Source organism: Cavia porcellus, unplaced genomic scaffold (genome assembly GCF_034190915.1).
Source record: "Cavia porcellus strain 051 isolate PalLab524CR breed Dunkin Hartley unplaced genomic scaffold, mCavPor4.1 scaffold_7, whole genome shotgun sequence".
Taxonomy (NCBI): domain Eukaryota; kingdom Metazoa; phylum Chordata; class Mammalia; order Rodentia; family Caviidae; genus Cavia; species Cavia porcellus.
The window spans coordinates 58348818-58637175 of NW_026947490.1; the positions used below are offsets into that span (position 1 = coordinate 58348818).

Below are 288358 nucleotides of genomic sequence, written 5' to 3' on the forward strand. Positions count from 1 at the left end.
TACGAAGTTATACTCAAAGATTTCAAGGAAAGAGACACTATGGTAACTACTTTTATGTCAGGATATCTTGTGGTGAAACACTATTTTGACCTGCGCTGTTTTGTTGTTATGCCCTCTTTTATCTCAGTCTCCTTTTTTTTAAAATTATTTACTTTTTTATTTTTATCTTTTTAATTAAGGGAACAATTTTAAAAATAGCAGAATATATTATAGTAACCCACTTCAATTTCCTATTAACTTGATTTGAAACCCTGTATAACCCTCACCATCTTGCTTTGATTGATTTTCCTCTATTCTGCTTTGCTTGATAGTACCAAGTTCGAAAGTATAGGCAAAACTGTAAAGACAATAAGATTCATTATGATGCCCATTCCGGTTGACTATTATCTTGTTTTAAAGTCCTGTAATGTCTCCAATGTTTTGGTTTTATTCTTTACTGTTTTGTTCAATTTTATTGTAACTGATGATATAGGCAATTCCTTTTAAGATAGTAAGAGGCAGTATGGTAACCATTGTTGATCACCTAGTATTTTGTTTTTACATTATCTATTATGTCCATCCTTTTGATTTGACTGACTCTGTTCTGTTATGTCACATTTGGTTTTACTCTCTTCAAAAAAAAGTAATAAGAACTGTGGGAGTAATAAAACCCAAAATATGTAATTGTCATTGTACAAAAGAAAGTGCTCTAAAGAATATAACTGCATATATATTTAAGTGTATAAGATAGATAAACATACTACTGAGTTTTGTTGGACCATTGAACAAAACTGTTTCCAGTCTCACTGTTTGAAAGTCCACTTTATATGCTTTAATTTTGTAACTTGAACAACTATTTCTAAGGTAACAATATATAATCTATTAACTAGTGATTTCCTACTGTTTATTTTTTCTGAAATTCTGTATAGCTTGTACCCTTTTTCTGTTTTTTTCTTCTTTTTCTCCTTAAATAAAAATAAATTCCATTAGCAATGTTTCCTGTAGTGAAAAGGTAAGGAAAGAGGCTGGAGTGTGGCGCAGTGGTGGAGCACATGCTTAGCACGCAATAGCCCTGGGTTCCATTCCCAGCACCCAAAACACAGAGAAAGTGAGTTATGCTGGCTCACTTGACAGAAAGTCATGCTAATTCTTAAATTATATGGCACTGGTCAAGAAATGCATATAGACATAGACATAGACATACATCACAAGTTTCTGGTAAGTTTTCTACATAGGTCTGTATAAAACTAAGGTCACATATTGAAATAAGAATTCAAGAAGAAGAGCAAAAACTAAAGTCTCATTTATATAATATAGATATTTGATTAATTTATAAAGAAGATATATTCAGAATTTTTATAGTTGTCCCATAGTATCTGCAGAGGATGGGCTCCAGGACCTCCTCTCAGACAAGATCCACGGATGCTCAAGTCTTTCATCTGCAGTGGCATAGGATTTGCATATTACATATGCAATAGCCTCATATACTTAAAATCATCTCTTGATTATTTGTAATACTCAACACATTGCAAATGCTGTGCATGCAGTTATTATGCCATGGTCTTTAGAGAGTAATAAGAAATCTGCCCATATTGGCTGCAGACACAGTGCCCACGGATGCACAGCCTGACTGCACAGGGAAGTGAGGCAGAGAGATGCCCCCCAGGGAGATGATCGGCTTCCAATGACAGAACTCTGTGCAGGCAGGAAATTGAAACAGGGATTCTGGGGACAGAACAGGAAACCAGAGACGGGAAAACAGACGGAGAGGAGAGAAGGGTCCAGAGTGGTGGTCCCCAGAGGGGGCCAAAGGAGCACCTTTACAGGTAAATGTGCTGCCAGTGGATGCCACTGAAGAGCCTTGTTCTTTCACTTCCTATGCACTGGGAAAGAAACAGCCTTCACAGTGTTAAGTATACCTTTGGAAATGCAACGGAGACTTTGCAAAAAGTATGTACAGTTAAGAACACATAGGAATTATCTCCAGATCTTTTTATCATTTTTAAAATTTTATTTAAAGAAAGAAAGAAAATTTTTAAAACATAGAAGAAATGAGAAAAAAGTAGAATACAGAATTCAAAACAATTAACATCATAAAATCACTAGTTGATTCATTTCATATTGTCATCTTAACAATAGTTATTAAAGTTACAAAATCAAAGCATAAAAAATGGCTAGGTACTCAAACATTGACAGTGCAATCTTTTCTGTTCAATGATCTAATAGAAATTTAGTTTAAGGAAGCCAACAAAGGAGGGGTTTTTTTTGTGAGCAGCACAGGAAATGCTATGGTGTTAAACCCTGCAGGTTGAACCAGGGACTGCTGTAGTACATGATCATTTAGGTGGAATGTTTTTTCCAGTTTAAGATAATCTGGGAGTTTTCACAGGTAGATAAACATATGTCTCTCTCACACATCACACAGGTACATATGTAAAATCTTAAAAGTAGGCAGTAGTACACAGATATGATAGTGATATACAATGCATAGGCATAATAATTCTGTATTCATGAGAACATAGTTTAAGTCAGAATTAAACTGGAAATCTACACATCAAAGAAATACGTGGCAAGTCACAATGGCTAAAATGACAGAAAAATATGAATATGAAGTACCAAATTTATGTAAAAAGCAAATTAGAAATCTCCTAATGTCATTTACAAGTTGGAAAAAAAGCCACACATTTCTTAAATGTCGTGATTAAGATTCAGTACCCACAGGACAGAGCATGTATGCTAAGGCAAAGCCTCCTCCCATGACCCCACCAGAGTCTTCTCAATCCAGTCTGTGTCACACAGCTCAGCACTGGTCCCCAGCCCATCCTCCCTAGGCTCCTGGAGCATCTAACCAAGCCCAGGCCCTCCTGGGCCTTCATTTGCCTTTGTCTGACTCCCACTTTTCCATCCCAAGCGCTGTGGCTCAGAAGGCCCATATAATGAGTGCCCACTCACCGTCCCCACACGGACGCACAGGGCTAAAGCAGCCCTCTCGATGGCCCCTCTCAAGGGACCCTCACACCTTGCTGTGAGATCACATGGACAATGAAGCAGGACTGATGGCAGAGTGGCACAGATTTTGTCCTGCCGACCAGCCAGCTCATCACAGTGCATGATGTGACACAGGACTGGAACTCTGCGAACAGAGCCCATAACTTTGATGCATATGTGCACACACAGACACACTCACACACAGACCCACGGACACACACGCGTGTGCACCCACACACACCAAACCTCCTTCCTCACCCTGCGCCAAGTCCCCCAGCAGCAACTTCCACTCAGGGGAGAAGGCTTCTGGGAGCTCAGCATCCTGGGAAAAGAAGAGCAAGGCCTCACAAAGCCTCACAGCAAACACCTGTGAGCCCTGCTTCCTGGGTAAGTTCAGCAGGAAAAGTTGCAGATTTGCTATGAATTAATATTGGCACATAATCATAAAAAGAAACACAAAAAGTTGAGTAATCAATTTAAAAACCAGGCAACAGGTTGCAGCCAGATCTGAAAACTCAGCAGGCCTCTTCCTGCTTCTGAACCTTGATAATGGCTCCTGTTATATGATTTCCTTGGTTTCTTCTTGATTTTCCATGTCTTTTTTATCATGTCTACCTATTCTGACTTTTTCCACTCTGGTATCTGTTTCTTTTCATTTTCTTTTAAAAATTCTTCCAGGAATTCTATCTTCACTCACTTATTTCAGGAAGATAAATTTTTATACTTTTGATATGATATATCATATATATGTATATATGTAATTTTAGCCTCTTTTCTATAATGTAGCAATTTTATTATTAGTGGAAGCAAACATGAAAACATTGTGACACAAATAAAAATATGGTTTTTCATCTTCTTGTTAAGGTGTGTGTCATTTGCTGTACCTAGTGCTTATCTTTAGTTCTGTGCTATCTGAAAAGATGGTGACTGTGAGAATAAAGAACATTCTACTAAAACATAGCACCAGGTAATACGGCACCACATGAATTAATATTCTAAGAAAGTGTTACCAAAACTACAGAAATGCCAAAGCCATAAGCATTCATCGCTTCCAGAAAAGATGATCAATTACCTCAGGCCCTGAACAAGCAAGATTCCACCTCACCTGGCCTGCCCAACCCTCTCAGGTCAATGAAATTGTGGCTCTGAAATGTGTTTTTCAAATTAAAATATCTTGGGAGAAAATTAGCCAGTGGACAGTCATGAAAATGAGTCATCTACACAGACATGTCATGAAGATCTGAGTCAATAATGACTTCAATGGACGCTGGTCCCTGAAACAACCTGTGCAGCTTCAGTCAGAGCAAAGCAGACAAGTGCCAGCTGTCCCCAGGCCACTACTCCGGCTCCTTCCTGACATCACACCTCCAGGCAGGACAACCAAAGGTGACTCACTTATGATGCAGGCCACTGCCACATCACCTATTTTTATTAGTAGATATTTTCGATCTAGATGAAGCATCACAGTGGCAATCACAGACTTGCAACATGGACGCCTATTCATCTACAGATGCTCTTCAACATCTAATGACAACATTTGAGACAGACACACTGACTACCACCCAAAGTCATGGAGTATGGATGGCTCTGTGCCACGAGGGATTCTTACTTTATGAAATGAATGTCCAACTTAGCAAACTATACAAACTCGATTACTCTTATTCTCTGCTATGCTCAGTCTACACTGAAATGGAAATCTCATCTAGCAACACCCTCATGGGACACCCAGAAGAGGATCTGACTGTTGTCTGTGCATCCTTGACCCAGCTGAACCAGAAAATTATCACAGCAGAAGGAAACATCAACTGTGCAGGGCACATGGCACAATGCCACTGGCATTTTTCAGTACTGTGAGTTGGCCAGTTGCCCTCAATGGATGTCAGACTCTCACTTTCTAGCTACATGTCTGTGGCTATGCTGTTTAAATTCTCTGCACCACCACCATAAAATGCAGACAAAGGAGGAAATTACATCACCGGGTTAACTGATAGGTTAAATATGTCAAATAATATACGTGACATGAGATATTCATGGAACAATATCAGACACAGTGAGTGCTGATAAATCACAGCTATTGCTATCAGTGATTGCTATCTGTAAAGTGTGGGCTAGGTGGTTACATGGTATGCTAGTAATCTACTTACTGCTTTTCAGCTCCGTGCTAATTCTTCAATCTTTGCTCTTCCATATCAGAGGACTTCTGAAATGTTTCTCTTTTATGATGCTGAGATTTCTTGGTAGTGAGCACTGGAGGGACACTTTTGGAGGAAGTGGACCCTTACTGGTTCCAGCTACTGCACCATTGGTGAGTTGTATCCTCGTGAGTCCTGGCCTAGATATTATGAGTCAGAGATGGGCTTCACAGGTCCTGGGAAAGTCTTTGGGCTCCAGGTAAACTGATCTTAGGTGCTGGTGCCCTAGCAGTGCATGAACTACCTCCAGTGAAGGGCACAGGGCTTTAGAATCAAAGCCAAGCAATCCCAGGGGCCATCTGTGCCTAACTTCCTGTGTCCGCTGAGCCAAACATCAACAGTTTCCTTACCTTAGAAATTCCAGGATACTAAATAAAGCCCAGCACAAGTCAGCTTCCCTGTCTTAGGGCTTGACACAGAAATGAAAATGTAGGTTTTGGAAACTGGTTCCCTAGGCTTAAACATCTACTTTTCTAAAATACTCCACTTAATTTAAGGGTGCAGCTAAGAAAAATCACTGGATCAGTCACTTAACCTTGAATCAGAGTTCAGGTTTGGCTTTCTTCATCTCTGTGGAAGGACCACAGGAGGAGAAGGGTGAATTCAGTGCATCATGGAACCAAAGCCCAAAGCCCTCATCAGAGAGTCTGGCTCATAGTAGTTCCTCAACATGTTTTTTATTGCTATCAAGGAACCATTTCCTATTCTCTATATTTCCTATCGTCTCCAGTCTTTGGGAGGGGGTGCCAGAAATCAAACTCAGCACCTCATGCTTGCCAGGCAGGCACTGTGTCACTGACCTATATTCTTAGCTCTCTCCAGTCTTCTAAGGGAACCCACAGCCCCCATCTTTGCAGAACACAGCAGGGCAAGTGCTACAATTGGGACCCTTCCCTAACAAAGGGTAGGCATGTGTCCCAGGTCAGGCCAGTTATAAGCTCCCACCCCAGGATAGCCCTCTGTTCACCTGAGTGGCAGCACCTAACCCACACTGGCCTAGTGCTAGGTGAATATCCTCAAGGTTCTTTCCTTTTTGGTGTTCTGGAGCTTCCCTGGTCTTATCCCGTTTTCCAGGTCTCTCACCTCCTATGGATCCTTAGAAGAGGCATTATCTCTCCACTTTCTCTTTTGCCTAAGGAAGCCAAAGCCAGCTCTTTGATTTATGATGAAAGACTCTACGGTTGACAAACAGACAAAAGAGGGCCCTGTACCCCTTGCTGCAAGGAGGGCACCCTTGAGATGCCTGTCTGTTCTTCTGAAGGAGGGACGATTGGGAGGGGCAGAAGCACTGCAGACCCTGAAAGTGGCCTCAAGGTCCTTAGCTCATTATACTCCATGACTTTTATTCCATCTAATATTATAACAAGATAGGAAATTCTGTTGCAGCAAAACCTTTTTGTCTATTGCTGTGGTTCATTATGGGTATTACCAGAGGATGCAAACAGCATGCATTTCTATCCACCCCTGACACATCCAGTTCCACTGTACCTGTGAATCATTTGGCCCAAATGACAGAGCAGCAGCCTGCACAGTAGCCTGTACCTGTTGCAAAGCTTTATCTTGTCCCGAGAAACACTCAAAAGTAGCATCTTTCTAAGTCACTTGGTACATGAGCCGAACGTATACACCCAAGTGAGTAATTAGCTGCTTCTAAAATCCAAAGAGCCTCACTAGATGTTGTTTCTCTTTCTTGGCTTCAGGAGGGACCAAAGGCAACAGCTCATTTTTTTTTTAACCTCAGAAAGATATCTCTGCATGACCTGCTCTACTATACTCTTAGAAATTTCACTGAAGTAGAGGCTCTTGGAATTTAATCTGATTTCTTTCCCATACCCTTGTATATAAATGCTTCATTAATAGGTCTAGAAGGTTGTTACCTCTTTCTTATATGACCCAAGCTACATAATGCCATCAATGTAATGCACTAATGTGATACCTTGTAAAAGAGAAAAAATAGGGCCGGGGGTTTAGCTCAGTGATGTAACTGCCTGCCTGGCAAGCATGAGGTCATGAGTTTGATCCCCAGTACCAGAAAAGAAAAGAAATCAACATCTTTGGGAACTAAGCTGTTACTGAGGGCTGGAAAGTTGAAATACCCTTGAGGTAGGATACTGAAAGTATATTGCTGATTATGCCAGTTAAAAGTAATTTGTATCGGGGCTGGGGATTTAGCTCAGCGGCATAAGCGCCTGCCTTGCAAGCAGGCAGTCGTGAGTTCGATCCCTGGTACCGATAAAAAATGAAAAAGACAAAAAAAAAAAAAAGTAATTTGTATCTGGTGGGCTTCATGGAAATTATGGAGAAAATGTCATTTGCCAAATGAATGGTGCATACCAAGTACAAGGAGAAGTGTTACTCTGTTCAAGCAGGAAATAATCTCTGGCACATCAGGTGCAATGGGAGTGACCACTTCAGTAGGCTTATGATAATTCACTTTCACCCCTCAAAGACCATATATTTTGCACACAGGTCATTTAAGAAAGTTCAAATTTGGGATGAGAACCACCAGCCCTGCGTCCTTCAAATCTGTGGTGCTTGCACTAATATTTTGAACCCCTCGGAGAATGCAGAATTATTGTTGGTTTACTATTTTCCTAGGTAGAAGAAACTGATGTCTCCTTTTTAACCTTACCCACAATAATAGCCTTCACCTTATAGGTTAAGGAAGCAATATGAGAATTTTACCAAGTACATCTATCGCAATTATATATTCTGAATTTTAGAAAATCTGCACAGAATGGATTCAGGGTTTTATTGGGACCACTGCTAGATCTGGGCTAAAACTCCATTGATAACTTGACCTTCCTGGATCTCCCTATACTCCTTCCTAGATCTGACTCTTACTGGGAGGCTACAATGATGTTTTGAACTTCCTTGAAAGAGCATTTTTTGAGAATTAGTGTCCAGTAGTCCTCAAAATGTTTGATCATTTCTTTTTTCCCAATACACAGCTAACCTGGTAAATGACTGTAGATCCTTTTGAAGAAGGGTGGGAGAAAGACTGATACTACAAAATTTTGGTAATGCAGCAGAGTCCCAAAAGAGGACACATCTTCCCCTTTTTTCAAAGTATTCTTGGGTTTACAAACTGGCTCAAATGTTGGAATTTACTGAGAGGCTAGTTAAGGTTGATTCTTCCTAGTTAAGGTTTGTGGTAGATTTTTGTTCATTTGCCCGAAAATTTTTCTGTATATAGATGAGGTGAAAAGTTAGTGGGCTTCCCCCAAGCAAGCACCTCCCCTCCCTGGTAAGTGGTGGTGGTCTGGCAAACTGCGGCCCTTCCAGGGGGAGAACCAGCAGCAGCCCCTGAGATCCACACCATGTTGGAACTTAGGATGCTCTGAAACCGAACAACCAGCCTGCCTCCTTGCTAAGCAATAGTGAACCTACTGATGCTGATGCAAGGCCTAGAACCAAATATCCCATTCCCCTATCCCCTTTCTCTCCCCACCCCCCACCCCCGCCACCCACTAGCAAATGGGAACCAGAAATCTCAGTGTCTCCTGGGAGGTTGACATAGCAAATAAGGGGGACTTCCTTCTACCATCTCTTTGAAAGCAAATATTTTTATTACTATTTTACTCTTTTCTGATTAATGGTACTGCTCTATTCAATACTCTGTTTTGATAAGCTCTATAGTGTTCTATATTTCCATCTCATTTTGATATACGTGACTGAAAGAACAACTATTATAAAGATAACAAAATGTACTATGATACCTATTACTGTTATCCCGTTAACCTGCTGTGAAGTTCTGTAACAATTTCACTGTACGATCTTAGTTAGCTTTATTCTGTCTTGTTCTGTTGTATACTTTCAAAATAAAAATTTTTTAAAAACCTTAAAAAAATAAAAGTTAGTGGGCTTCCCATCTATTTCACTTCTGGGAACACAAGCATTACCAAATCAACAGCATCAGACCATTGCCGCTGCCATTCTAGAATCCATTATCCTCATCCCAAGTTTTCTGACTGAGTGACTGTGGTCCCCACCATAAATTCTGGCATACAGAGGAGAAGAGCAGTGGTGGAGCTCTTCAAGGATGCTGGATGATATGAAGAGTATATTCTGTGGAGTCTCTCACTGTGGAGGAGTAGGTTTCACCTGGCAAATGCACTCAAGAGTTCTTACCTACTTGAAATTTGAACACCATCATCAACAGTAAACCTAGGAATACCAGACATCTCCAGCTCATTCAGCCATCTTTTGATTCATATTTCAGTCAACAAATCAAGTAACCCTTTAGTATCTTCTGCCACCTTGAAGTGTTGCCCCCGTACCATGCCACCCTGCCTTGAAGCCAGTAGATTATAGACTGAAACCTCCATTGTCTGTAAACTAAATTTCCTTCCTTAATCTTGGGCATCAGGTACTTTGTCTCAGCAACAAGAGAAAAGTAACCAAGACAGAGCATATCAGAAAATGTACTCTAAGGCTTGCAAAGCCAAAGAAAATAAGTCCCTTATGTACAACAAACCTATACAATCTATTACACATATTCTGTCAAAATAGTAATTAATTTCTAAGTAAGGAGAATCATTTATATCTAGTAATTCCAAATCTCACCTCACAATTTAGAATCCTAGCTATTCTTGATAGTTCTCTTTATTGAAAAAAAAAACTAAACTTATATGTGTACAGTAGAAGAAACTTTAATATTTTGGAAGTAACTATCTGCCAAAAACAGGCTCCCACCATCCTAAAGGAAACAATATGTGATAACAGTTTATATGAAATTTACACGAGGGTGGACTCCAGCTACTAGACAGACATTTTGAAGTAAAAAAGCATGACAAGGCTCATTTTGCTTTTTGGATGGTTAAAATTTACTTCAGAGGTCAGAAAATATGATAAAGTTTTCTCAAGTAAGTGCTCTGAGAATCACAAAGGCATCTACCATCTCTTTGAAAGCAAATTTTCGCTTATTTTGAAATGGAATAATTACCTCTCTAATCAGTTGTATTAGCACTCAGGTACACTTGAATTCCAGTGAGAGCTAAACTCTGTGCCAGAACTGTGATCTTGGATACATTATGTATAGAAGGAAGTTTCAAATGGGAAGAAAATGGCAGGCTGTGGGAATGTAATGTAAAGCCCTTGAGTCGAGAATGATACAGCTTTGGTGGAAGGTGTGGCTTATTCTTCAGATGCTGGAGGCAAGAATATGGTCTGGATTATCCTTCCTCTAAATATAGCTAACTTCACAGAAAAAAGAAATCTACAAAGAGGAAGATACCTGATGGCTACAGCAGATTTTGGATCCCAGGGTGGAGATATAATAAGGACCTTCTAGGTAGTTTTGAAGAACTGTGATGGGTAGACAGGAACAATGACACTCTAGGCTGTTTCTGAAGATGGAGTTCGGGAGAGGCATACTGCTTACACATGCGTGTGAGTTGTCAGGAACAGGGTGCTGGCAGAATGGTGAAATAAAGTGACCTGTTGTTATGATTTGCGTTTAGGTGTCCCCACAAAGTGTCATGTGGTCACAGAAGGATGAGGTTTTTGAAGCAGCTTGCTAAAACTGGACCTCTAGTTTTCATGCTTTCATCTAAGGAAACAGAGTTTCAGCTTTCCAGCTTGATTCACCAGCTTGAATAAGCCACTCCTTCCACCAAAGCTGTATTGTTCTCCACTCATGGGCTTTACATTACATTCCGATAGCCTTGATTCCCCTATAATGTAGGGGAAGAAAAGAGGCTTGCACCTCTCCTCTTTTGTTCTTGTTGCTTTTTCTCTCTTCCACCACCATGAACAGTTGTCCCTCACCTATACCACCCTGCCTTGCAGCAAGGTGATTACAGACTTGTCTGTTATTACAAACTTCCACAAACTGTAAGTAAATAAACCTGTCCCTCTTTAACCTTTGGTGTTGGGTATTTTGTCTTACAAATGAAAGAAAAGTAACGAAGACAGAATTTGTTACCAGGAGTAGAGTCATTGCTGTGACTATACCTGACCATGTGGTTCAAGAGCCTTTGAGAAGGGCTTGTGGGAAGAGTTCTGAAAGGTTCAGACATGTTGCCTAAAGGAGTAAAGCTGAAACACCTTAGACTGTTCTGTGTGGGAGATTCTGTTCAGAAAACCAGAAAATATGTAAACAGGCTTGAGATGTTTCTGCTGGGAAGAAGGTCTCGTTGGCTGCTGGAGTCCAGATGATGTGTTATGCCTTAGCAGGAAGTTTGTCTGCATTTTAATCATGTCCAGTACTTTGAGACAAAATTAAGAGCAGTGGACTAATCATCTGGCAGAAGAAATTTCAAAGCATTTGAATGCTGAGGCTGTGGTATGGCTGCTTTTGGGAGCTTTTAGCCAGATTTATGTTGAGAATCAAGTGTAGAGAGTCCAGCAGAATGAATTAAAGTGTTGTGTTGGCCAGAAGGGAAGTTCCAGTAAAGCTGTGAGCTCCAAAGATAGAACTGAGGAGACCTCAACTGCTAAGGAACAGAGAAAGAAAAGATAGGCTGAGGGCAGCAAAAGAAGAAGCAAGTCTCCACTTTTTTTCAGCCTCAAAATTGCAAGAATGAAATACTTTGCTTGGAGGAGAAAGCCACAGAGTACCATATTCCAGAATGGCAGTAGCCACATGATGTTGACAGAATGGTGACAGCATAGAAAATCTGTTTCTCAGGAATGAATTCAGAATGCCCAGTGATTCAGGCACTCGACCCTTATAGCCGAGAGAAAGGAAAACCTGGTGATTGCTCCAGCTGGAAGCAGACCTTGGCATCATCCATATGGTGCTAGTTTTAGGCACCTGCAGAATGCAAGAGTTGTGGGGGTAAGAAGGCTTCTACCTCAAATTTTCAGAAAAAGGCCTAGTAAACCAGTCAGTGTGCCCAAGTGGGCAATATGTGAAGCTGTGAAGGTGAAGCCAACAGCACAATGGAGACCCTAGAAGTTTGTAAAAGACAGGAACATGCCTCATCTGAGGAAAACCACAAGGAGTCCCAAGAGAGACATCATGGGAGCTATTACCACCAGAAATGTCATGAGGTATGTCTCAGTTATTTTTATCTCATTGCTGAGACAAAATACCCAACACCCGAAATTACAGAAGGAAAGGTTTATTTAGCTCACAGTTTGTGGAGGTTTCAGTTTATAATCAGCCAGCTCCAAGGCAGGTGGCATGGCACAGGGGCAACACTTCGAGGTGACAGAAGCAACAAGAGAAAAAGTGTGGGGAGAGCAAAGCACTTTTCATCCCCTATATTCTTCCCAGGACACTCTTTGCCCCTCCAGGGTGGGTAAAGCACTGACAAAATCTCCTTGCCCTCCTCTTGCACAAGATGAGGATATTTACAAATTAAGAACCCTGGCTCCCTGATGAGTCTCTTAGGTAAACTTCTAAACTTTTTGAGTTGACACAATGTATCACACCATAACAGGGTAGATCATCTCAGACCCTTTGATTTGCATCTTACCACAGAGTAGCTCAGATTTCCTCAGATGCACATGGAACTACAGGATTCAATGTTTGCCCTCCTGGCTTTTGGACTTGCTTTGGTATCATTTCTTTGTATTCCTCTTTTTGTAACTTTTGGAATGAAAATATTTGTCTTGTGTCACCAAACATCGAAAGTGTTTAAATTTAATTTGTACATAGCCTCTAAGATAAGAGTTTCCCTTAAATCTCAGAGGAGTCTTGAGACTTGGACTTTTCAGTAATGCTTACGTTGTTAGGACTTTGGCAACTCTTGCAAATAGACCAAATGCCTTTTGCATTAAAAGGAAGTGCACAAGTCTTCAGGTGTCCAGGGCAGAATGTTGGGGTTTGTGTCTGGATGTCCCCAAAGCCTCATGTGGTCACGGGATGAGTAGGGGGCTTTTCAAGGACAGCTTATTAAACCTGGACCTGTTATTTTCAGACCTTCATCTCAGGAAACAGTCACAGCTTTCCAGCTCGATTCAGCATGGGGCCAGGGTCCTCACTTTATAAACGTTCTCAGCCTGTGCAAGAGGAGGGTAGAGAAATGGTATGAATGCTACACTTGCCCTAGGGTGGTGGTCTGCATATAATGTAAAAGAGGAAAAGAGGCTTGCTCCTCCCCTTTTGCTCTTGTTGCTTTTGCTGTCTTCCACTACCATGAATGGTTGCCCTTCAGCCAAATCACCTTGCCTTGGAGCCAGCTGATTATAGACTGAAATCTCCACAAACTGTGAGCTAAATAAACCTTTCCCTCTTTAATCTTGGGTGTTGGGTATTTTGTCCCATCAACAAGAGGAAAGTAACTAAGATATTAGACTTCTGAATTTATCCATTTGCGAGTGCTGTATCTGATGATTTTATGAGGTACTGAATGGCAGAACTGCCACTGTAGGATTGGTTATGTAGAGGAGAACAAAGCCTGTATTCTACAGGAGACCTGGAGGACTGTTCACTAATGGCACATAATTAACAAGTGCTAGGTGTGATTCACATGCACCTGAATGTATTCACATCTACTAAAGTAACTACTTACTAGAGACACTTGGCCTAAATGTCTGCAGTCCCCAGAAATAACTGCTTTTCTATTGCATATTTCTCAAGAAGTATCATTAGGCATCATTACATTATTACATTGTGAGCACAAAGATGATTTTATCTCACGATGATTTGGAAAACCAAAAGAAACCTACAGGATTGAGGAGGCTGAAAAATATGTGATGGAAATGAAAGTATTTAACAATCCCACAAATGCATACCAATGACACACAGAAAGCCCGTAACTTATATTAATAAAGAATATTATAATTACATTAAGGGATCAAATTCTGACGTTGTTTCTATAAACTGTGGTACCAGATGCACTATTTTCATCCTAACTTACATCTTTTAACATTTTTAAGTGAAAAAATTTTAATATTAAAAGCAATCTTTCATTATAATGAATTTTTTAAAATGATTTGCCACTTTTATATTCACCATGCAAATGTATTTTAATGTTATATTTAATCACATAAAACACATATTATATGCCAATGTACTGCCAAATCATTTAAAGGGGAAAAACTGAAAGCTTTCCCTCCAAAATCAGCAACAAGGGCTCAATCGTAGAGTTCTTGCCTGCATGCACAAGCGCTGGGTTTGATCCCCAGAACCACACACACACACACACACACACACATACAAAATCAGGAATAAGAGAACAATGTCCACTATCGCCATTCCTGCTCAACAAAATCCGGGAACATTATCCAAAACAATCAGGCAAAGTAAAGAAACAAATGGGATACATGTAGGAAAAGTTAAGGTGAATGTATCATTCATTTTCTGCAGATGGCATGACCTGTACTTAAAAAAAGCCCCCCAAAACTCCTAGAATTAATAACCAAATTCAACAACATAGAAAGATACAAAATAAACAAAAATAAAATAATATTCCTATACACTAATATTAACTCAATGAGAAATAAATTAGGAAAACAATACTATTCACAATAGCATCAAGATAAATAAATACTTAAGAATTAACCTACTTAAAGTAAATGTATGACCTCTACAATGAAAATTACATCACTCTGGAAAAGGAAGTTAAGGAGGATATTTAAAAATGGAAAGATATACTATATTCCTGGATAGGCAGAACTATATACTCCAAATGACTATACAATAAGTCCTTAACTCAGAAATATTCAAATAAAAACTTCACAGATATGATCAGATCTTGCATTGTCAACATTTATAGATACAAAAAAATCACAGAAGAAGCTCGCATGTCTGCACAGCACTGTCCCACTTGTGCTGCTGTTTGCTTCCTGCACAGTGTAAGAACCCAGGATGACCATAAGCAAGACAAAAAGCAGTGGTGGTATGGAGGAGACTGCTAGGAAGCACAAAGCACTGTGGAAACAAAAGAAAAATAATTGAGATTTGGACCATGGTAGACGTTGCTCTCTTTTATAACATGAATTGTCCACCATTGAAACAATTCTAAAGAACAAGGACAAGATCATAGAACATGTGAAGTCTACTCTGTCAATGAAGTCACTCTATCAGCCTTACAAGTGAATCCAACTTACAAAAGTTCATCCAGAATGGGACTTGTTCCTATATCAGAGACTTACCATACTGCCAAAACTGATATATATGAGCATAATCCTAAGAAAAATAATAAAAACAGTTTTCACAGGTCTAGAAAAAATAATTCTAAAACTCACATGGAATTAAAGGAGACCCAGAAGAGCAATAACAATCCTGAGTAACAAAAGAAAGGTAGGAGACATCATATTCTCAGATTTGAAGTTATACTACAAAGCTACCATAATTAAAACAGGTTGGTATTGGAATAATAGGCACGTGGCTCAATGAAACACAATGGTGGAAGCAGAAACAACAACTGGGTATATTCTCCTATTTGATATTTGACAAAAGAACTGAAAACATACACTGGAAGAAAGACACACTCTTTAATAAATGGTATAGGGAACACTGGATGTTTGCATAGAGAAGACTGAGTGTAGACCCATATGTTCCACCATGCACCAAACTAAAATCAAAATAGAACAACAATCTAAGTGTTAAACCAGAAAAACTTAAAATTCTGGAAGATAAAATATGTAAAACCCTTGATGGCACAGGCAATAGGCAAGAACTTTCAGAGCAGAACTCCAATGGCACAAGAAATAGTTTCAAGAAGCAATGAATGGGATCACATAGAATTTAAAAGTCTTTGTACAGTCAATGAAACAACCAACTGAATGAAGAGACAAATTAAAAAACAGGAAAAAATTGCCAGGTATTCCCTCAATAGAGGATTAATATTTAGAATATATAAAGAACTCAAAGATTATACTCACTGAAATGAAAGACAGTCAAAAAATGGCGAATGGAAACAAACAGGCACTTCTCAGAACTAAAAATAGTCAACAAATAAATGAAAAAATGTTCAATATCTCTGGCCATTAGAGAAATGCAAACTAAAACTGCATTAAGAAAAAAGAGAAAAAAAATACGTTAAGATGCCATGTTGTTACCATCCCAGATCTTGAGAGGCTGAGGCAGGAGAATAATTGCAAGTCTGAGACCAGCCTGGGCTACAGAGTGAGCTAGCTGGAACTGTATAGCAAGACAATGTCTCAAAAAGACCAAAAAAAAAAAAAAAACACTGTTTCTTCGGAGCTTCTGATTTGGATAAGTAAGTTTTAAATTTCTGCTTTCAAGAAAATAAATAGAGACTTTTTGGGTACAAATTAAAACATTTTCAAGTGATTTTTTTCTTCTTTTTTATGTTCTTATTTCTGGAAGAATTACACATTTTTCAATGATGACTTAGAATAACTTGAGAAATTTCAGTAGCATAAAATTTTGCTGCCTATCATTTAAAAATGATTTCTCCTTTTTAGATTTAATTTTGTACAGTTGAAATCTGACCTCAGAGTCACAAATTAAGAGTTATTTTCTGTATAGCCTGATGACTGACTAGAAATAGTTGGGGAAAGTTTTTCTAGTATTCTCTGTCATGTCTTTGATTTTGTCTTGATTACAGTACAGGGAAAGAAATGTCAATGTTTTCTGGAAGAATCTAAAGCAGCCGTCATGTTCTATTTTTCAATTAAGAGATCCAAGTTCCTGCAAAGCATACATCGTCACTTTTCTGAAAGAAAGCAAAAACCTGAAATTACAAATAGTCAAGAGAGAGCGGCTACACATCTATATAAGAATTACTTAACAGAGAACACAAGTGAACGCTCACATGCTTTAAAAAAGGTTTATTTTTCTGCACTCAACAAATATATAATCTGTGTGCCAAAATACATAATTATGATAAATATGATATGCTGTCTATCCTTTTATTAATGCTTAAATAAAATTCAGACACATATATAGAAAACACATGACATATGTAAGGATCATGTGAAAAATTTTATTGAGGAATATATTCTGCATAATTACCTGGATATTTTCATCGGAATAAAAACTTATCAACACTATAAATATTCATTTAAAAAATCTTTCCATGGCACAGATCCCAGTAAAAATCATTGTATTCATTTTCCAGAAAATATTTACTAAATTGATAAATGTGAAAAAGTCTTTATTCAGTGCCCATAATTTAACACCAGAAAATAGACTTTAGAATGACACTCTACAAATTTAAAGATTGTGGGACAGTCTTTACTTCATCCCTCACTCAACACCAGATAATTCACACTCTAGATTAATCTGATAAATGGGAAGAGTTTTCATGGCAGAGCTTTTCATCAAAATTCAGTCCTTACTCAACACTAATTCATACTGGAGGGAAATCTTCCCAAAGCAAAATGTGTAGCAAACCTTTCGCTAATAAACAAACCTTAGTGAACAGCAGAAAATTCATACTGGAAAAAATCATACATATATTTTGATACATCAGTCTTTCCATAGTTCATCATACTTTAGTCAACACCAAAGAATACATACTGAACAAAAACCCTACCAATGCAATGAATATGGCAAATCTGTCAGTAGTTATTCATAATTTACTCAACACTAGAGGATTCATACTGAGGAGAAACCATGGAAAAGTAAAGCTATGGCAAAATGCTTCTTCAAATATCACATTTTACTAAACGTAGGCAAATTCATATTGATGAAAAACCCTACATAGTTTTCCAATCAATCTCAATTCTTATTAAGTATCAGATAATTCATACTTATAAATGTAATGTTTATAGCAGTCTAATCAAAACACAGTCTACAATCAACTCTGGAGAAGTCATACTGGAAAGAGAATCAACCAATCCAAAGAAGGCAGCAAAACCTTTTATCAAAGATGAGATTTTTCTTAGCACCAGAAAAATCATAACAAGGAGAAATCCTATGAAGATTGTGAAACCAAATGAAACCAAAAACTGTAAACAATAGCAGAGAGCTTATCCGAGAGAATACTACAAATGTAAAGAATGCAGCAAAGCCATTCACCAATATTCGTATTTTACTGGACACCAGTGAACTTACATGTAACAGAAATGCTATGACTGTAAAGATTGCAACAGAGGATTCAACCCAAGTTCAATTCTTACTCATCAATATGGCATGCGTATTAAACAGAAACCTTACAATTGTAAAGAATTGGCACGGCCTTTTAACAAACCTAAAACCTTTCTAAAAACCAAAGAATTCATAGAGGAGTACAGCTCTACATGTATAAAATTCCATGGGATCACTTGATCAAAACTTAAAGTTTTTAATAACTCCCTGTCTTAGTTACTTTTAACTCATCGCTGAGACAAAATACCTGATTCCCAAAGTTGGGAAAGGAAAGTTTATTTCTTACAGTTTTTGGAGGTTTCAGTCCACACTCAGTTGACTCCAAGGCAGGGTGGCATGGCTGGGCCGCAGTTCATGGGGGCTGCAAACAGCAAGGAGGAAACTGGCAAGAGAGAAAGAGAGACACACCTTCTTCCTGCCATTACACTACATCCTGGCTCCACCCCCCTAGGACGATGTAGCGCTCACACCCCCAATCCAAGCTCTGGACAATGAACCAATCACAAATGCACAATGCAGAGGCATGAGGCCTGGGGGCCACCAACATAAACCATGACACTCCCTTTTCATTAAATGGCTTCTTTTCTGTAAACAAGTAAAAAACTTCTCTTTTTATTAGTACATGCTCATAGTACATATTGATTACATGTGTCATAGGGAGTTGCAAAGAATACATCTTTATTTTTCAACATCTACCCCTCTTACACACAGGCCTTGTAATAACCACTTTTATTAACTTTTCCATGTTATCTTTGAATGAAATCATGAGTTTGAGGCCAGGGTCCAGAACTCACTTATCTTTATAATGTCTAGAAATATGACATACATCAATAAATCTTTATTAAATCAATTGATCAATATGTTAAAAGTTCAATACATACAAGAAAAATTCAACTTTACTATTTTTCTAAATCCTCAATATTAAATGAATAATATTTATTTCAATATAATACCCAGTATTGGTGAGGCTACAGAAAAATAATCTCTTCAGAACACAATTTTCCATCCTATATTTAATTCACTTCAATTTCATTTCTGCTATCTTTTTATTTCTTGTTCTCATAAATCTCTTTTTCAGGTGCTCATTTTTCTTCTAATCTACTTGTACAGTTGAAACTTTAAGACTGGTTAACATATGATATTTTAAATTATTTTACATGCACTAAAATATTTCTCGATCCAGAGTTACAACTACAGATTTGCAAATAACAATTCAGGTGGTGTAGAGGTCGCAATTAAAATTACTGTTGCGCAGAACAGTAAACTGCTAACTATTAGATACTGTAATCTCACTGGACAGTTTTCTTCATTAAGTCATCTCATTCAGCCATGAACAAGGCTCTCTCTCCTGCTTTCTTGCTCTCTCCCTCTCTCTCTTGGCTTCCTCTCCCTCTCCTGGCTCTCTCCTTATCTCCAAACTTTCTCACCTTCCTTCCCCAGGCAAAATTTCACCTATTTCATTGAGCAAAATAACTTAGCACTCTCTTTACTTTGAACTCTCACTCACCTTGACCATATCATCAGAACGTCTCAAGGCAACTAAAACGCCCTGTGAACTATTTATATGCCACTTGATCTGATCATGTTAACATGACTTAAAACTTCTGTCTGTGAATGTTCTTTTTAGATGTGGTGAAGCATTCACAAGCACAGATGCCTCACTACTTCTTTGAAGAGGTTTTAAATAATGTAATAAGTATGTTTTAACACTATTTGGTTACAATTCATATTAATATTTCTTATCCCCTACGGGCTAGCACTTAAATGGCACATACAAGGAGAAGATGAATAAAGACAAAAACCAAATCTACTGGGCACTAATAATTTTATACTTATAATTGCATTTAAGCCTCTCAATAAACTTAAGAAGTAGGTTACTGTGCCTATTTGAGAGAAAATAACAAAGGTCAGTTATTTGTTCGATGTTACATGGAAGGTGTGAGAGCCAGGTTGTTAACATAGACTTTCTGCCCATAAGGTGGTGCTTAGTCTACAGGATCATAATAGATAAATAGGGAACTGTATCACTGAAAAGTTCATAAGCATAAAACCCAGTTCAACTTATTAAATTATTTTCTATGCAACACCTATTTCTTCCTGATTTTAACAGACTCCACCTACATAAAGCACGTGCCTAGTTTAATCTGAAAAGGCTCCATCTCCTTAATAACATACATTTACATGTTTGTTTATATTTGGAAACTCACCCTAACTCTGAAGTTGATGCTTATAATCTATGAGAACCACAAAAAGTCAGAAAAATCAGAGGTTACAATGAGGCCTAATTTATCATAAGAAAATATACAGGAAAAAAAGAAGGAAAACTTAAAGCAGAAAAGGAAAAATTTGTTCCATATGGTTTCATCTGTGTATTACTTATTTGTGATTCAAAATCTGTTGAAAATCATTATGATATATTATAAGGAAAACTTTAAAATATGTTACAGAGACATGTCAGTTAATGGAGCAGCTATATTACTTAAAAAGTTTGGGGCTGGGGATTTAGCTCAGCGGCATAAGCACCTGCCTTGCAAGCAGGTGGTCGTGAGTTTGATCCCCGGTACTGATAAAAAATAAAAATAAATGAATAAATAAAAGGTTTGATACTCAATTACTAAATTAAAAATATTCCAAGCTCTTAATTAAAACAACAAAAAATTGAAATAAAGATTACACATCAATGTGAAAATCATTTTCTCAATACAGCAGCAGCACTAAATGGTACTGAATTTTTAAATGCCCCAAAGTGGTGATGACACCCAGAAATATCAAGAGTTCTCTCAATCACTTGGTGAGACAGTGCTCATAGGTACAACTTCTCAAGAATGCCACTTTAAGAGAACCATTGTTTTGAAACTAATTTCTTTTTAAGAATCTAGTTTAAGAACATAATGAAAGAAAAAGATAAAAACTAGTACATAACAATATAGGGAACATGGATATACAGAAATGAATTTAAATGGGTTAAGCACAGTGAGGAATATATCATCTAATATTTTACTGTCTTGATGAGTCAAAGAAGGTTCAAATGAGACAGATGTTGAAAATAACTATATAGTAAAGGTCAGAGTAAACAATGTTATCTGAATAACACCTATGACTGCAATTAATTTGTTTTTAATTATATAAATAAGTGTACACACAATGCAAAAGCAATTTTTATAAGGATATTTTCATGAAAGAACATCATTTAAAAATATACAAATAGTGATAAAGTCTCATTATTTGTATATTTAAAAATATACAAATAGTGATAAAGTAAGATATATCAGCAGATGTTAAAAAATATTTAATAAAAAGACAAAAAAATTAATAATTTACCAAGCTAGAAAAAAATGGAGCTCAGAAGAGGATGACTTGATGAAAAAGCTAAAGTTGAATAATTTTTAAAGGTAAGGATAACTAACTTAATGTGAAACTCCATAACAAAGCATTTATAGGCAAACATAAATTCCACATGCAAACTACAGATATAATAAACATTTGGCATGCTTGTTTTTTTTGCTTAATCAGACAAATATTTTATTGGAGTGGTGACAACAAGAGGTATTTTAACTTCACAAATCTATAATTCAGAAAAACTTAGGTATGTTTCTCCTGATTTTTTTTAAAAAAGTATTTATACTAGGGGCTCCTATTATAGAAAATTCTACTCAGCTCCTGAAATGTTAAAAGCTCTTGTGCTAATGATAAGTAATACCATATATTTAAAGTATGGCTAAAATATCAAATTGGAATTTTTGCTGAGACACTGGCATGTATATAATTATGTCTGTGAACATATAATGTGTGTTTTCACATACATAGATTCACTTTTGAATTATATACTTACATTCTTTGCATCTTGCATCAGTCCCACTTTCAGATGAGAGTCTGATTTAGGTAAGTGATCTCAGTCCTCTCACCCCAACGACACCCCGTGGAATGAAGAATATTACAGATGAAGGCCTCATGTTCCCTGTCCCTCTTTTTACTGTGAGACAGCAGAAGTCTGCCAAAATGGTGAATGGATTAATTAGATTAAAAAGAAATTGGGAACATAAACTACCCAAGGAAAAAAAATAACAATCACTGGATTCAGCAATGGAGTACCTAATCCAATGTCACATAACTCCCTGGCTATGCAGCCAAAGAAGCACCCAATGATTTCCAGTATCTGATTTCAAACTTTAGCAGTAAAGTAGCAGCTTTAAAAATAGATGAATGCTAAAGGATTTATGAACAAACAATGTGCTTTATAGTCAATACATTTTAACTAATTCAAACAGTAACTGTTAGGGTAGCAAAGAATAAAAATATGGAGCTGGGATTTAGCTCAGCGGCATAAGCGCCTGTCTTGCAAGCAGGTAGTCGTGAGTTCGATTCCTGGTACCAATAAAACCGGAAAAAAAAGACAGAAAAAAAAAGAATAAAAATATGAAGATCACAAAGTTCAATGAAGTGTTAAGAAAATATACATACACAAAACTTAGAAAGTTTCTGTAAAGTTCTTGCTGTGTTTATGTTTAACATTTCCCATCCTTAGGTAAAGTACACATTCTAGAAAAAAACAATATACTTCTTGAATATAGATTTACTCATGTACTTATCTGTGTATTATTGAAATAATAGTATAGTAAAAAATCATTGTTTTTTCAAATGTCCCTGTGAATCGAGTAGCTAAAATACAATGAAAGTTCAGAAGAAGAAAAATCCATATAATTAAAGAACATGGATTAGTTATTCAAGACTCATCTTAGGAGTGGAAAAACAGTTCAATAGTTCTATCAATCTAGTCAGATATGGTGGCACATTCCTGTAATCCCAGAATTTGTGAGGCTGAGGTAGGAGGATCATTGCAAGTCTGAAACCAGCCTGGCTACAAATGAGCCCAAGTCCAGCCTGAACTGCATAGTGGGATCCTATCTCAGAAAGAAAGAAAGAAAGAAAGAAAGAAAGAAAGAAAGAAAGAAAGAAAGAAAGAAAGAAAGAAAGAAAGAAAGAAAGAAAGGAAGGAAGGAAGGAAGGAAGGAAGGAAGGAAGAAAGAAAGAAAGAAAGAAAGAAAGAAAGAAAGAAAGAAAGAAAGAAAGAAAGAAAGAAAGAAAAAGAAAAAGAAATTATATGGATTAGTTAAGGAGAAAAATCATAATCATTTCCATGGATGCTAAAGAATTTGATTACTTTCAACATTTATTTCCAATTTTAAAAACTGTGGGAGAAGAGTCAATAATTTGATTTGTGAAATATGATTTAAAATGTGCGTACCTCTAAGCAATAATTATGCCAAAAACTAGTAGAGTTTAATGAAGACAACAGATGAAAATGACGAGGCTCACAGTCTGATTTTTCTTTTGGTCCTTACCTTTTCACTTTCGTCTTCTAATTTTGTAAATCCCATTCAGTGTTATAAGCAACAGTGGTTGATTTGGATTGCACTGGTTTGCCCAGCTTTCCTCTTAGCAAGAAGAAAACAAAATGGCATGTGAAAAACAGGTCTTCTGTTCTTGAGGACAACTTACCCTTAGATTCCTACGTATCTGTTTTCCAATGTGATGTCAATTTCTCCTTACTATAGTGAAATACCTGAGACAGTACACTTAGGAAGAAAACAGGTTTCTTTTGGCTCTTGGTTCTGGAGGTTCCAGTCTAACATTAAATGGCCTCATATCTGCAGGCCCTTGTGAAGGTGGTATGTCATGTTGAGTGTACATGGTGTTGCAAACCACCCACCTCATGAACCAGGAAACAAAGAAAAAGGATAGGATTGGGGTCCCACCTCAGTAAGTTAAGGCTCTTAAATGTTCCACCGCCTCACAATAGCACTACCCTGCGTACCTTTAATCACAAGGGCTTTGGGGGGACTTTGAACATCCAAACCATTGCACTTGTCTTTTTTGCTCGCTCTATTCCGATTATTTTAAAGGACTTTCGCCACTTACAGGGCTTCCTCTTCTAGGGCTTCTGGGGTGGGAACTGAGATGTGTGTGTGTAGATCACAGCTCTACCAATACAGACATCGGAAATCTTCCCTTTTTCTTTCTTTCTGTATTTTTTTATTTCTTTCCCTGCACCTCCATCAAATCTAAGGCCTCGGGACTGGTTCCAGGTGGATAGCCGAGCCTGGGACCGGGGGAGAAGTCTGAGCCAGGGTAGGGACTGTAAAGGCACCAGCCAGCGCCAGGTTGTCGAGGGGCGGGGCCTCGGGGCGGGGCCTCGGGGCGGGGCCTCGGGGCCAAAATGCAAAAAGCAAAAGAGCTTGGCGCCTTGCTGAAACTCCTGGGGCACTGTAACGGGTGGCTGGAAGGAGGAGAGATGCAAGGTCGGGCAAGAGTGCAGCAACCCCCTCAGAAGGAAGGGGGCCCCCTTCTGTCTCTGGTCTTGCTGCAGCGCTAGGAGCCCCAGGTGCCTCAAAGCCCAGGCCCACTGCGTCGTGGCCTGCACGGAGACTGACCAGGAGTTCCTCACTGTTACCGTTTCCAGGTGCAATAGAGAAGAGAAAAGTAAAAATTGAAAAGAACGCGTTTATTGAGGACGTGGAAAGGAGCACACCATCTGTGGCGTTGGGCCATCTCCTTCTCCAGAGACAAACATGGCAGGAGGTTTTCTGACCTCTGACCCGAAGCAGTGCTTGGGATGGGCACTGATGATGTGTGAGGAACTGATTGGAACAGAAAGGGAGTTTTAATTAGGGAGTGGGGGAGAAAGAAAGGAAGGAAAGAAAGAGTAAGCATTCCTGCTTTGGCTTTCCGCCATGCTAGACCACTGCCATAATTGTACAATAATTTATACTAGGGCAAAACTGTTTCACTCACACTGCAAAAATTGCTCTTCCTCCTCCTCTTCATCCTCTGGTGAGCGAGGCTGTGCTCGAAGGCTGCCTGCATGGGAGCTCTCAGGGGTTCCTTTCGTGGAAGGGATCTCTCCATGCTCTGCTAACCTCTATCTAGAAGAACTACTTAAGGTTGGTTCTAAATATAGTTTCTACAACTCTGTGAACTCTTTTAGTTGGCAGCTGAGGTTGAGGATCAGAACTGTTACCTCCAGGCTACGGGACACTGCTGCATAAACCCAGCACCAGTAACAGATGAAAGGAACCAAGTTCAGAAAGGAAGACACTTTATTGGAAAGGGAGAAAAAGGAGAAAATAGATAGCCACTCTTGTAAGAACAGGGCCAGAGGGTTCCAGAAAGATGGAGAACCCATGGACCTTTGTTCCTGTTTTATTGAGTATCAGGGACCTTCCTCCTTACCTGGAACTTGCCATAACTCTATCAGTTCCCTGAGCTGCCTTTAATTAGACCAGGGCCCCCTTGTGTATGTCATTCCTTTTGGGGGACTTTTTGTAACTTCTGTTTATCCCTAACAGGACCTTATCTCTGGGATGAGCAGCTGGTCGGTTAGGAATCTTTTATCCATGGTTAGCTTTTGCACTTAGTGAGAGGGTGTGTGTGTGTGTGTGGTAGTGCATAAATGTGAGTATATATTTGTATACATGGAATAGTAACTTTCCTCAAATTCAGGCAGCCCCCTTTCCCTTGAATCTGTCCTGCATTCTGTTGGAGGTGAGGAGGGTTAGCTATCTCAGCTTTTTGGTTCCATGCATTTGGCTCTCTGTCCTCCCCATCAGCTTTCCTTCTGGTCTTTTGGTGCAAGTCTCAAGGTGATTTGGTGCCCTTTTTTTTAAATATGTTTTTTCTACTTCTCTACCTCTGCCCTTGAAACTGATCTCAGGAGACTTTCTCTAGTCAGGATTAGCTGGAAAACCTAATGAGGTGCCTGTTTTGTTCTTTTCATGCCTACCAGCCCCTTTTCCCTACAGAATGATGTGACCGAGGAGCCAAACAAGTCCAGAAAAGGAAATTAGGCTTTGAGACCTGGACCTGAAGGCCACCTGTGACATCCTGGGGAAATTGGCACCAAAAGGAAAGGAGAAGCTGCCACCACTAAAGTAAAGCTGAGCCCAGGAGAGTGTCCCAGCTGTCTTGAAGGACCAGCCAGGAGTGTCACCATAGTGCTTCTCAGAACTAGAAAGAGCCATCCCCAAAGGTCAGAGTGGAAGAAGAAAAGTCTGTGCTAGACAGGATCAGTTTCTATGACAGGAGAGTGAATATAGACTTTCGGGAAAAACCAAATGAAGGGCCACCTGGGGGCTAAGGGATAGTCATTGACAAGCCCTCTGCTCCCCTAGAATTTGTGGATGGTGCTGACTCCTGTCTAGAAATCTGAAAGCAGAAGGATAGGAGGTAATGTTGGAACACCTTCAGGAAGTGACTAGTCTGGTGTGGATGAGATGGCCACAGATCAGATTCTCTCAGGAGGAGCCTGTCTCACTGAGATGCTGAGGGGTTCCAGAGCCTTCTAAGAACATCTCCAGAGGCCTGAAGCCTGCAGAAAAAGGCAGATCACAGAATTCTCATTCATTTCATTTCTCCAGAAGCTCTGGAGAAGAAGCAGTGAAGGAGAAAAGAACATTGCCAGAGGAGATACCAGTTTTTTGGGGTGGAAAACACACATCTAGTTTCTACCGAGCTAGAGAAAGGTTTCACTGATACTCATTGTCACTTGGACATGTTATACTCCAAGTTGTGCCTCAAAGGGACTTTTACGGACTGGGTGGGGTGGTATGCCTGTAATCCCACACAGGAGGCTGAGGCAGAAGGATCACTATGATTTCAAGGCCAGTTTGGGCTAAATAGTGAATTCAAAGTTGGTGTGGAATACATAGTTAGACCTTGTCTCAAAAAAAAAAAAAAAAAAAAACCCAAAGGAACCTTTACAGAGTTCAAGAAAATTTATAGCAGTTCCTTCCCTAAGGAATTTCAGGGCTGATTTGCAGACTTGTAGGATCCTTGGATGCTGACAAATTGCCTGTGAGAAGAGCTGATGAAAGAAGTTTGGGTTAGGGGGCCTTTGGCCGACGCCTTCACCTTACTTCACATTATTATGGTGAGAGTCAAGAAGTTTTGTGCAAGCTCTAAGACATCCAAAGGAGGTGGCCTTTGGGGAAATGGTATCCCCCAAGTACACTACGCCTGTCCTTGAACAGCATGAGGTATTTGAGAGACAGCTGCAACTGGCTGTCTCTAAAGACACCCCTTGGTGATCCATTACCAAGAATCTGATGAAGACCTGCTGGACATTATTTAAAAATTGTGCCATCCATCTACAAGATACACATGTACTGCTTCACCAGCAGATATGTGATCATCGAGCCCCTGTTGAAGTACCTGCCCACCCAACGTGTGTGTGGGCATTCCTGATGAACTGTTCTACCTGGGAAGCTGGGACTCTGAATCGGATCCCACTGGAGAAAACTGTGGAGACTGATGTGCCCTACTTCCTCCCTCGCCATGCAGTGCAAAGCCCTACCCCGGAGAGGGCATTCCACAGAAACTTGGGACCCTCTTACCCAGTGGCCCCTCGATACAACTCTCCCTGCACCTGCAGGTTCCCAAAAGCTTCTGTCAGTGTTCGCATCCTGGCCTGGCCTTGCACACAGCTCAAGAGATGGCCAGGGTCAAAGAGGAAGGTGCTGTCCTGCATCTTGGCCACCTTGTGTGAGAACACCTGTCGCCTCTACAGTTGATAAGCCAAGAGGAAGCCAGCGAGAGTCTCTTAGAAAAGGACAACCAGCAGCCTCACAGAACATCGACTGTGTCTGAACTTTGGCTCTAGCCCAGGCCGAGGCTGTGACTGCACAGCCCATTGGAATGGCGAAAACCTGCACTGGGTGAGGTCCTCAGATCTGATGGGCAGATGCAATGTCCCACACTGCACAGTGGACAGGTTAGCGGGTTGCCCAGAACAGCATCTAGGTTTTGCCTTGGATAGAATGTTCCAGGGCAGACCCTGAATAAATGTGAAGAAAGGCTATGAGTTTGCCAACCCAAGTCTTGGTTTTTGCATCCTGTGTTTTTGAGTAGTCCATGAATGGAGTCACCTTCTTCCTTATCTAAAAACATTAGGACTTCACATATGATGAGCAATAGGCAGGTGCTCTGCCACTGACAAATATGCGAGGTCCCTTCATGAGAATTTCCAGACTGATCCTGAGATGCCCCTCCCTCTACACACAAAGGTACCTTTGGGGTGGCTGCTGCATTATCTTGCTGTTTTTTTTTTTTTTTTTCCAGCCATGCTTCACATTTGCTGATTTCGGAGAGAGAGGGTCTCTTCTTTATCCTTCTTCTATTTTACTCCCAAAGTCTAGAATAGACATATAATTGAAAACGATAAATAAGCAGTTTCCATGGAAAGGTAAGGTGTCATTGACAACCATGTGTGTACTGAGTAAGATCCATTCTGGGCTGAGGATGTAGCTCACCGGTAAAGCACTTGACTGACATACATGAGGCCCCACGTTTGTTTCCTAGTGCTGTGCAAACTCACTGTCTCTCTCCTGCTTCTCCCGTGAAATGACCTCTAAAGCTGGCAGTTCTACTGTCCTACTGTGAGCTTGGTTATCAAGCAAGCACTGAAACTCTTATTTGTGGTTAGACAATACAGTGGTACTAGATACCGGGTGTGTTTCTGTGGAATCCATAATAGAAAATGAAGAAAAATCGTATCAATCTTAGGAACTTGCCATAAGGGGTTGAGAGTTTAGCTCAGTGGTAGAGCCCTCTTTATCTCAAGCAACACACACACACACACACACACACACACACACACACGCACACAGACATGCGCGCGCGCGCACACACAACACAAAACAAACTGCAGTTATAGAAACCTGAGAGGCAGAGAAACAAGATTTAAGAAAGAATGTATAAGGGCTGGGGATTTAGTTCAGCGGCATAAGCACCTGCCTTACAAGCAGGCAGTCGTGAGTTCGATCCCTGGTACCGATAAAAATGAAAAAGACCAAAAAAACAAAGAAAAAAGAAAAAATGTATAGAGTCACATCTTCAGAACACGGCTTGTTCTCTAAAGAGCTGTCAATTCCTGAGTCTTGGAGTAGAATGCCTGAACCATTCAGATGGGGAACTCAGTAGGAAACAGTGTTGTCAAGCATCACCTCCAAACATACATTAACAGGAAGAGGAAGAGAGCCCTGCAAAAACAGGGGGACTGGTGCCATTAGCTCAGGCTATGAAACCAGGAACTCCAGGGAAGCTGTATTTTTAGAAGGCTCTTCGGGTAGCCCTGTAACCAGGATTGAGAACTACTTCCAGAGTCTCTTTTTCCTCTTGTCTGCTGTGACCAGGGCTCAGACTTCCACTGTACGGTGGTGGTAAAAGCTTTTTGCTGCTCCAATAACATAATCACTCCCCTTTGTGAAGCACACAATATCACTGGATGACACCTAATCTGTTAAATGTTTCTTGTAAGCCAATAACTCATCTCACTCTTTGGAAAGTTCAGACATGATTTTAAAGATCTATTTTACAGCAATTTTAAATTCACTGTTTGTCTTAGATGCTATAAAATGTGTTGGGGCTAAAGAAACAATCTGTGTTTAGAAGAGAAATCATTAATGCCTGAAAAGGAAAAATATAATGAAATTAGAAAAACAAAAAAATCCCAGTAGGTTTGCTAGTTCCCCCCACCTGATCCCATCTTCTAGGCATTGCACTCACTAAGGGCCATCTGAATTTAAGTGATTATCACAGTTATTTATCATTTCACAAGTGATATGCACAGATGTAATTCCCAAGGAAAAAATACAGTGTGATATAGTCACAATAGGTATGTGGATTTCTTTTCATAGTTTTTGTACCTAGGTTAATGCTTATGTAGAAGAGAAACAATGGGCCTTTGATTTGGAACAACTATATTAAAATAGTACCCTTGCTTTACATTAATTCATAAACATCCTATCAACTCATTTTTGAAATGTGTTTCTGAAGACTATGTGCCAGTTACTGAAATAAAAGCCCTACACTGCACCATGGAAAAATAGAACATTGCCTAGATTAATCATAACACCTGTGTGTGAATTCATCTACCATGAGCATTATGAAAATGTCCTAATAAGAATGAAAGAGAGGGGAAATGAATAATTTCATTTTCAAAATGGGCAGAGAACAGTATTTGATCCCCAGGCTCAAATTTGTCAACCCCTGCTCTAAAGCTACGAATGACTTTCATGATTTCAAATGATTTTGAAAAAATTCTTGAAAATTATATAACAATACATGGAAATTCTGTGAAATTTGAATGTCAGCTTCAATTCATTTCTGCTTTGTCTATGGCTACTTCATTTTTATGAGGACAGACTTGAGTAATTGTCACAGAGACAGTCTGACCCAGAAAGGCTCAATATTTATGATCTGGCTCTTCCAGAGAATACTTGTCATTTCTTACTCTGTGGCAGACTCAATTTTGGAACTGTCTGCAAAGCTTTCACATTTGTTTAATGGATCTGTAGTGAGCCTGAACATTGTGGTGGAAGATACTTTTACCTCCATCCCATGATGCTAAGAAGCAGCCAAGGTTAAGAAACATTGTCCTGAAACTGGTTTTCAAACTGAGGTACACTGAGGGCTATTGTTCTTATCTCTCTTCACGCCCTAGAATCACATGGAGAATTCATAAAAATACGAGGCCTGGGCTCTAACGGGGTCCTGTTAAAGCAGATGAGTCCTAGAGAGGGTGGAAGGGTTAAGAGCAAGTGCCTGGTATAACAAACAGGCAGACGCTACAGGCCTAATACTGAGAGCTAAAGCCCAGCTTTGTTCGTAGTTGTCCTTGGACAAGTGACTGAGTTTAAGCCCTAATTCTTTACTCGTACAAACAGGGCCTAGGAAAGGAGGAATCAGAAACAGGTCAGGATCTTCCCTTTCTGTGTACAAAGGTGAGAGTCAGATTTCAATTAATCAAATGAAAATAAAGGTATCTCAGCATTCCTGAGGCTTAAAATCAGATCTCTGATTTGATTTAGTAACCTAGAGCCTGGCTGCCTTAGATAGAAAAAACAAGGAAAGGGTATACTAATATGGTAACAGTAGAGTTTAGAGTCAGAAATTTTGATCCTCAGAATCCTCATTTGTTCAGTGAGAGGAAAAAAATCACTATGCAAATATATGAAACTGCTAGATAATGTATAAGGCGATGTAATTATACTAAAACTAGTTTACTAATTTAAAATTTAAATTTAACTAAATTTAAATAGTTCCATATTTTTATTTGCTAAATCTGGAAGGCCTATATACAAATCTTAGTAATAAAAAGTAAACATAACTTTTGCCAAAAATATTTTATTAATTTCAATTATCCCCCCCAAAGGTTTTCTGTAAAAAATGACTACTTTGTGTTTTAAAATGGAGACAATAACACATAGTTCAAACCCACTAAAATTTGCAAATTAACCTCTAGAGAAAGTCAAAGTGATACAGAAATTGAAATGACATCCTGTATCTGGGTTCCCTAGTCTTAATATAAGACCCAATTAAGAGTTTAGCACTTCTGGACTACAGGGCGAGAGGACCAGGCCATACAAGGAGGTGATTCCTGCCTGGAAACCAGCACCATGCCTGGGCCGCTGCCGGAGTGGGGACAGCCAGACCCAAGCCTCTCTCCATGAGTCAGTGCCATTTGCAGATTGTGAGGGGCATGAGGAGAACCAGGTCTCATCGAGAGGTGATCCCCACCCGGAAACCGTATCATTTTCTTGTTTTCTTGGGTTGGGCTTTATTGTCTTTTGTTTTGATTATGTTAAATCTGGTGGCAAGAGCAGCTATTTAAAAGATAGCAAGACATATGATGATAGCCATTTTGATTTACTATTAGTTTATTTTGAAGTCTTCTATTGCATTCACTGTTTCATTTTTATTGGTTCTATTCTATCTGTTCTGTTCATTTTTTACTATGTCCAAAAGTATCTGCAGCTTATTTGACTCCAACAAAAGGCATTATGGTGACTATTGCCGATTTTATAAGGTTTTGAAGTCCTGTATCACTTATACTGGTTTATTTTAATTGACTTTATTCTATTTATTTTCCTTGGTTTTATCTTCTTTAAAATAAAAAAATAAGAGTGTATCGCTTCTCTGAAAAATATGTTTTCATTTCCTTGAGATAACATTTAGTGATACAAAATGTAACAAACAATATATGACTTGAAAAACAATCCTTTGCATTAATCTTTTCAATTTGTCCATGGACAGAGGTGGAGTTGGGGTGGGAGTAGGTTGTAAACTCAGGAAATACATAAATAATGAATTCAAAGATTTGTGATGCATTGAACTTAAAGTTAGAAACAAGAATATAATTTTAAGGGCTTTCTAGTATATCTATGAAAAAACAGTAAAAGTATTCTCCAAAATCTTTTCTTGACTTTTCAAATGTTACCCTGTTCACTCTCTTCTTTCCACCCATGAAATGTCATCTCACTGATAGTTCTTTGATTAGAAGGGAAATATAGAACACTTCCTTCCCTCCCAGGCCTGGGAGCAAAGGACTTTTCCTATACTCCACCAAGGGCCTCGCTTACATTATGGTTTGATGTAAAATTTCTCGGAGAATGAGTCAAAATGGCAGCCTCTCTGGAATCTAGACTTACAACTCCCGGGAAACAACTTTGCAAAAGGAATAGGAAGGACAGTTGTGAGAACCAAGAAAGAGCTGACAGGAAAACTAGAAATACAGAGAAAATGGAGAATCTGAAGATGACACAGGGCAAAAAAAGAAAGCAAGCTTAAAGGCTAACCCCAGCTCTTGATGAAGGGTTATGCAAACACAGAATAAGTCTAGAGATGGTCAGCAGCTACAGGAAGAAAGAGCACATTAGGCCAGTCCCAAGAAAAGCCCACGGCTGCTGTACATTACAAACACACCATAAGGTTTTATACCAAAAGTAATTCAACAAGGTAGGTTAGAGTTGGAAAGAAACCCATGGCAGCACTTGCCATATTTGAGAGTGATTAATCAAGAACCATTTTATACAAGGGTTAGTTATTTAAGCCTGAGGTACAGAGCAACACTTCAGGGTTTCTAGAGTTGTCCTACCAGAGTCATTGGTTGGGAGATAACCACAAGAGTCATGAGAAGGATGGGGTAGACATATTCCTCCTGAGAAGTTTAAGCAGCTGGGATCTCAGGCCAGGAAAGATGTGTGGGCCCCACACTCTGTGGCGAGAAGTCAAACCAGTCCAAATATATTCTGGGAGGGCTGGGTCTGAAAGTGCTGCCTCTGACTGTAGCAGGATGCTTGAAACTTTACTCCACTTTCTACATCCACTACAGAGCTCTGTGATCTGTTGGCTTTCTCCATGCACCACCATGATCGGGAATATGCCTTGCTTTGGGCAGTTGACATGGCCTGGGGTGTATGGGCAGAGGGGCCTCTGGAGCAGGGTTGGAGGTGGCATAACTTACAAGTCCACCATACTGTTAGGTGGAGAAAACAATGAGTTGAAATGCACAGGAAGACAGAGAAACAGGAAGCAGTTAGAGGCAGTAAAACTCTAGAGCATGCATTGAGCCCACCCAGCAAGAAGGTAAGGCAGGACCCAGCATTCACACACAGAACAAGTGAGTGTGGAAAGAAAATAGGACCCAGAGTGACACTATTCCATGTCTGGTGATTTCCAAACTGCAGACTCTGGAAAGAAATGACTTATTCATGCTCACAGAAGAATTTTTCTGGACTCATTCTCTTTTGTTGGTTTGGGGTTTTAGGAGTTTTTTTTTTTTTTTTTTTTTTTCATTTTCTTCCCTTTTTTGTTCTTTGTTTTATTCTCATTTGTTCTTTTTTGTTACTTGTATTAAATTTCATTATTCTTCCATCAGATCCCTCATCTCATTTCTTTTGTAGTCCTTTTCCTTATTTTTCAGATTTTACTTCTTTCACTTTTCCCTTTCCCCAACCACTATTTTTATTAGTACTACAATTAAGTTTTCATAATTTTAGATATCTATTTGTGTATATGCTATTATTGTTAAATTTATTTCTATTGTTAATGGTGGTATGATTGCATTTAGTAGAGATTTAGTATAGTCAATATTTGGTTTGGCTTTGTGCCTATGTTATTATTGAAGATCTCTCTTTATTGTTAATAAATGTAGCATAGTAGCCTTTATTGATTGAGCTATAGCTCAGTTGAGAAAGCCTGAATCAATGCCCAATATCATAAATGAATAAAAATAAAAGAAGTATAATCTTTCCTCAGGTAAAAGGATGCTGTCAAGTAGAATAAGGGAAACTCATATACTTGGAAATAAAGGCAGAAAATCACATTATGTAGTTTTAAAATATTATTCTAAACAATGCTGAATACTTATTCAAAATCATAGTCCATTCATTTTTATCAAGTATTTTCTGATTCCTGACAGGTAGGCAGTAGTTACACAGATCCATCCAAACTGAAATCATTCCTAACCTCTAAGCATATAGTCCTGATTAGAATGTACACATGCCCCATTGTTTGAGTTTCAGGTGGGGGCCATGCCAGTCCTCCACAAACATTAGAACAAAAAGGATAATATTCCTCAAAGTCTGAAATAACTGTAGTTGAAGAACATTTAATGAACAGCAAAATAATAGCAAAATTAATTGTTTTAAAAGAATTTCTCAACTGATCATCTATTGTTAAAAATTATGTCTTTGTAATAATGGCGGTACTCTTGGTATCTAGTGATTATGGGTCTGCTGAGGAACTGGGTCATGACATGGCAACCCTGTATGAGAGCCAGGAGTGAGTAGTAATCTGGACAGAAACAGTAATCTGTTAGTGACTCATCTTAGTAATAAACTAGTTTTGTAACAGCTCTTGGTATATTTATGCATTTTAGTAGTTATTATCTATTTTTTGAGTAAAAATTTGCAATTATACAGTGTACATAAGAATTAAAAAATGAAGATCATCACAAAAAAGCCAAGGTTGTTTATATTGAGTTTCTACAACAAAGGAGTCAGCTACTCTTGGTTTTGGCAGTCTCAGAAACAGGCAGAAAACTTTGTAGTGGAAAAAGGGGAAGCTTTAGGTATACTCTGATGGCATGAGGAAGAGGACAACAGGTTATTTGGGGTAGGGTATCCCAGGAAATTGATCAGAAACATGTTTGACTTTTTCCTGATTGGTCCTAAAAAACAAGGGCAGAAATTAGGGTAGCATTCAGTTATTATTTAAGTTCTAACTCTTAGAGAAGTTATATTTAAACTTCCTTATTGTCACTAGAGATAGAAATCTGGTATTCTGCATGCATAATTTACAGGAGGCTGACTTCCCAGGAGATATGGATATGTATGAATATATATCATATATATATATATATATATATGCACTAGATAAAATGTTGATTTCCTAAGGAGTTGGTTGCAAGTTGCAGATCCAAGTTCTGTTTTGTTTTCTGTTTGGTAGTGAGGATTGATGGAACCCAGGGGCATTGCACCCAGCTACATTCGTAGTGCTTTTATTATTTATTTATTTAGAGAAAGGTTCTCAGTTACACAGGCTGGGTTCAAACTTGTGATCTTCCCCTCAGACTCTAGAATTTGAGGATTACAGGGGTATTCCACCATGTTCTGCTTCAAAATTCTATTTTTATATATGGCCTGGCCATTGATTTAAAATGTCAGCCGCTACCCATGGAATAGAGGTCATGAAATCTTTCAGAGAGAAGTTCATGGAGCACTCCACTTTTATGAATGGATTAGTCTTTCCCCAGAGATCAGGTTAGGGACTTCCAGATTAGAATAGGTCTTGTAGGAACTGGATCGGTTACCTTGGGTTAGTATAGCAAGTTTACCCCCTGATGTTTCTCTTCTGTGCACGCTCCCACTACATAGTGCTGTCTGCAAAGATGCCTTCACCAGAAGCCAAGACAGTGCCAGCACCAAGCACTAGGACCCCTAGGACAATGATACAAACAATCTTTTCTTTATAGGTCACCCTAAGTTTAAATAAATATTTTGCTGCAGCTACAAAATAGAGTAAGACAGGTTGCATGCCATCTGGGTAAAACATTTATGGAAACTAGTGTTCTAAAATGAGGTACTTTATTAGGTAAACTGTAAAAATATGTTTCCTAATATTCCCTACATACTGTACTAGAATATAAACTTCATAAAGACCAAAACTTTGCTTCGTTCAGCACCTTGTCTCTGCTACCAAGAATGGGATTTGATACATATAAGCCCAGTGGAAACATTTTTGAATGAATTAATACATGCTTCTACCTTTTGTTTCAAAGTTTATTTTTAATGTAATAAAATTGATGTGACATAAATTTACCATGGGAACCATTTTTGACTGTGTCATTCGGTAGCATAAAGTACATTCATTTCCTTGTGGAACAAATCTTGAGAATTCTTTCAGTTTATCAGACTGAAACTGTTCCCATAATACAACTTCCCATTTTTAATTCGCTGCATTTCCTGGAAACCACTTATCTACTTTCTGTCTCTATGAATATCAGATAAGTAGGATCACATAGTATGCATCCTTCCATGACTGGCTTATTTTACTAGTGTGTCTTCAAGGTTCATCTGTATTACAGTATTATGAGTTTCCTTCCTTCTAAGGCTGAATATTTCATTATGTATATACACCATTGTTTCTACATTCATCTGTTGATGCATACAGTGTTGTATACAATTTTTTGTTGTGAATAATTTTCCTATGAAAACGAATGTACAAAAATCTCCTCAAAAGCTGGGTGTGGTGGCATAAGCCTGCAATCCCAGCACTTGGGAGGCTGAGGCAGGAGGATTGCCATGAGTTTGAAGCCAGCCTGAGCTACATAGTGATTTCAAGCCTAGCCTGGACTATATAGTGAGACATAAAATGATAGTATGAAGCATCATTTGGCAATCTTATTCTGAGAGACAAAGAAGACTGAAAAACAAAGTTCATATGGAATTATACAAGTATTCAAAAATCAATGTTCTTATTGATTTCTTAGAAGATATGATAAAAATTAAAAATGTTTTGTTTTGTTTCAGTTTTGGTTTTGGTTTTGGTTTTTTGAGACAGACTTGAACTCATTATGTAGCTGACCTCAGACGTGCAGCAATTCTCCTGCCTCAGCCTTCTGAGCACTGGGATTACAGTCAGGTGCCACCACATCCAGCTAATTGTTTGATTTTTCTTCATCTAAGTAGGCAAGCATTCACAGATATATAAATACTTCCCAACTTAATTTTAGTTTCAAATCTAAGATCTCTATCAAAAGTGATAAAAAATTATAAAAGGAGTGGTCTTTTAAAAGACTGCTTTCATTTATTAACAAAATGTAATCAGTATAGGATGAATCTCTTTCCTATAACATCACATGATTGTGTTATATAACTTGTAATAAAAGTCATTCAAGAAGAGAGGTAGAAATCAACAAGAAGAAAGCCCTTCTCCCCCCAACAAACCAGCACCCTGTGGAGGCCACCACTGCTGGGGGACAGCCAGACTGCAGCCCCTTCTGGCACCTGAGCTGGGAAACAAAAAGATCCAATCCCAAACAACCAGCTGAGTCAGAGAAACACAGGTTGTGAATACAGCTATTGAGGTGAAACACAATTTGATGCTTGTGGTGTTTAGTGTTTCACTGACTTCGCAGATCTGGGGCTGATGGTCTGATCATCTATTCAGAGGAGAGTGGTATACAGTGTGGGGTCTATGGGGATCTCCTTCTGAGGATAGTAGCCATTGTTAACTGCTTATTATCTTGTTTTGAACTCCTGTATCATTTGCACTGTTTTGTTGGGTTTGGTTTTATTCTGTTTTGTTTGGTTTGATTTTGTAATATCTGATGGCATGGGCAGCTATTTCAAAGATAGCAAGACGTATGACGGTAGCCATTTTGGATTTGCTATTGTTTTGTTTTGAAGTACTTTATTGCATTCATTATTTTATTGGCTCTACTCTGTTCTGTTTTGATTTCTACTATATCTGAAGGTATCTGCAGCTGTTTTGAAGACAAGAAGAGGCATTATGGTAACCACTGTTGATTTTTGTATTGTGCTGAAGTCTTATGTCCCTTACACTGCTTTGTTTTGTTTTGTTTTTTATTCTCTTAAAAAAAAAGTCTTACAAATGCCATTTCAAACATAGATTGTACTGTTGTAAGGGCAAACACTAAACTAAAGTAATATTTTCTTTTTAAGGGTGTTTGTGAACATTCACTGGTGCTTTGAATTGTTTATCAATTAAACAAGGGATCTGTTAGGCTGGGGAAAATCTGTGGAGTGACCTAATGTGTAGCTATCCACACAACAAAATGCTTGAAGACAAAAATGAGAAGTAGGGGGAACTAATGATTTCTGAAGTGGCATTTCTTCCCTTTGAACTTCATTTTTGTCTAACCCAAATTTACAGATCACACCATTAAAGAATGATAGGCTCAACAGTTCCTTACTCTGGGGTACACGATAAACTGCATGATGCACACAGCACTAGCAATCTGACAGAGACAAAGAGGCAGCATGGCCCCTGCAAAGGTGGTGACATAGCTATGACACATAAGGGGCATTGTTACATTTTGTGCAGGACCACCATGGGAGGATGGCTGGGAGTTAGAGAAAGGTATATTTTCCATCCAATGCAAGAGCCACAGTGAATATCCACAGACAGCTGGCTGCCTGGCAGGCTTGTCCCAAGGCAGCACAGGCGGAAACGAGGCGGTAAGCTGTGTACAGAGAGGACATGGCAGGAGCCAGGCGGGATCCCTAAGAGAGGAGAGTGGCTTGGGAGTCAGGAGGAATGTTTGTTCAAAAGTTTGGTTTAGGAGGCTCACCAAGCAGAGGCTGAAGACATGCAAGGTCAGGGAAGCAATCTGTAGAGAAGATACTAGAATGAGAATAAACAAGCAGTTAGTAAGCAAAGCGGCAGAGCCATTGAAGGGTGTGTGTTGGAGGACGCGTGGGGAATATCACAGAGAGGTTACTTTATGTCTTGTCCTAAGAAAATGCTGCTGTCATCTCATTTGCTACATTCACTGCCCTTTTGCAGAGTAAGGAGTCCTGTTATTATCTCAGGTTTACAGTGAGGAGAACCAGCAGAGAGCTCCCGTCTCCAGTCATACCAGCTTTAGGAGCTGCACTAGGATTAGAATTCAAAGACCTGCAGCTGTTGGCTGCCAGATCAGCCTTCATCCTGTAATTGTCAAGAGCTAGAAAGCTTTTCCTTCCTAGAAAAAGCTTTTGTTTCTAATGTGTGATTTTCTAGCAGGCAGCAGGGGACTGGTAAGGAAAGGTGACATACAAACATATTCATTAATGATCACAGGCTAACACTGTGTCTTCAGCAAGATTAGCTATGGAAGTGGCCTGCATTTTAGGTGTCTTACTCATTTAACATCTTATTCGGAGATTCTGGTTTGTGGTACCCTGCACTGAGACTCATTCAACAGTAGACATTCTCTGTAACCCTTAAACATGTGCTGACCTGCTGATTTTTATCTAATATGATGGTATCTGTTTTGCAGGAAATGAAGCCAGTGCTTCCTCATGTATGTTTGAGCCATCAGTGATTTCACTAAAATGTAAGACACACATTGTTTATGTTCTTTAAGACTTTAAAGAATAATTTGATGAATAGAATCACGGTCATATATATTTTTCAACTGAGAGTTAGCTTCCTTAGCATTTGCATCTTTTAACCTGAAAGCAGTAAGCTTATTTTTAGTTATGAATAAAATGGTCTCCAATATGTCGCTGTACTGTAAAATGTCCTGCAAAAAGTGAAGTTGAGTATTTATAATAATAAAGTGCAAGGTGGTAGAACGGGCTGACTTCTTCCAATGTCACTTACAGAGGGCATCCTTGCAGAAAAAAATACGCAGTGGAACAAGGTAGATCCTCTAGAATCTAAAGTGAAAGACATTATGAAGCAAAAAAAAAAAAAATCAGGAACAGGTTAGCTATGTTTCAAAAACAAAACAAAACAAAACAAAAGACAAATAACTGGCCATGTGGCTTCCGAATTAGAACTTAATGTGATGTTTGTTAAAAATGAAGACTCCTAGGCCTCACTCTAAAATACTGAGAGAGTTTGGGGGAGTTGTGTGACACAAGCTTTCCAGGAAATTCAGTGCACTTTAAGTCGGACAACTACCTCATCTGAAGAGATAAAGACCATACATTTGCTACAGTCAATTCTGCCTATTATTTTTTCTCTATATTTTACATCATGTCTATGAGAACATGACAAGAATTATTACACTTAACATCTTAACACTTCTTAAAAGTGGCAGATTATTATTTACAAATTTCCTTTTTCATGAGTAAAGATGCCTCTGGAAGATTAAGGAGCTCTTGTTCATGTTCACCTCTTAATACCTCACCGAGAGAACTGCTCTGAAAGTGGGAAAGTTTGACTTTAGGCCGTGTCTTCTCAAACTCGAATATTCAACTGGATCCTTAAAAATAAAATAAAATGATCGACCTCAGAGTCAGGACTAACACTGATATTTTTATAATATATATATATATATATGCAAGTATTAAACTCCTTATAGATAAATAAATATTAAACTTCTTATAAATAAATCTTATTCATGTCTGAATCCAAAACATGTTATATAACACAAAACATATGCAAACAAAACTATAAAGCTAATAAAAATTCAAATAGGCAATACTCATGGGAGACAGGGTAGCATTTGCTCCAATTAAATCACGCTTCTAGTTTATAAAAAAATGTAGCTTCAGATGCACTCCTATGACTGGTTTATAGGAGTGAGACTGCAGACAAGGCTCTGCTTGCTGAATCAGAATAGACTTCACGTTTAGCCAAACTTCCTAGCACACAGTCCCTCAGTGCCACTTATAGTGAGGTTTCTTTGCAACGTTCAGTCCTCTAAGTGGGGAACTTTTCTTTTGTCATACAGGTAAGATAATAAATATTTCAGACTTTGTAAGCTGAGGCAAACTGTGATTTTTCATAGTACAAAGAAGAAAATGGTTTTTTTCTCATAAATAAGATAACTGAATATTGATAGCAATCATAAGCAGGTGGTTTTAATTAAAAATATTTATCATTTGACTGTATTGATAGAGTTCTCCTATGCTCTTGCCTAGATATTTGCCCTTTGTCATATGATTATATTGTAGGTTAACCACAAACTAGATATTTGCCCTTTGTCTTATGATTATATTGTAGGTTAACCATTTAATCAAACATTAAATGGAAGTTCCTCAACTGCACCAAAAAATGGATTTTAAAACACGAGAATGTCTTTTGGACTTGAACTGAGGTCCAAAAAATACTGCCAGAAGTATATATTGAACACAGAAAATACATTCTTTGCAAATTTGTTTGGAGTGGAAGTTTTGTTTCTTTAATTTTTGATGGCACAGAACATGAATGAGGAAGTTTTATGCTCCTTGTGATTGCAATAACATTGGTTGCCAAAAAAATAAGTATATTGCAATATAAGTTTTGCATGTAAACGCTGTTTTGCCTTGTAGTTTTAGGTTCAGTTTATTAAGAAACATTGTCAAGTCTGTGGCAAATTTCCAAAGCCATTTGAAGCTCAGTAACAGTGGTTTAGGAAATACACCATTCAAAAGAAAAATTTCAATCTTATGTGAATGTTTTTAGATATGTCAAAACTAGTCACTGCTAAGCCCTTAACAGGGAAAATAAAGATATTTTCTTCTACTTAGAACAAAAATGTATGAGACTAAATATTACTAATTTCATGAGTACAAATGAAATTTATTGTTAATACCCATGGTTTAATAACAAATAGTAGAATCAAGTACTTTAACCATCACTTTCTACTGATGGATATTATGACTAATACAATGAGATCTTTAAACAACATACATTTCCAAAGGCTTTGTAAATTATCCACATAACACATCTTAGCAGATAGCACTTGAGTTTGAAATGAGTTACTGTTCTTTGAAAGTATTCTGAATTATATTTGTACTACTGAAGAGGATTCATAGAGGCTGCTGCGTGGTGATTTTAAATTTGGCATTGATTCTTCCTGTAAGCCACCAACCTGGCCTGACTCTCCTGGTCTCCAGCCTGCTTGCCCCTAGAAATACTAGTCTCTGCAGGGAATTCAACTCAGCAATTGGCAAACACAAGAAAATAAGATAGGACCAAAAAGTTTGCAAGTCCTGGATACATCTGGAGACAGCCAAAAAAGTACAACGGACTCTTCAAAGGACTCAGCCCACTAAGATGCAAGATTTCCAGAAACATTTAATCACAGATACTCACCAAGATCTTCCCACCTAATATCCCCTGTCTTCTCTCCATCTCTATGAAAAGGACACACTTGTCTTTGTACGGAGCAGAAGGTCGTATTGCATGCTCTGCTGAACCCAGGCACAATAAATTCCATGCCATGTTGCCTTTACACAAGCCTCATGGTTTTTGCTGCTTTTTTAAAATGTGACACTTTGAATAAACTGAAAAGTATTGGAAATGTCTGTGGATTCATCAAAAGCCAAAGAAAATTACTCTAAATTATTTGCTTTATTTTTAAATTGGCTATTGAAGTTCCCAGTGTTCTCAACTCTTCACTAGGTCAGACTAAACTTCCATACTCTAAAACTGGAAATCCAAATGTTCCAAAACCTGAAACTTTTTGAGTGTTGACAGATGTTACATGTGGAAAATTCCATACCATAAACTTTTATTCTATGCCCAAAATTATTTTAAAATATTATATAACATTATCTTCAGGGTATTTTTATAAGATATATATGTAACATAAATGAATTTTATATTTAGACTTAGGTCCTACTTCCAATACTAATTTTCCAAAATCCAAAGTCAGAAATCTTAAACACTTTTGGTTCCAAGTATTTCATACAAGGTTTATCTAATCTACAGTCTTCAACTACTTTATTTTCTTTGGCTTTCACAATTCAATGTGATTTTATTAATACACCATGGGCCAGTGACTTCCTTTGCTTGCCCAACAAATGAGAAACTTACTTTATAGCTTCATTTCTTTCTACTAAAGAGAAAAAAATCTGCTGCGATAAGATATTCCATTGGAAACTTTCTAGTTTTTGTCTTACTTTTTTAAAGCATAACTGTTGTAGTCAGGGGTTGTGAGGAGAGCAATTAGATCTGGACACAAAATTTATATTGTTTTATGATGGTCACCCAGCCTTTAACATGAGAAAATGCAGGAAATCTCTCCACAGCATTTAAGACACAGAATATACAGCCAAGAGCCTGGACCCCACAGCAATGTCCTGCATGAGTCCAGATGAAAACTTAGAGTTCATGACAATGCCTCCCATGAGTCCAACTGGAGGTCTAGAGCCCACGAGAAGGACTCACACCAGTCTGTTTTATGGATCTGCACTGGGAAGGCCCAAAGGTCAGCAGTGGAAGCCAGAAAGTCTGTGCCAGTAGAGCAAAGCAGCTGTGCTGGTAGGTTGAAAGTTTTACACTGGAGCCAAGAAATCACACTCATAATAAAGACTAGGGCTGCCCTGCAAAGTACCACAGCCATCCTTAGTGACACAGAGGTCCCGAGCTCCTCTGATGATAAGCATAATCGAGTACATGCCAGAAAGCCAGCATGACAAGTTTGTCCTGGAGCTCAAACAGCACACGTCTTCCCCTCTGGAGCCAGGAAGCGATGCTTGATGTAAGGACCAGAGCTCCCCAAAGTGAACCACAGCCACTCTCATCAACAGGGTCCTGAGCTGCTCTGATGACAATGGTCGAACTCACACTGGGGAAGCTAGTCATGAGGAGCTCCTCCAGGAGAACCAACGGCCCAAACAGCAACACTTAGAGAAACCCACAACGCCTCACTCCTCCTCTTCACGTCTCTATTAATGCTGGCAACTTTCCTCAGGTGGAACATCTACACTCAGCACCATGCTGATTTAATTCAGCTGGTTTTACATTGACCACCTGTTTTTAATCCATAACGACGGCATAAGGTCATTTCATGATAAAGACAATTCCTTGTCATCTAGCTGATGATAGAAAATCCACACTCCATTAGGTATATTTTTTTTATTGTGTACTGGGAATCACAGACCTCGTGCTTGCCAGGCAGGTGCTGTGCCACCAAGCTATAACCTCTGCCCAAAGTGCAATATTTGAAATCCACTTGTTATTGGTTTCAACATCGTAGGTCTTCACTGGACATAAAAACTACAAACTTTGGAGATCATCTGGGACTCAAAAGGCCATCAAGGGAAAGTAGTGTCACTGTGATTTGTAGCATCCTCACAGCATTGCAAAGTAATAAAGTACCCTTTCCTAGTGACAGCTGTTCAACTCTCACTGCTGCATATACTATGGAAATAAATGAGGAATAATGTCTGTATTTCAGTAAGTAAAGTAAGCTTTACTTAGAGACAATGGACAATGATACGAATACAATAAATTTCGTATCACTGAAAATATGATTTATATTTATAATTACTTAAAAATATAAAGACTTGTTAGGTTGAGGACTAGTATCACTTATATTTTAAATGTGTCTCAAAGGGACATGTGCTAGGGGAAGGGAATGTAGCTCATTGGTGAGGTCTTGAGTTCGATTCCTGGTTATCCCCACACTCTCTCCAAAAGGCACATGTACTAAAAACATGGTCGCTAGCCCTAGGGACTGTTAGGCTAGCTTTAGAAGGTAGAATGTTGGGAGAGAAAAAGAAATCAGTAGGGGTGTACCATTTCCAAAATGTTTTTCATCCTGAAACTTGATTATTTCGTTTAGTGCGGTGTTTTTAAGGTTCATTCATGTTGTGATACTTGTCAGGTTTTCTTTCTACTTTTAAGGTGGAATAATATTCCATTCCATGTGTACACCATATTTTGAGGGACACCTGGGTTGCTTTCTTGTTTTAGCTGTTGTGAATAATGTTGCTATAAACATGGATGCATATGTTTCTCTCTGAGATCCTGTTTTCAATTCTTTTGAGAATATGTCCGAAGTGAAATAACTGGATCACATATAACTCTACCTTTAGTAATCTGAGAAACTGCCATACTGTTGTCTATAGCTGGTGCACCACTGTACATTCTACAAAATGGTACACGAGTGTTTTCATTTCTCTGCTTCTGATCAATATTTGTTATTTTTGTACTTGCTTGAAAAATAAAACTGTATATATTTATCAGGTAATCAACATGATGTTTCAACACAATTAATATATACATTATCTCACAAATTTTTGTGCTTTTTATGGTAGCCATCTAATCGTCTTAAGATAGTATCTCACTGAAGATTTTATTTGCATTGCCCTAATGATTAGTGTCACTGAGTGTCTTTTAATTCGCTTGCTGGCCACTTGTGTATCTTCTCCTGGAAAAGATGTTTTCAATTCCTTTGTCCATTTTTGAATTGTGCAGTTTATTGTTGAGTTCAAGGAGTTCCCTATTCTGAATCTTAACTCCTTTTCTTTTATATGATTTCCAGGTATTTTATTCTACTTTAAATATTACTTTTTTCCTCAGTTGATAGTACTTTTGGATGCAAATTTCAAAATTTTTCACTAAGTCAAAATTAGCTATTTGTCATCTATGTCTTTCATACTATTGCTAAATCCAATGTCATAAATTTTAAACTATTTACTTCTAAAGAGATTTTTAGTTTTAGGTCTTTGATTAAGGTTTTCATACATTTTGGGTTAATTCTTTATATAGTGTTTAGAAAGGCTTCACTTCATTGTTTTGCATGTGTATATGCATACATACTTTTCTCAACAACTTTAGTTGAAAAGACTATTCTTTCCCCCATTAAATGGTCTCAGGACCACTGTCAATTACTTCTACTCTCTGTTCTATTCTGTTGCTTTATCTATCCACACCTTCCTCACACTATTTTGATTCCTGTAGCTTTATTTTTATTTTACCACACTTCTTTAGCTTTATTTTTCAATGTAAGGAGAGAGGAATTAGAAAACACACCCCAGCACAAGTTAAGAACCACCTCCAACCTGGCAGCCCATTGATCTGCCCTTCCTTTTGTCTCCAAAATGAATACAAATCCTCATGAACACATGATTCGCTGACTGTGCTTCTGTGCTACCTGGATCCACTTTGGAATCCATACTTATTTCTACACTAAAAATGCATTTTTTTTTTTTGTTAGCTTGGCTGTGTAGTTTGGTTGATTTCAAGAAGATCCTACCTTGGAAGACTGAGAACTGTGAGCCAAAGTAATTATTATAGCTTTGTAGTAAATTTTAAAAGCAGGAGGTGAGGGGCTGGGGATTTAGCTCAGTGGCATAAGCGCCTGCCTTACAAGCAGGCAGTCGTGAGTTCGATCCCTGGTACCGATAAAAACGAAAAAGACAAAAAAAAAAAAAAAAAAAAAAAAAAAAGCAGGAGGTGAGAATACTCCAGCTTTACTCATCATTTGCAAGATGGTTTGGGCTAGTCAAGATTTTTTTTATTAGTAATACATACTGTTTACATTCCCTGTAGGGGGTACAGGTACATAATGCATCTGAGTTCCTTTTTATCATCCTTTTCCCTTCTTTCCCTCTCCATGTCATCCCCACCCATTCTTGATCCCCTTCCTTTTTTTCTCTTTGTACATGTTTGCAGTACATAATGCTTACATTCCCTGTGAGGAACTGGTACCTGTACATAGCACATCTTAATTCCTTTATTCATCCCTTTCCTTCCCCTCCCTTTTCACTCCCTCAATTGAGATTTCTTTTGATCTCATCTATGTTTTAGGATAGATTTTTTTCTATCTCTGCAAAAAAAAAATCATTAGGAATTTGATAAAAAATGAATCAAATTCATATACTGCATGTAAAAATATTGACACAACAACACTGAGTCTTTCACAAACAGGGGTTGCATCTCTATTTATTTGAATGTTTTTAATTTTTTCAACTATGCTTTGTAGCTTCCATTGTTGTCTTTCACCTCCTTAAATTAACTCTTCAGCATTTTATTTTTATGCTATTATAAATGAATTGTTTTAATAATTTTATTTTCAGACTATCCCCTGTTAATATAGAAACAATTAAGTTTTGCTGTTGACTGTAAATCTTTTTACATTGCTGAATTTGTTCTAGTTCAAACAGTTATTCTGCAGAATTTTCAGGATTTCCTACATGCAAGATGTTATCTCTGCACAGAGGTAATCCTATTGTTTTTTTTTTTTTTTTATTTAAAGAAAAGGAAACGAAAAAAAAATACATGGAGATAAAAAGAAGGGTAGAAATAATACAAAATTACAGACAAACAAAAGGTAAGAAATTGCCGGTTGATAAGTTACACATTGTCATCTTCGAAATAGCTGTTCAGGTTATAGAATTAAAGTATTTAGAATGACATTCAAAAAGTGACCCTACAAACCATTCTGCTCTATGATCAAACAAAAGCTCAGTAATATGATTATCAGTCCTACACATTTGTTTTACATCTCAAAGAGGATAAGATTAACCATATCAAAACAGAACAGAACATTTTTAAAAAAATAAAAAACAATTTAAAGACATACAGATTTCAAAGCAAGTCCACTGGAGATCTTCATTATCTAACTGTCTCTAGCTTCTTACAAATAGTTGTCCCTATCTTCACCCACTTTATATACTTATTGCATATTATAGAACTAATCAAATCATTACAGGATGATGAAGTCTTTTTAGGTCCTCAAGTTCCAAATTAGGGAGGACAATAGCAACTACCATCACATCTCTCATTCTTTTTGTGATAGCCGTCCCCATCTCTGCATATGCTGAAGTTGAACTGAAGAAACCAGTCCAATGTCATTCTAATCAGCAAACAATAGATTGCTAGAATTTATATTATAATGCTACAAAATAAGCCTGGGGTTTCTCAGCGGTAATCCTATTTTTTTGGTTGATACATTATGTCAATTTGGGAAGTTTGGCCCTTTTACTGGGAGAGTTAGCAGGGAGCCAGAGCTCTTTGTAAATATCCTCCTCCTGTGCAAGGGGAGCACAAGGAGATTTTGTGAGTGCTACACCCACCCTGGAGGGTGGGGTAGGGGACCGTGTACAATATAAAGGAGGAAAAGAGGCTTGGTCTGCCCCCTCTTTTGTTCTGGCCACTGTTGCTGGCTACTGCCTTGAAATGTTGCCCCTGTGCTTGCCATGCTGCCTTGAAGCCAGCTGATTATGGACTGAAACCTCCACAAACAGTGAGCTAAAGAAACTTTTCCTTCCTTCACTTGGAATGTCAGATATTTTTGTCCCAGCAAGGAGAGAAAAGTAACCAAGACAACTATGCTTTCCTTTCCAATTTGGATGCATTTTATTTATTCTTTCTGTGTAATTGCTCTGGCTAAAATCTCAAGTACTAAGTGGAGTGGAAGTGGCAAGTGAACACCTTTACCTTGTTTCATATCTTAGAGGAAAAGTTTTCAGTCTTTCACCATTGAGTGTGATATTCTCTGTGGGTTTTTTATACTGGTTTTCATTGTTGAGAAGTAGTTCTTCTGTTTTATTATGAAAGCATATTAAGTATTGTTCAAGAGCATTTCTTCAATGAGATGATGATATAGGGTTTTTTTTTTGTTTTTTTTTTTTTTTTAACCTCATGTTAGCTTGATGCAATGTACTGACAGTTTTCCCATGGTGAACTATGCTTGTATTTCAGGAATGAATCCCACTTGGTCATGGTGTATCGTTCTTTTAATGTGCTTCTGATTTGTTTACTAGTTTACTATTGAGGAATTTTGCATCATGCTCATAAAGGATGTTGGTCTGCAGTTTTATTTTCTTATAACATCTTCAGTTTTATAGTAGGGTAATTCTGGCCACATCAAATAAGTTAGAAAGTGCTCCTTTCCCTTCAATATTCTGAAAAAGTTTGAGGATTGGTATTAATACTTCTTTGAATAGTTGATGGAATTCAGCAGTCCAGCCATCAGGTCTGTGGCTTTTGTTTGTCATTACTGACTTAATCACTTTACTAAAAATAGATCTAAATACTAAAAATAGATCCATTGTAATTTAAACCTAAAGTGGAACCAGAAGCCTCATGTGTTAGGAACATAATTAGATCGTGGGGGTGGTGCACTTGGCCTGCTGTTAAGAGGTAGGGTCTGGCCCAAACCAGGGAGTTATTGGGGCTGACCTGGGAGGTCATATCTGCCTCCCCAGTTCCTCTCTTCTCATTTTGCTTCTTGGCCACCTTGATATCAGTGGCTTTCCTCTGCCAGGCTCCCGTCATTTTTCCGTTGGAGCCTATAATCATGCATGCAATGAGACCTTTGAAACCTCGCTTCTTTAAACTGCAGGTGTTGGGTATTATGTGTTCAGTGTTGGGAATGTGACTAAACAAGAACTATTTTTGTGAATTTTTATTTTTATATTTATTAGTACATATTTGTAGGATACAATGATTACATTCATTTTGACAAGCTGCCACATGTACATACATATTTTTCTCATTTCTTCCCTCCCATCTCCCTCTGTCTCTTGGACCCCCTTCCCTTCTGCAAAGGATCTATTTCCCTGTTTCCCATTATCTGATGTTTATTTTGCTCTTTGATTTATTTATATTTCAGGCTTCTCATACAAGAGAAAATATGTAATATTTAAGCTTGTGTGTTTAAGACAAGGTCCATTCAGACAGGCTTCCTATTTATTCTTAGGTTTTGTGTGTTTCTAAGAATTGATCTGATACTTTAACATACAAATGTTAATAATACTCTTATTCTTATAGCTATAGAATTGGAAATACTGTTTTTCTTCTCTGTCTCTGTCTCTCTTTCTGCCTCTGTCTTTCTCTCCCTCTCTCTCTCCTTCTCTTTCTAGAGACAGTGTCTTACCATGTAGTTTAGGCAGGCCTTGAACTCAGGGAAATTCTCCTGCCTCAGCCTCCCAAGTGCTGGCATTACAGGCATGGAATACCGTGCCACCTTCCTTCTCATAGCTGATTTTAGTATTTTGAGTCTTTTTTATTTTTATATCTATATGTTTAAATATTTTATTGCTCTTTCTGAAAAATCAACTTTTGATTTTACTGATTTACTCTGTTGTTTTTCTATTCTGCATTTGATTGGTATGGGCTGTAATCTTTTTATTTTCTTTGTTCTGCTAGCTTTGGATTTAGTTTGGACTTTTTAAAGTTATGCTGGTAAACATAGGTTGTTGGTTGAAGTGTGTTTATAGCTATAAATGTCATTGACTAGCATTGTTTTCTTTGCATCCTATAAACATAAGTATATTGTGCTTCCACTTTTATTTATCTGAAACATGTATAAAATTCCCTTTTGATTTCCTCTCTGATCTATTGATTAAGAGGGTGTTGGTTGTTAAATTTCCATGTAGTTTTGAATTTTCCAGTCTTCTATTAATTGATCTAATTTCATCCTGTTGTGATCAGGAAAAGTATTTTAAGCCTGGGAAAGTGGGTTAGTGGTAGAGTACTTGTATTACATATGCAAAGCTCTGGATTCCATCCCCTGCGGCACAATGAAAAAAAAAGACATGTTATATGATATTTATATTTTTAAATACATTGAGACTTAATTTGTGGTCTAATAAATTAAAGTCTGGAAAATGTCCATTATGTACCTGGAAAGAATGTGTGTCCTGTTTTGGGGTAGAGTATTCTGTATTTATCAGTAGATCTAGCTGGTTTATGGTGTTAAATCCTCTATTTCTTTGTCATCTGTCTTACCCATTATTGAGAAACGGATACTGAAATCTGTAACTATTATTCTATAACTGTTTCTGCTTGAGTTTTTCCAGTTTTCTCCTTCATGTATTTTCACAACCTCTCATTAGATCCATAAATGTATTATGTACTAACTTGTTTGTTTCTTTATTAGAGGTAAAACTAGATGAATCAAGGAGGAAATTAAAGTTTTTAAATTGAAAATAATAACCATATATTTAATTATGAATAAAGTAATATCATCAAGGGAGAGATAAGGATTTCTACAGCAATTTGGGTTGGACTCCTGGGTCACTTCTGTTGCCACTTGTTAAACTGTGAGCTTTGCATTTTCATGCACAAACAATGACTTCCTTGGAGGCAGTTTGCCTGTAGTAACTCCCACATGTGCTGGATCTTGACTTCATGCAGCCAGACTGGTGAATAACTGAACTAAAGCACGAAAAGAGCAATGCCAAAGGACTCCAGGCGCTGGTGCCAGCTCAGGCTAAGGAGGATTAAGGCTGTCTACACGCACTGGGTCACTAACCTGGACATAATGAAAGCACATTTGTTGCTTTAGTTTAGCTAATTTTCCGTAGGGGTAGGGGGAAAAAATGGGACTTTTCAGGATATGCTGCCCCAAAACATATAGCTTCTGAGAGTCAAGAGGACAAGATAGCTCTAGTGTGTTAACCAAAAGTAGGCAAATCCGAAAGTCAACAGTGTCACTGGCAGGCTCACCTCACCGCACACTGTCAGAGACACACTTGCGGGCCACTGAGAGCAGGTCTGATTCACACTGCTGAAGCCAGCCTCTCTCTTCACAGTCTACAAGTATAATTTTTTTCAAGAATCACATAAGCCATCCTCGTGTTGCTTTGGAGAAAAAAAGATGACCAAACAGAATGCACATGTGTTTCTAGTTTAAACTAGAAGGTTAGCAAGATTATCCTGCTTACTTTGTGGAGGAATTTTATATATTAGGTTGATTTAAAACTAACTCTCTTTCTCTCTCACACACACACAAGTACAACATTCTTTGCTTTTTTACTTCCCTACATAGATGACACTCCTGTACAGAACACAAACCCAGATAGATAGTCCCGACAAGTGACAAGTGGATAGTGCATTACTGAAATCAAGACAGGTCTTACTAGGAATTTTATTTTGTATACTTGTATAGCTCAGAAAGCATAACATGAAACTTTCAACAAACTAAGATACATTATAGTATAAATGAACAAATCATCATGTCTATTGAAATGTTTTTAAACAATGGACTGTGTAATTTGGGAAAGTATTTGAACTTCTCCCTACTTCCTATTTCTCTCTCGCAATCGAATCAGGCTATGTTTCTTGGGGGGAAAAGGAAGTATTCATTAGTTCAGTTTGTTTTTGTTTTTATTTTTGGTACTGGGAATGAAGCCGAGCTTCATGCTTGACAGGCAGGTGCTGCACTCTGAGCTACATCCCCAGCTCCCTTGTTAGTTTGATTTGAATGAAATTTAGTTGTTAACGCATTGTTTGAAAGAGGACACACTGGGCATAGTGACCCATAGGACAGCCCTCTGGATGTTAGAGTTGCTCTCACTGTAGCCTAGAACTTTTGTTTCAGTTGTTGGAAAGTCCTTCCATTTTCCACTCTTCCTTCTCCAATTCTCCCTCGCTCCCAATCCTCCTGTCTGGGTACATACACAGACACACACCCCTGGATTGGTTAGTATGCAGCTTTCGTGGTGAGGCTACCAGAGAACACTCCATTCTGCAGGATAATGGCCCCACATCTCTGTGATAGTGGAAGACTGAAAGGAGGTCTGGCCTGGGTTTGGCAGGGGGCAATGAAAAGTTTCTTTTGAAGATGCAGGCTTGCGTGTGATAGAGAATGATGCCAATATTTAGTCTCTAGTAGGAAGACTAGAGAAACCAGTGAAAACTTCAGGCATAGGTGCTCTCAATTAAGTTACCGAGCAATGTCAGGTGAGCAGCTTAGCAGCATAAAAAGTAACTCCTTTACAAAGTTGAAGAATGTGATGCATTAACACAGCTAGAAAAGCAAGAGGACTTTAAAATTTGATCAACAGTGGTTGACACGTTCCCATCTGGATTTATTCATGAGATCTATAATCTTTAATGGACTTCTTTTTACATCTGAGTCACTTGATCTAGAAGGTTGCAAGGAAAAAATGGACTATTTAATCAAACATACAGAAAAGAAATATATATATTACCCCACAGGGTCAGCACAGTAAATGTCATTTTCTGGTTACTCGTGACTTCTAAAAATGAGGGATTTCATACTTTTGCAAGACCGCATTGATTCTTCCTATGATTACGCCTTCTAAAATCTAGTGGCTGGGCTGGAGATGTAGTTCAGTGGTACAACACTGACCGGGCATGTGAGAGGTCATGTGTTCCATACCTAGGACCACAAAAAGTCCAGTGATTGTATTCAGTAAAACAAAAACAAATGTGACATGCCATAGTTTTCTCTATAAAAAGCAAAAGTAAAAACCATCTTACAAGATATGTATGCCATTATGATTAAGCTTCTATTACTAAAAAGATAAGCATTTTGTTTACCTTTTTAGTTCCTTTTTAGTTCCTATTTCCTCCCTTAGTTCCTAGGGAGACCAGTGTCTAGGGTCTCCCTGAAACCTGATTTCCACCCTAATTGGGAGTCCTCTAATCACCCGCCACCCCACTTGGTGTTTAGGCCCCACAGTTCCTGATTCCCATCATCCTCATCCACCACTGCCGTCCAGATCATAGCTGTGCATGACCCTTGGATATGCTTAGGTCACATATTTTGCTTTAGTGAAAAATATTAATTTTTAAATGATAAAATATTAATATATAAAAATTACAAATTGCCTTAGCCTGTGCTGCTATAACAATATGCCACAGCCTGGGAAATTTATAAGCAACAGGAATTCATTTCTCATGGTTTTGGAAGCCTGAATCCCAGGTGAAGGTGCTGTTGGGTCTGGAGTCTGGCGAAGGCTGCTCTCTGACCCTAACGTGACACCTTGCTGCTGCAGCTTCCAGAGGGGTTGAACACTGTGTCCTCACATGGCAGAAAGAACAGGAAGACCTTTAAAAAGCGTGTGTTTCCTTAGTCACCCCTTTTCATAACGTACCTAAGCATCCTATCGTGTGAGCAAAGTTCCGACTGAATCACCTCCTAAAGCCTATGTCTCTAGATACTGCTGTGTTGAGCATTAAGCTTTAACATGAATTTTGGAGGGGACAAAGGCCTTTAAACCGTAGCACAAACAGAAAAGTAGGAAAGGGGGGAAATCATTAGTGTGTCTTCTCTGATCCATATCAGCTTATATTAGACATATAACTTTCTTCTGTCAGTGTTGTTATATGAACCGTAGCAAAGTTTTCAAATTTTGTCTGCAGAAAATTACATTTTAAGAAAAGAAGTCAGACTAAATCCATTTCTGTTGCCCATTTTACCTAAATGTATGTGACTTCCACACATGTGCATGCTCCTTTTGATCACACTGTGCGGTAACACCTCCCAATCAGAGCTCCCTTTTGTTTCACTAGCCTCAGTTGCTGGTTGAATCTCCACCCTTTTTCACAGTTCTTAGAAACACTTTTTTCCCAGGATTTTTTTTATTAAGTTGAAATTTATTGTAGTTTCCAGTCTGCCATTAAGAAGTTTATACAGAAGTTTATAAGAAGTCTTATACAGTCCTCACAATCAAAAAGTTCACCAAAGTGGAAGGACTTCTGGTCTTCTTAGATCCATCAGAGAATAGAGAATTAAAATTACTGAGAATTACAGACAGGTGGGTACAGAGACTCACCTCTTAACAGAGCAGAAACCACAGGTAGAAACCTAGTGGGAAAAAGCACTACGGTAGGAAATCCTGGACTGTGATTGATAAGCTGCTGGAGGCTTAGTTGGGTAAGTCAAAAATTAAAAACTTCAGGGGAGTGGGTGTGACGCTGCTCAAAAAAGGGTGCCCCTCTCTTTTAGTTTTATCTCTGAATTCCGTGAATTCTTCACAGTGAATATTGAGGAAAAATCCCCTGTGCTTCAGGCTCAGGGAGAGTAATGCAACCATTTGACATACTTCAGAAAATTCTTCTCAACAAGGTAGGCCTTGAGAAAAAGCTGTTTTACCTCAGCCTAACCTGCTGGGACTCGATCACGCTACACTGCACGGGAGGAGGGAAATTGCCATCTCCAGTCCATCAAGCCATCTTGCCCTAGTGAGGTGGCTCTACAGGCAGAACCAAGCAGTGTTGGAACAGTCACGGTCCAGGGGGCCTAGGTTTACTCAAAGACTGAGAAGTAACTACAGGCCTACAGAACTCTCCCTCGCTGCATTTTACCACTGTGTCACTGAAAGCTCACCTACTGTAGTTTCTTTTAGCCAGTATATCATGTCTGCCTTTCAACAAAAAATAAGAAGTCATACTAAAAGACAAAAGAAAATAAAGCATTGAACAAACATCAAAACCAGAGTCAGATATGGGAATTATCAAACCAAAAAAAAATTTTAACTATAGCAATGCGCTAAGGGCATTCATGGAAACAGCAGGAAACACCAAAGAACAAGAAGATAACAGCAGAAAGGCAGGAACTCAGAGAACTGTAAAGAAGATCAGAGATTTTTAAAAAAAACATTATAGCAGAAATGAAGAATTTGATAACAGCTTTGTAGATTGGATGTAGCTGAAAAAATAATTCATGAGCTTTCAGGCTGTGAAAACAGAAGCTTCAAATTTGAAAAGCAAACAGGAAAAAGAATTTTTAAAAAACTAGAGCAAATTATCCAAGAACTGAAAAATTTACAGAAGATTTAATATATATGTAATGTGAATAGCAGCAGAAGACAGAAACAGGAGTAATATTTGAACCAATAATTATTGATAATTTTCCCCAAATCGATTTCAGATGCCACAACACACATGCAGGAAGTTCAGGGAACACCAAGTAGAATAAACGTTGAAGCAATTACACTATTGGCATATCATAACATGAAAAAAACTAAAGAAAAAAGTCCTAAGCTAACGTGGGAAGAGACCCACATTGCATATGGGGAAGTAAAGATAAAAATTGCATCCAATTTCTCCTTGTAAATCAGGCAAGCAAAAAGAGAGTTGAATGAAATATACAGCAAGGAAAATTATATTGGGAACTCAGGTCTATGTAAAGAAAGAGGAAACATCAAAGAATGAATAAATAAAGGTAAAATAACTTATTCTTAATTGATCTAATACATACTAGTTTAATATAATAATAGTAAAATTGTATTCACCTATGTATGGTGATCTGTGTGTATAGGCTCAGAGGTATAAATGAAATGAGTGACAGTAACAATATGAGGCAGGGAAGGAAGAAATTAAAATATTTTGTTTTGATAAGGTACTTGGCACCATCTGTGAAAGAGCATACTGTTACTTGACAGTAGATTTGAATTTGTTTTAAGCATGTATAACTATCTCTAGGGCAATGACTTTAATTTTAAAAAAGTAAAATGGAGTTATATAAAATGCTTAGTTTAAACTACAAAAAACTGTATGAGGTAAAAATATGAACAAAAAATAAAGGCAACAATTAGAAATAGCAAATATGGTAGCATTACCTGAGCTACAGCAAGAATACTTTAAATATCAATGGTGTAAATACACAAATTATAACATGAGATTGTCCCCACCCCACCCCCCATCCCATCCCAAAAGCAATGGGCTGATTTGGAGGAAGTCAGGCTGAGATGATAGCAACTGAAGTAAAAATAATAATAATAACTTGATGCTCTATTGTTTGATTGACTTTGCAGACTTAAAGCTGGTAGTCCAAGCATCTATTTGGATTATAGCAACTTTGGGAGGATTTCCTTTTGTCTTGCTTTTGAAATTCAATATTTTGCTATGTTTCATTGTTTTGTTTTATTCCTGTATTTGGCAACTTGAGCAACTATTTTGAAGATAACAAGATGCAATGTAACAACCATTGTTGAATTACTATCATCTTGTTTTGAAAACATTTTGCTATTGGTGTTCTCTGTGGTTGGTGGTGGTGTTTTGATTTGTTTGTTTCTTGATTCTTCTGTTCTTTTTTCTCTTTAAAATAAAAAAAATTAAGAGGTAGAGAAGATGATTCCTTGCTAACTCTAATTGAAAGACAGCTGTAGTAATTATATTGATTTCAGGTGGAATACATTTCAGAGCAAAGAAAGTTATTAAGATAGTGACTTTACACAATGAGAAAAGAATCAGTACATCAAGAACACAGTGATCCTTAGTATGTGCATTCCTAACAATAACATATCAAATATGTGAGGTAAAAACTGATAGAAACTGCAAAGAGCAATAGATGTGTTCGTTATTAGAGGTGGAGACTTGAAAAATTACTCTATCAGAAATGGATGGATCTAGTGGGCAGAAAATAAAGATATAATTGAATTTAACAGCACCATCAATCAACTAAATATAATTGATATCTACTGTATTCAACAACTGCGTATTACACATTTTACTCAAGTTTACATAGAATATTTACCAAGGAAAACAACATTCTGGTCCATAAAACATTCCTTAACAAATTTAAAATAAGAATGTCACAATATTTGCTTTTAAACCACAGTGGAATTAAACCAGAAATCAGTAACAGAAAAATTATTGGAAAATTCCTAAATGCTTGGCAATTAAATAGCTGTTGCCAGGGTTATCAAGGAGGGCGGGAACAGAGCATAGACATAGGGCAGTGAATTATTCTCTATGCTGTTACAATAGTGGGTACATGTCATTATGAATTTATTTAATTTCATAGTATGTATAGCACCAAGAATAAAGCTTAATGTAAACTGTAGACTTTGGGAAATAATAATGCTTTGGGTGATAACAAATATACCACTATGGTGTGATGGAGATGAAGGTTGTGCATGGAGGGGCATGGGAAATGTTGAACTATTTCCTACTCAACACTTTTGTGAATCAGAAAATTGCAAAGCCTTCCCTGCAAACCTGTGCCATGCACAAACCACCAGCAGACTGGGGACAGCCAGACCCAAGGGGGAGAGACAGCCAGACTGTGGAGGCAGACAACAGGCCTCACCAAGGAGCAAGCCCTCCCTCCGAACCTGCATCATGCAAGGGCCACCCGCAGGGTAACAGCCAGACCCCAGCCCTTTCTGGCATGCAGGCTGGCAAACAAGAAGAGCCAGTCCTCCACCCCTAACACCCCGTAAACCTGGAGGAGCACAGGTTGTAATGGTAGCTATTGAGGTGAAATGCAATTTGATTCTTGTGGCATTTTGGTGTTTCAATGATCTTGCAGGTGTAGGATCATCTATTCAGAGGACAGCGGTACACAGTATAGCATCTGGGGCGGGGGAGGGATTTCCTTCTGAGGGTGATAGCCATTATTAATTCCTTATTGTCTTGCTTTGAAGTCCTGTATCACTTTCATTGTTTTGTTGGGTTGGGTTTTGTTCTGTTTTGTTTTGTTTGATTTTGTTATATCTGATGGCAAGAGCAGCTATTTCAAAGATAGCAAGATATATTATGGTAGCCAGTTTTGATTTATTATTGTCTTGTTTTAAAGTCCTTAATTGTATTCATTGTTTTGTTTTGGTTGGTTTTATTATGTTCTGTTCTGTTTGATTTTCACTATGTGTGAGGGTGTCTGCAGCTATTTTGATGACAGCAAGAGGCATTATGGTGACTATTGTTGATTTTGTATTGTTTTGAAATCCTGTGTCACTTGTACTGATTTGTTTGGTTTTATTTTCTTGTTTTTATTCTCCTTAAAATAAATATTTAAAAGTTGCACTGATCCTAAGTGCATAGTGCTTTTGTTGTTGTAATATTTGCTTAATTTTGTGGAGCTAGTATGAAACCTAGGACCTTATGCATGCTAAGCAAGCACTCTATTACTGAGCTACATCCTGAGTCCATTGAGTTTTGATTCATGGATACATTCATGTAATATTCATCCCAATTCACAATAAAGAATATTTTCATCACTCCAGAAGGTTCCCCCATGTGCCATTGCCCTGCACAATTACTGTTCTGATTTCTATCACCACACATTAATTGTACTTACTCTTGACTCTCATGTGGAAGGTATTACATAGTATGTATTATTTTTTGTGCTGGTTTTTATGTCATGTGCTTCTGAGATTCACTTATGTTACTGCAAGTATTTAGTGCTGTGTAGTATTACATTTTATGAATACAGTATATTATGATGTGTTTAAAATTCTCTTAATAAGCACTTAAATTGGCTCCAATTTTTGCTTTATTAGTAAAGCATTTATTATAGTTTATTGCAAGACTTCTTTAGACACATTATTTCATTTCTCTCAGGCCAGTATATAGGAGTAGATGCCTTAGTTACTTTTGTCATTGCTGAGACAAAACACTTGATACCCAAAGTTAAAAGAGAAAAGGTTTATTATAGCTCACAATTTATAGTTTTCAGTTCATAGTTGGCTGGCTCCAAGGCAGGGCAGCATGGCAGAGGAGAAATAGTTCATGGGAGGCAGAAGGCAGAAAGGCAGCAAGCAATGCAGAGAAGCAGCAAGCCACTATAACAGCCTCTTCCTATCCTTATATTCTATCCAGGCTATACACACTTAGTGTTGGTAACACTCACACCCAGTGTTGACCTTCCCTATATCCACACCCAGAACTATGCTAAGCCAATCAAAGTAATAATTTTGTGGATCTGGGATGATCATACATCCTTAATCCCAGCATCACACACACTAGGTCCAGCCATCTCTGAAAAGCCCCACTTATGACTCCATGTGTCTTTAGAGGGACATCTGGATACAAGCTGTAACAGTAGAATTACTGACTGGGAACTAATTCTCTGTAGATAGTAAGGAACAACTGTAATTGCCCTGGGTGTAAAATGTAATTCAGTGTGGTTTTATCTTGCATTTCCCTGATGACTAATTATATCAAATATCTTTATTGGCTAGTTATATATCTTCCCTTGTAAAATGTCTGTATTCATTTCACTATATATTTTAACTAGGCTCATCAATTATTGGCTTATAAATACTATATATTCTTGATATGAATAATTTGTCATTCTATGGCTTGCAATTTAATTTTCTTGATGCAGTCATTGATATGCAGTTTTTTTATCAACTTGTATTGATCATTTAGAATTTCTCTGTCCTCGAAAACTCTTGCTTATTTCAGGATCACAACATTCTGTGTTTTCTTTTAGAATCTGTACTAGTTTAGCTTTTGCCTTTAGGTCTAAGATTCATCTCGTTACTTTTTATGTAGAGAGTGGAGTTGGGTTCAAGGTTTATGTTTTCTTCCACTGTCCAATTGTTTCAACACCATTCATTGAAAAAGGTCTCCCTTTCTCATTGAATTGCCCTGTGTTGATAGACACCGTAGTGGAGGGGGAAGAGGAGAAACTCAGAACCTACACAAATTTTAAGAAATTGGCTCATCTGATTGAAAGCTGGCAATTCCAAAACCTGTAAGCAAGCCAGTGAGCTGGAAATTTATGAAGAATTTCTATCTTACAATCTCAAGGTAGAGTTCCCTCATCTCCAGGAATCATGTTTTCCTCCAAAGGTTTCCAGTGATTAGATGAGACCCATCTCCTTTAGATTTTTGAGGGTATTCTGCTTTAACTTGTTATAAATGTTAATCATACATACAAAATCCTTCCACAGCAACGTCTAGTGTTTGAACAAATGACTGAGGACTTGAACAAATGACTGAGGACTTGAGGATTTTCTCCATGCAGATCATTTCATATACTAACAGATAATTTTACTTTTTCCAATATTTCTTCTTCCAGTTGTCTTGGCTAGAACCTCCAGTATAATACTGAGTACAAGTGATAAAAGCAGGGATCTCTGTCTTATTTCTGATCTTAGAGTTAAGTGCCCATGGATTTTTCAAAGATATCACTTACCCAGTTAAGGAAATTCCTTTACCATTTTGTTGAATGCTTCCATCATGAAAGATTGTTACATTTTACTACCTGCATTTGTTGAGATGATCATGTGTTTTCTGTTCTATTGATGGAATGTATTACACTAATTGATTTCCAGGTATTAAAATACCTTTGCATTTCTAAGTCCCACTTGGTAATGGTACATTATTCTTTTCATGTGCTTTTGGTTTCAATTTGCAAGCATTTTTGAGACGTTTTGGTCTATATATTCATAAAAGACATTGGTCTGCAGTTTTCTAATGATCTCTTTGTCTTGTGTGAGTGTCAAGAGAATATCAGTATGGCTGGATGATTTGGGAAGTGTTGCATTCTCTTATGTTTTGTGGAAAAGTTAGTGAAGAATTGGTATTGTACCTTATTTAAATATTTGGTAGAATTCACCAAGGAATCTATTTGGGTCTAGAATTTTCATCATGGTGAGTTTCTCATTATTAACATAATTTCTTAGTTTTATAAGTTTACTTAAATTTTCCATTTGATTTTGAGTTAGATTCAATAGTTTGTGTCTGTTTAGTCAGTTATCTATTTTATCTTTACTAATTTGTTGGCATATACTTGTATAAATAAGCTATTCTTCACAATGTTACGATTCATAGTATAACTAAATTATTCCTTCAAATACGTTTTTGGTACAGCTGTGATGGTGGTGCAACCTGTAATTCGAGTACTCTGGAAGACTGAGGAAGGAGGATTACAAGTCAGCCCCAACCTGGGCAATCTAGTGATCTAGTGGAACTTAATCTCAAAAATAAAAAATAATGTGGAAATGTGGCTCAGTATGAAAGGTCTGGGTTCAACCGCTAGTATTATAATAGAAAAAAGTTTTATATAAAGTTAGTAGTAATGGTTTCTCATTTTTAAGTGTAATATTTTGAATGTTGGCTTTTTCCTTTTTAATTTGGCCAGTCTAGCAATTTTGTTGATCAGTTCAAAAACAAGCCTAATCTCATTAATTTTCACTGTTTTTCTACTGTATTTTATTAATATCTGATCTAATCTTTATTATTTCTTTCCTTTTGCTTCCTTGAAGTTTAGTTTAATTCATTGTCTTCAAGTACAAGATTAGATTTTGATTTGAGAATTCTTTTTTAACTTGGCATTCACATTCATATTTTTCTTTCTAAGCACTGTTTCTAATGTATCTCACAAATTTTGGTATTTTATGTCATTTTCATGAATCTCAGTCATTTTAAATATTCCCTATATTTTTGACCCATTTTTTGTAATGTGTTAATTTTCAGCTTTTTATGAGTTTCCTTTCTTTCTGTTATTGATTCCTAATTTCACTCCATGTGATTGTTTAGTATACTTTCTATAATTTCCATTATTTTAAATAGACTTATACTTGTGTTATGATCTAAGAGTATTTAATCCTGGTGAATGTCTTTGTGCATTTGATAAGCATAAATAGTCTCTTGATGTTGAGCACAGGTTTGTGGCTTTGTTACCTAGGTTGTGTTTATAGTGGCATTGAAGCTGATTTCCTTGTTCCTATCCTGTCTAGATATCGTGACTAAAAATTCATTTATGAGGTCTCTATCATTGTTGAATCATCTGTTTCTCCCTTCTACTCTGCCAGGTTTTTTTTTTTTTTTTTTTTTTTTTTTTGTCTTTTTCATTTTTTTCGGTACCGGGGATCGAACTCACAACTGCCTGCTTCAAAGGCAGACACTTAGGCTGCTGAGCTAAATCCCCAGCCCCCTCTGCCAGTTTTTGATTCATGTATTTTGGGGATTCAGTTGTTAGGTACATATATATTTTCCTGATAGATCAACAGACAAAACCTTCCTTTTTCTAGCAACATTTTAAAAAAATTAAATGTTTTCAGTTTATTATATCTGATATTACTGTAACTCTTCTAGTTTTTTATGGTTTCTTTTACCTACAATTTATTTCTATTTTTGAATGTAAAGTGTGTCTCTGGTAGACAGCATCTACAGTAGGATCTTGTGGTTATTTAAGTCCAATTTGGCATGCTACCTTTTTATTTGATTATTTAACACACTCATTTAATTTATTATAAGGTATATGGATCACATATCAAAGCCCTGAAAGAAAAACAAATTTAACCAAGAATTTCTTGTGTAGAAAAACAATTTTTAAATGAATGTGAAATATAGTTGGACTTAAAGCATTTCACATTTTGACTTAGATATCATTTTTGTTCCTCTGTTTCTTCTTTTTTGCATTACATAAATGTTTTCTAAAGTAAAATTTTACTAACTTTAATGAATTTTCACTATATTTTAGAAATTATTTTCTTAGTGATTATACTAGGGCCTTCTAAATATATCTATCTCAGATTAATAGAATGTACTATAGACTTAACTGAAATCCAGTGGAATGTAAAAATATTATTCCTACATTGCTCCACTCATCTTTCTACTTTTGTGCTTGTATTGCTGTACATTATATGTCTGCACGTATTACAAGACCAAAAGTACGGTATAGCTACTACTGTACATAATTACATAAGCTTATTAAGCAAACTGAAAAATAAAAACAACTACTGCATTTCAATGGAGTTTATTATATGAACCTTCTTACTATACTTTTTGCCCTTTTTTTGGCTAAAATGGAGATTAGACCTTGGGCCTACTCACTGAGCTACATCCTCAGCCTTTTTAATTTTGAGGCAGAATCTCACTAAGTTTCCTAGGCTAGGTTCTAACCTATGATCTTTCTGTCTCAGCCTACCAGAGTTCTTGGATTTAAGGCATGTGCCACCACTCTTAATTTCCAATATATCTTTGCTCCCATAGAAATCTTTTGTGGTTTTTTTTGACAAATATGTTACACTTCTAAGTGTTAGATTCCAATTATGTCTTGTATATATATTGCTTTTTATAATTGTGTTTCAAACAGTGAGAACAAGAAAACGAAGAAATGCTAATTTATACAATATTCTAAAATTACAGAAATACATAGGCTGGGATTGTAGCTCAGAGGTTGAGCCCTTACCTAGCACATATGAGGCCTTGGATTCAATCCTCAGGGCTGAAGAAAAAAAAAAGCAAAGAAATTTTACAAAATAATTATATAAATATCTTTTCTGATTCCTTTTGTTCCATATAGGCTTGAATTATTGTTCATCGCTTGTGTGTTCACACTGAAGAAGTTTCCTTATTGTCTATGGCAAGGTAGACCTGTCCTACAAGCAGATTTTATGGCTGGTTTTGTTTTAAAATCTTCAGTGCCTTTATCCAGCCTTCATTTTAAAAGACAGTCTTCTTCTGGACTGGTTATGGTTGACATTGATTTTTATTGAAAATTTCAGGTCGCCCTGTTGCTTTCTGGCTCATAGTATTTCTAATGAGATCAATGACTTATTTTATTGGGGGTTTCCTTCTGAACTGTCATTTTTTCTGTTGTCTCCAAATGTTTCTTCTTGTTTTGGTGGTCAGCTTTTTTTTTTTTTTATAAACTTTTAATCGGTACCAGGGATCGAACTCACTACTGTCTGCTTGCAAGGCAGGTGCTTATGCGGCTGAGCTAAATCCCCAGCCCGGTGGTCAGCTTTTTTACTAAGCAGTTTCTGAATGTGAATCTGTTTACATTTATCTTACTTTTATTGCGATTCTTCGGTACATAAAATAATACTTTTAAGAACATCAAATTTGGGATGTTTTCAAGTCACTATATTTTCCAATGTTTTTCCTTTCTTTTATCATTCTTTCTCCATGGCATTTCCATTACATATATGTTGTTGTACTTAGTAAGATATATCCCATATCCCTGTGAGATTCTATTTTCTGTGTCTTGGATTTTATAATTTAGCTTCAAAGTTCATTGGTTCTTACTAAAGCCAGTTCATATGTACTATTGTGCCCCTCTAGTGTGTTTTTCATTTTGGTTATTATACTTTTCAACTCTAAATTTCCATTTGTTTCTTCAAGAAAATTCTATCTTTTGCTTGATAGTTTCTCTTAGATAAGATAGTGTTATCACGGGTCTTTTTTCTTCTTTTCTTCTGGTAAGCCTGATGTCTCTTATTGAGGTAAAATATAAATAATATAAAAATTACTAGTCATTTTTAAATGCATGATTTAGTGGCATCAAGAGCATTCTCAATGTTATACAACCATCACTCACACCTATTTTCTCAAATTACTCTTTCTCACAAACAAAAACTCTTTTAATCAATAGCTCTGCATTTTACTCTACTCCTCCCAGCCTGTAGAAAGCTTTATATTCTGTATGTCTCTATGAATTTACCCAAGTTAGTTACTTTGCATGCATAGAATTATACAATACTTATCCTTTTATGTCTATAATCTTTCACTTAGCTTAATCTTTTCAAGTTCTATCCATGTTTTAGTGTGCATCAGAATTTTTTATCTTTTAAAAAGCTGAATAATAATCCATTATATGAATTTATCCATTTTGTTCATCCAATAGTAGGTATATGGATGTTTTTACCATATGGCCATTGTGAATAATTCTACCATGGATATTGTCTTTTACTTCTTTAATTGTGGTTGGTTTCCTTTAGTTTTTTAAATATTTATAATTGCTGTTTTGAATTTTTGTTCTGTTGAATTTTATATTTAAGATCACTCAGCAGCTTTTTATATTGTCTGCTGCTCCAACCCCTGTGCTTTGGTCACATTTTCTTAAGTATTTGTATACTTCATAATTTTTGGTTGAAAACTGTACATTTTTGGTCAAATATTGTAGCAACTCTAGGCAGTGATTCTTCTTCAGAACTCACTTTTGTTGTCATTATGATGGTAAATTTGGCTGCAGCCTTGACTGAAGTCTTTTTTTTAACCAAGTTCACCCCTCCCAGAGCCTTCCAGCTCCCTCCTAGGAGGTGCACACATGTGGGAGTCAGCCTAACTCAGGAGTGCATTCTGCCTGCCTCTGCCCTGACATGTTGGGTAAGCTTCCTGCCTCATTTGGTGTTAAGCATGCTTCTTAGCTTCCCTGACTTCCAGCTGATTTTTCCATTTCATGTGATGCTCTGGGATACATACTGTTTCATAGATTTAATGAAACGTGGGCAGAGGCAGTTTTGAGACCAGTGTTTAGGCTTACTGTGATTTTGTTGTGGCTCCTCTTATTCTTTCTCCTCCTTTCTGTCTAGTAACTGACTGATCCACAGTTCTGCTCATTGCTCTCACCCATCCAGGTCTGTGGTGTCTTCAAGTTTGTCCACAGGGTCAAACTTCTGCCCTGTGGAACTGTGAGTAAAGCTGATTCTGTGGGGACAGTTTCTGAGTTCTTTGTTCTCAGGGATTCCCTTGGCCTGAGCAATTTGTTATAGTCACCACCCCTGGCATTACGCATATAAAGTAGACTCTGGTCGTCTTGGTTTGTCTCGCTCTATATAAAGCCTTTACCTTAAAGGAAACAGATATATTCTTGGTTGTGTATTAGTGGAGTAGAGCTTTAGCCTTTTAGTAGGGGAGCAGCCCGGCACTCACTGCGTATTTAGCCTCCTGGGGATCAGAAAGGCTAGTGGCTGACTGCTTCTGTTGAGATGTCACATCCCTCGATTGTAGATGGAGGGATGAGGAAGCCCAAGTTCCTGGCCACAGATGCGATACCACTTCCATTACCTGGAACTGACTGGGATTGCGAGAACAAGGGTGACACTATTTTTAGAGAGATTTAGTAGATTTTATTGGATCAGTCCTTCTTCATTTATTGTATTCCCATAGACATTGTCCAGAGACTTTAACTGGTTGTTTATTAAATAATTTTTATGACCTGTGGTTGTGTCACTGGAAATAGCTTCGCAGACATTCTCATGCGACCACTTCAGCATTGATTTTTTTTAATTCTACAAAGCAAATCCTTTATACAACATAAAATACAAGAATCTAATATAAACATACAAAGTATTAACAATGATGATCATTGGCATAGAATTATGAGTGATGTGTTCTTTTTTGCTTTTTGTGTAATGGAGAAATCAAATCCAGGGCCCCAGACATGCTAGGCAAGATTTCTGTTACTGAGCTATACTGTGAACTTTTGAGTGCTTTGTTTTTACTTATTTTTATTTTATCATTAACTTATACAAATAAGTTTTTACTTATTTTTATTTTGTTTTGAGCAAGGTTTTCCAGGCTTGAAAGTTTCCGTGGGCTCAATGGATCCTCCCACTTCAACCTTGCAAGAGCTGGGACTACAGGCACATACCACTGTGGCCACGAGTGGTTTATTTTAATAACATTATTTAGGTGTTTTAGCATAGGTAAGCACACCCATTTCAGATACACCTGTCAATGATTTTTGCAAATATAATCATTCCATATGCAAGATACAGAACTCTTCTGCAATTCCACGAACTTAATCTCATGTCACTTTACAAAAATCTCAGCCCCAAATCTTAGCACCTGAGAGCAAATACTTTATTTTGTGTCACTATCAATTAGTTGTACATTTTCTAGACTTTTCTATAGATGGAATCATGCCAGTATTAATGTCTGCTTTTTTACTTTCCACGTTTGGAAATTTATCAGTGTTGTTGTATGTATGAGTAGTTTTTTTTTTACTTTTTTTAATTGCTGAAAACTACTTATTTTTTTGTTACATTGAAATTTGCTTATCTAGTTGTCTATTGATGAATACTTGTGACGGTTTTTTCAGATTTTGAGGAATGCAGAAAGTTGATAAGAACATTTATATGTAAGTTTTGTAGGAATTTATGTTTTTTATTTTTCTTAGGTAAGTACTAAAGAAGTGGAACACACGTAACACTAGCTACTCAGAAACCTGAGGCAGGACGATTGCAAGTTTGAGGCTAGCCTGGGAAACTTAGCATGACTTTGCCTCAAAGTGAGAAAAGAGAATGGTTGGGAGATAGATCTCAGTGGCAGAACATCACTGGGTTCAGTGTCAGTACCCCTACATACACACACAAAGTAGAATTAGCTACATATTTACTTTGCATAAAAAATTTGAAGACTGTTTTCAAAATGATTGTAACATTTTACATTTTTACCAATAGTGCTTTGGTTATTGATTTCTTACTAAGTAGTGTTAGGCCTAAGGGACAAAAGGAGGTCCAACATAACGTGCTTTGACAGTTATTTTTAAGTAAAGAAACAAAGACCTCAAGGTACAATATATTGATAATCACATAATAGGTATCAGACCCAAAGACACAAGGCCTCTATGTCAAGAAAAAAGCATACAGTGTTCCTGGATAAATAGCTTAGCCCAGTGACAGCAGGAAAAGAAATGTTCTTTAAAGACTTTCCCTGCCTTAGACTGGGATCTGGTTAAAATAATTTATCTTACATAAATTTCTTACATGATTAATGTCCCCGAGGAAAAACTAATCATCTGAAAAGGACAAAAAAACATTTTGCAATCCCAAAGTCACTTCTAAGTATAACACCAATAAGTTCCATAATTACCCCTGTTCTCAAGATCCCAACAGTAATTCTTGTGTGCATAAAATGATTTCCAGACTTCCATCGTAGGCAGGTGCTTTCATGACACTGCCACCTCCTCATGTGAAGGTGTAACTCTGTCCAGTTTAAACAAATTTGATCTATGCTTCTGCATGGCTGCCTTTGTGTCTTTCATGAAGGACACAAAACACAGGAGATTTGAGAGGTTCAAGAAGGCTGGTTCCTCACTGCATGAGGACCTAGCTTCCTGATGGCAGTAGCATTTTGTTAGAAAAGCCTCAATTCTGCTGACTGTATTGATCCTAGTTTCATGACTCAGCATATAATGAAAGTTCTAGTTGTGCTGAAAACCCTGAATGATCTGCCATTGCCAAGTGGAGCATTCTTTAAAAGTTAGTTCTATCCAACTAACTGATAGTGGTGTTCATATCTTCTTGTTCATTTTCTGTCTTAATGTTTCTGTCTATTATGGAGAGAGAGAGATGTGGTAAGATATCCAACTCTAATGTGGATTTTTCTTTTTCTCCTATTTCGTCAGGGATTTTTTTGTTTGGTGGGTTAGTTTTTGTTTTGGGCATTGGGAATGGAAGTAAAGCCTGTGCCTTCTGGGGTGCTCTACCACTGAGCTACATTCCAGCTCTGTTCAGTCATTTTTAAAGCTCTGCAACAGGGTATGTTCCCATCTAGGGTCATTATGTCTTCTTAGCTGCTTGACATTTTGTTATGGTAAAACATCCCTCTTTACCTCTGGTAATGGTTCCGTCCTAAATCTACTTTGTTCCAACTAAACAGTCAAACCAACTTTCTTATGTTTCATGTTTACGCATCTTTTTCTTTACTTTTCTTTTTTTTTTTTTTTTTTTTTTTTTTGAGACAGGGTCTCTATGCAGTTCAGGCAGGCCTTGAGCTCACTTTGTAGCCCAGGCTGGTCTCGAACTCACAACGATCCTCCTGGCTCAGCCTCCCAAGTGCTGAGATTACAGGCATGAGCCACCACACCTGGCTTACACATCTTTTTCATCTCTTTACTTTTATACTTTTTTTCTGGGCAAGAAGGAACCTAAAGATCTCTAACTCTTGCTCTGTTTAGCTCACTCATGTCTGGCACCCTGAGCTGCAGAGCCCAGCTACCTCAGCTTCCATCACTGAGATCTCTGCCCCTTCAACTCAGCAAGCCTGCCACATTGAGGCTCCCCTTCCCTACATCAATTGTGCAACACAGTTGCAGAGAAAGCTGTACACTTTCTCGTTTGTTGCCCTTCTCTGAGTTTACAGGTTCTGCGTTGTCTGTTCAGTATTAGGGAACAGTTGTTTCATGTGTTCTCTAGCGTCCTGTTTATTGCAGCAGAGAAAGTACGGTACCAGTTTCTGCTTCATGGCCAGCGGTAATGTCTTCTTTAGTTTTATTTGCATTTCTTATACTTTTATGTTTGCATTTGCTCTACCATTTTTTTTTGGTTTATCATTAAGATATGGTTCATTGGTTATTTTCTATTTAATGAAAACTCCTCAGTGGGTCAAATGTACTCAGAGATGTGCTGTTTGTAGCATTTTAAAAGTATGTTTTCTCAAGCTTGAATAGAAAAGTTTATTCATTTAAGCTAGCATTTATCACCTTTTATTATCAGTTAGCATTTAGTGTATATAAGTTGTCCCTTAAATAGGTAACAATGTGATTTAGAAGAATAGAAAAAGCATACTCTCAGAGTGAGTTATTGAAGAATTTTCAAGCTTTGGTTTCTTTCCTGGAAAAGAGCTAAGCTCATATTTTCTTTATCAGTGAGCTAAGCCTTTCTTAAGAAATTACAATTTAAAAAGCACATTTTGTGTATATTCTCTTCATAATGAAGAAAAGTCCAGGGTATATCTAGCCCCTAAACTTGCACCGCTACAAGTAACTTACCTTCTCTTTTTCTGTCATTCCTGGAAATGATTAGACAAACTTGTATCTGCCCAGGATTCAAATCATTGGTAAGGCAAGAAGTGATATTTATCATTCAGCACTGGGAAACACCAAGTATCTATTGGAGAGCTTAATATTTTAAAACCCTTTTTTTGTTACTGTTGGCATGAATAAAATCCTATTTTTGTTAACAAGGGCCATTTTGTCCGACTGTCTCTGGGTAGTTGCCTCTTTGTGGCTCTTTTATTGGGTTTTCTTATATTTATGGCCTCTGTGAATCACTTTACTCAGAAAATTAGAAAGAACTACCATTTTGCTAAGCAATGATAAGCAACTGCTATAATTAAATGTCAAAATATATTCTAAGGCACCACAATTAAAACAGTGTGATACTGAGGCAGGGGCACATACCCAGATGGAAAGATTGGCAGACAGATTAACAAGAGAATAGGGATGGACTGCAGACATTTAATATACAGCAACTTAGTATATGATAAAATTTCCATTGTGAAACAATGAAGGAAGGAATTACTTAATAACTGGTGTTAAGACAAATGGAGTGTCATGGAAGGACAGAATTATCTTCTTTTTAAAATTTTTCTTTTTCTTTTTTCTTTTTATCGTTATCGGGGATCAAACTCACAACTGCCTGCTTGCAAGGCAGGTGCTTATGCTGCTGAGCTAAATCTCTAGTCCCCTTAAAATTTTTCTTAAAGGATTGAGGGTGTTTTATTGCTCCCAGGTTTGCCCCAAACATACCCTCTCTCTTTGGTGGGGCAGGGTTTTACTATGCAGTTCAGGCTGGCTTTGAACTCACTCTGTATCCCAGGATGGCTTCCAACTCACTGCAATCCTTCCGCCTTGGCCTCCTGAGTCCTGGGGTTACAGGTGTGTACCACCAGGTCTAGCCTGCCTCAATTTCTTGTAGTAGCTGAGACTATAGGTATGTGCCACTATGCTCAGTTAAAATTTACATTCTTATTCCATAGTACATACAAAAATAAAGTCATGTTGATAAAAGAGATGTCAGAAACTAAGATGAATATGTTCATAATTTTGATGAAGAAAGTCTAGAAACCTTAAAAGATTAGCTCATGTATGTATGTGTACAAGTGTTTGCAAAGATTAGCATGTGTGTAGAAAGGTCTGGAAAGGATCTACACTGGGCTCTGAACAGTGGCGTAGAGGGAAATTTTACTCTCTTTATGTCTGTTATTGTTTTTGTTACAATTGTTATGTATAACAAATATGTAGGAAAAAGCTTCATTTTGGAAAAAATAGATAAAAAATGGATATTAGCCATGTATGTGTTTACTGTGACTATGTGTCAGCCCAGTCTAAGTGTTTGACATGTATTTTGTGCTTAGAGCCTATCACAATTTCATGATAGGCTTTATCATTATCTCTACTTAGATGAAACGGTTTAGAGAAGCCATAGAGTCAGGAAATGGCAGGACCAAGACTCTTAGTTTGGCATCAGAGCTGGGATGTAACTGTGGCTATACAATAGCTTTCAGGACAACTGTGATTGGCTGTAAACATGGCTATTATGCTGAGATGCAATGAAAGGCCTGATTGTGAACATAGATTGAAATATGTGTCTGTCTTCAGCAACCCGACTAGAAGGGAACATCCAAGACAGAACGTAAAGGCTTCTCTGGGCTTAAGCTACCGTGAAATTCTTTAAATCTTCCCTGGGAGGGTGAGGGTCAAATGAACTATCTTCTCTCTCACACAGCCCACAGCAAATTGTCATAATCATTCTTCAGATATTCTTCGTTACACAGAGCTTTTATCCACAGAACTTCTCTTATTTCTGGAACACATAGGATATTTGGGCCTGACTTATAAAGTCATCTCTTCTACTGATCAGAAGCAAGTTTTCACTGCAACCTTTATATCAAAATAGCAGATTACTATTGGGGGCCTGGCCTACATCTCCAATCACCCAAATGAGTGTATGGTGAAGGCTTAAATGAATGAGACAAGTGGTATGATTTTAGGGGTCCAGGAGGTTTCAAAACTCTCTGCAGATTTTGAGGCTCTGGGGGCTAAGACAAGAAATGTCTCTGGGTGGCCAGTTTTATTTAGTACTCAAACAAAGAAGGGGTTAGAGTGAAAAATGCAGGAAACCCGAGCAGGATCTTGGGAGGGGCTCAAGGACCACTCCAAGTAACAGACCGTGTTAATTTAGAACTATCCTAGGAGAGAGTCTCCAGGTGACTTTCACTACAGGAGGGAGACGCCTGCAGCTACAATCTCTATCTTATTAATTGGGGTTGGAGCCAGGCGTCCTCAGCTGTGGCCTATCTTGTGCTTTGAAGCATCTCTTAATTCTCAGTTCAGCTCCAGCCATGCCACAGCTCTGCACGTGTATTCAGCTTCAGCAGCTCCAATAGGTTACTATTTTGACGTTAATATTTCAAAATGAAAAACAAAACAGCTAACCTAAAAGGAACAATTTACAGGCATCTTGGGATAAAATTTATGCTTGACAAATTCAATCTAAGTCACAGCTATTAATAATATTAATTTGCAATTATCAGTAACAGCAGAGATCATTATGGAAAGAGAATCAAGACTGAGTGGAAATTGATAAACACTACTAATTGTGTATTTATTCACCATAACAAAGGCAATATTTATTAGGGGTTATAAAGACAAAGTGAACCAGGTATGATGATACACACACCTGTAGTCCCAGCACTCCAGAGGCTGAAGCAGGAGGATCACTGTGAATTTGAAGCCAGCCTATACTGTATAGTAAGTTCAAGGCCAGCCTGCACTACATAGCAAGACCTTGTCTCAAAAAACCCAAAACCAGCCAACCAAATAAAGACAAACAGAAAGAGTAGAAAGCTGTGTAGTTTATATAGTCCTATGATCCTCTCCCGTGTAATAAATGCACAATGAGTTTACATATATGCTGTTGCCTTTCTTCCTGGGCATTTTGAATCTGATGACTTACTGTTTAGTGATACAGGTTTAAATATATCCATATGAATTCCCAAAGTATTGGTTGGTTTGCACTGTTTCTAGCAGTCCACACAACTTTGCCCTTGCTGGCTGCCCTATTTTAGGAGTGCTGACAGAGAGGACTGTAGCTCAGTCCAGTCATCTCTCATATGAAAAATTCAACTGTTCTCTGACTGATACTTTTCTTTACAGAGTACAGGTGGAAACATGATTTCCAAGGGAACACGTGGGAGACAACTTTCCCTCACTCTCCTCACTGTACTCCTCACAGTCATCCTGAAATAGAGCTAACTAGGAAGATGAGAGAAATCACACTTGGTATTTATTAGGTGCCAGCCACTGTCAATTTCCTCTGTCCCCCGCAGCAGGGGGAAGAGCTTCAGGATGGTACTCGTGGTATCTTTACAGCTCCAATACATGAGTGGTAGTCACAGATTTTATTAGTTAAATTAGAAAATAGCTTAGAAGTAGATTGGGAAAGTTTTTAATGTGCAGAGGATGGCTGTTTATGACTTGATATAAGTGTCATTGAGAATATTTTAAAAGGCGCTTTTTTTTTTTTTCCTTGGTACCAGAGACTCTCACTTATGCTGCAGAGCTAAATCCTTGGCTTGTTGTTCTTTTAACTAGAAGTGTTTGGTTAAGTTATGGAAGGATTTTGCAATGTTAGAGTCATTGACATTTGGGATTAGGTAGTTTTGCACTGTATATGCAGGAGTATGTTGTGCACTATAGAATGCTTAGCAAACTCTCTGACTTCTAACCCATTAGACATCAGGAGCATTCTTTAATCAAAAATGTCTCCAGACATTGTCAAATGTCTCCCAGGGGCAGAGTTTCCCTGTGGAGAGCTGTTAGGGGGAGTAGTGAGGCTAGAGGCTGCCACTGCATGCTGAGATCAGAGGAAAAGGAAACAAACAAATAAATAAAAGGAGATGAATGAGACATTATTTCAAGAACAACTTGATCTCAGGATAATGACTTCTGTAATGTTACGTTATTAAAATTCCATATTGCACTTAGGGAGCTGAGGCATGAGAATGGAGAATTTTGAGGCCAACCTGGGCTACACAGCAAATATGAGGCCATATGGCAAGTCCCATCTACAGCAAATAATAAGATAAAATCTAATGTAGTATTTTGAAGCACAATATAGAGGTGTTGTGTAGTGCTGAACTACAAAGCTAAAGGGACAACTCAAAAGGCATTCTTGTCTCTAGCAAAATATGACACCTGCCAATTTTTAGAGAAAAAAAGACTTATGAGGAAAAGGTTATGGCCAGTTGCCTGAATATATTTATTCCTTATGTAACTGGCAATTTTAAAGCAAACATGCATTTTTCTTCAGTTGAGACAGAGACTTGCTATGTAAGTAGGCTGACCTTGAACTCATGGCGATCCTCCTCCTGCCTCAGCCTCTCAAGTGCTAGAATTACAGGTGTGCAAGGCAAACATACATCTTCTAATGAATGTTGGGATTTTCTTTTTACAAAACTTTTGGTTGTACAGGTGAATATTTCCCTACAGTTCATGCTGTAATTCCCCCCTGCTGAAGAAACATAAAACTATTCCATTACCCTTAGAAATGTGAAGCAATGTGATGTTATTTCACATCAGTGTTCAGACAGACTTGAGGGAACAGGAACATGAAATATATAGCAGATGCAATCTGGCTTTGGAAAATCTGCACATCTGTTGTTTGCTCCCGTGAATCCGCTGACAGTGAGTTCCCTAGAACCCAGGGACGGTGCTGCAGCATCTGTGATATGGTGTACGATTGCGTCAGGGCTGCTGTTTTCCCAGTAAAATAAGACAAAGATTAGGCAAAGTATGGAAGCCTATGCTTTGATGCTGTGACTTTGTTTTCCTAATCCTCATTTTTTGGCCTCAAAAGAAATAAAAGAATACTCATAATACCCACTTACCCAAGGATTAATGGTTAGGATGTGTGAATACCTCTAATAACTTCCGTCAGGAGAAAATGTTGGCACGGTACATCCTTGCTTTATACTGAGGACAGTGAGGAAAATATTCTGACTCTGATCTGTCTCTTTATACACAGTCCTTAGGAAAGGAAATAGTATCATTGGGACCATTATGCGAGTTTGACCTGCAACAAGTCCCAGATATGCTTGATAGCATTTGACTAAGGTTCATTTCTATTGTGAAAAGTTGATTCAAGTGCTGGAAATCTTCTTATTTTTCCAAGCTTAATTTTTAATGTTGCAAAACATTCTGTGTGATTTTGTACTTTAAATTCCTATTTTAGAGCTGGGGATGTAGGCTTAGTGATAGAGTACTTGCCTAGTATGCATGAGGGTTTGGGTTTGATCCCTAGCACTGGGTGTTCCTTTGTCCTGCAAGAAATCACATTTTATATGCTACCTTGAATCTGTCATCTGGCATAGAATAAAACCCAGCAGCGCTTCAGTCTCACAGGATGGTCCCAGTGGGAGACAGAGAAGCAGTCCCAGTGCTGAAGTGTTGGTTCTGCTGGCCTCTCACTGGGTTTCCAGTGCTCCTTTTGGACTTTCCAGTCCATTGCAGCTTCTTAAAGCAGAACTCCACCCTGCTTAGGGGACCAAAAGAGCACATGCTGGTAACTCCCTGTTCCCCCTGCTAAGGGTACCACACAGGCTGCTGCCAATGCGACTTCTCTATGAGGTAAAAGCCTTTTCCTGCCCTTCTGCTCTTTTCCTTGCTACAAAATGAACATCCATTAAAGAATATTTTCTTTTATCTCTGAGTAAGCCAACTTATGCCGGTTTTTCTGTACTCCTCTCCCCATCAATCATGGAGAGCACAATTTTAGAGAGCTCTATATTGAAGAAATGGAAAAAAGGAGAAATAAAGGCTTTATCAATATGGAATTCCAATGTGGAACTTACTATAGTTCTTAGGCTTTTCCCTGTGATTTCTTAGCACTTTTCTTTCTAGGCTTTGTAGAAGACTACAGTTGCCTTCAAATGCATCAGGAGCTTTGGTCTTACTTCTCTCTTTGTTGCCAACTCATATGAGTAGACCCCCTAATCTATGGTGGATGTGTTCCAGACTCCAGTGAATGCCCAAAACCCCAGATAAGTTTTATGTTGTAGCCTATGCATATATGATAAATTTTCATCTGTAAATTAGAAATGATATTAGTAACTTCTAATAAAATGGAAGTCACAACCATGTCCCATAATAAAAGCTATGGGAATGAAGTCACTAACTCAAAATATTTTATTATACTGTACTCACCTTCCTTCTTCTTGTGATGATGTGAGATAATACTTAAAGGAAGCACTTAATAGTTTAAACCCAACAATTAAGCACTTATATTACTTAACAATGACTTCTCTTTGGCAGATCCACATTGCCAGCATCATTAATCTTGTATTTGGGACTTTACTGAGGAAAACAAGGGTTACTTGAACATAATCGCTTTGATATCACAAGTTGATCTGTCGATTAAGCTGGCTACAGAGTGACTAAGGGATGGGTAGCTTATATAGTATGGATACAATGGAAACTGGCGATTCATGTTGTGGGGAATGGGAAAGGACAGTAGGAGATTTCATCAGGTTACTCTGGGTGGCAATGGTTTAAAACTTAAGGATTATTTCTGGAATTTTCCATTTAATATTTTTGGCTGCTGTTGTCCACATGTGACTAAAACTGAACAGCAAAGCTGAGATGATGAGGTGGTGCTGTGCCTGAGGGCTCACTCCTTTACTCTCTCCATGTCACAATCTGGGGATAATGACACCTCCCATGCCTTCTTAAAATGGTGCCAGAGGGTTTACATGGCCTACTATATATGAACGTGTTATAAAAGCTAGGAAATGCCAAAGACATGTTTCATAACTGCCTTTCCAATCTCATCTCTAAAAACATAGTTCCCTCAGGAGAATATCATTTTCTTGTTTTTTTTTTTTTAGGAGCATATCATTTTCACAAATTTCTTTACATCATAGCAAAACCTTTGTTAATGATTATTTTCATGCTTTTGGGTCACAGGTATAGCAAATAGAGCTATGTCTTGTTAGCTAGCAGTTCTTACCAGTTCGTTTTGGTTTCTGTTCACACATTATCATTTCCCAGAAGTCCTCCTGTTTCTAGTCTTCTGGACTATGTACTGTTGTTACTGTCAAGCAAGTGGCACGCCTGTACTTCCTGCTGGTTTGAGGGTGGATGCTCTAGAAATGACACCTTGCCTTGGATTCTGTCAAGCCTGCTCCAGTCTAATCCATACAAAAACTCATGCACTTCTGGGAGAATGACACCACAAACCTGGTTCTTAAAGAGATTAAACCTTTAGGGCTGAGAATATAGCTCAGTGGCATAAGCACCTGCTGGGCAAGCACGAGGTCATGAGTTTGAAGCCCAATACAAAGGGGGCGGGGGAGAGAGAGAGGGAGAGAGAGAGAGAGAGATTAAACCTTCAGACTTTTTGTGGGAATACAGTAATTTGTAACCACTTACCAAGTCAATTATTTAAATACAGGTTGACAAAAATTGCATATTTTATAAGATAAGAAATATAAACACAAAAATTTATCAAAAATTTATTCAGTATGACAATCAACTGGTTGAAATGACACCTTGCTGCGCAATGCTTGGGATCCTATGTAAAAAAACACACTATCAGAGTGACGTTTTGGACAAACTGTCAAGTAACTAAATAACTGTTTTTCTGATTAAAATATATTCATAGAAAATTGGAAAGATAAACAGAAAAAGAAAAAATGGTGTGTAATACCAATCTTTTTAACATTATAGTATGAATAGTCCCTACTTCCCTTTATGTTAATAGGAATAAGATCATACTGTTTGGTAACATTTATTTATAATAGCTTGTTATATTTTTATTGCGATAAAATACACATAATGAAATTTACCATCTTAAGCAAACTGTGGGAAACACTTCCTTAGTGACCCTGGGTGAGTAGGGCTCCCTGGCGCTACCTTCTCTAAGCAAAGTCTTTCAAAGTGTCTACCCCCTTACACCCTTCAGCTTGGGGAGGCTGGCCAATTCCTGAGACACTTTTAAGCCATTTTTTCTACTATTTTAATGTAAAGTACTTGGTTTCTTTTTAATGTCCATTTTTTTTTTTTTAGCACCAATACTTTCTTTCTTTGGCCCCAACTTTAGATGCAGATTCTTTCTGGCCAAGTTGCAAAAATTGCCTCTGATTCTCACTGTAGATCTGGTTAAAAGCAGCCAGCAGTACTCATGTCATAGCCTGAACATTAGTCTGCTTTGGAATTTCTCTGTCAGATTATAAATTCAGCCTCACATAATATTTTAAGATATGGGCAAAACAGGGATGAGTTCTTTGCCATCATGAAACATGAATGGCCTCTAGTCCAGTTTCCAACACCTAGTCCAGTTTCCAACAGAGTCCTCATTCTTATCTGAAATCTCGAGGCTGACCTTTACTGTGCGCATTCCTATCAGTATTCTGGTTTTTCTGAACACAGATCAGAATCTTTTAACAAGCTCTGCCTATTGCATTCTAGGACTTCGCTAGCCAGCATCTTCCAACCTTTCCAAACTGCGAATACCAGTTTCAAAAGTTCTAAACCACATGATCAGGCACAGTAACAGCAACAATTCCATTCCCGGTGCCAAGACCTGTATCAGTCAGCTTTCCCATCACTGAGACATAATACTAACACTGGAAACTTAACAGAAGCAAATTTTATTTTGACTCCCAATTTTCAAGGATTCAGTCCATCACTGATCGGCTCCAAGAGACAAATGGCATGATGGAAGGGTATGATAGCGGAGAACTGTTCACCCCATGCAATTAGGAAGCAGAGGTAGAGGGGAGAAGCCAGGGACAAGAACATTCCTTTCCAGGTCACAACCCCAGTGATCCTCCCCTTCCAGGTAGGTCCCATCTCCAACCCAAAACAGTTAAGGGAACATTTTAAATCTACAACCATAATATCAAACCGTGGCAAAATTTTTTAAAAATATATTTTTGAGCCAGAATTATTTTAAACTATTTATGCTCACTGAATTAAGTTGGGCTGTGAATATCATTCCAAAAATGCTTTGTTTCTGAGGCTTTCTTGGATGGTTGTGAACTATCTTTTGTTTGTTTTTAATACAACTGCTACAATAATGAGGGATAAAAGCACAAAGTACTAAGATTATAATCACGATTGAATATGAAAATGTATTAATAAAGCATTCTAATAGGTGTGAATTCAATGACTGAAGTATTGGTAAAAGATGTTTTAGATTACAAATTATGTGGCTCAACATTTAAAAAAACATGAAAAAAGAAAATATATTGTTTTGATTACAGACACATTTCTGAAGATGGCTGATTATATAATTCTTTTCTAAGAGCTTATAAGGCAGCTCCTAGGTTTTAAGGAAATAGCATCTTGATGTTTCAATGGGACTTCATCTCTGTGTCAGCTCTCCATCCATGACACTTCGCTGCTAATTTGATAAAATCACAAGTCTAGCTTGCCAGGGTAATAGTGACTTAACACTAGCAAAGGCATCTCTTACATATTAGCTACATTCATACATGATACAGGCTGAAGTATGCTCTCCTTCCAAGTCCTGGGTTTAACTCCTCATTCTCAGTACATCTGAATATGACCATATTAGGAGACAGGACTTTTAAGGCATAATAATAGAAAAATAAGGTAATATGGAAAGGTCCTATCACTGACGCCCTCATAAGAGATTAGGACACAGAGAAACATAGAGGAAAGATCTTGTGAAGATAGCAGAGGATGAACAACATCTTCAAGCAAAAGAGAAGTCCTCAGAAGAAAGCAATGCTGCTGACACCTTGACTTTGGATTTGTACCTTCTAGGATTGTGAGGAAATAAATTTATGTTGGTTTAAGTCATCAGTTCTGCACGACATGCTGTTAATCATCTGATTTTATACAGCAAAGCTTTTCATTAATATTGCTCCCACCATTCTGTTATGAAAGTATTTTCTACAGAAGTAAATTTTCCTCTCACATTGGTTTAACGTGTCATAGTTTCTTGTTTCATGAGTACTTCAAATTACTAGCTGGTAATAACTGCTTCTTTCTAACATGATTTGAGAGACTTGTACATAGAGGTTATGAAAAACTAAGTTTCTAAAGTCCCTAATGATGTTTTTTTATTGTTACTTATGTAATGCACAAGAAAAATATAAAATGAAATGCAGCGTAAATGAAAGAAAGACCAGTGGGCAATAAGAATTGAGGCACCCTGAGAGAGCATTCTATTCAGTCGGCAAACACTTTCTGATCACATTATGCCTCAGGTCCTGTTCCAGAGACTGGGAACACAGCAGTGAGCAAAACCAAGTGGGCCTGCTCTGGATGTCATGCCTTTCAGGATGAAGATGGAAACGCCTATTTCTTCTCTGACCTAATCTGCTGCATTATGGAGTACCACCCATGTTTAATCTGGTTTCCTGTGGAATCTGTTGGGTTTAAACCTTGCATCAGGCCAGTTTCACACCAAGATGAGGAAAATACAAATTGGGTTTTGAATTCCTCACAATTCTTTGAAGCTGAGAGTCTGAACCCCAACCAGGTGAAGGTTGTACTTGCTCTGTGACAGCAGGTGTCTGTCAGCACGGCTGAGAGGAGCATGTTTCAGGGAGAGCTCTGCTCCACAGATCTTGGCTGCCTGGGTTCCTCATTGGAGAAGGAAATACTAAGGTCCTTGATGTGGGCTCCCAGGGTAACGATATGGAGAATCGTGATGATGAGTGAGACCTAGTCAAGCGATGGCAGAGCACTGTGCAGAGGGAGCTGCTGCTTCCCTGGAACAAGCCTCATAAAGACTGTGATGGCTCATGGATGTGGCTTTGGTCAGGTAGCTGGATCATAGGTGTGCGACACTGTCTTAAGGTTGTGATAACTGGATTAGTCCACTGATCACACTTAACATAGTTCTGCCCGTGGCTAAATAGATTTAAGGAAAACGGAAGATGTACCTTGGTTTGCGTGGCATCAACAAATAGGTTTGTAGTCTGGGTGGAATAAAAGGAGAGTGCAGTTTGCTGCTTCACTGCCTTCTTCTTGCCATGCTGTGGACTGTTTCTCCTCTGCCATGTTTCCTTGGCTGGGAGCCAGTGGACTATGGGCCAAATCCTCTACAAACTGTGAGCTAAAATAAATCTTTCCTCCTTTAACCTGTGGGTGTCAGGTGTTCTGCCCCAGCAATGAGAAACTAAGCAGACACTTTCCCTTTGGGTGGATGACTGGACAAACATGTGGGGGTGAGGGAAATGTTCTACATCCTGACAGAGGTGGTAATGAGTACACACATGTAACCATTTCTCCAAAAAAAATCACCAAAACATATACAGCAATAACTCAGCTCATTAACTCAAGTTGTTCCACGATTCTGGGGAAAATGGTTGTGCTGATGGTCATGGTGATGTCTATCACCTGAGGAGGAGATTGCAAATTGAAGCAAAATTTTGCCAAACACTTCATGAACCAACTTGTTCATAAACAGGAACATTCATGAAGCAAGGTATTATTGGAATTAAACGGGTGCATTTTGTTTTATGTAAACAGTGCCTCACTACAGTTGGGTTTTTAAAAGTGAAAAAGAAATAAAAAGCATTGCCAACATGATCAGTTATACATTTTTAGTTGAAATCAAATTTTAATCTTGCTTCTTTGTGATGGGCATTCTGATTGAACTGGGATGTTCAAAAATGTTCTTAACTCACTCCAAACAGAATTTTTGCAGATAATTTAAATTATTTACATTTTTACAGTATGTTGATACTTAAAATTTCAATCTCTTGGACGAGAAGTGTAGTGCAGTGGTACAGCAGGCGCTTGGCATGAGTAGGACCTTAGATTCAAATCCCACCACAAAAACAAAATAAAATCAGTCTCTTCCACTAACTAGTTATGTGAATGGGACTGGGGTGATAACGATAATCTCGTGGACTTCAGAATACCAAATACAAATAATATGCACACATAAGTATTATTCAGAGAATCAGAATACTCATAAAATATTTCATTATATATTCATTCACTGATATATAAACCAACATTTCTGTTATTCTTCAGATTTGCTTAATAACTTTATAGAAAAAAACTTTAGACATGAAAAAAGTATTATTTAAAAAAATTTTTAAACAATTTAAAAAAAGTATTTAGTATTTCTATAGAAATGTTTCAGGTATTTGCATTAGTGTTAATTAATCATATCATTTAATTTCCAGAGTGCAACATCAGCACTTTGTTAGGAGTGGATGATGGAAAGGAGAAAACATTAGCCAAAAAGCAGGAGACTAGGATTCCAAAGTGAGCAGTTAACAGAGCTGAGTTGGTTTTACAAGGTAAGTACTGTAAACCTCTAATCATTTGCTTTAGAACACGTACCACGGTCATAGACACGTTTCTTAGAGGAAGTAGGCCTAGTTTGCCGGACTTGAGGTTGTTCTTTTTTCATTCTGAGCCTATCAGATACTTAATGTTTGTTATCTTTCAACTTTAGATCTTTGGAGAATATTTTCCAATGGAGAATGGCATAGTTTGCACTCCGGAAATGTTACTTTGAAAACAGTTTAATAATTAAAAGGCACAGGTAAATTGCACATAGAGTTTGCTCACTTTCAGTTATTCAGAGTATAGCAAAGGGAATGAGACAAGGGGAGTGAAGTGGCAGGATCTTCAAAAGGACAGAATCTAAGTAATGGGACAGAAGGAACCTTAGCCCAAATGGCAGCACAGCTGATATACTTTCAAAGCAAGTTAAGACAGAAACTAGATTCGGTGCTTGAAGGCAAGGAATTTTACCAATTTATTTAGGATTTTGTACAGAATGCCAAAATTCCAGTTTCTATTTTTTTTTTTTTTTTTTTTTTTGCATCAAAACCATTGTTTTACTTGTCTTCTAGTCTTAGAGACATGGCTGAGGTGATTTTACTCTATAATCCATCTTTGCCTTAGCAAACTACAGTGCTTTAGATTACTAGAGGGAAAGCTAATGAAATGATTTAGCTAGGCTATTCTTTATTTATTTTTTGTCTTTTTTTGAGACAGGGTCTCACAATGCAGTTCAGGCTGGCCTTGAGCTCACTTTGTAGCCCAGGCTGGTCTCCAACTCCCAACGATCCTCCCACTTCAGCCTCCCGAGTGCTGAGATTACAGGCATGAGCCACCACGCTAGGCTGTTCTTTTTTGGAGGGAAATGCATTGTTGCTTTTGGAAAACTTGGGGATTTAAGTTAGGAAAAAGGACAAAGGAAAATAAAATCCAGTAAGTTATGTATTTTGTAGATAACCACTGCTAACAGCTTATTTATAAAATATTTCTAAAAGCGTTTCTTTGCATATATATTCTTATAGACATAGATATATATAAACATTATACATTCAGCTTTGGAATCTGACTTGACTCTCAACAATATTTCAAGCTTTCTCTAAACAATAAATGTAAATGCACATCCTTATTTTTATGAAAAATTCCATTTCATGGAGCAGACTTGATTAGTCATCATTTGTGGGTAGTTGCATTTCGTTTTCACTGTTAAGAATTGTGCCAATATCTAGCAAATTTTGCCCAACTAACATCTACAATTAATACTCAATTTTTTAAAACCAGTAACACCATTTCCGAGTGGAGATAACTGTTAGCAAGTTGGAAATATATTCATCTTCTGAAGACTTTCTTTTTCTATTCCATTTGCATTACTATGATGAATACTTCTGGGGTTTAAAAGATCTGTAACAGAGTGCTGGTCTCACTATATACAGAAACTTCCCAGGCAAAGCTATGAAGTATACATTTTGGCAAAAGTTTAAGGCAGTGGGGATGTGGATTTTATTGTTTTCATCTGGTTCTCTAGGAACTTGGTGCCCTGTTTTCCTCTCAGTACTCTGGACTCTCCATAATGGATCTTTCCCTGAACCTCCCTTTCAGTAGAGGACTGTATTCTCATTCCTGTTTCTCTCTAGGTCCGGAGCTTATTGAGTAAGGGAGACAGGTGTATAGATGCTGTCCTGTGTGTAGATGTTTTGGTGTCTTGGGAGCTGACCAGCTGGCTAACCAGGTACACTAGCTGCTACTATGTTTTTGGAGATCAGTGACATGTTTATTTCCAGTATCAAAGATGAGATTTTAAGGCTTCAAGTCTCCCCAAAAGGGAACCCATTTGGGATCCCTTCTGTCTCTCATACAGAAGCTTTCTTTCTCTCAATAAATATATTCTACTGTTAACCTCTGTTGTTCCTAAAATTCATTCTTCAATTTTAGAGAACATGAACTCATACTAGATACAGTAGGTTGGGAGTTTCGTTCCTCTATATCATTTGGAGGTCTTCCACTGAGATAACTGGACGGAGATTTGGGCAATGCAATGCCAAAGCCCTTATTCCTTTGGTATGCACCCTTAAGCACTGGGAGATGTTCGATTCTTCCATGTTGAAAAAGAGCCAATTGGTATTTCTCTGCATGAGTGCATGGCCTACCTACATCCTAGAGTCAAAATGGAAAACAGAGGGAAGTATTATGATGTTCTTTCACAACTAAAATCATACTGTAAAAGAGGAAAAATGGTTAGGACTACATTATGTTAAAACTTTCTTTGCATTAAGAGATAATTCTTATCTATGCTCCAGGTATAATTATGAGACTATCTTATGACACTGCTCCTATTCATAAGTTTCTTTCGCTCAGTGACTTATAGCAAATTAAGCTAGAAGTAGGAAAATTTTCAGATGACCCTGATAAGTACACTGATGTCTTCAGAGTATTTACTCAGACCTATGAGCTAGGCTGGAAAGATGTAATGTTACTCTTAAATCAAACTTTGACTTCTAGTGAGAGAGAGAGAGGCAGCATTATAAGCGGCTATTGCCTTTGGAGATGAATATCATATTGTTACTTTTAGAAGGCCAGAAGATAGACAGCCGGGGGACCACCAGTTCCTTCTGGAGCACAAGCAGTCCCTGTGCAAGACTCTTTCTTACTGGGCTAAAAACCAGACTTAAAGCTGTGTGCCTACCTAAGATGAAAATGCCTGGTGTCTATGGAGGTCCTCTAGACAGGATCTCTGCAGAAGTATCTCTGACCGCCATTCAATCACTGCGACCCTCTTCAGCCTGAAGAAGCCAGATAGGTCATGGCCCACTACCTCCTCACTGCAGTTCGGGTTACTTCTTCACAGGGGGACTGTTACAGGCAACTAAATTAGTTATAAATACTATGGGCAGTGAGACAGAGCTAGGTCCTCTAAGGAGCCAGTGCAGAAGCCGATATCTTGCAACTATGGAGGACCCTCCTGCTGCTTTAAGACAAAAGATCAAACAAACACATCTAGCCTAAAGACTGATATTCTAAATAGTTCCCTATCACCCCAGAGGAAGTCAGGAGTCACCATTCCAACCCCCTACAGAAGTCACTGCTCTCTAAGAATGCCTGCTTTCTATGTGACTTGCATCCCCATTTGTCCTCAATGTAATCAATTACCTGAAATATTAATCTTACTGGCTAAACCATAGCTCTGTCCCACCTTATGCCCATCTGCCTTGTGAGTTCCTAGTTTTCCTTAACTTGAACCATCTTTTTTTTTTTTTTTTGTCTTTTTCCTTTTTATCGGTACCAGGGATCGAACTCATGACTGCCTGCTTGTAAGGCAGGTACTTATGCCACTGAGCTAAATCCCCAGCCCCCAACTTGAACCATCTTACCCCACGATTTTACTCTATAAAAGTCCTTGGAAAAGACAGAGTCCCTGGCAACCCGCTCAGGACCCCTTCTGTCTCTCTCTGACAGAAACTTTCTATTTCTCAATAAATATATTCTACTGTTGAAGTCTCCCCAAAATATGGTCAACTTGGAATTAGGCCTGGAGTTGTGATCACCAGGCAAAGGAGGGCTGTGCATCCTCCAGTCACACCAGTAAGGGACAGAGCGTGCCTTACCCAGCCTCCTTCCTGGCCAGTGCTACAGGAAGCACAGCTATTAGACATCATGGCACCAGTCTGATTTTCGAAAGGAGCCCAAATCCCTAGGGCTGATGTTAAAAATGTGACAGTGGAACTGGAATGACAGAAGATAAGAACTGTCACTTCTTTCTTTGAATCATTCATTGCTTTTCTTGACATTCATTAAAACTTAGCCTCACATACTTTGCTAAGGTAAAGCCTCTCTGAGGTTTGCAGCATTTCTCTGGTTCTTTAGAAAGGGGTATCATAATACTGTACCACAGCAAACACAGCATGAATATTGGAGATTAACCTAACCTGTCGTGCTAACAAAACACAAAAATATGTTATTAGTGCATATTTGCAGTATGATTACATTCACTGTGGTGTATTGGTAAATACACACAATACATCTTAATTCTTCTTTTTTTTTTTTTTCCTTTGCCCTCCACCCTTGTTTTAAAACTTTTTTTTTTCTTTTTTGGCCAACATCAGATTTATTTGTAAGTCTCTACCAAGTTAATTATTATAAACACAGATTAACAGGCCAAAAAACACATAAACAATTATACTAAATGAAAGTAAACTTTTAGCTACATTGGCCATACTGGATTAAAATAACTATGCTTTTTTCTCCCTTAGTTTTCTCTCTATAAAATATAGGAATATAGCTAGTATACCTATATGGTGGTACACCTGTAATCTTAGCACTCAGGAGGATTGCCACGAGTTCAAGGCCAGTTTGGGCTACAGAGCGAGTTCAAGACCAGCCTGAACTACACAGCAAGACCCTGTCTCACAACAAACAAAGAAACAAACTCACAGGAATATTAATAGCAATTTGGAGCTCAGTAAAATGACAACATTATTTATCCGGGTTAGGTTTAAATTAATACAGGCCCCACTTGCAAGCTGTTTTCCTATGTTAGGTGTGCAAAAGTTCACTGGGAAACTGAGACTGCAACAATTACTGCTTCTGGAGATCCATTGGAAAGTGCTTTGATACCGTGTTACCATCTTACTATTGGCACAAGTGTTGCTATGGAATATAGTTTTTGTCATTTTCCTTCAGAACTTACTTGGAGAAATGCAGGTAAAAAGAAATACTGATGAGTGTTGTGATACAGGGATGTAAAAATCTGTCAGGAACAATGGAAATTCATTCAGTTATAGCTTATAGTATGGCCAAAAGTTTTCTAAATTGGAGTATCAGTAAAGAAACTCCATGTGGTAGATGGTATAAACATTCTAAAATGTATGTTACCATTTTTCAAGAGATTTACATTTTTTTTTTATCGGTACCAGGGATTGAACTCACGACCACCTGCTTGCAAGGCAGGTGCTAATGCCGCTGAGCTAAATCCCCAGTCCCTAAAATTGTTTCTTTATGATCAAAATAACCTAGAAATTTCAATTCGTTCTAATAATTCCTTTTATGAAAATAAGCAAATGCAAAAATCAGCATATAAAAGTGCTTATTAGAGAAATGTTTTTTTCAATTTTTTTTTTTTGTCTTTTTCTTTTTTTTTATCGGTACCGGAGATCGAACTCGCGACAGCCTGCTTGCAAGGCAGGCAGGCGCTTATGCCGCTGAGCTAAATCCCCAGCCCCGAAATATTTTTTTCTTATACTGAAAAAGAAACAATGACAGTCCATCAAGTGGAGACTAGTTCAATTAATTATGACTAAATGCTTTAATTTGTAGTCATTGTAGTTTTAAAAATCCTTAACTGGTATGGGAAGACATTTATGACAGTACAGAAAATATGGAGGCTATTAAATATTTTTACATTGTTATATTATAGAAGTATGAAAAACTATCAAAAATCTCTCCGAACCCATTGAAAGAGGAAAAAATGAACAAAATACTGAATGAGAGCTAACATGAAGAAAAAGTATTGTCTCTGGCTCTTTAGTAAGTGTAGTGGTGTTTTCTATGGTTGTACATTATTGCAACCGTGTTCTGAAAGGTTCCTTGCCTTTCAAGCTCATTTATTCCCTTCTAATTTAAGGGAGAAAAATTTTTTTTATAGTATTGCATATCTGCAACTAGGCAGGTTTCCATGCTAAACATATGTATTTCTAGAGTGATGTCAAAAAAGCTGAAGCCAGAATGACTGTTTAAAAAGCCTGTCTGAGGTAGGCATGATGGCACATGACTGTGATCTCAGCACTAGGGAGGCTGAGGCAGGAGGATTGCCATGAGTTTGAAGCCAGCCTGAGCTACATAACAAGTTCAAAGCTAGTCTGAAATACATAGCAAGACCTTGCCTCAAAAAAAAACAAAAACTCCAAAAAACAAAACAAAAAGAGACCCTCTTATCATAAAAATTCTGTTGGAAGTTAATTTTAAGGTGTTTTAAAATTAACAATCTTTGTTTCTTTGGAAAAAAGTATTATGTTTTCTTTTAAAATAGTTTTCAATGAGAAGCTAAAAGATAAATTCTTTATAGAAAGTTGTTTCTATCATTTTCTTTCAGGTGCTGTGCAAAGTATTAGGACACATACGCTCTGAACTAAGATACAAATGACATATGTGAAGCATGTACCTGGCCAATTTAGGGCAGGGGTTCCCAGTTTGGGCACTGTTCCCATTTTGGGCTGCACAGCCCTTGCAGCGAGGGCTGCCCTGAGCAGTGCGGGTGGTTAGCAGCATCTCTGGCCTGTACTCCTAGATGGCAGTAGCATTTCTCTTCAGTGGCGATATAAAAATGTACGTCTAGATCTGAGCACACTGACCCTGCATTGAGATCTGCTCATTTAGAAAAGTGAAACACAAACAGCATGTACATTTGTTTCCTGCAGGATTTGGGTACTTTCAGGTTAAAGAGAACTGCCTAGGTTTACCCCTTTGAGGTAGGTGAGTTAACAGGTGACACTTTCAAGTGTCTTTTTTCCTAATAAATCAGCACTAAGCTCTGATATGTACAAATTCATTTCAGCTAGGTTATTTTTTCTGGTTCATAGAAGGCAATACATACTATTTATTGCTAACAGGTAACTCTGAATCTCAAAAGCAAACAATATAAGTAATGAGAAAAAGACTTTGTAAAAATTTCAATTTATAGTACATGGAAATTAACAATTAAAAGTATACTTTTACTGTCAGCACTAGCAAACCCAGTCCCCTGCCCCTAATTCATTTCTTCCCCTCACCTCGCTGAGGAAAACAAATGAAGAAAGAAAAATACCAGAAATACAGAGACTAGCAACTTATAAAAAGCAATGTTCAGGTGTCTTCTGTCTTCTACTCAGAGAACAGTTCCTGCCACCTCCTTGATACCAGGCACTGTTTGGGTATCAGAAGCAATTAGAGGAGTGTTCTGTTTTAGAAGCTTACAGTTTAGGTGGTAAGATTTTTTTTTATTTCTATGGGGACTAATATGCCCTTTAGATAAATTAACTTCCTTTTATCACCAAAATCCTACCATAGCTCTATATTATGTACCTACTGCCTTCATCCATTGAATCCTGGTTTCTACTGATACAGGGGAAAATGTAACTCCCAACCTGCCAGGTATCAGATATGCCATTTGTGTACCCTGAAATCTAAGAATGAGTTCTAAGGAACAATGGAGGTTAAGAGCAGGAAAGTACTGATAGTGCCTGAGAGACAGGAGGGGACCCGAAATGGGTTGCCACTGAGGTCACTTCTCTATTTCCCTATGGAGGAAAATCATGAGGTGAGTATAAAATCAGGTGGATACAATGTGGGTCAAACTATAATCAGCCAATAAGATCACAAGTATAGCTGCTTAGCTAACACTGACCGAACAGAGTCTCATAGTGAGGGCCCGTGGAAAGGGCAAAGGTATTTTTGAAAACGATTGGGTCCAGATGATCTGATCATACACCTGGGTGACTGATGTCTAGCTGGACTTCACTGGACCAGGTGATACCAATTTTAGTATAATTCCAATTTGATGTTTATCCCTTAAGGGAGGCACGTAGATCTGATTGTTACATCTTTATCTTGAGGGCTGGTCTTTAGATGTGCCTCCAACAACAGTTCTCCTGTAGTTTTTCTGCTGACTTCCTTGAGACCCACATCCCTTTCTAACTATGTATTAATTTTTAATTTGGCTGTCTGTAATACTATTTTGGGAAGCCATGTATGACCGCCTCAAAGCTATTGTCAGTGTTCCTGTTATCTGGAGGCAATCAGTGAAAGTTGTCAACATGAGTACATAAAACTAAGTTAAAAAAAAATGAAATCCTGCCCAGATCAAGATAAGGTTTGGCTGCATATAACTGGGAGATTTAACACTGCATTGGTTTATGTAACATAGCTTATTTTTCACGTATGTACTATCTTAGTCTATGGGTTCCATCAGTAAGGTCGTCAAGGTAGATAATAGAATTCAGCCATCTGGTTCTCCACAAACCAAGAAGTAAAAAAGAGGAAGCCTCTTCAGAGTGCTTTCCTGGAGGCTTTCATTGGCCAGACTTAGGTGGTCAGCTGTCTGCTCTGAACTGGGTCAAATGTCACAGAAAATGGAGAGCCTCATGGCTAAGATGGAAGAGGGCAGTGGGTGGGCACACTGAAGCCGCTTTCACTTGGGTCTATGCCTGGTCTGTCCTCCTAGACGCCAGACTATTAAAAGTACACTGTGGATCTCAGCAACACATACACATTTACCTTTCCATTTTCGGTGAGCACAGACTGACTAGTGAAGAAAAGTTCGGAAAGAGAGAAACTGGGCTTCTTAAAACTACTTAGGACAGATGGCAAATGCTCAGTGTTGAAGTAGATAACCCAGTTTCCAAGGGGGCCTTTTCCTGACTATCCACAAACTACGGCTTTCCCTGCTTCATAATGCATTCCCTAAACAAAGGTTTTGGCCATAGGTAGAAAATATGTAAACAGAGTGTCATCTTCCTCACCTTTCCTCATGACAGCATTCTTCCCTTCTGAGCAGGAACACGATGACCTCAGAATCCTTTTCAACACGGTGCTCTTGATCCAAAAGACCTGGTGCTATTATTTAAATCTGGTTATCCTTACTGTATTTTCTTGTGGGAATTCTTCTGCTGAAAGAGAATCTCTGGAGATTTTGTTACTTTGTAGGAATAAACTGCACATAAAATTTTACTTGTATCCACAGGGAATGAATGTAGTTATGCTTAGGAAACAGGATAGCATTCCTTTTCAGATTGTACCAATACTGTTTTTAAGCACTGCTGGACATGTTCTACCTTGCTCATGTGACTGTTTACCTTACAGGCCTATGAGTAACTCAAAGTTTCTCAAATATACCCTGTACCCATGTTTGTGTCCCCAGGGTACCTGGCTGAATACACTCTCAAGGCATGTTTTATCAATAAATGAATTGCCTACGCTGGTCAAGGTGAAGTGACCTTCAAAATAAATACCTCCTCTATAGCTAGTTACGTACTGTCTGCTTCCCATCAAGTACCAAACGGAGGCCTTATACAGTGACACAGGGAGGTCATGGGAAAGCAAGAGGATGAGAGAAGAGCATCAGTTGTACAACAGATGGAGGGTCTTGGTATTTCATAATGGTTTAGGAACATTTGATAACTGATACAGGAAACTGGCTACAAGGTGATAAGAAAAGGGAAACTGTACCCTGAGTAGGTTCCCTTTCCCCTGACATGCATTTTCCCTCTTTGATCAAAGGCGCTGGCCACAGGCTCAGTGTTTCTTGTGTTCTACGGCAGGGGGATTCAGGAGTCGAGCAAATGACTGATTCACAGTGCATGCTGATGAATGTGGGTGATGTAAGTCTGCAATTATGCTCCACCTGATTCAACTATGGTAGCCTATTATCCTAGATTTATTTTTATAGGGAGATCTTATAATGAAAGCTAATATATAATATTGCTTGTAGCTTAAAGATATGATTCCACAGACAATTTTGTTAACCATAAAGATCACTACAGCACTACAGTATTGCCCCCCAACCCCCAAAGTGACTTTGCAAGTCCACCAACTTCTATATATTACTTGTTCATAATGACCAAATTCTGGAATTGTGATTATGGAGAAGGATGAAGGAAAGAAAAGAATTACCCAAGACTTTTTTTCTGCCCCAAAAGCAGTTGGGTGTGAATAGATCTAGGATAGTAATTATTTCCCCATCCTGAGGATAGGGCCTTGTGTCCACCCTTCCCCATTCTACATTAGACCCACCCTCTGTTGAGGGACTGCACCTGCAGATTCCCAAGCTGCTCTTCAACCTTACTGCCTGTTTACTTGATCTTAGCCAAAAGGCTGAGAAGTGATGTTGCCTGCCTTCTGACTCTGGCCAGGGCTGAACCTCACAGAAATAACAAGACTGATTCAAATCACTGACTCTTCTCCATCGTTTATCTTTCCACTCAGAAGCCAGATCTGTTCCTAAGTAGAGAGCTCCTAGCTTCCTTCAGAACAGAAAACAGAAAGTCAACACCTAGTCCCTTTGACTCATAAATGTAGATTTTTTCCAGTCTGCTTACAGGTGTAGATAGAAAGTAGGGGTGGATGCAGCTGAATGGGCTCCTCTTGGGCTTTGGAATTAAAACCAGGTTCAAATAGTTATTTATTAGTGTTTTGACCTTGTGCAGATTTACCTCTTAGCACTGGAATAGGCTTAGATGTACAAAAAAGTGAAAACAAAGAAAACATTAACAAAAACCCAAACCCAAAACCAGTCTAGTGCATGACATCTAGCAGATGGTTCAACAAAGAACACCTTTTATTTTGTTTCTCTTTGTATTTTTTTTTTTTTGATAATGAGGATTGAGCCCAGTATCTATGTACTAAGCCAAATTACCAGTTCTTTTTTATGTTTTGAAACATCCAGGTACTAAAACAGAAGGGAACTGGTATTTATCTAACTTTAGCAGTGTGCCAGAGGATTCATAAATATTTAATCCTCCATATCCTTTTTTAAAAACCTGTGCTATTTCTCCATTGTGGGTCATGTTTATACATTTATTAGTATTTTAAAAAGTTTCTAGTTCTGAGTTGAAGTGATATCATTTGGCTGTGACAGATGTGCTGGGGAAATGCATGGCTGTTATATGACAACCCTGACCTGATGAAAGAAGAGATGTAAAAGGAAGGTGGTAAGGATCTGAAGCCCTGGAGAGGCTGGGTACAAAGTAACAATTAAGGCTGTATTACTCTTTCTGATATCCAGCAAAGCGTGATGTGGGGTACATTTGCAAGCGAAGGAATGTGTATGTTCAGACTTTCTGGGTTACAATGTGTGGGTAAAGTGGCTGAAACTGAGAAAGATTTCCATATTGTCTCTTCTAGTTTTCACTTTATAATTTGAAGCACTGTGTAAGAGCAGGCACCCAATTATTAACCCATGTTTATGGTATACCCACTCAGGTACATTAAGACTTATAAAATTCAAGCCGGGGGTTGTGGCATATACTTGTAATTCCAGCTACTCAGAAGTCCCAGGCAGGACGATCAAAAATTCAAAGCCTCATGGGCAATTTACTGGCATTTTGTCTCAAATTAAAAGGGCTGGGGATGTAGCTCATTGGTGGCACGCCCCCAGGTCCAATCCCCAGTACGACCTCAAAATTATAGCATTTATATTAACGCTATGGTTTGAGGCTTGGGAGAGAAACTGGATGTAATTGCGCATGCTTGTTATTCCACCACGCTCGGAGGCTGAGGCAAGACGATGGAAAAGTTCAGACGGGGCCACTTAAATCTCACCTCGCATCCTCTCATGATTCTACCACTACTTGGGCAAAGGGTGAGGGGTCGTTCTGGTCGCTTTACACTCTTCCCAGCACAGGGAGCTGTGAGCTGGGAGGGGACGGGAAGCTAGTTCCTCATCCCCAGTGAGCAGCCTCGGGATAGACCCAAAACATCAAAGAGCAAAGACAGAGGTTTCCTTCACTTTACCCGCCTCTCTCTTCGGAACTTGAAACTCGAACCTCTCGGCAGCTAATTCGACAATGAAATCTCCGGGGTCTCCAAGCTTACTCCAGGACTGGGACGAGGTCAGGCTGGGGCCACTGAAAACCTCGACGCACAATCCTTCCAATCAGGACCCAATCTTTAACTACACAAGCAAACGACGGCAACACGAAGTCACTCCGTCTCAGTGCCCTAGTTGAGTCTGTGTCTCCCCATTCCTGCCCGCAGCCCACTCGACGACCCTGGTTCCGGACGGGAACACAGGGGTACCAAAGCTTGTACCATCCTGCAGAGCGACCAAGAACCTGATGACAGTCCTCTGCTCCGGGCAGGATCTACTTCCGGGGCATAAGGAAAGGAAGGAGCTTCCGGGGCAGGAGGAAAACGGGCTGGGGGCGGGGCTAGGGGCGGGGCGGCGCCGTCCGCGGGGGCGCGCTTATCTTCCTCGCCGCTCGGCTTGTCGCCTCGTTTTACCTACCTAGCGCGTCTAGGCCAGGGCCGCGCCCGTCCCCACTCTGCTGCTGGGCGCGTCCCGCGCATCCCAGGCCTGAATCGGAACCGTTCGCCGAGGCCGTCACCGGAGCCACACGCCGACCGGCAACCGGGGAGGCGGGCTTTGCGTGCCGCCCGCCATGGCCGCGGCGGGGTGAGCTCGGCGCTGCGGCCGAAGTCGCTCCGGGCGGGACTGCGCGGGTCCGGGCGGGCGCCGGAGGCCAAGGGGAGCCGGGGCCGCCGCCCATGGCGAGGCCGCGCCGCCGCCGCCGCTGCTGAGCCGGCGGCCGGGCCTCCCTCAGCGCCCGCCCGCGCCTCGGGCCGCCGAAGATGGGGACCACGACCTCGTGCTGCGTGTCGGCCAGCCCCAAGCTCCGCAGGAACGCGCACTCGCGCCTGGAGTCCTACCGGCCTGACGCTGACCTGAGCCGCGAGGACACGGGCTGCAACCTGCAGCACATCAGCGACCGGGAGAACATCGATGGTGAGCCGCGGCGGCCGAGCGTGTGGCGTTGGGGGGCGTGAGGTGCCGGGGCCGGGGCGGAGCCGCAAGGTCTGGGAACCTGGGCCCGGGCTGGCGAGCAGAGGAGTGCTCAGTCCTTTTGCGAGTCTAGGGATCCCGGGCAGATCCGGGCTGGGTGCAGGCTTTGTGATCGTGTCTTCACTTTGGAGCAAGCAAGGAGATGGCCCAGGTCAATTACCGGACACTCGTAGGGGTACCTTGCCGCGCTGTCCTCCATCCGCACTGCCGTTAAAAACGCAGCCAACCCCGAGGATTTTGGTGTGTTTGCGTGTGCGTGCCTATATTATAGACATACGCACACATGTATGTATCTGTGTTTATATGTCTATATATGTATTTATTTTAGGGAATGGTAGCGGGGTTGGGACCACATAGCTTCTCCGTATTTCCAAACAGTTTTGGGTCAGGTCTTTTTTGCATGGACTTGAATTACAGTGCTATGAACTTAGGACTCATCTGGATAACTTTTGATTTAGTTTAAAGTTTCTGTTTAATAAAGCTTAAGGACTTATTACTGCGTTTATTATTGTTTCTTACTAGTTTTGCAGTATTTTTATTAATATGGTTTTACCAATAAGCTCTGTAGCCTCAGACTCTACAAAGGGGTAGTTTGTAAATCATGCTTAAAATACAGTTTACGTAATTTTCAAGATAAATTTGAAGTTGGGGATACGTTTTTATGTCTTGCTATTTCTTTTTTAACCTCAGATTGTTTTATAGTTAATGTAGTGGAATTAATTTGAAAGAACTGCGTGAATAAATTGATGCAATCTTTTTTTTTTTTTTTTGGAACTGAGAATCGAACTCAGGACCTCAAGCAGGTCAGGCAGGTGCCTTGCCACTGAGCTATACCTTCCAGCCCATTTAATACAATCTTGCTTACTTAAGAATGGAGCACTCGCTATAGTATGGAAACCTTTTTAAACTACTAAAGGGAAGCATTTTCTCATTGTTTGACTTTTATTAATTTCTTCTGAATGGTAACTTCATCTTTTTAGGATAGCAAGTTTATTAAATAAGTACCATAGACAGAGACTAACACAATTTGTAGTGTATAATAGGTACTTAGTAAATTGTGGTTCCATACGATTTTTTTCTAGTGCTATTTTAGACGTTCATTATCTTAGCGTACTCTTTAGATGTCTGAACTATAGCTATGTGTTTACATTTATGCATCATTAAACATCTAGCAGGATATTAAAACCAGAGCTGTTATAGCCCCAAGCACCTGAAAGAAATGCCTAATATTTAATAAAGATTTAATAAGTGTTATATTTTAAAGGAAGGAATGAGTTTATTGCAGAAAGCTGTTTTCAGTTCTCTGCAATGCTAGCAGGCAAAAAAATCATTTGTAAGCATTTTTTTCTTTATGTCGTGAACTAATATTTGGTGGAGACTTTATATTTTAAATGATAGATTTTTTAAAAAAAGAAAAATAAAAGATTCATATTTCTAAGAACAAAGCTGCATGTTCATGTGAGTTAGGAAGGAAACAGGAAAAGCAATTGTAACCAGGCATTTGGCCCTAGTGCTTTGGATATTGCCAGTGAACAGTAAAACAGAATGGTGTCCTCTTTCATTTAAAAGAAATCCACTGTCGGTCATCAAGCATTTTTTAATTTCTCTTTTTTTTTTTTAACATTTTTTTTTCTTTTTCTCTTTTTATCGGTACTGGGGATGGAACTCACGACCGCCTGCTTGCAAGGCAGGTGCTTATGCCACTGAGCTAAATCACCAGCCCCTTTAATTTTTCAATTTTAAAATTTTTTTTTTGTCTTTTTGAGACAGAGTCTCACTATGAGGTTCAGGCTGGCCTTGGGCTTTCTTTGTAGCCCAGGCTGGTCTCAAACTTGCAGCGATTTGCCTGTCTCAGCCTCCCAAGTACTGGGATTAGAGGAATAGGCCACCACGTCTGGCCTGGCATCAAGTATTTTTTTGAGAGGATGTTTACAATATCACCAACGTCTGCTTTGCTGATTTTTTTTTTTTTTTTTTTTTTTTTTGTCTTTTTCCTTTTTATCGGTACTGGGGATTGAACTCGACTGCCTGCTTGCAAGGCAGGCGCTTATGCCGCTGAGCTAAATCCCCAGCCCCTGCTTTGCAGATTTAGTTTGGATCATTCTTTGAGAGGGCATAGAGTAGTGATGGCAAACCTTTTAGAACTTTCAGGTGATACAAACAATAGTGGTATTTGTGCCATAGCTCCACCACTACTGATATAGAACACACTAAGAAGCTTTCTAGTCTAGACTGTAGTATTATCTCTTCCCAGATCCAGTTCTTAGAGTGTTGCTAGTTTAAATCCAGAATTTCTGAGTTACAATTTAAACAATTAATAATTTCCCCCAAATTCAGTAAATAATACTTTTTGGATTCATCTGACCAGCAGTTCTCAGCATTGGCTTCAGATATGCCAGAAATCTAGGCCAGGACATTAGTATTAATATGTTTATTTAAAGCTCGCCAAGAAATTCTAAGGTGCAGCTGGGTTTGAGAATCACTGGGTGGAAGTGTTGCCTCCTGTTCCAGTGATATTTTGGTAGAAATTCATGTGATATCAGAGGCTGGGAGAAAAGAATAGGTTCAAGTTTTAAAATACATATATTTTGTATATCCCTGTGTCTATCTGAATTTCTACCGGTGGCTCTCTGTATCCTTGGGTTCCACATTTGTGAATTCATCCAACTGCAGATCAAAAATATTTTTAAAAAAATCACTGCTTGGAAGTGCTATCTCCTGTGAGAGACTCTAGAAGAAATGAATCTCATATCAGAGGCTGGGGAGAAGAGAACAGACTTAAATAGAGAGACAGTGAGTTTATATACAAACCTATATATGTATATATACATACCTGTCTTCATCAGTTTCCTGTCATGTGACCAGTACCTGACACCTGCAGCTGAAAGGAGGGGAGGTTTATTCTGACCTACGGTTTCAATCTGTGGTGGTTTCAGTGCATGACCGAAGGCTGTAAAGGAGCAGCAGGATAGTAGAGAGACAGAGTGGAAGAAAAGGTGTTCATCCTTTGACAGCCAGGAAGTGGAGTGAGAAAAGAGGAGCTGGGAGGGAGGAAAATACCTCCTCCTAAGTCATGTCCCCTGTGCCCTACTTTGAACCAGGATCCGCCTTCTAACAATACTTACTGCTCCTGAACTCATCAATGGATGAAATTACTGAATAAAGCACTTGATTCAATCAACTTTCAGACACAGGAGAATTCTGGGAGGCATTTTAGGTCTAAATCATGAGAATTATCCATCTATCTTTATTCTATATATTGGAATTTTCTAATTTCAGGTGGCTCTCATCATCCTTAGAGGCCATATCTGTGAATTAATGTAACTGTAATAAAAAGTTCCAAGAAAAATATTTGCATCTACCTTTAACATGTGATTATGCCCTGAAAACTATTTTCATATCGTTTACTTTGCATTTGGTATTACAAGTCATGCAGAGATGGTATAAAGCATGTGCGAGGATGTGTATAGGTTATATGTAGGTAGGCCATTTTAATTACAGGTCTAGAGCATCCCTAGAGTGCGTTATCTTTAGGTGTCTTGAGATACTGAGGGATGTAGTTTGATCATTAAATTATCAAAAAACATTTTAAAGTTGCATCTCAAGAATTCTTGATTCCAGTGTAATCAAAAGCTGATGTGCTTAGATATTATCTTTATTATATGTTGAACCCTGGTAGTGAAAATGTTGAGTTCGTGAAACTTCTGTGATAGTTCCATTTCTTTAAATCACACAGGTAGGACGTATGTATCCTGGTTTTCCTCAGTCTAACCTCTGCCGCCCAGATAGTGGGATAATGCTAGTCGTGTGCGGTTTCAGTGGCCAAGGCAGGTGGGTAGGCTGTGGTGATACCTGCTAGTGACTTGTGTGTCCTGTGCTTGATATATTTTAATCTTGGGTTATTTATGGTTTTAAAATTTATATTCGACTCACTTGCTCCCCAGGTCTTATTTTTCATGAAGTCATTCAGAGATTGAGGAACAAGACCACTTAACAACAGTGACAGTGATAATTGCTCTGTGTTGGTTGCTGTTTTAATAGCTCACTTTCTGTTCATTATTTGGAATTCACAATAACTCTACCGGTAATAACATCTACCCTACCTTTTATGGCAAACAAATGAGGCAGAGAGGAGGTATGACTAGTATTTAAAGTCGCACATCCAGTAAATGGCTAGCATTGCCTGAGTAGCCATCACATTGACAAGTCTGGACTTGCTTTCTGGAACAAGGTATCTCTGATCATTGCAGTCATATCTATAGAAGTGTCATCTGTCTGCAACAGTGGTTCAGTGTAGACTTCTGTGATAGATGGGAGGAAAAGTGGAATAATCGGCCAAAGAGAGTTTACAGAATTACTGGAACGTCCATACCATAGTGTCATTTTGGGGTTTTGCCTCACAATGATTAAGTTTCCTGCATCCTTTACAACTCAGTTTCTCCCTAACCTAGATCCAATATGCTAGAAAACCATGGTTGTCTTGCCTTCAAAATACATCCAGAGTTCAACCACTTCTCAAAATCTGTCCTGCTGCTCTTCTCCTTTAGGCAGCTGTTGTTTCTGCCAGTCTCCCTGCTCTGCCCACTTCTATCCTTGCCCCTGCAGTCTGTTCTCACCAGCAGCCTTCAAGGCTGAGATCTAATTTAAAATTGAACATATCACTCTTCTAGACAGAAGCTACAGTGGCTGTTTCCTGTAAGTAAAAGCTGTGTCTTTACCAGTGATTCCAAACCCCTGTGGGATATGCCTGCCCTCAGCAGTCTCCCTTACTCATTCCTGCCACATTGACTTCCTTTTGCATTGTTCTTTGAACATACCACACACCCTCTGGCTGGAATGTTTTCTGTGCATCTTTTCATTTTTTTTTATACTGGGAATTGAACCCAGAGAATGCTGAATTACATCCCTATGCTTTTTTTTTTTTTTTTTTTTTTTAAATTATGAGGCAGGGTCTCACTAGGTTTCCCAGACTGCTCTTTCTGCCTCCTTAGTAGTTAGAGGTACAGGTGTGTGCTGTCTCATCTGACCATGTATTTTTTTTGCATAACTCTCACCACTTTCTATCTTAGTTTGTCTCATTTTTCAGTGAGGTTGTTCCAATTATTTAATGTCCCTGTGCTACTCCACCAGTAAGTGACTGGTAAGCATCCTCTGTAATACTGTTTCTTCATTCTATATCTTCCTGTACTGTATGAGTGTATGCATACGCAATAATGGCTGCTGTACTAGAATGGATGTCCCAATACGACATAATTTGTTTTGTTCACTATTAGGACACTGGTTTCTTTTGCATGTGCCACCACAACCAGCTGACCCTGGTTTTTTGAAGATATTTTGTTTTTATTGAGTGAGTGAAGCCAGCCATTTAAGGACATCCAGATCAGAATATTGTCACATGTACTTTTTAGGCAAACGGGGAAGAAGAGCGAGGGCAAGAATGAGCAGGACTTGTGATGAAAATAGAGTGATGATGAAACTCTGGTTTTGTTTGCGTTTTAACCTGAGAGGTAGAAGATAAGATAAAGTCCTAAAAATGAAACTTCAGAAAGATTTTAAAGCATGTTAAAAGAAAAAACCCCCACAAAACCCAAGCTGAAAGGAAAGAAGCCATGGGTAATGGAAATCTGTTTAGTTATGTCGTATCTTAAGTCTTTTTCCTTGTCCTCTTCCAATGAATGACTTTCACTGTAGTCTTACACCATTTACGATCAAAATGAGGCTCATATTTGTAATTAATCAAAAGCTGTTCATGAACATATGCAATTAGGAGTGAATGCACTCAATGTTGATTTTAATGTAAAGTGTATTGTAATATATACAACAAACGGTAGTTGATTGTGTGTGTGTGTGTGTGTGTGTGTGTGTGTGTTGAGAGAAACTATAACGTAAGAGATTCATTATAAGAGAAGGATAGCTGGAAAAGTATACATGTTTATAAGAGTGGTGAGACAAAGGAGTAATTTAAAATGTGAGTAATGTTGTGTGAACATTGTTCTTTGTTGTTTTGTTTTGATTTTGTATCTGCAGCCCTTTTAACCTCATCTCTTCCATGGACTAACTGCGTATTAGCAGCTTTAAAGATTTGCCCAGAGAGAAATTGCTAATAACTCCCATGTCCTCTCCCCACCTACTTGTCTTATTTTCCCTCTTTTAATTTAAAATCAGGATGTCATTTGTTACCACACTCATTTTATAGAATAAAAAACCTGAGTCTCAGAGCGGAGCAGTCTCTGGTCCAGGGCACGCAGATCATTGACAGTGAATATACTGTGTTAATTCGGGATCAAGAATAGTACTAATTTCTTGACAGGTGTGATCTTTGTTCCTCACATCATTCTTATTCTACAGGTGAAGAATTTGTTCAAGGTTTCAAAGCTGGTTAGTGGTAGTTGAGTATTCAATCTGCCATCACTTGCTAGAGCTCCATGAATCCTGTGCCCCATGATGCTAAATAAGGAGTGTTCTGTATGTAGAATCCAAACATCCTGGTGCCAGGCGTGTTCCCACTTGAAGAGATTCATGGTCAGCCTGTATACTTTCGGTTAGCACTCTTTCATGGTTGGGATTTTTAGTTTACTACCTAATTTTTAAATTTACCTTTGCCTCAGCCTCCAGTATTTGGGATCAAATGCAGGAGGTGTATATGCTAGCTAGGTAACTGCTCTTCCACTCAGTTATACCCAGCCCTCTGTTTGCTTTTTGAGGGAAATGAAGATTAAATAGTTCTGTAGCACCTTCTTCTACAAAGCTGACTGTCTCAAATAGCTTAAGGAAGTGAATGCTTTCACATTGCTTGCTAGGTATAACTAGCACAAACCTTAAATTCATTTCTAGCCAGGAAGGGGCAGAACCAAAAGGAAAAAATGAGGAACAGGACATTTGAGCAACTCTGAAGTTCTCTTAATCACATGGAATCAGAAGTTTAGTTCTAGGTCTGTTGAGCTGAACTTACTTTAAGGAAGTCTTTCAGAAAAAAAGAGCTAGTAGATGATATGATTGTCATACTTCAGGGTCTGAGTCCTTTTGAGGCAACATTTAGGCAAGAAAAATATACATACTTTTTAGTAGTATTTTTGATATGTAGTGAGGAGAAGAGCAAGAATGTATGTGTTTATTCCACAGCATTTCTCATTATCTTGAGAGGAGAGGAGAGGGGCGGGTAGGAGAGTGATGCAGAAGAAAGAGAGAGAGAATGTGAATGAATTTTAACTTGCTTACATTACCTAGGGTATGTCATTTTGATTCTTGTTTTGTGATCTTTTTCTCCACTTGAGATGTACAGCAGGATAGTAGAATTTTCACTGGGTATGCTAGATGGGAGTGCCATGCTCAGTGAGAAGTACCGGATTCTGTAGACATGACAGCGGCTCCTGGTACTGAGAGAGATACAGCTGGGCTACACTAAAGATAATTGTTAGCATCTACAATTACATCTGTGTCAGTTTGCTTTGTGAGCCTTGCAGCAATCTTGGTTGGATGGTGAGATGCAAGTCACTGTTATTTTAGATACTTGATTATTGACCTTCTGACTCTAAAAGACCAATAGAAAATACTGTGCAGAGGAGTTTCCATGTATTAAAGACTTAAGTTGCAAAAAAATCATTACTTGGCATTACTTTGAATGGATGCTTCTGTTGGTGGATAGGAAAGAAATTCACTAGAGATATTTTATGTTTGGTAAATTTCTTTAAAATTTAACACAGTTTAGGATTAATGCTAGGATGGGTAGGATAAGAGATCTCTGCCTGAATTTAGAATTCTGTTAATAGGATTTCAGGATTTTAATTGACTTTCAAAATTTTAACCGATTACTCCTATTTTAGTAAGTATAATCATAATTATCATTAGCTGTATTTCTAGTTCTTAAAGTAGGTTTTTAGATTTAGAAAGAGTCTTTGTGTAATTGCTTAGAGAAGTCCAGACTTTAGGGGAACCAGCTGTGTACTCTTTGAAAGTGTAGAATAAAAAGGAGTCAGGATACTGTCTTTAATCCATTTCAAAACCTTTATACTTACAAATTTATCAAGTATTAGTACTTTCATTTACCGAAAGTATTACTTTGGTCAGTTTATATAGATAGTATTATTTTTGCAACCTTTTTCTGCTCAAGTCATGGGTGAGTGATGACTTTCTTAAATGTGTAGTGTGTGTTGCTCTTTTACCTGGAAAGTATCAGTAGTTTATATAGCATTTAAGTTTGCTTTCTGTCTCCTGAAAACAAAGTTGATACATTCAAGAGATAGCAGTTGCTTTTTTACTTTAGCATACATTTGACTTAATTTTTTTGGGAAATGAATCTCATGTCTGACTTTGCATTTCTTCCATCTTGTGAGAGAAAGTTTGGAGGAAGCCTGGCAAAACTGCAGCATTTGGCTCTCATGTCTGTAGATGTGGGTTTGGCATCGGTGATTCCACCAATTGGAGGTCAAAGATAACTGGAAAAAATTTGCAGAATTCTTCTATGAAGGAAGGCTACAACTTGATGGCTCAGGTGAGGAAGCTGTGGGCAGGCTTGGGGATGGGAGTGGACAATATGGAGAAGGGACGTGGAGGAGCTGTGGACAGTTCTGGCACTGGGTGAATCTGGGAGGACCCACAGGCACACACTAAGAGAACTAGTCCTTGTAGGCAGCCAGTAGTGTGTGTGTGTGTGTGTGTGTGTCTTTTATTCTTGGTGACAATCGTTTGCCAGAAGTGACTTGGGCTGCTCTGCAAGCATGACAGTGGTTTTCAGCAGTGGGGATGCTCTGCTGATGAGAATCCTATGCAACTTTGACATGAAACCAGGAGACTGGATATAGTGACATTTACTAAAGTAATATTTTGGAAGAAACGTTTGGAGTGTTAGTTGAATTTTTTGAGAATGAAACTTACATCCAGGATGTTCTGTATGACAGCATCATGGCAGGCAATAAGGGAAAGAATGGAGAAAATTGAAGGAAAGAGAATGGTTGACCAAAGTGAAAATCAGCAAATACATCATGTGGCTGACTGAGCTTGTCACCTAGTTCCTGGATGACAGCCAATTGTCTTCTGTCTGTTCATGGGTACAGAATGATGTAACACAACTTCCCTGTGTCTTCAGGGTACATCTGTGCCTTCACTGTGGACATAGGAACTTGAGGGTTAAGGAATCAGCTATATGCTTTTCTCTTGCCATCTGTGTCTGACTTTAATTTTAACATGGTTGGGAATATGACATTACATTATAATCTTGATGTCCCCTGGATATTTGACTAGGGACTTTTTAGCATTATATTCCAAGAACTAATTTTTGTAAATGAATTTGCATTGATTAGTCATATTCACATGTGAGTGTGTATTTGCTAAGTCTAGCGTTATGGGAATTTCAGGGTCTCTTTCAAGAGTAAGATGAAGCTATGGCAGTTTGTCAGTCTTAGCTCTGTTGATATGCTGGATGGAGTAATTTTTTTTGGTTTGGGCTTCCAAATGAAATTTCCCCTGAAGGGGCAATTCTTCTACTGCCTTTGGGAATCAGTGGGCAGCAAGCCCTAGAATTCAAAGTGAATGAACGAGAAACATGGTTATTTCTAATGGTTGTACTTTCTTTGCATTTATCACTTTAATGCATTCAGGGGTTCGAAGAGGATTTAGAGACTGTAGGCTACACATCTCTGGGATGTTCATCAGTTTTGACTTTGATGCGAACTATGCCCTCCCATCCCATCCTCCAGTTTTGCAAAAGTTTCCATTGTTTATTTCTACTCAGTAGAATTAGTGTCATGTTCTAAGAGGATGCTCCTAGGTGTTACTGACAGAAAAGACACTGCTCACTGTTCTGACAGCAGATGGTGAGACAACATTCTGTATGTATTGGGAAGTTTCGTACATTCTTTCTTCTTTCTTATGAGGTGGTTACTGGGGGCTTTGTGCTGAGCTACATCACTAGCCTTTTTAAAAAATTCTTTTCTTATTTTGAGACATGGTTTTGCCAAGTTGTTAAGTTATCCAGGCTGGGCTCAAACATGGGATGTCTAGTTTTCCAAACCACTGGGATTACAAGCATGTGTCACTATGCCCAAGCTAATGTTTTACGCTTTTTTAAAATCAAACTAATAATTCACTTATTTTTCTTCCTTATCCCCACCCACCTTTTTAATATAGTCTGTCATAAAGAAAAAGTAGGTAAATTGTTTTTTGTGAAGCCTGCAGTTTTATTTTTCATTTCAGCTTTAAAATCAGTTTTTTGGTTATTTTTTCATTTTATTAGTACTCACCTTATTTTCCAGTTTTCTCAAAAAGAAATTTCCTCTGATTAAGAATGTAGGGATGGAATGACTGAGGATTTTGTAAACCACTGCATTTTTCTGACTGTAGCTTTGGCTTGGTTTGAGCTTTCTGGAGGGTTTTGTAGTTTTGCGAAGTCTCATCAGCTGCAGCCTGATGATCTATCCAGCCTCTAGAACTTGGCAGTGAATTGAATGGCTGTTTGATTCCGAAATTCAGTATTCTAGGACATTCTTTTCAGAGAAAACTTTGAGGAGGTCATGGGGAAAGCCCTGTTTAATATTGCATCATTTCACTATGAGGAAAGATTAGGGCTGGGTCTATTTAAACAATTTGAGGAGATAGTTTCTTTACTTTTGGCATATTGCTGCTGGATTGAGGAAGCTACAGTGTGACCTTTTTGACATTGAGGCTTACAAATTAAAGTCTTGATTTGTAGTTTTCCTAAGTGAAGGGAGCTCCAGAATATGTAGTGTACAGTATATGTAGGATTCCTGACAATTAAACATCGTGTCTGAGAATATTTGAGCCAGAATAGTCAGCCCCTTAGAAGTAAGCATATTTATAAATATACAAATGGAAATGATCCTTGAAATTGAAAATTTTTTCCAAAAGCCTGAGGATTAAGAGTGTGTAGTCAACTCCTGATATGCCCTCTTAGCATGGGTAACATTTGTTAGGAAAATTGTCACTGTCCACTGATGGATTAGGGGAGAACAGATAGGCAAATAAGGGATTACAATGTTAGGATGTGTGGTGGATTAACTAATAGTCAGTTGGTTGCACCCAGCTGAATCAATCTTGTGCTGGGGTGGAGGCCCACCTGAGGATTGTTGCCAACAGAATAAAAAAACTGGAGAGGAAGATAGTGTGCTGTTGATTTTCCTGGAGAACTTGTCATGCTAGCTTTTCTGGTATGAACTTGACGGTTCTTCAGAAGAGCTCAGGTCCTCACTGTTGCTGAGGATGGCTACTGTTCTCTTTGCGGGAGCTCTGTTCCTTACCTTGAGTGTTGCTTTCTGGCTCCAGTCCTGGCAGAGATCCTTTATTCCTCTGGCGCAGACTTTCCAGCTTCCATCACTGATATTTGGGCCTTTCCAATGCAAATCCGTGATACAGACTTGCATGAGGTCCTGTCGTGGGCTCTGGGCCTCCAGAGGACACTGTGGAGGACATTGCTATGGATTCTAGGTCTTCATCTGGACTTCATCTGGACTCGTGCAGGACATTGCTGTGGGATCCAGGCGCTTAGCTGGATTCTTTCTGTCTCTAGTGTGTGGAAAGACCTTCTATACCCTTTTACATTTGACTCTTTTAGTGAATATTATAAAATAATTTTATAAACTGTATGTCCTGTATTAAATCTTTTCCCTTGTGAACCCTGACTATAACCATGAAAGTGAAAGGTGGACAGAGTGATAACCCATGCTGTAAGTGGTGGGGGAATGTGATCAGAAAAAATCCTTAGGACAGAGATGAGAAGGTAAGAGAAGTGGGGTGGGAAGCAACAAGAGAGAGTGCCGCAGACTGGGAGAAATTTGCCTCTGAAAGACCTGGATGCATTAGAGCATAGTTTTGCTTTGAAGTCAGATAACTTGTTGTTAGTGGCTTAGTCCCCAAGCATATTATTTAATAAACTAGACTCATTAAGAGGTTGTTTCTTGGAAGAGATTTCATAATAATAAAAGTGCATTAGAAAATAGAAGTATGTATATTTTGCATGTATTTGGGATTCTGGAAAATGAAGTATATAACATGGAGTATAGAATGGAGGTCTTCAGAACTGCAAAAGGAAATGTGCTACTTTATTTTTTTTTTTTTAAGTGTGAGAAAGTAGCCTTCATGGAATTGCAAAATGTTTGTATCATCAAAGAGCATAAATAGAGATCCTTATTTTACAGGAAAGACAAGAGGGTTGCTAAGAAGAATTGCTCCTTGGCATCATACCACTAGCTTCTGGCAGTTCTAGTCGGAAAGCAAGCCTCTTGACATTGGGGTCCATAGCCTTTGACTGCCACACACTACATACACCTCTTTTTCATCCAGTTTTCACAGCATGATTACATACCCCCAAGAATAAATTGGTTGATTTGAGTAAAAATTATGTTTTAGAGAATTGTATTAGTTATAAGTTATGTTACAAATTACTCCAACATTTAATATCCTAACATAACATATATCATCTGTCAGTTTCTGTAGCTTAGAACTCTGGGCATAGCTTGGCTGAGAGCCTCTAGCCCAGTGTTTGTAAGAGTGCAGTTGAATTATTGTCTTCTCAAGCCTCCATTTTGGGGACACTCCTTGTTTCTGGGCCAACTTACAGTACTCGGCTGCTGACTGCAGACACCCATCTCTTGCCAGCTTGGTTTCCATACGTGGCAGCACAGTTTTCCCAGACCAGATGATCTGGGAGGTAGCAGGAGAGGTGCCCCATATGTTTAGTATATGTTTGTGGCACTAATACGTATATTCATTGTGGATAGTTGGTACATATACATGTCATCTTTTTTTTTGTTTTTTTCCTTTTTATCAGTACCAGGGATGGAACTCACGACTGCCTGCTTGCAAGGCAGGCGCTTATGCCGCTGAGCTAAATCCTCAGCCCCCACATGTCATCTTTTTATAATCTAAATTCAGAAGTGACATTTCGATCACTGCTGCTTATTAGAGCCTATACTCAAGGGAATGGTACTCTACCATAGAGTGAATAGCAGCAGATATATTGGAAACTGACTTTGATAAAAGCATTATTTTAGAGTCTGTTGTTTGTGTGGTACAGTAGTCTCTTAAAACCGATGAGCTCGTGGATGGGGAATGTTGCTGTATATGAAGCTTTTTTGTTCATGCATATCAACGCAAGAAGCATCTCATGAAGAATTGAGGTGGGCAGCTTGTAGGAACTGAGGTTAAGCATCTTGATTTTAAATTCTCTTACCAGTCTTAGTTGGTGGTATCTTTCTCTGTGTCTCCACTTTTTGTTAGTTTGTTTGCGTTAAAGAGAAAAAAACCCCAGAATTCTTTCTTTGTCTGTACATAGTGGAAAGTGGCCACCCCAACATTCTTGGTTCTATGACCACAACTGATTGACTGGAATCTCTGTGTCTTAGTCAAGAGGCTTGAGCTGACTCAGTACAGTTGGTGGCTTGGCTTTTCTTGAGAGGTGTTCGTTCAGCTATGGTAGGGTCAAGGTTACGATCGAGTATGGAACCTTGCTTTTGTTAGCTGTGGGAAATGGGCAAAGCAGGGAGGAGGTTGGAGAAATTTGGCGAGTGGTTGGCACAAGCAAATATCAGAACAGCATTTTCAAATAATGTCAAGTGTATATATTTTAAGATACATAATCAATTTTCTAAAGGAATTCCAAAGCACAGTAGAACTAAAGTGAATTAATTTGGATAAAAGTAAAGCAGAGGATATGTTAAAACGTTTTTGATAAAAAAGAACCTTAATGGGAAAGAAAGGCTATGTATATTAAGAAATTTTTTTTTAAATTGGTACCAGGGATCGAACTCACAACCGCCTGCTTGCAAGGCAGGTGCTTATGCCACTGAGCTAAATCCCTAGCCCCCTATATTAAGAAATTTAGAAAAATGTTTCAGAGACTTTTGTTAGCTTTAAAACTAGAAAACTTATTGATTACCTTAGTTGCTATTTTCCTCCCAAGTTGCTGCTTTTAAATTCCAGGTTTATTTGCATTTTTAAAAAATATTCTTACAGTGAAGATCTGTCAGCTTTCTCATCTTAGTGTTCTGTTTTGTTGCAGCTTATATAACTTGAAATGCAAAAAGTGTTCCTGTTTTACAACTTCCCATTTCATATCTTTATAGTGTTCCTTTCATTTTAATTGATTTTGCTAAATTATAACGATGTAGAAAGGGTTTGTCTTCATTGACATTTTTGGATACTTGTTTGCTTCCATTCCATTTTTAAGTGATGTGTACTCTGAGTTAACTGCAAAAAATTTTGTATTATGAAGATAGATGCTGAGAGCCTTTCTTGGTGGTACATTTCTTTTTGCCATGTAGATAGGTTAATTCTGCAAAAACTAAAGACAGTACAGATTGTCCCATTAGCTGGTTTTGGGTTTTGTTCTAGAGTTTTGTTTCAGCAGTCCATTGGTAGCCATGATTATAGCAGATTAGTGTGTGGTAAATACACCTACACATCTTTTTTTAGGTTTTAAAATTTTATTTTTGTGGTGGTGGGGATGAAAGTCAGGATGTTGTGCATACTAGGCAAGTAGTCTACCACTGAGATATATCATACCTACACCACCGCTGTATGTCTTAAGATAGCGCTTTGTTGGTCAAAATCCACTGTTAAAAGTTGGGACTGGCAGAGTGGTCAGGCTCCACTATGGGGGGTGCTGGTGATGTGTGTTGTTGGGGGAAATAGTGGGTGGCATTCAGGAAGGCAAATTGAAGAGGTTGGAAGAGTGCTTCTAACTGTTACGTAGTCTGCATTGCAGCAAGGTTTGCTGGGTAGTGCTTCTTTGGAAAAATCCACTCCTGCTAAACTATTTGTACATTATTCACCAGATACTCCACTACCGTGAATTTTGGTTTGGCAGTAATGCTTCTGTTTATGGTTAGGTAGGGAAAAAAGACTGTTATAGTCACAGACAGGGATCTCTGGGAAGCTGTAGGAAGTTTCCCTGGCTCTTACTACTTCCTGTGATCCATTCTTTTTATCTGTTCATTCTTACAACCTTTGTTTAGTTCCTGCTGTGGTTGGAATGAAACACAAAATCTTCCCCAGGGCTTACAATCTTTTGTGTTTGTCCCATCTGCCCTGTAGGCCTCCTTTCCAGCCCAAGGGCTCCTCAGTGTTTCTCACTTAGCAAACCCGACCCTGTCTCGATTTTTCTTTTGCCTTCCATGTTTTTACTAAAGGTTTTGTGATTACCTTCTGGGCCTCCTGTCTATATTGCCTTCTTATATCTTTCCATAAAAATATTGTCCAGAGAGGGCATCCCATTCCCTGTCTGACAGTGGAGGCTACTGCATTAGCCCCAGGACTGGTTTACTTTATTACACAATGTTTACCACCCACTCCTACTACTTCTTCTTTTTCTACTACTACTACTACTACTACTACTACTACTACTACTACTGTTTCTCCTTCTCCTCCTTTTCCTGCTCCTCCTCCTGCTCCTGCTCCTTCTGCTCCTTTTCCTCCTCCGCCTCTTCTTTGTCCTTCTCCTCCATCATCATCATCATCATCATCATCATCATCATCATCATCATCATCTTTGGCCTATTTCTTGGATGTCTTCATAATGATGGGAACTGTGTCTTCTCTATTAAGAGACTCCTGTCACCCAGAGCAGTACTTGGCTCACAGTAGGTCCACAGTAAGTAGTTGAATGGGTAGAGGTACTTTACCCATTTAACATCTAGTAGATATTTTGTTGTGTTTTTTCACCTTGCCATTTTTATAGAGTACAAGGACTTACTTTGTAAAATATTCCTCAGTTTGCATTTGTCTTGTTTCCACTTGATTGAGTTTTTATTACGCATGTGTCAGGAACACCACAGAGGTGATGCGTTGAGTCAGGTTGAGTCAGGAGGCACAGGGGGATGTTACCTTGATTCACTCGATTAATGTATAGAATCTGATCCTTTTTTCCAGGATGCTGTTGCTGTTTTTCTTTTTGGAGGGAGGGGGGTTACTGCCGGGAATTGAACTTGGGAGCTCACACTGCCAGGCAGGCACTGCACCACTGAGCTAAATCCCTGCTCCCCTTTTTTCTCGTTGTAATAAATTGCTTATAGGCGATTGAGCTTATGTAAATATCCTGTATTTTTTAAACCACATGTTCACTCAGTAGTTTTATTTTCCATTGATAATCTTTTTGCTCTTTTTGTATTTTTTAGTATGCATTTTATAGCAAGGAAGAGCTCTTCTTTCTCACTGTTTATTTTTATTAATATGGATTCACAGATTTTTGGCAAGTAAAAAATCTTTTTTCCTACTTAAATGTAGAGATTATCTTGTAATTTGTAGTAGTGGTCGATCCTGAGGACTCCGTGCAGTTTGTGACCACTTGTCCAGTTCACACAAAAGGGAAGTCAAGGCCAAGGCCTGAATGATTTGACTTAGAAAAGACAATGAGCCATTTTGCTTATAAAGACAGAGAAGAGACCACAAAGGTACCAGCTCCATGTAATCCCTGTCCGGCGCACCAGGAAGGTTGGCACAGAAACAAAGAGATACCGAAGAATGTGTGTCTTGAGATACTGTGCTGCTGTGCATCCAAACCTAGATTGCAGCAAGGGGGTTTGTATTTTGGAGCTGTGTTTGGGACCATGGGAAGCATACTTAGAAAGCCCTAGCCTCCAGAACCCAGAAGGCAGTGAGGATCTGTCTCCTGACAGGGAGGCAGAAAGGTATGTGGAATGTGATCTCCCAGCAGCTTCTTGACCTTTGTGTCTTCACCTTTGTGTCTTCTGGTGTCTTCAAAGACAGAAAGCTGTGGTTCACTTAGCCTTAGGGAGCTTGCTTAGGAATGTAAAGGTTGCAGGGCACAGTGGGTTTGTGTATGACTGGTGTTTCCATACAGACCCTCCTGTGGCCTTCCCAGCTCTTCACCTCTCCTCTGTTGTGTAACTAGGTGTTACTGAATTCAGTTTTCTTTGAGGCCTGTTTGTTCTGTCCTTTATACCTAACCCACCTATAGATAGTGCTGTATTTGTTAGTACCAGTGCAAAAACTGAGTTTCCATATGTGTCTGGGCAAATGCTCTTTTTAGTAGGTGGAAATTGGAGAACTGAAGAAGAGGTTTTGAGGAGGGAGATGTTAAAAATTTTAGGTTTGGACAGGTTTGGTTTATACAGTCTCTCAATGTTAAGAGAAAATTAGTGTTTCCAAGCATTTTAATATATTCCTATTAAGAATGTAATTTTTCACTTATAATTTAGTAATACAGAGAGATCTGAATGTTCTGATCCTCAAATTGATGTCAAAAATGTGCAGGACCCAGATTTGTAGTCAAATGTGTCTTTACAGTAGCTCTTCATTTGGGAATTGTTTGCTTCTCGTTGGATTCCAGACTTTTAGCCCTTTCACCCCTAATTGACCATCCATCCAAACGAGAAGAGGAAGCAGAAGGGAAACTCAGGTACTTAGATTTAACTTGTTTCTTTTTGATTATTTCTTTCAAGGTTTGTTCAAGCTAGCATTGGTCTACTCTAGGATAACACCAATACCAGAAAATTAGCTGAATTTTATGTGTCATTTGTCTCATGTCACTATATCCATTGTTTTCTGACCAGCAGAAGCATTTTATAGTTAGTTTAAAATAATGTTATCTGTTTAATATAAAAATAGCCTTGTGGCAGGAGGCAAATCTGCCATTAGAATGCTTTTCGAATTCATAAAACAGTGTAAAATATTGAGGTGATGTCTCTCTTAAGAGATCTGAATTCAGCTTTAATAGGAACGTTACTTATATTAGTATGTTTATTAGGAATTTCTCTTCTGTAAATATTTTTATAGCTTATTTTTTCCAGCTATTATTTTTTCAAAATTTTTATTTTTTTATAGTTTAACTAGTAACTCTTATTGCAATTTAAAAACCACTTTCTTTTACAAGTTGAATCTTTATCAAAGCAAAAGTAGCATAAATCCCAATTTGGGAGATGGTTCTTAGTGAGAATTGGGCCTTTGTCAAAATGTGGAAATTTTCTATTGTGAGTTCTAGTGCTGGTTTAAGTCCAAGACTGCCATGGATGTTTTTGAAGCACTTGGATAGGATATGTTTAATTATCAGTAGACATAAGCAAATCTGTTTTGCTTTATTGTTAAACTTGGGACATTAGGACTTTGCAAGATGGAAAATTACAAATGCAGTGAGAGATTTCTGTCACTGGGCTTTATACCTATTTATCAGTCATATCTCAAATGTAGTGTTTATTGAACTGATGAGGTTTATGGGGTGTAAATAAGATAGGTTATCTTTCCTGGAGGACTTTAGTTATCTTCACTGTGGGACATTTGAAGTTGAAAGTAAGAGCAACATAAATTTGCTACTCAATTCCAGTAGAGTGAGTGTGTATGTATACAGATGCATACACATACGTTTTATCTTTATCTTGTCTTTATGATGTGAACACTTGCTTTATCATCGTGTAAAAGGTGGTGGTATTTTTTTTTTTAAAGAAGCTTTCATATCTTATAGTTAAACAAAACCTAGATTCATTTTTTGTGTTTTATTTTCCAAATTCAAAATGAGAAGGAATTTCTGTGCTTGCTACCACCGAATAAAAATATATTGAATGTCAAAAATACTACCGAAGAACAAGTAATCAGCCAGAAAATCTTCCTCCTTTTATATTATTGTTAAGATTAAATGCTACTGATTTGATTACCTATTGTAAATTGAGATTTTTGTTATTGTTATCTTCTTTGGGTTTTAAATACCTTTTTAAAAAATCTCTATTAATTTTATATGCTTAGAAATGGCTAGTTCACTATAGTATTAGGTAAATTGAAAGTGGTTCGAAGTCTTAAAATCTTTTGCTATACATGAGATAAACGTTCATTTCCTGGTTTTGAAAAATGCTAAGTTGTATGAAGTCTGTAAACTGAGAGGAAGCCAAGTGAAGATATGTAGGAACTCGGAATTATTTTTCTGATTCTTCTGTAATCTGAAAATTATTTTATTTTATTTTATTTTATTTTATTTTATTCTTTTTCCTTTTTATCGGTACCGGGGATCAAACTCACTACTGCCTACTTTCAAGGCAGGCGCTTATGCCGCTGAGCTAAATCCCCAACCCCTGAAAATTATTTTAAAAAATAAGTTAAAAATGATTAGGCTACTTCATCAGCTACAAAATTATTTGTGTTTTACAAGATGGAGAGAAGTGTTTGTATGTTGCCAGGATCAGGCAGAGATCCACAAACATTTAAAGGGTTAGGTTCTTGTTCATTATCATTTACCTGAAGAACTGAGAATTGATATTTTATCTTATAAGGATGAAGATGCTACTGTTAGTTTGTTTAATAGTGTGGTTTGTTCTTTCTCTTCTGTTTGTGTTACTGTATGCATAAGTACATAGGTATCAATTTTTGTACCTGCATACACTCCTAAATTGCAGTGAGTGGCTTTCTACAAATATTAGAGAACCTAAGTTTTGCTTGTTACACATTTGTTTTCAGGATGAGATGATGGTGATCCCGTTTGCCTTTATAGAATAGGAATTGTTTTATTTTGAGAATGATAAGTGTTCTGTATATGATCAGGTGTAAGTTGAATGATCAAACTTTTTAAATAACTTATTTGTAGCTAAACTGAAGAAATGATACTTTATCTTTTAAAATAATGTTTAAAAATGAATTGGTTCTGGATTTATTTGGAAGGAACAGTACAAATCTTTGTTCCAATGGCTTCATTATTAGACTAAATCTAATGCTTTAGGACTTCATGTTCGTGGATGCCACTTTGATGCATACTGTATTTGTGTTTATCATAAATTCCTAGAATTTTCTATAGTAACAGAGATGAAAGAGTCTATAGTTTATTGGCAGTTGTTCTTAGGGTATATTGTACTTTGGAATGAATACCAGCCTGAAAACATAGACAACCCTTACATTCTTCATTAATAACATCCCAGATTACACCTCCCACCCCTCCTCTAGGGCAACGTTCTCTACTTGAGTTTTCTGGGAAGTTGGAAATGTCCCATATCTGTACTGTGCAGTGTGGCAGTCACCAGCCACATGTAGCTGTTGAGAGTTGATATAAGTTAGTATGACCAAATAGTTCAATTTTGCATTTTATTTAATTTCAAAGAATACATCTGGATAGCTATGTGAGGCTAGTGGCTTCTGTAGTAGATAACAGAAATCAGGGGCTAATGTTGCTAGTTCTTTAGGTGATGCCCCTTGAATGGCATTGCAGGTGTGAGAGAAAGGAATGAGCACAGACATTTATAGGGCAGTGGAGTCACCTAATATTCCTTCTTTATTTATTTTTTGGTACCGGGGATTAAACTCATAAGTGTGTGCTTGCAAGGCAGGTGCTTATGTCCCTGAGCTAAATCCCCAGCAATCACCTAATATTCTAATATAAGATTTCCATTAACAGTTTTCTTTCCCCCACCTCAAGGTACTAAGGATTGAACCTAGGGGTGCTCTACCACTGGACTACATTTTCAGCCCTCTTAGCTTGAGACAAGGTCTTTCTAAGTTGTTCAGGATGGCCTCAAACTAGCATTCTTTCTGTCTCAGCCTTTTTTTTTTTTTTTTTTTTTTTTTTGTCTTTTTCCTTTTTATCGGTACCGGGGATCGAACTCACGACTGCCTGCTTGCAAGGCAGGTGCTTATGCTGCTGAGCTAAATCCCCAGCCCCCCTGTCTCAGCCTTTTAAGAGGCTAGGATTACAGGTGTGTGCCATCACTTCCAGTTTAAAAAGGCTTTGAATAACTAGTTACCCAAATGACATTATCATGTTGATTGTCTTGCTTTGGGGGACTTTTTTTCTTTTCTTTTTCTCTTCCTTCCTTCCTTTCTTTCCTTTCCTTTCTTTCTTTCTTTTGTTCGTTTGTTCATTTGTTCTTTTTGGAAGTAGGAGTTACACTGTGCTACCCAGGCAGTTCTCAAGAACTCCTGGCCTCCCAGGCTGATGTGCCTCAGCCCGTCAGGTAGCTGAGATTGTAGGTGTTGTGCCACTGCATACAACTAAAACCTAATTTTTTCTGTTGTTTTTGAAGCATGGTCTTCCTATGTAGCCAAAGCTGGCCTAGAACTTGTGATGCTCCTGCTTCAGCCTTTGAGTGCTAGGATTAGAGCTGTATTACCCCCACATTCAGCAAATTTAATTTTTTCTTAACAGAGGCTTCCATGGCAATAGATGCATTTCTCATTTGATGTTGTGTTTTGTTTCGTTACAGCCTGAGGATTGAACCCAGGGCTTGTTCATACTAGGTGTGCAGTCTACTGTTAAGCTACACATTCAGCCCTATGTCATCATTATAAATGATGATCTAATATTTTATTTTATGATCCATTGCTTACTTATCTAATTTACTTTTCTTTTTTTGTCTTTTTCCTTTTTATCGGTACCGGGGATCGAACTCATGACTGCCTGCTTTCAAGGCAGGCACTTATGCCGCTGAGCTAAACCTCTAGCCCCCTAATTTACTTTTCCAAGGGTTTTTATATTGGATAAGATTTTGAGAAGACTGATCAAGGGTGTGCATTTTGGGGATACATCTTTGCTTTGTTGTTTAGGAAGTTTGTGGATTAGAATTGCCAAGTCGAAGAATAAGTTTGAATTTAGGAATTTTGTTTAATGCCTACTGCCAGTGTACCCCTGGCTGCCAACTTCTCCAGGCTGCTTCTGTTTTTCCCTCTGAAGTTGCATTTAGGGAATGGAAGCAGCTCTATGATAGCATCTTGCTAGTTACAGGTCTTTTGTCTATTCTTGTTATACTCAGGACAAAAATAAGTGGCCCTGCGTGGAGTTGAGGTCTCTTTGCGGGGTAGGGGTTTGGAAATTTTAGCACCAGTCTTTGCTCATGGCTGGCACCACTCTGCCTGTTAATCATGTTGCTCAGTAGAGAGTTGTAGCTGTGTACTGGGACTGTACATTCAGGGTCTTCGAGTTGTCTTCTCACCCACTGCATGGGAGCCCAGGGCTGCTGCTTGTCTTATCTGGAGGCCCCTTGAGCACACTGATGTGTCTTCCTGAGGCCATGCTGATCTGCTGGGGGTTAGCTGTCTGTGATCTGTGCTTCCACTTGGTGCTGAAAATAGTGTTTATTTTAAATTTGGGACGAAAGGCCTTTTTTTCCTCTCATACTTCTGTAGTATGCTCTTATTTCTACTATAAAGAAAGGATGTTTGAAGAGATATTTAACATTACATTTAATTATTATACAACATACACATGTATTGAAACATGTATTCAATACACATGTATTGAAACATTTGTGCATATTTCATAAATATGCATAATTCTTGTGTAGCCAGTTAAAATGAATTAAGAAAAAGAAAAAAAAAGTTAAAAAAAAGTGCTATCAGTTTTAAGAGAGATCTCAAGTTTAGAGGCTCCTTGAAAAGAAAGTGGCCTAAATTTTTTAAAAAGTCATTTTAAAATGTCAGTGAAAAGAGCCCTATAATAAAAATGTTAACCTGAGAAAGTACATGGCTGGCTACTGGTGAGAGACAGAGCCCCAAACTTTAGAGTTGATGGCAAGAAGGTTTTCCTTTTAGTAGCTAGTTGACATATGTTACAAACAGGACTGCACAGGGATGGAAATGCACAGAATAGAGTTTATGTGAGAAATAGGATTGCAAAGGGTGATTGAAAAATACAGTGTGTTTAAATTTTAAACAGTTTCGTACAGTAAAAGCACAGGTGTCAGCCCTTCTCAGACTACTCTTTGCTTTGAATTCATTTATGCCATCATTCTTGCCACTTTCTGAAGCAGTTCTGAAAGTCTTCTTTCATTGGTGTCTGTATGGGATGTGGTTAGAAATGCAGTGATTGCTGCTGACTGCCATCCAGTGGAAAGGCAGGCTCAGGAAAACATTATGGTGTGTCTTCATCCACCTTATGCCACATATGACCCTGCAATTTCTGGCTCTTCCCCAAAGTCAAAATGACCATGAGAGGTAAACATGTTGAATCAACTTAGAACATTGAGGCAAGCCTGGCAGTTTAAAGACACTCACAGGAGAGGACTTCTAGAACAGCTTCAGAAAGTGACCAGAAACCTTTGTTATACAAGATACTGGGGGCAAGTTGATAGCTGTTGAGTGCCTAGTACTGCATGTAGTATGTGCAGTGTTCTGAGTATTGGAGGCTGCAGAACCATGACAGAAAGACCTTGGGTTCTGCTGGAAGGAGGGGCAGGGCTTGCGCCGAGGCTTAGAACCTAGTTGGTTTTGTGTTGTGGGGGTATAGGGGTACTACAAATGAAACTTAGGGCACTTTTATCACTGGTCAGTGTCTCCCAGCCCTTTGTTGTTTTGGGACAGGGTTTGGCTAAGTTGCCCAGGGTGTTGTGGAAGTTGTGATCCTTCTGTCTCATCCTCCCGAGTAGCTGGGATATACATCTGTCTCTAAGTGGCATTTTGATGCAGAGGAGTGGAAAGATGAGCATTCTGGCCACTAGAATATTAGGCTGACCTCTAGTCTGTGGAGACATAGCCACAGTGTCAGCATGGTCTCATGCTCACCAGATGATGCCTAAGTAGCATGTGGTAGGGAGTCAGTTACTGTTTCTGAGTTGGAAGCGTTTCAGGGAGCAGTTAACCTTGGCTGTTATAAAAGTTCATGTAGAAGTGACAAGGTGGCAGAATTTGACTGAGCCATGTGCAGGGACTGGGAATTTGAGCTCTGTTCTCTAGACAGCAGGGTAGATTTTTTTTTTAGCAGGGCGGTGGTGTGATTGATAAGTTGGAGTTCTGAGGCGATGGATTGGATACTAATGAGAAGGATATATAGGTGGGGAAGGTTAAAAGCAAGGTCAGCAGAATTTGTTTGGATACCTCCCAAAGTTACTGGCTAACCTTATACTTGAAATTACCCTTGAAAGACAGGGTGATCCCTGGATAGGGGGCAGCATAGGGATCTAACCTCGTGTGTCCTGCAGGTTAGCATCCCTGCTTCACCAAGTGCAAAATAGGGATGATAACAATGTCTGCTTAAACTCATGGAGATGGTTTTACTTCTTAGGTCTTAGTGGATTCAGGATCCTTTTAGACAGCAGATATTTTTGTGTGTTGTGTGTGCACTGCATGTACATATTTGTATGTTTATCATTGCAGTTTTTCTGCATCTGGCGTTAATGACTAGCAGGGAAAAAACTCAAAATTATTGGGGGATAAAATAATATGATCAAGTGCTTGTTACAAAGTAAGTGGCAACACATATTTGTAATTAATATTGCTAGGTGAAGGTCATTTCTTGGGAGATGCCAGAGACACAAAGAGTGTTGGATTTTGTAAAATAAAACAAACAGTTTAACACTTGGAGCAGTTATATATCTGGAATGTAGAAATGGAAAGAGGCTGGCTTTTCAGAAGTGGTCTCTGTTGTTGAAATCACAATTGTCAGAGCACATTTTCCCTCTTTTCTCTTGAGCCCATCATTTGGGGGTGGGTGGGTTGTCAGGGTGAGCTTATTCCTGTGATCTCCTTCCTAAAAGGGCTTCTCAGGCCTTCAGTTTGGAAGTAATTTCCTAAATCAGAAAATAGCATGTCTAAATATCCTAGTCAGAAGATTTAATTTAACCAAACCTATATTCAGGGTTCCTCTAATTTTGCCCATTCTCCTGAGTAACAGGATTCAGCAATCAGCACGTGTATACCACACCTCTTTCCCACACTCTTTAAACAAACTCTGGAGTATAGATGCTGGTTTCTGGGATTGACTGATACAGAGAGGACTATTCGGAAAGACTAGAGGAATAAGTTAAGTGCATACATGGAAACCAGAAAGTGAGCAGATGTAAATGCTGGAATTGATTAGAGAAGAGACTGTGGAGTTGGCCTGCCTGGAGGTCATTACAACCAAGAGAACTGTTTATTTGAGGAGTCAGCTCTGTAGTGGGAAAAACTTGGCAGAAATCATAATGTTTATTCAGCCTTAGGTTCTGTGACCTTGGGTGAGTCTTATACATTTTTTGAATATCAGGTTACATCCTCATCTTTAGTAATCTCAGTGTTTTTCATTTGCAGAAACTGCTGTGCTAATAAAATGGAATAATCAGACCTTTCTAGTTTGCAAAAACAGTTTTTCAGTTGGATTGATAAACTTTTCTTTTAAGCTAAGTTTTTGTTTCTAATATTATTTCATCTAGTTTTGCCATTAAGTTTTGATTTCCTCCTTGTTAGTGTCCCTTTACTATGGCTTTGGGTGAGTTAGGAGTTTGGGGAGGCACTTTGCTGCTTGGCTGGCTTTTTTCTCTTTCTCTCCTTCTCCTTTTCTTTTGTTTAATCATTTTTGTGCTGAGGTTAAGGATCGAAGATTTTACTGTTAGCTTGAAGATGTCTTTATTTTGAAGAGAATAAAACCAAATGAGACAAAACAAAACAGTCAATCAAAACAAAAGATCAACATGGTACACGACTTGAAAACAAAATACAGTGAGATCAATAATGGCTACTATAATGCCTCTTGTTACCTTCAAAAGAATTGCCCATATTATCAGGCATAATAAAATTGACAAAACCAATAAAAACAAAACATTGGAAACATTATAGGACTTCAAAAGAAAATAGTAGTCCAACCAGAATGGGTATCATATTGTTTGGAAACATTGGAAACATTATAGGACTTCAAAAGAAAATAGTAGTCCAACCAGAATGGGTATCTTATTGTTTTCAAAGTAGTTGCCTATACCATCAGACTTGATACCGTCAAACAAAACAGAATAGATTAAAATCAGTCAAAACAAAACAGTGAAAGCACTACAGGGCTTCAAATCAAGCTAATAGGAAATAAAAAATGGTTATCATCATATATCCTGCTATCTTTGGAATAGCTGTCCATGCTATCAAATCTAATACAAGTAGACAGACTGGAACAGAATATAACCAAACTAAACACAGCAATGAAAACAGTATGGTTTTCAAATCATGATACAAGATTAACAATGTTCTCTGCCTTCCCTTTTTAGACAATTCCCCCCCTTTCATTTTCACAGGATGTATTGCACGTTTTGGATCCCACTAACTCCTTTAGTTTTTATATTAGGGAGGCAACCTGCTATTCACCTAAGTGATTCTGAACCTTTTTACCCCTGAACATGATCTCAGATTATATCTGTTTATCTACAATTGCCTCAAGGTTTTCCTTCCTTATAGCTGAGTAGTTTTCCATTGTATAAAAGTGTCGTGGCTTTCTAACCAATCTGCTGCTGATGGGCAAGCTAACCCCACTTTTTTTCTAGTTTCCTGTCACATAGAGCATTGTTTTCTCATCTTTGACTTTCCATCTATAAACCCCCTTTCGGGTTAAATGTATTTCTTACATAAAGCATATTGATGGACCCTACCTGCTAATCCACTCTTGTCTGTTTCTTTGTATTGGTGAATCGAGGTCATCTATATTAGTGATTATGACCAACCTTCTCTGCCTCATCTCTGCCATGTTTTTTTTCTGCCATTGGTTGTCTACCTTTCCCCTTCATTCCACTGTCTGCCCCATTCAGTGAGCCCTCTCTGCAGCTGTTCCTGAAACCATGGTCTTTTTCTCTCGGGAATGTCCTTCAGTATTTTGTATAGGGTTGGTTTGGTGGTCATGAACTCCCCCAGTTCCTCTTTGTCATGGAAGCATCTTGTTTCTTCATTAATTTTGAGAGATAGTTTTGCGGGGTACATCAATCTGGGTTGGAGGTTATTTTCTTTCAGGACTTGGAATACTTCAAGCTCTTCTTGATTTGATGATTTGTGTTGAGAAGTCTGTCGTGATTCTGATGGGTTTCCCTTTAGGTGATCTGTTTCTTTTCTCTGACAGCTTTTAATATTCTGTTCTTGTGTTGAATTTCTGGGATCTTGATTATTACATGTCTGGGTGTAGATCTATTTTGGTTATAGCTGGCTGGAGTTCGGTATGCCTCATATATCTGAATACCATTTCCTTTTCATATGCTTGGGAAGTTTTCTTTAATTATTTCTTAAATAGCCTTTGTATTTCATTTGTGTTTACCCCTGCTTCTTCACTCACATTTTTTATTTTTAAGTTATAGTTCCTCTTGTCATCTCCTGGCTTTTGTATTGTTTCTTTCTGGTTCCTTGTTATTTTTAAGAGATCTTTCCTTTTGTTATTGCAAGCTGCAAACCTGTCTTCAAGTTTTGATAGTCTATCTTTAGTTTCTTTCAAGCAGTTTTGCCAGCTTTCAGTGGAGTTTTTAATTTCCTGATAATCTCTTTGGATCTGTTTCATGTATTATAAATCTTTTTTATATTCTTCATTAAAGGTTTCCCTCCTTTTTCTATGCTCCTCTATTCTTCTGTGTCTTTTTTAGAGGTGCTTAGCAATTCTTTTATTACGTTTCTCATTTCTTCTTTTACCTGAGAGATCAAACTCACAACTGAGTTGTGAGTTTGATCTCTCATGCTTGCAAGGCGGTAGCTTATGCCACTGAGCTAAATCCCTGGCCCTGTTCTAAGTTCTTTTATAGCCTCATGAAGTTGTTTCTTTATTTCAGTTGCTGTTGCTCCAGAAACTTGAGGTGTGTGACTCCCAGTCTCTTCTGTGTGTACATCTCCTGGACCAGTACTGTTTGGGTTGGAGCCAGAGACTGCTTTTTGCTTCTTCTTCCTCTTGTCATGTTCCTGGCTTCTTCTGGACGTGGGGGTAATGGGGTCCCTGGCATTTCCTGTATTGGTTATAATTACTCTGAAGCATGTTGGGTAGGGATATCTGCTGTTTGCTGCTTTCCCCAGCCTGTTGTGGCTACTGGAGTGCAAGAAGGGACGGGGCATGCTGGCACCTCCCTCTGGAGCTGGTTAACTGCAGGGAGCCCTTACTACCTTAGTATGCGCTGGTCGGGCAGGGTTGGTTGCGATAGCTTTTGGGAAACCTTGGCTGCTGGACCACGCACAGGGGCGGGACTCAGTCCAAGCAATTTCCACCATTCTGCTCCGAGTTAGGAGTAGCTGCAGTTCTGGCTCCAGGCTTATCCTGCCTGACTCCAAAATGGTCCCTGGCCACTTACCCACTTCCGAAGGAGGACTGATTCCCCCACATTCACCACCAGCCAGTGCAGTTCCCTGGTCCGTTGTTCCCCTCTGACACTGTGTCTTCCCAGAGAGGGCTTTGAGCTTGCCAGCCCACTGTGACCGTGGCCAGGTTCCAACGGTGCTTCCCACAGGGTGGTTCTGATGGTTCCAGTTGAAAGTGCCGCCAGTTACTCCCTTCTTCTAAGTTTTTTCTTTCTTTCTTCTGTCTTTTTTTTTTTTTTTTTTTAATTTTCTCTGTGGGCTTCAGTTCTCACTCTAGGTTCTTCTTGGGCTGAAGGGACCCACTATTTTCCTTTGTGTCTTCTCTCGAATGTTATGTTCCAGCATTTGAACTGTAGAAACAGCCTGGAGAGGCTGTTTACTCTGCTGCTTACAGTTCCGCCATCTTCCCAGAATTGGAGATGTCTTTAGTTAGTGTCTGCTTTCCAGTGAAGAAATCTTGGCTTTGTGTGTTGCCTTGGTTACTTTTCTCTCATCGCTGGGACAAAACACCTGACACCCAAAGTTAAGGAAGGAAAGGTTTATTTAGCTCACAGTTTGTGGAGGTTTCACTCCATAACCAGCTGACTCCAAGGTAGGGTGGCATGGCTGAGGAGCAACAGTCCATGGTGGTGGAAGACAGCAAAAGCAACAAGAGCAAAAAGGGAGGAGCATGTAGAGAAGACTCTTTTTGTCCCTTATATTATATGTAGGCTTCCTGCCCCAGGGTGGATGTAGCATTTGGCACCCATAATCCCACCATTGGACCATGAATCAGTCACACATTCTAGGAACCTGCCCCCATGACTACATGAGACTTTTGGGGGACCTAACATTCGTACTATATTATTCATGTACCTTTTTGTCCTGCTCAGTTTAATAGAATCTGCCCCAGTCACAGTTTTTGCAAGGGAGAGATTCCTTACTGGTTATAAGCAACATCAACAGATCCAGCCATGTACCAGGCATACATATTTGTTTTAAAAATTTCACTTTTTTAATCAATACTCCTTATACACTGTACTGTAATGCTACCACCAGACTGGAATGTAGTGGGGTGAAAAGAAAGGAGTAATTCAGTAAAAAGAGAGGGAGAAAAAAATATCATGAGGTGAAAAATAGGAGATCAGATTGTTATTTTTATAGTTTGAGTAAATGACTAGTGTGAAGGGGGTTTGAGGGAATATTTGTGATAGTTGGTGGAGGAATGCATAGTGGAGGATGTGGTTACAGATTGAAGGAAGCTGTGAGATTGTCAGAACCCATCACTTTGTTGGTGCTTTATGTTTGGATTCTCTCACAGTTTTTGGTGAGGGTTACTCTTGACACGCCTGTGAAAGGTACTATTTAAATTAAAGCACTGTGTCTTACTGTTTGCATGTACAGCTCCTGTTTATGTGCTAGATGAAAGAAGTGGGGGAGGGAAATAAGGGGATATGAAAGAGAAGAAAAAAGCAAAAGAGAACAAAAGGGAGAAAAGAATAGAAAAAAGAAATAACTGGAATAACCCTCACACGGTTGAAAAAGCATAAAATGGGAGCATTGGCACAATCTTGTTTATGTTGCAGTCAATACAGACCTCAGACCAGGTCCTCCCTTCTGTGGTTTGGTTAATTGTCTGCCTGTGAGGAAGGAGGTTTGTTGATCTGGATGATTCTGGGTTTTCCTCCCATAGCTAACTGTAGGCTTTTTCTCTGGCCCACGATCTGACCACTTCAGTTACTTTGGGGAGTGCAGGGTGTGATATAATTGACCCAGCACCTGGTTCTCTGTTGGCTTCTGCCAGAGCCCTCTTGCTCTCCTGCTCCATTCTTGGAGGGCAAATCCCGCTGTCACCTCTGTTTTCTTTCTACCATCTTTCCAGGTAGTAGCATGTCCCTGGACACCCTCTGACCCAAGCATCAATTACTGTTTTTGTTTGCCATCCTGTTTTGGTCACACTCCTCAAAGTTGCATTCTGTGACCTGTGAACTTGGCGAAACCCCAGCCCTCTGCGTGCAACAGTCTCTGATAGAGGGTCTATGGGATTTCTCTAGGGTACCTGCCAGTAAGTGCAGACAGATAGTGTGACATATGCTCCTTTGCACAGCTCTCCTATTGTATGCAAAGGGGCATGCAAGAAATGTTCTGTGTGGGTCTGACCTCTAAATGGGAGTATGCTGCTGCTTCCAGGTGTTGCTTAGACAGTGCCCAGGCTAGTTTTCTCAATCTGAGTTTCCAAATTAGCTGTGTTCTGCAGTGTTCTCTCATAGATCTTTCACAAGCTTTCAATTTCTCTGATACTCTGATTTGCAAATATGTATCTTCTTTGTTTTATTTCTAGTGAGGATGTTAAAGTGATTGGAGCCTATTCCATTAGCCATGTCTCCACTAAAGTATTTCATTCTTCATCTGGGAGCCTGATCCTCTCCCAGAATGGTGTGTATCCTGAACCTAGGGTGTAAGAAATGCTGCAGTCTTTGAGCTATGTGGTTCTTCTTTCATGATACTGGATTTTGGCCCAGTTATTTTCTCTTCCTGTATTGATTCCCATATCTTGCTTTTTTATTTTTTCATTTTTTTTATTGCTGCTGCCTCAGAATATCTGCTTTCCTCTGGTGCATGTATCAGATTCTTTCTCCTTTGCCCGCTGCAACCTTGCTAATTGTCATCAATTTTATCTTCTAGATTTTCCAGCATTCTCCCTGTGAACATCCTACTCTTTTAGTTCAGTAGGTAACAGAGACTGTGGCAGAGCTACTTGACATCCACAAAGGAATAGATGGGCCTAGGCATGGAACCAGATTGACAGGCTCTGATACAAAGCCCTAGCTGCCCCTCCTGGATTTAGCTGCCAGTACTTTGTGGCTGAGCTAGTGCTGGCCTCACTTGCATGACCACCTCATTGACTATTTTTTTTTTTGCCACATGACTGTGCTCTAAGTCCAGAAATGCATACTCTCACTTTGAACACATTTATCCCATCATTTTTGCTACTTTCTGTAGCAGTTCTGGATGGAGTCTTGTATCTTTGTGGGGTGTCAAAAATACAGTGAATGCTGCTGCTCAGTGCCATCTGATGGAAAAATGAAGCTTGTAAGAATATTGTGGTGTACCCTAACCCACCTTATTTACCAGATCTGGTACCGTGAAACTTCTAGCTCGTCCACAAAGTCAAAATGACCACAAACAGTGTTGTGTCTGGGGTGGATACTGCTGCTCTGCAGCTAACCGAGGTTGTAAACTCAGCACCAGTGATGAATTAAAAGAACAACGTTTAAAGGGAAGACATTTTATTTCAAGAAGGCCAATAATAATAATAATAAAATAAAAAATAAAAAGTACCCAAAGACAGAAAGCTGCCCTGTGTGAGATGAGGGCGAGAAGTATAGATATGGATGCCTGTGGGTTCCACAGCTTCCTTTTGTCAAGTTAGGATAGGGACCCTTCCCCCTGGAGCTTCACACCACCTGTTTGTTGGTCTTTGGACAGGCGCCAGCTCCAAGACCCTTACTTCGGTGCCAACACCTATGTGCACATTTCCTGGGTGGTGATTTCCCCCTGCTTGCTTGTCCTTGCTGGGGTTTTATCTCTGGATTGTAGAGGAAACTTAAGTAGATCACTTAGAGTTACTAATTAAGAGGATTAAGGGGATGTGTGTATATCTAGTGCAGTAATTAGTGCCCTAGAGTGAGACTACATACATATATGCATATTTATGTCTACATGCGTAGGTATGTGTAGTTTTATATACTAGGAGTTTTCTCTTACATGGCCACCTGCTGTTTCCTTTGCATTTTATTGGAGGTGGGGAGGGGCTGCTAATTTAGTTAAGGCTTCTGACTTCCTCAGGGCTCTGCTTATCAGTTCTTCTCATTTATTCTCTTATTTGCTCCCTCCAGCCAAGTTTTAACTCTTTCTAGTCAGGATTGCCTGAAAGCCTAATGAGGCCCATAATCTATTTTTTCTCTGCCTACTGACTCCCTTACCTCCACCTGTAAATGTTTGAATCGGTTCAAGACATTGAGGCTGCCACAACACCACCACTACACTCGTGAAAGAAAATTTCTAGAAGTCTTCATATTATGATATTTGTAAATGTGTTCAAAGTAAGAGAAAGTATTTTGGGGAGATTAATGGCAGCACAACTTTTACCATAATATTTTTTATATATTTGCTATATTCGTTGATTATGCTGATTGTTCATTTTGTTTCTAGGGCAACTTTCTCATTTCTGACTTAGTCTTACATTTTATTTGTCTTTTAAGGGTTCCTTAGTCTTTCATTCCTTGTTTTTTGAGGGTGTTTGTGACAATAGTGGTGTCTGTAAAATGATAGGGTCTGAATGTTTTATCCCAGTATACCCTATACCACTGAGACACTCTTGATTCTGTCTTAGAAAACTGATCTGTAGTATCTATTATAAATTCACTTTATGGAGCCTTTTGAAACTTCCTATTTATTTCTCCCTCCACTTCCTCCTCTTTCTGTCTCTGAAATAGGGATTAATAATTTATACATAGGGTTTGGCATATAGCTTAGTGGCAGAACACTTGCCAAGCATGCACAAGACCTCTGGCTTTGATTCCTATCACTGCAGAGAGGAAAGGAAAAAAAAGTAGTGAAGAGAGGTAGAAGTGTAATTCTTTAATAAAGTAATGGTTCTGTTTTATCCTCATTTTTCATCTTGAAAGGAAATTAATACCGATGATTTCCCTGTTATTCTCCCAGTAGTTACAATTTAGAAATAGTGTTTCCCTCAGAAAGTAATTGGGAATTGTTGACTTCACAAGGAAAAGCTTTGTTTTGTATTTCTAAAGGAAAACCAGAGAGCTGGCTAGTAAATGGTAAAAACAGATTTTGTTTAGTAAAACTATTACAATAGGGAAAAAAGAGACCTCTGCAAGCTGGAGTCTCCTAGAGGGTTTGAATCTTGATAAGCTGTTTCGTATCCTTTATCCTCAGTGTAGTGTTCTGCACACAACAGGCACTCAATAAACAGTGTATTTATTTTTCAGCTTTATGTCACTGTAACAAAAACCCTGAGGCAGCGGAGTTCATAAATAAAAGAGGTTTATTTAGCTCACAGTTTTGGAGGCTGAAAGTCCGGATAGCTTAGTATAGGCTGTGGTGAAGGCCTTGTGGTGATGCAGTCAGTGCATAAGAGGGAGGAATCACATGGCAAGCCAGGAAAGAGACAAAATGGGTGAGACAAGGGTTGTGTTTTTGTACCAAGTTTTTTGCAAGATCTCAAGGTCCCAGGGAGCTGCCTCATACTACCAATAACCCCTGCCTGGGCCCAAATCTTCAAGGCTACATTACCTCTCAGGAGTGCCACCCGGGGCACCAAGCTTTCAAACACACAGTTAAATAACCAAACCATGGCAGTCCATGAGGCAGTAGTTGTCATTTTATGAAAATTCGTCCTCTTTACAGTCCATGGTAATGGGATCTGGGAAATCATGCAACATTCAAAACAAATAGAGTCTGAGATATGGGAAAGTGGTAATTATTTTACAAGCTTTCTCTTGATAAGTAGTTTCTCACTCATTCCCTGACCATTTACTAGACAAGCTGACTGGTGTTTGACCTTCCTCATTTAATCCTCTTGTCAAAGTATGAGAAAGTGGACTTCGGTGGTGAGGAGGGGGAAGCTGAAGTCTGGATAATATGTGAATTGGATATTCATCTTTCTTGGTTTTGAGTAACTGAATGTTAAACAGTCTCTCTCTGGTACACTTAGTGGGCCATCGTGCCTTGATGTTCCCACCAGCTCCCAAAGAAGTAATTGATCTCTTCTTAGTGTTTGTTCTCTCAGAGTGGCTTGTGGTAGGGTGGAGTGTTCCATGGGGTTGGTGAGGAGGTCTAAGTGTTCAACATTGGCTGTGGGGACACTTGCGGTGAGAAAAGGGGATTCCTGAGGGGTTGAGTCTGCCCCTGAATTTGCAGCCATAGGGGTTGTTGCTGGCAATTGCTGGATCCGGTGTGGCATCACGCCTGCAGTCCTGTGCCTGCTGTGTCGCCACAAAGTTCATCAGGCAGCAGTCAGACCCTCTGCTCAGCATGCATGCAGTACAGTTTTTCTCATTCTTACGCAAGTCTTTTGCAAGATTCCTCTAGGCTGTGTTAGAGTCCCAACTTGGAGTCCGCACACCAGTTAAATGGGGGAAATAGGAATCACTGGAATCAGATTAGTGTTTCTGTTTTTTGTATTTCTGTTGTATTTTCATGCACTGCATGTGTTTTGATCACATCCATCCTGCTTTATCCTCCCTTATACTCTCTTCTACCTCTACCTATTCCATCTGTGTCGTCTTAACGAAATTTTTAAAAAATATATTCTATGTATTAGGGAAAACCATGTGATACTTGGCTGTCTTGCTTGTTTTGCTTACCATAATACCCAGTTCCATCTATTTTCCTGCAAGTAACATAATCTCATTCTTCCTTATGGTTGAATAATATCCACTTTGTATATATATAACACATTTTTTTTCCATTCATCTGGTGGCAGACACCTAGCTAGTTCCTTAGAATTATGAATTATTATTTCAAGTAATCCAATCAAACCAGCAATTACAGGCCTAACAACCAAGATGTACGTGTCTTCTCTTGCTGTGAATTATGTCACAAATGTGAATTATGAATTATGTCACAAATGTGAATATAAAGGTATTTCTGTAGTATGCTGTATAATTCCTTCTGGTATATACCAAGGAGTGGTACAACTGGGTCATATGATAGTTCTGCTTTTAGTTTTTGGGTAACCTTCATTATTATTTCCATAGTGACCGTCATAATTTATATGCCCATCAGTAGTGTAGAAGGGGCCTTCTTCCATCCTCACCAGATTTGTTTTTTGTAGTCTTGATGATAGCCATTCTTTTTCTTCTTCTTAAACTCTTCTCCATTTCTGTATATCATAACACTAAGACTTTGCTGGATGGTAGCCATTTTAACTGGGAAGAAATGGAGTGTTCATGTAGTTTTTATTTGCATTTTTCTAAAGGTCAAAGGTGTTAAACATTAAAATGCTTTAAAAATTTTTTTTTTAATTTTAAAGAGATTAAGACAAAAGAGGACAGAACAAAGCAGATCAGAACAGAACAATGTAAGCAACACAGTACTTCACAAGACAACCCGATATTAACAGTAGCTACCATAATGTCTCTTTCTTTGAAATATAAGTGCTTTTTAAATTTAGGAGTAAGCAATTTAATTAGAAGGGAGAAACAGGCTAACTTCTTTTCCTCAGCTGAAAAGCTGATTATGTCTCTATAATTATTTCCTCTCAGTAGGTCTCAGCAACAGTGTTAATATCATATGAGGAATAGAATTTTGCAACTGTTAGGTTAAGAGTCCTGGGAGTTTTCACCTGTAAACTGGATGTTCTGAGGGAACACAGAATCAGTCTCTAAATTGGTGTTTGCTTTTATTTTTAGGGGTAGGACTGTGCCTAGTAGACTTATGCATTTCCTGATTTATGTGGGGACACAGAAGATGGGTGGAGTTCTGTTCTCACTGAAGTCTCTAACTAGGACCTGCCCTTAGTGCCTTCTGATAGCTTCCCTTTCCCATGGCAAATCCCTCTTGCCTGAGTTAAACCATGTGGATAACTTTCCCTTATAAAGGATTCCTATCTAGCTTTGTATATCTGATGTGGGCAGTTTAGGAAGCCTGCTGGACTTTGTGAAATACTGAAAAAGTTCATTCTTGTGGTTTGATGAAAAGGTATTTTGTTCAGAATCTCCCTGGAACAGTGCTAAGTTTGATCCCTCTTCCTGGAGGGGAAACTGCAGTTACCTCCTCCTCATTCTCTCCTCACCTTGGGAGTGAACATTCTGCATATTTAAGTTGATCTCTGAAATTCACAGCAAGAGAAGACATGTACCTCTTGGTGGTTAGGCCTGTAATTGCTGGTTTGATTGGATTACTTGAAATAACCTCTTATGCTTGTTTAAAATTATGGTTTGTTGAGAAAGTATATTTCTTTTCTTAAAAAAAAAGTTTTTCTTGACTAGAGTCTTTCCCCACTTGCAACTGAGAGAACTATCAAGATGTATTTCCACAGTTACATACTCTTTGTTAGAGAATTGGGAGTAGGAATGTTACTGGTATAGTATAGATTGAAGGACTGTTTGTGATAGGAGCATTTCAGTCCATGAAAATGGAAGTTTTTTTTTCCTTCTTTCCCAGGACTGACATTTGCTTCTGTCTTCTCAGGGTGTTAAGGCATTTTGGAAGGGAATGTTTGATTGTTACCAGCTGGCTGAGATCAGTTGCTGTGGAAACCCTTGGATGAACTTTCACACAGTTGTAGTTTTCTTTTTAACGGTAGACATGCTGTGTTACTGATGTATTTTACTGTGCACTTTATTTCTTGCAAGAGGAGGCAGTAGGGAAGAAGCAACTGTGGATTCTTACTGAAATCAGCCATGCTCTGTAGGCCTTGTCACCCAAAATGCAGGCATAGCAGCCAACAGTCTTGACCCAGATAGCAGTGATGTTTTTGGTTAATTCTGTAGTGAATACCTTATGCTTAGAGTCCTTGGCTTTAAACTATCTCTGTGACAGTTGTTCCTCGGGTTTAGTGAGAGTGGAGTACAGGAGCTGAAGGGTAGCAGTTTAGTGCAGTTTGTAAAAGTTTACTCACCAGCAGCTAAGGCTGTAGATGCAGTCTTGGATGATAATAATAGTCAATCTAGTTAAATCATCATACTGAATCCTGGAGTCTGCCAGAGGATCACAAAATGCATTTTTTTCCAGCCGTTGTTCTTATGTTAAATGGTTATCTCTCAGTTTTTTCTTTTCCTCAAATGGCTGTGTTTGTTTTCCAAAATTTAGATGTTGCTAAGTAATGGTATTTGGAGTGGGACTTGGGAGGTGAATGTATCATGAGGATAGAGCGCTTTGTACAGAATTAGCTCCCTAATAAGAGACTGAGCAAGAGCATCCAGTAATAGTTCCCTACAGAGACACCTATTTGAATGGCTTCTCATGTATGAAAACTACCTCCACAAAAGCTAAGGATTTTTGTCTTACAAGTCTTGGAGGTTTCAGTCCACACTCAGCTGGCTACAAGAGGCAGGGTGGATGGCAGGCAGTGGTAAAACAGCAAGGCAGGAACCCATGTAAGAGAAGCCATACCTTCTTCCTCCACCATTACACTGTATGCTGGCTGCACCCCTGGCCAGGTATAGCACTCATACCACCAATTGAAATGCCAAACAACGAACCAGTCACAAATGCTAGATTTGGCCTCACCCATGATTGCATGAGGTTTGAGGGGCCCACTGACATAAACCATGACACTTTAGACTTGGAACTACTAGGATGGCTATAGTGTTGCTTGGTATTGGGCAAAGCCGCCTGGTCCTGGGCTCTAGGGCAATGCCTTTGGATGGAACATCTGAGCAGTACTAGCCTGGGGCCACAGAACTGCTTCTATCATGCCTTCTCCAGTCTTGCCCTCTATAGTGTCTTGCAGCACACTGGAGAAAGACTCCCTTTGCTAGGCAGCAGGATAGGGAAATGAGTGCAGGGCTTTGCCGTGGTGTTCAGTGCTAAGCTAATGAAATCCACCAGTAGATCACAAGGCCCCTATCCTCAGACCAGGTCCTATAAGCAGCGCCTGTGGACCTACCCTGGTGCGAAGTGGAGACCCAAGATCTAGTAGAAGAGAACTGTGTTCCAGCCATCATCAACTACAGCTGTGTACAAGTACACCTGTGTGCAGCAGGCAGGCCATAGCAGCATGGCCTTTATCCTGCCCTTGTGGTGTGCTGCTCTCAGCACTCATGGTATGTATGCACAAGACTGCTCGCCGCCTCTTTCCCAGAATTCCAGGCAGCACAGCACAGAGAATCGTTGGCCACTGGGGGGAAGAGTGAGTAAGGTACCAAGTTGTTTGTTAAGGAATTTAGGAACTGGCCATTCTAAGAACCGCACAGAATCCTGCAAACTCTAAAGACTAGCTTGTGACTATGGATAAAGCATTTGGGCTGGTGTCAGTCATAGAGAATTATAGTTATGAGCTAACATTTTTAGGTACGGTGCTAGCACATTCTGAATAATATACCATCACCAGATTTGGTACAAACTTGGGCCTGGGCTTCCCGTTAGAGAAACAGGATTTATGGCTAACTTGGATTTAGGGTGCCATCTAGGGGTGAAACAGCACCAATGACTGCAGACCCAGGGAAAAGTGATCTGCTTAGAATTTCTTCCTGGAATGACAGGTGGTACATTTACACAAAGACAAGATTACCCAAACTGGAATATCTGACTCTTGAATGTAGAGATATCAAGTGTGCTGACAGACATGACAACTCTGAGACCCTTTAACTCCCCACAAGAGACGAAATAGTCCTGTAAATTGAGCAGTCAGTATAGATGAATTCTCAAATGTAGTGAGCTTGATTTTTTTCTATAAAGATTAAGAAAATCTTAAAAAAATACAAGACATGTAGGGAAATTGAAATAGTTTAATAGAACAAACAGAAATCCTTGAGTTGAAAAGTATGTTAAATGAGATAAAATGTAATAGGATTTATAACAAAGTTGATCAAGATTTAGTAATGGAAGGTGGTGGCTATTTGAAAATTAATAGAGAAAAAAGGCATACAAGAAGTTTGGAAAGCATCAGAAGAGCAGATACTAGGGTTGTTGTCTTGGTTACTTTACGCTCGTTGCTGAGACAAAATACCTGAAGCCCAAGTTGGGAAAGAAAAGGTTTATTTCTTACAGTTTTTGGAGGTTTCAGTCCATACTGAGTTGGCTCCAAGGCAGGTGAGCATGGCTGGGCCGCAGTTTATGGCAGCTCAAAACAGCAAGCGGGAACCAGCAAAGAGCGAGACACACCTTCTTCCTGCCATTACATCACATCCTGGCTCCACCCCTGTGGGGGCATAGCACTGACATCGTCAATCCAAGCACTAGACAATGAACCAATCACAAATGCACAATGCAAACTCATGAGGCCGGGGGACACAGACATAAACCATGACAGTTGTCTTGTTCAAGGAGGAGTTGGGAATGGAAAGTCTACTCATTGAGATAGAAACGAATGTTCTCCAAATTCAGGGAAGAATGAAATTACTGAGGCACGGGAAGGTCAAAGTTCACCAGTCAGACTCATCTCAAACAGATGTACCCTAAAATGTGTAATCAATATTGCAAAGGTGAAAGACTATAAATAAAGATTCCTGAGGTAGCAAGAGAAAAGAAACAGGTAATATGTAATGGTCTCCTAATTCATCTGATAACAGACTTCTCAGCAGGAAACTTAAGAGGCCAGGCATAGTATTTTTGCAATACTGGAAGAAAAAAACAACAAAACTAGCTGCCAACTGAGAATATTGTACCCAGTGAATCTATCCTTTAGAAATGATGGAGAAGGCAGTGGTAGAGTGTTTGCCTAGTGGCCATTATCCCCGTCTCTAATGAAACATTAAGCTATTACCTAGCAAACAAAAATGGAAAGTGTATCTCTACCAGTTCTGCCTTATTTGAAATGATAAAAAGAGCTTTTCAAACTGAAAAAGACATGAATAAGTTATAGGAAAATACTGCAGGATACAAAACACACAAACTGAAAAAGATAGGAATAAGTTACAGGAAAATACTGCAGGATACAAAACACACGAGTAATAGTACAAATTCAGAATACTCAATTGTTATATCCATGGTATGTACAAAGTTCATATCTTAGTTTGAAGAGTATAAAAAAAATCACTGTGTTAATATGTTCAGTAATAGACAATATAATAAAGCAAAATTTGGCATCAAAAGTTTAGACCATGGAGGAGGAATGAGTATAAAGATACAGCATTTTTAGTGTTTTGAGGCTTTTTTGGCTATATTTTCCTGTTTTTTGGTCAGGTTTAAGTTGTAAGCATTTCAAAGTGTTGTAATCAAAAGATGATTTGTATATGCTTTATGGTAACCAGAAAGCAAAAATTTATAATAGATTCATCAAAACTAATAAACAATTAAACAAAATACATTATTTGAGAAAAATCATTTAAACCTTAAAGATGACTAGAAGAGGAGAAAGAAATGAACTACCAAAAAAAGAAAGAAAAAAATTTATCTTAAATGTAAATAGGTTGAATTCTCTAAAAGACAGAGTGAAAGAATTATATATATAATACATGTTTTTAAAAAAGTAGTTATATCAGATAAAATAGACATTAAACCAAAAACAGTACAAAGATGTAAAGAAAATAGGCCATTATATAAGGGTAAAGAGATCAGCTGAACAAGAGGCAATAACAACTATCAGTAATGTGGACTCATTAACAAAGCACCTGAATGTATAAAGCAACTCTTAACAGACCTAAAGGGAGGAAGAGAATCAGTATAATAGTAGAGCACTTTACCATCCCATTTTCAGCAATAGACACATCATTCAGACAGAAAAATCACACAGAATCAGAGTTAATCTGTATGTCAGACCAAATAAACCTAAAAGACATATACAGAACATTCCATCCAGCAGCTGGAGAATACATGTGTTTTTCTCAATAGCAGGTGAAACACTATCCAAATAAATAAACCATATGTTAGGTTATCAAATAAATCTTCACAAATTGAAAAACAATTGATAAGAGTTGGTTACCTTTTCCAACCACAGTGCAATAAAGTTAGAAATTAGGACCAAGACCAACTTTAAAACTATACAAGTACGTATAAATTAAACAGGTAGTGGGTTGAGGAGATTTTTAAAAATTTTCAAACAAATGAAAATGGAAACATCCAAAACCTATGGCAAAGCAGTATGTTCTGTGAGAAGTAAGTTTATTATAAATAACATGTTTTCAAAAAGTAGAAACATCTCAATTAACTGATTATTACGTAAGTAACTAGAAAAAGAACAGCCCAAACCCCAAATTATAAAAGGAAAGAAATAACAAAAATCAGAGCAGAAATAAATTATATAGCCCAAGTTAGAATTTCTAGATTTATGAGCAACTGCAGATGGAAAGAGCATGTTGACCTCTTGAATCTTCACCCATCTTGTAATGATCCCAGAACTACTTATTAGGCCTCACATACATCAGAAGTTGTCATGAGTCTGTAACAGAGAAAAAGAGCTGAATTGTAATCAACTTCCTCTTTGGTTTTAATTATTCAGGTCTTTGTGGTTTTTTTTTTTTCCAGTATATTTTCCCCAGAAAATTTTTGTAGATGTATATGTGGAATGTTACTTTGTAACAGAAGCGTACCCCCTTTTATAAGTATTTTTCAGTTTGTGCTGCCCAGGTGACAGTTCCTGTTACAATTTCTGTTATTTCTGTTTCTTAAAAATGGTTGGCCACTGTGATGCCACTATGAAAGGGAAATTAAAATTTTCAGTGAGTCCTGCCAAGAATGCTCTTCATAACCAGGTGGACATGTCTGGAAAACCTGATACATCACATTTCTTTGTGTAACTACTTTCTTTACTGCGTTTGTATAACTGATAGCCTTGCAGTATAACTAAAAATGTTGCAGGGTATTTCTTCCTTTGTGTAAACTATACTTTGTGTAACTGATGGCCTTTCAATGTAACCTGAAATGTTTAAACTCCCTTAGTGACCCAAGATGTTATCTAACCCTCCAATCATAATGCATCAAATCTGTCTCTGTACCTCCCTCCTGATCTTCCCATAAAAGGCCCAGTACCTTGCTGAGCAGAGCTCTCACTGTTATGAGAGATCCCAGTGAAGCCCACTGATACATAAACTGCCACCTAAACCTTTTCGATGCCGTTTCTTCCCGTTTTTAGTCTGTTTTCCATAACAGCTATGATGCATATCGTAAGAACCCATCACTAAGCACCAAATATTCTACTTTTGTACTTCCTGCTTGCTTATCCCATATGAGCCCCAAACTACCAAGGTTCAAGGCCTGACATTTTTATAAGCATTGATTCCTTGTCAGTGCCCATTGATGCAAATAAGTCTGATTCCAAATCCTAAATGTTTCAGTGTTTCTTTTTCTCATAACCATTTGGCTACTTATTTTATTCACCATAGGAAGATAAGCCCAGAACTAAGACAGAGCTAAAACGCCATTAAAGACTAAGAACAGTTTTGCTCTCAGTTAGTTTTTACAGATCAGCCAAGAACAGAGAGGAAGACTTAAGATCATCCATCTCTAGCAGTGGTGCTGGAGGTACAGCTCAGTGCTGCAAGATTGTGGTTTGATTCCCAGTACCACTCCCCTCCCCTCCCCAAATGAAGAACATTTCTACCTATGTAATGTAAGGTTAGGACAGTTCTGACTTTTAACCCTCTAGTGTAGTTAAGAGCTGATGCCATAGGAATCCAGAATACTGTACTGAAGAGAATGTTGACGCAACTCTTGTCAAAGAATAATTCAAAATAAATAGAAAGTTTTTCAGTGCCCTCTTCACTCAGATTTTCATTTCTTTATTGCATGAAGAATCCAAGACTGTCTTCATTTTTCAGTAACAGCGTTAACCTGTGTACTTGTTTACAGATAAACATACTGTATTTCTCTCATTGTAATATTTTTCTCTTCTTTTGTGGTACTGGGGATTGAACTCAAGCTTCATACCCAGCCATTTTACTTTATTTTTATTTTGAGTCAGGATCTCACTAAATTGCTAAAGCTGACGTTGAGTTAGTGAATCTTTAGTTTCAGCCTCCAGAGCAGCTGGGACTACAGGTGTGCACCGCAACTCTTTGCTTGTTAGTCTTTGTTAGTGGTTTTGGTCTTTCAACTTTTACTCACCTACTAGCTAGTTTTTAAGTTTTTAACTCTTTCCACTCCTGAGCTGGAGACTCATGTGTTTATCTGTCCAGTGAACACCTTTGCCATAGATGTCTTTAACATGTCTCAACAAAATTTTTCACTGTCAAACTACTTCGTTCATATTTATCTCTTTCTGTTCCCTGTCCTAGCATTCTAACAGTCATGGATTTTATGGCCCCTGTCCACACTTCTTTTTCCCTTCAGTATTCAGATTGCACTCCAGGGCTTTGCACTGAGTTATACCTCAGCCCTTTTTATATTTTATTTAGAGACTGATCCAGTGATTCACTCGGCTGGGCTTGAATCTGTGCTTCTACTGTGTCAGTCTCCATGAGTGCAGGGATTTGCAGGCATGTGCCATCACACCCAGTGACTTTATGGCATCTTTTTTTTCTCTGTCATTATCCATACCCACACACTACATCATATTCATTCTACCTGTGTTTTCTGTCCTTTCCCTATACTTCATTTTTGGCATAGTTTTCTGACCTATCCGAGGGTTTCTTTGCTTTTCTTTTCTACTATGGCAGGCTGTTGCTCTCATCTTCAAATTCTGGTTTTAGTACCTCCTACAGAATAATGTCAGATTAATATCTTTGTATAGTTCTGATTTTAACTTACCCAGCTCAAAAACTTGCAGTGATTTCTTCATTAACTGTATTAAGCAATACTTTAGTCTTTGAATCCCATATAAGAGCATATACCCTGTTTTCTAAACCTATTTATCACCTTTTCTTAGTTGTATTCTATACTATGATTGAAGTGGCAACCTGTTGTTGGTCACATTGGCTTAGGTTGCTCTGTAACTTAGGTACACTATGTTCATTGCTTTAACTGAGATATTTTCTGATTCTTCTCTTCTTACTCTTTTGTAAATACAACCCTATTCAGTGTCTGTAGAACAATGGCCATAACATAGTCATGCGTATAGACTGAGAGTATGATCTAGTAGTTGATACATAATTATGCCAAATTTATGAGTTGTCATATGTATTAAATCAAAGGAAGCCTTTTACTTTTAAAGTTTTGTTTTATCCTTGCATATTGCTGTGATTCCCAAAGAGCGGTTTTTGAAAGTGTCTTCTACAATAGATAACATCCTAGTGTCATATTTGAATGTATAAAGAAAGTTGCAAAGAAGATTTAGAACTACAATACTGAAAGGAAGAGAGTATTTTTATGCCTGAGTGCTTGTCTCTCTGCTGTTCCTCTCTATCCACAATGTTAAACATTTCTACTTCATTTTAGTCTACAATATCTTAGGAATTCTGGCATAGGTAATTTTTCATTTATTGTGCTTACTTTGTTACTCAGTTTCCAGTCAAGGAACACATACAGAATTTATTGTTCAGGAAGCGTTATAATATAGTGCTCAATTTTTTTAGTGATGTTGGAAATTCTAAGAAATACCGTCATTAATTTTTTAAAAGCATATGTAGAAGTGCAGTTATTTTGGAAGAAGTCCATCTTGTCCTATTTTATTCCTCAGTCCTGTGTAAAAGGACAAGTTTAGGAACAGCTGGAGAATGATATTGAGTAAATCTTTGTGCTCACAGGGTATCAGTTTTACCAGTTTTTTTTTTTTTTTAACAGTATTGATTTCCATCTATGTGAAATAGTAAAATGTAATGAAGTTTTATTGGTAAAAAAGATAAAGGTTAAAAATATTTTTGTTATTACCTTAATGTATATCTATTTTAAGGATAATTGTGTGATTATCTTTTTTTATGTGATAATCAGATATTCTCATTTCAATCTGTGAACTTACTGAAGTGAAAATGGAGGAGAAAACACATGAAAATACATATTTCTACATCTATTCCTTCGCTCATTGAGTTGCATCAACTGAAAGACAAATTACATTTGATCTTTGAAAATACTGCTTTGTTGAACACCACTCACAGAGGCCCTGTGCTAGATAACACAGTATTTTAGCTTGCTTTCAAGAATTCCTCAGATGAAAAGGAAGTGGACAAATAATGGAAATACAGTATGATTAAAAATTGAGTATACCAAAGTGCTCTGAAGCAACATGAAAGAAGCTACTGATCTATCTAGAAGAAAATTAGGGACAGAGTCTTAAAAACTGAGGAAGAAATTTTCTTCAGTTGAGAAGGCTGAAGCAATACAGGTTTGAAGAAACAGATAGTAGCTGGGCATTTAGGGATAAAAGACCTGGTTTGGAGCATTCTAAATGCTTTGGTATGACCACAATGTAAAGAATATACTGGAGATTAAGTTTAAAGATCTACTTTAGAGTTTAACTGTTGCCTGAGTATCCACTGGAATTGACGATGATTGTCTGAAATTTACACAATTTAAGGAAAAGGATGTCTTTGCTCATATTTGTATCACTTGCGCAGCTATATAGGAGAATGTAGTTTTATACAGTAGAGATATTTCCAAAATAGAAATGTGTGTAGAATTTTTGAAATTTTAGTATTTGAATTACTTTTTGTTCGTTTGCATAAAATTTCCTGAGTATGTTTACAAACTGAAGCCTGCTATTTGCAAAGAGGCACTTTTTGAACTGTTCTACTGTAGTCTTTAAAAACTATATCCCCCATCCTTGATTTTATGAGTAAAATTGCTCACACTTAGAAACCTCTCCCTCTGTACTGCTTTCTCTCTCTTTCTCTTTCTCTGTTCTCTGTGACTGTGTGTGAGAGGCAGAGACAGAGATAATCTTTGATGTAGCTATAATCTATCATTTGTCTAACTTTGAATTCTCTCCAGTCTAGTTGGCAAGTTAGTTAGAAATGATGTGCTTTTCATTTTTGTTGACTGTGCTTTTGTGTTTTGACATGTGTTCTTACTTGCAGAACTCAGAAAGCGAGGCCTATTTTGTGTAAGGAAAAGTGTCGTCCTTAAGCATACAGTACCCTGGACTCAAGTTTAGTAGCCTACACACTAGATTAAACCCTGGTTCACCACTTCCAGGATATGAATTTGTATGAATTACTTAGCTCTATGTTTTGATCCTCTGTTTTCACATCTGTGAAACAAACAGTAATATTTGTGTCATGAGATTGCTGAAACTGAGATGTGTAAGGTGTTGAGCACAGCGTCTGGGCAGAATTATGCATTTTCTCCTGCTGAGGCATGATACTAGCGCAGTTGGGGAGGTCAGTTTGTGGTGAGAATGTACTGTGAGATTCCTTTTGGTATGTCAGTAATTTAATACTTGAGTAATAGAGCATATTTTTGTCTTTTTCATTTTTTTTTTTTTTTTTTTTTTTATCGGTACCGGGGATCGAACTCACGACCGCCTGCTTGCAAGGCAGGTGCTTATGCCGCTGAGCTAAACCCCTAGCCCCTATAGAGCATATTTTTATAAGTGTAAGCTAAGACTGGTTGTCTAGGGGAAAGAGCATTGGATTTGATTGAGAAGAGCTAGATTGTAATAATGGCTCCATTACTGGCTGTTTTAGTTGGGGAAAATAATTTTTTTCAGCTTGCTTTCTGGTTCAATAATAATAATAAGAACAACAACAACAATAATAACTGTCTCAGAGGTCTGTCGGATGATTAAATGAAGCCAAGGATAATTTAAAGATAACTGGACAGTTATAGTGTGCTTAAGACAACATTGTGATACTTGTGTTTTGAGTGTTTTGTAATATTTAAGTACTTTATCAGTACTGTATGTGTATTGATCAGTCATCTTATTGAGAGAAATATTATCTGTTCTTACCATAGAATCTTCAGCAGTAAAGATCTTTTAAATACAAAAACAGAAAAAAGTTCACATTTTGGATTTTGTGAGTTTACTTATGCTTAAGTTTAAAAATTAAAAAAAAAAAAAGGCTAGGGATTTAGCTCAGTGGCATAAACACCTGCCTGGCAAGCGTGAGGTCATGAGTTTGGTCCCTGGTATAAAACAAAAAATAATAATAATAATAACAAAAATTTCTGATGAGTAACTGTCTTAGCCACTTTCTTGTTGCTGGGCCCCAATGGTGGACACTCAAACTTAGAGGAGGAGAGATTTATTTTGGTTCACATTTTTTGGTCCATATTGATGAGCTCCAAGGGAGGAAAGCAAAGCAGAGGGGCATAGCAGAGGAAAAGCTGCCCGTGTCGTGGTGGCCAGGAAGCAAATAGAAGAGAAGCTGGAAGGGAGTAAGACCCTTCCACACCATGCCCCAGTGACTTGTCTCTTCTCACCAGACCCCACCTCCTGGCAGCAAGTCAGTAATGGTACAAGTCCCTGTAATTCACTCACCTTCCACCAGCTCCATCTAGGAGCACACATCTGGACATAAACCACAGCAGTAAATTTTCAGTTTTCCCTAAGAAAAATCCAGTATTAGAATGAGAAAGAGGTCTTTTAACTACCCTCTATAAAAAAGGGCACAAGCCACAGTAAATTTTCTTAGTTTCTTCATCATGTGTAATTTTAAAACAGGAAGTTAACTTCAGAGAGTAGAATCTGTGTCTGTCTCTCCTTCCCTCCCTTCCTTTTTCCCCCCCTTGATATGCTGTCCCTCCTGCAGCCCGAGCTGGTCTCCCTCAACCTCTCAGGTAGCTGAGATCACAAGTGTATGCCGTCACATCTTGCAACTTGTTTTATGTTTTTGTTTTTTTTTTTTTGATATATACTTGGTAGAGCATCATTAAATATTTTGAATTGAACCCTGAGTTGTTGTGCACACATTTCTCACTTTGGTTTTACCAGCTCAGTGAGAATTCAGTTTGGCACATGGGTTGTGTCTCTTTAAGATAATATATACTTGTAAACTGAGGTGGTTTTTTCCTCCATAATTGAACTGTTATATTAAAAATCCTTTTGAATGAAGTGCATTCCCCCCCCCTTTGTACTCTTAGCTTTTAAATTTACTTTTTGCGACCTCTAAACCAAATCAACCCTTCTTTCTTACTTAATAAAGCCACGTTTAAAAATTTCTTTTGAAATCTTCGGGACACTTACATAAGGTGTAATTGTTAGGTATTAGTCAAAAAGAGTAACATACAGTATCTGTTGTCAAAAGTTATGGGAAATGATGTTCAGTGTTCCTGAGTAACATAAATAGGTATGTTGTGGATAAAATGATAGCAGTGCCAGTTCTGTATGTATAATACTGATTAGGTTTATCCTTGGCGCGATAGAGAAGCAAGAACAGAAAAAGAGAAAAAGGAAACAAGGCCTTATTTAGGGCACAAGAAGGCAGTGGGAGGGTGCAAGCTCCCTAGGGCAGACAGAGAAGCCAGAGCTTTTCTTCAGTTTGATGGGGTGAAGTTTGAAGGGGCGGGCAGAGTGATGTTTTGACAGCTGATTGGGCACGCATAATAAGCGGGAAGTTCAGTTTTAACTTGGAAGAAGAATGAAGAAGTCAGGTTTTGTTTTGGTGCCGGAGATTGAACTCACAACCTCGCATTTGCCACGCAGGCACTAATACTGCTGATCTAAATCCCTGGCCCCTTCAGAAGTCAGTATTGAAGGGATGCACTGCCCAGTGCTACGTTGGGTAGGTGCCACGCTGAGCCTAGCAGTACTTCACACAGGCAGAACCTATCAGATATGTATGTAGATAGTTAGATAGATGGATACAGATACAGATATATCTGTAATAGATATACATAAAGAGGAAGATCTATAAAATCTCTATCTGTATCCCTATCTATCTATACATAAATCTATCCATCTGTCCATAAATACTGATTTGACTCGTGTTTTTGAAGGTGCTCTCCTGTACCATGACAATTTGGTTAGCATCTGCCGTGAGAAATTCTTGTTAATTCATTCTGTGTAGCATATTTTAAAAAGTTACATGTAGTTCAAAGAGGGAGCAGCCCACCTTGCTAATTATGGGTTTGGATTTTTCCCACAAAGGCTGTAAATCTAGAAGAGACTACCCTAATTCCATGAGTAACTGTGCTGTCTCCCTCTGTCTGACATTGGGATTTGAGCCTAACAAGTTTAGGGACAAGGGAGAGATGTGTAATTTTTCTAGCCTCATGAGTTAGTTGTAACTCCTTGGCCCTGAGGAGGCGCAGCTGCACAGGCTGTTATCCTGCTTATCATCCTGTTAGGAGGACACTGACTATTGACTGGGCATACTGTGTGACTAAAGCTTCTTACTCCACCATAGTTTTACAGTTTTATACATTTATAGTTCTTAAAATAGTATCAAAAATATCCTCATCAAGGAAGCAATGAATGTTAAAGTTTATTTTCATTTATCATATTCATGCTTTGTACTTAGGTGATTTTTTTATCAGACCTTCCCTTTTTTTAATTTCAAAAACAAGAAGCACTTTTTTGCTTATGTGATATTATGGTATTCCTAGGGATGTTCTCAGGGAAACCAGAGGTGTCTTCAGGGCTACTTTTCCTGTTTGCCTTCTTTACATGACAGTTTTGAGAATGATTGTAGTTTTTAATCCAACTGTAGGGAGATTTGCTGATCTAATCTGTGGCCTGTGTGGGGTGTAAACTGTTTTTGTTACTTCAGTTACTGATTCTTTTTTTCTCACTTTACACCCCTTATTCTTCCTTCCCTGCCTTTTCAGGTGTCTTGTTTTCTACCCTTGTTTTACCTGAGTTTGGCACGTAAATGAAGTATCTATGCCAAGCTTTGGAGAACAAAGTTTTTTTGGGTTGGGGGTGGTGAGGATAGCTCAGGGAGGGAACCCAGAGCCCCTGCCTCATAGAAGCAGTGTGGGACAGGGATGCCAGGATGTGGATATTCATCCGTCTACGAGATGGCAGAGGATAGTGTCTGCTGAGGGACCTAAACAGAAGAGAGTGGTTGGGAGTAAACAGCAGGAAACTGAAAGAGTCAGAAGTCCTAGGTCCCTGTTTCCTGCAGGATAGTGCATATACCCCCTGGTAATTAGTTTCCTCATCTGTAAAATAGTGTAATGGACTATTCATTCTGCCTTTTCATAGACTTCCTATGAAGGGACAGTAAGGTAGAATGCACATAAAGGTCCCACATAAAGAGTTACACTTGGCACATTCTTGCCAACCTGTATGGCTTGTGTCTGTCAGCCTGGTTGTGTCCTGCCATGTGCCCACATTCATGGAGGTGGTTTTTGTCCACCTGACGATAAGTCATGTGAAGGGTTATTTTATTATGTAGTCTTACTCTTCATTTGTTGAAAATAATTGTAGTTTATATCTGTTGAGATTGAGTAATTTGTCTCAACTGTTACTGATTTCTTTTTCCTATTTGCTGTTGAACCCACTCACTGAGCTTTTATTTCAGTTTTATCTCTTGAATTTAAAAATTTTTGTTTATCTTCTGTTTCTTTCCTGAGCTTTGTTAGAAATGTCTATTTTTCAGTTATTTTATGTTCATAATTCTATGCTCATTGGATAATTTTATATCATGACTGCTTAAAACCGCGGATAATATTAACATCTTTATCACCTTGGTGTTGACATGTGTTTTTATTTCATTCAGCTTGAAGTTTATCCAGCTTTTTTGTATGGTCAACTTTTTAAATTGAAAATTAGACTATTTGTTTCTGCTGTATCTTCCCTTTCCTTCCCCTTCCTTTTCTTCTTTTCCTTCCTTTCCTTCGTCTTCCCTTCCCTTCCTCTCCCTTCTTTCCCTTCCTCTCATTAGCCTCTACCCTTTTATTTATTTGCTTGGAATCAAACGCAAGACCTCAAATACACATTTCCACTGAGCTTGCATACCCAATCTAAGGTGCTGTTCTTACTTTAACCTTCTGTTAAAACATTATCTTGGCAGCAAACAGAGCAGCACTGTCTTATTTCAGATGATGGTGAATTTTGGGTTCCTCACTTGGATGATATTCTAGTGGATGGGAGCCCTTTGTTAAGTCTGGTTGGAATCCTGCCTGCTCATGTTGTTTTCATTGTAAGACTTCTGGATGGAGAAGGTAGCTAGGCATGACTGGCCCAGGGTGAGTGCCCTCATAAAGGAATTGGGCAACTGATTTCTGCTTTCCCAGGGTAGTGATACAGGCTCTCCATTTACCCTTGGTTGATGTGAGTGGGGCTGGGCCACAGTCTGTTTGGGGTAAAGCAGTTACTGTCCAAAAATTTTCTGTCATGCTTGAGGGGGCCCTTTCTGTGTGACTGGCTAGAGACAGGTAGTTTTTTGGACTGTACCTATTTGCATTTTCAGCATGTTTGCTGCTTCAACCCCAAGGCTGAGATTTTTTTTTTTTAAATAAGGAAATGCAAACTTACTGATTTATTTTTTGGTGTTTTTGAGACAGAGTCTCTTTGTGGAGTGCAGGCTGGGCTGGAACTTGCTTATGTAGCTCAGGCTGGCCTTGAATTCACCATGATCCTCATTCCTCAGCCTCCCCAAGTGCTGGGATTACAGGTGTGCGCCACCATGCCTAGTCAGCACTGAGATTTATGAGGTAAAAAGATGATCTAAAAAGTCACCATGGTTATTCCTCCAGTCCTAGTGTCCCTAGCCAGTCTTTTTTTCCTTTCTGCTATTCAGAGTTTTCTTACATTTTTTTGCATATAATGTCCAGGGATTTTTGTTGCAGGTAGCAGGAGGAACAGAGAAAAATACATGGATCATGGAAGTGGAAATACATTTTAAATTTTGGTAGCTGTTTCCAGATTCTTACCTTAGAGTTTATACTTTTCACTAGGAGTATATTAGAGCTTGGGTCAGTTTGGACATGTACAAGAGCAGGAACCTCCACTATCAAAAAGCTCCCAGCCTCTTCAATCAAATTTTTATGTATTTGTGGGAGAGTCAAGAGAGGGTCTCTAAACAGTATCCATGGGCAGGAAAGATCTAGTTACTATCAGGGTGTGCTTATTTGGGCTTGAGCTTCCCACATTTCCACTCCTTTCTGTTACCAGCAGTCAAATAAGAAATCTTTTTTTTTTTTTTTTTTAATTTTATTTAAGGAGAAAAGAAAAAAAAAAGCAGAGAAAGGGTACAAGTTATACAGATTTACAGAAAAAAAAATGAACAGTAGGAAATCACTAGTTAATGGATTACATATTGTCATCTTAGAAATAATTGTTCAAGTCACAAAATTAAAGCTTGTAAAGTGCTCTAAACTATATAACTGCATGTATATTTAAGTGTATAAGATAGAAAATGATATCACAGAGTTTTATTGGATCATTGAACAGAACTGTTTGCAGTATCATTGTTGGAATGTCCAAATAAATCTTTAAGGGAGATGCAAGGTGTTCGCTGTATGCTAACGGTGAGTGGCCTGCCTCTGTCTCCCTTCCCACCCTGCTAGGAAAGGATTTCACTCCTTGTGTTCCATCTTGTCGCTGTAGCTTGGAGGTGTACAGGCACCTGAGATCTTGCCCTGGCCCAATCATTCATTAGTTGTAGGACTTGAGGGGCTGGGGATTTAGCTCAGCAGCATAAGCGCGTGCCTGGCAAGTAGGTTTGTGAGTTTGATCTCCAGTACAAAAAAAAAAAACAAAAAAAAAAAACAAAAAAAACCCCCAAGTTGTAGGACTTGAGGTTGGTGTCAAATGCTTTCAGCTCGTAGAAAAATTTAAAAGGTCTTCAAGAATTCACTTTTTTTTTAAAAAAAGTTTTTAATTTGTGATCTGTCAGTTTTGTAAATAATTTGAGTTCAAGATTTTAATGAAAACATAGTTTAGTGAGTTGCTTCAGTCAAGGTTAGTTTTCTGATTGATTTTTAGGTTCATAAAGAAATGCTCAGAAAATTCTCATTCATTTGATGGAATATTGTCTGAATTTCTTCAGAGAACTACTTAAAATATTCCTTTGGCATTTACTGCTGCTTCTTAGATTGAGCTCAGAATCTAGAGGAATGAGAATACCAAGGGCTGCAGAGATTGTAGTATAACGGCTTATTCTTTTCCAAGTGCATCCACTTGTGACTGAACTGTGACCATACATTTATGTTACATGTATACCAGCAACAAGAAAAGTGTGTGCATGAAGGGGATACAAGGGGCAGGAAGCCAGCCAGGGCTGGTGCCCACTGCTTGCTACTGAAAGCTGTGAACAGAATTTAAAAATCCAGATCTCTCTCAGTCACTACAGATCCATTTTTGCCAAAAAAGGAAAGAAATAAGCTGGTACTAAAACAATGATTATCTGTTTTTAATCTAGTTTTTGGAAGGGCTCTGGGGAAAGGACAGATGCTATTCTGAACTCCAGCAATAATTACAGAAAATAACCAGGCAGTCTGGCAGGAGAGGCAAATTTCATGAGAAATTAGAAAGGGAGGGAGGAAAAGGTAGTCACTCAGAAATAATGAAAAGTGTCTCATTTATTTGCCTAATTAGGGAACAAAGTGATTATGTAATGACTTTTCCCTTCTTCCTCCTGTTTGTTCTCTATTTTCCTGTCTTAGTCTTCCGTAATGCTGGAGTCATATCATAGGCATTCTTTTTCTGCTGGAGAGTGTCATTTACATTCCATGTAGGCAGATAGTTCCCCAACTTTTGTGTTCAGACTTGACTTTGTCTTTGGCTCTAAAGCAGAGGTCAACTGACTCAGTGCGAAAGGGCCACATGATCTCTGTTTCAGCTGCCCAACTGTGCCATTGTGGTTTAGTAGCAGCAGCCTTGAAAAAATCTAAAGGATAGGACTGGCTGTGTTCTAATTACTTGTCACTTAACATCCAACAGCCTGGGGCTGGGTTTCCTCTTCCCTTTTCTAGGTTTTACCTCCCTTATTTCCTATACTTCCTAAACACATTTCTTTTCTAGATGTTTTTTAGAATAAACTTTGACTTCCTTGAATGCAATTTATACCAGTGAAGTAGATCCCTGCTCAGGTGTCAGGGGCACTGGGTGAAAAAACCTAAGAGGGGAAGAAAGCGATTTCAGAACAGTTGGTAGAAATGTTTGGTGCCCCTCAGCAGTCAAAGTGACAGAGTCGAAGCAGGTTGGAAGTAGAGTGGCATGTAATGAAACAGTGGAACTCCAGGCTCTAGTTATTTTTACTTCAGATAAGCACTGCATCAGCTTGTGAAGGTTGTTAATTATGCCATAAGAGAGACAGTGTAATTTAAAAGTTACCTAAACTGAAATATGACCAGATTTTCATGAGACCAGCAGCTCTTTTCTCCCATCATTGCAATAGTGTTTCCATGAAAACTGTAAGGGTGAACATTGCTGTTACATTGCTATGAACTAGTGCATTAACATATCATGTGGAAACCCTCTCCCAGGTTAGAAGTCATTCTGTGTTGTTGCCAGCACTTCCCTGTTCAGACCCATTTCCATTTGCCCGAAATACAAAGGCAGAAAACCGAATGGGGCCTGGTGTGGTTTGGGGATGCTGTTGCAGCACCCACAGGTGTTTTGCCTTTTTCCTTCTAAATGCAGCCTTTTTCCACCATGTTGCTGAATGGAGCCATTGTGAGCTGAGAACAAGTTGGCTTTTGAACTATTGTTAGTGAAGAAGCAGAAACAGTCTTCTTTGGAATTACTTTCACTTTGAAAGGAACAGTGACAAGACAAATAACAGCTTTCCCAGATGTTACATGTTAGAGGCCTCAGAGGGTGGCAGAGAGTTTCTTTTCCTGTGTGTCTGCTTCTGCATACTGTTATTTTCTTAATTTTAGTATTTTATTAGTAGCACTTTAGCTTAGAAATTGAGCTTTTAAATGGATACAGCTATAGGCTATTAGTATAAACTTCATAAGAGTTAATCTTAGTTAATCTTACTCTAAAGTATGTATGCCTTTAATTAAATTCCTTTCAGTTAATGATATTGTTTAGCTTTTTCTTTCTAAAATAAAATGGTCTGAGAACAAACTTGACTTTGTGATTTAAGATGAATTTACTTCAGATATATAAAAGGAAGCATATTGTTTTAGATGATACAATTTAAGAAGCTAGAGTTATGGTTAAATTTTTAAGTAATAGTTTAGAAGTCAGTGTAAAGTATAGGTGTGACTCATCAGATAGGAATGACATTTAGTGTCCATGACCAGCAGGAAGTATTAATAGCTCCTTCTGTATAGGATGGTAAACTTGGCCTGGACCAGTGCTGAGCTCCAAGTCAGGGTTTATCCAGGGAAGTTGACAAAATGACCTTTGTGTTCACAGATAGTTTACAAGTTGGAGTGGCAGAGGCTATTGTCATGTGAGCTGTTAGGTGAGTACTGAGAAGATATTGAGGAGCAGCGTCTTCTGGGGGTATTTGAATATAGGCATCTAGTTAGGTGCAGGTAAGTAGAATGGAACCCAGGCAGGAAACAGACAGTGGAGAGGAGCCAGGGAGGGCTTTCCCTGCTAGAGGACCAGTGTGAACAAGGCTATAGTTTCGGGTAGGGCAAACCTCTGCCAGACTCCTGTTTTTATGACTAAAATTGTATTGGAACAAAGCCTCTCCTATGCATTTATGCCTAGTCTGTGGCCAGTTTTGTTCTGCAACACAGAATTGAGTAATGGTTGTGAAGTTTGACCCACAAAGCCTAAAGTACTACATGGCCATTCATGGAGAAAATTTGTCACCTGAGGGTGGTTCATGGATGAGTATTATCAGGTTGATGGATGCCGAAGATGATGGATAAAGTATGAAGCAAATATAAATTAAAGTTAGGGAACTAAATACAGAACAAATGCAGTGACCTTGAATGTTAAACTTAGAACTTTGCAACAAAACAGTGAGAATCATTAAAAAGACATTAAATTAATTCACAATTTAATAGCCATCAAATACATACATCTGGTACATATTGGCATTGTATGAGTCGAACTCCTAGGGTGGGAGAGATGGGTTTGTAATTAAAAGGTAGTGGAAATAATGAAACCAGAAATATATATATAAATTGAGTGGAGATGATTTTGCTGGCAGGAATTGAAATTTGAGCATGTTTAACAGGATAGGTAGTTTTCTCATAGAGCAAGGAAAGAAATAAGCTAGAGTTATGGAAATAAGTGTTTTTTTTTTTGTTTGTTTGTTTGTTTTGTTTTTTTGCCAAGGTAGAAAACCGTGCAAAGTATGTAGGTGTGAAATAATATGTATTTGAGAAGCAGAGGTATTATTGTGTTTGGAACATACATCATGTGAGTAATGAAGGGGGATGGGTCAGAGGGATGGCAGTGTCTGATGATAAATGATAGGAAATTATTGGCGATATGACCGTGATTTGTTTGCATTTGTTTCAACATTTTTAAAAAACTAAATTAGATTTGTGATTGTTTGCTTGCTTTTTGTGTTTATGTGGGTCCTCACTGTTGATCAAGCTGGTCTTGAACGTGTGAGCTTAAGTTATCCTCTTGCCTCATCCTCCTGGGCAGCTGAGACTACAGGCATGTGCCACCACATTCATCCTGGATTTGTATTTTAAAATGATAATCCTAATGAAGTATTATGGAAGATGGAAATGAGTGGTGGGCAGGGGAGAGGTAGATAGCTGCACCAGGGGGATGTGTACTTAAATTATGGTGGTACAGTAGTTGCGATAAGAGGAGCTTCCAAATGCTTAAGGAGAAATGACTGGAGTTGTATATGAGGGAGAGATCAGGGAAATTTTTAGAATTTATATTTGACAGCAGGGTGACCAGTGGTGCCATTAACTCAGCTAGGGATTGTAGATAGAGTCATATGTTTTAGAGGTGGATGAGTTCACACCTGTGGTGCAGTAAGTGGAATTATCCATTGGTGGTTGACAGAATAGGCCTGAAAGTCAGTAATAATGTTTGTTCGGGACTTAGCTCACTGGAGTAAGCACCTGCGTGGCAAGCATGAGACTGTGAGTTCAATCCCTGGTACCAAAAAAAAGAAAGAAAGAAAATGAGTCATTGGAAGTACAGGAGATAGTTTAAGGAAGGAGAACCTTCAGAGGACAAAGTCAAATTGTAGGAAGAGCAGAAGGGGATATCACATTCTGGAAGCTACACTGCGTCCTATATTTCATTTCTCCACCCACTGCAGATATCACAGAAAGATTTTTCATTCTTTTTTTCCTGAGTTCATGGGATCAGGATAGTGTACCAAGGACTGACAGGATTTTGGTCAAAATCTGGACCTTACGCACACAGTAATGGTCAGAAGAAGAGATTGAACGGAGAGGCATGGCTTTAGTAGGTTTAGGAATTAGAAAATTCAGAATGACATTGGTGAGGACAGTTTCATTTGAGAGATGGCTATTTTTTGAGGCTATCTGGCACATGGAATAAGAGCCGAGAGTCTACTTTTGTGGAACTTGACTAAGAGAAGAAGTGGAAATCTGAGGAAAGACAAGATGGAACATCCAAACAGAAATAGTCCATAAGTCAGTAACTTTTCTTTGTGTAATAAGCCTGCTGATGTAGTTCTTTAGCATTTTATTTGGAAACAGTTTCAAAGTTAGAAATTGAAGCATAGCCTCCTCTATACCTAAAATTTTTCTAATTCTTTGCTTCATGAGAGGCTTAAACAGGACATTTGAGATTCAGGCAGTCCTAGACTTCTGAAGTACAAATTGTGCTTTGAGGGATTGGTCCCTTGATTGGTTACTGATAAAGAGAAGAGGTGGAAGGAAATGATGGCCCTTTGAACTATTTTCAAAGCAAAGTAAGTGTTTGATTTCATAGAATAATGTTTTATTTATCACCTGAAAAGTGAGATAACAGATCAGTAAGATTTGAAAGTCTTACCTTACAATTTTTATGTAAACACCAAACTCTTTATTTCAGATTGAGATACCAGGCATATATTCAGTAGGAAAAAACTAGAGTCTTCTCAAAATGTAAGACACTTTATTTAACCTAAATCATGGGGGTTTTGATAGTAAATTTATAGTACTAACAAAACTTACTTTTGTATTTTTTATTGTAAACCGAAAAGGACATGCACTTTACAGACCGCAGCTTACACACACCCAAATGCAATACTTAATGGTCCTAAATTAACTGACCTCTAGAACCCACTTATGTTCAAGAAGTCATTCTTCATTCAGGAAAAGTGTGATTGTAGGTGTTTGCCATGTATCATGTAAATTTGGAATCTAGTACTCAAGAGCAGGAATATCAATATCACATATTTATGGAGCAGGCTCTGGCCTTACGTGGCACCGTCTCACTAGAGCTTGATAGACAGCAGTTACACTGGGACTGACATTCTGCACGCTTCCCTGTGGGGCATTAAGAGTGATCACTCCCTGCATGTTACCTCAGTGTTTGGTTCCCCTTCTCTCCACTTGTGGGATGAAGCTTGAGGTTTAAGTGTGATCAGTCGCTTTACTACTTTGTCACCCTTTTTGTCTTCATTTTCATCTTCGACTTCATTTTATTAAAGCTAAGAAAAGAAGCAGGCTGTGCAGAGCAAGTTTGGGCCAAGTAAAAGTAGGAAAAGAAGTACAACCTACAGCATGAGGGTGGGCCAGCTGTGTAAGAGCGAACACAGTAGCCAGCCCACTTGTTGATAGTTTCAGAATTGCATTTTAACTGAGATAAGTTTTAAATTTAAAATTCAATGTCTCCTAGTTTCTTATGTAATTCTTTCATAAATTTGATTATATGGGTTTTGTATAACACTAATGCAGGTCATTGTGTAAGTTAAAGAAAGATGGTTTAGTTTGGATTCTAGAAAAACTATAGTAAAAATAACAGGTGGGTTTGCAGTCATACCTTTAAAAAGTAATGACAGCAGCTTTTACTAGTGAAAATATGGTAAACCAGAGAGGTACTTTTATTTCTATATAATGGCAGGTGATAGAACATAGTACTCTGCTTCTGAGACAGTGGTAAACACCATAATCCATTTCTAATAATTCTGTATTTTACCTACACATATGTACTCCCCCCCCCCCTTTGGTCTTTTTTCCTTTCGTGACTGCCTGCTTGCAAGATAGGCGCTTATGCCGCTGAGCTAAACCTCCAGCCCCCACATATGTATTCTTAAGAAAACTACGCCATGCTTGAAAATAACATAAATTTTAACTTCTGAGATTTCAAGAGTTTTGAGCCAGATCTGGTGGCACACACCTTTAATCCAGCACTCTAGGAGACTTAACACAGGATAATCACAAATTTGAGCTCAGCCTGGGTGAGTTAGCTAAGATCCTTTCTCAAAATTGAAAAAAAATTAAAAGCACGGGGATGTATCTGAGTGTGAAGGCTCTGGGTCCAATCCATATTATATGCATCAACACAAAACAGAGCAAGGTTTAAGATGTTATTTAGTATAGTGTTATTTCTGCAGGTCGAAATATTTATGAACAACCAAATGCAGCACAGATAATGAGCACATTTGATAGTCTGGAGAGTTTGGGCTTCATGTGATTTCTCTTTACTGGTTTGTTCAACCTGTGTAACAGAGGTTGGATGTGTGCTTTGACAGTAATTTAAAAAGCATGGCTGTAAACAGTAGGCAAAGACAGCATAGGATACACTTTTAACCAAAATGTGTAGGTTTCTCCCTGGTATTTCTTGTGACAGAGATATGCTTATGGGCCTCGCTTAGCTGTTGAGGGCTTTCACTGGGCTCATTTTACTTCTGGGGTGCTTGCTTGTTCCCAGTGAGTGCTCTTTTGCCCAACTTTCTCCAGGCTGTTGTCAACCTGCGGGAGAGTTGCTCCCATCACAGGAAGCTAATGAACTGTATTCCAGTTGGGATTGGGTTGTTCAGGTACAGAATCAGATTTGATGAAAAGCTTTAGAGGAGAAACAGGTGACTCGATGTGATGGAATTATTTCTTTCTTCAGTCATCGAGTCATTGCCAAGTATTTACTCTGTGTTCTACACTATCCTGGGTTCAGGGATAACTGTAAACAAACAAAATTCATGCCTTTATAATGCTCACATGATTATTGGTAACGTGAAGTGTGTGTGTATGCACGCGCGCACGTGTGTTTTGGCACTGCTGGGGAATCTAACCTAGGGCACACAGTCGGCAAGTGCTACACTACTGAACTACATCTCCAGCTCAAGTAAAGATAATATTAAGTGAATTGTACTAAACAAGTTAATATACATAAAACTTATACAACAATTTTTTATGTTAGTAATCCCAGATCTGAAAGACGGGCAGGAAGATTGAGAGCCTAGGCTATATACATAGTGAGAGGGGATCAAAATAGTTGGACAAAAATAAACCAGACTGAAACAAATCAAACCTTTAGCAACAAAACAAAGAACACCACCTGAAATGTAACCACTGTGCATTAGGAATTACTATGATAAAGCTTATGTAAAGTGATATTATTATGATATTATTCTTAGGTTAGCTGGCATTTGAGCAGAGACCTAATGAGTTTGAAGGCGTGAGGTCTGTGGAGATCTGGGGGAAAGAACATTCCAGGCAGAGGTGTTAGAAGCCTGGGTGCTTGAGGAGCAGCCAGGCAGTGGGCACAAGGGATGGTCAGGGAGGCATTGGGTGTCATGTGCCCAGCCTTGCGGCTGTTGTGAGCAGTTGAAATGCGCAGCACTACAGAGCTGGAGTAGACACTCTCCACGTTCTGTTTCAGTGGAATTTCTCTAACTGCTGTGGAGAGAATGGATGATAGAGGAAGTGAGAACAGAAGCATAAGAGCAGAAAGAGATGGTACAATCAAGATGGTATATGTGTAGCTCTTGGGAATTTGGTTGGGTCTTGGGTGTGTGGATGTGGGAAGTAGGCAGGAGTAGACTGTGTCTAGACCTAGAGGTTTAGAGTTGCTTTTGGTGAACTGATACAAGCTGAAAGGAGCTTTGGATTTAGGGAGTAGATCCTGGGGCAGGGGTGAATAAGAGTTTGATCCAGCAGTGTGAGAGTTGTTGAGTATGGAAGCCATAGTCTTGAGTCTTGTGACTGAGGTTGCTAGGCCAGCTACTATAGATGTGAAGGGAACTGCTTATGATCTGAGACCAAAAGCTGAGCCTGGGGAGATACGAGTACGCAGCCAGAAAGCGTGAAAAGAACCTGTCAGCATGTTACAGAATGCTTGGACAGAAGACAGGCACTTAACAAACAGCAAGCAAGTTCTTGCACCTGGACAAGCAAGATATTTCCAGGAGGGAGTGAGCAAGTTGCCATAAGATAAGGACTGAGTTTTAGCAATACCCTTGATAGTAGCAGTTCCCTGGAGTGGTAGTAATAAAAGCCTGGTTGGACAGACAGTGTAGGGGAGAGGAATGGGAGCACTAAGGAGGGTGACTGAACAGGGAGGAGGAGAGATAGGAAACTCAAAAGGGGAGGTTGGTTCTGAGCTATAGTTTTGTTTTGAAACAGGCGTACTTCACTGAGTGTGCCTGTGCTAATGGGGAAAGCAGAAATGAGAAGGGCAAGATCTGTTGCAGAGCGGGAATGTTGCCTGGGGAAGAGCATGGAGCTCTTCCTAGGAGGCAGGGTGCAGTGGGAGGCAAAGTGGGAGACCTGCTGCTCCTGGCTCCTGCCAGCAAGTTGAAAGCTGGAGGACGCATTGGAGGTTGGAGGAGGGAGTTTTATGAATTTTACAGGTGGGACAGAGATGCCTGTGACACCGCCAGGGGCCCACCTGATACAGCCAGTGGTGAACATTTAGGAAGCTATTGTGATGAGTCATCATGACAATGTGATGTGATATGAGTGGGATTAAGGGAAGTGTAGATGCAGCACTGGTGAGGAACAGTGAAGGTGATCAGATTGGTGTGCAGATCAGTTTACGGAATCTGAAATCTGTGACTAAAAGTTTTTCATACTTTGATTTTTAAAGAAATATTTGAATGATCTTTAAAAACATATTTGAATGATCTTTACTGTTTGAACAATTCTAATCTAAAAATATGGAATCCAAAATACTCTAAACATTAAACTTCTTGTTAACAGTCCAAAAAGTTTTGGGTTTCAGAGCTGTTACAGCTTATATCTAGATTCTCCCCTGAGGCCTTATTCACTCACAAAGTGGGACTTTCAGGATGTGACTGGATCATGGGCGTGTGGTACTGAATCAGTCCTCTAATGGGTGTACAGCTAGGTGTGATGTTAGGAGGTGAAGCATGTTCTGGAAGGGTATATGTGACTTCCTCCCTTGATGGCCGCTGCTTCCTGCCTGCCTATTTCTACTCTGCCATGCTACCGTCCAGCTATGGACCGAAACCTCTACAAACTGAGCCAAAATAAACATTTCCGTCTTTAAGTTGCAGGTGTCGGACATTGTGTCTCAGAGATGAGAAAAGTAACTTTGACAGCCAGCCTCCCCAGTGCTGGGATTACAAGCATTAACTCTTATGCCCAGTTGAGTGTAGAGCATTTTTCTCAGTTTCGTCATGAACTGATCAAGGATGATGCATGGAACAGTTCTGGGAATTAGAAGGTGATGTTCAAAGTTGTGTAGAGCCTTCAGGGACTAAGAGTTGGCATTGGTAGGGACATTGAAAGTTGCAGGCTTCTTGAACTGACTGAGATACACAGGGTAAAGTGATTCTTCTTACCATGGTGCCTTGAAGGGTGCCTTGTCAGGATCCCTTAATTGTAGAGCTACCTTTTTAGGAATACTGAAGGTGGAGCTCTTGGGGAGGTTTTTCCCCCTGCTACAGTTTGTCAGTATTTATTTCTTAGAGATGCCTATTTAAATTCAGTGGGAGATATTGTTGACTTCATGTTTTTCTCCCTCTCTGCCCTGTGTGTTAGAGGATGACACTGTTAGAGCAGTGGGCAGGAAGCCAGAGGAATCTGTTATAGTCACCACTGCCTTTGACTTTGAGGAGAGGGCCCTTTCTGGGACTGTTAAACAAAAGCGTGTGTCAGTGTGTGGGGGGTTGTGAAGCTAAAAAAATCTTTTAGTTTTAAAATTAAACTCAGCTAGTTTATTTTAAATAAACTTAAATTATTTTTAACTTTTGAAATTTTACTAATTTATTGCCAAGTAAATTTTATACATCATGTAAGTCACTATTTTTCAAGAGTATACTATCATGTAGAATAAACGTATATTTCCTAGCGAAAAAGGGACTATTGATAAATGACTTAACACTCAGAATTACCGTGCATATTTATATAAATTACAAAATTGTCTTCTCATCCCTCCCCATACCTAAAAGAAGTAGAGGCTGACAGGAAGAAAGAAGTAGAATGACTCATATCATCCTGGATTAAGTAGTTGTCTAGATGTAGGTGTTTTGCTTGGGGTGTTTGGAGCTTGCTGCTCTTTTAACTTTTTATAAGGGTGCTTAGAAAGTTGTAATAGCTAAGTCTCTCCGACTAGAATGAATGGGTAATTTTCTGTTTCTTTTTAAAAATAACCAGAAAATCAGGGATGTAGTTAAGTGGTAGAGTGCTTGCCTAGCATGCATGAGCCTTTTGGCTCAATTTCCAGTGCCACAAAAACAAAACAAAGGGCTAGAAAATTGGTGATTAACACAAGGTGTTTTCGTAGCAGATTGCAACCAGCTTAAAGACTGTGCGGGGCGGCGGGGGGGTGGGGGAGTGGGGGGGTGAGTGGGAATGAAAACAGTACTTTGCCAAAGTTTTGGTTGGTTTGGCTTTTCTTTCATTGATCCTCTTGTGCGGCTTAATTCTGTATGACACAACAAGATGGTTAGGTTTATTATGATTATGTAGGTTGAGAAGGCTACTGACTCAACTAGGAGCTTCCTGGGGCCAGCTGTTCTTAGTTCTGGGGCCAGCCAGAGGCATCTCTTTGTTATTAGTTGGGCCATGCCACAGCTCTGCACATGTGTTCAGCTCCAGCAGCTCTAACACTTGCCCCAAACTAGCATTGCCTTCTGAGCATGTGTGTACAGTCCACAGTAACTGAAGTGCCATGACTTTGGGACTGGCAGTGTTGTCTGCTGATCTTGTCCATGCATAATTTTATTTTAGCTTTTTATCCTAGCAAGTTTCCTGCTAAGGCCAGACTTAATATTTTGTCTCACTTATTAGTTTGCTAAATTTATTCTTATTCCTACATGAATGAATGCATGTAGGGAACAAGTATGGCATTCATCCTGTTGGGTACCAGAGAAGAAAGTTGATGAGATGTTGAAAGTGTCCCTTTGGGTCAGGTTGTACTGTGTCCCACATTTGAGGCTAATAATGATTGGAACTGTTATAGTACTATTGTACTGTATTACTGGTTCTCTGACAGACTATTTGTTGGTCTGTACGTAACACTTTTAGGCATTAAGTATTGCAGAAATGAGAAATGCTTTTTCCTTCCACTCAGATATCAATCCAGGTTTTTAGTCCCTATTAAAATCAATAGTATAGAGTTTGGTATTTTTAAAGCCAATGATAATCCTACTTGTCTAAGAATGAAACAGTATTTCTGTTCAGAACTAAAAGCATTTAATCTCAGCTCATTTAATTTTTAATTTTTCCTGTTTCTTCTTTTTCTTTTTCTTTTGAGTGAGTGCTGAAGATTCTATATTTTAAAATTATTTGAGGTTGGAAATTCAGTGGTGGCGTTTAAAAACTCAGTGGTATTGACACACTTAAAAAGAAAAAGTGTTAAACCATTCTCCCCACTTCAAATATGAAATAAATTCCAAAACCCAAGTGGACATTAAAAAGTACAGGTAGTACCATGGTCTATTTATAGATGCACTGTCATGCGTATGTATGATGAAATATAACTTACAAATTAGGCATTGTATGAAGTTAATAATAACTAATAAATAGTGCTGTGATGAAAGAGGTATGTGAATGTGGTCTTCTTTCCCCGTTCTTACCATCTCACTGTTCTTACCATGACTGACTATGGACCAATGAAACTGTGGGAGGCATTCCGTCAGATGGGGAGGAGGTTGTTATCTGCCTATTAGGAGAAAAATAATTGAGAAAATAGAAAAGTAAGGGAAAAAAAAGCTCCTTTGCCTGCCTTCCTAAAAAGAGAACTGTTGTGAACACTTATGGGTCATTTCTTCTAGTACCTTTTAAAACTGTATTTGTTACAAAACCACTACTCCCAAAACAAAAAACCCATACTTCTCAAATCTGCTGTATGTCATTATGGTGATACCACATATAAACTTTTGTCTTATATTGCTTAGCAAGATAAACAGAAGCATTTTTCCAAATTACAAGTGCATTAAGCTTATTTGTAAAAATTGTAATTTTTGCAGCCATAGTAAATTTGTCACCTAGCTGCTCAGTCTCTTACTAGTGGACTTTTAAGTCATTTACAGTTTCCTTTTTCCTCTTGTAAATGACACCTTAAAGAACAACTTTGTTCCTAAGACCTTGACTGTACCACACATCAGGTTGTCTCAGTACAATAGAATGGCAGTAGAAATAATGGTTCAAACTTTCAGATGTGATCTACAAAATTACTGTACAGTGAGGTACATGACACTAATATTTGAACTATCAAAAGGTACTTGTCAATTACATAAGTTAGGAAGCAGTTGGTAGGGTTATTTTGCATTCTGTTACTTTCTTCTCTCAAGTGATTATATACCTGAAAGAATTTTAATCAGTCCCTTCAATAAGTAATCTTTCAGTAAGTAAAAGAAAATTTGGCATATTTATAACTTTGTGTAATTATACTAGGTTTTACTCCCCTTAAACAGCTTTCCAAATTTTTGACTAAGACCTATCTGGTAGGCAGATAAATTTTACATACATGAATTTGAGCCTCTCATTGATGAACACATGATTAGTATTTAGACACTTCATATTGTTCTGTACTTTAATGTCTTATTTCATATTTTTCAAAACATATGTCATGATCCTCTAACTTGATTTCATAATGTTCTAAAGGGTTCAATTTGCAGTTTGGAAAACCTTGTATTTTACTATATAACAGAGAGCAAATCTAGTGAAATCTGACACTGTCCCCCTCCGTTACTTTTTCTGTGAGTGGTAGAATTTCTGCAGGCTTTCATCCTGAGACCTGTGGAAGTGGTGTGCATTGCCCACAGGCACAAGAGCTATTAATGACCAAGCTTGGACATGGCCACCTTGGGGGCACCGTCTCAGTCTAGGTTCTTACATAGCACTGTATTCTTCAGTCCATCTGTCTAGAGCCTGGAATCCTGGGCAGCCTAGACTCTGCTACCTCATGTTGCCCTGGTGGACAGGAGTGTTTTCATCCAGAGAACACAGGTCTCCTGGGACCTCTCAGGCATGCTGGCTAAGTACAAGTTTACTGAAAGCCAGATGGACCCCGGGACTGTGGCACAACTGGCAGAAATAAACCAGAACTATGGTTTTTGCTCATTACACTGGCACCTGATTGTAAATAGGGGTGAGGCATTTCCTTTGGCGGCTCAAGCAAACATTACTTAAAAATGTAAATCTGAGAGCTTTGATGGGCTCTACAAACACCAGTGGCTTTCCCTTACTCTATGCCTTTAACTGGCCCTCAGCACACTGGTGTGGTGCACAGTGAGGAAGTGGTATGTAGCCTGCTCCTTCACAGAAGCCCAGAGATGAGGTGCACCACCTGCCTGGATAAGCCTTCCTTTTGACTTTGTTGGTGAACTTCCTCTTTCCTGAAATGATTCTGTCAGGATCAGAGTAAGATCAGTTAGCAGGTTGTAGGGAAAGTTGGCAGAGGCTTGAAGCAAATTGTTGCCTCACTTTAACTTCTCAGGAGGATGGAGGTGAGTGACCAGCTGGAAACAGTACATGGAAAGAAATATTTTATGTAGGGTTTTTAAGAGGACTTGATACAACTGACAGTTGTTGCTCAGGGGAATAGATCCTTCCACTGGGTACCATAACCATTGAAGGGTTATATTTTAATGAACCCTTTTGGATATTTCTAATTGAAAAAGAAAATACTGAAATTTTCAGATGAAATGATCACTGAAATCAAAGCTAATCACTGGTAACGTTTTCTTTTCTCGAAGGGAAAGTTTATTATACTAAGTAAACAAGTAACTTATTATTTTCAACATGATTGTGTTGACTGGAATTTAAAAATAGAAAGTAGGGGTAGTATTGATTATGCTTTAAAAATTGATTTCACCAAATTTGGCACATTGTACTAGGAATGCAACAGAATAAAATGTTGATTTTCCATCACTAGGAATCTACCAGAAAGCCTTATCTGTACTTACCCTCAAAAACAAATGATAAGAATATGCTGTTCTTGAGGTCACTGCCACCTGAGCTGGCCCAGTGAGGCTCTGGTAGGGAACTTGCCTAGATTACCTCTGCATTCTGACTTGTGTGTATTGGTTTTGAACCTGGGGCAGGTGACCCTCCCTGCAGGGCTGTTTCCTTGGGCTCTGAACGTGACCTTCCATATAGGCAGTTTTGTTACCTTCCTCCTCTCCCTCTCCTTTCCTTAAGACTGGTCACGACCATGGCACCCCTGCATGTGATGCTTGACATATGTCATTGAATGTTACTTTTTTCCTGGGTTAATAAGAAATCTCAGTGACTCTGAAGGTATCAGTAAAATCCACGCTGGTACAGTCTGGCCTTATTTTTCTTTCATAGTCACGATGATTTAAGATTGCAGACTTAGGTACTTCGCTGCGACTTTGCTGTGCACTTTGCTGCCCAGTGCTTTCCCTCTAATGTGTTCCCTCCAACCACCTCAATGTCACAGGTTTTTCAGATAACAGTTGTGTGCCCTTGTGTCCAAGATTACAGACCTGTATTCATCATTCACTAGAAAACGATGGACAGAAAATTTGTATTGCCAGTTCTCTCAGCATTTGTCTCTCTCAGTAGAATCTGGACTAGAGCCCAAAGTGGCATGGCAGCATTGTGCTTCTTGAGCACTCAAATGGAACAAAAAAGGATCAGTAGGGAGCTTCTATTGTGCCAGACTAATTGCCTTGTTACTGATTCAGCCTTCTAAATGAGATGGGCTGTCTTGGTGATTGCTTTAATTCAAGTTTTATTAAACTGGGCAGGAGATTTTCGATGGCAGGATTCTGAAGTGCATTTTGGGGGCCTTCTGGTACAGCTTTTGCAAATCTTGTTCATCTGGCTTTTTATTATCCATCTCTCTAAAGCTTGATTGGCTTGAGTTCAGAAGAGCTCTGCCTTCAAAGTTGCATCTCAAGTTTTATCATTAGTTTTATATCATAGTTCCTTGTGTCTGAGGTAACCCCTTTTTTCAGCTTTTTCCTAGAATCAGAATGTTTGAAAGGTAGATTTTTATAGTTACAAAATAAAGTAGGAAGTATATTCCAAATTTAACTTTCTTTTTGTTAACAATTTAAGTTATATATCAGATCTAAAAGTGGGTAAAACACTGATAAGTGTTATCTCATTCATACATGATGACTGTGAATTTGACAGTCAGGAATTATGGAAGTGATTTAGGATAAAGAACACAGAAAAACATTCTACAAATTCCAGGCATATACCATCTAATTCAAGTAGTGAACTAATTCTTTGCACTCTGAAAATCCTGAGAAAAATCAGTATTCATGTGTTGGTTAACCTGTTCCAAACTGTACATTACTATTTTTATTTTTACCCCCATGACACTGGTGATTAAAACCAGGACCTTTTAATTTTGAGACAGGGTCTTGCTAAATCACTAAGTTGCTGGACTTGAACTTGCAGTGCTGTTGTGTCAGCCTCCCAGAGCATTGAGATTATAGGCACATTCTACCATGCCCCCCTTGTTGTCCAGAGTCTTCTTACAGGTCAGTTCCACTCTGTTTATCAGACTTTATGTGTTACTCAGCTCTCTTGCTTGCTTGATGTCATGGCCCTGTGAAGTCTTACTTATTTGGCTTTTTAAATGTGCTTTTTATTGTCTGTGAGATAACTTCTGATTATATAGACCTCATTTCAGGGTTTTTTGTGTTGTTTTGTTTTGCTTTGCTTTGCTTTTATAAACATGACCTCCCTGTATAGTTTAGGCTTGTGTAAAACTTGCTGTGTGGCCCAGGCTGGCCTTAAAGTCACTGATCTTCCTGTGTCCTGGGATTAGAGGTGTGTATTATCATGTCTTGCTTCCATGATTTCAGTTTTAAGGTCTTTGTCCATCTGCTTTAGCTGTTGCCCTACTATTGCTTTTGTCCAGTGTGGTCTCGGTGTTTCTTCTCTCTTGGTCTCCAGGTGCTCTTGCCATGCTGTCGACAGGTCTCCACTGGGAGTGCTCCTCATGGATCGTTCTTGCCAGGTGCTAGAACTCAGCCAGAGGCTTTGCTTTTCGTTCCTTGTGACAGATGATGGATGTGGAAATTAGCTGTAACTGAATCAGAAAGCAGGTCTATGTTTTATCTCCATATCAAATCTTGCTCATCTATTTTACTAAAATACAAATTCAGCCTCTTATTTTTAAACCCTCCTACAAGGAAATTATAAATGCAGAAAATGCTTAAATTCTTCCTTTCCTTCCTCTTGTTATTTGAACTATTTAATTTTTTCTTTCTAAACTAATTTGTTTTAACTTTAATTTGGTTGGTTTCTTTTTCTTCTTTTTTTGGTTGAAAATGTTACAGGGCATATTGTATATGTGTTCTTTGGTCAAAAGAAAATTGGGAACAGTACCTTCCTTCTCTACAAGAGGTGTTTTGTGTTTTCTTGAAAGTGGTTTCTGTATAGCTATATTTGGCTGCTGTAGAGAAAGTGGGCCTTTGGGGGCTGAGTATCCTAAAGGATCTCAAGTAAGCATCTCTCAGAGTTGCTGATCTTGAGGGAGATTGCATATTTAACCCTGCTACTTTGGTAGTATGATACTTTCCTTCTCTTTTTTAATGGAGTTTGCCACAATTTGTCAGAATTCTCTTCTGAATTTATTTGTTCCAGCCTTATACTGCATCAAAGATTCTGAACTGTGGATGCTAATAGTAGAGGATTTTAAATTAGGGATGTTACTTATTCATTCCTCATTTAGCAAACATTTATTTAAAATTGAAAGAGGGCACTTTAATATGTGTAAGTGGATTAGCTTCTGGGGAGGACAGTGCCTGCCCTTGTCTTCTCTACCAGTTTGGCCCTGTAGGGCTGCTTCCATCACTGTCTTTTCTCTAGAACCTGAGAGATGGGGAGCTGATTAATATTACACAGGATATATTAATAAATGATTACACAGGATATATTAATAAATGAGCACCTATTGGGGGCTCTCCTTGTATTGTGTTTTGCAACAGGTCTAGAAAGTATAGTTAAGCAATTCAGTCATTTAAATACATGACCAAAATTTGCTTCAGAGCATCCACTGGCAGAAAAGGTACAGAACCCTGCTGCAGGCCAGGCATGCTACAGTTAGTAACAGGCTACTTTGTATAGGCAAACCTATAGCATGTGTGCCGCAGTAGGCTGTTGATTATCCGTGAAAGCTCAAAAAGTTTCTCCATCACTAGACTAGAGCACAAGGTTTCAGGAAATGAGGAAAGATGGGCTGACTATGGCCTTCAGGCACAGCTGTAAGAGGATGGGTTTCAGCTAGAAAAACAGGCCACTGTTTTCTCACAGTTGGTTAAAGCCAGCAGCACATCCATCCCTGAACTTGCTGTCTCTTTTGTGCATGTAGATGTGCGTGATGCCATCGTCAACCATTTGTTGTCATCCTTTTCTGCTTTTTTACTCTTGTGTCCCCCTGTATTTTTTCAGGTATATCCTGTCCCTCCCTTTAAATAGTCTATTTACCGTCAGCCCTCTCCCCCCTGCATTATGACCACAGGGTTCTGACTGACACCCTGTTTTATAATCTTATCTTGCTTTGGTTTGTTTTTTCTCCAGTGTACAGCTATAACAAATTTCTTTCCCAAGTGTGTTTTTTGGTCACATCTTTGTGAGAGTACCCTTAGTAATTCCTTGTGTCCTGGTGTCCTTGAGATAAAATCCAACTCTTACGAACTCTTTAATATTACTTTCATTGCCTAACAGTGTGTTTCAGAGGCCCTCTACGTCCTTTTTTTTTTTTAAAAAAAAATTATAAGCTTTGCTGTGTTTGACAAACTGAGTCCTCTGCTTCTTTGCCCTTCCTCTCCTTCCATCTGACTTGGCCAGCTCACCTGGCCTCCAGCAAGCTTGGTGCTCACCTGGATTCTCTCATAGCACTTTCGTTCTCTTGATGGAACCCTTGCAGCTGCCTGTGGCTTGCTCCTTCACACCACACTCCAGATTTGAGACTCTGGTGCCCATAGGCTATTCTGTCACTGTGTGTCTATCATTGTCCCTACACCAAGTTGATTACTATTGTATAACTGACCATTGAATTACACCGAGTTGGTGACTGTAGAATTAAATGAGTGCTGAATAATGATGGAGAGACTCTGTCTTAGTTACTTTTTACTGTTCTCTGTGACAAAATACCTGATGCCCTAAGTTAGGGAAGGAAAGGTTTATTTCTTACATTCTTGTTCAGTCCATACTCAGTTGGCTCCAAGGCAGACGGGCATGGAAGGGCCTCAGTTCATGGCTGCGGCTGCGGCTGCAAGTAGCAAGGCGGAAATGGCAAGAGAGATACACACCTTCTTCCTGCCATTACATTACATCCTGGCTCCACCCCTAGGCTGGTATAGTACTCACACCCCCAATCCAAGCGCTGGATAATGAACCAATCACAAATGCATAATGCAAATGCATAAGTCCTGGGGGCCACCCACATAAACCATGACAAACTCAAATGTCTCTTTAGCTTTCAGGGTATCAGCTCAAACCCTTTTAGTTGCCTACAAAAGCAGATTCTGGCAGAACTGCTCACAGTTAAAAGACCTTAGTCATTTGTCTGCAATTAAAATATCAGTAACTTGAGTGGTATTTTTCCTGTTTCAAGGATAGTGCTAACTCATGTCTCTTAGGAGAGGCTGGTTGCTAGAAGATTCCTTATCTTTGAGTTCATGTATATTTGAGTTAATGGTTGATCCTTGCTAGTTTTTCTTATTTCCTACCTTAAGTTGTTAAGAATAATTTCATTTGATCATTTCTTTCATGTTATTTGTTGATTATTTTTGACCATTTGGATTTTACACATGTAAAATCTGTCCCTCTCTTAGGGTGCTGCATCCATTGGATTTAGGCCTGCTTAGCCCTCGTGTGGTCTGTAAACCCTGTTGGCTGTAACCTGCATTGCCCCTCTCATCCTCACAAGACCCAGTGAGGCCACCATATATGTTTCTTGTTACTTCATCTTGAAATAGTTTTCTTTCACTAGGAGTTTTTCTAACCGTAAATACCACCAGTCAAATTTGAATTGTGGGAATATTTCAGTGGCTTATCCCTTTTTGTCTACAGGAAAAATACAGCTTTTCGTGTGATACTCAAGGCTCTCCACAAATCTGCTCCAGGTTGTATCTTTCCTGCAGCTTTTCTTCCTCAGCTACCCAGTGTCTTCTCTTTACTGATCCTTAATAAGCTTTTCTCGGTCTATCTTTTCCTATCCTCTGTCTGGCTGGAAAAACACCCCTGCTGATCAAGTTCCTCAAAATAAATATCCAGCTATCCCTCAGGCTTCTTAAAATCTCATCTACTCTGTAGAGCCATCTCTCCTCTTACTACTAGTAAAGCCTGGATCATGTCCCATCAGTGCTACCCATGGGACCCTTACTGACAGTGTGTGTATGTGTGTGTGTGTGTGTGTGTGTGTGTGTGTGGTATAAGTAAGAGGCTTTTCATTATGTGGGATAATGGTACAGAAGAGTAGCACCCAGTTGTCACTGTGATAGCCAGAAGGGTCTCCACAGATTTCTAAACATGCCCAAATTAAAGGGAATGGCATTGCTCCTTTACTTGTGCACCATTGCTAAGATAAAGGTGTGAAATTCATTTCTACATGTGAATTTATATTGTACTTACCAGTGTTAAATTTTTAAAGCCCCTTGTATTTTCTGTGTAGATGATTTTATGTGGATAACAGTTGTTTCTTTCCAGTCCAGTAAGTTGGTTGTCTGTGGTTTTTATTGTCCTGTAGGACTGGCTAGAAGAACAGTGATGGGAGCCTTTTTAGAGCTTTCAGTGATACAAGCAGCCAGTGCAGCATGCATGCCATGTATTAGCCTGAACCTCTTACGCAGTGTTGAATTACATGTAGCCAGATCCCACTTTCATTCCTGCATTAGGAAGGATGACCTGATGCTTATTGCCATTGTTAATGGTTGAAGACTTTGGTCTCTGATTAGAGCCTCAGGTCATTTATCTTGCTTGGTTGTCCTACTCTTGTAGGCACTTGAACGGATTCCTTATAATGTCTAATGCTTGTAAAGTGAGTAGTTCTGGTCTCTTTTCTCAGGGATATTGGCAACACAGTTTAGGCTTTAGGTTTTTTTTTTTTTTTATCATTTTTTTAAATGTCTTTATTTATTTTTATTTATTTATTTATGTCGGTACCAGGGATCGAACTCATGATCCTGTGCTTGCAAGGCAGGTGCTTATGCCGCTGAGCTGAATCCCCAGCCCTAGCCTTTAGTTTTAACAGTAGAGTGTTTATCTTTTTTTTTTGAGTTCTCTTAAAAGTGATTTATATGTTGATTTAGTTGGTTGGTTTGAGACAGGCTTTTGACACATAGTCAAACTAATCACAGCCTCCAAATTGAAGGCCCAAACTTACTAGCCCCGGAGGGCCTCCCGGGTGCTGGGATTACACGTGTGCACCACATTGCCGGGTTCAAAATGGTTCTATATTTTAAAATAGAATATTAGGTACAGAAGAGAAAGCAGATGAAGAAGGAAGGGAAGGGAGAAATACACAGTTTTAGGACGATAAAAGGAGTGTGAGACACTGAGAGCAGGTTGGAAAAAGATAAAGATGGGGATACAGAGACAGGGAGTAGATGAATGTAGGTCAGATGTATGCATCTAGAGAGATGCATGTACATCCAGGCACTGAATGCATCCGTGGAGGGGGGCTGGGATGCCCACAAACATAGATATGTGACTTAGAGACAAATACTGAGACACACACACACACACACGTTTCCCACAGGGACACAGGCAGCTAACAGACTAATGATAGAAAATAACCAAATCTAAGTGTATTATGAGAATTAAATGAATAAACTTGAAATCATCAGAAGTAGAAGCAATAGCTTCAGAATTAGCAAGAATTGTACTACTGTCAGTCTGCTGCCATTGCAACCATGGAATTGCTGTAACTAGGGTGCCAATGTGGGCTGCTGGGATTGAGGCTTGCCTGGCCGCAGCTTCCTATACCAAACCAATGAGACAGTTATTGATTTAGTCTTACTATCGCTAGCAAAGGGAGATGATCATGGATTTTCAAGGCAGTAGAACAATAGTAACAAGTGCCAATCTGATTTTTGACCATATCAAGTATTTGTTTAATGGTAGGATATAGTGAGATTTAGAAATACCCCTTTTTGGGAAGGAAGGTTTACTGGGAAGGAGGGTTTAAACTCAGGACCTTGTGCTTGCCAGGTAGGCGCTATGCCACTGAGCTATGTTCCATGCCCAGGAATACCTTCTGAGGTTAATCTTGAGATTGTCAGCTAATCACAGCCTCCAAATTGAAGTTCTGTCTGCCTTCTTGTCTGTCTGTCTTAGTTGCTGACATACAGTACCTGATGTCCAAAGTTAAGGGAGGAAAGGTTTGCAGAGATTTCAGTCCATAATTGACTGGTACCAAGGCAAGATGGTATGACAGGTAGGCATCACAGAGGAGAAACAGGTTTGTGGCAGGCTGAAGGCCAAGAGACAGTCACAAATCTTTCTGTCCCGGATGTCTTATCCAGGTTACTTAGGGCAGGTAGCACTTACATTTTTAATTCTAGTGCCCTTGAACCTGGCATTACAACTCTAAGTCAGTTCCAGCGTTGCGCACTCTAGATCCAGCCATCCAAGAAAAAGCCCCACCTGTGTCTGCATGAGGCTTTTCCATAACACTACCTTTGTTCTCTTTTTCCTCTCCTCTCCTCTCCCCTCCCCTCCCCTCTCCTCTCCTCTGCCCACTTTCTTCTTCCTTTTTTTTTTTTTTTTTGAGACAGGGTCCCTCTGTGCAGTTGTCCTGCTTCGGCTTCCCAAGTGCTGGGGTAGCAGAGGTGTGCCACTGTGCCTGTGAAGTTGACATTTTATCACAAAGTTCTAAAAGCTATCAAGGAATCACAGAATCTTTGAATCCTGTGGACTTTGCTCACTAACGTTCTCTAGACCCAGATGGCCAACCTGATGACACAGGATAACTTGGATGACTTGCTGAAGCACTGATGATCATGAGATTTGAAAGGGCAGAGAAGAGAAGTAGAAGGTGCGATATGTTGGTGTCATGCAAATTGATATATTGTAAGCCTTGCTTTACTTTTCTATTTTCTTCTTACTAGTTTTCCAGGTCATCAATGATAGATAATGTCTCCAGCTTTTCCTTGACATTGTTTTATTATGTGCATTCTTTATAAAACTCTTGAGTAAACTTGGGTACTGGTTTAGAAGCTGAGATGAGCAGTCGTGGGCCATTGTTATTGTGACCTCTGTGGAAATGACAGAAGCATATTAGGCCGTCTGACACAGGATGATATTGCTAAATTATGCTGTTGAACAAGCATGGTATTCATTTGACATTTGAATAAAGGGATCCTGTAATTCTCTGAGTTTGGATGAAACATGAATGATAGTAACGTGAAGTAGTCAGTTGTCACCTTACAGTGTAGCAGTAACCCTTAAACAAGCATGCTGTTGACCCTGTCTTAAATAGATATGGTCATAAAGAAGCAGTAGCTGAAACGCTACTTCCTAAGTATTAGATTGAAGTCACTGCAGTGAATTCTGTGGCATGCCTTAAAATTGCCTTTTTCTCGTAAGATATTATTGCTTCAGAGGCTGATTCGTGCCCTTGTTTTAGGAGGTTGGAAAATTCTGAAGTTTTGAACATCAGTTTCAAGCCAGTTCTCTTTAGAGAACAGAAACTGTTGAATGAAGATGAATACAGATTGTATTCTAAGTTTAGCTTATGTGTAGTGAGAGTTTTGTTTCTCTAACACTAAGCTAGATCTTGTGGCATAATGCTTTTTTAATAGCCATTGTATATATGGCATGTCTTGCATGACAGACATCTTATTTTCTGCTTTATACTGTACATGTAACTTTAGTCTTCTCAGGAGTCTTCTTAAATTAGACATTAGCCCTCTTTACAAGTAAGGAAAGTCAGATTGGGTATAGTATCACTGTTTGCCTGAGACCATAGAGCTAATGGATAAATTCAAATCTAGGTCTTTCACATTATAAAAGTGTTATTTTTATCCTACCATGAGAGATCATTTTCAGCTTTATGAATGTGGATTATAGATTTTGTAGAGTCACCTTTGATGGATTTTTTCTTTTCTCCACCAGTACCACACACCTTCAGCTTAGAAGAATGCTCTAGTCTGTTTTATTCACTTTAGTTCACTCAGTATGTGAAACTCAACAGTTCCCAGTACCTACATGTTTTTAGTGATTATTTAATGAATAAAAGTGAAAACTATAGCAGGTTCTGCTAACTTTGACAGCCTTCCAGTAGTAGTGCTCTAATAAATTGCTATTGTAGCCCATCAAAATGTAATTATAAAGGTAAATATGTGATAAAATAATATGCATTTTAAAGTCAGTTAAGTACATTTTGTCTGTCAGTTAACTTTAGCACTTTGAGAATGCAGTTGCATTCCTGTGACCATGAAAAGGAAAGTTAATGACCCAGAGTTGATTACTATTATGAAATAGTCTTTTGATATCAACAGGATTTAATGCAATGCCTAGTATATAGTTGGACTCAGTGCATATTTGTTCTACTTTGAACTTAATTGAGAAGCTTTGCCAGAGGGAAAAACACAGTGTTTGACTCTTGGTAAGAGTCCCATGTTCAGCTTTGGCTCTAGTGTTTTGTCTTACCCTTGTCTCACAGGTTTCAGTCAAGGATTTCGTTCGCACTTACTCAGCGGTTGATCATGGGTTCTGGTGCAGCTTGTCTCCCCGACCTGGTGAAGCATATGTGTGTAGGATACTCCATGTCTCACACGTTTGTGTCCTCCCAGGGGCTGGCCAAGAGCTGCCCTGCCTGGGGGCAGAAGTGCTAGCTTCCCCATGGTCACTACCTAACTCATCGCTGCAAATAATTCCTATTTTAAGGAAATGGAAGTAGTCCTGGACCACTTTACTCTTCAAGGAAGGCAAGAGTTCTGTTAACATGTCTCAAAGGGCAGCTCTATGGAAACTTGATAGCTATTACTTCTTCTTCCAGATAAATTTGCATATGAGATACTTATAAGAGTTTGGGAGCAGGTCTGAAGACCAAGGTGTCTGTGCTTTAGGACTGCAGGTCTGGCAGGAGGGCTGGGGCTTTGTGAAACTCCGGGTTTGCAAGGTGTAGGATTGATTTGGAAGTATAAAATGGACAGTCAATGTTTAAATTTTCACTTTGCTGACTTTAGCACAGTGGTTAGCATTTTTTAGCTGTGAGGTTCATTTATATTATCAGATTTTAAACTCAATATTCCATCTGAGTGTGGTGGGGTGCACCTGTAATCCCAGTACTTGGGAGCCTGAGTCAAGAGGATCACTGTCAGTTTGAGTCCAGCCTGGGCTACACAGCTAGATCCTATCTCAAAAAAAAAAATCCCTTCAGTATTCTCTTCACTTTGTCATTTGGAAGCATTCTCTGAGTTGTTGCCACTGCCCTTTTGTGACTTTGTCAACTCATGCATGTTGGGGGGGGGGTAATCTCTTTTTCTTTTTTTTTTTTTTTTTTTTTTTTTGACTCTGCAGTGAGGGAGGGTATTGTTTTCCTTTATGTTTGAAGTAACTTGCTGTGCTTAAATCCAGACTGTTAAGTTTGAGTGACGTTTTAGGTTTATTCTGGTTGGCTTATGAGAATGCTGTCTTTTCCCATTAAAGTTCCCTGAAGAGTTGATATTACCATGGCAAAGCCAATGTTGTAATAACCACATTTCATCTCAGTAACTGGGGCTTTTCTCTTAGATTTAAATCCTAGGAACCGCCTGGCAGTTCTGCATTTCTTTGTATTCCACCTTTATAAACATTAGATTGGTTCCCTATAAGCTGGGCTATGTGAATGTTTTTTATTAATGAAGTACCTGAGACAGGCTACTTTATAAATAAAAGAGATTTATTTTGGCAAACAGTTCTAGTACAAGGTCTGTGGGCCACATTTGGTGATGTCCTTCTTTCTGGCAGAAACAGGGAACCTGTGTAGATAGCCTTTTTGATTTCACATTTTCTTCTTAGCCACCAGGATTCAATAAGGAAGATTCTAATAGGTTTATCTAATGCTAATCACCTGAAGGCACATAGTTGAATTAAGTTTCTGCCCCCATAATACTTCAAAATGAAGAGGATACAGGAAAGTTTGGGAGACCCCACACAAACACGTGCAAACTATAGCACCCACTTTCATGTTTTACAGAATGAAAGAAATCAGTTCTCAGATTTTTTGTGGGCAAAGGTAGCGCATTGGCTTGCACCTGGCATTGAATTTCACAACTTTATTCTTTCCATTACAGAGTATAAATCTGTGACATATAAATTCTGCCTTAGGACTGGAGAAAAGTGCAAACTAGCCCAAAAGCTATTTCAAAGTAATGTATAAGAAGCTCACGAAAATGTTGTTCCATGTTTTGAAATAATAACTAGCTGATGATCTCAGAAGAGTCCCTCAGTTGCCTTTGTGTTCAGAAGCAGAAAATTCCCTAACTTTTCTTTGTTTGAGAACTTGGTTATCTCCATCTGGATCCTCTAGGGGGAAACAGAGGAACCTTGTTTGTTGTGTGAACTCAGCTTTTAGGACTTCTGGTTTCTTTCAGTGTCAGCCTGAACTTCACCCCTAATGCAGGTCCTATGCTTCTGGGACAGCCAGGGTCTGGGGCCAGGTGTGGCCGGGCAGGGAAAAGCTCTGGGCTTGAGCCAGGGGCCAGAGTCTGGACATGGCCTAGCTGGACACTTAACCTTTCTCAGCTCACTCCCCTCATCTGTAACTACCACAGACTTCAATACTGACGTGTCACCTAACCCCACAGGCTTATTCAGCAGCACTGAATCAGGTAGAGGTGAGACTTGACTGTCATCCATCAAGAAGCCACTTATGACATGATGAGCATTACAGTGATAGTGGAATTGTGATGTGGCCTTGTCTGTATATTGCACTTTTATAAGGAAACCATGAAACAAATTCCTGCTACTTTGTTTCCCTGCAAAAGGAAAAGCAGGTTTCCTCTCCTTTTCCTGTTGGCCCTGCTGAAAGTGTGAAGGAAGATTGACAGCAGCAGCAGTGGCTGCCTGATGAGGTACCGCAGAGGTCACTCTGATCTGATGTTTTTCTCAGGAGTTCCTAGACCAGGTGAACAGTGCTGGTGGGAGACTTATCTCATGCTTGTGAGTCCCCATTGACATCAGGAAAGGGTCCAATAGCCATAGTCTCGAGGGAACTGGAGCATCTCTTGGGAACACTAGCAAGTGTGCTCAGTGAAGAAAATATAGAAAACATGGGAAAGGCAAAACAAAACCCCAACTGCATTATTCAGAGGTAACCAAATATTGGTGTGTATCCCTTTGGATATGTTTTCTATTCCTGTATCTATTTCCCAAAGTGATCTTGTACTGCTTTCTTCACTTAATGGCATACAGGCTCAGTTTCTTTGTCACTAAAATATTCTTCACATGATTTTTTGCTGGTAGATAGCATTTCACCATCTACATATATTATTATTTAACAGATGCGCAATTATTGGAAGCCTCTCTTGGGATCTGTGATGTCTCCTGTCTTTGTAATTTTGAGGACTTGTGAAGATTATGGTAAAAACTCAAAAGTCTTCAAAGAGCCAGGACTTTGTCTTCCACGGCATTTTGGGTTTAGGAACAGGAGCTCAACTTTAAGTACCAGTGTATTTTTGACTTCAAACAGGGAACCCCTACTTCAGGAAACTCCTGCTGATACATTGTTACAATGAAGGGAGTCTTAATGAAAACTAGTTTGATCAGCAAGTCAGACTTGGTGTTGGGAACAACTAACATTGCCCTGGGACAGAGTTCTTGGTATTGCCCCACCAACACAGAGTCTTTCTGTTTCTGTTGATGCTTGTCTGTGGGGGAGGTGGGGGAGGTGGGGAAGGAAGAAAGGAAACAAGGTTATAAGGTTCATGTGGTTTTCAAGGCTCCAGGACTTAACAGCATCCATTCTACTTAGCGTTACATGTTTGCCCCCTAGCAACCTATCTCTCAAGAAATTTAGTAGCACATTTGTTATTTAACCCTTCTCTACTTTCTCTTCCCCACCTTCCTCCTCTTTCTTCTGTTACTGGGTGTTGAACCTGGGGTCTTCACACAGAGCTGCATCCCATTTGTTTTACATTTTTATTTTGAGGCAAGGATCTCACAAAGGTTGCTCAAGCCTGGCTTGAGTTTGTCACCCTCCCGCTTCAGTGTCTCAGATTCGCGGGACCTTGCCCAGCCTTTCCCCTCTCCCCATTTCCTTCCTTCCTTAGGCCTTCATTTCTTTCTTTCTTCCTTCTCCTTTCATCTACTTTCTTCATCTGCTTTAGTAACGAGATCATAGTTAAGCAGGAAACCCCCTAAGAAGACTTATCTAATTTTATCTAATTCAAATTGAAGAAAATTGAAAAATTTTGTCATTTCTGCTTGCATTAAATCCTTGTTTCACTGTAGAATTCATTGTAACTTAATAGGTATGTAACTTAATTGATATCAGAAGTTAATTGCTGTAGCTTGTGTTTAAGATTTAATAGGTGTTTCTTTAATCAGATTCCCAGTGAATGGTTGGGAACTGTGGTCCAGGAAGTGATCAGGGGAAATGGGAAACCCGGCTTCATGTCAGGGTGTGCTGAGGATAACTCTGTATGGATAAGTGTCTCATTGTCCTCTAGTGATGACATTCCTTGGCTTCCCTTCCATTTATCTTCAGTTTGATTAGCTGCTAAAGATAAGGATGCATTTTTATTGTCGGTAAGATTACTTTGTGTATTTGTTGAAATAATTTATCTCATAGTTTTCGCTCTGATCCCATAAGTAGATTGGGAGATCCTTCTGACCCCAGGGATTTTTGTCTTCTGTCTTTCCTCTCCTTGCCTCAGTTTTCTTTGTTTGCTTCACCATTCATTTCCAATGGAGTTAGTTTGGGTTTTTGTTGTTAATAAACTGCTATAAGCTCTTCTGTGTTGGGATTCTGAGTCATTTATACTGTACCGACCATCTCCTAATGGTTGGAGGGAGCGGCTCTGAAGCAGGGACTACAGAGCCAAGTGCCTCGGTGGCAGAACAAGGACTGGTACCCAGGGAGTGGGGTCTCATCCAGGGGAGCCTGGTGCTGCCAAAGGAACTGATTCAGTAAAGGAGCTGGGAATCGGTATTTTCCTTTTGTGATGTATGTTTGAAAATTCTTGGTTTTTATGTTGGCTTTTTTTTTTTTTTTTAAAGTTTAGGTCAAACAGAACGTGGCCCAGATTAGGTCCACAAATGGCCTGTATACAGTGTTCACTGTAAGCCAAAGTATACAGTTTGTCTTTCAAAGTTATTATCAGTAAGTAGAATATATGGGTACTAATCAGCCTGACTAGTTGAGATTCATTATTTTAATCATCTTTGACTAGGAACTACCACTTACATAACTGTGCAGTTGAGTTGCTGATAACTTTGTCCTGTTATTTTCTGGTCTCTTGGGTACAAAGCAACTTTTAAAAAAGAAAACGGAGTTTTAGGCTAACAGAGCTCTAATCAAGCCTCTAATTTTCATGTACGTAGTTTTCAGATTTCTAAATAGCAGTGTTCTCAACTGAACCGAAAGCATCTATTAATACGATAACTGTAGGTTGCCAGAATTTAAAAATGTATTAGCAACTTGAAGTTGAAAAAATTGAAAATTAATCTTGGTTCTAATTACCAGATGGTAATTCATATAACTTCTTTTTCTTTCTTTGAAAGATTTGAACATGGAATTCAATCCTTCAGATCATCCTCGGGCCAGCACAATATTCCTCAGTAAATCTCAGACGGACGGTAGGTTTCTAATTTATTGTATCTTTTAAACAACAACTAAAATAATTTGTGTTGAGAGTATAAGTCTTAATTTTCCACTAGATTTGATTTTTCGGTGTAGAATGGAAAGTCCTTTAATTACCCTAAATATATTGTTTCTTGGAGGCTACCTTTGTTTTTTTTTTCCTTTCATTATACTTTTTGGAATTTCACATTTGAAGCAACTATTTTGCCATTTACCTGGATTATAGGGATCTACATACATTGCATAGCAGTAGTTTCAGTTCTGAGAGTCATAAACTTCTCTTTAATTGTGAGTAGTTGGATAAATTTTCAAAAGATCAGTTGTTTGTGTAAAAAGAAAAGAAAAATAAGCCTTATGTAAAAGCATCATTAATAATCTCTTTTATATCCTTGAGCGCTAACTTTAGAGCCCTTTGTTACAAGAGAAATAGGATAAAATTTACATAAAAATCAGATCTTCTTGGTAAGGATATCTGTCAAAAGAGTATATATAAGAATAGCTCCTCAGTAATGGTTAGGTAACAGTTTGGTGAGGTATAATATATATATAAAACTGGTGATCTTTAATTAAGTGGGCTGCTAACTTGATTTCTGCATATTTTCTTGAAAATATTTCCAAGGAAAAGAATAAATCAGGTAGGTATCCCATACTTGCAAAGTAAAATTTGAATTGGGGTCACCCCCCACACCTTCCAGAAAAACAGCGTCATTTTTTCCTAGTGAAATGGGAAGCCATTGAGGAGGATAGATTATTGCCTGCGAAGGAAAGTGACCATGAGAATGCAGGCTTGGGACAATGAAAAATGAGGGTCAAAAACAATTTTAGAAATGTAAAGAGCTTGGTGTGGTAGAAGTAACCAGGAAGGCTACTTGCCTTTAGATTTGGTACTTGCTTACTGTGAACTCAGAGACAGACCAGCATTATTCAGAAAATGTTTTTCCAGTTTTTCATGAAATCATTTCAGAGTCTCTGAGTGGATGACACATACCTTGATTGTCCTGGTGAAAGGAAATGATCTTACAGAAGAAGAATTGTTCCAGAAATAGCTCAGGAGCATATATCCTGCCCCTCCCATTTCCTCTTCGTCACATTTCCCTTCTTTGACTGGAATATTAGGGTTTTAATTACTTTGAAGTTTGTTTATTGCTTCAATGTAAAAATGTTAGATTTCTCCACAATGTAAACATAGTTAAATCTAACAGGTTGCAACCAAAAGAAAAAACATAACCAATATTGTCTCCTCCCAGTCCTCCTAGGATTGTTTCCCTCTGCTTTCTGTCCAGTGACATCTCCAACACCACCTCTGCTGTTTCTCTCCCACCACTTCCCTATTGGACCCTTCCCAGAGTGTGGAGAGTGAGGTTACCCCAGGGCATTTTCCTTTCTGCAACTGTAGACCACTTCTGTGCTACCACAATTTGTTGAAGTTTCGTGAAACTCCCACTCTTGGCTTCCTGTGTTCAAACAGGCCAATTTGCCGAAGACAAGTCCATCTAATAAATAATCATTTTTCCCTAATTAAAAGAAATAAGTTTTTAAAAATAAGTAACTTTAATGAATTACTTTTTGGTGAAATGATTGTCAGAGTACTGGCTGGCAAATTGGACCTGAGAGGTCCTTCCTATAAGCTGCTTCTCAAATGTTTTAATAAGCTTTTTCTCCATTAACTCTTATAATTGTCATATTCCCAGTGTTCTGTCTCTTAGCCTCACATCTTTCTGATCTGTACACGTGGCATTTGTGTCATCTGAGCCTAACCAGATTTTTCTCTGCAGAGTTGAACACCCTCATGCCTGTATACCTGGTGGACATCCTTACAATGAAGGCTGTAGGTTCCTCTTATTCAATGTTTCTTAGATGGAATGAACTGCATTTCCTATCCTGTTTGTGTCCTTAAGCCAGAAGGATTTGACTTTTCCTAGACTCATCCCTGTTCCCAATTCTCACTTACTGGTTCTGATGCTGGGGCTGATTTGTTCTTTGTTAAGAGATATCCTATAGGAGCACCTGCACCATAGAACTTTGCAAAGACTGTACATTCTTTTCATTTTCTTTTTTTAAGAAACTGTTAGGCATTTACCGGCACACCCTCATATTTATGTACTTCAGGGAGTCTTGAGTTTTATCTTCTTTGGCCAGTGACTTTTTCTTTTCCATTCTCTTGCCTGCCACCTTGGTTTGGACTCAGTTTCTCTCTTGCCTTACTGTAACAGTCCCTAGTTGTGTCTCCCTGCTTTTGAGTTTGTCCCTCTGTAGGCCTGTGTCTGTGTTGCTGCTGAGTCTATATATCAGATGAAGAAAGGCTTTGTAAATCAGATGTGATTGTGCCTTTGCTTACTTAAAAGCATATTGGAGGGAGTGGGGTGAGACTGCGCTTGCTCAGGCAGGCCTCACACTCATCATGCTGCCTCTTCTCAGCGAGGGGTTACAGGTGCACACCACCATCACGTCCAGTTTACTACCACTCTTTTAATTACTCCCCAGTTGCCTAGGGATTGGGTTGCAGATACTCAAGGCTCTTTGTGACAAAGCCTCTGTCATTGTACTCTGTCTCGTCTTGCTACCTGTGTACTTCAGCCATAGTGAAATGCTTGTAGTTCTTTGTCTTCGCCACTTGTTTTATACTCTTTTTAGGTGCCTGGATTTCCCCCTCTGTCTTTGACACACAGTTCTTTTTTGTCTTCAAGTCTCTTCCTCTATGAAGATCTTGAGCCCTCAAGATGATTTAAATGGACCTTCAGTGAATTGCCACCTTAACTGATAAATGCTTTTTCAGAGTCTGAACTGTATTGTGGTATATAAGCCAGTGCTGAGTCTGCTGCCCTAAGAGAAAAGAGCACATTGATACTGGGTCTCCATCTTTGAGTGCCTCATGAATGTACAACCTAGCTGGTAGAAAGAAAGATGCCACCTAGAAGCATACTTGACCTGACTGTGAGAATTCTTCACCTGTATAAACTTACTTTTCCATACTTAACTTTTCTCACACTTCTAGGAGTACTAGAGCAGATCCCAGTTCTGTTTTTCATCCGCTCGATTAATTGGAAAAATCTTGTAATCTGAGACAGTAAGGTCCACAGCACCTGTTAGTTTCCTTTCTTCTGAATCCGATGACTTCTCTTTAAGGTTGATGTGCTCCTTCTGTGGCTGACATCAAGTGTTAGGATAGGAAGCCATTGTTGAGTGCTGATAGTTATATTAGGGCAGCTGCTGTTTGTACTAGTTATGTAGCTCTCCAGTGTTTGTGGCTTGCTCTCCTCCTCCACCGGCCTTCTTTCTACCCCCCCCCCCCATCACTCCCTACTTGTCTAACAGACAAATCCTGTGAGGGTCATTAGAGTTTCTTGCTTGTTAAATTCCTTTTCTTTGTGGATATCAAAGAGCTTTAGGTCTTTTTGTCCTTGTTCAAAAAGAGACTGGAAAACTCAGGAAAACTGACTGTGTACTGATTAGAGCTCCCCAGCTGGCTGAAGTTGAGTGTTTTATTCAAATGCAGCATGACTGTTACCTGTTACTTCTTTGCACAAATGATATGTCTTGCAGATTTCCTTTGTAAAAGAGCCATTCAACAAAGGGACCAAGGTTTCATCTTGGGATGGAGGAAATTGCTGGGTGAGAGAGAACCAGGCCTGCCTTCTGTTTTTGGTGTGCAGTTCTTGCTTGTAGGGGAGAACCCATGTAGTTCCTGATATCTGTTCCTTTTGTTTATACATTTTAATTCATTGTTTTCAAAGTTAGGAGAGCTTATTATTGAGTATTAGGAAAGCAACATCTTTTATCTTTTAATTATACGGTTTAAAAGTTCTTTGCTTTAAAAAGAGATTTTGAACAAAACTAAAGCTTTTCGTGTGTCTATATTCAGTATTGACTGTGACTCACAAACGTCCCTTGAAATAATTAAGGAATAAAAACTACTCTTTGAGTGGCCTGAAACCAAAGTGGAAAGATAAAATTTAGAAACAAAAATATGAGTATGTATTTTTTGCATATCCTTTTGTAAACCATGAAATTGAAACTATTTTGCGGCCATCTTCTTTGTGAAGTCATATTTTTGTGTATGGGAACCAGTGAACTTTTGCTTCATGAGAGGACCAGCCTTTTTGTCCTCCTTTTATCTGGCATTCAAGAGTAGCTGCCCCATGTCCTTCTGGGGTCTCTTCCTGCAGAGCTTCCCATGACTGTCTTCTGCTGCCCTCTTTACCACCTTCATGGGTGCTGGATTCTGCAAAGCCTCCTGTCCAGCCCCTGGGCCTGTCATCTGTGTCTCCCTGGGACTTGGTATAGAAGGCTTTTGCAGTCACGTGCTGAAGCATCCATAGAGACCAAAGATTTCACATTAGTGATTTGCATTTTTCTTCTTACACACCATGGGAAATAACTTTGTGAGCTCCCTCACATGTTTTTATGCTAATATTAAAAATTGTTCATCCTAGCCAACGATGTAACTTCTGATATATTGTAAGTATTGATATTTTAAAATAAAATTAACCTTTTAAAAAGTGTTTCCAATAAAATGTTAATATTTTAGTATCACTTGATATTCATTAGTCATTTAAAAACACATAAATATGTTGTTTCACAAAAGTTGAAATCTTGTGTCATTCCATTTTTATCTTGCACTTGAATTTCCATTTCATTTTCTCCACAGAATTTTAGCCTATTTTAACATACTTTTATTTCTGAAAGTTATTTATCATGTTATGCTTTTATAAATATATGGGCTAGCCGGGCATGGTGGCTCACGTCTGTAATCCCAGCACTCGGGATGCTGAGGTGGGAGGATCCTTGTGAGTTTGAGACCAGCCTGGGCTACAAAGTGAGCTCAAGGCCAGCCTGAACTGCATAGCGAGACCCTGTCTCAAAAAGACAAACAAAACAAATATATATATATATATATATATATATATATATATGGGCTTAAATTTAATTTTTATTTCTGGTAATTATAAGGTTTAAAATGTTAAAAAAATTTAGATTGAGGTATTATTAATCCTCAGTCAAAACAGTACAGACATTTGAAAATGTTAGTAAGTAATTATTAAACCTAAAAGGAAAATATTTTGGAAAAACATCTTACTGAGATACTTCTGTGTTGAATATTACTTATTATGGAAAGGAAGCAGTATTCATCATCTCAAAGCCTTTGTTTTGTTTTGTTACCAGGGATCGAACTCAAGACCTCATGCTTGCCGGGCAAGCACTTGAGCCAGTGAGCTAAATCCCTGGCCCAAAGCCTTTTCTCTTTTTTGTGGTTCTGGTGTTGAACTCAGCACTTCTCTACCACAGAGCTGTACCTTCAGCTCTTGTCATTTTATTTTGAGACATGGTCTCATAAGTTGCCCAGGCTGGCCTTGAACTTGTAATCCTCCTGTCTTCGCTTCCTGAGTAGTTGAGATTACAACTGTGTATCTCATGCCTTGGCAAAGCCATTCTTTAGAGATGTAAGTGCTGAGGAACTTTGTTTGTATATGTGAATACACAAGAATAGGGAGAGTTTTGTTATAGTAACATCAAGCCTGCTGAAGGAACTCAGATACATGATAAATGAAGAAATCCCTACTTTCACGCTCATATCCTCAGCCTCTTTTTTGACTTAAATAAATGTTTGTCAGAACGCTACCTATCTTTCATGTCATTATCAAATCGGTCAAATTGGACTTACTTTCTGCCAGCAAAGGTCTGATTACGTTGTGTAACGTGTTAGTTCCTATGCTCCTGGTGGCCCTTGCTCTGCTGGTCACACACGTGGGCCCAGGTAGGCAGAGGCAGGCACTTGCCTGCCTGCTGCCTGCTGCAGCAGCTTTCCAGTCCTTTGCTTTCTTGGTCCTGATGGAAACTGTCATCACTGGAAAGCAACATCTTTTATCTTTTAATTTTATAGTTTAGAGCTTCTTTGCTTTAAAAAATGATTTTGAACAAAATTAAAGCTTTTTGTGGTCTGTATTCAAGGTGGGGATTATCGGTGATTCACAAGAGTCTCTTGAAATAATTAAGGTATAGAAACTATTCTTTGAGTGGCTTGAAGCACTGGGGCCCTCTGTAGGATGGGAATTGCTGCTCTGGCTCTGCAATTCCCTGCTCAGTGTTCTAGGAGGTTTTCATGCTGGTTAGCACAGGTCCTGGTGGGGTCTCTATGAAGCTAAAAGAAAGGCAGTGACAGAACAACTTGTTGGCCCCACACCTCCCTGCCCTACCTCAGCCAGATTAAAGCTGTCTTTATATATCTGGGTTGGAGATCAGCCTTCAGTTAACTGGACAAAGTCTTGCCTGTCTTGCCTAGTTGGCTTCCATCTACTGGTTTCAGTGATTGTTCTACCTGAGCCTTCTGAGTGACTGGCTAGCGTTACAGACATGTACCACTGCTGCTGGCTTTATTATCACTGATTTTTAATTAGTACACAATTCTACATCTTTATGGGGTACACTGTGGTATTTTGATATATTTGTACACATTATTTATTGATCAATTAAAGATTCTTAGATTGTCCATCATCTCAAACACTTAATATTTTTTGTTCTAAGAACGTTAAAATCCCTTCTGCTATTTGACATTATGCTCAGCATAATAGAACACTAGTCTCTTACTGTCCCCTTGTTCCTTCCAGGCCTGTGGTAACTACTGTTGTGCTACTTCGGTGAGCTCAACATCTTTTGATTTCACATACAGATTAAATCGTACTGTATGTCTTCCCTGTTTATGTGATCTCCAGGTCATCTGGATGTGCTTATTTTTATGGTTTGTAAATAAAGTACATGTCTGTTTATCCACTATATGACATGTTTGCTTCCTCATTTTGCAAACTTAGAAAGAAAATGAAACACAAGGTTGAAGGCAGTGTTGGGAAACTCCTTGTAGAAACTCATGAGGTTGTGACAGTCTGCTTGTTTGTTTTATGCTGTGGTTTCACTTTCTCTCACCTTTTCTAACTTTAGTAAAAAGAGATGCACATCTTTGGAGGCAGGAGGATGTAGTAATAGGTGTATACTTCCCTCTCTCAGGTCTGACCTGGACATGACCCTCTTCTACCAGTTCAGGTCTCCTCTCTGCCATTGTCCTGGAGGCAGAGAGGCCAGATTCTCTGGACTAGACCAAGCCTTGTTATCTAAATGGACAGGGCAGTCCTCTTTGGATGCTGTTCTTTATTTTTCTTGGAGCACTACCCACTCCAATGTCTGATCTCTTGGGTGTTCCAGTTTTAATAAAGCTATTTGCACTGTGTAATCTCAGCTAAATCAGTTAAACATGGAAAGTCAGTTTTTCTCATTATGCTTTTTTACTGTATCCTCTGCTAATAACACTTCCCCCAGATCCAATAATCAGTTACTACTCAGTATGCATGTCCCAGAGCAGAAGTTGTTGGTAATGATTGACCCCACTGGGGATAGCTGGATGCCCTCCATGATAGCCAATACCTGCTGCCTGTGGAAGGTAGGGTCTTGTTTGTTCAGCTGGAGGACTGTGTTTCTGCATCTTATCACCTCTCTTAGTGCAGAGTCCTCTTTTGTGCTGCCCACAACACCTCACACCAGAAGGCAGGGTCTGACCAAGAGAGGGAATGAACACTAGCCTGAGAGCAGAGGGCATGTCTGATGCCTGTGTGCTCGCTGATCTTTCTCTGTCCATGTTTTCCTAATATAGATAGGCCTTCTACCTTCTGTTTAAGAGCTGCTACCACATACTTTGGAAGCAAACCAGGAAGAGATTAGGTTGTAATGCTGCCAGTCAACATTTTAGAGTAGGGAAATGACAGTATACACAGCACTTACAATCTTACCTAAAAGTCTTTTGAGGCCTCGCTTCCACCATGGGCCAGACTAGTTACAACTGAAGTATATTGAATGTGATCATTAAAGAATTAATGTTCAATTAAAATGCTAACACACTAACAGAAGAATGGGCATGTATTTATGTTGGTATGTTTATGTATGAATACTTGTTTCTTTGCATATATTTATTAGTATGCCCATTTGCAAAAGTGCACATAATGCATCTATATAATGTGCACAGAGAAAAGAACTAAGGACATAGACCATACTATCAATAGTGATTATATCTGGATTGTTACTTACTACTGTTTTCTTTGTAGACTATTTTCTAAGTTCTAATTTTTATTTGTAGTTATGTTTTCTTTCTTACACGACTGTATTTTTCAAGTTTTCTATGCAACTTCATTTCTTTAATAATCAGTGGTAGTTTTAGAAGAACAGTACATAGCTGGAAGTTTCTGTGCTTTTGAAGAAAACATTTGGCCCCAGCTATTCTCTGGGGAGCAGAAAACACTCAGAGTTGGTCAGCAAGGTAGATGTATATTTATTTTTTTGAATAATTTTCTCCTATGTCTGTGTCTGCCTCCTATTATCTATCCTACAGTTTTCTTCTCTCTGATTGTTCAGTCCTGGACATCTTTGAAAAATTTTCTGTCTTTTTTGTCTCATCTGCCTTGCTTATTAGATTTCCTTTTGAGTGCACAGAATGTTCCATTTTTCTGGGCCTGGGTAGAGGACTACCTAATTTTAAATGTTTCTGGAATCTCAGGTATTTCTTGAGTGATTGGAACTAGGAGTTGAAAGCAGTTAGGAACTAAGGCCTCACCTATGACCTCCTGTCAGGAGCCCAGCCAGGCAGGATCTTTGGTGTACACATCAAGATGAGCTCAGCAGTTGTATTTGAAATAAGTGAGTGATTGAATCTACTGCAGTAGTGAAATCTGCAGGAGTTGTGTGATAATTTAACTTACAGTAAGACAAAATTAGGGACTTTTAATTTGACTTCAAAGCTTGATGTTTGACATCGACAGGAAAAAAAAAATAAAACCTTTCTTTGAACCAGACTTTTGCAATCTGCATTGGCTATGCTGTCTAAGCAATCAGTTACCCTTATCTCCAAAGGAAATGCTATTAATTCCTTACATGTAAGAGAAGCCTCCACATTCAGAGTAATCAGCAAGCTAAGTAACTTGTCTTTATAGAATAGCTTAGCACTGTGCATAACAAGTCCTAATACTCATTCTGTTTTTAAGCGGAACACATTTCATGCAGATTCCAGGGGACTCAGCATCCTTGATGCTGCTCCCGGTTGTAGGATATTAGAGAGAAAAGGGCTCAGCCAACCTCTTGTCCCTGTCCTCCTCCCTCCTATTCTAGTCACTCCCTGCGTGGCCCTCTGTTGGTTGCTTCCTTATTTCCAGAAGAAGGAACTTGGATTAAGGTGGTATCTTCAGACCTCCTTAGTTCAGTCCTAATGTCCTGTGGCTGACTGATGACTGACACTTGGCCATTGGAGGGCTGCTTTAGAAATGCAAGACAGGAAACCAAGATAGGTTTTTAAATGTCTGTCCATGAAAGAAGTTAGCTGAAATTGTGTTTATATTTTTAACAGATCTTTAGGAATTAGGCACTAGATTTTTCTAGGAAGTTGTAAGGCAGAAACTACTTCTTTGACATTGTGGTACAGTACCTGTTAGGATCTTATGTGAAATTTGCTCTCAGATTGCAACACTGCCAATTACTTCTCATTTTGCCATTGTTCTGGAAGAGCCTTATAATGTATTTTAATGGTAATGTTAACAGTGCTTTTACTGATTTTATGTAGCTTATTTTTAAACCTCTACATTCTTTGTTTTTTTAATCTTAAAACCAAATCCTCTACACTCTATTTAAAGACATTATGTACTGTTGCTATAGCCAATTAAAAATCCTCTCAACAAAATATCATAGATTAGATGAAAGGATATCACTATTATTTTTCTCTAAGATGAGATCTATGATCCAAAACAATTTATTACTTGTTTTTCCTAACAAAGCAAAGTATAGCTGTCAATGCATTTAATTATGTATGAATTCTGAGAACTCCATAAATTTTAATTTTTAGTAAACAGGCATATTGAGGTCTTAAAACAATTAAAGCCAGCTGTTAATAATGAGTTGATATATTACCTTCATCATTACCTGAAACATAATAGTTAAAACATTTTGTGCTTTAGAGCTGATTAATGTCCTTTGTTTGAGAGACATACTGAGATTTGGATAATTTTGTCTGCCTTCTTTTGGTGCTGCTGTAAGAGTCTCCTTATTTATTATTCCTCTTATGATAGACTCTTACTTAGTCCAGCTCCAGCTGGCCTAGGATAAGAGGACTACCTAATTTTAAATGTTTCTGGAATCTCAGGTATTTCTTGAGTGATTGGAACTAGGAGTTGAAAGCAGTTAGGAACTAAGGCCTCACCTATGTACTTCTCAGCATGGCTACTGACAATCAGCATCAGGTTTGGTGATTCGTTGTGGGACTCATGGAACCGGAAATACAGATATATTCATGTCTGTGACTATGCAATAAAGAGAAATAAAGTAAAATCAGTACAAGGAGAGGAGGGTCATGGGCAAGGTTCAGATCATTTGTAAGCCCGCAGTAAAAGTCTCGTCTTCGTTTCTCCAGCAGGTCTGAGCGGTGAAAATGTGACATGCTGGCAGCCAGCTAAGCACAGGGACTTTTTGAGGACTGAGACTATAAGGAAAGCAGGTGCTCATCATAGACCACATTGTACAGACAGTGTAGAGCCAGTGTGTACTCTTACCAGTTTGGGCAATTGTAGCAAATCTGTGGCACACATGCTGTGGCGGGGTCTTTGTATCATTGAAAACTCTAAAAGGCTTACCATCACTGAGTTAGGGAATGATGGGAACCCTCCCTCAACCAGGTTCCTAGGGCCAAGGGCAGTGAGATCTGCTTTGTGTTCTCTGTCTTAAACAGCAGAGATGTGGCCCTTCCATACCTTCAGGCTAGCTCCTGGCTGTGATCAACTAGGTTTCTGAGTATGTTCAAACTCAAGATTCTTAGGAGAAAGAATTAGCCCAGTTGCAGAGAAATAGGACAAGTGAAACCATGGACATTAGGGATTCTTCCTGTTTAAAGAGAGACAGGTGCTTCATTTGGGGTTCAGAAGATGTTCTGAAAGACAGCCATGGGTTACACGTATGGTAAGCTTCTCAGGCTGACTGCAGACTGCAGCTTGCAGAAGCCCTTATACGAAGGGCATTGTAGAATGATAGAGATAAATGGTACCTGAGTGGATCCCTGGAGTACCCTAGCTTTCAAATCATTTCTCTGAGGGAGGTAGGGTACTGTGTGGGTGGTCAGCTGCACCAAGGCCGCAAATGCCTAAGAGATTCTGTTAACAGATTCAGATGCCCTTTCGTGTTTTGTAATACTGTATGTAGTCTTAGTAAATCTGTAAATTTAGACTTCTGATTGAACCCAGTTGGAGTTCATGATAATGGTCTGATTCATCCCTAAGATGGATCCTTGAAGGTGCTGTACAAGAATAGCGAATGTCTCTATAATGTTCCTGTATGTCTACTGTGGTGTTTATTATTTTTAACACTTTCTTGGTAAAACTTTCAATCTAAAGTATTAAAAGATTCTATTTTTAGCCCTCTCTTCTGTGTCTGAATAATTCTTAATGTCAGTCTGTTTAAGAAGCTGTGGTATTTCTGAAAGAAACATTTCTTGAAGCATAAATTATCTTTTATCTGCTGTATACTGTTGAAGTGACACAAGATGGCTCTTTTTTTTTTTTTTTTTTAATCGGTACCAGGGATCGAACTCATGACTGCCTGCTTGCAATGCAGGTGCTTAGGCCGCTGAGCTAAATCCCCAGCCCCTAAGATGTAATGGGAAGACTATAAGTCTCTTGCACAAACCTGTTGGACAAACAATTTACTAGAAACTGTCAGGTCTATGGCCCATGTGGAAAGTGTTTTCAGATCCCTTCATTCGTTGTGAAACCAAAAATTGACAAAAATATCATCATATCTCTTTATATCATTTCTAACTTCATGCATAATAGGTTAGTGTTTAGTTAATTTAGAAAAATACACGTGCACATACACATGCTCTGTGTGTGTATGTGTAATTCAAAACTTAACTGCTTTCAGGCAGACCTTCATCTTCCTTTCATTAAGATTCCAGTGTGCATAGTTAACTGAATTTAGGTCAAAGGTAGTAACACCACCTCCCTATTACTTGGCAGACTTAGCCTGTGGCGATTGTCTGTATATGTCATAGGTGTTACCTCTTTGTCCTACACTGGATGGGCTAATTACCTGCAAGTGAACTGATCTAATTCTCAGTGCTTAGCTCTTAGTTTTTCCTTTTTAATCCACTCATCTGTATCCTCAGACTAGTGTTTGCTTTTTCATGTCAAGTAACTTTGAGATACAAAGGCAACAGTTATTCCAGAGAAGATTGGATTTTATACATCTCTACCCCCAACCACCACTAGCCCCAGTACTGTGGATGGGACCTAGAGGGTTGTGAATGCTAGCTGGGCAAGCACTCTGCTCCTGATTTACACTGCCAGCCTCTGAGGACAGGATCGCTAGGGAAAACAGAAGTGTTTCCTGTGTGCCTAAAAACTGCATGTGATGAATTGGAAAACAGTTTCCAAGTCCCAGCAACTGGTTAGTCAGAAGACTATGAAAAACTAAAATGTGTTATCTTATGGGGCATGAGTTACAGGGGGAAAACCCTTCCTCATATGATGCACTTACTTGCCCACTGTGGTTTCAAGGTACCAGGAAACCTGTTTTTTATATTCTCTACAATGTATTCTCTACATACTCTATAAGTGTGTTGATGGACTAGTGAGTCCCCAAAAGCAAGTCTTTAGAAAAGAAATGCAAAATGCAGTGCCGTTAGGAGATTATTGGCTCCTCTGGTCCCTGGGCATCCTTCTCATGCTTTGAGGTTGAGACCCTGCTGTGACAACCATCGAGGTTGGGGCACCAGAGGCTGAGCGCTCAGTGCTGATTGGCTGTGTGGGTGGCGGGGGGTGGTGGTGGTGGTGGTGAAAAGTGTCTCTTCCAAGCAGTGTTTCTTATTGTGAGCTCTGCTAGCCTCTCTGAGTGCAGGAGTGCCACTGAGTGCTCCAGAGGCCCTACTGGACCTAAACCCAGACCTCTTTGCTGGCACCCTTTGTGGAGAGCAGCTGGTCTCCATGATAACAAGCACTTCCGATAAACATCATCTGTCCTGTGTGTGATGCTCTTATGTGTATTACTTACACATCACTCTCAGAGCAACAGCCTTTATGAGTCTGGTTGGTATAAAAATAACTAGTCCTGTTATTTGTTAATCATCATAAACTATTAGACGTACACAAGTTTTGTGAGATTTACTAATATTTTGTTGTTAATAGAAATGTAACCCCTTATTGACTAGAGCTGCAGTTATTCTGTCAGGTGCTGTTAAGCGGAAATTCTCTCTATTGGCCAAATTTAAGTTGCTCATTTGACAACTGAGCAACTGGATATGCTGGTTGGTGGAAGGATGGGACCATGACACAGAGGCCCAGTCCTCCCCAAATTGGCATGCAAATACGTAACATTTGTGTTGTATCTTTTGTTTTCACAGTGAGAGAAAAACGCAAGAGTCTCTTCATTAACCATGTAAGTGAAGCTGTCTCCCTGTGTTTTTCATGCTGACTGTACAGTGTAAAAACTTGAATAGCTATGTCTTCGATGACTAAAATGCTTCGTGTATTGTGCCAGTACTTAGAAGAATGTTGCATTGTACTCACACTCCATTTGGCTTGTAACCCTTGGTATTTATCCACAGTCTCAAAGGTTTTTCCAGATTCCCTAGACTGCCATTGTTAATGAGAAGATTAATGTGAATAGTGCCGTACCCAGTACCACACAGGTCCAAATAAAAGCCACTTCATTTTAATTTTGATCCATTCTTTATACTCACTTTCAGATCATTCTTTGTTTCCTTGTAGCTTATTTTCATTTGAATAAACACAAAACCATTTCCATTAGCAGCTATCTGCCTCCTCACTCTCTTTCCTCTATGGAATCCCTGCTTGAAGGTCCAGTAGCATGTGCACATTCTTGGGTGCTCAGAAAAGGATAAACTTAACAGTGTAAAAAGATTTTTGAAAAATACACTCCTAGCACCTTGGCCAGTCTGAGAGATTGTCTTCCCATGGTGTCTGTGCAGGACATATCCCCTCAGATATTTCTTCTTTTTTCCTTGAGCAGTAAGTTCAGCCCCACCACTCCCACCTCAAGGCAAGTTACAGCCACCCCTTGTTTTTTGAGTCTATACCCCTTTGTTTAGGAAGAACTCTGTCCATGAAGTATGGGCCAGTAAAACAGGTAAATCATCAACATAGTGTGCTGTAAACGCTCATGCTGGGGGAAAAACAAAACAAAACAGATCTAAATGACCTCACAAAGCTTTTTTCAGGATTCTGAGACTGTCAGTATTTAAGTATTTGCAGACCTTGAGTTACTTAGTAAAGTTGTGTATTAGTATTGTGTTGCCCACTCCTTGAAAATCTGGACAGAATGTATTTGGACAGAAATCTTGTAAGCCAGGTCTATGCACTCAAGAGTCACCCTGCTGTAGAAAACTGGTGGTTCTTTTATGGATGGGGTGAATCTGTATGTATGTGCATCAGCAGTTTTCTAGGGTCAGAGAGTCTATAGTTTTTATTAGATTCTTAAAATGATTCATGACTTCTTTCCTGATCCCTCAGATTTTGTAGCATTGATGCAAAGCATCTGTCCAATTATATGTCACTAAGAAAAGATGATGAAAATTGCTTTCTTTTCTTAAAGCACACAACGGTGTGAGTGATTGAACCTAATTCTCTAAATCCTTGTTTCTGTTTATTTTCTGCTGGGTATAAGCTTGACTGCTTTCCCACTCATTAGCATGTCTGTAAGGGGTTTGCCAGATGAGAGGTGTAAGCTGAGGAGCAACCATATCTTCTCTGCTTACTGCAGCTCCTGGGCGAGGCAGGTGTACTCCTAGGTCTGACTAAACCTCTGCTCTGATCCACTCTCCTGCTGAGCCTTACACTTTGTGTCTGGTGCATCCTTGCACCTGCCCCAGAATGTGCATTAGGTGGTAGGCTCTGCATCCTGTCTCAGGGTGTCCTCCCTGACTTAGCCTAACCTTTAGACGTCTCTGAAACCTCCCATCTCTGACGGTATGTGCAGTGGCACAGTTCTTGTGATCTCTCAGATGCACTTGTTCCTGTGTAAAAGAAGGATCAGCTACGTGTCTACGTAACAGGTGAGCCTGGAGCAGATGACCCTACGATTGGTGTGCCACAGTGAGCTGGCTGCAGATGAGCATGTCAGTTCTGCATCTCCTGAGAAGAGCCTTGGAGTGTGCCATCCCACTGAAATGCTGCTAGAGTGAAATTACCTGCAGGTTCAATTAGGCGAGCACACCAACTTTTTTGTTTGAGACAGGATCTTGATATGCAGTGTAGACTGGCCTTGGACACAGTAGAGAGCTCAGGCTGGCCCTTGAACTTAAGGAGATCTTCCTGCCTTAGCTTCCCAGGTGCTGAGATTGTAGGCATGCACCACCATGCCCAGCTACACCAACTTTTAGAACACTAAAGAAAGTATAAGGAGTATCAATAATCACTGTTACCTGCTGAAGGTCTCACTGCATGTGCCAGCTGCTGTTTTGATTGCTTTAACATACTTGACCAATGTAGTTAGCACAGTAACCACAGTATTATGTGGTATTCCCATTTTATTGATAGGGAAACTGAGCCATAAATAAGTTAACTGAATAAACAGTGGAGCCATGATTGAGACTTGGTTCTTACTGTGTTTGTCAGATAGTGATACCATCTTTCACAGGAACAGAGATTATTTTATTTGTTTGAAGTTGGAGGACAACAATTATAATTAAATTTTCATAGGACAATCTGTAGGATTTATTTCATTAAATGTGGATTCCCAAATAAAATTTGCAATTCAAATTGCTCTTAAATTTTAAAAGAACAGGTATTCTTGAACCCTGTTTGTTTGTATAACCTTATCATTTTTACTTGCTTTATTGTGAGAGGTGTTTCTTTGTTCTGTCAACTTCCTGGAGAACCTTTTTTACATTTTATTTACTATTTTGTAAAGAACAGTGTTTACTTGCTCTTGAAGTTTCTGATGAACCTACCTAGAACACGTCACTCTGATAACCTATGAAAAAGGCAGTTATTTAATAAGAGAATGACAGCAGAGGATATAGAGAAGCCAGTTAAAAGAATGGGAATGATTACAGAGAAAATTTCTAACATCCTTCAGATGAAGAAAATATGGTTTTTCTGGCTTCTGGTACACATCAGGAAGTACAAAGAGTTACTTTGGGCAGCAAAGAGGCAATAGGAATAAAACCGAAGGCAGGAAAAGAGGGTGGACACCGAACTGGCTCGAGACAGCCAGACGAAACCTAGAGGCTTAGGTAACAGGAGGCTGCTTCCTTCCGCAAGGGTGTATCACAAGTTTTAAAGCTTGAAACCATCTGAGAGTAAACGCGTGGCTGTATCATGGTGCATTGTAAAGATTACAGCATCTGTGTTTTAGATGTAATTAGAATGAACAATATTTATAGAAGAATTTAGTACATTATAAAAGGTATTTTTAAAAATTGGTATAAATGGTTGTATTTTAAATTTGAAATTATTTAAAACTCTGCTAAAATTTTGTTTTTTCTGTGTAACTATTTTAATCCTTTAATGAAAATGTGAACATCTCTGATTAGAAATTGCGGGAACATTGTGGGTGACTGCAACTTAGGGAAGCCTCATACCTTTCACCTCAGCCTGGTTGTTCACTGATGTCCTGCTGCCACCTGGAGACAGCATACCTAAAGTGGACTGATCATTCTGAGAAAATAGAGAAGGGGAGAATATTCAAGCAGGAAAGATCAAGAGGCCAGCTTTCCTTTCTTTGCGTTGGTGAACATGTGCTGTAAAATTGTAAAAGACAAACTGGGGGTGCTATGTGGAATCACCCCACCCCACCCAATGAGGAAGAAAGGCAGAGAGTATCATTGAGCAGCTAAGTGAGAGCCACATTGTTAGCTGGACCTGGAGCTGAAGGAATTCTGCCAGCCAGCTGATTGGGCAGCCTTGGAAAAGTCTTGAGGACTTGGTTTTCTTATCTTCTCAATTGAGTCAGAATTCCTGACCTGCTTGACCCAAAGGAGATACTGAAGGAAAGGTGATTTGCAAACTAATTATAGTACCTTGTAAATATATTGATATTATTATTGCCCATTGATGTTTAGGTAATTCTATTAATTTTCTGAGTTGAGTATCAAAACTGATGAAGTCTTTCTGGGGTTTTTGGTATGGGTTTTTTTTCATATTTACTAAGAACAGGAGGAGTGTATTCTAGGAGGAATATATTTTGTTAAGCTCCTTTTGGGAGTGCTGCCTTAAGTAGCTTTTGCTCCTCTTAAATAGTTGAATTCTGAATTGCTTTCTGCTTTGGAGCTTTTAGAGAGACAGGAGTAGAATTATTTGTAAAATGATGTTTATTCTGGTTGTACTTTTGGTCTGTAAATCATAAAAGTCAAAGAATAAAGTGATTTTGATACAGAAACTGGTGTTTTAAAAATTTGAAACATTACTTTTGCCCCTTGCACATTTGCTCTTTTTGGGGAGAGGGCCTGCATTCTTTTTTTTTTTTTTTTCATGTTGTATTTAATTTTATCAGTATGTGTTTGTAATACATGAAGTTTGCATTGATCTTAGAGAATAGGTTAATGTGCAAAATATATCTTGGTCTTTTTTATACCCTTTATCCCTCGCTTCATTTCTAGATTATCTTTCCTCATTTTCATTATTAATGTTATTATTTCATGTTTATACCATATGTTTATATTCATTGTGGGTATTTGATTCTTAAATCTTTTTACTTGCCTTTAACACCTTCCCAGTTGCAAAAGACCTGTCTTTCTTGTTTCTGTCTATCAAGTCTTTATTTTTCTTTTTACACTTTAAGGAGACTAGCTGGATCAAATGGAATTTGAGTCTAATTTGAGTTCTTTGAGAAATTTCCATGTGGATCGCTGCTCTTCACAGAAGGCACGGTTGTGAGCAGCTGCTGTGGTAGCCTCCATACAGTGTATTTGGAGGGTGAGAAAGAAGGGTAGGGTTTTAATGTCAGTTAAATTTTAAAAGCTAGAAAGATAATGAAATCCTACTTTTATCTCAAAGTAATTTCAAGTGATAAATCACTGCAGCAGTGATTTAGAGTACATAATTTTCATATGTCACTAAAAGATCCTTAGGCCCTGGGTCTTAGAGCACTCAGGCTGCTTGACAAGGATATTGAAATGGAGCAGGTGCTTTGCTTTTTTCCTTTCTTTCTCTACCACAGAAAATCTAGAGATGAAAGTGACAAACACACCATAATGCTGGCACAGATGATGTCAGTTCCAGGAATGCACTGGTAATGTCTATGGAAGACTTTTCCTTCCTCCCCTTCTTTTCCCCTTCGCCTATCTCTCCCTCCTCCTCCTCCCCTCCATTTTGTTTTTGTTCGTTTTGTTTTGTTTTCCCCTTTTGGTGGCACTGAGAATCTAGGGCTTTGCATGCTAGGTAAGTGCTGTACTACTGAGCTGCAGCCCCAGCCTGACTTTGTTTTCTCTTCTGTTTGTTCCTTCAGTCACCCTTCCTCTTTTTCCACTCGTTCCCTCTCCTGATGAGCCACTTGACTCTGGTGTGGTATGAATATAGGATAGCTAAGGGGATGCTGCCTCCTGGCTGCTCTCTTAGATCCTTTGAAAACTTTGACTGGTTAAGACACCCAGCTGTGAGGGTCCTAACCAATGTTAGGGTTCATTTCAGACATTCGTGTCTTTTCAGTGAAAAGTGCTGAAGACCCCATTCCTAAATAAGGAGGCGCGATTTTCCACTGCTCAGACCCTGCGGTGTGTGGGAGAAGGCACTCTTGTAGTCTCTGCCTTCCTGACTCCATTGCTGCCATTTGTAGTTCTCCAGCCTTAGCCTCCCAGCTTATTTTTATATCAATTTTGAATATTCTTGTATCAATTTTTGTATAGACATGTGTTTTTGTTTCTCTTGGCATATACCTAGGAAAATAATTATTGGATCATATTGTAATTCCACATTTAATTTTTTTGTTGTTGTTGTTCTTTTTTGAGACAAGATCACACTATGTAGTGTAGGCTGGCCTTGGGCTCATTTTGTAGTTGATCCCAAACTCACAGGGATCCTCCTGCCTCAGCCTTCTGAGTGCTAGGATTACAGGTGTGTGTCACTATACCCAGCTTACATTTAATATTTTATAAAGTTGCCAAGCTCTTTAATAAACTAGTCTTTAGTATTTGTTTGCTATCCTGTAAATGTGATTTTTAACTGGTACAGCATTAAGGTACATTCTTTCCTCAAAACACAACTCATTTTTTCAGTTTTGAATATTATAAACTTTACTTAGGAGCTATAGCTCTTTGGAACCAGTAGTTTTGACTAATATAACTGCTTTCACAGAGAAATACAGAGGTGTGTTACTTAAGAATAATTCTCCTTGCTTAAGAATAGCAAGAACAGCCAGACATGATGGTGCATGTCTGTAATGCCAGCACTCAAGAGGCTGAGGCAGGAGGATCGTTGCAAGTTTGAGACCACAAGTTTGAGAGCTACAAAGTGAGCTCAAGGCCAGCCTGCACTGCATAGCAAGACTCAAACAAACAAATCAAAAATATGTCATTAGTAGTCCTGTGGCCTGGATTCCTGTTTTCCAGATGTGTTGTGATGGCAAGATTTTACTGTTTTGAACACATAATAGCTGTTCAATAAAATCTTTTACAAGGTATAATCCAACAGTTTTTACATATTAGTGGACCTTGATGTAAGTAAGAAGTTATTTTGTATGTTGGACACTATAAATAGACCAGATAATCTTGTAGCTCTGAAGTCCTACTTGACATGGTCACTGTTTATTTATTATCCTTTTTGAGACAGGGTCTCCCTGTGTAGCCCAGGTTGGCTTTGAACTTGCTTATGTAGCCCAAGCTGGCCTTGAACTTAACACGGATCCTCCTTCCTCAACCTGCTGGGTGCTGGGATTACAAGCACATGTCACCACGCCTGGCTTGGTCATAGTTTATTTTATAAAATGCACATTATTTCAAAGATACAAACTTTTCTCTAGAGATAATCTATGTTTGGGTTTCTCACTAATCAGACTGTTTCCTGTTCCCCTTCTAAGAAGAGTTCGTGGTTGGCCTTATAGTATCCTGTCTGTCTGGGAGTCGGTTGTCATTTGTGGGCAGCTCTTTCCAAGCCACTTATGTGTGCCTGTCTTTTCCAAATGAGGCACTGTCTTAGGCATTTTTATATTAATTGTTGTGTACATTAGGTACAGACAGCACTCCTACCATTTTGTTGACCATGTTCAGTGTTTATAATTATGAGCCCAGGTGCCTCTCCTACTGGCCCCATGAGGGGACAGACTGTTACCTTCATCGATATCCACAGGTGTGGAAACTGAGGTGCAGAGTGTAGAGGCTACCTGGTGACTTCCCCAGGCCCCCCTGGGAGTTTTGGGTGAGTCAGATTGACACCCAAGTGTCTGTTTTCTCCACTTGCTCTGCTGTAGTGCATCTTATTGCTATGTTATTTACTTGCATAGATTGAAACCTAAGTGGAGAGTCTGTGTCTGTCACATATGTAAGTGTAGTGATTTTTTTAGAATCATGCAGCAACTAAATTAATAAAAATTTTTACTAGAAATGAGAACTGTCCAACACACTTAATTAAAAGCTTCAGCAAAAAATTGGCTACATCTTTTAGCAGAGGTGTACATAATTGTGCTTCTGTGCCTTCAGAGGCACAGTGAAATTTAAAGCTGTCTGAGTTAGTGGTAGGGTAGTGCTAAACATCACATTGCTGGAGCTTTTCTCTGCTACACCCTCAAAGAACAATTTAAACCAACACACTAGTCAGAGAAGGAATCAACCCTGAGCTCCAGACCATCTGGTAGAATGATTCTGGGTAGCTCAGCTTTAAAGTGATGCTTACTTCTATAGCTCTTGCAGTCCTGACTAGTAGCATTTAAAGTGATGAAATACCTTGAATTCAAGAATCTAATGGCTTAATACTTAGCAATTTATTCAATTTAGAAATCATTGAAGAATTTGAAAGAGTTGAAAGTTAAGGACCTTGGCTCATCAGTCCTTAGTTCTGGGATATTTATTTGGACTCACAGGAGGTCCGGAGTAGGTCCTTCGGTTTGACTGATTAACCCTCCAGCCCATGGGACTGAGTGTCCAGAGCCCGAGCCCTGACTGTGGCTCACACAGGTGATTTTTTTAGACCATGCTGGTGCAGACAGCACTTGCTTCAGTGTATCTCTCCTGGCTTTCTGACATCATGGCTTATGTTTTCTGAAGGAAAACATATGTTTGCTATTCTCTACCACATTAGTCTAGAAGGAATTTCTATCAAAGGAAATTGAAATCCCACAAGAAATAGAAGTCAAATGTTATTGTCTGTTTGCTTCATTGGGAATATCTCTAAAAATTCATTTACATATGTATTAGTTACTGATTTTTTTGTGTGTAACTATTGTATCTGTTAAGGTTTTTGTTTGTAGTAAATTTTTTCAACTGTGAGGAAAATGTGGTAAGGATGTTCAAAGCTTACTACTCATTTTAATACTTTTAGATTCTGATTTTTAATACTGTTAGATTCTGATTTTTTAAAACGTTTTGTAGGATTGCAGTGTAGTTGCTACATGAGAGTAAAAAGTTTTTCTAATTCCTGTGGATTGTCTCAATGACAATGTTGTGATATGTTCATAGGAAAATGCCATGTCAAAATTGTAATTCAAGTTGTAACTTGAACTTTACAGCCTTTCTTTATGTCCTTTCCTCACAGTGGTGAAATGGTCTGAAACAGTTTGAGAGCGAGGTATTCTACTGAAAGCAAACTGGTCTCCTTTCCTAACCTGAATGCTATTTTTATGAAACTTCTTTGGAGAATCAGAATGGTTTAGTAGTGCAGTGCCCTCTAGCTGTGATATTTATATCATTGTTTATGCACTTCTCAAGCTACTGCATGTTTTCATAATTTTATTGCAGAGAAAACATATTAATTGAAAGTAAATGACAAAGTATTAAGTGGGCCTCTGGTCTTTAACTGGTCTTAAGGTTTCTGTTATTAAATTTGTGAGCTGTGTATTCCCAGCTGTGGTGAGGGAGGGGAGGTTAAGCACGTGATTTTATGATTTCTAAGGGATTAGTGTTTTGGTTGCTGAAAATGGCAGACTGCCAACAGAGCATCGAGTAAGTGGTAACTTGGTTGTATAATTAGATTTTGTTCTGCACTGATGTTAAGTAATTGTGTTTCTCAAATAGTTGTCAGAAAACTGCAGCATTCAGTCAGGTGATTTCAGTGATAACATAAATTGTTTTCTTTACCATAAACTTTCTCCACAGAACTGAAAATGTACAATTTTGAAAGAACAAGTAACAAGAGTGCATAAGAATACTACTAAAGGTCATCCATTTTCATAAGTGTCAGATAATCTTCAAAATGCGTTTTGTCCTTAATATAGCAACACTTCATTAGTTCTCATGCTGACGTTTAAGCAGGCTAACTAGATTTTAATTAATCTTGGTTGCATTTTTATAGCCTCCAAGTCAGCCTTTTCCCAGGGGTATATAAATGAGTACAGAGGATTTTCATCTTGATCGTAGTGCATAAAGCTAAAATGTCATCTTTATTATGGGTTTTCATTAATGCAGTGAGCAGTATATTCCATGCTTTTCCTACGTTTCAGTACCAGTAATTTTTGTGGATTCTGAAATGCATTCTTTGATTCTTGGTTGTAGACAAAGATTTACTCTTTTCCTAATGAGGAAGATATGGGAATGGGGTGGAAGAACAAAAAAATCCTTTTTAATAAAATGTTTTTGTCTTGGTGGTTGTGCTATACACATTTTTCCTCTGTGATCTAATTGCAGATAAAGGGAAAATGATGTTTTTGGAAGGATTTTGAGCCCTGTATAATTAATTGTCTTTGTCTTACTGACATTGCTTTCTAGCATCCTCCAGGACAAATAGCAAGGAAGTACAGCTCCTGTTCCACGATCTTCCTCGATGATAGCACAGTCAGTCAACCAAACCTCAAGTACACAATTAAATGGTGGGTATACAGACTTATTAAATGCTTATTCTATGCCTTACCCTGAAGACCTGGTTCTGGGTCTAGGAGTGATAAGATTGGCAGGAAAGGTAGAGGGAGTACTGAGAATTCTAGAATTATCAAAAAGTGACTTTTACATTAAGATGTGTGCTATTAAGAATATTTGTATGTATTACTACTTACTATAGAAGACCAATGTTTGAAATCACTTTAAATGTAGGTGATCTGAAGTAAATCTTAATTTTTGTGTATGCTTTGTGCCCTTTTGTTTTGGATTGAAGCGGTCCTTCCACAATTCTTTCTCTAAAGAGAGCATTGGCTCCCATAGTCCTGAAGGAAACCCGCTTCACATGTGACGGGAGTGCCACCTAGGGGTGAAAGATGTGATATTGGCCTTCTCACCTGCAGTAAGGTTTGAGTACAAGCCTTCTGTGTGGGGTCTTTAGTTCCTTTTTACAAAATGGAGTCGAAGGGGGAGTCTTTGCATCAAGTCCTTTACCCTTTGGAGAAATTCGTTTCCTTATTTTAAGAGGTTTCACTGTAATGATCCCATCAGCACTGAGATAGCAGCTACCTTTAGTAAAGATCGTATGTGATATGCTAAGATCTGGGTTCAGCTGCTCAGCTGTGAAAAGTCTTGAATAGTTTGCCTCTGCTATACTTGTTTCAGAAAGTGCACATTTAACAACCATATATTACCATATGAAAAAAGCATTGACATTTCTAATTATAAAGTATTCTGTTTAAATATGCTGAGTTTTCAAACTTAGAAGTCCTGTTCTGAATGGGACTCCTTGTGATAATCTTGGTTGTAGTTAGTCAGGCAGTGAGGACTATAAACATCAATAGATCTTTCAGGGAGAAGTTGGAAAACAAGATCCCTTGGGTGGAGGGTTCTGTCTCTCCTGTTGTGTGACATGCTTCTAAGATCTAGATAGCAATGTATCCTGATCACCACCCTTCGACTGGAGTTCACTGCTAGGTAATGCTGAAGAGGTAGCTCCTGGAAGTATTTTGTAGATAAATCGTTAGGACTACGAAAGGTTTGGAAAACCCTGAAGATCAGGGCACTTTGTGACTCTTGGCACCTGCTTGACCTATTCTTTTAAGCTTCTAAAGCTCTTTCATTCCATTTATATTCAGCTCATCACCTTAAATGCTTTTGAAAATGTTATTTGCTCATTATTATTTTTAACACTTAAATCATTTGAATGAATAGATCTAGAAAGAGAAAGGTTTAGAAGAATCTGAGCTTTGTGCTAGAGCAAGATTAGCCATTGTCATATAATGCTGTAGGCAAACATCTGAGCTCTCTGGAATTTTTTAGTATGTGCTGAAACCTCTGAGCTTGTGCCTCTCGATACATTCTCACCATGTTGGTTTCCTGGACGAATGCCAAGTTTTATTTTTTCATTTTAATAAAATAAAAGGAGATATTAATAAAGAAAATGTAAAAATGGGGCTGGGGATTTAGCTCAGCGGCATAAGCGCTCGCCGGGCAAGTACGAGGTAATAGAGTTTGATACTGATACCTCCAAAAAATAATGTAAAAAGGTACTGTTTTGTAGAAAAAGCAAAATTCATAACAAAATTTTAGAGAATAACAGTAGTTAATATGCTGTATATCATAATTTTAAAACAATGGTCAAATGTTACTCAGAGAAGAGATCATAGCCAGAAAGCTTTACAGGGATGAAACATATAAATAATAGCATTAAAGTTTCTCTTCAGTGAACTGAGAAACTGGTAGTATAAATGTGAAAAATTAGCATATAGTAAAATATTTTTTTGATTACTTCCAATATACATATCTTCACAATAAATAGATTGTCGTATAAGAGAAACCATGTGGTATTATGTATCTCATTTCATTTAACATTATGTTCTCAAGTTGTATCCATTTGTTTGTGAGTGGCTGATGTTTAGCTTTCTTTATGGCAGAGGAGTACTCCATTGCAGCACAATAAATACAGTGAATAAATGTGTAATTACCACATTTTCTTTATCTATTGATCTGTTGATGGACATATGTGCTATTTCCAATGCTATTATAAATTGTGCTACTGAAAACATGGCTATGCATGTATTACGTAAAACTGTGATTTTGACTGGTTTGGAAAGATACCTAGAAGGGAGATAGCCAGGTCAAGTGGAATTCCTATTTAGAATATTTTGAGGAGTCTCCACACTAATTTTCATAATTGTATTACATTTTTACTGACAATATAGAGTTCCTTCTTCTCCATGCACATACCAGCATTTGTATTATATACATATTTTATGATGATAGCCATTTTTTCTGGGTTAAGAGAGTATCATCATATAGTTTTTAATTTTCATTTCTCTAATGGCCAGCAATGTTGAACATTTTTTAATGCATTTAATGGCCATTGGTACTTCTTTTTCTGAGATGTATCTGTTCATTTCAGCTGCCTATTTTTTTCTTTTTTTTTTTTGTAGTTTTACCGGTACCAGGGATCGAACTCACGACCACACGCTTGCAAGGCAGACGCTTATGCCACTGAGCTAAATCCCCAGCCCCCAGCTGCCTATTTTTTGATTAAATCTTTTGTTTAGGGGGTTTTAATTTTTTCAGTTGTTTTCTACCACCCATTCATGATTTAAAAACCCTGAAGAAAATAGATAGAAGGACCTTGACTCAATCTGGTAATAGCCATTTAAGACCAATCTATGGCCAACATTATATTCAATGGGGAAAAACTGAAAGCTTTCCCTCAGGAATAAGACAGGGGTGTTCATTATCACCACTCCTGTTGAGCATAGTCCTAAAAACATTAGCCAGAGCAGTCAGGCAGGAGAAATAAAAGGTATACATACAGGAAAAGACAAAGTCAAAGTGTCATTATTTGCAGTTGAATAAATTCCACCAGAAGACTCTTAGAATTAACAACAAAATTCAGCAATATAGCAGGATTCAAAGTAAACCCATAAAAATTACTAACAGTACTGTATGCTAATAGTGAACTCACTGAGAAAGAAATTAGGAAAACAGTACCATTCACAGTAGTGTCATGAAAAGTTAAATACTAAAGTAAGGAAATGGAAGACCTTTAAAGTAAATATTATATCACTCTGCAAAAGATTACTGAAGAGGATATTAGAAAATGGAATGATAATGTCCTATTCCTAGATTGGCAGAACCACAATAATTAAAATGACCATGATTCCAAAACTGATTTTATGGATGTAACATAATCCCAATCAAAATGCCAACAGCATTTTGAGATATTGGAGAAAAGAATCATAAAATTTATGTGTTAGTAGAAGAGATGTGGAATAGCAAAATCGATCCTGAATAACAAAATCAAAGTGGTAATCATCACAGTTCCAGCTTTTAAGTTATATTACAGAGCTACTGTGGTTAAAACAGCATGGTACTGGCAAAAAACAATCATGTGAATCAGTGAAACAGAATAGAGGGAGCAAAAACAATGCCAGACATATTCAGCTGTTTGATCTTTGACAAGAAACAAAAAATACTGCAGGAAAGGTTACCTCTCCAATAAATGGTGCTTGGAAAATTGGATATCCACATACAGAAAATTTGAGTTTAGATCCACATGTCTTACCTTGTACTAAACTAAAATCAAAATAGATCAGATTTAAATGTTAAAAAGAAACAGTCTGCTGGAAGATGAAACAGATACAACTGTTGAAGGTATAGGCGTAGGCAACAGCTTTCTGCACAGAAGTCCAGTGGTACAAGAAATAATACCAAGACTCAGAAGCTTTTTAATCATATCAGATTAAAAACAAAAGAAATAACCAACAGAGTGAAGAGACAGCCTACAGAATGGGAAAAAACGTTTTGACAGCTATTCCTCTGACAGAAGACTAGTATCTAGTATGACAGTTTCTTTTCTCCAGAGAACCAGAGCAAAGTCTGATATAGCCAAATAGCTGTGTTTTAATAGAAGCTGTAAGGATAACTTTTTTGCCACCTGCATAAACTTTAAGACAGAGTGGAAGGATCTAGCCAGTTTATCAAAGAGGAAATTAAAAAAAGATTAGGCCGTCTCCATGTAGTTTTAGTTTTATTTTTTAAAATATTAAAGGTGGAGTGGGAACAAAGAGCAGGTGCAGGGCCTGCCTGGCAAGTATGGATCCTTGAGTTCTAGTCCTGGTAGGCACCCCCACCCCCATCGTATTTTCCCAGAATAATTTTAATGGTTAAAAAATGTTAACAAGGATAAAAATAGGCTACAGATACTATATTTGGACAAACGGATTGGTTTTTTTTTCCATCATTCTGTCTTTTCTCAAATTTGTGTAATGAATATATTGTGCTTTATAGCAAAAAAAATTTATTTTTTAGAAAAGATTCTGGGTAAAGAAACGTTCTTTAAATTCAGACTTTTTAATGTTTAAAATCTTGTTTTATAGTAGTATTACAAGTAAGTTACAGTACCATTTTATTTCAGCAAGTAAATGTGTAAGTTGTATAGTTGGCTAAGAAATTATTGATTTAAAAAGTAAGAAAAACCCTCTGTGGGTGATAGTCATTTTTCTGGTAGCTATAAAGAAACCACTAATTTTCTGTACCAGTAGGGAATGAGCTGGAAATTACTAAAGGTATTTAGTATACCATTTACCACCTTTTTTTTTCTTTTTAGAGTGTATATTTTACAAGAAAAGAAAGCTTAAAATGTCATAGTAATAACAGTTTATGTTAAGTATCAGTTGAAGTTCTGTGTTTAGAAAAAGATTTAGTAACTGCTGAAAAGGAGTACCAGATTGCTTTCATTTGAGGAGAGCATTTTCTTGATCCGCATTCTGAATGAAATGTGACTGTTCAGATGGATGGTGACTTTTATTTAAACTGAAATATTGATATTGTGACTGATCACAGATATTATTGAATATGCTTATGAAAGATTGAACCTCTATTTTATTTTACAGTGTAGCTCTTGCAATATATTATCACATCAAAAACAGGTATGTGAATGATTAATTTGTTCTAAAAATAGATGAAATTCTATTGTGCTTATTTTTTCCTATTATTTTCTGGTTGCTGGAAATTTTGCCTTTTATCTTTGTATCTTATTTTCATAGAATTTCTAATGATAACAGTGTAGTTTATTAAAACTTTCCTGGTAAATATCAACTGCTTCTGAATTAGAGGACACCAAATGGGTGTTTGTCGTTGAAATCAACAGGACAGAACAAAGCTTCTTGATAATGTTAAGCTGCTTCTTCCTTACTTTTCTTTAATTAGTTTAAACATCCTTTTATAACATGTTATTTTAAAATTTTGCTGTATGCAACTTTAATATGAAAAATATAGTTTGAACTCATTCAAGGAAATTTTGATATCTATTTAAACATAAACTTTTAATGTACTCAAAATCCTCTCAATAAGAAGTATATTTGGAAATGACTTGGCAAATTTAAAAAGTCAACAAAAACAAGGAATTTTTAAAAAATTACCTCAAGAATGTTACCTCAACATGAAACACATAAGAATACATTTATTTATTTGCTTTTTTTAAAAAACTCAACGTCCAATCATTTGATTCAAGCCTGGGATATTAAACCACTTTTATAATTCCTCTTTTCTAGATGCTCCTCCACACACACTAGTAGTGAGAAAATTTCAACATTTGCAAAATACTGACTGTTGATTCTTTCAGACTGTGACTATGCTTACTCTACAGAAGTTATTTTTAGTCGTTTGCTTTGAATTTTCCAAAACAGCCTCTTAATTTTCATAAAAACACAGGCAATCTTACTGCAGTCATATTTTATGTGAGTACTATGATATTTTATATATATGTGCATAAGAAGTACAGCTGGTGTGATCTAGTTTGGGAATAAGCGAGCCACCGCCACGGAGCATGGATCTCACCTGTGGGTTCATACCGCCTGCAGGCTGTTCGCAGACAGTGAGTTCGACTCAGTGAAGGGGAGGGGGCAGCAATATGGCTCCTGGCACAGTGGGAAACCAACACCTAGACAGGAATTTTGTGAAATAATTTCTTCTGTATTGTGTTTTTAATTGTGCTTGAAATTCTTGAATATAAGAATATACAAATGCTATCGCTTTAGTGCCTTTAAACTAAAAAGACAGTGAAAATACATATTTTGTCTTTTGCTAATTTCTGTGGTAGTTCAAACTTCTAAAATATTTAAGCTTAAAGTAGTAATAATACTGGTAGTGAACTCAGCAGTACTCTCACACCCACCCACCATCACATATACTGGGAATTGAACTCAGCCTCTGCACTGAACTTCATCCCCAGCACAACACACACATGCTGCACACCTTTAAATTTTGAGATGGGGCCTTGCCAGGTTGCCCAAAGCTAGTCTTGGACTTGAAGTTCTAATGTATTTCTTTGTGGTGTTGTGTTTTTGTTTTGTCTTGTCTTTTGGTACTGGGGTTTAAAGCCAGAGTCAGGTACATACTAAGCTTGCTCTCTATACTGAGCCGTATTCCCAGCTCAGGATTTTTGCTTCCTCAACTATCACAGCTCCTGATACTGATTTAATCATAGTTGGTAATGATTACAGCCAACTTTAGTAAGTGCTTACTCAGACTACTCTTTTCATTCTTTAAATACATAATCTTCTATAGCTTTAATAGCTTACAGCTCCATAGAGTAATAGTAATGGTACTTTAATTTTACAAATAAGGCACAAAGAGATTAAATAGAAGCTTTAAGATTATATAAGGAGTACATTAGGCAGTTGGTAACTAAATCCAAGCAATCTATCAACCAAGACCTTTAATCATATTGCTCTTCTAGATTAATGGTGATAAGCTAGGTCAAAAGTGAGTAGAAGCCAGGCATGGTGGTACAAGCCTATAATCACAGAATTCTGGGAGGCTGAGGCAGGAGGATCCCAAGTTCAGCTCAAGCAATTGAACAAGACATTTAAAAAAAAAAAAAAAAAAAGAGCGATACTGGGGCTGAGTGACAGTGAGTGTGAATGCCCTGGATTTGGTCCCCAGGGACGGGGTAGTGGGGAATGAATGGAAGTAGAGAAAGTCCAACTAAAAATGTGACCATCTATGAACTAGCAGCATGGGAAGGGAAGGTCTAACTGTCCATAAAGCTCTTCCTCAGTGAAACATGCATGGCAAATCCTGGTGCTGATTGGCAAGAGAGTAACATGAGACAGGTGGTGCTGCCCACCAGAGTGTATGCAGCTTTTCATGGAAGTCCACAGGAATAGTCCATTTTGCAGGAGATAGCCTTTCCTAGTCTAGTTCAAGTTCTGAATCTTCATTTCTCTTTGTAGTCTCCATTTGCGTTGTTAAAATTACTTCTGGTGAATGTTTCTCTTCAGGAAAATTGAGCAGGACCGTTGGCTGCCTAAGGCAGTAGGTTCTCAGCTGGGCTTATAGTGCTTGTGAACCATGGAGAGGCAGTAAGGAAGGTGAGGGAATCTGCTGATTGTGAGAAGGAGCTGTTGCTAAAGGAAGGACAGCCGGTGCCCCAAGGAGCTGTCCTTACGCTTTTGTGTTCTGCTGTTGGGTTGAGCCTTTCTGCCACTTGGATTTGTCCCAGTCTTTGCTACTGTGTTCACACAGGCAGGAGCAGTTGGGCACAGGGTCAGCAGCCAGAGGTTTAATTTCTATTGTGCAAATGCAGGAATGAAAAGCAAGCTGCTTTGTTAGATTTTTTTCTTCATATTTACAGATAGTAAACATAGCACAAATCATTCTTTTTGAGGAGATGAATGTGTGCTAGGGACAAGTCTGTCAGCCTTCTGATGTTCTAAGCCTAGCTGATGCTGGAAGCACAAACCTGAAACGACTATATATGCTGTTACCCAGAAGTAGTGGCTTCCAGTTTGGGTTTTTAAAGAAAAAAATTTAGGAAAAACTTAAATTACACAAGATGAAAATAGCACTTTCAGCTGGCAAATGCAATGGTTCCCGCAGAGCCTGGCAGCTTAAGGCAGTACGCAGACAGTGACCCCACCACTGGAACCAGTCTGGTGACAGCTGGCCATGCTGTCATAGACTCATGGGTCAGTAAGTGAAGCTTTTTTTACTTTGACCAATTGTTTTTCAATAAAAATTTGTGAAACTCTTTAATTAGTTGAACGGTCAAGCTGCTGTGAACATTCCCAACTGATCTCCAGGATCCACGAATGATCGTTCTGAAGCTCAGACTTCTTCTATGTCAGCTGCAGTGTGATTTCAGTTTATACAGATCTGTTAGCATTTGTTTAGAAGTAGTATGTTTAAAGAAATTTAAGTCTTTGCTTAGATTTAGTTCATATGAAAACTTGGAAAATTAAAATCGAGATTTTTGTTTAAAATTAAATGTTTTGGTTCCAAATGTTCATTTTAGGCCCATCCAGCCTATGAGCTGTGTGTAGTCCTGGACAGCAAGTGCTATGGCCCCTCAAGATTATAAATTTCACCCTTATTGCAGTGTTTTCCATGCCTGCTTTGTGCAGTGTTTGAGTGTGGACTATTGTATAATAGCAATGTACTTCCCCATTGCTAGGACGAAATACCTGACACACACCGTTTAAAAGGAAAGAGAGGTTATCCAAGTTTCCTTGGATTCAGCTGGCTCCAAGGCAGAAATGGCATGGTGAGCAGGCCTGTTAGAGAAAGCTGCTGGTAACACGGCGGTCAGGAAGCAGAGGGAGAAAGGAGGAGCCTGGACAGGAACATGGCCTTCTAAGTCACACTCCCAGCAGCCTGCCCCTCTTAACCAGGCTCCACCCCGAATGGTAGCGTTCTGGGCACATTTTTAAATCTAACCTTTAACAGTGCAGTTGATGAGGGAACTCTGTACAGAGGAGCACACAATGTAGTGCTGGCTCCACCTCCCAAACCCAGTGTATGTGTCCACACTGAAACTCACAGATGCATCAGCATTGTATACACAGGCCATATGGCAAGTAAACACTGCAGTTACCAATGGCAGCTTGTCTGTGGAGACACGTGCTGTTAGTAAATTAGGTATGTAAGTTTTCTTATTTTTATCTTGATCACATGTTATTTTGTTTTAGTGTTATTAAAAAATAAAGGAAACCTTGGTCATATCATTTTGTTTTACTGTTATAATATTAAAAAATAAAGCAAGTTTTGTTACTTGTATATATTAAGTATGTTACGTATTTTAACAGCTCCTCTGTAGTCAGTGTAGTTCAGGCAAGCCAAAGGCTCAAACATCTATGCTTTATTTCCATGAACTAGTCAAAGAAAGACAAGCCATTATTTACCAGAAATCACTCTCTTAAATTTAGCACTACTTCTATCTCTTGAAATAAAGTTGAGCAAAATTATATTTTTCTTATATTTTGAATGATACTCATTATTGTAAAGAATAAACTCCATTTTCTACTATTCCCTTCCTCCCTGCAGGGACCCAGATGGAAGGATGCTCTTAGATATTTTTGATGAAAACCTTCACCCTCTTTCGGTAATCTTCTCTTCATGTCATGAGGTCATTTAATTTGCTTTTGCTCCTATTGGGTGTCTAGTCATAAGACAGAATTTCCTTCTGCAGAAATCCGAAGTGCCACCAGATTATGACAAACACAATCCAGAGCAGAAGCAGATTTACCGGTTTGTTCGGACACTGTTCAGTGCTGCACAGCTGACAGCTGAATGTGCCATTGTTACCCTGGTGAGTACATTTGGGTTGCTCCTCTAGTTCTAGAGTAGAGGCATAGAGGATCTTCATCAGGGAACACTGTGGTGTACATGTCATGGTTTCTTTTGTTCTGGGAGAATGTGTATTTGAAATGATTCTGCTCTTCAGTCCTCATCTAAACTCATTTATGAAATCACATTCATCTAATAAATACAGGAATGTTGAAACCAAGTAAGTAAAAACAGTTGGGCTAAGGAAGACTAAGAAGAGTCAAGGCTATCCTTCGTCTATTAACATCTGGTTTTCTTCATTCATTCCTTACAGTGATGTCAAATGACATTAGTGAGCTATGATGAATATGTAACATCCTGTATGAACACTTATGTAGGAAGGAATGTTTATATTGCAAATGATTTTTCATTTTTATGTAATGTGTCTATAAGATAGATACTCAGATAATATGGAAACACTCTGCATTTTAAGACTTAAGACAAAAAAAGAAAATTTGTTTTTAGATTTTACAATTGGACTATTTAGGTCAAATTTCCTTTAGGAGTAGAGTAAACAGTGCAACCCACTCTCCATGACTTTTTGTGCACTGGAGCTTTGTCTGAGTGAGCAACCTTCCTTAAGTGATCATTGTGTAACAAATTATACAGGCAACCTAGGAACTCTTGTGTCCATTCCACACTAAGAGCTGTGCCTTTAGGCTAGTTCGACAGTAAACATGTTGGCATATGCATCTGCTCATCCATATGTTTATTCTTTCTCACTGAACTTGTAGTCTAAAGGTAAAAACAGATGTTCAAGTTATCATTTGGTAATTTAGAATGATTATAGGTTCTAAGGTTATAACTGAGAACTATATTTATTTTGTTTCTCAAAAGGATTTCAGGTTTTTGCAAAAATACAACAAAGCAGTAAGTTTGAGACTTTTATGTAGGTAGACTAGTCTGAAGGGAATCTGTGCATGAAGGAGGACAGAAGATACATGAGAAGAAACCACTGCTGAGAGTAGTACTAAAGTTCATGCCATGAAAGAGATTTATTTGGAAACTACTGTAATGGAAGGCAGAACGTTTTTCTTTTTAACCTTAATTCCTGTGGAAAATAAGACCGAACTCTGTTTGCTTTTGGTATGCCTCTGTAGTATGACCAGCATTTGGAAAGCAGCCTGACATATATACGCTTAATAAATAATTATTGAATATGGTACATGGTGCTAACTTCCATGGGGTTGATGGGGTTGATGTACCTCACATTTTGCCTGAAACATAAGGAGCATGCAGTACCCACTTGTTAACTTTATTTCTTACTCCTGTACAGTGGTATCTTGGTTCATGAATGCTTTTGTTTGCAAAAGTTTATGAGCAGAAGCATTTGGCAGAATTTGTTTTTGTTTACTATCTCTTGTTTTTGGTGATGAACACAACTGCGGCCATCTTTCCTATACAAACACTAACATGGCCACCTGTGTTGGTTACTTTTCTCTCACTGCTGAGATAAAAATACCTGACACCCAAAAATAACAAAAGGTTTATTTAAGCTTACAGTTTGTGGAGGTTTCAGTCCATAGTCAGCTGACTCCAAGGCAGCATGGCATGGCATAGAGGCAACACTTTAAGGTGGCAGAAGACAACAAAAACAGCAAAAGCAAAAAAGTGGGAAAGAGCAAGCTTCTTTTCCTCACTTGTATTGTAGGCAGGCTACCTGCCTTGGGCAAGTGTGGCATTCACACTGTCTCCCTGCCCTCCTCTTGCACTACTCAGGACATTTACAAAGTGAGGACCTTGGTTCCCTGCTGAGTCCCTTAGTTAAACTTCTGAACTTCTTAAGTTGACATAGTATCAACCATTACACCATCTTTTCCAGAATCGTGGAATAAATTAAGCTCTGGAAATACCACTGTAGTTTTATAACTGCAGAACATCATCACATGTTCTGCAGTTCCATTGCTAATTAAAGTAAGCTTTTGAAGGCATAGTAGTGAAGATGTTATCTTTGGGGGCATCACATGCTTGTTACCACAAAAGTGATTCTATCTAGAGAGTGGCAGTAATGGGAGGAAGGAGTGGTAGTAATTACTGGGACGGAATCAGGCAAAAAGTAAAGAACACAAGTGGGTGGTAGAGTGAGAACTAACCAGTGAGAGGCGCTGTATTCTCCTTTTTCTCTCTTATTTTTTTAATGGCTTAGTCAATAGATTAGCTTCTTGTTACGACAAAATGCCTGAGAAACAGCTTAAAGGGGAGCAGTTTCGGTTCATGACTGGTGCCATTGCTAAGGTGAGGTAGAGCATCATGTCAGAAGATCACAGAGAGAGGGAGGGAAAGAGAAAAAGAGAGCGAGGGAGAGAGAAAGAGCGCCTCTCCTTTCTTTTTGTTCACGTAGAGGTGCTTAGGTTATTGGATAGCCATCACATAGCTTAATTTCAGAAGTGTATTCATCACCTTGGGAAGAAATCCTTTGTTCTTTGGCATTATTTTTTATTCCCAATTCCTACGGCAGGCCTAGAAGTCAGTAATACATTTTCGGCCTCTGTAGAATTATTCGTTCTGGGTATTCCACGTACTTGGAATAAACTTAGGATTTATGATTGGCTTCTTTTACTTAATATGTCTTCAGGGTTCATCTATGTTGTAGAATATATATAGTATTTCATTCTTTTTTACTGCTAAACATTTCATTCTATGAATATACTACATAATGGTTAGCCATTCATTAATTGGTAAACATTGAGGTTGTGTATACTTTTTAGCTCCTATAAACAGTGTTTACATGAATGTCTGTGTTTTGTGCAGGTATGTATTTTCACTTCTCTGAACACGTGTCTAGGAATAGGGTTGTGTGGTCATAAGTAACCGTGTGTTGAGCACTTTGAGGAGTAGACTGTTCTCTGAAGTGGCTGCACCATTTTACATTTTCATATGGCAGTGTACAAGGTTTCTAATTCTCTGTATCCTATCAAGTATTTTTAACACTTGTTATTGTTTGTCATTTTACTTTAGCCAGTATTTAGTTCACATACAATAGTGTTCGGTAAAATTTTGTTTTTATTTTCAAACTGTACATCATGTAATGAACAGGACTGCAGTCATTTTTCCTACACAAACATAAATTGTCCATGTTTTTTCCAAAATCATGAAACAAATTGTTTGTGAACCATTGTAAAGTATTATTTCACTATAGTTTTGATGTTTAATTCACTAGTGTTAGTGATACTGAAATTTTCTTCATTTGTATATTTTCTTTGGGAAATTATTATTCAATTATTGGGAAATAATTATTTGGGAAATTATTATTCAATTGTTGGGAAATTATTGGGAAATAATAATTATTCAGATTATTTGCCTATGTGTAATTGGGTTAATTTTTGTTTTTATTGCTGAGTTGTAAGTGTATCTTTTATGTTCTAGATAAACCCTTTTCGAGATAAGTGACAACTATTTTGTACTTTTCTCTGGTTATCATTTCATTTATTGGTGATATATCATAGTTTTTTAATCTATTTTATTTCAAGAAGAAAAAAAACAAAAATTAAAATTTCAGAATACGTTAGAAGCAACAATGGTACGTACATTGCACACTGTTGTCCTCAAATCGCTTATCCAGAGCAATGATACTTGCATTTAATTGTTCAAACACTACCAGCACAAATATTTCTCTTCAGTAAACTGAAAGCAATCAGTAGTATAACTATCATAATAAATTTTTTATATTATGCATTGTATTTTTTATATATACACACACATATATATGTGTTTCATTCAGCTTCTTACACTAGTGAGAATACAGTGTTTACACATGCGTGTCTTACTTATTTCACTTACGAGTATGGTCTCAAGTTGCATCCATTTACCTTTGTAATTCTTTATGGCTGAGTAGTACTCCACTGTATAAAAATACCACAACTTTTTTACCCATTCCTCAGTGGGTGGGCATTTGGGTTGTCTCCAAGATCTAGGGTATTACAAATTGTCCTGCTATAAGCATGGGTGCACATACATTGCTCTGGTATGATGTTTTTAATTCTTTTGAAAAGATACCCAGAACAGGAATAGCTATGTTGAATGACACCTGTATTCCTAGTTTTTAAGGAATCTCCACACTGATTTCTACAGTGTTTGCACCAGTCAGCATTCCCAACAACGGTGAAGAAGGATTCCTTTTTCCCCACACTCTCTTCAAAATTTGTTATTGTTTGACTTCTTGATACTAGCTGTTCTTTCTGGTTAAGTTGGAATCTTAGTGTTGTTTTAATTTGCATTTCTAAAATGACCAGTGATGTTGAACATTTTTATTTGCTGTTCGTATTTCTTCATTTCAGAAGTGTGTCTTCATCTTAAGATGCCCATTTTTGGATTGGGTCTTTAAATGTGAGAGGACTAATTTGAGTTCTTTGTATGTTCTCCGTAGTAACCCCTTGTCTGGGGAACAGCTGGCAAACACATTGTTTCCCACATTCTGGGTTTCCTTCACTCTTTTGATGTTTTCTTTTTGCTGTGCAACAGCTTTTTAATAGGATGGGATCCCAATTGTTACTGTTAATTCTTTGTGATAGTTCTTCACTCTTTTGGTGTTTTCTTTTGCTGTGCAACAGCTTTTTAATAGGATGGGATCCCAATTGTTATTGTTAATTCTTTTTGATAATTGAGGTTTTGTTCATAAAGTCTTTGCCTACACCAATACCTTCAAGAGTTTAACCTACTCGGTCTTTCAGCAAATTTAATGTTTCTGTTTTAATATTACGACCTTAGATCATAATATTAAATTATGATATTTATAAATTATATAATTATGATAATTATCAATTATTAGAATATTAGCTTAGTGCATGGTGAAACATATGGGTCCAGTTTTAATCTTTCAGCATGTGTACAGCCAGCTTTTCCAGCACCGATTATTAAAGAGACCTTTTCTTTCTCTGATTGTGTTTGACACCTTTTTCAAAGATACAGTGGCTTAGTGTGTCTGGAGTTGTTTCTGCATCTTCTAATCTGTTCTTCTGATTTTTAGGTCTGTTTTTTGCCAGTACCATACTGGTTTTTTGTTTGTTTTGTTTTTTGTTTTTTAATCACATTATCTTTGCAATATAATTTCAAGTCAGAAATTGTGATATCCCCTGTCTTGTCTTTGTTGCCCAGGATTGCTATTCTAGGTCTCTTCTGGTTCTAGATGCATTTTAGAATTGTTTCTCTAATTCTGTGAGACATACTATTGGAATTTTGATTTAGATTGTATTGAATCTGAGTAACAGTTTTGGAAGTATGGCCATTTTCACTATATTGGTTTCCCTTACCCAAGAGCACAGGATATCTCTCCGTTTTCTAATATCCTCTTCAATCTCCTTTTACAGTGTACTGTAGTTTTCAATGTAATAGTCTTTTATATCCTTGGTTAGATTGTTTCCTAGGTATTTCATTTTTGCAGATGCTATTGTAAAAGGTGTTGTTTCCTTAATTTCTCGCAGAGAGTTTGTTATTTGTATACAGGAAGGCTATTGACTTTTGAGTGTTGAGTCAGTATCAGCTGCATTAGTGAATGTGGTTATTAATCTAGGTAGTCTGCTGGTGGAATTTTGGGGGTCTTCTATGTAGAGTATTATATCATTTGCAAACAACAATAGTTTATCTTCTTCCTTTCCTATTTTTATTCCTTTTATTTCTTTCTCTTATCTAATTGCTCCAGCTAAAGTTTTCAGGACTGTGTTGAATAAGAGTGGAGACAGTGGACATCCCTATCTTGTTCCTGATTTTAGAGTGAAATTTTTCAGTTGTTGTCCATTTATTGTGAAGTTGGCTATTTGTTTGTCATAGATGACTTCTATGGGATTGAGATAAACATCATCTATTCTTCCAATTTTCTGTAGGGTTTTTATCTTGAATGAATGCTGGACTTTGTCAAAACCATTTCCTGCATTTATTGAGATAATCATATGATTTTTGACTGTGGGTCAGTTAATATGATATATTACATTTATGGATTTACGTATGTGGAACCATCTCTGCATCACTGGGATGAATCCCACTTGACAATATTCGGTAGTCTGTTTGCTAGTATCTTATTGAGGATTTCTGCATCAGTGTTCATTAGGGAAATTGGGCTGTAATTCTCTTCCTTAATTGGATCCTTCTCTGGTTTTGATATCAGGGTAATGCTTGCTTCCAGTAATGAATTTGGAAGTACTGCTTTCCTTTCAATTTCATGAAAGAGTTTGAGAAGTAGTGGTGTTAGGTCTTCTCTAAATTTCTTGTTGAATTCAGCAGTGAATCCATTAGGGCCTGGGTTTTTCTTTGTTGGTAAGTAGTTTTTGTTTTTTGTTTTTGTTTTTGATACTGGGGATAAAACTCACAACCTTGCACTTGTCAGGCAGCTTCTTTTATGCCACTGAGCTAAATCCCTGGCTGTTGATACATCTTTGATTTCATTGATCGATGTTGGTTGGTTTCTTTAGGATTTTCACATCTTCTTGATTCAGCTTTGGTAATTCATCTGTATCTAGGAATCTCCCTACCCATTTCTTCCTGTATTTTCTATCTTGTTAGGATACAAGTTTTCAAAGTAGGTATAGCATGGATTTGAGTTTTTTCTTTCCTTATTTGAATTTGTCAGCTTATTTAATCTTTCGAAGAACCAATTCTTCTATTCCTTGATTCTTTGTATTGTTTTTTTAATCTCTAGTATGTTAACTTCTGCTCTGATCTTTATAATTTCCTACCTCATATGAACTTTTGGTTTAGCCTGCTCTTCTTTTTCTAGATTTTGAGGTTCAACAGTAAGTTGTTTATGCGTGCTTGCTCTGTTTTCCTGATATTGGGTATTTACTGCTGTAAATTTCCCTATTAAACTGCTTTCATTAAACTTTTTTCATTTTTATATATTGTGTTGTCATTACCATTCAACTGTAAAAGCTGTCTAATTTCTTCTTTAATTTCATCTGTGACCATTGATTGTTCAGTAGAGTGCTATTTAATTCCCATGTGTTTACAAAGTTCTTGTGGTTTCTTTTGCCATGGATTTCCAGTTTTATTGTACTGTGCTCTGATAGTATGCATGGAATAATTTCAATTCCTTTAGCATAAGTTATTTTCTTGAAGCCTAACTTACTATTTTCTTCAGTAACTTGTGATTTTTGGTACTTTTGGTCATGGTGATTTATCCCTATATTTTCCTTCAGGAATTTTATAATTTTAGCTCTTACATTTAATAGTTCTTCCATTTTGAGTTCAATTTTGTGAAGTAGAGTTCCAAGTTCATTCTTGTGCCTTTGAATATACATTTGTCCTGGTACCATTCATTGATACTTCCTCCATTAAACTGTCTTGTCACTCTTGTCGAGAATTATGTAATATTAATGTGAAAGTTTATTTCAAGACTTTTAACTGTATTCCATTGATCTGTGTTCTTTCTGTCCTTAAACCAGTACCACCACTTTGTCTGGATTACCATAAATGTGTAGTTCGTTAGAGATTATGAATCTTCTAGGTATATCCTTTCTTCATCATCGTTTTCACTCTTCTATGACCCTTGCAGTGCTATATAAATTTTAGTACTTTTGTTGATTTCCACAGAAGAATACTGGGATTTGGATAGGGATGACATCGAGTGCTTGAAGAATACTATAGTCTTAGTTTTACTGAGTCTTCCAGTCCATAAACATGTTCTTGACATCTATTCAGACTTTCATTCTTCTGACATTATGCACTTTTCAGTGTACAGATCTTATCCATTATTTATTAAATTTGTTTCTAGATAGTTTAATTCATTTTCATGGTGTTGTAAATTAGCAGTAAAGCAGTAAATTTCATTTTTGGTGCTTTATTGCTACTGTATAGGAGTGCAGTTGATAGAAGTTGATCTTGTATCCTGCCATGTTCCTCAGCTTATTAGTTCTGCTAGTCTTTAAGTAGATTTTTAAAAATTTTATATGCACAAGATCATGTCATCTGCAGATACAGTTTTACTGCTTTCTTTTGAGCTTTAATGCTATTTCATTTTCCCCACTTAGCTGGCCTGGTTAGTATCTCCAGTACAGTGTTGAACTGTCAAGCATGCACTTTCGTGTCTTGTCTTTGATCTTAGGGGAAGCTTGTCTTAGTAAATATGATGTTAGTTGTGAATTTCTCATAGATACTATTTATTAGACTGGGAGTGTTCATTTCTATTCCTCATTCTGTGGTACAGCCTGTCAAGCACTTTTTCTATCTCTTCTGAGATTGATCATTTGGCCTTTATTCAGTTGATACATAAATCAGTCTTATATTCTTGAACTAAATCTCACTTGGCTATAGTGTATTATATCTATATCTATCTATCTATCTATCTATCTATATATATATATATGTAAATAATACATTGATGGACTTAGTTTTCTGGTATTTTGTTGAGGATTTTCTTGTGATGTCTTTTGTTTTGGTGTTACTGATCTTATACAGTGAATTGAGATCTGTTCCTTCCAAATGTTTTTGTTGTTATTTTTTGTTTTTTAAGGGTTTGTTAATTCTTAAAGTTTGGTAGAATTTACCGTTAAAGCTGTCTTGGCCAGGATTTTCTCTGTTGGAACTTTTCTTATTACCAGTTCAATCTCTTCATCTGTTAAAGATTTATTCAAGTTATTGTCTCTTGTTGCTGTTTAGGTATTTTGTCTTTGTAGGAATTTGTTCATCTGCCTTAGCCAATTTGCTGGGATATAGGTGTTTATAGTACTTCTCTGATTTTCATTACTTTTCCTGTTTTTGTTTTCCTGTTCTCTAGTTCATTTATTTCTCTTTTAATCTTTATTATTTCTTCTCTTTCCTTATTTTAGTTTAAAACTAGGTTCTTCTAGTGCTTTAATGTGGGACGTTAGATGATTCATTTGAGATCTTCCTTTTTTTTTTCCTATGATGCTGGTGATGAAACCTAAGGCCTCATAGCTTCACCCAAAAGACAGTGCTCTTTCACTGAGCTGTATCTTCTGTTCCTTTTTAATACAGGTATTTGCAGTGATAAATTTCCCTAAAAGCTTTAGTTGAATCGCCTAAGTTATGATACATTGAACTTTCATTTTCATAGAGTTTTATAAATTTAAACATTTAGATCAATTTTAGATATATGGAAAAATTGTGAAGACAGTTCATTTCCCATAAGCCCCATATGTAGGGTATTAATATTTATAAAATTAATATAACAACTATTGTTATATTGTGACTTGACATATTAATATGTTTGTTACAGTTAATGCATTGATACATTGATGTATCATTATTAACTGAAGTCTGTGTTTCCTGATTTTCCTTAGTTTTTAACCAGTATCTCTGTCCTGTTTTAGGATCCTACCCAGGCCACCACTGTACATTTAGTTACCTTGTCTCCTCAGGTTGCTGTTGGCAGTGATAGTTTCTCAGACTTCTTTGTATTTGAGAATATTGACACTTTTGAAGTATACTGGTAAATGTTTTATAGAATGTCTCTCAATGAAGACTTGTCTGATTTTTCTTCATGATGGGATAGACAGCGGGGGGGGGGGGATCATTTTTTGAGGAAAACAACATCACCATAAAATAACATCACATGACTTATCACTGTTGTAATAATCTTGTTCACCTGGTTGGGATGTTTGTTAGATTTCTTTGGTACAAAGTTACCTCTTTTTCATGCTTTTCTTCTTTGAAGGAAAGTCATTGTGTATAAATGGCAAAGTTAAGCTTTTTTACCTCCCTGAGTGATATGATCATTTTTGTGTTTTGTTTTACTATACCGAAATTTGATCCCAAGGTCTTCATACTTTGCCGAATCCACAAGCCTTTGTGGGGGTTTTATTGTTTGTTTATTTCATTTTTTATTTGTTTTGAGATAGGGTTTGATTAAGTCACTCACTTAGGCCTGAGCTCAAACTTGGGATCTATGCCTCCGCCTCTGAAGTGCTGGGATTACAGGTACTCGCCACCATGCCCAAGCATGACTTCTTTTTACATCTGTGACACACACATGTAATTTAAATGACCAGTTACCTAATCTCAGTGATAGCAAGTTTAAGACTCACTGATTTGTGCGAATTTAGTCAAAAGCAGATGCAGGGAAAAGATTAAATTATCATTCAAAATTCAGAAATGTCCAGGACAGCGGTTTTTAGTACTTTTGACTCAGCTCAAAATAAAAACAAAGAACCAGTTATTGCCATTTTAGTGCACACCCCCTTTGAAGATTTCACAAACTAATGCTTTCTAGATCCAAAGCTGTTTTTATCTACTGTTCTTTATTTCATGGTTTAAATGCTGTGGTAGTCTTTTTGTATTTTTAAAGAACCTAGCAACAGTTTACCGCCTACCATTTATAAATTACTGTGTATTGGGAATCCTCAGGACTCCTCACAACTTGCAGGACTCACCCAGTTCAGCATGTATATAGATCCCTGACTTGTGTCAGTAAAGGAGCAAGAGCAAAATCAGCCCTTGGAGAATGCAAAAGGGGCATTTTGAGGGAACCTGGTATGCCTTTTCAAGTACCCTCAGCAGTGAGCTGTGAGGTACATGAAAAATGTGGTCTCCTAGCAAAGCCCACTAGAGACTTAGCACTCAGGGTTTTTATTGAGGGCTGGTCTTGTGAAATACTCTCTGCCTATCACTTATCAAAATTCTCAACTCCCAGGAGGGAAGCAGGTTCGGCATAAATTTGTTTGTACAAATAGTTTAGGCATAGTGAGCCATTTTATCCATACTGGGAATGATGGGGACCTTCCTGAAATCAAAGTGTGCAGTTGGCTGGGACCAGCCTTGGAAGTAGAATTTTTCTGAGAAACAGTCTCAGGCCTGCTGTGTTTGCTCTTTTCTGCTCGTTCTGCTCTTCTATTCTTTTTCTGCTGCTGCTATGACTGTAGGTAGATGATTGAAATGACTTCTGAGCCGCACAGATCTGTTGTTACCGAGCAAAGGGCAGAGAGAGGTGTTTCCGATGACAAATGCTGAGTGCATATGCCAAAATGTGTTTGTGGGAAGAGTGGAAAAGTTGCACAGGGGCCCTCAGTAATGTTTGAGGTGGGCATGGTGGCCAGTCGTTTCCAGGTAGAAATGTGGGACTGGGACCCTCCAGTGTCTGAAGAGCAGAATCCTGGACTTATTTACGAAAGTTCTTAAGATTTTTTTAGTAGAATCTCTAGATGTCAAATAAAACTTACGACTTGTCAGTTTTGCTTTAAGGAAAAGGGAATGAGCATCACAAGTCTTGGGACAAGCTGCAATAACAAAGTACCACAAACTACATAGCTTTAAATAATGGAAGTTTAGCTATGTGTGGTGGCATGTGCCTGTGGTTCCAGCTACTTGGAAGACTGAGGAAAGAGGATCACTTGAATCCAGTAGTTCTGGGCCTGTCCGGGCAACATTCTATCTCAAAAAATGAAAAAGGAGAAGAGAGGAAGTGAGAAAGAAGAAAGGGAAAGGAGTTTATTATCTTGCCATTATAGAGGCCAGATCTAAAATAAAGATAGTGGCAGGGCTGTTTCATTCTTGGGCCCTGTGATGGAAAGGTCTGTTTCAGGCCTCTTTGGCTCAGTGTTGATGCCTATCTTTGTACTTGAATGGTGTCTCCCTGTATGAGTGTGTCTGTCTCACAGAGGGACCTCAGTCCTTCGTGATTAAGGCCCACCATTATAACTTTAGGACCTCATTTTAACTTGATCAGCACCACAAAAACTTTTATCTCTAAATAAGGTCACAGTCTTGAGTATTGGGGTTTAGAAATTCAGCCTGTGAATTCTGGGCAATGCAGTTCACTAAATGACACAACAACAGGATATTGATGAATTCATGCATGTATTTTATGAAGATCTTAGGGATACCAGTAACTTACTGACATATTCATAATGTAAATGTATAGTTCAGGCTACTGGAAAAAACTACAAAATAACTTTTGCTACAAAAGTAGCAATTGATAGAGCTTTGTTGAATGCTGAGGGTTTGGATAATTATTCTCATATCCCAAAATAGTATCCCTTATTATGGCAACTTGGAGTTAAGGTACAGTTGGGAATGGACTGACACTGCCAACTCTTCTTACAAAATTTTCACCCTATACTCTTGTCCTAAGCCTCACTGGAACTTGTTGTAATTAGCTGAACCCAATGACTGTAAGACAACAGGGTTAAAACACAGAAGGAACTTGTACCTTGTATGGATTTAGACAGTTAACTAACCTAGCATAGTTCCATAAAATCAGACAGGAATAATTTCAGAGTCATTCTGATTTTGTTTATGGGCTTGAGTTTCTATGAGTTTGCATTTTATCCTCCACCCCAAATACCTTTCTGCAGTTTTGTAACCAAATGAGTACTCTGTATTTGTATTTTAACCTCCATTTTCTAAAAGGACTTCTTAAAACAGTCTTTCATGAAGTTAAATGCATGAGTTTAATTGTACTAGAATGTCCCATTAGCAGTGTCTAGGGATACTACTTAGGAAAACCAATTGTACATTATTTTTCTTGGCAGAAAATTAAAATACCCAAGTGGGAGTTTACTAAAGAGATTGCAACTGACCCTTGAATTTAGCTTTATTGGCATGTGTTGCTAAATTGCAAACTATTAAATAGACCTTATTATAAGTACCTTATTTCCCATTATAACAAACAATTGCTTTTCCTCTGCCATGAGGTGTGATGTAATGTCCCATTCCTTCAGTTAACACTCATGGGCTATCACGTGGTAGATGAATATTGGGTGAGCTTTTTCAAGCATTAACAATTATCTGTGACTCTTAACTAAAGTAATTTAAGAGAGGACGAAATCAAGCAGCTACCTTTTGAGAGCTTTTCCTCACGTACAAAGAGTTCTCAGGATCTAGTAGAACATTGTTCACAGTCTCTTTTTCCTAGCGGTTAAAGATTTGGTGTTTAGTTAGGACCAGTCTCAACTGTTTTCTCACTCCAATTTTACTGTTTGTGTTTTGATTCTGTCCTTGGTGGAGAATGAGAAGAGTTTGTCATCAGCCTTTGTAAATCTGCATTCTGGGGTCCTGAGTTCAGTGCCCATTTGAAATCCCACTTGGTGCCACTCTGTCTTTGTCTGAAGAATTATGATCTTTTGCACAAATAAAAATTATTATGTAAGATGTTAACGTGCTCTCTCCAATTTATTGTAATTAATGCCATTAACAGCTCGAATCTCCAAAAATTGATCAGGTTATTGAGCTCTATTGAGTGATGTATTTTATATTTGATCCAGTAGTTGTCACAGCCAAATGCTGTTGTTGTCAATAAGAGACATGTGGAGCCTCCCACAGCGACTCTTATGGTGCAGTTGGAATGCTGCCTTCATGCTTTCCTGGGCCTTACTCCAGGCCCTGTCACAGCAGAGTGACTCTTTTTCCTGGAGCTGCCCCACTCTGGACTTTTTATGTTCTCTCCACACCTGTCTCATAAACCAGTAAGTCAGTACAGTTTCTCCTTGAATGCAAGTTATTGTTTTGGCCATTTTTAGTGAAATCTGTTAGGTTTCTGCTGAGCTACTTGCCCTGGTGGGTCCTCTGTGGATGACCCTTGGCTCATTCCTGTGGGAGCATGTGTTGGTTGAGCAGGCCTGTATGGAGTATCACTTAGTCCTGGCATTGTGCAGTAAGACAAGTTGTTTGTTAATCAGGGAACTTGGGGCTTACTAAGGGTTAAGACAGATAAGAATGCAGTAAAACTATCCTGAGATACATGCAGCAGTATGGTTCCTTAGACTAATTTGAGAGACTCGAAGTTTCCCATTTCATTACCTACTTACTAAAATCAGACCTCTGTTCATTTTTCACAACCTCTTCCTCCTGTGTACCTTGTGTCAGAGGCAGCACCATCCAGCAGTGCCAGTTGGAAGCCCGGGCTGTCCCAAAGCAGCCACCTTCTCTGGCCAGTGAGACCAACTCAAGTAGGTGTCTGGAGCATGCCTGTGTTCTCACTGTCACGTCACATCACCAGTTCAGATGTTGGTTCTCTCTGTCCCAGGGCCCCTTCTGCTTTACAGCCACAGTTAGCCCAGCACCTGCTTCACAGTGGTCATGCCTACTTACCAGGTGGTGCTCAAGGTCACTTGAGAATGTGCCTCTCACCCGTTCTTATCCTGTGAACTCTTTGTTATATAGTTAGAGTCTACTTCTAGCATTGTCATGGGTTATGATGGTGGCCCCCAGGCCTCAGGCATTTGCATTGTACATTTGTGACTGGTTCATTGTCTAGCTTGGATTGATGGTGTCAGTGCTACACCCACCTAGGGGTGGAGCCAGCATGTAATGTAATGGCAGGAAGAAGGCGTGTCTCGCTCTTTTGTGGGTTTCTCCCTTGCTGTTTGCCTCAGCCATGAACTGTGGCCCTGCCATGCCACCCTGCCTTGGCGCCAACTGGGTATGGACTGAAACCTCCAAAAACTGTAAGAAATAAGCCTTTCCTTTCCCAACTTTGGACATCAGGTATTTTGTCTCAGCAACCAGTAAAAAGTAACTAAGACAGGCATACCCTGTGCTGCTGCATATGGATTCACATCATTGAAGAGCTCTCTCTCGGCCAGTGTTAAATAACTCTCTGTCCCAGAGACCTCCTTAAGTCCAGCCTCTTTCCCAAAGCCCCAGTGAGTCCCTGTTTGCACCCTTTAAACCTTTTCTGTCCCATTTATGAATGCCATTTAACTGAAATAACCTGTACTTCATGTATTTAATATTTTCCTTTCCACAGTCCTTTTTTTGTATTTGTCATATTGAAGATTTGTAGACATTATTTTCTATGAGTAATTATAACACTAATAAGTTTTATCTGTTTTAGAAAGCAGATTCTTAAAATATATCATTGAATTTTGGTTTTCTTTCATTCAGAGTTCTACTTTGCAAGTGTATCTGATAAAAACTATAAGATGACTCAAAAAAGTGTTTAAACATTCTAATAAATAGATTTTTATTGTGTGAAAGTAAAGGCATTCTTACCTTGAGACCCAGCTTAAGCAGTGGGCTTCATGGCTACTTCTGATGACTGTCTTTAAACTAAATTTTGTCACTTTAAAAAACCCTGTATTATTTTTGTTTCATTTTATCTATTTGAAAATAGGATACGTAAATGATAATCACAGTGAAATATCACTTCATACCAATTGGAATGACCAGTCTTCTTCCCTTCCAAAAAACATAGAAAATAATAAGAGTTGAGGATATGATGAAATTGGAAACCTTAACCATTGTTAGAATATAAAAGTATGTACCTGCTTGTGGAAGAAAGTGTGGCTTCTCAAAAACTTCAACACAGAATTATCATAACAGCTCGGAATTCTGTTTTGAGTATGAACTCAAGAGCAAGAGCGTGGACTTGCCCAGATATGTATACGGTAGTGTTCATAGCAGCATGATTCACAGCAATCAGAGGAAGGAAGCAGCTCAGATACCCACGGACAGCTGCGTGGGCATGTACAGCCAAAGGAATGCCAGTTACTCTTAAACATTAAGGGAAATTCTGGCTTGTGCTGCAATATAGATGAGCTTTGAAGCTGTTGTACTAAGTGAAATAAGTCAGTCACAAAAAGAGAAATACTGTATAATTTTACCTGTATAAGTACCTAGAGTTGTTAAACTCAACAAGACAAAAAGCAGCTACAGTGGTTGTCAGGAGCTCAAGAGTTAGGGTAAAGTGCAAACCGTGGGGCAGGTACTAAGTTTCAGTTTTAGATGACGGTAAATGCTGAGCTGAATGATGGTGATGGTTCCCGAACAGTGTGATCTTGATGCTGCAAAGCCTCACAAGTAATCTGAAAATGATTAAATGTAAATGTCATGTTGTGTCTACTTTGTCAGAATAATAAATGTTTGAGAACTCTAAAGCATAGTTCTGGCCTTCCCTGTCTTTACAGGTGTACCTGGAGAGACTGCTAACGTATGCAGAGATAGATATCTGTCCAGCCAATTGGAAGCGAATTGTCCTAGGGGCGATCTTGCTGGCCTCCAAGGTATGGGATGATCAGGCTGTGTGGAACGTGGATTACTGCCAGATCCTGAAGGACATCACCGTGGAGGACATGTGAGTAGGGCGGCCTTCCTGTATCTGAGGCTGTTCTGGAAGGAACCTCATCCTTGGGTGATCTGTGTAGGATAGAGTGAATGAATGGCTGAATGAATCATGAGCTGGCACAACAGGGAAAGGCTGTGGAAATGCAGAAGCCTGTATTTCTCCTTACTGTGGGTCAGGGATAGGTACCGGCCACATTCACTGGTTTTGGGAAAGTGCTTTGTGGAAACTAAATTGTAGGCAAACATTTCTTTAACTAGGAAGGTATAAGCCACCCTTGTAGTGATATATATTTGAGCGGCTATGACATGGCAGACTGGTGACAGAGTTTTAAACCCCAAACAGTCCTCTGAGTAAAAGGACTGACCAAAAAAGCAAAAGGGCTAAAATACTGTCTCTATCTGTTTAAGACAGAAAGAATGTGTGCACTGTGGTTTCATGTTTTGCAAGTCTTAAAATCAACCTGTATCCTCTGCCTGTGTCTTCATTGTCAGCTGCATGGTTTCCCCTAACTCTAGAAACACCACAACCTGGGAGGTGCTGCCCCCCGCGTCCCAACTCTCAGGGCCAGTTGGGTGTCTCAGCTGGGTTGATCCTCAGAGTCCCAGGAAGATTATTCATGGGAAACATTGCACAGCCATCTAGGGGGTTCCTGATGTCTGGGGAGGCAGGAAATGAGGTCAGCGACTCTGAGGAAGAAAGTGCTGTATAAACACAGCTATGGTGAGTTATGCAGAGTTCTTGTGACAGTCACTTCTGACACCATTCTTGCTAATGTGTTCTGCATATGTTTTTTTATTTGGCTTACCTCTTCACCACACTTCCCTGGGCAGATTTTGGCAAGAGGATGTTCTCTGCTACATCCCAGGTTATTTATATCTGTTCCTTAGACCTAGCAATTCTAGGGTGCGTGTCTACTTCACAGAGCCCTTGACTTCTCCCAGGCTGCAGGTGTAGGGCATGTTGTCTGCAGATTCCCCACCACTTGGCACACAGGATCACTGGTCCCCAAGCACCATGCATTCATGAGCCTTTTGGAGTACATCTATTGGTGCTGTAGAGTCTTTTTGTAGAGCCTTTTGGCCTGTAAACTGTGTCTATGATTCTTTACCATGTGTAGTAGTAAAAAGATAGAGAAGTTTCTGATCAGAGAGATATAATAGAAATAAAATTCTTTATCATATTGCAAAGTGAGAACAGCTATTGGAATATTTGTCATTTAGACCACAAAGGAGATAGATAGTTGATTGCCAGATAGTAAAAAATTCTGGCTTGTGCCCTTCATCATGGGCTGTACTTATATCTGTTCTCTGGCCTGTGAAGCCAAATTGTTTGCCATGGAAGTGGCTTCCTGGTTATCCCTTCCTATTTGGTATATTAAAAGTCATAACTAGTGACTTGCCATGAGTGGTAGCACTCAGATTCTGTAAGAGTGTACAATTCTCTTTGAATTTATTTCTCTTCCTCAGTTGGTCTTGCTGATGTGAAATCAGAAGAAAGTACCTGCTGAGATCAGATTTCAGTCTTAAACCATTATCTTGCTATTTATTATTACATATTATTGTTATTATTGTCATGCTATTATTATACCCAGATATTTCCAAAAGAAAATGAGATGCAAATCACAGATACCACAGAAGGATTAAAACAAAAAAAAAGAGAAAAATAAAGACTGTGAAAGATAGGGAGGAGCTCTTATGTTTGTGCTCTTATCTTCAGTCCACCAACAAAACTGAAGTTCTATCCAAACTTAGAACCCCTGGAATGTTGTGGTTTATTTAAAGCTTTGAGGAAGGCAGAGGTGTAGCTCAGTTGTAGAGTGCTTGCCTGTCAAGAAAATCTTTGATTCAGTCCCAAATCCTGGATTCAGTCCCAGTACTACAAAACAAAATGTTTTGATGAAGGTACTTTTAATAGTTCTTATATTGGGCAGTCAATACCTTAAGCAATTACACATTTTAATGAATTTGAATTCTGTGCAGACGGGTAGCAGTAAACATTCTATTGAACAAAGTTGCTTCTTAATATTTTGAAACTCCTAGCACAATGATGAGTATAATAACTAGTATTCGTGCAAAAGTTGTAAATACCATTATGTCTGAATAAGATTGACGCACGTTTCAGCTTGGGCTTGACTTTTCCTTGAGATCTGTCAGTGACCACAGAGCCCCATCACTGTGCTAGCCACTGTTGAGTCTCATTACATTGCACAGTATTTGACAAATGACTCAACTGCCTGTGGCTTAGTAGGGGAAGAATACAGGGAGAGCTTTAATATTCTTTTCTGCCCTTGAACTCAAAGGAGCTAAGCTGACATCAAATTCAAAATGATCCTCCTACCTCAGCCTTCTGAATGCTGGGATTATAAGAGTATGTCACCATGATAAGCAAAGACAGCTTCGTTTTTAAAACAACCGATTGCAGATAGTCTTCCCAAAGAAACCCTGGAGTGGCCCTCTTATTCCATTCCTATCTTCTGGGCTCAAGAAGGACCCTACAGAAGACACAGTTCTGTGAGAGGAGCCAGGTGTCTGAGATCCCTTTCTTCTCCCTGCCCTGCTCAAGAACTGAAGTCCTGCAGCAGGCCGATAGCCGCTCCTAGCTGCCTGAACCCCTACCTATTTAGATCTTTACATTGATAATTCTGCCATCATTTTTAGAAGCTACAGTGGTGCCTGTTTAATGCCCTGCTTACTGTGTAATGTATGTATTAACGTACTGTGAAATCCTATGTCTTCGCCTAAGGAAAATGATCAAATAGTTGCACATACGGAAATTTGGGAATGTATAGTGTCCCCCTCCAAAAGATAGAAAGAAGAGTGTTCTTTCTAGTGAAGGATATTAGCCAAAAGAATGTACATGTTCACACTTCCTGATTGCGTAGAAGTGTTCAGATTGCGTAGAAGTGTTCAGAGCAGTTGAGTATATCTGTTTCAGGGAGAAGCTGGAATCCCTGATAACAAAGGCTTTCAAACATTTCAGCTTGTCCATTCCTAGATGACTTGGAAAATTGTTTGCATATCTACTCCATTTTCAAAAGTTTTAGAAGTTGCAAAAAACTGCCCTTGGCAGTATATTTTAAAACACGGTGTTTTAAACTTAGAAATATACATTACAGACTATCGCTGTAACTTAGTACCATCATAATCCATTCCCTTAAGAATTGAACGTTTATATTGTTCCTCTTCTCTTTGAATTCTCTTTGAATTCATTTTTCCTTTTCATTTTATACCCACAGCAGCTTATTCCTCAAACTTCTCTAACAAAGTGTACATGTAGGTTAAAATTGCAGTGTCATTTTTCTGGGCTGTCTTGTTCTAACATGAAAAGCACCTTCTGAGTTATTAGCACTCATTTGATCAAAACAATATAGCCTTATTAGAGATTCTGAGATAAATTATTAAATTTAAATTCTATGCTTATGGAATAGAGTTTATAATCAGATCAGTATAGCTGTTTTTTCTTCCACTAATTTGTATTTTCATGTCTAGTTGTTACTTACTGATAGAATGAAATGCAGTTTAGTATGTTCTGTTCATCTTTCCCTGTAACATAACAGCTGAGAGAATATATTCATGTAAGTAGATGAAATTGCAAGAAGTTCTATTACTGTAGCATCACTCAAGTCTTTAAATGTTTTTTAAATTATATGGCAAGTCACATTTTGGTGAAGATAATCAAATAAGACAACCAGCAAGTGCTTCGTGTATTGAAAGAAAAAATAGAAAAGTTACTACATTATTAGCCCAGTATTAGAGTTTTTTTGCTCTCTCAATGCCAAATACTGGGATAATCTTTTTACACAACTCCTCAGTAGTTTTTCCTCTGGGAAAGTAAACCTTAAGGATCAGTGAGTGGTCTGCATGTCTCTTCAGGCAGGAGAAGTGACTGGGAAAGAAGTAGCTGAAAGAAAAACTTGCTCCCCAGGTTGCTTAGCTCCTGAAACCTCCTCTGTGAAGACCTAATACCTAGTACCTTAGAGTGTAGCTGCATTTGGAGTTGAAGTCTTTAAAAACACAGTAAGTTAAAATAATAGGGTTATGATAGTGGACCCTAATCACGTCCGCAGAGGTGTTTGGGACCCACACAACACTGCAGATAGCCTGTGAAGACATAGAGATAGACCATCTGTAAGTCAAGGGTAGAGAACTCAGAAGGAGCAAGCCCTGTCAACACCTTCATCTTGGACTTCTGGAAAATACAAGAAAATTAATGTCTGATATTTCAGTCATTGCATTTTATTATGGAAACCTCAACAAATAGTACAGATTTTAGTACTAGGAAATGGAATTTTACTATACAGGCACCTGAAAATGTAGAGCTGGAGATGGACAATAGAGTCAGGATGCATTTCAAGGCATGTTACAAACATAACAAGGAAACTGGATTGCCTCAAAAAGATTGTGTATAGAAATAGGGACCTTGAAGATGGTCTGGTCTGGGCTCAGAAAAAAAAAGGGGGGAGTGCTGTAGAGAAAGCACATGTTACCTCAGAGGTGTAAATGTTGCCGGGATATGCAGGTTAGAGCTGCTTCTGTTAAGGCCTCAGGCTGATGGATGAAGTGTTAGAAACTGGAGGAGAAGGAATCCTAGTTACGGAGTGGCAAAGAGCTTCCGAATTTTGTGGGAAGTAGGGTGTTTAAGTAACAAGCTTGGACATGTAGCTGAGATTTCTGGGCAGTATTTAAGGCATGACCTGGTTTCTCTTTGCTGTTTTTCCATTAAAATACAGAAGAAAAAGGAATGAAAGATTTGGAAAAACTCAGATTTTCCAATCTTGGCCTATTGAAGGCCTATCCAAAGGCTGATAGACTTTTGGAATTCTGTGGGACTATTTGACCACGAGGTACATTTATTCTTGAAGAAAAAGGTACCTTGACACCAACAGGCCAGAGGCATGGCCCCTTCCCATAGACTCCTGGGGGTGTAGGCCCCACAGGCAGAGCTGCTGTCCAGGGACCAGATGATAAGAGCATTATCAAAGGGCATCATCCTAAAGTCTTGTAATCTAATGGAATTTGCCTTCTAGAGCTGCAGGTTAGGGTACCCACCTTCAGGAAGGGTCTACCCATACCTCTCCTACCATTCGTTCAGTTTTGGTATCATGTTACTTGTTTGGATTCCCCAGGGTCACAGTTAGAAAGAGTTTTTCCTCAGGATGAACCATATTTCAAGTTTCACACAGACTTGACTTAGAAGCTTTTGGACTTAGAGTTGATGCTAGAATGGGTTAAGACTTTGGAGCTGTTAGAGGCGGTGAATGTGTACATGTACTTTCGAGGGCCTGAAGGCAGTGTTATGTGTATGAATTTTGGCTCTACCCAACCGAGACTCATATGTGAAGTCCTAATCTCTAATACCTCAGAGTATAATCATATCTGAAGTGGGAGATTTTAAAAGAGGTAGTTAACTTAAAATGGAGTCATTGGAGTGGACCCTCGCCTAGTTTGACTGTTGTCATTTTAGAAGAGATTAAGACTTACATAGGAAAAACAGAGAGATACTACAAGAAGATGGCTGTGAGCCAAGTAAAGAGACCTCAGAAGAAAGCAGCCATGCTGACACCCTGAGCCTGTGCAGCCTCCAGACTGAGAAATAAATCCTGCTTTCTCTGCTACTTAGTCTATGGTATTAATAACCCCCACAAACTAATGCACCCAGCAGACTTCACTGAAAGAAGAAATGAAATACACAGCATTATAGAAGCTATTTTGGTTTTGTGGCCTTGAATCAAGTTTGTGGAGATAGAGACTTTAATATACTTTGTATTGTGAGTATAGAATCATAGACATAGCATTAGAAATTTTGCTTTCAATTTTTGGCTGTGCTAGATAGAGATTAAATCCACTGTCTTCTGCATACTAGTCAGGCATTATACCACTGAGCCTACTCCCTTTCTAAACCTGAAATTCTTTTCAATGCATATTTCATGAGAGTTTTCCCCCAAAAAACTCACCATCACTCAAATAGTTAAGAGTAGAAATAACTTCAAGGTTCCCCATCAAGGGGGAGAGAGGAGGATTTTTGAGGCATCCTTGGAGCCTCACCCAAGGTAAAGATAAACATACCTTCTCCAACATAGCTTCAGAAAGACAACCAAGGCCCCCAGACTCCTTCTGAGCAATTAGCTCTGCATCCATGGGTCTGCCCCAGTCTGCCGGCCTCACAGACCATGTGAACATTGTGCAGGTGCAACACAACTCTTGAATTCACATCCCCCACCCTGCTCTGGGAAAGGACCTCACATTTAGATGCCCACCTGGGCTACACTCTCATGAACCACACATGAGAAGAGTGATTGGGTCCTTCGACAAGTCCCTTGTGTCCCAGAGTGAGGAAGATGCATGCCATCTTACTTTGCCTTCCAAATGTGAAGAATCCATAGTTTGGGCCTAAGAACAGATGAAAAACCTTTGAGAAGGACAAGTCTCATGTCTGCTGAAGTATGCTACATCTTTCAGAGCATGAACTGCCATATTTTTTCTAATAATCTCTCCACCCAGAAAGAATACTGCTAGCCTTTTGATACATAGCTTTCCCAGTGCTTATATGCTTTTGCTTCCTTTTTTGTTTTTGCAAAACTAAGCTAATATTATATATGCTAGTAGTAAAATTTTTGCCACTTAGTAATGTGTTAGTTGCATGTCATGCGCTGATCCTTATTTCCTGCCAGTGGTAAACAGCCTGAGCCTTTACTTAAAGCTTTTTCAAAGGAAACATTTCAGGTGGAAAGCTTTTTAAAATGTGCTTTGTGGTAGTGTTTGCTCTCCAGGCATTTCCTGAGCCCATTCTGCATCCTTTTCCTTAGCTTGCGCAGTAGCATCCAAAAGTCACCTTCCAGTTTTTCTGACTCCAGGTTAATTTGCAGCTCTTCCACAGGGAAGAGCTTTTTTTGGAGACCCTCAGACTTTGAATGTGGGGTTCAGCCTGAGAAGGCAGCTGACCTTTTGGGAATACAGCTGCAGGCTCCACTTGAAGAATGGCCAGGCCGCAGTCTCTGGTCGGCAGCAGTCAGATCTACTCAGGCCAGTCTCTCCTCACCCTCATAGCAATAAAGTGGCCACACATCACAGGTCAGCAGATCAACAGCTGGCCGTTGCTGTGCATGGGAGAAAAATGCAGGAGTTTGATTGTGCTGAGTTCTGTGCACAAAAACAGCTGTTAAAAAATTACTCTTGGATATTTGTTGGTCTGCAATAATCCATTGAGGGTTATTTTCATGTGTAGACAAAGCAATTCCAAATGAGAAGGCAAAAGGCTTGTCTCAGTGTTACATGGGCATTGAGGATACAGCAAAGTCCCCAGTCCCTCACTAGATGCCTGGTATCTGGTTTCGTTGGGGTGTGTTTTAAAATACACATAGCATAAAATTTACCATCTTCACCATTTTTAAGTGTGCATTTCAGTGGCATTAAACAGACCCACAGTGCTGCTCAAACATCACTACTGTCTGTCCCCAAAACTTTTCATTTGCTCAAACTGAGACTATGCCTGTTAAATATAACTCCCTGTCCTCCCTGTTCAGCTTTTGAGATCCACCATTCTACTTTCTAAGATTTTGACTGCTCTAGGTCCCTTACGTAAGTAGAGTTATATTTATTTTTTCATGAATGCCTTATTTAAAAAATAAGGCATACTGTCCCGAGGATTTATCTGTGTTGTAGCATGTATCATTTCCTTTGCAAGACTAATACTCTATTTTATAAACATATCCCATTTTATTTTCTTTTACCTGTAAATGGACAATAAATGTTGCTTCCACAGTGAACTTGTATGAACAGGACTACGTAAACATGGCTGTACGAATACTGCATTAAGAGCCCATTTTAGTTTTTTGTACTGTCCCGGAGCAGAGTGGGATTGCTGGAATGGCACTTACCTGTGGTAGTGAGCCCAGTTTTTTCTGGAAAGACAGCCTAGACCTTAGATGATGAAAAAACTCTACTCCATGTTAAGAGTCCTATTTTCAAGTTTCTGTATTACACCAGCTCAGTTGGGTTTCTGTGAGGTGTCAAGCTAATGTAACAATTACTTTTGAAATATATTTTATGCTTGTTGCCTGCAATATGTTTCTTATAAATGTTTACATCAGAACTGTTACCTCATAATTATCCAAACAAGGGCAGTAAATCCATTAAGTCTGTTCTTTACGCATCAGTGTTAATTCTCTGTTAATTTATCACACAGCAAGCCAGCATATGTTCCTCTTAAGGTGTACCACAGTTTAGAAATCAAAGGTATTGAAACCTATTTCTTAGTATTCTGCATTAATTTGAAAACATAACATCTCTCAAATGCCCTTTTCCAGAGGTTAACAAGGAATATTGAAGCACACACCTCAGGAAAATTGGTTCTTTTTTCCAAAAGCTCTGGGAAAATGCTACCTTGTCCAAAATCAGTTTGCTCCTGACCTGACTCATCTTGTGTACTTTCAGCCTGAGTATTTGGTGTCCATGTGCCATTTTGGATAGGACCATCAAACTAGTTCTCTTTAAAATACTGAAAGATTTGCTCAGCATTGGAAGGGTTAGGTCTTCAGTGACACCTTGTAACCACCAGATGGTGATCTTCCCACAGGAAGCTCCTGCTTCCACAGGGTTATCCATCCCTTCTAGCCCAGTTACTGTCTTTCATCACTTCTGGCTTTAGCATTCTTACTATAATACTACCTGGGTTCCAGTGTTTCACAGGATGATCTCTTATTAAGATCTTGTTTAAACGAAGCATAAGTAAAAGTTACTTAAATTAAAATAATCCAAAATAAATTTCTTAAAAATATAAAACTTAGCAACAACTTACCTTGTTAACTCCTTTCACTAAACTGCGTAAAAATAAGCAAGACATATGGTTCATCTGGATAAGATACTTGAACCTGACTTCATTCAGATCTTTGCTAGCAGCTTGCTAACGTTTCAGAATTGTTTGCCCAGTAGCATTGCCTCCCTGAAGCCTAGACCCTCACTGAGACCCAGCCTCCCTGTGCTGCCTCCTCTGTGCACCTGTCCCTGAAGCATAGCCTCTGTGGTCTCTGATAGTTCACTTTTGAGATCTGAAGAGGGAGGGTGTATGTTCATTGCAGTCAGAGGAACATGATTAGTGTGCAGAGACCCTCAGGAGGCCAGGCACCAGGCTCTTGGGGCAGGCGCACTGATGTCAGCTGTCCTTCTGAACACAAGAACCGTGTGTCCTGACCTGCGTAGAGTGTACCCAGAAATACTCCTCACCTTCACTGCTCTCTTCATGGCAGAGCCACATGCTTCCCTAAACTTAGGCCATCTCTCATCTATGTGAAATCAGAGGCCACCATTCCTGTCTGTGGGAAAGCCTGAAGCCAACAGTTACAGTGTACTGTGCTGAAGGACAGGAGCAGGTGACTGGTATGTATAGGGTCAGGCATCACTCGTTGCTTCCTGGGGGAGGTGGCACTGAGACTGAGTGTGTGGCCCAGGGCCAGCACTCAAGAAATAGACCTGTCACTGTCACCCTTCCACAGTTACTCTTGAGAAATAACTATCATCAAATTTGACTGTTAATTGATAGAAATTCTTGAAGTAGAACTTCAAACATTTCTTCACGTACCTGTCATTTATTTTTACCAAAATGTAAGTGGGTTGGCATTATGAATCTTAAATGCACCTCAGGGCTCCTGAGTTGACTAGTTATAAGTATATGGGTCCAGTCAGCCTCAGGCTGTTTGAGACCAACAGAGCCAGGGCCTAAAGGCTGTGCCTTCCAGATGATCAAGGTGCCTGTGTAAGTCGGCTACGGCTTTCCTCCTTCAGAGTCAGTGTGCTTGCAACTTTCCCTTTAGTAACACCCAGACCATTCTTTTCTGCTCATCCTGGGAGAAGCAGGCTGAGTTTTCTCCTTAGGGCATGTCTCAAGCCCTCTGCCCTCCTACAGCTCTTGATGGTTTTATCAGCCCCACCATGCAAGGCCCAGGCTGTGGCCATGGGAGTAGACTTTAATGCTGAGATGTATAGCCAGAGCCTGCTGTGTGTGTGTTATGGCTCAGTGAAATGAGTCACCCTGAAGTACTTCCTGGTAATCATCCCAGTTAATCTGGCTTCGTCCTCCGGGGCACCAGATCATGTGGATTCGTCTTTTAATACCAGTTTGGTGGTTACACTACATATCTGGTGTTCAACCTGGCAATTAATTAGATCACTTTGGAGGATGCAGTTTTCAGGAGTCTTGTCTCCAGCAACTTGCCAGCCACACAACCTGGTGGGGCAGCTGAATGTGTGCTACTTTTGCTTTTGTTTTGCAGGAATGAGCTAGAGCGACAGTTTCTTGAATTGCTCCAGTTCAACATCAATGTCCCTTCCAGTGTGTATGCCAAGTATTATTTTGATCTTCGTTCTCTGGCAGAAGCAAACAACCTGAGCTTTCCCTTAGAGCCCCTGAGCAGAGAAAGGGCCCACAAACTTGAGGTAAGAATGTGTAAAACGTTGTTTTCTAGTGTACTGCTGCAGTGCATCATCTGATTTCCACAGTGTATGCGACTGTAAAATAAGAACAAGGGCCCAGATTTGTTGCTAACCACTTCATTTAGGGAGTTATAATTTGTACAGTTTTATATTTTTTTCTTTTTTAAACATTTTACATTTTTAATAACCTTTTAATATCAGTTTTCACTTAATATTCATTAACTTCTTAAATATTTTTTAAAACCCCTGTCTTTATAGAATTTTACAATATTTTAAAAGAAAAATATTTCTCAGCAGGTACTTTTTAGGAAAAAAATACCAGACAAACTTAAGAATTGGGACTCCAAAAGGTTTGACTGCCTTGATGTTTTTCCAAAGTAGTTTTGTGTGAGTCGATCTCACTGGTTTTGGTACTGGGCTAAACATCAGTAATCTTATGAATTTAGGGTCTTATCAGGGCATATACGTGTATAGCTCACTGCCATATATTTATCAGGCTTTGTCCATCTTTCAGACAAGAAAAGGCAGGTGGTAAGAAGGATCTTGGCAAAGCCCTCTTCTCCAGAGAAGGTGTGCTAAATTGCCCTCTGGCATTTAATCCCAGGGGTGAGACATTTTGATTTCATCCCATAGAGCCTTTGACCAGAGTGGCAGATGACAATCCTGTCCCAAGTTTGGTGAAGCTCACAAGATCTTACACTGCCACTCCAGCATCTAGCTCAAGTGAGATGCCTTTCCTACTTAGGACAGGATCCACTGGGCAGTGGGCAGTGTAGTGGTGACAGGCTAATAGCTGAGACTTGTTATGGACTACAGGCTGATAAAGCAAACGTTGTAGGCTGGAGATACGGCACAGTGTAGAGACTTTGCCCAGCTTGCCTGAGGCTGTGGGTTCAATCCTCAGCACTGTTAGATGCACACACCCATAGCACACTTTAAAAAATAAATAGCAGTCCCAAAAAGGAAATAGTAGAACTGAGACTGGTTGCCTAACATTGGGGTAAAATCCAGAGAGGTTTTTAGAACTGCACCATTTTGCTGTGATTGTCTGTTAGCTAGGTCAAAAATGCTGTTTCTGACTTCTTTATTCAAGAGGAAGAATGGAAAAACCCTCCCTTTGAAGGACTCGTTCCAGGGCATGTACTCAAACTCAAGCAAGAATCCACATGAACTAGAATCCAGGCTTCCCAGTGAAAGAAACCCTTGCCGCAGCCCATGCCCTGCTGCTGGTGGGAGGACCAGGCCCCTGCTGACTCTGGGTCTAAGGAATTGTGCTTGTGCCATCTGCTGGTGAATGTCTGGAGCTCTGGGTCCACCAAGCTGAGAGCACAGGCTGGCTGAGATGGAGGGGTTGGTACTGCTATGCTCAGTGCTGAGGAGTCATCAGAACAGAAGAATCAGGCCAGGCATAGTGGCACATCCCTAATTTCAGCATTTGGGACAAGGCTGAGGCAAAAGAGTCCCTGTGAGTCTAAGGCCAACCTGCACTGCATAGCAAGACCCTATCTTAAAAGAAAAATCAGAACTTCTGTGGGGCTGAATGGAAGCAGTCTCAGGAAAAGCCCATGATGCCCCTTTGAAGTAGTCTGTGAGGAGTGAAAATGTCTTACTGTCCAGACCCCAGAGTCCCTATTGGTCCATTTAGATAGTGAACCAAATGGACTAGAGTAACAAAACACAAGGATTGAGATGTGGCAGAGGCTGCCCTTATCTAAAGTTCTCTACCTCTCAGGTTCACTGCTACAAGACATTTTGATCTGTTGGTTGTACTGTAGAATATACAGCAAAAGGCAAGGCAAATGCAGGTTAGTTTCTTCACTAGCAGGGTATTTGTCTTTGAAATAAATTAATATCTGTCTTTGTAAATGTGAGAGATATGATTAAAGCTAATGCCACTTCTCATAATAAAATCTAAAGTAAGGTAGAACATTTAACCCATTTTTATGGGATTACATTTAGTCTTAAACTGTAAGCTGAGAAATAACAGATGTTAATCTCAGAACATTTAAGGGAATAAAAAGAATTTGCCCTGAAATGGCAACTCTTAAGTCCCTAAGGAATTAGATTGTCTCTTCATTTCAACCAAACATCTTTGTTTCCGGTTTCTCTCCTCCAGTCTCCTTCCCATGCTGTCCCTCAAATTGCTTTTCTCAAATGCGGTTTAGAGTGTTGAAGTGCTCTCTTCAACCGTGGGCAGTTCTGTACTCCCCAACTCACCCCACCACTCTATGCCCCTGCTGAGTGTGCCTGCACCCTTCTCCTCTAGGCAAAACTCTTATCTGGTTCTGACACCATCCTTGGATATGAGGTCCCTCAAATAGAGTGGGGGCTCATTTCCTTCTGCGCCCAGGTTCTTGGACATGGCCTGTGATGTCTTAGTTGGAACTTACAAAGCCCCTCAACACACTGACTCCAGGGGCCTTGGGAATGGATAGTCTGCTGGAAGGAGATGGACTGTCTAAATTGGCCAGTGCATTGGAAGGTAAGTAGAAGTAAAAGTAGACTGCAGTGTGGTCTTGGTCTCACTGCACTCAGCAGCCTCTGGTGGTGAGCGGCCTTGACACAACGACTACCGTGGGAGCACAGCCCCTCCTGGTGAAGGCGGACTGCTGCTCCAGCCCAGTGGGTTCCTGCCTTGACCTTCACTGTCCCTCTTGTTCCCAGGCCATCTCTCGCCTCTGTGAGGACAAGTACAAGGACCTGAGAAGATCCTCACGGAAGCGGTCAGCAAGTGCTGACAATCTGACTCTGCCGAGGTGGTCACCAGCCATCATCTCCTAACCGCGCAGTGTCCCCCGGAGCCTGTACCACACCTCAGTTTCTCCTGTGGTTTGAGAAAAGACGTGTTGGAGTGGTTTTGTTTTTGTTCTTCCTTTCTTTTTCTAACTCATAGCTCCGGCAGGCAGCCTCCACACCACCTCGTGCTGCTGGTCACACAGCAAGGCTCCAAGGGAAGCAAAGTCAGTATTCTGGAAACCCGTTTCACACTTCCCCCTCTCCATTAACAGCACTTCCTTGTGGAGGAAACAGACTCATACTGGAGGAGGAACAGTGGGAAAAGAAGTTGTGTGGAGGAGGGAAAATGGTTGAGTGGCTTGGCCATTTCTTAACCCGTCTGGTCAGGAGATGAATGCATCAGAAGCACACAGTAGGTAGCCAAGTTGGATGTGCATTAAAGACAGGAGTGCCACGCTTACCACCCCATTTGGATCAGTGTGTTCTGTAAGACTTCTTGCATTCCTTCTTGCTGCTTTTTGGGGGGTGGGATGGGGGGCGAGATTTGAGGGATTTTATTTTTATTCTGTTTTGGTCCCACAGAGCAGAGAATATAGTTTGTACCCACTATGGCACAGACATCCAAATAAATAGTACTGTTTGTTTCTCTCTGCACTATTTTTGTGAGCTGTCTTCTGAGCTTTCTTCCTCATAAGTGGGATGTGCTTCTTACATTTCTGTACATCTTTATTGTACTGTATATGGTTTGTCTTCAACAGTGGCAAGATTCACTTGACTGTAGTGCTGAACCAAAAGTATCCCTTTCTCTTCTTACTCTTCATGCCAAGAAAATTCTAGATCACATGGGTGCTTGTGCCTTCCAATTTTCTTACGGTTGCTGTTTTGTTGTTAATTATTTCCATACCCTCCCACTCCCCAACCCCCACCAGTCATAGTTACCAGTCAGTCAGACCTTGTTGGCTAGAGGAAGCAGTGTGCAGCAAAAAAGGGCCTCCCTGGACTGGGTCCAGTCCTGGAAGCTCCATGTGCCAGTCACCATGTAGAAACACTTCTCTGTCTCCTGTTAGTTCCTTCTACTACCATGTCCATTGTTGCAAGCAATATTCTCAATTTTTATATGTTTACTTTAAATCAAAGTTAGTCTATTTGTATAAAATTTTTTAAAAATTCAAAACTTAAAAAAAGGGTGGGTGGGTTGTCCAGTGGGAAGATCACTGACAGGGAAATGTTATTATTTACTGAGGTATTTTTCACAGAATGATTGAATAAAAACTCAACTTACATTTTCATTGTGGGTGCTTAGAGGAGATACAAAATCCAAACTGAAGGTTTATGCTTCATTAATTATGACCATGCTTTTCTCCCTGATTTTCTTATGAACTAGATATGAGTATTTTATATCCAATAAAAATTATTAAAGGTACAATATCAAATAGCAAATTTGGTATCAACTCTAAGAATCTGCGTTACTTACACAGATAAGGTTTTGGGTTTTTATTTTCTTAGGTCACAGTGACTGAGATTCCTGAATATTTTTCAAGTCTGAGCAAATAACAGCAAATGGTGTCTGTTTCAGTCTTTCCTTGTGAGCTTGGAAAACCTTAGATTTCTGTGTTAATTAGTTTTGAGTACCCTAAAGGCATGCATATACCTGACTCCCACCTTGCCTACTCACAGTAAAATATGCTTTGGAAATGGAAGGGACTTAGAAAGTCAAAATTCCAAGAGCACCAAGTCAAAAAGTTGGTTGGAATGTGTGTTATGTATAATCATAATTATTTGGGCCAGAAATATGGCCAAATTCTTTCTTGCCTACACTTTTAAGTGTAGACAACAGAAAATGAAAATTTAATTACCTTCCTATTGTAATTGTGATTTACTTTGAATGGGAACCAAATCAGCTTTTCTCTAAGAGTTGAATTTAGAACTTTAAATAGAGATCTAAAAATATAGAAAATATCATTTTATATTCCCTAATCTATATAGCTTAAAAAGGGACATATTTTCTTAGCTGAATATGAGTACCTCGTAGACATAAATTCATTCCTCTCATGTAAAATAGTTTATTTAATCAATCCACTTCAGGAGAGAGATTCTGCTAACTTTAGAGCAGAAATCTTATTTTTATCCCTTTTATTTGAATGAAAGATTTGAAAATTGACTTATGTAAATATTTCAATGCATCTGCTATTATTTTGTGGAGTTTATTAAACTACTTTTGAAAATTGTATAGTCTATTTATTGTATGTATGTACATACAGTCTAATACCTGAAATTTAGAGTGGATTCCATATAACCTGGTTCAGTCTTGTTTAGACTATTGAATATTGTTTTAGCCTTGTGCACTGGACTCTACCTCTGTATAGGAAAATTTTCCATATTCATTAATTAGTATTGATCTGTATTAATTGGTTATGTTTCTTGCACTAAGGATTTTTAAAACTACTGTAAGTGTAGGTTTTAGTTTTACCTCCATAGTATGAGTCACTTGACACATAGGTAAATCTCTTAGGTTTGTTTTATTTTTCTACATAATGATGGAGATTTAACAATTTTTGTTCTCTGCTTTTTTCCTGTTTGCCAAAAGAAAAAACAAACAATATAAAACCAGTACAGTATCTATTTATAAGTTGTAGTAAGTACAGTTTGTTTGCAAAGTGATTATATGCCCTACAGGATAAATTGGCTGGCTGCTTAGTGTAGTTTTTGAATGGAGAGTTTTTCATCATTAATGAAGAATGAAGAAAACTTCACAATGTGTTGGATTTAATTTTAGATTTGATTTCAATAACAAATAAAATCATTGGGACTGTAACAGACATCCCAGAAAATTTCGTTTGCTTTTTTTTAACTGGGAAAGGGAAGTCAGAAGGTTAAAAACAAACCGAGGAACCGGGGGATGAAGGGGATGTGGTAAAGGCTGGAGGTGCAGAGAGGGGATCCAAGGCTTGACGCTGTCTGGAGTCATCTCTTCCTTCAGACGGGCTTTGCTGCCTCCTTTCTCCTGGTCTTCGGCAGGGTATCTCCATGTGATACATTTGGGAATCTCCTTTACTGCAAGGAAGGATTTGGAGAGTGAGCTATTTTGACTTTTTTTTTTTTTTTTTTTTTTTTTTTTTTTTTGCTTTTTGATAAAACCTTTTCACCTGGGGTCATATTTTATGGCTTCAAATTTTAAAAACAAAAAACTTGAGGCCATTTGTAGGTGTTTAATAAGTATTAAATACATACAGAGAACAAACAGTGCCTGCCTCCCTGCTGCATTTTTGAGTTGTCATGTTAAGATGATAAGAGTTTTATGGTTGCCAAGTAAACTAATTTTTTATAAGAATAGTGAGAGAAAGTATATTAGCCATGTGAGTCAAACAGTACAAGATCTACTTACAGACTGTCCTCAGTCCACATGGTGGTGTAGTAGAAACCTAAAAGAGCCCAGCACCTCTGTCAGATGCTCTTTATTTTATCACAAATCGCTCTTGCCCTGCACTACTGGAGTTAACGTTTCAAGACTTACATTGAGTGAATCTTGTAAACCAAAACTGTCTTCTGAAAAGCCAACCACAGGGAGCTCCTAGTTGAAAAACAGAAGGAATAAGAAATACACCCTTACTCTGAGGTGGGAATGGATAGTTCACTTGTGCTCCATATGTTAACACTGTGTGAACTTCAGGGGGTGTCCCACAGACAGCTTCATTATGGTAATGACTTGCTGTTATTGAATGCAAGGCCTTGCTAGAAAGCTTGTGCCCAAAAGCAGATTGCCCCCATGGGTGTCAGGCAAGTCCAACGGAGAGCAGCAGGCACTTGCACTGGCAAAACTGAGGATCACTACTTCATCTTGATGTCCTCCCAGTTTTTCCTACTAAATGTTCTGATTAAGTTTGTGTAGTGAAAAGATTTCTTTGTGCCACTTTCCATTAGAAATGTCCTTCAGTTCAGTGATCAACAACCAAAATGATCTGCTTTTATTGTCAAGCAGGAGTCGATAGAGGCTGCTGATTGTGTTGCTACAAGCCTTTGTGTTGGCTGCAAGTGTCCAGGTGAGGCTCTGTGTTGACAGCTGTATCTGTAATTTATAGATCTTTGTCAAATGAACCTGTTACAATAAGAATTGAACTCAAAACATGGTGTCTGATCAAATGGCATTCAGGTTTCACAGGTCTCAATAAACCGTCTTGTATCTTTAGTGATTTGGTTTGGGGTAGGGGACTTTACTGCTTTTAAGAACTTTTGTTTATATAAATTATTTCAAATGTGGGATAAAAGAATGTCATTCAAAAATAAATACAATTTTGAACAAAAATATTAAATGTAACTTGAACTATGTGTAACACTTTATTCATGTTTGTTTGTTTGTTTGTTTTCTGGAATTGGGTACCAAACTCATGACCTTGTGCCTGCCAGGTAGGCGCTTGTGCCACTGAGCTAAATCCTTGGCCAAATGTTGACATTGATCTGTATTATAAAGGAAACTTGAGTTTTAGTCTCAGTTTAAAATTAACTGTGTAACTTTAGACAAATTCACCTGCGTGGACCTCTCCGTGACTTGGCTGTCAGCAACCCTCTTGTCGTCTTCACCCTGTGCTGTCTTTCTGAGCATACCCCACTTGTTCATTCTTGGACCATGACTGTCAAACATTCTGCGTACATTTGGCAGGTGGAACCTAGTAAAAGACAACCACAAATCTGAGTTTCCCTGCAGAAGATAAGTTGTCCTCTTTAGCCAGTACCACCCCCTTCCAGGGTGGCATTCATAGCTATTGCTGTTTATCTTTCACCAGTCTTCTAATGTAGCTATATGTTCAACTTGTCCTCAGTTGGGCATTATTAGACCTGACTTGTAAGTTCGCACTCACTTTAGCAGAGACAAGAATCTCTGAACTGTAAAGTTGGATGTATGTATCCACCTCACAGTGAGGCTGTCCTGAAAAGAGTGATGCATCATTGCTGTTCTCCTCCAATTGATGCTTGTTCCTCATTCCAACAGATGAGTACTCAGAAATCCCCGCTTTGAAAGAGAAGGAGAATGGGAAACAGCCACTCCTGAATTCCCACTTCTTTCCCTCCAAAGAGTTGCTGTCTGCTTAAGGAAAAGAATACCATTTGGGAGATGAGTGGTAAAAAGATGGTCACACAGCTTCAGACAACCAAGTGCAAAAGAGTCAGTACATATATGGTCCAACAAGTCGGAAAGCTTTGCAGGACTCAAAGAGTTACTTCATCTTTAGAACAAATGTGTCATACTCTAGATTATCCTAGGAGCCTTCCAGCTGTGAATATTCAATTATTTTATGATTAACAGTTGTTCTGGAATTTCCAGGAGCAGTCTTGATACTAATAACAATTTTTTTCAGCCCTGCAATTGAGAAAAAGAAATACAGAATTTGGAAAACCAGTATCAAAGCATCTAGCATCCCAAATGCTTTTAGTTTCCTTCTGCTATCCTCTGCAGCATCCAGTACTGAGTAGTGGCCTCATAAGTATAAACAAAACCAGAAACAAGATTTCTATTTCTAGAATAGTATCAAGTATGTATTTATATGTTTCATGAGTAAACTTTAGTGAATGCTTTAGCAGGCATAACTGTCCTTTCAACAAATTATATCCGTGTGCTGCACTATTTCTTGCCTATTGTATGCATCCCTAATACATTATAGTATTAGGGATGCATACAATAGGCAAGAAATTGTCAAATTTTTCTTTCATAGTGAACATGCTAGTGGGTGAATGAAGAAAGCATAATAGCAGATTTTGGTTAAGCATTATGGAGGAAATGGGGTAGTGTGATACTGTGGTGGAACACCTTGGTAGAAGTGTCCTGTTGAATAGAAATCTCAAGTAGAAATACTGAAAGGAAAAGGAAAGATGGTTGAGAATGGTTTGAAAATTTCAAATATTGCCTTTCCTATCACTGGGACAATTTGAAGAGATGTTTAATTTAGACTTCAGGAGATTCAGTCCATGATCAGCCTTTCCATAGCAGGAATATGGAAGAAGAGTGGCAGGGTAAAGATGCTAAGTTCGTGTTGGCTAAAACGCAGAACAGTAACAGCACCAGAGAGGAAGCAGTAAGGGTCCAAATAGGCTGCTGCTGGTCATGCCTTTGTAACCCACTCAGGTGCAGCAAGTATGCTTTATTAATCCCCTCAGCAACTCCCAAGGCAGCTGGACGGACTCAGTAAAGCCTTAGCCATTACATTCCATTGCTTTGTCAACTTGACACCCAAACACATCTCCTTAAATGACAATTTCCAAAGAAAAGACAATAGCAAGTTAGTGATTCTGCTTAATATGTGACAACAAATCCTGGGTGTAGTCAAGAACAAGAATGCAATACATCCATTCTCCAAAGTCTGAATAGCTCCAGCATTTTTTAAACTTTATTTTTAAAGTCCAAGTCAGATCTCTCCTGAGACTCAGCAAACACCTATGAGCTACAAAAGTAAAAAATGAGTTAGATAATCTGAAGAAAGCAATGGTCCGGAATAAACATAATCCCAGCAGGGAAGAGTAGGAGAATTGAAAGAACCCAACCAAGGGAATACCAAAACCCAGCAGGACAAATATTAACTCTTGTAACTTCAAGTCCTATATCCAGGATACTTAGTAGTTACATATGTGTTCCAAAGGACTTGGACAGTCTAGCAATTTTGCTGATTGCAGTCTGCATGACATCTCCAACTTCTCAGCATCTCCACTATACCTTTGGCTTTGTCTCTGCAGCTTCACACATTGCCCTTTTGGGTGCTCCTTGCTTGGCTTTTCAGAACTTTGAAATCGGTGGAAGCCTACCCGACCTCGCAGCTCTTGCATTTTGCATTCTGGTAAAGCCCCCATCTTATGAACTGTGCCAAGATTTTCTGCCAATGCAAGTAGTACTACAAATCTGACAGCTTTATCCATGCCCTTAATCTGTCTCCTACAAAGTCTTAGGACATGGGAAAAATGTAAAAACAAGCAAACAAACAAACACCACTCTTTGCCTGAGTGTAAGACCTGTGAACTCTAGTCCAGCAACAAATGGAGTCTCTTCCCAACCAGAATCTCCCGAGTGTGGCCTTTACTGTCTATATGTATGTCTGCATTCTGCTCTTGTGGTTCTAACCAGAATTAGTCCACATGCTCTGCTTACAGTATTCTAAGGCTTCTTTAGTCCATATCTCATAACTTCCCTTAAACCGGTTCCAAAGCCTCCTGAAAATACATTGTCATAGCCACAACCCCACTCCTGGTATCAGTTTTCTGTATTAGATTTCCTGTGGCTGGAACATAACACCTGACATTCACAACCTAAAAAAGGGAGATGTAACAGCCTATGGTCAGCTGGTTCCAGGGCAGAAACATGGAGGAAAGGTGTGGTAAAGCGCGATTAGATTACAGCAGCTGAGAAGAAGAAAGGGAACAGCATCAGGAAGGGGAGACAGATACGGTACCCGAGATTATGCCGCCATGACCCACCCAAAAACACGAAGTGTGCTTTACTAATCCCCTTAGTAAGTCCCAAGCGAATCAATCTGACAAACAGTTTATTACCAAAAGCTCCTCACATTGGACTTTGGCAAGGGACAGATTTTTACACTGTTGAAATGCTGTTCAAGTGTTGTGGCTGTTACTGTGTATTAGACTCTGATAAATGTGATTTCAGTGCTCTGTGAGTAATAAGGTAAGAAACATGGTGCCTACCTTCATGACCTTAAGAAAGGGGGATGGGATGCTATGTGCCCCTAAGGGACTGTCTAAGAACTAGCAGATTCATGGGTTACTATTTCACCACACAGGGAAGAATTATACAAGTTAGCAAGATCCTACTTAAAAGGATAAAAAGAGCTGGGGAAGTAGCTCATTGTGAGGCCCTAGGCTCATTCCCTAATACTGAAAAGGAAAAGCAGAAACATTAGTGTTCGGGACTGAATCAGTGGTTCCGATGTGACAATAATGAAAGTAGACATATTCTCATTCTGGCAGACTGAAGCAGGATGTCTGAGCCTGTCTGCTGACAGAAATGTGTGTAAGGTGCTATTCAGATGCCATCTCTGCTTGTGGCTATTCATGCGTTCTACAATCATTGTTTTGAGTACTTTGAAGCTGATGTGATTGCCACCAACAACGTCTAAGAAAACAAAAGACTAGTAAGATGGTGGTTACCATATCACTATAAAATTTGATAGCTTTCTAATTCACCAGCAATAACCAGTGAACACAAAAGATGTCATTCAAATAGTGAAAAATCTTGCAACAGCAAGAACAACTCCATTGCTCAAGTGCTTACAATGTGTCCTACACAGTTTACTGTAGTCTTGTGCATTGTAGTCTTTATCACAATTTTGTAAGCTAGATACTGCTCTTATTCCTAGATGAGGCTTAGAAAGTCTGGTGGGGAGGTCATAAAGTTAAAAAACTTGAGAGCTCATGTTTATCACTTTGGTATACAGCTATTCACTGTCTCTGATGAGAGTGGGCAAGCCTGTCAAGAGACATGCTAGGGTGCTTTGCATGCCATTCTCTCCGTATTCATGCAAACTCAAAACCTATAGAAGCTTACTTAGGGCGTTTGCCAATGGAATTTGTTAAGATAGGCCACACTGGATTTGGGTGGATCCTAAACCAAATGACCTGTCTTATAAAGAGTTTCAGAGATTTAGGTGGATGGGGACCATTATATGCTTTATAAGCATATACTTTATAAGTTGAAAGCACAGGTTGAGTTGATGTGGTTGCAAGCCACAAATTGCTGGGTGCACAAGATGCTGGAGGAGTAAAGGACAGCTTCCTTAGAGCATTCAGAGCACATGGCTCAGCTGACTTGTAGCTTCCTCATCAGTGCGACTGAATGTCTGCTGTGAGACCTCCAGCATAAGAAAACTTAACATGGTAACACTAGGAAACTAACACACAATGCCTACATAGAGAAAATACTTCTAACTGCAAGCCATCAGGAAAGACCTGAAAGAGATGGATCTGTTTCTGAATGGGAGTGACAGTGCTGCAAAAATTCTTAACTCCACTCTTGTTTGTCCAATATATTCTAAATGTAAATTCTGTTCTTTCAGTTTAGACTTGGACCCATTATTTCCCACCCCAAAACAACAGAAGGTGCATTGCTTATTCTTTACATTTGGACATGTATTGAAGTTTTACATTCTCTTAGAAATTTTTCTGACACCACCCTACATAAGAAATAATGCCTTCTGTGTTCTTGTATGGCCTTACTTTAATCCTTGCCTGGCTCTCATTACTATCTACTGTTTTTCATTTGTTTATTGTCTTCCAACTGCCTCTGGAATGACAGCTGGAGACTGTGGGGGCTTTGACTCATTCTCTGCTATGGTCCAATGCTAAACACAGGTCGTGCCTTTAGAGTAAGTGGGTGAATAAGTCAGTAGTGTGGTGTACAAGTCCAGAGAACTAAATATGTAAATCCAAAGCTTACAGCAATCTAGCAAAAACAGGAAAGCCAAGAACATCGAACAAGAAGACAAAACCAGTATTTGTCAGGCAAATACAAATCAAAACCACAAGATGCCGTCCCAAACACCTGTGAGAATAGCTATTCTCAAAAAGGTAAGTGTTGGTGAGGATGTGGAGAAACAGAACCCTTGCACTGTTGGTAGGAATGTAAATTAGTAAAACATTTATGGAGAACAGTATGGAGGTTCCTAGGGGAACTAAACAGAATTAACATGATCCAAGGATTCCATTCCTGAGCATATATCCAAAGGAATTGAAATCCATTATATTTAGGCGATACCTGTGCTTACATAGTCATCGCAGCTATGTTCACAGTTATCGAGCATGGAAGCAGTGTAGGTGCGGTCATTGGGTGAACATGTAAATGTGTATACACACAGCTGGGTGCTATTCAGCCTGCCTTAAAGATGGAGAAAATTATATCATTTGTGATACCATGGATGAACCTGAGGGACATTATGCCAAGTAAAACCTAAAGCAAGCATGGAAAGATGCATAGTTATCCCTGGGGATGGTGCCAGAACATTCCCCATCTCTGCAGGTACTCAGATCCGCAGATCTCAAGTCTCTTATATAACATGTTTTGCATATAACCTCTTTGATCCTCTAGTACATTTTAAATGACTTAAGGTACATAATGTAATCATTGTAACTACATAAGTGCTATATACAAATTGTTTTGGGAGTGAAAAAGTCTATGTACATTCAGTACAGATGCAGTTCTTTTTATATATTTTAATCTATAGTTAGTTGAAGCCACTATTCTGAACCCCAGGATCTGAAGGACTGACTGTGGGGCATGATCTTACACAAGTGGAATCTGCAAAATGGAACTCAAAGCAGTAGAGAGACTGGGTGATTACTAAAGTCTGGGAGAGGGAAGAAGTTAAAGAGGTTTCAGTTAATGGTCACCTGGCTTTGAGGTAGAAACATGGAGAATGAGAAGGAAAGCTGCTCACTTAGTGGCAGCTGTGAAAGAGCTGGAGTAAAGGGAGCCATTGACAAGCTGTAATCCTCAAGGTTGCATTTCCATGACCATTCCTTTCAACTAAATTCCACCTCCTGAGTTCCCATAGGGTTCCAATAATACTATCAAAGCATTGTCTCATCAGTGGAAACTTACAGCCCTCGTGATCCAATCACCTGAAAGCCCTATCTCTGAACCTAGGGGACTTTTGGTGGTTGAGATCTAAGCCATATAAACTGTGTGTTTCAAAATCACTAAAGTGTAGATTCCAAACAGATTTGTTAGTTTGGTTTAATTATTCTAGGAAGGTAAACTATGAGGTAACTTGAGGAAGAATGGCTTTGTGTAGGATGTGGATAAATGGGAAGGAACAGAATTTTAGTCCAGAGAATATATAATCCAAGAGCCCAAGACAGAAATTCTCCCCTACCTGATTCCTTACATTGCTCGGGGAAAGACATCCAGCAGAGATGTGTGTTGTAAATATGGAACACGTTGGGACTCAACCAAGCAAGCTTGAACAGTGTCATTCAATCTGCAAATACTTGCCTTCAAAGTACCTTTTTCAGACACAAGATTGTTCTCATATTTTGAGACACCTCCAATTTACAAAACTGTCTCTGCAGTTCCTTGACGTAGAGTGAGCAAATGTAAACCCCATTGTTTTTTTAGAAGGAACTGAAGTCTGGAAAGACTCGTTGACTGGGCAGAGATAATCTGCAACCAGCAGGTCCTCTGGCTCTGTTACAGCTGCCCCTAGGACCACAGGGCAAGGCAAGCTACACCTGTCGTGAATTTCCATGTGCGTCATCCTTGGAGAAGAGACAGCTGCAATATTTTAACTTTTAAAAAGTAGTTAGCAAATAATCTACCTATAAAATGAATGCCTTGTAGGGATTCTGTTATTTTTATGATTGCAAATATAGAAACCACACAGATGGTAGGTCTGGCCTGCTGATGGCATCTTAAAAAAATCTGAGGGTTGCTATTTTAGAATTGCTGCTTGGCCTCCAGTGGTACACCCTTCACATCAAGTCTTAGTTTCAGAGTTTAGAGAATCTGAAAACTCAGGGATTGATGCATAGCCATCACCTTCCCCTTCCTGGTGCTTTGGCTTCTTCAGGGGCAGGCATAGTTTCTGTTGATCCAAGGTTTTCTTTTACTGTACTTGCAAATTCCTGTTTGTAAGTTTGAGATGGTTTTTCTAGCTCAAAATCTGCCCATTCCCTACATTCACTCGACATCTTAATATAGATTGATTCCTTATCATTCATCCCTCGACTCAGAAGTCACACTTCGTTCACTTTGGCTGGCTGCCTGGTTTATAGTAGTACCAATCTCTACATCTCTCCCATCATTCCCTTTTAGCCTTCCTTATTTTTGTTTCTGGCTTAGTTTCTTTTCTCATTGCTGAGACACAAGTTAAAGTATAAAAGGCTTATTTTGACTCACCGTCTATAGAGGCAGAAGTGGTATGGCAGAGGAGTCCTTGGCAGAGTAAGCAGGAGGCAGCAGCAAGCCTCCCTTTCCTGTTTATTCCTCTGGGCTACAAGCCTTATGGGTGGTGTCACCCACACTCAGGGTGGGCCTTCCCATTATCCATACCCAGAATTAGGATAAAGCAATTAGTGGACTAATCCAGTACCTTACACCCTTAGTCCCAGTATTGCAGATCCTAGATCCATCCACCTCTGAAAAGCTCTACCTGTGAGCACATGAGGCTTTGGGAGGACATATAGATACAAACCTTAACAGTTTGTTTAGTAGTATGTCATTGTCTGGAAGTATCTTGCTTAAAGTTTGTATTGTTTCCCAATCAAAGGCAGAATATACCACTCTTGCAGAAAGCTGACTTTATTACTTGCTAGGCAAGGGACAGGTAGTAAGGGACAGAAGAGAGCTAATCTCATGTTAGGAGAGTTGAAGGCATAGAGTTGAAGAATTTCAGCATCCAGAGCAAGTAAGGACTGACTGATGTTTGCCTTGCAAGCATGTTTACTCAAGTGAGATTGTTGTTGATTACCTGGCCAAGGCTACTGTGTGAAGCTCTTGTTGGTCAGTGAGAAGGGATATTAAGCCAAATCTGATAGTTACTTGTTACTATGCCTGAAAATAACTAGTATCTCTCAGGAGAATAGAAACTATCCCCTGGATTCTGGAAGAGTTCATAAAACTCTTTGAAGCCAAGAATCTTCCATCTTGCCTGTGCTTGTACAACAAATCTTAGAAAAATGCCCATTTAGGCTTTGGCCCATTGGGGAGTGCGTGGTGGATCAGAGACACTCACCTCATGGCTTGAGTACAAAAAAAGTGCTGAGGGGAAGGAAGAGTTCTGGAGCTCAACATGTCCTCAATCTGAGGACACTAAATCCTCCCGCCAGATCCCCCTGTTATAGGTTCCACCACTTCTAATAGCACCACAGGCTGGAGACCAAGCCTTTAGCACCAGGGGCCTTGGAGGGACAAGACCCAAACAGTAGCAACTGCATTACACAGAGTCAGCGGACAGTAAATGTTGCCAGAATATGGATTTCTGATCAGTGTAAGGAAGACCTTTTAAGAGTTATAACTGTCCAGGGTACCAAGAGCAGCTTTGCAATATCAGTCTGGAATGGGGTTGCTAAAGTTCAGTACTGCCTGCGTCCAGCAGCAGCCTCATCATATTAGCTCCTCTGTGGAACCCAGTGATTCTGGAACAAAGGGTTGGGTCTCCTTCAGTGGAATAAGTGGTGAGGAGCTGAGCTGTATCCACTGGTGAAGTCCCTGAAGAACAGTAGTCAAACCTTGAGAGTCTAAAGGATCGATATGAGAACCACTTACATTATTTAAAGTTTTTCTATTCCCCTATTTCCCAGTTGAGGAAACTTGGATGAGGAAATGCTAAGTAACTTAAAGGTGGCCATGTGAACCCACACCATTCTGATTGTTAAATTCAGGCCTCATGGCCAGGGATATAGAATGTTTGCCTCACATGTGTGAGACCCTGGGATTGATCTACAGAATTGTCAAAAAGTAAGTAAATCTTGTTATCACTCCCCTGTCAACTCTCAGTAGAGGTGATCAAAAGAAGTCTGCTGGGAAAGAAAAATCTCTGCTATTTCTCAGATTTTCAGTTTGTGTCAGTTAATTTTACTTTCCTAGAAATCCTAGTGACATTTTTTACTAATAACAAAGATGAATTAAGAAAATATTGCTTGAAAATTTCCTGTGAAAGTGGATTCCTGTTTTAAAGGAGTTGAGCAAACACAAAAGGATTTCCCACTAGTTACTGTTATTTTTTAGCATAGTATTAAACACCAATTAAAATACTTCCCCATCTATTACTCCAAGAGATAAACAGCTTGTTATCCAAAGTGTCGTCTTCATTGTTAACTTCATACTCCAGTACTGGACAAGACATTTCATATGTGAAATTGTATATTTATGGGTACTTCATTAGTTTCCCATCCTTGAGACAATACCTTTACCTGCAATAAAGGTGAGGTTTAGTTTGGCTCATGGTTTCATGAGATTCAGTCCATGGTTGGCTGCTCCAAGGCAGGACCATTATGGCAGAAGGGCATGGTTGGGCAAAGCTGCTTAGTTCATAGCAGCTGGAAAGCAGAGCAGAGAAACAGTGTCAGAAAGGACAAGTGACTAGATACAAGCTCCAAGGTCATGCTTCCTTGACCTGCTGAGACACGTGCAAAAGTGCACTTCCTAATCTTGAGTAGCTCCCAAGACAACCAAGTTGACCCTCCACTTTAACCATCACAGTGCTTGAGAGTTTGACATTCAGTTATGATGTCTGATCTTTTAATGCACTAGTCAGTAGCAGAAATCATGCACAACAAAGCATACTCAAACTCTGTATTTTATTATCTCCACTGTAGACCTTTTACAAATTGCTTAACGCCCTTCTAAAACCTTGGAAAAGTTACCTTTCATTGTGTTGCACATATAAGTTCTAAGAACTCTGCTACAATAACAAATTTGACCTTGTAAAGCAAGATAGTCTCTAAATCCTCCTAATGCTATTTTCATCTCACAAGCCTTTTTTTTTTTAACAGAAAATGTGTATCTGGCCAGGCATGCTGGCCCACTCTGGTAATCCCAGGACTCAGAAGGCTGAGGCAGGAGAATCACTGTCAGTTTGAGGCCAGCCTGTGTATATAATACAAGACCAACCTGGACTACATAGCAAGATTCTGTCTCAAACACACACACACACACACACATAAATGAAGATTTGGGCCACAGCAAATATGTGCACCTGGTACCAAACTGATCTAACGCCATGTACTATCAAACCCATCCTTCTGCTCTCCCAGATCAGGATCCATGGTCCTTGAATCTCATTGATGAACATCTTTAGAACCCAATACTGGGGAAATCTGAATGTATCCAGCTCTGAAATGTCTTTGATTTTTTGACTAAGTAATTCCATGTACATATGTATCCTGTTCTCTATGTAATGTTATAAAGTAAAAGGAGTTTTGGGGTTGAGCTACATTGAGACATTTTCCCCACCACATTCTGCCTGTGTGCGGTACTTATCAGAGTTGACCAGCTCTGTTCTCAAACCCTCACAGAGTTTATTGTCCACATTTGGATTGGACTAACATCTTGGTGTTCCTATGGAAAATCTGCAACAATCACAGACAGTCTGTAAGCAGCAAAGTGGCTTAAAGCAACCAGAGCAGCTTGCCATGGTACAGAACTTTCCAGTATTTCAGTTTAGCCTGAAACAGAATGTTTAGGTCCAGCAGTTTTCAGGAAAAGAGGAGGTTCTAGAATGGCATAAATGAGGGCCATGAATTTGGGGTAATCAGCTAACTCGTTTGAGTCCACCAAATGAGTCCTTGTTGACTTAAGGGTCTTAATGATTTCAGCCCTCTGGCTTTTCTTGGTGTCATCCACGGTAAATCAGTTGCCACCCACAAAATATTATTCTTCTCCAAACCTTAGGGAGTTGAGGATCTGAAGACAAGATTACCCAGCCACCCATGAGTAGTGAAAATGGCTAAAATTGAAAGTTCACCTTACTCCCTGAGACACGTAACCTCATTCCTGTTACCAAAGAGGACGTGAACTTGGAAGCTTATGATACAAACTGGTGTAGCTGCATGGGGATGAAAGAGGCGTGAGAGGAGGATGTGGGGACAGGAGGTCTCAAGGTGATGGAAAGGACATTGATGGTGAGTAGTTGGAGGGTATCTCTCATCCACTGTCCTTCTGTGAAGTTAATACCTTGTGCACCAAACAGAGTCTCTCTGTGCATCTGTAATAAGACGAACTACATGGAAGAGAACCCGTGAAACACATGAAGATGCAAACTTGTTGAAACCTTAAGAAAGTACCTTCACGAACCTTCTACTTGAGAATTTCTAGATCTGTGTTTCCAGCCCAGGCTGTTCTCACATCCAGCTGTCACAGCCATTTCTACCTGGCCTGGCCATGCTTCTTCCATCTCCCTGCACTTAGTGCTTCCCTTGTGTGCCCATCGCAATGAGGAGCAGCCCCACCTGCCAGCCGCGCAGCTGGGGTGCCTTCCTTTCCTGATGGACTCCCCACAGCTTTCCGTAGGCACCTGTCTCTTATGAAGCTAACTCCGGCATCTGCTGTCTCTCCCCAGGGCTGCTGTAGCAGCCTATGGGGGCACTCATCTCTACCTCTTTCTGATTCATTCCTCCCAGTTGGTGCTATCTATCTGAAGTACTGATCTGATTGTGTTGGCTCCATCAAGCTCTTCCATGACTGTTATCTGTGACGCCTCGTATCAAAGTCCCTGGTGGTCCCCACTCTGCTCCCACCAGTCATGCTGTATGCTTCAGGCAGTGTCCTGTATCCCCTGGATTGTTCTCATTTTTCACCTGTTCTGGTTTAAATATGAGGGTTCCTCAAAGCCTCATGTATTGAGGACTTGATCCCCAATGTAGTGCTCAGAAGTGAGGCTTCAAGAGGTGACTGGATCATGAGTGCACTGAGCTGAAAGTGCTGGTGGGAGGTGGCATCCAGTTAGAGAAAAAAACCAATGGTATGAAATTTCAAAATAAGATCGTAGGAGAGTAACAATGGTTAGTACATTGCATATTGTTATCTTCAAAGTAGTTGCTCACAATTTGTAATAGCCAGATCTTGGAAACTAACTAAATGCCCATTGACTGAGGAATAGATAAAAAATGATGTGGCATTCTATACAATGGAGTATTATTCAGCCATAAAGAAGTATAAACTGGAGACTTTTATAGATAAATGGATGCAATTGGAGACCATAATCAATAAATAAGATGCACATATGTAAACATCATGTTGGCTCACTAGTGTGAGAAGCTGAAAGTAACAACATCTGTATATGTGTATGTATACATATATGTATATAAAATAGTTAAGATAGTTACACTATGGATTTCTCTGAATTAAATGAGGAGAAAGATTTGTGCTGGTATTGTCTGGACAATTGTAAGCAGATGCCTTGTGCTCTGGGCGAGTGATTAGGGGGTGACAGGGAGCATATGAAAGAGGGCAGACTTCCCTTCCTCCATCCAAGCCACTAGCTGGGACGGCCACCTCAGGGTAGATCTTCACCCAGTTTGGTGGCCTCCTCTGTTTTCTCTGGGACACCCTCATACCCCACAAGGGTGTACACCAGATATCACAGACACCTGCTGGCCCTACTAAAAAGTAGAAGATAATAAAATAAATAATAAAAAGACTCGCCCCAGTCCTTGGTACTGCTGGCAGGCAGTGCGGCCTGATGGGAGTTGGGTTTTCTGGGCCTACACTCCAAGGAGTCAGTGGGACCCTAGCCTCATCTTTTTCATGTCTTGGTTGTGAGATGTGTGGTTTTGCTCTGCCATATGCTTCTGCCATGCTGTGCTGTCTCCTTGTGCTGCCTTGCCACAGACCCAAAGCCACAGGGCCAGCCACACGTGGACTGAGCCAGGTCCAAGACAAGGACCTGAAGTAAAACTTCTGGAATGGTATTAGAAGTTGCTGTAGTCAGGGGTTGTGGGAACAATTAAAGTCAGGACACAGAATTTATAATATTGTTTTACGATGGTCACCCAGAGTTAAACACAGAAAGTGCAGGAAATCTTTCCACAACATTGAAGACATAGAATATTCAGCCAAGGGCCTAGATCCCACAGCAATGCCCTGCATGAGTCCAGATGAAGACCGAGAGCCAACGAGAAGGACTCACACCAGTCTCTTTTATGGATCTGTGCTGGGACGGCCCAAGAGTCAGGGTGGAAGCTAGAAAGTCTATGTCAGCGGAGTGAAGGAGCTGTGCTGGTAGGTTGAGGGTTCTACACTGGAGCCAAGAAGTCACACTCAAAACAAAGACCAGAGATGTCCTGAAAAGCACCACAGCCATCCTCAGTGACACAGAGGTCCTGAGCTTTTCTAACAATAAGCACAGGCGAGTACATGCCAGGAAACCAGCATGATGAGTTTGTCCTGGAGATTAAATGGCACACCTTTCCCTCCAGAGCCAGGAAGCGATGCCTGATATAAGGACCAGAGCTCCTCTAGGAGAACCAACAGCTCCTGTGGGTTAGAGAAACCCACAACGTCTAGCTCTTCCTCTCCACATCTCCATTTATGCTGGCAGTTTTCCTCAGGTGGAACATCTACGCTCAGCACCATGCTGATTTAATTCAGCTGTCATTATGTTGACCACCAGTTTTTAATCTATAACAGAAGTTAAAGGCCTTTAGGGGGTGGTTGGATCACAAGGTTGGAGCCCTCCTGGTTGGAACGGGCACCTCTATGTGAGAGCCAGTGCGCCTTTACTGTCTCGTGAGATACAGCAAGAAGGTGCGGTTTAGGAGGCCAGCACTCACTGTGCTGATGCCCGGACAATGGGCTTGGTGCCTCCTGTTCTGAGAGAAACCAGTCTCCTCATTTTGTTAAAGCAACTCACATGGACAAAGTCAAAGAACAAATAAGGAAATGAATTGAAATTTTAGCTTTCCATGAATTTGGTTTTTCAAAAGAATCACCTCCAGCCCTGTGGCCCATCTGGAGTTCTTACTGTAAGCACTGAGACACAGATTAGAAAAACAGACCAAGATATTTCTGGTTTTGTTCATAGTATTTTCTTGTATTTGCAAGGAAAAGCATGTTTGGGATAAGAAATCCTTACAGGACAGCTTGTGCTGATAATGAAAAACATTTTTTCCCCTCAGTGACTACGGTTGTTTTATTTGTTTGTGTTTCTAAGGGACTCTTCAGATCCAAACTGTAGCACAGATGAGACCATGCACTCCTGAGGTATAGGTGAAGCAGAGGTTGGATCAGGCCCTGGGTCTGGGTCACAGCTCCTTCACTTACTCTCAGGGTTACCCTGAGCCCTCAAGTAAAGAAACACTGGGGTGGGGGTGGGGAGCACAGGACAGCTTTGTTCCTTCCCTGGTTTCACTCCTCCAACATCACTGTCTCACATATAGAGGGGGCCCTTCGGGGGCAGGGGTGTGGCTCTGGGACAGGAGTCTTGCCTGGCATGTGTGAGGTCCTGGGTTTGGTCTCACATACCACAAAAAAAAAAAAAGAAATGCTCTTCCTGAGAGTTGCTGCCACCAGGCCCACTCTGCTCTGTCACAGTCATTCCATTTTAAACTCCTGTCCATTTTTCTCATGTGTAACTTCTCTGCCTTGTGGTTTACCTTTGGTTTCCTCTGGACACAGCTTGGTGACTGCATTACTGATTTCTGTGGAGGTCCCAGCCAGGTGACCAGTCCACACCAAACACAATGTCTTCCTTTCACGTTTGCTCCTTAAGAGAAGATGGGAATTAAAAGATCTCTAAAGAGATTCTCTGTGTCTCAGATGCTTGGTGTGCAGTGTGGAACATTAGCTCAGAGATGAATTAACTGTTGCCTGCTCTTCCAGCCACGGCCATCTCGCCCCTCTGAATATGTTCTTCATTTGTGACAAGCAGGTCATCACCTGTCCCAAATCAAAGTGGCTGTGAGGATTTGGAGGGGTAGCATTCAACAGTTGTGAGTTTTTAAATAGCTCTGATTTTTTCTTTTCCCTTCTAGTATTTCACAGCAGAGAAGAGGGACAAATGTAAAGTGGGGACACAAACTGGGTTGTCCCTTTAAAAAATTATCATTATTAATTCATTATTTATTTACTGCTTTGATTTGATGCTGGGGAATCAAACCCTCACCTTTGTGCTTCTGAGGGCAAAATCTCTAATCCTGACAGCACCCCCCAAGGCCCGCCTTCCCCCTGGTTTTTGAGATGGGGGTCTCACTGTTTTGAGTTCAAGGCATTCCCCCATCCTGAGTCTCAGGGACTGCGGGTATGCGCCAACCCATCCGGCTTGATTTGTCCCTCTCTTGACAACTCATTGACCCAACAGTGAAGTCACTACAGCCACAGCCACGCATGGCCGGCTTGCTGGGCTTTCTCCCCTCTCCTCCCTGCCTGTCTTCTTTTCTCTTCTTTCCTTCCTTTCCTCTCTCCTTTCTTCCCTTTTCTTCCCTCCCTCCTTTCTTTCTGTCTCTCTCTTTGTGTCTTTTTTTATTGACTAAGGTATACAATGAGTAGAAGGTAAACAATAAGGATAACCAACCATAATTTGGCCCTTGAGCTACGCAAGAGAGTTAAATCTTGGCAAAATATTTGAAACATTTATTTGACCAAATATTTGATCAAACCCTTTCCTTAGCCAAAGTTTTCACCTTCATATGCGAGCCTTCTTCCAGGAGTGGTGTTTCTAACTCACAGCGTAGTGGGGCTAACTGATAAAAACTGGTGAGTTACTGCTCCAGAAATATTTGCACCTTCATTTTCATCAAAAGATATAAAGAATTTCATATGGATGTTAGACAAGAGGCAGAGATATTCTGAGCCAGGAGATCCTTCTAAGCGCTGAGGAGTTGCCTCCCAGATATCCAGGGAGGGAAATCATTGAACACATTGTCTACTTATTTAGTTAGTTAGTTAGTTTTGCCATTTCTGGCCATTGAAACCAGGGCCTTTCACATTCTAGGCAAGCACTCTATGATAGAGCTCTATCCCCAACCTTGAAATACTTTTCATCTTCTTTGCTACTCGGAAAAAATAAACATAAAAATAAAGATTCATTAAAAATGTATTACCTAAAATGTTTTCAAAAACAAAGTATAAAGAACTGATTCTTACAGAGTGGCCCTCCTCCCAACCTGCTTGGTGTTGCCATGGCAAAGTTTGTGCTTGCACCAGACATAGGTTGGCTGGCAGGGTACCATCCATGGCTCACAATGAGGACTGTAGGTTTCCTTGGGAACTTCCACGGAAAATCGGGTCTTTGCCCTCAGAGAAGTAATGCAATGCATTATAAAAAATTAAGGTCAAATATGCAAACTGGTGGACCCCTAAGGGTCAGAAACTACTGGGGACACAGAGAAATGGAGAAAAGGGGATAATAATGGACCTCTAATTCCAAGAAAGTTGAGTCAGGCACAATCCAAGATTCAAGAAATTACCTCTATTGTGTGTTGTGACTGCTTTCCGTTCATTGAACAAAGAGAGAAAGAGCCACTCCATTTGATTGATCATCCCCTCTCAAATGAACTCAACACTGCAAACAATGGAGAATGGTCTTTGTTTTATAGCAAGGAAGTAAGACTGAGGGTCCATGATGGGACTAAAGATCACACATCTCACTACTGTGTTCTCCACGCTTAACCGTGAGACTGAACTGGGCACTGAGTATCAAAGAAAGCTTCCGGTCAGCGATGACAACAAGACTTCAACCGTGGCCATGTGGGCTGAGGGTGGCAGGCAGGGGGGCTGGGTGGGGCAGACACCAAACTGGGACTGCTTATGTGTGCTGTGAGATGGGGGCACAGAATAAGGGCCTCAGTCAGATTTCCAGGAAGGATGTGGAGGCTCTGGAAGTCAGAGGACAGGTGTCCGTGGTACAGGGACTTCCCCGGCTGGTCTTGGAGGAACAGAAACCATAGAGAGCTTCAAGGAGCTCAGCTGCCCTGGGAGGAGGCTGTACAGGCTGGGAATCAGGCATGGTGAGCACAGCCTGCCCTCCAGAGGCGCTGGGCTGTCGCTGAAGAGCTTGACGTCATGTGTTCTTGTTAAGTGTTTAAAGGAGGCTGGGAACTGTTTTCCTTGAGCTGAGGAGGACCTTGATGTCATCAATCTAGAGGGAGTGAAGTTGGTTAGTGAACAATATAGGAATCCAAGCAGCCCAACTGATAAATTTGGAATTTTATTAGCTGAGCTCAGGACCACTCGCATGGAGACCCCTGTTTCAGAATCTTACCGAGTAGCCCCGAACTGGAAAATTACAGAGCTTTTAAAACAGAAAACCAGAAAAAGGCATCCTGTTGGAAACAGTTTGGCTAGAATCTTACATTAATTTTTGGTTGACACCTGTATCCTGCCTCTTTAGTTGAGCAGGTTAGTTTTTCTCTTGTGGGTGCAGCTCATTCTGCTTTTCTTATGGGATTGTACTCTAGGTAATTTTCCATTCTCTTGGGTCAAATATAGGGCACTAGTTCAATGCAGGGCTCAAGATGGTGTTGGTTATGTCAAGCTACAACAGGAGAAGGTAGGGAAGGGTAGGTATTTGTATGGGGAATGTGAGGGTGAACCACCCATTGCCCCCCAGAGTGCAACTGATCTTTGGTTCTTCACAAGATCTTCCTGAGAAGTCACATTACACTAAATATGTAAGAGGCCAACTTCTTTGTATTGTTTCTAGACCACTTCAAACAGAAATCTCCAAATACATTTTGTGTTTAAGACGCCATTTTGATTTTGCTTCTTCTCCTCAAAACTTGTCACATGGCCGGCTTCAGTCTGACTCTGTTGAGACCCCAGGCTGCCCCTCCAGTCTGTCAGTGACCACTGTGACAGCTGATGCTGTTGGATGCTGATGAATGGGCTCTTCACTTCTGTTACAAATAGGACTATATTTATTTGTCAGTTTCCCACTAACTTCCAAGACAATAAGGGCAAACCATGAAATCAGGGGAGGGTGGAGACGGTGGAGACTGTCTCACAATTTGTCTTCAGGTCTCCACTCAGTGGCTGCTCCTTTTGGGAGGTCCTCCCTGTGTCGCCGTGAGCCTCATGCTTCTTTTCAGGCCCCCATAAAGTGTATTTCCCTACTGCATCTGTCACACACATAGACAACCATTGCTACATTTACAGCATTTTAAAACTATCTGTCTTTCTGCTGAAGGCAGAAACCTCTGCGCTTTCCCTGACTGATTTCCCAAGACCTGCCAGTGTTCTAATGAGGGGTTCCACACTTTTGGAACCAACAAACTCTCACAACTTCATGGCGCAGGCATCAGCTTCATCTTGAAGACATGTAAACAGCTTCAGATAGATTTATGTTTGCTCAAGTTCCAACACCAGTAAATGGTTGGAAATGAAGCTACACCCCGCCCCTCTAACCTTAAAGGTTGTTTTCATCCCTGTTATATCTTTGATAACCAATAACTGCTTTGGTGACTAATTTTTGCTCTGAGCCCACCTTTAAAAATCCAGCTGTGAGGGCTGGAAAGTGGCTCAGTGGTAGAACACTTGCGTGGGTGTACAAAGCCCTGGTTCCATCCTCATAACTAGACAGTTTTTAAAAAAGGAACTTCTGTAGAGACACCTCCATGGAGCTCACATGTAGGGTAGCTCCACCTGAGTTCCATGATGTCCAGCCGGCCGCATGGGGTAATCTGGTCCATCTGCTTATGCTGAAGGGACCTGGGGACAATTTGGTAACTCAAAGTGTGCTATGTAGCCACAGGGCCAAGGGAATTAGAAACGTGGGTAGTTCTCCATTGTGGGAAATGGAGGGGGTCTATGGGCTCCCCACGCAGGCAATGGAATTTCAAGATCTGTGGGTTCCACATGGTGAGAAATGAAATTTTGAGGTCTGTGGGTTCCCCATGGTGGGAAATAGAATTTCAGGGCCAGAGGGTTCTCACTGGGGCCCTGTGTGTCTTTAAGTAATGTGGTTCAGTGGGCTGATGAGTTTGCCTTGCACTAAGCCTTCCTTTGGTTACCAATAGCCCTTACCTTGTTAAGAGTCTTCTTTGGCATGCATGCCCTCCTGTGGCTTGGAGACCATGTGTCACTTTGTTATGACTGAGAGGATGGATTTGGGCTCTTTTGGTGTCTCTTAAAAGATCTGATTTTGTGACTTGAGCAACTACTTCTAAGATAACAATATATAATTTATCAACTAGTGATTTTTTTCTGGTTTTTTTTTTGAAATTCTGTATTATTTCTGCCCTTTTTTCTGTTTTGCTTTTTTTCTCTTAAAAAAAAAAAAGATCTGACTTAGGTTACTTGAGGTGAGACCCATGCTTGCCAGCTCTTTACCTCCTTTGAAAGAGAGAAGCCATATCTTTCTACTATTAAGAACCAACCCACCTGGAACGTAAGTTCCAGGAGGCGCTATGGGGACCATTCCCTAGGCAGATGGTGCTGGGAAGCTGGAAAGTTGAGACAGTTGAACATGCACCCCAAAAAGACAGGTTGGGGACCTTGGAGTAGGAAAAGGCTCAGTTGAGAACAGTTTCCTCCTTATCCAAGGTACTATTTTTTATTCTAAGTCCATTGTAGCTGTGCTGGGAGGGAGACCACATAGTGGGTTCACTGTGTTACCTTGGCAGGGAGTAAACTAGACTGTCAGGGAAGGAGTCAGTTGTAGTCTATTTTCTTAGCAGACTTTCCTATGCATCTGATACGCAAATATGGGCATGATTGGTCTCGTGTTCTGGTAGTTGCTGAAGATTTGCTTTCTACCCAGAGTTCTGAGGAAGTCATTTAAGTCCTGAGTACAACTAAAGCATTCATTTCTCAAATGAGATAATTAAGCTGAGCCTCAACACACACAGAGCAAAACAAACCAAAACTCATCATTTCCAGGATCAGAACTCTGTCTCCCTGGGAGAAGGAGTACCTTTGTGTGCTAGATTTCTGTCCTTTGGGCGGCTCTAAGCTCTGGACCTTCCCCAGTACCTTGTTCTTGTCAGGTAAACAGAATGCCGACCAAACAGTTGAATCCACACAACTGCTAGGCACTGTTCTTTATGGGTAGTGGTTCTCATTTATTACTCACAGCTATTCTGAAGCTTAGGTATTGTGGTTTTAATCTGTGCTATCAGAGTCCAGAGCCCAGAGCCCAGGTTCTTAACCATGACCTCAGACTGCCCGCGCAGTCATTTTCATGCAGATGAGTTGTTTCCTAACATTTCTTTCTCAGTGCTGAGTCCTTTATTCAAGGCAAGTATCGACCAAGCCTAAATACAGATAGAAGCGAAGGCTTCTTATTAAAGGGTGGTGGGGAGGCTGGGGATTTAGCTCAGCGGCATAAGCGCCTGCCTTGCAAGCAGGCAGTCAGAAATTCAATCCCCGGTACCGATAAAAAGGAAAAAGACAAAAAAAAAAAAAAAAAAAAAAAAAAAAGAATGGTGGGGTTGGCAGGCTCTGGACTTGGCCCCTCCCCTTCTAACACCTCCTGGTCCCCATTGTCAGGACCTCTCTAGTACATCTCTATTATGAAATGTAAGCTAGCATCATTTTTCGCAGATCCCATATCTGCTAGTTCACCTACTCACTCAAATTTGTTAGTAACTGCACGTGAGTACTCGTGGTGATTTTGAAGTCATCTGTGGACGCCTGCAGAGCAGTAAAACATTTGAAACACTGGACATGCCGGCCCCCTGCTGAAACTGAACAATAAATGGGTGCCTTTTCCCAGTCTATTTAGTGCTACATTTTTCCATTTTTGTGCTTTTCTTTGGTGATTTCTTTTGTGTGTGGGGGCATGGTGTAGGGGACTGAAACTGGGATTTGATGCATTGAGGTAAGATTTCTATCACTGAACTACAGCTCCGACCCTATTTATTTGTTTAATTTAATTTAATTTAATTTAGAGACAGGATCACACTAAGTCACTAAATTGCCTGTCTGGGCTTGAACATGAGACACTCCTGCCTCATCCTTCCGGAGTAGCTGAAATTATCGCTAGGTGCTACTTCCTCCCCCAGTCTTTGTTGAGGACTTTACAATATCAAGTGTCCCCAGGCAGAGTGAGTGTTATTATTTTAGACCTAAAGTGTCCCCCCAAACTCTCAAGTGCTCAGAAGCAGGGCTTTGGGAAGGTTGAATGGTGGTGGGGGAGGGCGTTAGCTGGCCTGCTGCAGGAGCTGGGGCCTCTTGGAGGCAGATCACTAAGGGTTGTGTTCCCTTCCTAGCCCCTCCTTGCTCTCTGCTTCCTGGTCACCATGATGTGAGCAGCTCTCCTCTGCCAGACTCTTCCACTATGCTGCTTCTACTTCAGAGGCGGCCAAATAGATTGTAACAGGAAGTCAGAATAAGCTCTCCTCCTCTGAGTCGTGAACACTGTGTATTGTATTTCAGCAACAAGAAAGTGACTAAGTGGAGCCAAAGTGCTGTCTGGTGTTTCCAGGCATGAGAAGCTCAGGACAGGCCTCACAGAAAGAGGACCTGTGTGAGGGGAGCTGTAGTCGGGCTTCCGGACATGAGTGAGTTATACACGTATTAACCCATGTGTATGTATACATAACATGTTAAACAGGATGTCACTAAACACACACAAAACAAAGTTATATATCTATTGGTTGAATAAAATGTTAAGACTCAGGAACCTGTTATAGTGGAGATATGAAATGACCCTCAGAGACCTACAGGTTAAAGGCTTGGTCATCAATCCCTGGTGCTATTAGGAGCAGATGGAGCTTTTTGAAAAGGAGGGCCTGGTGGGAGAGGCTAGGTCCTTGGGAGGGTGTCTTGGAAGGGGATGTTGAAATGCCTTTCTCTCTCTCATTTTCCTTCCCAGACATCACAAAGTGAATAGACAGCTCTGCCCTGTGCCCTCACCATGGTATACTGTGCCACCAGAGTCCCTAAGTACGGTGACCGATGGCCATGTACTGAAACTGAAAATGTGAGCCAAAATAAAACTTTTCCTTTATTAAGTTGATTATCTCATACAGTAACAGAAAGTGAACACAGAACCTAACCTGTGTTTCCCTGAGTCCTGATATTCAGAAGTGTTTATGGCAACTTTAGAGAACATTACCACCATAAGGAATGAAAATTGTCTTATTTGAGAGCCTCTTATATACCAAAACCTTTCCTAGAACCATATTTAAGTTAACCCTAATCCTCACCCATGCAAATTAAGTATCATTCCCCCAGGTGATACATTTAAGGCCTAAATAATTGGCCAATGCCAAAAAGCTAGAAAGAGGAAAGAGGTAAACAATAACAAAAGCAAGGTCACACAGTAGGTACATCTAGTGTTCCTTTTCCCTTCCTTGCCTCTTTCACTCTGTGAACTAATTCCAGCTTGGTGTCTTGTAAAGTCTAGCCATGTTCACTTCCCTCCCCCACTGGGTTTCTTTGTGCAGGCTTCAGAAAGCCCTCCCACAAATGTCCTCTCCACTGCACACCACACTGGAAGCCTCCTCACTGATGCCACGGTAATTTCCTACTACATAGTAAAGTGTTTGAATCCCCCGCCCTGCCTTGTCATCTTCCTCCCCTGCTTCTGGTAGCCATGGTGATCAAGATTTGCAGATAAAGCAAAAATGTCTTCTGTAAGAGAAAGAGAAGAAAAAAAGAGAGAGGCAAAAGACAGGGTCAGAAGTGAACCTGAAGGAGGGAGAGCAAACCCACTGAGCTTGGGAGATCTCGTTCCTGATGCTGGAGCTAAGAGAGAGCTGAGGTGAAAGTCCCTACAGAAGAGAAGGTTGCGTACCTTACATCATGGACGCTGGCATCATTCTGTGCATTTTAAAAGAGTTTGCATTTATATGATCTCATTTGCATATCATAACCACAGATTATATTCTACGTTCCATCTAATTACTCAGAAAACTGAGGCAGGAAGTACTGTGGTGACTTGTTCAAGGTCATGCAATTTTAACTTGCTTGACATTTGGGATTGGTTATTTCTATCACACAGAAAATTCAGTAATTAGTATCCTAGTATTTCAATTTGTAAACCAATGTCAGGAATAGTTCATGAGGACACTATATTCTTCACTTAATACTTGTATCTTATGACTGTTTCAATATGTTTATTCAACGGTAGTTTCTCTGAATTTCAAAGCTCAACTCAAAGCATTTGACTAAAACATAACAAAACTAGTGTTCGTGTCAAGGGGCTTGAAGTGATTGCCATGGATGGGATTGAGCCTTGTGAGCAGAGATGACAGTGCCTTTGCTGCTCCCTCTTCTGGGAATCTCCCTGGGGATATTACTAAAGTTAAAAACAGATTAGAAATGAAAAGTGGATACAAATGTAAAGGTGACCCTTTGTGAAAAGTTGAAATCATTCCAAGTTCATAATCTCCATCTTGATGCTAGATCCCCATGTTTGCATGTTCCTTGCAGATATGAGTCTCCATGAGAGGATTTTGATGATACTGTGAGTGATGTCTGCAGGGCCAGATGGCAATATTTGGTTATAAATTTAAGCACATTAAGCACATTAAGCACATTCAATGGCAGTAGCTATAGTCTGGATAGGGCAGAGAGATACAAAAGGAAGGTACTGTCTGTAGGTCAGTGAGCGGCTGAGATCCCAGTGATGTGAATCATAGCCACTTCTCCAGGCTTGGGGCTCATACACCTCATTTCCTGTGTACCTCCCACCCATGTGGGTCCTTATTGCAGGATGCTACATCGGGAGACACTTGGTAGCTCTTCCCGGGGCTTGGGGCCTGCGCTGGGCTTTGCAGTGGGCTGTATGCCTCTGACTGAGTGAAGAGCTCCTGTCACTCATCCACACGGGAGATGAGAAAATAACCAAGAGATTATTTAATGCTGAGACACACACGTGTGTGCAGATTTGTGCTTGCATCGTCAAAGTGCAGGGATTCAGAGAGGACCAGATCCTCCTGGGTACCAGGATGCTCATGGAGAAGACAGTGTGAATGCTCTAGGGTTTCTTTCATAAGTGAGGTGGTTTTGAAGTTGTTTTCTAGGAGGAAAATGGTTTTTTAATAAAGAAACTTCCTTGGCTAGTTGACAGCCCTTTTTTTCTTGGCTAAAAGTAGTTCCTTCTATTATATCCTGGAGCGTCTGGCTGTCTTGGTGGAGACATATGAGCACAACCACAGGCCTGGAATATCCCAAGAGGGCAAGAATAGCCATAATATGAGCTGACTTCTGCCACTCTGGTCCCTGCAGTTGTTAGGAATGCTTCGCCTCGGAGGCAGGCGGCTTGGAAACCAGTCAAAGCAGAGACAGAAACACTCACCTCCTGCTCCTAGGATCAAATTTTTCTTTTCACAGCTCCAACTCTTATCTCTAAGTCTTTGTAGCTAAAACAGATTCATTCCTGTAAGGATTTTCTGCCTTCTTAGAGGCCACAGACTTGTGAGTCTGTCAAGTTCCGGAGGGGGCATGGAGAACTTGGACTTGCTGGGATTCCTCATCGTCACCTTAAACTGCAATGTGACCATTGTGGGTGAGTGCTGGGAGAACCCCAAACTCCTGCTTTGCTGTTAGTTGCTTTGTTTGAATTGAGCCTCAAAGGGTCAGAACATACCATTTTCAGCTTTCCTGGTCACTTCTAAGGCCAGTGAGTTTCTAGAAGACAGGGAGCTGGGAGACCAACAGTTCCCCCGAGATCACCAAGGCTCCACTGTCCTTGAATGAAGCCTTGGGGAAAGCCTGGTCCCTTCAGGCTGCCTCCTCACTACTGAAGCCAGTGGGAACGAGATTCATGTGCACCCTTCTTGGGCTTGTTACAGGAGAAGAAACAACAAAGTCAAAGATAATGAGAAAGTGATGCCTGGATTATGCTTCCTTCTCATGTATCTTATTTTGTTTTTGTGCTTGAACCTTAATTTGTAAAGATTAGTAGTTTTTCTTGTGCTCTTATCCAAATCCCAATGGTTGTTTAGTTCATAATTTTTATTTTATTTTTTGCAATGCTGGGAATGGAATCCAGGGCTTTGTGCATGCTAAGCAAATGCTCCACCACTGAACTACACCCTCAGGATCCCCTTGCTACTAACAAGCTATATAATAAATATTTCTGACTTTGACCAAGATGAGTCAGATTTCAGAGATGTGTGGGTGCCGAGGCAAGAGGGATTGAGGATGAGACTAACACATACCTGAGATGTGGTTGATATTTTTCTTACTCATACTTTGTAGAATTTAAACAAAATCAGCCTCATACTAAAAGTTCAAGTTGGTGACATCATCATCTAATAATTGTCATTGAACTCAGTTGCCTTCATTAAAATAGGGTTCTGTTTTTCTAATGTCAGATGATGCTTTATCTTGTCACAAAATATAATATTTATAAGTTATTTTGGCTGTGTTTTAAATGTGTTCCAAAATAAGGCGACCCATGATGTGACAGTGGGGTTTGAAAGTATTTTGATTTTTTAGGTTCATTCTTTTATGTAAAATGAAAGAAAAACAAGCCTCATTATTTCATAGAATAGGGGAAATTATTGAAAAGATTGAGTGTTCTTAAAGAAGTTCAATTTCAGGGACCAGAAAAGAACATTAAACCCAAGACTTGTGGCTGAATAGGGGTCTTGTGGGCCATTGTCATAAATAAGGGATTCACTGAAATGAGCAGGTTGTCTTTTCTCTATGCAGTTACAGTAATATGCAAAAATCTTTTTTTTTTTAAAATCTTATTTCTATAAGAAGAGCAAGATCTTTTTTACATCATTGATTTGCTCTGCCAAACTTTCTCTCTGGAAATTTTAGTCCAAATGATATAAACAAATGTCTAAACTAGTGGAGTCAACTGAAAACATTTTTAGTATATAATGTTCTTATTTTTATTAGTACCCGATTGTAGCACAGAGCACTCTCATTTTATTGTAGGGAGTTGGTATAATGTTCTTCAAAAGTCTGCCATCTGGAAGCATCTTACAAATAAGTTCACTGCAGTGTCTGGAACATTCTAAATACTCAATAAATAAATAGCAAATAAACAAGGCAGCTGATGCTGTTGCTGTGACTAAATACATTCCTGCTTACATCTCTGGTCTCCAGTCTCCACCCAGGAAATATTTAAAAACTATTGTTCAGATAAGATCTGCAGTTAGCTTTATTTCCAAGTCTGGGATTGTGCAACACTTAGCCATGAAATGGAGCGATTGTCCCCAGGTGATGTGTTGATGAGGTGGTGACCAGGCCACTCCTGTTTGCTGTTTTTCAGGAAAGATCTGGCTGCTCTTCACGGTGCTGCTGAGGATGGGCGTGGTCATCCTGGCCGGGTACCCGATCTACCAGGATGAGCAGGAGCGCTTCGTCTGTAATACCCTGCAGCCAGGCTGTGCCAATGTTTGCTACGACATCTTCTCCCCTGTGTCCCAGCTGCGCTTCTGGCTGGTCCAGGGGGTGTCTGTGCTCCTCCCTTATGCCATGTTTAGTGTCTACGTCCTCCACAAAAGCACCCAGCTTGCTACCTGGGAAGGCTGCCAGTCAGAGAGAGGTGTCCTGAGGGTACCAGACTTCTCCTGTGGCTACCTCTTCCAGCTGTGTTTCCGGACCCTGACAGAGGCTGCATTTGGGGCCTGGCATTACTTCCTCTTTGGGTTCTTGGTCCCTAAGAGTTTCTCTTGCACGCACCCTCCCTGCTCCAGTGTGGTGGACTGCTACATCTCTCGGCCCACGGAGAAGTCCATCATGGTGCTTTTCACCTGGACCATGAGTGTGCTCTCCTTCCTCCTCAGTGTCGCGGATCTGGTTTGCAGTGTGCAGGGAAGGATTAGCAGGAGGCAAGGCCCGGGGCAGCGGGTGAGCAGCTCCTGTGTTGGCAAGGAGTATGGAGTCAGAGCATCTCCTCCAGGCAGTGCTAAGGGAAACCAGCCCAGCAAGGTAGATGAGGATGGCAGGTGGGAGGAAGAGGTGCTGCCTTCTCTTCCTGATGAGTGGGCTGGGGGGCAGAGTATCAACAACCTCAGCGGTCAGCCTCCTGCACTGGGCCGGGTGGCGCTGCTGGAGGAAAATGGGAGTGAAGGATTGACCTCAACCAGTGACAAGGCACCTGTGGCCCACAGAGAGCCTGGAGGCAGATGCCCCAGAGAGGCTACCCAGGACCCCAAGAGCAGGGGCCTCGCCCATTCAGAGGTGTGTTCCTTGGCCTCTCAGAGCCACCTGGCTGGCCACTATTCATCTGGCCTGCTACAGTCTCCTCAGCAGCTGGTCCCCTCTGGCAGCGTCCCTCACCTGAGAACCAAAAAGTCTGAGTGGGTGTGAAGAGCACACACCATGCGGTGCCCGGCGAACCCAGTTCTGCAGCAGGGTGCTGCCCTGGACAAATACCCAGATAAACACTATCTGCCACTCCACAAATTTCTTGGTAGCAGGTGAGCTACCATTATAGGCTTCCTGGAAGACCAGATTCAGATTTAATTTAGATAACACTGTCTTTTGAAAATACACTTGACCTTTAATGCCTGTTAGCTAATGTAACTAACGGGAGAGTGCAGAGCTGTTGGTCCTCATGAAATTGTTATAGGTGTTAAGCTCTCGCTGGACCTATTGTCTTGTTCTTTGCCTTGTGCCTAATGTAAAGCATGCTGTCTTGCATGAATAGAGCTCAGTACACTTTGATTTTTCTGGTAAACTATTAGGATTTGGCTTTGTGTTTGATTCTGATTGATGAGAGGCATTGCATATGTGTGTCGTCAGCAGAGACATTAGTTTACCTCTTTAACAAAATGAACAGTGAGCACGTTGCCGTGACATGCTTCCTGCTTCACAGTGTGCAGGACAAAGTGGACATGCAAAGGACAGAGCTCAGAGACAACTGGCTGGGGATGTCATGTTGTTATTGTATAGGTTGGGTACATAGGGTGTAGGGAGTGTCCAGGGCTCTTTGGGCCACCATGTGTAGCTGAGTGGGTGTCCTCCTCCCGTGAAAGCAGGACTTCTACTGTTGACAGGTAGCTGAGGGTTTGTCACAAGGTTTCCAGACCAGGTTTGTCCAAGGCAGTGCAGTTGTGATTGGCCTGAAAGACTTACTCTAGTGCAGAGGAGGAGAAAGACTTTGAGGGCTGTGTCCAAGCTTTCTGTGTGCATACTAGAAATGAAAAACCATTCTGGGTCTTGGGAAAGGCTTGACATAATGGTCTCCCTGCTTTTTTAGGTGTCACTAGTTCTGATTTGGGTGATCTCCCAGTTAAAATATGACTCCACTCTGTGTTGGAGCTTTTTTTCGGATTGAATTTGAGCAGACAGGAGGACATACCTAGTACAGGGCAGGGTAAACTGACTCACCTTGGCAAGGAGAGGAAGATGAGCCACCTGGATACAGTTCTAGACTTGGGCACTGTTTTCTGGGCCCCAAGTATGGAATAGCTGAGAAACAGGATCCCCTCTCCACTATAGTAAATAATGTAAAAGGTGAGCCAATGCACTTGTGAAATAAATGGATTTTTGAACTGTTTTAAAGAGATGTTGGCAATAAAATATCTTGCAGGATAATGAATAGCAGCCTGCAAGATGTATCTATAGGCTGTCAAAGCAACTGGTTAAATTTTAGAAAAGTCATATAGCTGGATTTACACCTGTTTACACCTGTGATGCTTTCATTCTGGGAGGCTGAGGTAGGAGGATCACAAGTTTGAGCCCAAGAATTTAGCAATTTAGTGACAGCCTATCTCAGGATGAAAGAGAGAGAGGGGAAAAGGGGAGAGAGAGAAAGAAAGAAAGAGACTGACAGAGACAGAGATCAACAGAGACAGAGAGACAGCCAGAGAGAGACAGAGATCGACAGAGACAGGGAGACAGAGATCAATAGAGACAGAGAGACAGAGATCGACAGAGAGACAGACAGAGATGGAGACAGAAAGACACAGAGAGACATGGGATATAGTTTAGTGAGAAGGCTCAGGGTTCAGTTCTCAGTACTAAAAAAGAAACTGCCCCAAACTGGTTTTGGCATAAGACAATTTGAATTAATATGCCTATTTTCACGTATTCTCTCTTTTTCTCTGAAACTCTTTCATTTTTGCTCCTGAAGCCACTTAAATTTGTAATCTATGCCCCCAATCTCAGTGTTCTATATTAATGCCTGGCACAGCAGCTGCTCAATAAATGTGATTTTTGAGTCTGATATCCCTAAAGTATCAGAAGCAAAGGTAGATGTCCTGTGAAGCATGTAATTCTTGTGGCTTTCTGAGGTTGGGCATGGGCTGACTGTTGTAAGTACCTCAGTGTGAGTCCAGAAAACGCCCTGTGAGGAATGGAATTTAAGTCAATCAGTGAACAAAATACCGTGCAGGGCTGGGAAAGGGTCAGGGAGTACTGAGGTTCTCTCCTGACACAGCACTGGTGAGCTGGGTTCCTTCTCCCACAGGAGTCCATGCTCAACTCTGGCTTTGCAGATGAGTCTATTGGGTGGTCCTGGGAATGATGCTTTACCACTTTAATGTGGTCGCACATCTTAGCAGGAGAGAACTAGTCTTGTAGTTTGCTGCATGGAAAACTGTACAGGGTTGGGTGAGGAGATCTGGACTTTTATCTGATGTCTGTAATTGCCTGGCAGCTCACTTCACTCTGCTGGGCCTCAGTTTCCTTCTCTGTGTGACTCTATGTTTCCATAATGGTCCATAAACTTTAGGACTCTGATAATGAGATGTAGGGTTATTTGTTATTTTAACTTAAATAAAGATTAATTTAGTAGCCTTAATTAAAATCTTTAATTAATTAAAAGCTTAAATAAGGAAGTGCTAAGCTATATCCCCAGACCTTTCTAAATTTTATTTTGACACAGTGTCTCTCTAAGTTGACCAGACTGGTTTCAAACTTGCAATCCTCATGTCTCAGGCACCTAAGTACCAAGCATGAGTTTTAATAAGATTAAATGGGAAGAACACCAATGGCCTGTATCATGGTCCATTTCCTGTTGCTGAAACAAAATACTGGAAACTGGGTGACTCATAAAGAAAACAAATGTTATTTCTTACAGTCCTAGAATCTGAGTAGTCCAAGATCGAAGCTCCGCGTCTGGTGAGCTAGTGTTTGCTGTATCACAACCCGGCAGAGGGCACTGCACGGTGAGACAGAACAAGGGAGAGGACATAGGTCCCTCTTCCTCTTCCTATGAAGTGTGAGGGTCACCATGAAGCCCCACCCTCACTACATTGTTTAATCCTCATTACTCTTATTTTTAGTCTATGAATCTGGGGTTGTTTCCAATAGTGAATTTTTGGGGGACACATTCCAACCCTAGCAGCCTGTGTGTCCTTAGAAGAGCTCCGGAAAGGAGAGATGGGGACCTCCTGGAGAATGAGTGGGGTGGCAGGAGGCAATTGCACACCCTCCTGTGTGACAGCAAAGGGCTGGATGGGCAGACATGGGGCCCACTGGTGTGGCCCTAAGCTGTGTGGAGAGGAGCGTTGGACCCGCAGGCAGTGTGGTGTCTGTCACTGTGTTGGGATGGGCATCTCTCTTTCTCGTCCTTTTGTTGTCACACAATGCACTGCAAATCGCTGGTTATATAACTTAGGCTTTCAAGCCCCGATGATCTATTTCTAGTCAGTTAAGAGAAAAGGGGAGAAATTTTAGACTGTATCCGAGAGGACAAAAGAAAAGCAGACAATCATGCAGCTCTTATTTTCAAGATTTCAAACTTCTTCAATGTTAGAAACATAAAAGATGGTTCAGAAGTCTGTGCTCCTCCCCCACAGTTGCCAAGCACCCTGTGGTCTGGGGCAGGACAGTGCAAGTCTAGGTCCTTGTTACTGATCTAACAGGTACACTCCAGTGTTAGCCACCAGCACAGAAGTTTTGCACAATACAAAGCTGGAGTTTCTGACTGGAGAGTAGCTCTGCTACTAGAAGTGACTCAGGGACCCTCCAGCTCTTGTACCCAGAGGGGCCCCATAAACAAGGACCAAAGAGGGCGGCACATATAGCCATGCATGTTTTCTGCCTGGATCTCTATTTCAGCCACAAAAGAGGCTGAAAAAGGTGGCCTGGCAGGAGGGAAAATTCGAATGAACATTTAGCTAGTGTTTGTCTCCGGCAGAACTTTTTCAGGGTACCTGCCCACTAAGAAACATTCAACAAATTCTGGGGCCCAGCTAACGGGTTTCCCAGGCAGTGCTAAGCATGGTCCTTGGGTGGGATATCTGAGCTGAGAAAATTTCTGTTTGACTTTTTTCAAGTTTACAGTAAGCACGTCTAGTGGCATTTTCTCTGGCATCAGAAGAGACAAGGTGAATAGAACAGATTGAATTGGGGCTAGTTCCCAAATTGCTTATACTTTGGGACTTTTGTCTTAATTCGTCATATTCACTAAAAAAGGACTTCAGTTTAAGTGTGCGTGTGTGGGTGTGTATGCACGCTCATACGTGCTTTAGTTTAGCTGTTTGGTTTCTGCAGAGGTCAAAGACTCATGAGAGATTATTTACCTCTCTGGGGACTTCAGCTCACAAGTCTCTTTCCAGTCCAGTGTGCAGGTGGTTCCAAGGTGTCTGGCCATGATAGAACCCACTGGTAGGATCCAGACTCGGAGCCAGCACGCATGGCTGGTTACCTGCAGAGACAAAAGGGAAGGAGATTAGGAGGCTCAGTGGGATTATGTGAGTAGAGCAGTTTGTGCTTAGCCAAGAAAGGTAATGTTTATGGAATTAATAAATGCAGCCGCCAGCCCTTTAGTAAGGTGTTGCAAACTACTGTGAGATCTACTTTCAAATTTTGGGGGTGTAAAATTTAGTTTCAGGCAAGAAATGAGGAGAGTGATGCTTTCACACTGGCAGTGGGGCGTCCGCACTTTGGGACACAGGCTTGCTGAGGTTCTGTTCTGAGAATGCCTCCTACCTGCCACTTCCTTCCAACACCTGGGAGGGGTTAGCAGCAGAATCTGATAAACCCTGCCAGCTGTGTTTTGGTTGGATTGTGGGATAAATGTTTCTTAGAAAGGAAGTGGATGCTCCACCCTGAATTTGAAGTGTGTGTGTGTGTGTGTGTGTGTGTGTGTGTGTCCTCTCTCTTGTCAATTACACAGCAATCCTTTCCTTGGAGAACTTTCAATCTGAGGGCCATCTCTGCCCTCTGCTTTAGAGACACAGTTGAAGAGGCACATGACAGAGCCATAAGGACTCTAGAACTAAATCAACTCCTAAGCTGAACCCAGATAAAATGTGTGTCATGGGGAACCTGGGAAATCAAAAGTGAGTAGGAGCTGCGGGTGTTGGTCAGTGGCACAGTGTCTGCCTAGTGCGTATGAGGTTCTGTGTTTGATCCCTAGCACTGAACGAAGAAAGCCCAAATTTAGTAAAAAAAGGTTTTCTCTTTCCCTGGGTGGAAGGAACAGAGAGGCAAGTGACAGAGTGTGCCCCTCAGCATGACACAATCGGCCATTGTCTTCCCCAGCTGTCCTAAGGATGAGAGGTTCCCACACATTCTGGCCTGTCTCTGGGCCGGTTCTTCTCCCTTCAGCCTCTCTAGCAGGAGCTTTTTGTCCTCCACATGGCCCTGTGTGTGTCTACCAACAGGCTGGAAAAAAAAGATTTCATATCCCTGGAACTAAATTGATAATGTAGTACTTTTTTTTGGCGCATTGAACCTGATCCTAAACTTGATATTTTGCTTCTATGTCTTTCTATGAAGCTAAAAAGAAAAAAATCAACTTGTCTCCTGAGCAGCCAGTAAAGTGAGATGGAGGAGATCTGGCAGTGTCACTCAGAGCTCCTGCTCTGTGAACCTCCACCCGCTCAGGGCTGATGGAGTGGGGAGCACCTATGTTACTTTGGGGACTGTCGGGGACCCCAGGACAGGATACACTGGGTGGCACTAGATGGTGGTTCTTGGGCTGTGAAATCCTAGATGCCTGATCATCACTGCCATTGAGTGAGTCCTCTAGAAATTGGTAATGACACATTTTCTACGGGGAAAAGGGCCAAAGACTTTAGAAACAACCTAACCCTTCGCCTGCTTCCAAACTCACCAGCAGAGGCCTCTCTTGGACCACATTTATGATACATTATTTCTAAGCACCACAGTAAAATTCAGATGTATTTTTATAGGGTTCTGTCTTGATCATATTTACATGCTATTTTTTTTTTTGTTCTACTCTTTTGTGTCTTACTTCTGTGCAGAAAAAGCAGGATTTAAGGATTCGCCATAGTAGATCTGAGAATTCTGTTAACTTACTTTGGATAACAGAGTAAATGAGAAATGAAGGGATAATACAACATTGTGAACAATGTTTTCTCAAGGGCAGGAGATGATTTCACAAGACAATAATTCATCCTCTGAGGGAGGATAGAGTTTCCATAATAACATTTTTTATTCATTTTCTTTATTTCAGCCTACAAACATGGATTGTCCCTTTCTCTGGTTTTTCACATGCTCAGGCTGCAGACTGTGGAAGTTTGTCTTGCGATGAGGATTTGTAATAAAGGGTGGATGTTGTAAGCCCTACGGTGTGACTGCTTGGGAAGCTATGTGGTGGCTACACTGATGGAACACAAAATCTCCCTTCCTTTCTTTCAGATTCCTCCCTCCACCTTTTCTCTAGGCGGCTATAAAACTCCCTCATCCCTTTGTCAAGTAAGGGATCTACAAAGTATGTAAGATCATCACCCTTGATTTACAAAATAATGTGTTATTTTACATTTAAGGATCTTTCCTTTTTTTTTTTTACACTGTAGAAAGTTAAAATGCTTTTGATCTCAGAAATGGTATTTGAGAAGCAATTAAAAGTCTATAAATTGGTCTTCCTCACCTGGGGTATTTGATCTGACAAAAGCCTCAGGCATTATTAAAGTTTATGCTAAGTATATCCCTTGCTATTTCCTTCAGAAATGAAAATTCAGTAATTATGTAGAGCAGATTTCTGGGAATGACCATTAGAAGGAAATAAAAAGCCTATGGTAAAGGAAGTTGATCATATCTTGCTGTATGCCCAGGTGGATCTTTGGAGAGAAGTTAAGACAGATTAAAACTCACAGTCAAGGCACAAGGAAACATTTCCATGATCTGATGAACTAAGGACCATGACATTTTGGCTTATCTTTATTTTCTAATCTATTAAAAAATGGTACCATTCTTCAACCCAGAAACATGATATCTGCTGTTAATGTTGGACTAAAGGAGTTTTTACTCCTGTAGAAGTAAAATAAGTGTAAATATTAAAGATGATTCAATCTGTATATTTATTGGAAATAATTTATGTATCTTGTGCTTGTGTAAGGACTGGTATTCTATACAATAGAATGATTAGCAAGATTTAAGTATTTGACTATAAAGTTTCTGAGTAGAACAACAAAATCTCCTGCTCAAAGCAGGGGAATTGGGGAGGCCTTTGTTCTTCATTTGGGGAGTAGAGGAAGCCTTGTTATGGCCACTTCACCCCACCGTGCCCATTGGTTCTGCTGGGTTGTCCTTTCTCAGTGCACCCTCCTCTGTCACTGGTATAACCATGGCCCCTCTGTGGTTTGACTGAATGTCCCCCAAAGGTTTCTCCACAAAGGGTTGGTCTCCAGGGTGGTGGTCCTGGGACCACCAGGGTGGTCCTCCTGCTGTGCACTGCAGGAGGAGGAGTCTTCTGGAAAGTCCTCAGGTCATTAGGGATGCACCCTCATAAAGGACTGAGACTCTGTTGTCTAGATCTGACTCTGTTTCCTGATTAGAGGCAGGAGCACTGTGCTCTGTCACATGCTTCTACCATTGCCACCCAGGTCCGCAGCAGAAGCCTAGAGCTAGGCTTGCACTTCCAGAACTATGAGCCAAAGTACGCCTCTTTTTTGCTTCCTAAGTGGGAAGAGTAGGCATTTTGTTACAGTACTGTGAAGCCGACTGACACAGCCGCCTCACCTAAGCGTGTCCCACAGAAGGCCCTGAACTCACTTCCCCAACACCAGTAATCAGCAGAGTGGAATCGGCCAAGGAACATGGTTCATCTCACACTTAAGAAAATGAAGGTCCAGGATGGCTTACTAAAGCAATCTGGCTATTGGTGGCCAGGCTTCTTCCTAGCTGGATTTGGTTCCATTTGTATCTCTAGGCTATCTCTTGGAGGCAGTTAGATAGAGGGATGAGAGTTCACAATAGCCTACTGTGCGTTTTCTAGGATCAAATTTAAAAAGGCCACAGGATCCCAATGGAGTGGGCCCTGTCCTTCCTTCCTTCCTTGCTTCCTTCCTTCCTTCCATTCTTGCTTGCTTGCTTGCTTCCTTCCTTCCTTCCTTCCTTCCTTCCTTCCTTCCTTCCTTCCTTCCATTCTTCCTTCTTCTCTTTCTGCCTTTCTCTTTCTTTCTCCTCCCTCTTTCTTTGTTTCCTCCCTCCCTTGCTTGCTTCCTTCCTTCTTTCCTTCCTTCCTTCTTGAACTGAGGGTGGACCTCAGGGCATTTCACATGCCAGGCAAGAGGTCTACCAAAGAGCTGCAACCCAACCTCTAGACTAAGTCTTTCATTGTGGTATTGGAGGCAGTAGGAGAAGGTTATGGGGGAAGATAACTGTAGGATAAGAACGGAATCAATGTTCGTTTTAGTTATTTTTTTCACTGCTAGGAAAAAATAATTTACACCCACAAGTTAAAGGAGGAAAAGCTTATTTCAGCTCACTTTGTAGAGTTTTCAGTCCATAGCTAGCTGACTTCAAGGAAGGGCAGCATGGTTCAGGGACATAGCAGAGAAGAAACAGTCAGTGGCAGTGGTAGCAGCAGCAGCAGCAAAGCAAGCCTCCCTTTCCCTTTTTCCCATCCAGGCTGCAAGCCTTTTGGGGGGGCCACCTGATCCCAGGGTGGACCTACCTATTATCCACATCCAGAACTATACTAAACCAATTAGGGCCAATTAAGTGCCACAAACCCTTAATTCTAGTGTCACATGCCCTGGATCCAGCTGGCTCTGAAGAGTCCCAGCTATGAGCACATGGAGCTTTGGGGATACATCTATATACAAAGCTATAATGGTGTTTAATTACAAATTAGGTTGGCAAACATTTCTGAAGGTGAAAATTACAATAGAAATATAAGAACACAGAAACTTTGAAATAATGTCCCTAACGAGCCCTCAGTTAGATAATAGAGTGTTTATGTTCTTAGTATTAGGTTTTAAAATTTACTATTGTATATGTACTACTCATATTCTGCTGGGGAAAAGACACAGAAAATCGTAGGAATTTTTCATGGCCTTTTAGTCTTCACTTCTTACCACTGAATGCTCTAGCTCAGTTGGTAAGTACTGAGGTTGGTACTGAACATAGTGCTTTTAACTTTTTGATACTAGAAAATATTGTATCAGAAACACACAATCCTTTTCTAAAACTTCAGATTATTTCCTTGCAATAGTTTGCTAGATGTGTTTTGTTAGATTCACCTTCACTGTCAACTGATCATTCAGTGCCTTTCAATCACCTATTGACTACTTGTGTTGCTAACACAGCTTTATGGGCTGAGCTTTGAAACCACAGCATGGAAATGGCATTGCCCAGGGGTGTGTTGTGGAGAAGGTAACGAGCTCTCTCCGCTCTCTAGCAGGGGAGGTGTGCGAGCCGCCTCACTAATACAGCTGTGGAGTCTCCTATGGGCCTAACCTGAGTCACTGGTGAAGCATACTAATTGTATTTTAGTAATCGACCAGGGTTTAATGGGACCAAATTTTCATGGAACTTGATCTGTTTCGTATTCTCAAGTACTTTCCATGTTGTATTTATTTCAAATATGATTTTCTTCTATGCTTGACAAAATTCCTTTCCAGAAAAATTTTTGTGTATCTCAGATACTCAGTCCTACTTTTTCAGCCCAGATTCCCAAATGCTTTGGTTAAAAGATGGTCTTGTATTCCCTGGCTCTTCGTCCTAATCCAAGGATCATCTCTGGAGAATGAAGACTCATCTTCACCTTGGAAATTGGTATTCTGAGATGGTAGTATATGGAAGACATGAATTTTTCAAGGAAGTGGAATCTATGTGACCAGTTATTGGTTGGTTTGGGGGTAAGGTAGACAACCTAGTTTGTTTTGCTTGTCACATTCACCCAAATGGTGATCCTGGTTTAGAAGAGCCAGGGTTGAATTGCCTCTAGAGTAATTAGGAGATACCCAGTAGGAAGTTGGACTTAATGACCAGAGCTTGAATATGAACTTGGCTATAGATAGATTTGGGAACAACTAATTCAAATGTACCATGCAGTCCTGGGCATTCTAGCCCAAGCCTTTTCTCTGGTCCACACAATCCGCACGGGTGGTGATTTTAGCAAGCTGGTTAGGATTCCTATTACTCTTCAGGGAGTGAGTTCCCAGTGAGTTCCCTTGTTTTCCGGTCTGGGAAGCAGACTTTATGGTAAAACAGCCAGCCAACCTGGAGTATCCCAGCCTCCAAGCTCTTTGCATCCATGTTTCTCACACTCTTCTGTCTGTCCTCTTCTGACCCCACATTGGTTTCTACCCCAAAACTCTGAGAGCATAGACATCTGTTCATGCCCAGAACAAGAAGCTACTGATTTACCTAACATTTCCTTTACAATCATGAGTTGCTGTTAAATCTTTTCTTTTCTTTACTGTTCTTATATTTGTTCCACTTTTTGCTGTTGTAACCACATTGCATTTTTATTAGATCAAATTTACTTTTCTTTGGAAATATGTTTAAATTTCCACATGCTAACCTATTTTATTTCCAGTTTTGCGCACTGGACACAAATATATAGTATGGCCAGGGACAGTGCATGTAGTTGTGGGAAAGAGGAGGCTGGGAGTGGCCTGTGGGGCTGCTGGTAGCTCTCTTTTCCAGAGAAAATAGCTCAACCCCTGAAATTAGTCCTGCTATAATTTGATGGTCTCCAGCGAAGTCCTCACCAGGTCATGAGGTAGAAGCACAGAGGACTGAGGTCTGGGACTGCTGCTAGAAGGAAATGGGAAGGGAGCTGACCAGAGGCTCACAAGAGAGGTCACCAGATGTCCCTTGGCCAGAGGAGGAAGGTGTTAATCAGGTGCCTCTAAGTAGCCCTGTGAGCACCATTTTGCAGAACAGGAAACTGAGACTCACTGTAATCTTTTCACAGTCACACAGTAGAGGAAACTGGGGAGAAGATTAGATCTGACTCAAAAGACCCATGTCCCTTCTCCACGTCCCAACAACTCCTGCGAGCTGTCAACTTGGGACAGCAAGACACTCTTGTCCTGTAATCAACTCTTGGCTTGCACAAGGTTCTTTCCCAGCCCCTTCTGTGGAGTGGGAGCAGAGGGGGGGGGTGCTATGTCAGAGAGGTAATGTCTTTGCTGATTGCTGATTTTTATCCAGGAGAGAATTTCAATTCTACACATCTCTCTTCCTGTCGGGTGCTTACAAGTTTGTTTGCACTTGGACACTTTATAAGTTTGTTTGCACTTGGACACTTTATATCCCAGGATGCACTCAATCTGTCTGGTCTGGATACAGGTAACTTCAGCCCTGTCTTTGTATACAATTTGAATATCAAAAGTGATATAAACACTAATTTACATGTTATTAAAACAGAAGGGATATTTCCATAATGTGTAGCATTTTTCTAGGTGAGTAGGGCTCACCTATGACTGATATTTGAAATTCCCAATGAAAGACTTAGGTTTCGAATTAAGTCATCAAGCTTGGACAGCTTTTAAAAATCCAAAAACAATGGGAAGAAAGGCTCCCCGTATAGGTCACCTGTACTTCGTTGAGCATGGTAGATGGGGAGTTCAAGGGCAGGTACCAAGCCTGGAGGCAAGAAAGAGTGAAGGGCCTCATTTTTGGAACTAGGTATGGATAAGCAGATGTAGTACCGGGTGTGGGCTGCGATCTGTGTCATGGAACATTAAGGATTGCAGGGGACTGATGACTTGTCTTCCTGTGCATGTGAATCACACAGGCCTAACGGGACAAACCTGTAATGCCAATGTTGTAACTCTAAGTAAGACCACCCGAGATTTCACACAGACTCCTTTGGGTCCATTTGAGGATATCCCAGAGCCTTTACACTGAACTACACCCCTAACCCTTTATTTATTTTGAGACAGAGTCTCACTAAATTGTTTTGTTGGGACTTAAACTTGGTGATTCTCCTGCCTCAGCCTCCCAAGTACTGCACTTATAGTCATGTACCCTCATGCCCAGATTTTATTATATTCTTTAAAGTTCATAGAAATCTTAGTATGGACAGAGCATGAACTCTGTTCCTTTAGAGTCTTGATAGATTTGGCTGACAAAGAGGCTCATGATAAGGTTCTGTGTCCATAAAGGAATGAAGGATGGAATTTAATATCTGAGAAAGAAGTATGGAAGTCATCCACTAGGATATGGAGAGATGGGGGAGGGCTCCAAAGATACATTCAAGTGGGTTCCCATCCCTGGGCTTGCAGGGAACTCCCAACAGGCTCATTTGGGTGGAGAGCAGTGAGGCGAGTCTGTTAGATTTAGAAGCTCAAGGTGGAGATGGCGGGAATCATGGAACTGGAAGGTGGGCTGATGTTTGGGCTGCTTTGGTAAAGTCTTGATTATGCTTAGGGAAATAACACGGCTGATAATCCAAGTGGAATCAGTACCTTTTATTGTTAACTTGACACTCCTCATCCAAGTTAATGAGTAGTTTACAGTAAAGCCAGACCAGTAACTTTAGGGGCCTCCAAGTTATTTACAGACTCCAGACTTGCCCTTTCTTTATTGAATGTGGAAACATCTGTGTTAGTCTTGCACTAATCCTCCTTGAGTTGGCACAACATGATTGTGTTAGAAAGTTTTATGGAATTCGCCACATTCATCCTTTAATTAGACTCAACTTGGATTTAAAAGCTTCTGTGTGATTTGGAAAAATTCAGTCTTTGGTCTCAAACTGCTAAATCCTTTGGGAATTTGAAGTGCAAATATACAAAATCATAATACAGGGTAAAGTTCTGTTAATCTTAAGAGTATGTGAGTCATTTTAAGACGAAAGTATTTCAAAGTTAGTCATTTCCTTCATATGAAATCAAAGTTTCCAGCATAAAAATTATGAAATTTGCTAGTGCATAGAATATCAAGTGTAAAGTATCTGCATGAGATGTTGCTCATGTGGTTGCAGTAGTTGGTGATTAAAAGATTTTGCTTCCTTTAAGCTTTTCTTAACATAATATTTCTTCTCTGTTCTTTTTCACTTCTTTACTCTCACTGTTTAGTTTTACTTTTTTCATTTCCCCCATGTTTGGTCAATTTCATATGAGGAAGTTGTCATAGCTGCACGTAGAGACAGAAGTACTGCTGGGTAGCTTCTTAATCACTCTGTTGAATATGAGGACTTGCTTTTGAGCATGTTAAAGCACTGACACTTGGTCGTTATGAACCCTATGTAGGGAACAAACATCTCACTAAGGAGTATCCTACCTTTATTTTTTGTGAATAGTAATTTAAAATAAAGGTTCTGTTAACCTAGATTTGAGTGTCCAATGTAACTAGAATCACTGTTGACATGCGCTGAGTATGTATTAAACAGGAATTATTTTTGTTATATCAAGTAGCTGAGATTTTAGAGTACTTCGCTGCTTTGGTAAAGCCTTTCTTACTATGATACAGAAATTAAGGAGTGTAGATGGGTAAAAAGGCACGGATCAGTGTGTCTATGGGTGCTGGCCGAATCATCAACGGATGGGCGAACATAATAATTAGGGACTAAATTTACAGCCTAACAAACTGCAAATCACTGCCATGCTCATAGCTGTGCTCTTCGCAACAGTTAAGTGGTGGAAGCAAGCCAAGTGCCCATCTGCAAACAAGAATATAAATAAAATGTGTCATGTTACTCAGTCCTAAAAAAGGACACAATTTAGAACATGTTGCAACACGTATAAAGCTTGACAATGTGCGAAGCAAAATACAGCAGTTTCAAAAAGACAAACACTGTGATCCACGTATATGAAGTGTATCTAGAGTGGCCAGAGTCACAAACACCAGGAGGAGAATGGTGTCCACCAAGAGTCGGGAGATGGTGATAGGAATGGAAGAAGCTGTTTAAGGGGTATGGAGTTTCACCTCTATACTATGAAAGAGTGTTGCTGAACTGTTTAACTAAAATCTAGCTACACCCAACCCTACAGAACTGTATACTTAAAAATAGCTCAAACACTAACCTTCGTGTTGCTTGTTTTTAAAATCACAATAAACTGATTCACAAAAATGCATACAGAGAGACAAATGTGATAAAACAGGCTCTTTGCCTGCTGTTCCAGGCAGGCACTGTCCTGTTCACTGTTATGTGTGTTACGACTTCATCTGTATGATGCGATCTTCATTTTTCAGATGATGCAGCCGTAGAGACAGGATGAGGTGACCTGCTAAAGACTGGACGGTTAGAGGAGACAGCGCTCAGCATGACAGAAATGGGTGGCAGAGCAAAACCACCCACGGACAGGGTGGGACAGAGAGGAAGAATGAGGGTCAGGGATCCCCCTGTTTCCCCAAGAGAGTTTCCCCAAAGTCCTGAAGAGCTCCCATGAGGCACCACGCCGTAAGGATTCCACCACCTCCCAGGAGTACACACTGGGGACAAATCCCTCATTCAACACAGGGCCTCGAGGGACATTTAAATTCTAAACCACAGCAATCACTTCTCTGACACACAGATGCTACAGAGCATCAGGGAAAGCTCAGAATTTACTTGCAATTGAATTTCAGTTTGTTTTTTTTTTCTCCTTTGCAGCAAGCTACATCCCCAGCTTTCCTTACTTTTTAAAAATATTTTTTAGTTTTTTTTTTATTTTAAAGGGAATAAAGCCAAACAAAATAAAAAAGGATAAAGTCAATCAAAACAGAACAATGAAAACAATGTAGGACTTCAAATCAAGATAATAGGAAATCAACAATGGCTACCATATGTTTCTTCAAAATAGCTGTCCATACCATCTGCCATAATAAAAACAAACAAAACAAAACAGGATAAAATCAATGAAAACAGGACTGGGGGTTTAGCTCAGTGGCACAAGTGCCTGCCGGCAAGTTTGAGGTCATAAGTTCAATCTCTGGTACCAAAAAACAACAACAAAAATGAAAACAAAAAACCCAAAGCATTATAAGACTTCAAAATCCAATACCAAGAAATCAACAATGACTACCACTATATATTTTGTTATCTTCAAAATAGCTGCACATACCATCAGATGTAGTAAAATCAAACAAAACAAGACAGAATAAAACCAAACCTAACAAGACTATTAAAAACGATACAGGAATTTTAAACAAGATAATAGAAGATCAACAATGGTCACTACCTTTCCTTTTTAGATGTTTCTTCCTCTATCACTTTCACAATATCTATTGCATATTTTGGATCCCACTTAACTCTTTCAGTTTTTTTTATGCTAGGGAGACAGCGTGATGCTGACCGTTACAAGTCCAAACCATGGCAAGCATGAGCATGATCTCAGGTTGCATCCATTTACCTACAAGAGCCTTGAGATTATCCTTTATAGCTGAGTAGCTTTCTCTTGTATAAAAATACCATGTTTTTCTTCTCTATTCTGCAGTTGATGGGCAAGCTACTACTGCTTTTTCTGGTTTCTTGTTGCATGGAACATTGTTTTTTTCTTCTTTGACTTTTAGTCTGAGAATTTCCTTTGGAGTCAAATGTGTTTTTTGTATACAGCATAATGATGGATCCTGTCTCCTGATCTACTCTGCCTGTGTTTCTTTTTATTGGTGAATTGAGGCCATGTACATTAATGGTTACAACAGGTATGTACTGCTTATCTCTGTCATGCTATCCCTTGCCATTGGGCCCCCACTTTCCCCCTCCATTCATTTGCCTGTCCTGTTTGGTGATCCCCCTCTTCTGCTGGTCCTGGAACCGTGGTCATCTTTATCTCTCTCTAGAATATCCTTCCTAACGCTTTGTAGGGTTGGTTTAGTGGTCACGAATTCTTTCAGCTGTTCTTTATCATGAAAATATCTTATTTTCTCATCAATTTTGAAAGACAGATTTTCAGGGTCCATCAATACGGACTGGAAGTTGTTTTCTTTCAGGATTTGAAACATGTCACTACAACTCTCCTCGACTTGATGCTTTGTGTTGAGAAGTCTGCCATGCTTCTGATGGGCTTTCCTTTATCGGTGATCCATGTCTTATCTCTAACAGCCTTTAATATTCTGTTCCTGTGCTAAATATTGTGGGATCTTGATTATTATATGTCTGCATGTAGGTTTATTTTTTTGTTATGGCTAGTTGGAGTTGTATATGCCTCACTTATTTGTATGGCAGGTCGTTTTCTGCTAGTATTTCTGTAAATAGCTTTTTAATGTCATTTGTGTTGATCCCTGCTTTTTTGCTGACAATTATCAGTCCTACATTATTTTTCTTGTGTTGTCTTACAGCCATTGAATTGCTATTTCCTGGTTCCTTGTTATTTTTAAGAGATCTTTTCTTTTTTTAGGACTACCAGCCGCAGTCCTGTCTTCAAGGTCTGAAAGTCTATCTTCAGTCTTTTTCAAGCAGTTTTGCTAGGTTTTGATGGAGTTTTTAATTTCTTGGATCTCTCTTTGAAGCTGTTTCATGCATTGTAATTTCTTCCAATATTGTTTATTCAAGGTTTCCACCATTTTCTTGTGTTCCTCTTTTAAAAAAAAATCTATGTCTTCTTTAGATATGCTCAACAGTTGTTTCAGTATTTTTGTGATTTCTTCATTTACATGAGATATTATTTCTAATCTGATTGCTTTTACAGACTAATGAAGTTGTTTCTTTACTTCAGTTCCTATCCTCTCAGAGATTTCAGGTGTGAGACTTCCATTTTTTTCCATGACTGTTTCTCCCAGGCTTGTTCCCTGTGGGCTAGAGGTCTGAGATTGCCTTTTGATCCTTCATCTTGATATTATCCTGGGTTGTGGAGTGCCAGGCACTTACCATGTTGGCTGCTCCTCCAAGGTGTAGGGGAATGCGTTTCTCTGAACCTAGGTTCCCAGGCAGGCAGTGGTGTATGGCGTGGGCTTCTCCAGACCTGCACAGGTACACTGAGGCTTCCCTGATGGCCATGGATGTGTGGTGGCGGGGCTGCTTCTTCTCTAACCCTGAGTGGCTACTCCAGGACTCCCCCATTGGTGGCATGTGCACAGGGGCGTATTTGTCAGAGTCTTCTGGCTTGTACTGACTGTCTCCAATGGCATCCTGTGGGCGCATAGGACATATCTGGCTGTTTCTCCCTGTCCACATTGGTTAGCAAGGAAAGTAAGCACCCCCATGGCAGCAGGCATGCAGGGGCTGGTCTTTTTGTTTTTCCGTGCCTGCATTGGCTGCCTGCAGGAGGCAAGCACCCTGCACCCTGAAGGCAGCAGGCACAGGTCTGGCTGTTTCTGCCTGCCTGTGCTGGTTACCTGAGGGAAGCAAGTAGGTACCCCAAAGGTGGCAAGTGCACAGGGGCGGGTCTGGATGCTCTCTTGCTGTGTCTCTTTTTGGTCTCTTGAATCTCTTGGGTTTCACTACACAGTTAATGCTGGCCTTGAACTCACTTTGTAGCACAGGCTAGCCTTGAATCACTTGTTTTTCTTTTTTCTTTCTTTTTTTTGAGACAGCATCTGGCAAAGTCACTAAGTTCCTCAGGCTGAATTCGAACTTGTGATTCCCCCTGCCTCAGGGCTTCCAGAGTGCTGGAATTACGGGTATGTGCCTCTGTACTTGGCACTTTCTGGATCTTTGATTAAGAACTCATTAATTCCTTTATGATGCTCAGAGAAAGAGATTTCTGCACTGAACAAGAGTTATCTGATAATTCTAGATGGGCTTGGTGGCACATGCCTGTGATCTCAACACTCTAGGAGGTTGAGACAGGAGGATGGTGAATTCGAGCCCAGCCTGGGAAGTTTAGTGAGATTCTGTCTCAAAATAAAAAAGTAATAAATAGGGCTGGGAATGTAGTTCGATGCGAAGGCCTGGGTTCAAGTCTTCTAACTCTAGAATTTTAGCAGCATTACATCAGATGGCTTTCAGTTCCTTCTAAAGATGACATCAACATATATCCACATGTATTCAGCATGGTGTCAGCCCAGGCCCTGATTCCGCAGAAGCTGTGTCTCGCTTAGGGCACTTCAGGCGGGGCTTTCTTTCATCTCTTCCCTAATCAGTAAATAGGTACCGAACAAAAAAGAACATTATTTATCTTTCTAATTAATACTTCAACATTGTTCTTCCTCCACTCACAGGTTGGGTTTTATTTCCGGTTTAACAGACACTACAAACTACAAACCGGGTACCCTGCATGCAAGCTCTGCACTGCTTCTTTACAGGTGAGAGAGGTGAGAAAGTAAGTTCTGTAGGGAATACACGCAATTCTCCTTTTGTACCAGGTGGAGGCGCTCGTTCATCTTCCCAAATACCGGTTCACTGTTTAGCACTGAGCGACTCCACCCGCACGCCACTTCCGTGGAAAGCAGTCCAGTGGATGGCGGTAGCCGAAGTGCAGCTTGGACACTGGTTAAAAACAAATAAATAAAAGCACCCTAGTGCTTCTAACACATCCGTAGGGGTGAGAGTTGCTGATGCTGGGTGTTAGATATTTAGAACCAAGCACTATGGAGAAACCAGTGAAAATTGTTTCTCATTTAATTTAGTGCCTTATTATCTAGAGTATGAATAGGGTGACATCACGAAGTGTATTCTTCCTCTATGATTAATTGTCCTCGTGGCTTGAAAACCACATAAAACTGGTTGCTTAACTGCATTATATCTTAGCTCCCTTTCTCATTGCTGAGGCAAAATACCTGACACCCAAAGCTAAAGGAGGAAAAGTTTATTTCAGTTTACCATTTGTAGAGATTTCAGTGCATAGTGGGCTGGCTCCCAGGCAGGGTGGCATGACAGAGAGGATTGCAGAGGAGAAACAGTTCATGGTGGGCTCACTTTCTCACCATCTGTACCCAGGTCACCTGAAAGACCAGGCTCTGCTTGCCAGGGTGGATGTTTCCCACATCTGGCCCTTCTCTCCAGTGTGAACTCCATTAGTAACAGGCTGCTCCACCCCTCACTCTGGTCCTGGCAGCTTTGCATGGAGCCAGAACACAGCCTACATGTCCTGAGTGTTTTATATGAGCGGGGAAAATGTTTATGTAGCTACCAATGCATTGTTGTGAGTGTGGAGAGCTGGTGTGCCGGCTTTGGGCCTTTTAGGCAGGCTGCTTGTGCCTGCCTGGAAGAGCCACCATTTACTGGGGACTCCCCAGTAGGATCCTGTCTCTGGGTGAATACAATCTGCGGGTGATGGATCAGCTGTGATCATACAGAGTGGTGGCCCTGTGGGTTTGCAAGGAGAGCAGGGCAGCAAAACAGAACCCTGGGAACTGAGTGAGAGCCGGACTGGTAGCTCTGTCCCCCACCTTAGCAAGCACAGTTAGCTCTGGGC

General features: G+C 39.5%; 2 protein-coding genes and 1 pseudogene across 5 annotated transcripts; all 3 read left to right on the forward strand.

The window, feature by feature from the left end:
- The first annotated feature begins 24328 nt into the window (after window positions 1-24328).
- Window positions 24329-27677, forward strand: LOC100718946 (putative deoxyribonuclease TATDN2; annotated as a pseudogene).
- Window positions 27678-38521: 10844 nt separating this feature from the next.
- Window positions 38522-241984, forward strand: Ccny (cyclin Y). Of its 4 annotated transcripts, XM_063253663.1 has the most exons (12): window positions 38522-38648; window positions 39452-39508; window positions 81961-82077; window positions 175839-175913; window positions 189329-189363; window positions 198800-198900; window positions 203821-203856; window positions 208253-208310; window positions 208398-208517; window positions 224326-224492; window positions 234751-234913; window positions 237575-241984. In XM_063253663.1, the coding sequence occupies exons 4-12, from the start codon at window positions 175847-175849 to the stop codon at window positions 237689-237691; spliced, it is 864 nt and encodes a 287-aa protein (XP_063109733.1). In that variant the 5' UTR covers window positions 38522-38648; window positions 39452-39508; window positions 81961-82077; window positions 175839-175846; the 3' UTR covers window positions 237692-241984. The 4 variants fall into 4 exon arrangements, with proteins under 4 accessions (XP_063109733.1, XP_003468667.1, XP_063109734.1 ...); XM_003468619.5 differs by lacking the exons at window positions 38522-38648; window positions 39452-39508; window positions 81961-82077 and adding an exon at window positions 93955-94532; XM_063253664.1 differs by lacking the exons at window positions 38522-38648; window positions 39452-39508; window positions 81961-82077 and adding an exon at window positions 98401-98420.
- A 24327-nt stretch (window positions 241985-266311) lies between these two features.
- Gjd4 (gap junction protein delta 4) lies at window positions 266312-270437 on the forward strand. The gene is made up of 2 exons (XM_003468692.2): window positions 266312-266526; window positions 268249-270437. The coding sequence occupies exons 1-2, from the start codon at window positions 266463-266465 to the stop codon at window positions 269289-269291; spliced, it is 1107 nt and encodes a 368-aa protein (XP_003468740.1). The 5' UTR covers window positions 266312-266462; the 3' UTR covers window positions 269292-270437.
- The last annotated feature ends 17921 nt before the right edge of the window (window positions 270438-288358 follow it).

What these genes read in the sequence shown, in the direction of transcription:
- Gjd4 (XM_003468692.2), top strand. Translation starts at nt 266,463, where the DNA reads ATGGAGAACTTGGACTTGCTGGGATTCCTCATCGTCACCTTAAACTGC. An exon ending in CTGCAATGTGACCATTGTGG is followed by an intron (nt 266,527 to 268,248) that starts GTGAGTGCTGGG and finishes GCTGTTTTTCAG; the next exon opens with GAAAGATCTGGCTGCTCTTC.
- Ccny (XM_003468619.5), top strand. Translation starts at nt 94,379, where the DNA reads ATGGGGACCACGACCTCGTGCTGCGTGTCGGCCAGCCCCAAGCTCCGC. An exon ending in AAAACCTTCACCCTCTTTCG is followed by an intron (nt 208,311 to 208,397) that starts GTAATCTTCTCT and finishes TTCCTTCTGCAG; the next exon opens with AAATCCGAAGTGCCACCAGA. An exon ending in AAAGGGCCCACAAACTTGAG is followed by an intron (nt 234,914 to 237,574) that starts GTAAGAATGTGT and finishes TCTTGTTCCCAG; the next exon opens with GCCATCTCTCGCCTCTGTGA.